General features: G+C 44.4%; 5 protein-coding genes and 1 pseudogene across 8 annotated transcripts; 2 read left to right on the forward strand and 4 right to left on the reverse strand.

Moving 5' to 3' along the window:
* Window positions 1-20208: 20208 nt before the first annotated feature.
* Window positions 20209-80752, forward strand: LOC118089049 (carboxyl-terminal PDZ ligand of neuronal nitric oxide synthase protein). Of its 2 annotated transcripts, none has more exons than XM_088674882.1 (12): window positions 20209-20518; window positions 38800-38871; window positions 47006-47104; window positions 48031-48089; window positions 49112-49220; window positions 50397-50538; window positions 51534-51688; window positions 53521-53694; window positions 55814-55979; window positions 57912-58064; window positions 72248-72542; window positions 75614-80752. In XM_088674882.1, exons 1-12 carry the CDS (start codon window positions 20396-20398, stop codon window positions 76083-76085), a joined length of 2019 nt encoding a protein of 672 aa, XP_088531008.1. In that variant the 5' UTR covers window positions 20209-20395; the 3' UTR covers window positions 76086-80752. The 2 variants fall into 2 exon arrangements, with proteins under 2 accessions (XP_088531008.1, XP_088531009.1); XM_088674883.1 differs by having other exon boundaries at window positions 20303-20518; window positions 48018-48089.
* SPATA46 (spermatogenesis associated 46) lies at window positions 66256-67926 on the reverse strand. The gene is made up of 2 exons (XM_035123563.2): window positions 67704-67926; window positions 66256-66782 (listed from the first exon to the last, which is right to left on the reverse strand). Exons 1-2 carry the CDS (start codon window positions 67807-67809, stop codon window positions 66256-66258), a joined length of 633 nt encoding a protein of 210 aa, XP_034979454.1. The 5' UTR covers window positions 67810-67926.
* A 4482-nt stretch (window positions 80753-85234) lies between the features above and the next one.
* Window positions 85235-123311, reverse strand: EDEM3 (ER degradation enhancing alpha-mannosidase like protein 3). 2 transcript variants are annotated; one of them, XM_035123414.3, is made up of 21 exons: window positions 122936-123311; window positions 119827-119872; window positions 116138-116238; window positions 113892-113931; window positions 112913-113025; window positions 110070-110223; window positions 108560-108694; window positions 106891-106996; window positions 105887-105984; window positions 104067-104192; window positions 102645-102728; window positions 101529-101612; window positions 100413-100537; window positions 99047-99212; window positions 98504-98658; window positions 97682-97835; window positions 95864-96058; window positions 93886-94051; window positions 90602-90787; window positions 89499-89546; window positions 85235-88792 (listed from the first exon to the last, which is right to left on the reverse strand). In XM_035123414.3, exons 1-21 carry the CDS (start codon window positions 123115-123117, stop codon window positions 88398-88400), a joined length of 2859 nt encoding a protein of 952 aa, XP_034979305.3. In that variant the 5' UTR covers window positions 123118-123311; the 3' UTR covers window positions 85235-88397. The 2 variants fall into 2 exon arrangements, with proteins under 2 accessions (XP_034979305.3, XP_034979306.3); XM_035123415.3 differs by lacking the exon at window positions 89499-89546.
* A 363-nt stretch (window positions 123312-123674) lies between these two features.
* LOC118089602 (U2 spliceosomal RNA) lies at window positions 123675-123814 on the reverse strand (annotated as a pseudogene).
* Window positions 123815-124882: 1068 nt separating this feature from the next.
* On the reverse strand, window positions 124883-213807 carry NIBAN1 (niban apoptosis regulator 1). The gene is made up of 14 exons (XM_035123412.3): window positions 213428-213807; window positions 170468-170598; window positions 169309-169440; window positions 166077-166191; window positions 163362-163529; window positions 146853-146968; window positions 142920-143024; window positions 142334-142496; window positions 138637-138824; window positions 137223-137384; window positions 136457-136567; window positions 131768-131875; window positions 130094-130205; window positions 124883-129303 (listed from the first exon to the last, which is right to left on the reverse strand). Exons 1-14 carry the CDS (start codon window positions 213480-213482, stop codon window positions 127766-127768), a joined length of 3204 nt encoding a protein of 1067 aa, XP_034979303.2. The 5' UTR covers window positions 213483-213807; the 3' UTR covers window positions 124883-127765.
* Window positions 213808-223177: 9370 nt separating this feature from the next.
* On the forward strand, window positions 223178-241165 carry RNF2 (ring finger protein 2). Of its 2 annotated transcripts, none has more exons than XM_035121343.3 (7): window positions 223178-223439; window positions 233822-233910; window positions 234175-234335; window positions 236146-236361; window positions 236995-237267; window positions 237486-237657; window positions 238879-241165. In XM_035121343.3, the coding sequence occupies exons 2-7, from the start codon at window positions 233824-233826 to the stop codon at window positions 238978-238980; spliced, it is 1011 nt and encodes a 336-aa protein (XP_034977234.1). In that variant the 5' UTR covers window positions 223178-223439; window positions 233822-233823; the 3' UTR covers window positions 238981-241165. The 2 variants fall into 2 exon arrangements, with proteins under 2 accessions (XP_034977234.1, XP_060132637.1); XM_060276654.2 differs by lacking the exon at window positions 223178-223439 and adding an exon at window positions 227244-227654.
* Window positions 241166-241509: the final 344 nt, after the last annotated feature.

Below are 241509 nucleotides of genomic sequence, written 5' to 3' on the forward strand. Positions count from 1 at the left end.
TAACACAGGGGAGTCAGGCACCCACAAGCTCATAACATTTCACTTCCTTGCAACCTAAGGAAAGCTTCCTGTTCCATCCGCCGACCGGGAAGGAGCGTGGGGAAGACTCTCCGGAGAAACCCCAAGCATTGTGGAGGCAAAAAGAGGTATTGCTAGGGCTAAGCAAACCTCGTAACTCAGGGATAAAATCCCTGGGGTCTAAGGATCTGTCAGCGCTCAAGCGACTCTCCGGCTCGGAGACCAGGCTTGGAAAAAAAAGCCTGGAGGGAGCGGGATTGAAGACGCGAACGCTAAGATCCACTCTGCCTCCCAAAGCGCAGCCTCGGTGCTCCACGGAACAGCGGACAGGCATCCCGTAACTTCAAGCCCTCCGGAAGAAGTAGGAATAAAGTAGGAAAAACATATTGCCGGAAGGATTGAAGATAAGATCCTAAGGGAACCTACCTCAAACCGCCAGTCAAAATGGCGCAGAACGCGGAGTTATGCGAGTAAACGAGAAGGAGAGAGACCAATTCTGCTGAGTAATTGCACCAGTGGCGAAACCAGCTGGGGCGCAAAATACGCTTCGTTTCTTTTTTGGGGAGAGAGAGGTGGAAAAGAAGAAGTCCAGCACACCCAAGTGAGAAATAGACATCAGGTACGAACTTTTAAACTTTCGGAAATATACAAATCCAACGGGAGCATACTTAACTGGACTTTACAAACGTGAGACTTTTATTGTTACTGTTACTGGAATGGGGAGAGAGTCTACTGCAACAAAGTAACGACATTAATCATAAGGAACCATTTAACTATGCCAAGTGAGGGAAGTATTGTTAAAAGTTGGATAAAAAAGACTATGATTTGGGACGGTTACAAAGAAGACAAGTCTTAATAACAATTCAACTACATAAGAACATTACTGGGAGAGGGACAAGGGCGGATCCGCTTCCTCAAACATTGGATTTAAGACTGTAACAAGGGGACAAGAAAGAGAAGCAATATAACATCGTGATTAGGAGTATATAAAATAAAACTGCTGCTCTAAACTGTCGACTGGAGTCCCTTGCGGGGTGAACTGCTGTGAGATTCGCCGGCCGGAGAAGTGGAACCGCTACTGTGTATTATCGAGGGCGACTACCCCAAGAGGAGAAGATAAAACAATTGTACTGATGACTGTTGGGGGAAGTTGCACGAAAGACGTGGGGGTCTCCCAGTAATCCTGGGTGTTAAGAATAAGGGGAAGTGATAATTGCAGAGAGAATCTAGAACGTGCATGAATTTAGAAAGGATACTTGGTTAGAGTGTTAAGTGTTTTGGAAGGAAGCTTCATAAGAGCTACGCGCGTGGGGCCACCTAGTGGCAGAGGAAGGGAATTGCACATATATAATTAATTAATAGCTTATTAGACTGGAGACAAACAGAAACAGAGTCCCAAATAGAGGAAAAATATAAAAACATAAAAATGGCTCACAAAGGTCCAAAAACAACAGGATTAAGTGAAAGAAGAGCTTCAAGATCGGAGGTGGAAGGGGAAGGTGATTTAGCCAAGATTCTGGCAGAGCTAAGGGAAATACGAAAGGACATGAAAGAGACGGAAAAAAACTTGGAAGGGAAATTAGAAGGGATAGTATCAGAAATATCAGAAATATCGGGCCAAATGAAAGAAATGAATAACAAGATTAATACGGTGGAAGAACAAACAAAACGGGTTCAAAAGGAGGTGAGGGAAAATAAAAAGGAGGAGGAGAAAATGAAAGACAAGTTCGAGCAGATGGAAAAAAAACAGGAAGCTTTGCTAGACCATCTGGCAATGTTAGAACTAGCGCAGAAATCGCATAATCTGAAAATAAGGGGTATGGTGGAGGTTAAAGGAGAAAACTTAAGAGAAAAATTGACTAAGGAAATAGCTATGCTGCTAGATTCTAAAGAATAAGAGGAAATATACTATTTAATAACAAATGCCTTCAGGATTAAAGTTAAACGAATTCCAGGAAAGCCAAAAAAAAAAAAAAATACCCGGGCGATTGTTTAATCACCTTAAATTCAATAGAGGCCAGAGATGAAATAATGAGGAAAAGCAGAGAGAGAAATTGGAATATAGAAGGAAAACCAGTAATAGTCTTTAGAGACATTCCGAACCGTTTGTTGCGAAAACAAAATGCTCTGAAAGAATTGACAAGGAACCTGACAGAAAATAACATTAGATTTAGGTGGGAGTACCCAGTGGGAGTGACGTTTTACTATAAGGAAAATAAATTTACAATTGAAACTTCACAACAAATGTTGATATTTGGAAGGAAGTACAAGGAGCTAGGAAAGATTACAGGTGTGGAGGAAGACTCGGAGGATGAAACCCAGATACAAGAACAGGAACAGGAGGTAGCTCAAGAAGAGGATTAAATTGAAGTTATTTAATAAAGATATTTAATAAAAATAAACAAAATGACTCTAAAATTAATTTCTTGGAACATAAATGGTATGAATGAGAAATCAAAACGAAATAAGACTGCCCATATACTGGAGAAACAGAATGCAGACATAATCTGTCTGCAAGAAACTCACGTAATTAAAAGACATAATAGGGTTCTAAAAAATAATAAGTTAGGGAAAGAATTCATATCCTCTAATACCCAGAAAAAGAGGGGAGTGGTTATATGTGTGAAGAATAAATATCAAGCCAAACAAGTATTCAAAGACAAGGAGGGTAGAATTTTAGGAGTGCAGATAGAAATCGAAGGGGAAAAATTGATAGTTGTGGGTGTATATGCCCCAAATGATGCCAAAGTGGAGTTTTACAAGAAATTAGGGGAAATCCTGTCGGAATATATGGAATACAAAATTATAATGGTAGGAGACTTTAATGGGGTGCCATCCATTGAGATGCACAAGTCGGCCAGGAAGAACTCAAAAGTTAAACAGGGGAAATTACCGACATCTTTTGAGACATTGATAACAAATAATGAATTGGTAGATATATGGAGATGGAAGAATCCAACAACAAAATATTTCACTTATTTTTCACAGCAATTTCAGAGTTGGAGTAGGATAGATCATATCTGGCTTTCAAAGGAAATGACAACTAAAGTAACTAAATCTGTAATACTACCCAAAATGATATCAGACCATAGAGCAACAGTAATAGAATGGAAAATCAAAGAAAGTAAAATAATTAGATGGAGAATGAACGACAGTTTACTAAATGATGGTAAAATTTTAGAAAAAATAAATGAAGAATTGAAAATATATTTTGAGTTGAACTCCAATAAAGGCACAGAAACTAAGATCGTATGGGACGCAAGTAAGGCGGTCATACGAGGACATTTAATACAACAAAATTCTATTCGTAAGAGAAACAAAGCAAGATATAAGGAAAATATTTTAACAAAAATTAAGGAGATAGAAAAACAACTAACAAAAAAACCGGATGACCAAGATCTAAAGCAAGGATATAAAATGTTACAAATACAATTGGATGGATTAATCTCCCAGGAAATAGAGTGGAAGATTAACCTTTTAAAACAGAAGAGCTTTGAATTTGGCAATAAGACCGGAAAGTGGCTTGCTTGGCAATTAAAAAAAAGAAGGGCACAAAATATGATAAATAAAATTATTGAAAAAGATAAAATAATAGACAATCAGAAAGAGATTTAAAAGCATTTCTAAATTACTACAAAGAATTGTACAAGGCGTCAAAATTTAATAAGGAAAAGATTATGCTATATCTAGAGGAAAATAAGCTAAATAAATTTCTACCAGACCTAACAGATCAACTAGAAAAACCAATAACAGAAGAGGAAATTTTAGAAATCATCAAGAAAGGTAAGGATGGGAAGGCCCCAGGGCCGGACGGCCTCACTATAAAATACTATAAAAAATTTAATCAAACACTATTACTCCCTATGAAGGAAGTGATGAATAACATAATGAAAGAAGGGCAACTTCCCAAATCATGGGAAGAAGCTTATATTACCTTGATTCATAAAGAGGGATCTGATCCAACAAATGTAAAAAATTATAGACCAATATCTCTGTTAAACACAGATTATAAAATATTTACAGACATTTTGGCGCAAAGGCTTAAGAGAATTCTGGTCCAACAGATCCACTTAGACCAACAAGGTTTTCTTCAAGGACGGCAACTCAGAGAAAATATAAGAAACATCCTAAATATAATTGAGTACTTAGATGTCAAGATCAACAAACAGGCAGTCTTAGTTTTTATCGACGCCGAGAAGGCGTTCGATAACGTGTCTTGGTACTTCATGAAAAGGAATTTAGAGATAATGGGAGTGGGAAAGATCTTCATGAACGGGGTAAACGCCATATATAGAGAACAACAGGCAAAAATCATTATAAATAATGATTTAACTGAATCTTTCAGAATATCAAAAGGTACGAGGCAGGGCTGTCCACTTTCGCCCCTGTTGTTCATCCTAACACTTGAAGTTCTTTTACAGAAGATAAGGAAGACAAAGACAATAACAGGAATAAGTCTTGGCACAAGGGAATATAAATTAAAGGCTTATGCCAATGACATAGTCATAACATTGCAAGACCCGCAAACATCATTAAAAGAGGCCTTGAAAACTATTGAGGAATATGGGGAGTTGGCGGGGCTAAAACTTAATAAGGACAAGACAAAAATGATGGTGAAAAACTTAAATCCAGCACAAATAGATCAACTACAACTGGAAACAGGAATAGCAGTAGCCAAAAAAGTAAAATACCTAGGGGTGTGGTTATCACAAAAAAACTCAAATCTGTATAAAGATAATTACTTACCAACATGGAAGGAGGTGAAATACAACTTGGAGACATGGAGTAAGTTAAATTTATCTTGGTGGGGGGAAATGGCAGCTGTAAAGATGTCTGTATTACCGAAACTACTCTTCTTATTTCAAGCAATACCAATTATTATAGGCACAACACAGTTCAAGGAGTGGCAAAGGGAAATCTCTCAGTTTATATGGCAGGGGAAGAAGCCGAGGATAAAATTTAAAATATTGACGGACAAAAAAGAAAGAGGCGGCTTCTCCCTGCCTGACCTTGGATTGTACTATGAATCAGCTTGTATTTTATGGATATTGGACTGGTTGAAATTGGAAAAGACAGAATTATTAGACCTAGAAGGTTTCCAGAACCGATTTGGTTGGCACTCGTACCTATGCTACGACAAGGTACGAGTGCACAAGGAATTTTTACAACATGCTATTAGGAAACCTCTATTGGAAGTGTGGTTGAGGTATAGGGAGTGGTTTGAAAGAAAGACTCCGGGATGGATTTCACCCCAAGAAGCCCTGTCGATTAAGAAACTTAACACAAAAGGAAATTGGTTGTCTTATAGAGATATAATAATCGTGGAAAATAATGTGGTCAAAATGCGAACTTATGATGAGTTAAAACACAAACTGCAAGGTTGGTGGGAATACCAGCAAATCCACAGTATATTTGAAAAAGACAAGAGAGCAAAAGGATTTGACCAGGCTAAGACAGTACTGGAGGAATTGGTTACAGATAATAAGACTAAAAAACTATCCAAAATTTATGACTATCTTTTGGAGTGGAAATTAATGGATGAGCAAACCAAATCCGTGATGATTAAATGGGCCATAGACCTGGGCCATAATATTGACTACGCGGAATGGCTTAAGTTGTGGAATATAAGAACTAAATTTACAGCCTGTACATCATTAAAGGAAAACATCTATAAGATGATGTACAGGTGGTATATCACACCGGTGAGATTATTTAAAATGTTTAGGACAGGGGACAAAAAGTGTTGGAAATGTGGAAAGAAAGAGGGAGACTTCATTCACATGTGGTGGTACTGTGAAAAGGTGAAAGGCTACTGGGAGTGTATATATAATGAAATCAAAAAGATCCTAAGATACACAATAAAGAAAAAACCAGAAGCTTTTCTGTTAGGAATGGTGGGGGAGGATGTGGAAAAAAACGATGTAAAATTATTCTTATACGCAACAACAGGAGCAAGAATAACTTTAGCCCAGGTTTGGAAACAGGATCAAATACCAACTTTAACGGACTGGCGGAAGAGGATGGTGGAATACATGGGGATAGCTAGACTTACATCCAAAATTAGACAACAAGATAACGAAACGTATGAGAAAGAATGGGGAAAATTTGCAAAGTATTTGGAGAAGGTTATCAAAACATAAATAATCCAGCAGAACAAAAACAACCGCATAATTAAACATAAATTTCTTTATTGGTTGTTCAGGAAGAATAATACAATGTATGACATAATATGAAAAGTGGAAAAATTTATAGAATTCATGAGAAATGGCAGAATTCTGAACATAGTAATTTGAAATAAGGTTGAAGCTATCGCTAATAGTAGTACTATGGCTTTAAACGTAAAGAAAGATAAACTGCATAAGCATAAACCAGAACTAAATAAGATGGTTAAAGGTAGAGTGGAAGTCAATTTTTTTAAAAAAACAAAGAGTGTAATGATGAATGATACGAATTTTCTATTTTTTCTTCTTCTTTTCTTTTCTTTTTTATTTATTGGACCCTTATGTAGCGGTCCTTGATCTGTTCTCTCTCTCTCTCTTTTTTTCTATATGTATAATGTGAATGAAAATGCAATGTATATAAAATGTAAAGGAAACACTGTTTATTAGATACTAATATTGGAAACTGAATAAAAAATATTGGAAAAAGAAAAAAGAAAGCTGTTTATTGGCAGAACACACTGGGCAGAAACTGAAAGAAACAGGGGGATGAGGAGGTCTAAGGGTGAAGTCTTGCTCCTGTCCATCATAATACTGGACAGATCACTACAGGCTGTTGAGAGAGGTTGTTTTTAACTATTAAGTGAGAAACAGTAGCCGTTGTCTAGGCCAAAAGTGTTTTCCCTTGGTGACCGTGCCTTGTTGAAAAGTGTGTTGCAAGGTGTTTCTTGTCCTGTCCAGAAATGCACAGTGCTGGATGAAGCCAGCTCTAGATCTTTTCTAAATAAATTGAATAAAACCACTTAGCCCACTGGAAGATATATTTGAAAAATGAATATTAAGGGGAACAATGCCCATTGTTAAACAAGGTAGCTGTGTCATGTCCTCCATTGTGACACGTCCCCTGCTGAGTGACTTGGCTGAGTGACTTTGGGAAGAGCAACTATCTGAAGATAGCGACTGATCAAAGAGGTGGTTTTTGTGAATTGCTGATTCTGAAAAATGAAAATACATTCATCTCGCCTGTAAGTAGGATCTCATATTCTTTCTGCAGTCTGCTTTCTTCTGCTATCCCTTAAGATTTTGAAACATAGGGAACCAGGTCATGGTCCATTCATTCAAACCTTTATTGCGTTAGCATACAGCCATAGCAAAATAAAAAACAATACAAAATGCCAGAGACAAGCAACAAAGCATAATTCAAGGCGATATTGCTGGTGTAATAACATTTAAATTACCCTAAGACAATAACGCAAAGATTTAGGTGCCAGCACCAAAAATCTAATATGCAGATATATGTAAAGCATAAAATAGCCCAAAATAGGCTCGGCACATTCAGTTAAAAATGAAATAGAGAGAATTAAAACAGGTCCGAGTCTAGGACACACTACCCTGTTAGGGTAGCCCTGAGTTTCAGAGCCTGCACTATGAAGATTGCCACCCCACGTGAAGTTTGGCGATTTGCGTCCACAAGAAGCAATTTCAAACAGTCTTCCTTAGATGTAATGGTGGACGGGATCAAGAGGAGGAGCTTAGATCTTATTGGCTCATAAATGGGGCAGTAGAAAAAGAAATGTAGAAAATCCTCTATTTCATTCATTGTGCATGGGCATAGGCGCTGAGTAATAGGGGTCTTAGAGTAAATCCCCTGCAGGAAGGCCGTGGGTATAGAATGGAAACGGGCCATAGTGAACGCTCTTCTCAAATTGGGCTCCGTCAGGTCTTTCAAGTAGTTGGCAAGTGATCTTACCACTTTCACTTTAGGAAACCACATAGAGAGGCGGGCTGTGGTGGACCGTGCCCGGTCCATGGCCTTGTCCCTTAAGAATCCAGGCCCGGATTTTATGTTGGTCCCAGGATGACAGCGTGTCGAATTCTGGGAGGGAGTAGCGTGTAATAATAGTCTCCATGCCCTTAGACCATTTGTTGCTTTGGGAACAAGTTAAAAAGGCTTGCCTGGCTAATAGGGAACCTGAGGCAGTTATTAATTTACAGTAAAAACAGATAATTCTAATGTGGGCTCTCGCAACAATGGAGGGGAAGCCCAGTTCTGTTCTTAACTGTGCAGCAACCGAGCCCTTGGGGAGACCCAGTATCTTTCGTGCAAATGAGTTTTGTAGAATCTCCAGCCCTTGTAGTATTTTTAAATTCCACCCCCAAATTGCAACCCCATACAGTAACATCGGGAGGACTTTGCTGATAAATGCTTTTCTAATTGGTGGAACCAACTGGCCGCCTTTTGCATAGAAGAATTTCTCCAAGGCTTTGATGGTTCTACGGGCGGCCAGGATGGTCATATTTAGGTGAGCTCAGGTCATGGTTAAATTAACTTTTAAAGATTGTCCTCAGGGCCCCCTTAGCTGCTTTGAGGGAAATGGCTTGCCTTCCCCCTTGTGGCCATCACCACAAGAAGGGGCATCTCCCAGGTTTGGAGGGTCTTTTAACAAGATGCCCTCCTCCGTGGGTTCAACCGCTTGCTGTACTCTCCACTAGAGGTTTCTGGAAGCAAGTTCAGCTGTCAGCTGCCCCAAATTTAGCACAGAGATAGAGAGTATCAAGAAAGATAGCAACCCATTTCCTGACTATTTCCCCTCTTCTTCCCTAGATTCTGCAGTCTGAGAAGGCTGGGTGAGCTGCTGGTCTCCTGCTGTCATGCCACTAAGGTCCATCCCCTGGTCTGTGAGAAGGAGGAGACTGTGATGGGGGATGGAGAAGGGAAAGGAAAAATAGAGAGATAGTCTCAAGGAAGTATCTAGAACCCGTTTCCCGATTATTTCTCCTCCACTTCCCTAGGTTTCAAAGTCTCTGAAGGTTCCACGGACTGCTGGCCTCCTGCTGTCGCATGCCGAAGATCCATCCCCTGGTCTGTGAGGAGGATGAATGGGAGGAGGTGAACGTAAGAAAGAATGAGAAGGTGGAGAAAGTGAAAATCAGAAGAATGTTTTCTAGTGCAAGGAAGAGACTTTCTTCATCTAAAGTGCAAGTAGGATCCCTAATTCTTTCTGCATTCTGCTTCTTATGCTATCCCTCAAGATTTAGAAACACGGGGAACCAAATTTAGCACAAGTATCAAGACAGTATCTAGAACCCATTTCCTGACTATTTTCCCTCTTCTTCCCTAGGTTTTAACGGCTCCGTGGACTGCTGGTCTCCTGCTGTCGCATGCCGAAGATCCACCGCCTGGTCTGCGAGGAGGATCGATGGGGTGAGGAGGTGAATGTAATTAAAAATGAGAAGGTGGAATTGATGGAAATCAGAAGAATCTTTGGAAGACCGTGCGACCAGGGGTTGGATGCCACCGATACCAACATGGATGGGAGTGCTGATCTTTGTTCATCAGGAACAGGGAGGCCAGAGAGAATCTGGCTCACTGTTGGGGGGGGGGTAGAGGCAGCTCCCTGATTCAAGAAGAGTTCAGGGATGGGGTGAGGACTTTGGGAAGAGCAACTATTTGCTCTCCAATAGAGGTTTCTGAAAGCAAGTTTATCTGTTAGAGAGTATCGAGAAAGTGTCTACAACCCATTTCCCGAATATTTCCCCTCTTCTTCCCTAGATTCCGCAGTCGGCGCAGGCTGGCTAAGCTGCTGGTTTCATGCTGTCGTGCCATTAAGATCCATCCTCTGGCCTGCGAGGAGGAAGAGACTGTTATGGTGAATGGAAGGATGGTGAACATTAGAACAATATATGTACGGCTGAGAGACCAGGGGATGGATGCCACCATTGCTGCTACCGATGGTGAGTGTTGATCTTAATAAATGAAAATATTAAGAATCTTTTTTCTTCTGTTCTTTTCTAGGGAGCTACGGCAGTAAGGCCCTTTTTCCCCATTACCCTTAATTTATACCTTCTTTATCCCTCTTCACAGGTCTAACAGCCCCCCGAGATCCATCCCACCCCAGGATCCAGCCCGCCCAGGGAGACAGTCCGCATCCACTGTCCAGGTAAAATACGACATATCGGACACTGAAACCCCATCAACGACAACTCCGTCTTTACTACCATGCCTACAAAAGACAAAAATAAATACCAGACTTCAAAACGTTAACTAACTTCTTCCTTTCATCAAAACTTCACAATCAAGGGACCCAGGTGGCGCTGTGGGTTAAACCACTGTGCCTAGGGCTTGCTGATCAGAAGGTCGGCGGTTCGAATCCCTATGACGGGGTGAGTTCCCGTTGCTTGGTCCCAGCTCCTGCCAACTTAGCAGTTCGAAAGCACGTCAAAATGCAAGTAGATAAATAGGAAGGTTTATCCCTCTTCACAGGTCTAACAGCGGGAAGGTAAACGGCGTTTCCATGTGCTGCTCTGGTTTGCCAGAAGCGGCTTTGTCATGCTGGCCACATGACCTGGAAGCTATACGCCGGCTCCCTCGGCCAATAATGCGAGATGAGCGCGCAACCCCAGAGTTTGTCACAACTGGACCTAATGGTCAGGGGTCCCTTTACCTTTACTTTATGAACATGCTAGTCTGTGATCATCCTTTTATCCTAGGGGGGGTGCTTTTTCCTGCATTTGTGAGTATGAGTGGTAACCCCGAGTCTCGCTGCAGGAGTCGACAGTTTGGCTCCTCCCTTTCTTGTTGCTCCGAGATGGAACTGCGCATGTGCGAAGACAAGGCAGAGGCTTCCAAACTGGATCAAGAAATGTGTCACCCGTTGTCTGAAAATCTTTATCCTAATCACATGCCAGATTTTCTTTTGCGAATGAAATAAAATGGTTCCAGATAGCCTTGAATGTTGGCATTTGTCTGTCTCGTGAAGCAGTGGAATGCACCTCTGGGGGTGAGGTCAAAAGTCAAGCAATGGTGTTAGCAGTCCCAATGTGACCTCTCCAGGGAGCAGTGTGTCTGGAGGTCACGATCTGCCCAGATGACAAGACTCCCTCTCTTGGCCTTGCAGATGTGGCTCCAAGGAAAGCAGAGTTAGGCATCAGTTGGGCTGCAGGAGTTGTCAGAAGGGGTTGTAAATGGTGCCATCCAACCGCCTGAGGGACTCCACTCCAGATTTGTGTAGTGTTTACTCCTTAGCCTTTTATGCTCCTGAAGATATCGGACAAGGCAAATTAGGATCAGATATTTCCTTCTCCTCGGTGGGCTACCTTTCTAGGTTGATGAGCCCCATCTGCCCCTCACTTCCCTCCACAGCATGTGCAGAAACCAACTTCTTGACCACCGGGCCCACTCTTGGTCTTGTCCGCTCAATCTGCTGGAGCCGGTCTTTGCACAGGGGAGGTTCCAAACTCACTGACCATTTGAGACTCCTTGGCCGCCCTCACCTGGTTTAGGTGGCCAGTCAAAGCCATTCCCAGGATGTGGCCGCTGTCCTATGTGGACCATTTCTAGGAGCAAGAGAACAAACTTTTTATAAAAGAATGGAAATGGTTTATTGAATAATTGCAGACAAATTGTAAACAGATAAGAACACTGGCAGGATTATTGTAATGACATGAAGTTTCATAAAAGTATATATGTAAAGTAGATGGACAAATGAACAAATGAATTTAATTTGAAATGTATAACCCTGAAAATCATAAATAAAATTCAGGAGGGGGGGGGAGAGATTCCGCCAAAAATCCGATGTCATCTGATTCACTCCAAACCGGAGCCAAAGCACGCAGGCCTGGACGGCTTTCCTGTTATAGCTTCTGGAGTTGACGAGGCATGTCAACCCCAAGCTAGCGAGTCCCACCTGGGCTGGGGTCCTTGCCTTCCTTCCCTCCCAAGTTCCAACTGACAACTGTTAGTTCTGGAATCCTGAGCTCAGAGGTTCTGTGTCCCATTTCGCCCCTTGAGGCCAAACAGGAAGTGCCCCCCTGCTCTGCCACCTCACCCCACCACACGTGGGACACTCACCACCCCTTAGCCACCTGCCCGTGGCGCTGCAGGAGTGCTGGTATTGGTCCCTGAATGAGCACGCAAAATCTCTCCCAAATCTCAATAGATATTTTGCTCTCCTAGACATCTTGCTAGACTTCGATGAGCTCTCGCAAGATTTTGCAGGAGATCACCTGCCTGTTTACCTTTATTTTATTTTTTTCTTATTTAATACAAGTTTCTCAACCTACCAGATTTGCACATAGGATTCTGTATCGTACGAAATAACACATCATGTTTTGTTCTATTGTTAAATTACTTGTGGCCTTCTAACACTTTGGGAGAAGCCTTCTCTCCCTTTTGCCTTTAAAAATGAGGATCTGTGCTTTACACTCAGGAAACGTGTAGTTCAGGCATCCCCAAACTTCGGCCCTCCAGATGTTTTGGACTACAATTCCCATCTTCCCCGACCACTGGTCCTGTTAGCTAGGGATCATGGGAGTTGTAGGCCAAAACATCTGGAGGACCACAGTTTGGGGGTGCCTGGTGTAGTTGTTTTGCTGCTGCTTTTTGTGTTCTCAGGTGCCCAAGATAGCCTCCTGGCCCTGCTCCTGTAGTATACCACAGCAACATTCCCCACTAGGAATCCCTGCTTGGCCTTTCCTTGACCATAAGCAATATAATAAATTATTATTATTATTATTATTATTATTATTATTATTATTATTATTATTATTATTATTCCCCCATGGAGCCAGGTGGGGACACTCCCTGGAGAAATGCCCCATCTTGCCCTTTACTCTGGCTTTGGTCTTGAGTTCAAGGGGTATAGCTTCTGTGCATGTACAGAGTTCATGATCCAGCAAAGCTATTAGACCAGGCATCCCCAAACTGCGGCCCTCCAGATGTTTGGGCCCCCCATGATCCCTAGCTAAGAGGACCAGTGGCCAGGGATGATGGGAATTGTAGTCCAAAACATCTGGAGGGCCGAAGTTTGGGGGTGCCTGTATTAGACCATTGAAAGAGTTGTGCATCCCCTGATTAAATTACCAAAGGAAGAAAGCCAGGATTGGCTTTTCTCACCAGGGAAGGTGTACGTTTAAGACATTAAATTCCCCAAGGGCTGAAACTCTAATTGTTCAGCCAATTTAAAAAAAAACCCATAATTTCCCAGTAGAGTGCTTGGTATCTGGTGGGCAGGGCTTGTGTGCTTTGCTCTGGATGAGTCAGGATCCCTTGGTTGTCCCAAGGCTGTTGTGCAGCAGCCGTAAGTATTGAGACATTGTCCTCAGAAGGCAAAGAGCAACTGAGGTTCCTTTTTCTCTCCTTTTTCTCTCCCTTGGAGGCCCTGAACAAGGAACTGCCCAGCTTGTGATTTTCCATTCAGAGCCTAGTGCCAGCCAAGGTATGTTCTCTTGCCAGCCAAGAGTGGGGAGAGAGGTAGGGAAAGGGGGGCAGCGCTTGTGCTAAAATGAGCTTTCATACGCAGTCAACCTGCCCCAAAATATCTGCATGCTCACCTATCCAAGAGATAGTTGGTGTTGGGCTGGGGGGTCCCAGAAGGCAGAATAAGTTGAGAAGCAAAGCCCAAGAAGTTTGAGGCATCCTTCTTGCATCCACCCAAACCCAGTCCAAACAGCTTTGCTCCAGAACCAGCCCCTCCCTTCAGTTCCGTTCAGTTAAGAATGTCAGTTAAGAGGGACCAACTGTATTTTCTTGTTTCTTGCCTGAGGTCATAAGGGGCATGCACACTGGTATCTGTTTACCTGTAAGCACACATCTTTACTTTATTTTTTTAAAAATAAAAACAAAACACAACTTTCTCAATCTACCAGCTTTACACAAAACAGCAGCCGTGTGTGTGTGTGTGTGTGTGTGTGTGTGTTGCTCCAAGCCAGGAAACCTGAGATCCATGGGCATTTGTTCACATGTGCATACACCTCTTGGGATCTACCATGCTTGCACAAAATTGCAGTCCAAAAATAAAAATAAGTGATGCCTCACTCCACATTTCATAATAATTTGGAGTTGCTACCAGCGCAAAACAAGTGCAAAAGGCTCCCTGCATCATTTGGCAGTGAAAACTCCATCTTTCATGGTAGTAAAACCCCCATGTATTCTGCAAACTACTCCACCTTCCTGCCAGTGAGTCTAAAATTATATCCAGGCATTATACCCAGGCGAAATTTATCTTTGAGGGGTTGCAAGCATTTTGTGGCCTTTTTTACACGTTCTTCAGGCAGGAACGAAACAAATTACATGAGGGCTAGAGACAACCTGGGGATTTTACTGAAGAGAGCGACATTCATTATTTAAACGAAGGAAATGTAATTAATATTTATGAGGGACAGATATATTCCTAAAATTAATTACTCATTCTGTAGCCACACCTGATTTCATCCAAACTCCTCCTCTTCTCCTCTTCATCAAGGCTTCCCCATGCTAGCTGATGCTGCTTCAACAAATTTCCACTTGTGACACGTGGAAATTCAAATCTGCATAACAGACAACATTTTAATGTGCATTGGTGATTTCAATGTTGTTTTCTTTTCCCATGATGGTCGTTAGTCTCCCTGGGCTCTTAGGAGAAGAAGGGCAGGATACGAGAAAAACAACTTCAATTAATTAATTCAAAGAAATCTCATCCAAAGCAATAGACTATATAAGGCTGCGCTGACATTTCTGAGTCAAATCCTGCAATAATTATCGTATAGTGATATACATAACATCCAACACACCCAAACCTCTTCTGCAATCCCTCGACAAGATTTCGCCTAAGAGCAACCCCTCTGGGCTCCAGTGCTTTCATATTGCTTGGCATTTTGTAGTAGGGGAGGAATTATAGGACAGTAAGTCACATTTTCCTAACTTTCTAGCTACAGAGATAGCAATAAATGTGGCCAAGGCTGAGGTGGAAGGAAAGCTAGGTAGGTAAAAGGTAAAGGTAAAGGACTGCTGCTTAGGTCCAGTCTGAGGCGACTATGGGGTGTGGCGCTCATCTCGCTTTCAGGCTGAGAGAGCCGGTGTTTGTCCACAGACAGCTTTCTGGGTCATGTGGCCAGCAGGACTAAACTGCTTCTGGTGCAACAGAACACCATGATGGAAGCCAGAGCGTATGGAAACGCCATTTACCTTCCTGCTGCAGTGGTACCTATTTATCTACTTGCACTGGCATGCTTTCAAACTGCTAGGTTGGCAGGAGCTGGGCAGAGCAACAGGAGCTCACCACGTCACGGGGATTCGAACCGCCGGCAGCACTGTGTCCCTTCCACTTGCTGCACGGAGGCACGGGCTGACTGTTGCCTCTGGCGAGGCCTGCAGAGAAACGTTCTTTGCTCAGCGGGTTCGATTTCAACCTTTGCTTCCTTTGCCCGTGCAGCTGGATTTCAAACTGTGCCAGCGAAGGAAGCCCAAACCGCTCGGGCAAAGGAAAATGCCATACCAGACACCATGGAGACATTGGGCAGCCTGTCCAGTGGGTCCAGTTTCCAGCACATGGAGGCCCAAGCTGCTGCCTGGCCGTGAATCTCCTCTCCCCATTTTTATTCCAATTTCCACAGCGGTTGTGTGGCTCAAGGGCTTTTGCTCACTTTTGGTTGCCTTGTTCCCTCACTGCTCGAGCGCACATGATTTTCACAGTGTGCAGTCAGGCTTCTCTTGTGTCTCTTCCAAGGGAGATTCTCCTTATGTATTAAGTTAACTGCAGTATTCCTTCTGGCCACCGTGACTGCAGTTCTTACCCTGCCCACTGTGGCTGCAGTTCTCACTCAGGTCCACAACATGCAAATGAAGGATTGAGAGTGCTGTTCACGGATTGGGTAGCTAGGGGAAGTTTGTTACTGTTGCAAGTTTGTTGTTGTTGTTGTTTAGTCGTTTAGTCGTGTCCGACTCTTCGTGACCCCATGGACCATAGCACGCCAGGCACTCCTGTCTCGCACTGCCTCCCGCAGTTTGGTCAAACTCATGTTCGTAGCTTCGAGAACACTGTCCAACCATCTTGTCCTCTGTCGTCCCCTTCTCCTAGTGCCCTCAATCTTTCCCAACATCAGGGTCTTTTCCAGGGATTCTTCTCTTCTCATGAGGTGGCCAAAGTATTGGAGCCTCAGCTTCACGATCTGTCCTTCCAGGGAGCACTCAGGGCTGATTTCCTTCAGAATGGATAGGTTTGATCTTCTTGCAGTCCATGGGACTCTCAAGAGTCTCCTCCAGCACCATAATTCAAAAGCATCAATTCTTCGGCGATCAGCCTTCTTTATGGTCCAGCTCTCACTTCCATACATCACTACTGATGTAAGTTACTGAGTACTATATAAGCCAGTTGGCTAAGCTGCTGTTCAGTCTGGACTCAGAGCTAGGAGCTGGTTGTTTTGAGAGCTGTGTCTTCATCCTTCTTACCCACTATTTTACACTCCTATTCTTATACCCAAGGTGAGGGTTCCCTAGGAATCCAGGGGACCAAACAGACTGGGATTGTGGTCAGCTATTGGGCTGAATGACCAGCTACCTCAAATGGTGCCCTTTTGACAGGTGAGAGACTATTTGAACCTCTCCGAAACATCTCATCCTGCCACAGAGCACAGGCAAGATACTAAAGGAGGCCTCCTAGAACAATGGCTATTGCACACTTCTTCCCCACCTCCAGCATTCATGGCAGATACAGTGCGCATTTCTGGTCCTGTCTCTTTTTACATCGCAGAGTCCTGCAATCTTTCCCATTCCCCGCTCTCATGAGGTTGGTTTTCCTATCGCTTGACATATGAGCTTCTCCAGGAAAGATCCCAGGTTAAGATGCTCATATGCAAAGCGAAAGGACAACAGCCACCATAAAAGGAATATTAATTTTAGTCTGAGAGCTCCTACTACTGGATAATACAAAGTTAGGCCTCAGCCACCACCGAAAGGTACAAAAACGCAGCTCTGGTATATTTCCATTTCTGCAAAAGGCATTTCCTTTTCAGGAAAACGAGAAAAAGCTCTCTCAATGGCAAAACGTTGTTCTTAGTGGATCTGAAAACAGCCAGAAATCTTTCTCAGTTCCTCAGCAGTTCCTTTGGTGTGAGAAGCAGGAGATACTTTAGCAAAGCCATCTTTGGGGAGCCGCTGGAAATCTCTCTTACCAATTTCCCCCAAATGCTCGACAGGGGGCACCAGAGCTTGCCTTTCATGGGAGGCCAGTACTGTATAGCTGATTCGGCCTTTAGAAAGGAATTTGGAAGCAGGAGAACTCTAGGTCCCTGTCAACAGTCCCCCACATTTACCTGGTTTCAGGGAGGCAGCACAAGGGCTGTGGGTGCAGGGGGGGCTGTCAAATGTTGCCGAGAGTTGCCAAAAAAGGTGCCGTGCATTGAACTGCCCTGGACTAGGAAATTTTTTACACGACATACACTCATGGATTTACATCTGATGAAGTGTGTTGCATTCAAAGCTTATGCCATAATCATCTGGTATTCTTTAAGGTGCCATAAAATTCTTTGCCCTGTCTCTACTGATTAGAGGATGCTGAGGTGAATTATAATTATTACTTGGGTGTCTTGGGTGTATTATTGGGTTGTTGTGTTTATTCTGATTATATATGTTGTGATCTTTTCTGTGAACCGCCCTGAGACCTCCGGGGACTGTAAGGAAAACAATGCAAATCTCATTCAGGAGAAGACGGCTGTCTATGCCTGTTGATCACTCAGCATCAGTCTGCAAAGCAGGCAGGGCATTATTAAGACTCGTATAAGCAATGAAAAACCTAGACAGCATCTTTAAAAGCAGAGACAAAGGTCCGTATAGTTAAAGCTATGGTTTTCCCAGTAGTGATCTATGGAAGTGAGAGCTGGACCATAAAGAAGGCTGATCGCTGAAGAATGGATGCTTTTGAATTATGGTGCTGGAGGAGACTCTTGAGAGTCCCATGGACTGCAAGAAGATCAAACCTATCCATTCTGAAGGAAATCAGCCCTGAGTGCTCCCTGGAAGGACAGATCGTGAAGCTGAGGCTCCAATACTTTGGCCACCTCATGAGAAGAGAAGAATCCTTGGAAAAGACCCTGATGCTGGGAAAGATTGAGGGCACAAGGAGAAGGGGACCGCAGAGGATGAGATGGTTGGACAGTGTTCTCGAAGCTACGAACATGAGTCTGACCAAACTGCGGGAGGCAATGGAAGACAGGAGTGCCTGGCGTGCTCTGGTCCATGGGGTCACCAAGAGTTGGACATGACTAAACAACAATAAATGTTCTTCCTGCCCTTCCTTATTAGTGATGCTGTATACCTCTATATTCTAGGAGCCTCATTGTTGGGTAGAGCATCTTGCTAATGGGGCATAATAATATTTCAAGTCCCATAATAAAGTGTTGGGATTCTTGTGTGGCATGCATTGCCACCCAAAAGTCAAGAATGGCAGCTTTGAAGTGCAATGGAGCAGTTGCATACATCGATTAATGAATCAGGGCAGAACTGGGAGTGCAGAAAAAGAAATCCTGCTGGCAGAAATTAAACTTGTAACGGACAACCAGCTTTGCTTGCAGAAGGCACCGAGAGCAAGGTCACATTTCAGCACAACCACCCACTGCAATGAAATAATAAATGTATTATTTTTTTCCAGCTAAAAATTTTACAGTCACATATCCAACTGAAATGGGATTTAAAATTCACAGCATGTTATACGTTGAAAGAAAATTTTATGAAAATGATGTACTGTTGGCGGTGCTTTTCTTCTGGGAATACGCAGGGGTACGCATACCACTAAACATTTTGTGAGTCTAAGTCTGGCCTCATTGAGGGGCAGTATTTCAATAGGGGTGGGAAAAGAGAGTACCTTTAAACATTTTTTTAGGGGGGGAAAGCACTGACCATGGGTATTTAACTCCTAGTCAATTAGCGAAAATGTATAAAACAGGGTCAAATGTACGCTGGAAATGTAAGGGGGAAAAAAGGCACCTTTTTATCATATGTGGTGGAAGTGTAAGGTAGTAAAAGAATTTTGGGAAATAATATATAATGAGTTGAAAAAATGTTTAACATAATCTTTGCTTTTTTAAAAAAGCCTTCCTTTTAGGAATTCTAGGTGCCAAAATCACAAGAGAGAAGAAAAGACTATTTATGTATGCAACCAACCACAGCTATGTGGGTGTTATTGACCAGAGATTTTTTGGGGGGGGGGACTTCTCTTGTTTTTTCTCTCTCAGACATTTTATACTGTATAGTTTGGGGCCATCCACTCCACCTGCCAAAAATGAGGACATCGCATTGCATTTGATGCGAAGCATATGTAGATATGTGCAAATTGTGTCCTCTTCTGCAAGGGGACCAGAGGGCCCAATCCACGCAGCGTGCCGGGCTCAGAAAACCCTGCCAGCACCCCTTGAGAGGGGCACCCGCCTGTCCTGTGCCCTTGATCACCTGCCCCAGGAAGGGGCTCCGCTGCTCCAGGAATGAAGGCTCCCCCCCCTTCTTCTTCCTTAAAAAGTTCCTTAAAAAAGTTTTTATTTATACTTTTCAAATTTATACATCCCATTAGCTTTACAATCAATTTAGCATTTCAAAGTTTGACTTCCTTGCCTCTCTTTCTGCGGTTCCTTCACTTATTTTTTTTAATAACTCCTCTCCTGCATATCCAAATTTACTCATTTAATTATCTACTTTAAATATATACTCTGCTGGCTGTTACAATAATCCTGCCAATGTTTTTATCTGCTTGCAATTGATTCAACAAACCATTTCCATCCTTTCATAAAAAGTTAAACACTGATTTCTTATTCTTCCGGTAAGTTTCGCCATTTCTGTATATCCCAGAAGTTTTTCTATCCATTCTTCCTTCGCTGGGACTTCTTCCCATTTGGGGGGCAAGCAGTATTCCTGCCGGTGCAGTCGCATACATGAATAAATTTCTATACAATTTAGGCTATAATTCCCAGCCCAGTTTCAAGCGGGCGCCCCCCCCCCCCCCGTACCGCCCGGCTGCTCCCTTCGCAGCGGAGCCGCCGACTCGACGGCTTTTCCTGCTACACGGAAGCCGCCGGGAGGGGGGGGGTGATCGCTTTTCCGACCCCCGGGACGGAGAGAGAGGATCGTCCGGACAGATAGGAAGCGCGTCCGACGGGGCTCCTTGGCCAGGACGGCGCGGGCGGGTGTCGCGGGCGGCGCCGTCTCTGCTCCCGCCCCGGCGGCTGCTTCGGCCGGCCGCGCGGCTCCTCCTTCCCGGGCGGCGCATGCCCGGCAGCTGCGCGGCGGCGGCGGCGGCGGCGGCGGCGTGCGCTTTCCCGGCGGAGCTTCCTCGGGGCGGTGCCGGCACGGGGCCCGCCTCCCCGGGTTCAGGCCGAGGGGCCGCCGCCGGACCAAGGGAGCGCCAAGGGAAGGGGAGCGCGATCGCCCGCCTGCGTGCCGGCGCCTTGCCGCCGCCGCCGCCGCCTTCCCCGCGATGCCCGTCGGGGCCTCCCCGTCGGCCAAGACCCGCTACAGCCTGGTGGACGACCGGCACGACCTGCGCGTCCCGCTGCACAACGACGACGCCTTCCAGCACGGCATCGCCTTCGAGGCCAAGGTAGGCTCCCAGCGGACGGACTAGAGGTCGAGAGGGCTCCCGAGCGCGTGCAGAAAGCCTCTCCCTTCCGAGGCGCGCGGAGGCGTTTCTCTCAGCGGTGCTTGGTGGGGCAATTGGCTCTGTTCCCTGGGATGAGGCGGTGCACTCTGCACGTGCTCGAAAGCACCCTTGCTGGCTGCCTCCGCACGCTTCGCATCTGGATCCCAGCTTCAACGGGGGGAGGGAGTGTAGGGGCGAGCCCGGGTTCGAGTCGAAGGAAAGTGGGAGGGGGCCCCCGGCTCTGGCGGTCCTGGAGCAGTTTTGGACGGGGGTCCTGTTGTCTCGCAAGAGTCGCCCGTGCCAAGGTGAGGAGGTGGTTCCGAGTCTGCTTGGAGGGCTCCTGCTTGTGCCCCCAGCCCAGGGAGGCAGCCTCCGAGTGGGCATTGAGCGAACTGGCTTTCCTGGGCGCCCCTTTCCTGGTGGCCTTTGCTGGGATCTCCAATAATAGCCTCAATAGAACAATACTGTACCATTTTATAATACGGTTATTAATAGCAATAACCTGCTGGTATCTCTGAGTCGCGGAGTGGCACCTTGCTCCTTTGGCTCTGCTTGGGAGCAGGTGCCCTTTGTCTCTTGTTTGCCAAGCAGACACAGGTGTGCCCTCTTCTTCCCCTCCCTGCCTGGAAAGAAACAGGGCAGCGCTTACCCACTTGCCCTCTCCGCTCTTGGCTTGCTCTGAATCAGGAGGGGAGGCCCTGGGCAAAGGCTGCTGGGAATCTCAAGTAGCTGGTGCCACCTGCCCTGCCATGGCTAGGGTTGCCAGGCTCAATAGAGGTGACAGGGCTTCTGCGCCTTTAATTGCCCTGCTCTCTTTTGAGTCTGGAAACCTTAAAGAGAAACCAGCAGACCCTTTGTTTGATTTCCAAGCAAAGGGTCTGCTGGTTTCTCTTTAAGGTTTCCAGACTCAAAAGAGAGCAGGGCAATTAAAGGCACAGAAGTCCTGTCCTCTCTTGAGCCTGGCAACCCTAGCCATGGCACCTCCAGGCGCTGCCCCCTTCATCGCGAGGGGCAACGGGGGGGGGGCTTTTGCTTCCCCCCTCCCCTTAAAAGGGCAAAGAGTTGAAGGACAAAGTTGAAATTTGCTTTGCCTTCCAGTCCTCGGTGGGTTGTCTTCCAGGCTCAGCTTGTCACCCGAGCAGCTTAAACAGAAAGCAGTGCAATAGAGAGAAAGGGTGTGTGTGTGGTTTTTTGGGGGCAGGGAGATGGTGCGGGGGGGATGTGAGGTGCCACCGGAGCCGAGGGAGGGAGGGGTGACATAGTGCTAGAGAAAGGAGGCTGGATCCGATAAAATGAGTAGCTATTGAAATTGCATTTTAAAAATGTGTTGCACGCCCTCCCCCCAGCAACCCCTTTTCTGCTCCATCCTTCACCTCAGCCAGAAGGCTTTCTCTCTGCCACATTCTTTGGCACAACCTCATAATGTACCCAGACTGTGTTATACCGTACCGATCAGCCATTGCTTAAAACAATGACAACAACCTAAATGACAACAAAAACAATGACAACAACCTATTGCTCATTCCGCCTCTAAAGCATGCAGCAACTGGCCTTATTATTATTATTATTTATTGAATTTATATACCGCCCTATACTCAGGGCTCTCTGGGCGGTTCACAGAATAAAATCCAGATATAAAACCACAAAATACGTAATAAAAAACAACCACCCAAAAGCCCCCCCCCAATTTTTTAAAACGGCATTTTAAAAGGTCATAAGGGACCCAGGTGGCGCTGTGGGTTAAACCACAGAGTCTAGGGCTTGCTGATCAGAAGATCAGCGGTTCGAATCCCTGCAACGGGGTGAGCTCCCGTTGTTCAGTCCCAGCTCCTGCCCACCTAGCAGTTCGAAAGCACATCAAAGTGCAAGTAGATAAATAGGGACCGCTCCGGCGGGAAGGTAAACGGCGTTTCCGTGCGCTGCTCTGGTTCGCCAGAAGCGGCTTTGTCATGCTGGCCACATGACCTGGAAGCTGTCTGCGGACAAACACCGGCTCCCTCGGCCTATAGAGCGAGATGAGCGCCACAACCCCAGAGTCGGACACGACTGGACCTGATGGTCAGCGGCCCCTTTACCTTTAGGATGTCAATTAGGTCAACCAAAGGCCAGTTTAAAAAGGAACACATTTGCCTACTGCCTAAAGGTGTCTAATGAAGGCGCCAGGCGAACTTCCCTGGGGAGAGCATTTCAGACGGGGAGCCACTGCAGAGAAGGCCCCGTTCTCGTGTTGCCACCCTCTGGACCTCTCGAGGAGGAGGCACATAAAGGAGAGCATCAGAAGATGATCTCAGGGTCCGGGTAGGTTCATATGGAGTATTGCGGTCCTGAGCCATTTCAGGCTTTATAGGTCAAAACCAGCACTTGGAATTGGGCCCGGAAACTAATTGGTAGCCAGTGCAGTCGGACCAGGATCGGTGTAATATGCTCAAACCGTCCAAGCTCCACTGGCCGCTGAATTCTGCCTTATCATAAGGCAAGCAAGGGCAGGAAGGAACGGAAGACAGAAGCAGGCATTGCATCTTAGCAGTGCCAAGGAGGGGAGTGGGGGAATAGGTTGGAGTCATGGATGAGTATCGTATAGCAGCAGGCCATCTGGTGTGGGGCTCAGTATGGAGACAACTTACCCATGTGAGTAAGTGTAGGAGCGGAACAAAATGGGCAAGTAAGAGGAAATTCAAGCGTCCCGGGAGGGAATATTGGGGATCTGCTTTGGAAAGTCTTTTGGGTTTTGCAAAGCAGCATGCAAGTTCCATTAAATAAATGAAATGAAATAAATTAGGCGGACTTATTGCAGCAAACAAACTCTGGGAGTTTGGTAACCTGCACAAACACAGAATCGCAAAAAAAAAGTCCGCGCCAGTTGTATCTTGTGCATTTGGTATCCAGTTGTCCGTTCATGTTTATGTATGTTCCATCCTATGTGTTATCCAACTTAGTGCTACATTTCCATGTTGGATAGAAGTAAGTAATATTCATGAACGATGCCTTATTATGCATTTGGACAGGTATTCTATTGCCCACTAATCACTAGACTGCTGTTTGTCTCCCATAATCATTTCCCCCCCCCCTCTTAAATTGCATGCAGTGGTTATTTTCTTTTTTTAAAAAAAAAAAAGGTTTGGCACATTTCCACCTGTTCACAAATCCCTGTTCATTCTTTTTGTAGTTGTGAGGCAGGGTTCTGACATCCCCCAGCCCTGACTAGTTCTGAATGTCGTCGCTGTTTTATTAATTTATTCATTTTACATGTGCATCAAAGCAATTAATGAACATGCCACTTAAACCTTACAGAATGTCATTATTGCTCTCTGCTATCATCATGAATTTGCACATGTGACCCAGTCACTTCTGGCTACGCGGAGCCTTGTCTTCATTAAAAAAATTTTTTTTTTACCATAAGCTGGCAACGTGGGTTATGATGAACTTTAAAGCACTAGCAGGCTTGCAAATAGTTGCTTTCCTGGTTGCTTAGGACAAATAAGAATTGCCTAGGTAACCAGGCAAGAACTTAGCTCTTTCTTGAGCACAAATGAATCACATAGATATATATGTAGGAGTGGGCAGACTAGGGTTTTTATTTTTGTTTATGATGGATTTGTAGTTAGAGTTAAATACTGTAGGGGTGCGGTATGATTTTTGTTTGCTACTATGTTACGCAAATTTGTGTTTTTATATTGTAAACTGCCCTGTGAGCCTTGGATAAAAGGTGAAATAAAATGAATCAATCAATCAATAAAATACCGGTAAGAGTTGGGCAGATTTTCAAATGTTGATTATTGTTAAAGAATTAACTTCACTGGAACAACAGAATGGTTTTGACTTTTCCCAGCTCTCCATAATGTAATGTCTCAATTGCAGCAGTATTTCATGTTTACTTCGGTCAGCGCCTCTCACCTTCCTTGGGGCAAGCAGAATTTGGTTCCACGCATCTCGTTGCATCATTTCCCGAGCTTGGAATTGTAATGGGGCCCACTTCTGACTAGACTGCATTCAGACAACACTTTTCTGATGTTTCCTTACCTGGTTTTTTAAAATACGTTTTATGTGATCTTACACATGACATGAAAGCCACTTCTAGAAATCTAGTGGGAGTTTAGCACTCATTTCCATGTTAAATTGCTTCCGGGGAGGAAAAATCAGTTTGCAGTGTGGTTAACCTGGAAAATCACAGGAGTTTTGCACTGCAATTTGGCAAGGTTTTGGGGTGATGTTCCAGCATGCAGTTATTTCCTGCCAATTTCATGAGTGAAATATGGGGGGGGGGAGGAACGGACGGACCGGGGACAGAAGCCCTGCTATAGAATCAAGATCACCGAAATGCTGAATCTTCTTGTCAGCTTGGGAGATGGTTGTCCCAGCAGCTGGCCTTATTTGAGGACTTTAGCGCTGTCCTCAAATATTTGGGACGCAGGTGGCACTGTGGGTTAAACCACAGAGCCTAGAGCTTGCCGATCAGAAGAATCCCTGCAACGGGGTGAGCTCCTGTTGCTCGGTCCCAGCTCCTGCCAACCTAGCAGTTCGAAAGCACGTCAAAATTGCAAGTAGATAAATAGGTACCGCTACAGCAGGAAGGTAAACGGCATTTCCGTGTGCTGCTCTGGTTCGCCAGAAGCGGCTTTGTCATGCTGGCCACATGACCTGGAAGCTGTACGCCGGCTCCCTCGGCCAATAATTCGAGATGAGCGTCGCAACCCCAGAGTTGGTCACGACTGGACCTAATGGTCAGGGGTCCCTTTACCTTTACCTAGCCTTCAATTAAGAAATTGCTTCCCATTGCTAGAATGAAGCGGGCAGGCCAGCGGTGGGTGCACAACATGACCAGGTTCATGCACTTTCTGGGTGATATGAGTGTGTGGTTGATGGACACCATAAAAGGAACATCAGAGATGTTGCTCTGCTCTGTGTGTGTGTGCGTTCATGCTCAGGCCGCATGACGTCAAGTGCGTGGCCTGGAGATGCTGAGCTGTACTGAAAAATGTAAAGTGTAAATGGTCTTTTAAGGGTTTTGCAACTCTTAAGATGGGCAGTGCCAAGGTGCTTTAGGTATCTGCTATCCCTCGGTGGGGTTGCCTCGGGGCTGTTGTTTTTTTAAAATCTGGTGGGAAATGCTGGCATTTTAGGCCATCTTCTGAATTTGCATGGCTTGTCTTTGAATTTCTTTGGAAGGCTCAGAAATGGCGGGTCCTGCTCTTCCGCCTCTCCACGGTAACACACATTAGCCTCACTGACATATTTAGCATTCAGTATTTCCATAGCTTCATTTACAAGGTTCCTCTGACATCAATATAATATATATATAATATAATTCATTATTTATACCCCGCCCATCTGGCTGGGTTTCTCCAGCCACTCTGGGCGGCTTCCAACAGAATATTAAAAGACAATATTCTATTAAACATTAAAAGCTTCCCTAAACAGGGCTGCCTTCAGATGTCTTCTAAAAGTCTGGTAGTTGTTTTTCTCTTTGACATCTGGTGGGAGGGCGTTCCACAGGGCGGGTGCCACTACCGAGAAGGCCCTCTGCCTGGTTCCCTGTAATTTGGCTTCTCGCAGCAAGGGGACCGCCAGAAGGCCCTTGGCACTGGACCTCAGTGTCCGGGCAGAATGATGAGGGTGGAGACGCTCCTTCAGCTATACGGGACTGAGGCCGATGTTTCCAAATGGTGGATTTTCCCAGAAATGTTTGAGTACTCTTTCTGCATCCTTCTGATAACCTTCGTTGGTGCTTTAGCAATGCGCTGTGGTCTAAACCACTGAGCGTCTTGGGCTCGCCGATCAGAAGGTCGGCAGTTCAAATCCTCGCAACGGGGTGAGCTCCCGTTGCACTGTCCCAGCTCCTGCCAACCTACCAGTTTGAAAGCACGCCAGCGCAAGTCGATAAATAGGTACTGCTGCGGTGGGAAGGTGAATGGCGTTTCCGTGTGCTCTGGTTTCCATCACGGTGCTCCGCTGCGCCAGAAGCGGTTTAGCTCTCCCGGCCACATGACCCGGAAAGCTGTCTGTGGACAAACACCGGCTCCCTCCGCCTGAAAGCAAGATGAGCACCGCAATCCCACAGTTGCCTTTGACTGGACATAACCGTCCAGGGGTCCTTTACCTTTTTTTTAAACCTATGAAAGGAGCCATGGTGGGAATAGGAAACCACAATTTACTGTCAGATATCAACTACTGAAGTAAAATATTACTGAGCATGAACTATGCATACCAGATATTTAAAGAATGTTCTCTATTAACATTTGTAAATAATAATTATGAGAATTTTTTGGAAGCAACACTCTTAGGACAGGCAGAAATTCAGCAGGTGGTGTTTTCCCCATCGTTGCTACTGCAGGGCTGAATTCTTACTACCTAGCTCTTAAGATGGTGCCTCTTTTAAGAAACCAAAAACCACAAAACCTATTCACGTGAAGAGTTGGACACAACTAAACCCAGTGGAATCATTGTGCTGAAGCACACTAACTCTTTATAGGACTGGACTGTGATCCATCGAGCTCCTCTGAGCAAATTGTAATTCTGGGTAACAGGTCTACTCAGATTGAAGTTTGCGTGCGAGACGATGAACTGTTTGGAGAAGTAAGTGTTTATGTACAGTTAAAGAAAGATGGTTAAACATTGTGCGGTGTTGCCTTGTGATATTCTCAGTCATTCCATCCCATAACTCCCCCCCCCATGCATGCACCTTTTCTCCATGCAGGAGCCCTGATCAAGATATTCCAAAAGTTAAAGAGTAGGCAATTTAGGGTGTCGGCCTAAGTGCACAGCAGTTAGTGGCTGGCAAGGAGAGAGTTCAAGGAGCCTGCTTTGGTTGAGATGGAGATAAGATAAGATTAGGGTGACAACAATTCCCTTGTGCGCCTCCTTGCCTCTTTCAGGATGTTTAGCACTGGACCCAAATGCCTTCCAGTCTGTTCCTTCGGGTACTCAATGCAAGACTGGTGCTAATTTGCATTTGGGACTATAATTGAAAACGCATTCCTGTTTTTCAAATTGCAGGGAGTACGATTTTGAATTAAGTACTAGGAACCTGAAAGGGGAGTTCATTCAGCACCGGAACTGGCTCCCCAGGAGGTTGTGAAATCGTCTGCCTTGAGAAAGTTTTCCAGGAAGGAGAAGTTACTGGGGTGGTTTAGACATAGGTGGTCACAGGGGCTCGGAAACGCTGTGAAAGGATGGGGAAAAGATTCCCCCCAAACCATGAAACCCTTTTCTCCCCAAGCAAGTGCGGGAGAGGGTGAAAGTGGACTACAAGGGCCCAGTACAGACACTCCAAGTGTCTCTATTTTCCAGGGACAGACCCAGATTTACAGAAGCCATCCCGGTTTCTGGTTTGATCCTGGAATGTCCTGCTTTTCCTTAGGACGTCTCAATTTTCATCGGTGAAATGTTGGAGGGTCTGGAGTTATGTGACCCGCGAGTCAAGGAGATAAGATACAGCCTTTAGGAGACATCTGAAGGCAGCCCTGTATAGGGTAGGGTTTTTTTAATGCTTAATGTTTCATTACGTTTACTTATTTGGTTTTTCAGATTACAATTTTACAATCACATGTCCAACATACAACATAAAAAACAAGATTCCGAAGAATCTCCTGGACTGCTCCCCTTTGTGGGTCCTATTGTTAATCATTTCCTCCTGCATCTTTTATAATAATCCAAATCTTTTATCTCTCCCTTGTATCCAAAATTCACCATTAAACTACAAGTCATATTCCAACCCTACTAATTATTTTAACTGTTTACAATGGTCTTTAAGATAAATTATGAATTTCCCCCATTTCGGCACAATCCATCAACTTTATCTGCCTTTCTTCTCTGATCGGGACTTTTATCTTCTTTCCATCTCTCGGCCAATAACTGTTGGGCGAAATACGCACCAACTGAGTGCCAATAGCGGCAGGGTTGACAAAATAACAAAGTCATTTTCAGTATCTTTGCTTGCTTTTATTTACAATTATATACACCACACTCCTCTACTCCATTCCTCTCATTTCACAATACATCACCACTACCACATCCATGAACCATTTGGGTAGCTTAAATACAGAATTCAAAAATAGTCAATTACCCAATCACATGACAGTAAGCAAACTCTACCTTCAATTATTCAAATTAGCAAAAGCTCACAGGTGTGCTATCATTCAGAACAAGGTTACAAGCACACATCTCTGTGTAGCACCATTGACCACATCAGTCTTAAAGGAAAAACCTAACAATAACATCCGTGCAGCTGTGGTCACATACATAAATAGTCTTTTATGCTCCCTCGGGGTTTTTTTGTCTGTCAGGATTCTCTTCCCATATTAAAGGGGTTTAACAGGTGGGCGATGTCTCTGAAACACTCTTTGCCGGGGCTACATTACCTGCTTATGTGCTGCTTATATGGGAAAGAAAAGGGGTGAAGAGAAGGGATAGCTTTGTTGCTTAGCCTAGCGCACAGCATGCGTTCCTTGATTTCTTAATGGTTCGTTTTACATATCAAAAATCCCTGCATATTTTACAAAAACTATACCACTTAGTATTCCATTATTGCATCCATCAAAACTTGTTTACACTGTTGGATTTATCTCAATGCTGCCAGTGTTTTCAGCTGTACACAGTTACTTCCCATATATTCAATAAACCTTTTCCAATCTTCTCTAAACGTATGTTCTCTTCTTCTCTTATTCTATAAATTTAAGCCTGCAAGCTATGCATATTCAGTCTACTTAAGTTGCCATTCTTCTTTGGTTAGGGACCACGCTCGTTTTCCATTTTGGGGCTAACAAAACATAGGCCGCAGTAGTGGCATACATAAGTAACCTTTTTTGACACCTGGGAATTTCTGTCTGAATTATCCCCAACAGAAAGGACTCTAGATTTTTTTGGGGGGGAGTACTTTAAACATTTTTTTCAATTCATTACAGATCATTTCCTAATACTCTTTTACCCTTTTACGTGTCCACCACATATGAAAGAACATTCCCTCCACCTCTTTGCATCTCCAGCACTTACCTGATTCAGTCTTGTACATCTTAGCAAGCCTACTCGGAGTAGGCAGAGAAGGTGCACTTCCTGAAAAGCTAGACGGAGTCATCGCATGAATCAGACGGTCCCTTGAGGCTTCCTCTTAGCTGGCTAGCTTCTGTTCCCGCATCTTTCCGATTGTACACCCTACTGTTCCTTTTTTTTATGTCCCCTTCGGTCATGTGCATCTGCTCCACATCTTGACCACATCACCTCGGCTTGTGTGATTCAGAAACCATGGAAAGAGAGCTGGCTTGCTCAGTGCCACAGGGTAAATGGGCTCCCATTCATGAATGAGTCCTTCCTTCCTATATGGAGGAGCAGGCAGAAGGACACCCAACCTGGAGAGTTTGGGATAAGGAGAGAGAGAGAGAAAAAGACATGTGCTTGTTGCAAATTAGAATTCATTCATTCATTCTGAGTCTTTCTCATCCAGCAATGGTATCACCAATGTATGGGAGCTTTTGCCAGTTCTTTATTTTACTGAGAGATATATAGACGGACGGGACCCAGGTGGCGCTGTGGTTAAACCACTGAGCCTAGGGCTTGCTGATCAGAAGGTCGGTGGTTCGAATCCCTGTGACGGGGTGAGCTCCCGTTGCTTGGTCCCAGCTCCTGCCAATCTAGCAGTTCGAAAGCACGTCAAAATGCAAGTAGATAAATAGGAACCACTACAGCGGGAAGGTAAACGGTGTTTCCATGTGCTGCTCTGGTTTGCCAGAAGCGGCTTTGTCATGCTGGCCACATGACCTGGAAGCTATACGCCGGCTCCCTCGGCCAATAATGCGAGATGAGCGCGCAACCCCAGAGTCAGTCACGACTGGACCTAATGGTCAGGGGTCCCTTTACCCTTTACCTTTATATAGACGGACAGGGACACGGGTGGCGCTGTGGTCTAAACCACTGAGCCTCTTGGGCTTGCCAGTCAGAAGGTCGGCGGTTTGAATCCCTGCGATGGGGTGAGCTCCCGTTGCTCGGCCCCAGCTTTTGCCAACCTAGCAGTTCGAAAGCACGCCAGTGCAAGTAGATAAATAGGTACCGCTCCGGCGGGAAAGTAAACGGCGTTTCCATGAGCTGCTCTGGTTTCGGTGTTCCGTTGCACCAGAAGCGGCTTAGTCATGCTGGCCACATGACCCGGAAAAATTGCGGACAAATGCCGGCTCCCTCGGCCTGTAAAGTGAGATGAGCGCCGCAACCCCAGAGTCGTCTGCAACTGGACTTAACTGTCAGGGGTCCTTTACCTTTTTATATAGATGGACGGAAAAACATGTAACTAGATAGATGATAGATTAATAGCATAACTATTAAATTGAATTAATACATATTAAATTAATAAATTAAATGCATGCACACACATTTTGACAGCAGAGCAAAAGCCCCGTAGGGATATCTTCTTCTTGAAAGTTATCATTCCATGTCCGGGAAATAACATCTTATCATTCTAAGCATCCTGCTTACTTGATCAGTTGGTCTTTTGTAATACATTAAATGCATAACTAGTATGCCCCAGATTATTTCAAACCATTCTGAGATGAATGGAGTTTGTGCTTTTCTCCCGAGACAAGCACAGAGTCCCACCCCACCCTCAGGAATAATGAATTGAACACAACTTTCAGATCTACCTCTCATGTTATATGTTTCAAATTGCCTAACGGTATCCCTGCGGTAATAAGTATTTAGTCATTTCGTTGATAAAAGTTATGGACTGTAGTCCGAAAAATCTTGATTACTGGACAGTGCCAGAATATAGGTATTGGATCTGCTTGAGAAGTATTACATTTCCAACAGTTACTTTGGACACTCCATTAAGAACCCCGTTTTAATTCTGTTTCCAGTAGGAAAGTAATGCCTCAGTGGTGCAAGAGAGTCTTAAGAGAAAGCAGTCTTATCTAGCTATTTTCTATACAGTGGTACCTCTACTTACGAGCACCTCTAGTTACGTATCTTTCGGGATAAGCACCCGGCAAACTTGGAAGTACTTTTCCGGGTTTCAACCCCGCGCACATGTGCAGAAGTGCTCTACCGTGCCGCGCACATGCGCGGGACAGGCACCTCCGGTTGTGAAAACCTCGGGATCCAACCAGAGCTCCAGAACGGATCCTGTCCGGAACCAGAGGTACCAGTGTACTGTCCTTCATCTGAGGACCACAGGTGGTATACAACGTGAAAACAGAAACACACAGACCACGTTTTTTTCATTAAGTGGACCCCCTGACATCTCCAGCTGCCTGGTGAACAGAAGAGTTGCTGCCAGTCAGAGCAGGAAATACTGAGTCGGGTGAAGCCATGGCCTGATTCATAATAAGGCAGCTTTCTGCGCTGTGGGAGGCAGGGTTTATTCCTTCTCTGGGCCAATAACATTTGCGCAGCCGTGGTCACATACATAAATAGTCTTTTCTGCTCCCTTGGGATTTTGAGACCTAGGATTCTGAAATGAAAGGCTTTGGGGGGGGGTTAAGAAAAAGTTATTTTAAACCTTTTTTTCAACTCATTATATATCATTTCCCAAAATTCTTTTACTTCCTTACATTTCCACCATATACGATAAAAGGTGCCTTCTTTTTCCTTACCTTTCCAGCATACATTTGACCCTGTTTTATACATTTTTGCTAATTTACTGGGAGTTAAATACCAGCGGTACATAATTTTCATATAATTCTCTTTCCGCATGTAACATGCTGTGAATCCCAATTTCATAACTTCTCCCATGCTGTAAGTTGTATATTATACCCAAAATCTCTCGTCCCACGTTTTAGAATGGTGCTTGCCATCTGCACTTTTTGGCCGCATTTGCATTAAAAACAACACATTCAATATATGTGCATTAGAATTCTGCTGCCTGATTTAATCAGGGACCTTTTTAGCTGATTAAAAGCTTTTCATCCAAGGGGATCAGCTCTAGTGCTAATGATGTCTTGAACTTACTGAGGCCGGGCATCTCTTCCATTTTGGTCCTCTCTGCCCAATTTGCTTAGGCACTTAGAGTTGTAGTAACGTAACCCAACTCATTTCAGTGACAGGTAGGTAGCCGTGTTGGTCTGAGTCGAAGCAAAATAAAAAAATTCCTTCAGTAGCACCTTAAAGACCAACTAAGTTTATATTTTGGTATGAGCTTTCGTGTGCATCTGAAGAAGTGTGCATGCACATGAAAGCTCATACCAAAATATAAACTTAGTTGGTCTTTAAGGTGCTACTGAAGGAATTTTTTTATTTCATTTCAGTGAGTTTACTCTGAATGGGGATGGAAAGAGGCAGCTGTTTCCCTTCTGAGCACAGGCGAACCATAGCAGTTCCCAATCCCTTTTCCCTGGAATCTCCTAACATCCCTGACTGAAATTGTGTCTCAGTTTCAATCTCTCACCCAAAGACAAGATCCATGGCATCTGGTGAAGAGATAGGAGGATTTTAAAGGTAATGGGTAACTTAGATAGTAGAAATTCCTGCAACTGCAACATATCTTGAACTACTCCAAACTAATCTCCAAAACTTAACCTCCATGAGAGGGGATGCTACGATTTTGCTGAGCAAATAGTTTTTCCTGGTATATAGCCCCAATCTGATGTCTTACAATGTGACTTCTCTTGCTGTTTATCCTTTCCTGGGACTTGGTAAATGGTTCATTTTAAAGGTAAAGGGACCCCTGACCATTAGGTCCAGTCGTGACCGACTCTGGGGTTGCGCGCTCATCTCGCATTATTGGACGAGGGAGCCGGCGTATAGCTTCCAGGTCATGTGGCCAGCATGACAAAGCCGCTTCTTCTGGCAAACCAGAGTAGCACATGGAAACGCCGTTTACCTTCCCGCTGTAGCGGTTCCTATTTATCTACTTGCATTTTGACGTGCTTTCGAACTGCTAGGTTGGCAGGAGCTGGGACCAAGCAATGGGAGCTCACCCCGTCACAGGGATTCGAACCGCCGACCTTCTGATCAGCAAGCCCTAGGCTCAGTGGTTTAACCACAGTGTGGGTAACTTAGATAGTAGAAATTCCTGCAACTGCAACATATCTTGAACTCCAAACTAATCCCCAAAACTTAACCTCCATGAGAGGGGATGCTACGATTTTGCTGAGCAAATAGTTTTTCCTGGTATATAGCCCCAATCTGATGTCTTACAATGTGACTTCTCTTGCTGTTTATCCTTTCCTGGGACTTGGTAAATGGTTCATTTTACGTATCATAAATCCCTGCATACAGTCGTACCTCTACTTAAATATCCCTCTGGATACGAAATCTTTGGGTTATGGCCACGGCAAACCCAGAAGTGTATACTTCCAGGTTTCGCCGTGCGTGCATGCGCAGGAGCACTCAATTGCGCCATGTGCGCGCGCCTATATTTTCGGGGTGTGAACGGACACTTGGAACGAATTAAGTGTGTATCCGGAGGGTCCACTGTATTTTATAAAACTATACCATTTAGTCTTCCGTTATTGCATCCATGAAAGCTTGTTTACACTGTTGAATTTATCTTAATGCTGTCAGTGACACTTTCCCCCATTCACCTGTTGGGGGTACGGTTAGTGAGCAGAAAACAAGCTCTGTGGTCCAGGTGAGAACCAGGTGCTGTAGGGGATTTCTGATCCTTCCGGCCATTTTTGCCATTTCGGCATAATCCATCAATTTAATCTGCCATTCTTCTCTGGTAGGGACTTTTATCTTCCCTACCAGAGCCACACTTCACCTCACATGGAATATCTGTTCGAGGATCAGGATCACTGGTGTTTTGGGTTTTGCTTTTGTTTTCAAAGCACCACCTGAAGCTCAGCTGTTTAACATCACTTGGGGAAACAAAGTTGGCACAAGTGGTGGGACATAAACCCTTTCCTACCCCTAATCTAAACCACTCCAATAAACACTTGAAACTGCTATTAGATCTCTGGGAGAGAAAAAGACAGGTATACAACAGCCATAAGGGAGGTAGAGAGAGAGATAACTGTTTTTAAACTAAGGCAAATGGAAATGTGCACAGAAAGTTTGCAATTAAAGGCAAATGGTTTGACTAACAGGGTTATATTTTTGTGAGATGTGGGGCCAGAAAGTCGGAAGACTTTGTGTGTGTGAGAAGCAGACCTTCCTGTATTCTGAATAGAACTATGCTGGCTTTCCCAGAAGATATCCAGAAAATTAATAGGGGGTACTTGATTAGTAAAAAAAAAAAAGAGAGCCTTTGCAGTAAAGCGAAGCCATCTGGATATAAACTAGCTGGGTTTACACATCCCTTTCCCCCCTTTGAAAGCTCAGCTAAGGATGTCCTGCAAGTGGAATGGTGCTTCAATATTTTATTACGGGCCTTTGCACATTGTTCACAATATTTACATGCCATTCATTCCAGCCCCTTCCCCAAAAAGAAGACCTCCCTGTTTGTTTGAGATAAATATAAATAATAATTCATGTGTACTAAAACTCAGTCTAAGTTGTTTGTTGTTGTTGTTGTTGTTTTTAAAAAAACTTTAACCACATCAGTTAACAAACATGGATACATATGCTATAACACTATTGCTTTAGTTTAATAAATTGTTTAAATTGTTATTAAGGAAATGATTATTTTTCTCCTTCCAATAAAGTACAGCAGAAAAGCTGTCCATATGTAAACAGTTAACTTATTAAACCTCACAATAATTTCATAATTATCTGTTTATTTCTAATAGTATAACCAAATCAGTAATTTTTGATATAGCTGTAAAAACTACTCTGAAAATTTATTATTTCAAAAATGAAACCTTCATCTGGTTGTAAATATTAAGATTATACCAGCAAGAATGAGTCTTTCTGTAAAAGGATGATTTAAATCATGTCTTACTGATTTAAATTGTGGTTTAAATTGATTTGATTTAAATCAAATCCATCCTGATTAGCAGGATTTTAATCTCACTTGTAATGCAAGAAATCCTATGGATAATATGGATAGATACAAAATATAGATTCTGAAATAATATGCCATTGAAAACACTGACAACAGGAGGGAGTCTTGGGAGTCAGAGAAATCTCTCTATATGGATATGTATTTGGTTTTGTTATAAATTGATATTTTGTAAAAAATCAAATAAAAATGATTTCAAAAAAACCCCAAAACATTCAAATCAATCAGATCCTAAAAACAGAACACCCCCTCCTCCCAGTGGGATAGCTTTGATGAAATACCGCCCCGTAGTAGAAAGTCTCACGCCTGCTCAGAGGAATTAAATGTTGTGCATTTTGCTGGCATTGTAGCGTTGAAAGAATGAGAATGCCCATCCCATCTGAAGACTAAGCCTCGTTTGCCCTCTGTGAACTGCCAAAATCATCAAAACCATAGAGTTTCTGAAGTTTGCGAAGACGTCAGATAGGCAAACCAAATTACAGCCCTCTTTGTCACCTGGTTCTGTATGCTAAAACCAAGTTCAGATAATATCTTTCATAGTTCTTGGCATCCTCCTCTCCTAGCCCCCAACCAACATAGCTCTGAAGTTGGCCAGTGGTTGCATCTTGGGGAAGCATTCAGCTAAAGAATGGTGCAAGCAGAACAATTTCTGTTTGTGCAACAAGACTCCCCCCCCTCTCCATGTGCCCCCTTTGCCATCCCCACATGTACTGGGGGGGAGGGGTTGGGGTGATATGATAGCCATGTTCAAATATATAAAAGGATGCCATATAGAAGAGGGTGAAAGGTTGCTTTCTGCTGCTCCAGAGAAGCGGACCCGGAGCAATGGATTCAAGCTACAAGAAAGAAGATTCCACCTAAACATTAGGAAGAACTTCCTGACAGTAAGAGCTGTTCGACAGTGGAATTTGCTGCCAAGGAGTGTGGTGGAGTCTCCTTCTTTGGAGGTCTTTAAGCGGAGGCTTGACAGCCATCTGTCAGGAGTGCTTTGATGGTGTTTCCTGCTTGGCAGGGGGGTGGACTGGATGGCCCTTGTGGTCTCTTCCAACTCTATGATTCTATGATTCTACCTCAGAACAATGGCAAGTCCCATTATGCAAGTAAAAGTAATTCCACTTGTACAATAACATACTGTATTTGAATGCCACCCTTTGCTTAGTATTATAAAAAAAGGAAAATCAATAAAAGCTATACACTTAAAACTTCAAATTCAAAACATGGTTAATACCTATTTTCAAACCCAGGCTTTCCTCCTCTAGTTTGAACGTTAGTCCTGTCAAAGGCGGTCGACCATTTACTGGGGGGGGGGTGTTTGCTTTTTGAGATAATCCCACTTGCAAGATTTTGACTTGCAGAGAGCAATTTGGCAAAGTGGTTCTGTCTCTGGAAGAGTTTCCCAGAAAAATCTGGCATGGGATTCGCTGTGCTTTATCTGTCTCCCAAATCCTTACAGGCAGATGGTGGAGGGGGGACTGTTTTTATCACAGTGAGTGGTCTGGGTGATCTTTCAGCCAATGGACCTGAGTGAGGAAGAATGCGTCCGAAAGCTGCAGGCCTTGTGACCTCTGCTCAAGATATAATGCTTAGGGAAATGGCCTCCCTGTGAACCTAGAGCCCTTTTTTCACCACACTTACATTCTCCCTATGAAGGGACGCGGGTGGCACTGTGGTCTAAACCACGGAGCCTCTTGGGCTTGCTGATCGGAAGGTCGGCGGTTCGAATCCCCGCGACGGGGTGATTTCCCATTGCTCTGTCCCAGCTCCTGCCAACCTAGCGCAGTGTTTCTCAACCAGTGTGCCTCCAGATGTTTTGGGACTACAACTCCCATCATTCCTGACCACTGGTCTTGCTAGCTAGGGATGATGGGAGTTGTAGTCCCAAAACATCTGGAGGCACACTGGTTGAGAAACACTGACCTAGCAGTTCGAAAGCACACAAGTTCAAGTAGATAAATAGGTACCGCTGCAGCAGGAAGGTAAACGGTGTTTCCGTGCGCTCTGGTTTCCGTCACAGTGTCCCGTTGCGCCGGAAGCGGTTTAGTTCTGCTGGCCACATGACCTGGAAAACTTGTCTGCGGACAAACGCCGGCTTCCTCGGCCTGAAAGCGAGATGAGCGCTGCCACCCCACAGGGCTTGTGCTGGTCCCTGCAGCTTTCTTTCTGTTCCCCCTCCCACCCACCCCCAAAAATCTTAGAGCCAAGAGACAGCCAGAGAGGCATAATAAAATATCCCTTTCGGCAGCAGTGTGCTTAATCCCAAGCAAGCGTGTTTGGCATCAGGGCAGGCAGAAGCAAGCTCCATTTGTTTCCCTGTAATCGTAAAGATTCTGTGATTTCAGTGAGATTAAATACAAAGCTGCACTTACTCAAAAGTGTTTGTTCTTATCAGGGTTGGCAAATTTATTTATTATTATTTTTGTTCCGAAATGCCAGACAAGTGGAAGCAGTTGTAAAGCATCAAAACAAATCAAATCAAATTTTATTAAACGGTCACAGACCAAATCGAGTTGTAAAGCATGGAACGGCAGTGGAGCAGAAAAGAGATACATTAATTGTGTGCTACTGAAGCCTTACTCACAGAGCCATCAAAAGGGACACACACACCCCACACAGAAGACCATTAAGCCCAAAGTCTAAAATCAGCTGCACCATTGAGATCGTGCATAACTTTCCTTGGACTGTGCTCACACTCCTGTTTATAGGACGCTCATCCTGTTTCCAGAGCTGGATTTTCAATACAAAACATGTATGTATGCCATGCCTCATTATAGTATACTCCTGTTTGATATGTTCTTTCTCAAACCACATTAAGACTGATTGGAACTCTTAAGCTGTTCCTACTTGGTCTCTAGCCAAGGTATGAACCCCCTAAAAAAAAAGGTAAAGGACCCCTGGACAGTTAAGTCCAGTCAAAGGCGACTATGGGGTTGCGGCGCTCATCTCGCTTTCAGTCGAGGGAGCCGGCGTTTGTCCACAGACAGCTTTCTGGACCATATGGCCAGCAGGACTAAACCACTTCTGGCACAACGGAACACGTGATAGAAACCAGAGCGCACGGAAACGCCGTTTACCTTCCCGCCGCAGCGGTACCTATTTATCTACTTGCACTGGTGTGCTTTCGAACTGCTAGGTTGGCAGGAGCTGGGACAGAGCAACGGGCGCTCACCCCGTCGCGGGGAATCAAACCGCCAACCTTCCAATCGGCAAGCCGAAGAGACTCAGTGGTTTAGACCACAGCACCACCTGTGTCCCTAACGCAGGGTAAAGACACCCCCAGCCCAACAAGGCCCCCTTGATGCATACAGAACAGAAGCAAAGTGAAGCCATGAAGGAAAGTTTGACTCTTGCCTTTTTGTTGCCTAACTCTTCTCTCTTTTCCTTCTAGTATATTGGCAGCCTAGATGTACCCCGGCCAAACAGCAGGGTGGAGATTGTCACAGCCATGAGACGCATTAGGGTAAGTGATTCCAGCACGCTTATAGATGTCTGCTGTATCCGAACAAGATTCATGTGAACGAGAGAGAGATATCCTAATTCTAGATGGTTGGGAGAGGTGACGCGCGAATGCCGCGATCCTTATTAAGCCCTTTGTAAGCTGGTGCTGGTAAACATGGTCCCTTCCGCAACAGCAGTGGCTCATGCTCTGTTTCTGCTCATAATAATTTTAGCAATATGAATTTTCATAGCTCTAGTGTCCCTGCCCCAGAGAGCTTGCGATGTAAAATTCAACCCAGGAAGGCAGCTGCAGAAGAAAAATTGCGGGTTCAGTTCAGTAGCACCCTCACCTGTGTGCTAATCATTTCTGGCCTGAGAGCTCTAGTTACTCTTGGCCCATAGCAACAATTGCTTTGCCTGCCCTGCCTCCCTCTCCCTCCTCACTGAATGTTTTTGGATTCTATATTAGCTGATAACATGGAGTACAGTGGATTTCATCGATAAGCTCATTCTAGAAACTTTGAATACAGTGGTACCTTGGTCGTCAAACTTAATCCGTTCGAAAACTAAGGCGTGGCTTCCGATTGGCTGCAGGATTGGCCAATCAGAAGCTGTGGAAGCCACGGCCGACATTTGGCTTCCAAAAAACATTCGCAAACTGGAACACTCAATTCTCCTTTGCCCAGCAAGTAACTGTGGTGCTGGAAGTGAAGCTAAGTCCTCAACTTGCAAATATAATTGCATAATGATAAAGTGGGGAATCATACATTTGCCACTGGTTTTTTTTTTTAAAAAAAACCATTCATTCATTTGCACAGAAGCAGCCATGTTATGCTACCCGCAACACACACACAAACACCCCCAGAGGTTTTTAATCCCCTCTCCTGATCTGCTGAGCCCAGGACTGGATTGCATGACCGAAGCCAATCTAGTGGTTACTGAAAGCCAAGGGGGATCCCCAAATGACCCTTTGTACAGGCAAGGAGTGGGGCGCGGGTGGCGCTGTGGGTTAAACCACAGAACCTAGGGCTTGCGGATCAGAAGGTCGGCGGTTCAAATCCCCGCGACGGGGTGAGCTCCCGTTGCTCGTTCCCAGCTCCTGCCAACCTAGCAGTTCGAAAGCACACCAGTGCAAGTAGATAAATAGGTACCGCTACAGCGGGAAGGTAAACGGCGTTTCCGTGCGCTGCTTTGGTTTGCCAGAAGCGACTTAGTCATGCTGGCCACATGACCCGGAAGCTATACGCTGGCTCCCTCGGCCAATAAAGCGAGATGAGCGCCGCAACCCCAGAGTCATCCGCGACTGCACCTAATGGTCAGGGGGCCCTTTACCTTCTACAGGCAAGGAAGGGCTCTGGTTATCCCTGGGGTGTCTGCAGGGAGATGGAAACAGAATACCTTCCCAAGGGTTCTGGCAGGAGAGCAGACAAGAGGGATCCGTTCTGAGCCTGTGGGTGGGCAGCTAGAGAGGGAGAGGCGAGTGTGGGCTGCCCTGCTTCTGGCCCTCTTGCCAAGCAGGAGAGCCCATTCGCCTGCTGGGTCTGGTGGGGAAGGGGAGGAGGATCCAGCAGAAGGTGTGTGGCTTTGGTCTCTCTCTTCAGGGTGTCTTTAAGAGAGAAGCTAATGGGAGAAGATGCTTTCCTTTCTTGGGTGCTTCTTCACCCTGTCGGGAGCCTCCTGTCACAGTGGGAGAGCCTAGATGGCTCCCAGCGTTCAAGAGCCTGTTGAATTTGCCCCAGGAGGACCAGCGCTTCTTCGCTGCTCTCTGTTTCTGCGCAGCGATGAGCACAAGACTGTTATTGGAACAGGAAATTCCTGGCCAGTAGACACGTCCCCGAGGTCTCCAACCTCTGTTCCCCTATCCCTGCTCAGCCGTGTGCTAATGAAGGGGGGGGGGAAGCAGAGTAATGGGAATTCCTCAGATTCCAGCCTTAATCTGTCGCTCTGGATTCCATCTCAAGCTCAGCAGACAGGGAGGGAGGGAGCTGCCTGCCAGACGTCTTGGAAGAGGGGGGGGGGCAGTCTAGCTTTTCCGGGAACTTAGAACTGCAAGGCCAACATAACCCAGGCAAAGGTGTGATGGGGCAGCAGCTGCCTTGTATTGAAGCCGAAGAACGAGAGAAACCCTGGCAAGGAGTACAACTTCCAAGCACTTAGCTAAGAAGTGTTTAAAATCCAGAATAGGACCTCGTTGCAGGAGGGGGGAGTGTGTCAAAGCCCTAGGTCAATATAGCTGTTTGGGATTTTTTCCCTTTGTATAATGGACAGGTGTGCTTATGTTAGGACCAGTTGATGTTGTCGTGATTGGTGGGATTTTTATTAGTGTTTTATCAATTGACCCTTATTATGGTCAGCGGGGGGTGTAAGCGACGCTAGCATTTTCATGAATTTTTGAGACTTACTCTTTAAAGAGAGGGTTGAATTCCCCAATGTATATCCTATAGAGAAGAGCAGGGCAGACTTCAGCACATTAGCTCCTGCAGCATCCCTTGCCGCACCCCCATCCCATGGCTGCCAGGAATTTCTGCAGCACCCTGTTCCCTCCGTCGGGCTCTCTTGGAGAAACCACCTAGGCAGGACAGAGACACAGCGGTTGGACGGTGACCTTCGTAAACGCAGAAGGAAGGCCGGCCGGCCGGCCAATTGCTGCTGCTCATTTTGGAAGCCGCAGCCGCCTACCTTTTCCCTGCTCTTGCCAGGCACAACTCCATGCTTAAAAGCTCCCTGTCTGAGCAATGCTGCTGTCTCTCTGCCACAGCTGCTGCTGTTACCCCTGAGCTTTCCCCATGCAAACCCGCTCTTTAGCGCTCCATCGGAGCAAACATCAACTTGTGTTTCAAGCAGATTGCTGTTGGCTCCGATGGAGCTTGAAAGAGCGGGTTTCCATGGGGAAAGCCCCAGAGCAAAAAGGACAAGCGGAAGAAATTGTGGGGCGGAGGGAACCAAGAGGAGCCCTCTGTGGCCCAGAGATGGAAGGAAAATAAAGTCCCTACCAGAGAAGAATGGCAGATCAAGCTGATGGATTATGCCGAAATGCCAAAAATGACCAGAAGAATCACAAACCAGGAAGACCAAAATGTTCATAAGGAATTGGGGGGGGGGGTGTTATAATTTACAGTATCTTAAGAACCATTGTAAACAGCTAAAATTGTTGGTAGGATTGGAATGACACTTGTATTTTAATGGTGAATTTTGGACAGAATGGAGATGTAAAAGATTTGGATTATCATAAAAGATGCAGGAGGAAATGAATAACAATAGGACCCACGAAAGGGGAGGAGGGAGGTCCTTGAGATTCTCTGGAATCTTTTCTTAATGTTGTATGTTGGGTATGTGATTGTAAAACTTTAACCTGAAAGACCAAATAAATGAAGAAGAGGAAGAGGGAAGAAGAAGAAGGAGGAGGAGGAGGAGCCCTTTGTGGCTGCGGCACAAGAGTTTGCTCTGCCAGGGCCATTCAGGACAGCCTTTGCGGAAAGATCTAAGGAAGAAAGCCTGGGTTCTGGTGGCGCTTCTTTCCCGGGGGGGGGGGTTCAGGTGATGGTTGGAGCCCTTCCCAATGTCTCCTTCCATGGATTTGCTGTCTGATATGCCACCCCCCTTCCCGGCCGCTTCTTGTTTCTCTCTCCTCCCGTGGACGGTGAGGAAGTGCAGCCCCCTTGCAGAGGAGTGTGGTAGCCTCTGGCATTTGTCAGGAATGCCTGGAATTGCTGTTGCATGTGGTCATTCTTCACCTTGGGCCTTTCCTAATCTGGAGGCAAGAGGCTGGATAGAATGTGCTGAGTTTTAATATATTTTCCGGACCAACTAGAGTTTAATTAGCAGAACGCCCCCATATTCTATCAAAACAGAGTTCATTGTGAATGTTTATTTTTGCGGTTTTTGTGTGTGTGTGTTTGTCAAATTGTAATTTTTAAATAATAAAGAATCATCGGGGGGGAACAGTGTTGGGAAATCCAGTTCGCTTATGCCAATGTGACTTTTAGTCTAGTTTCTCTCTCTTTTAATTTAAAGTTTAACGTATAATTTCCACGTATAATTCTTGGTCATTATCGCAAACCATCCAATTCAGTTCGTATAATCCTACACAACTACAAATTTCAGATTTCAATGCTTTTAAAAAAAGAAGAAGAATTGGACCCATCTCAAAGAGCTAAATGTGACAGCAACATGCGAGTTTGTGTGATTGAGAATAACTGTATAAATGTCTGTCTTCCCATAAGGAGAAGCCCAGGGTTCCTGATCACATGGAGGAGCCCTTCGTGTGTTTTCACTTGCACTGAACAGTGATTTCAAAGGCGCACTTGGTGTGTGGCCAGATGGCACGTCAAAGGAATTATTGCTGGCAGCACATTCCTGCGCTCTCTTCATGCTTCCAATGAACTTTTTCCTTTTCTTTCTTTGGGGGCGCATGTGTCTAGAACTGATGAGGGACCTTCTCCTTGGGAAATATGGGAAAGTGGTGAGCAGTTTGTCCCCCTGTCCCCCCCCCAAAAAAAATTTCTGGCAAGAACAAATGGTTCTGCAAACCCTAGAGTTACTTTGCCAGCCTCTCTGCTCTGCAATCCCAGGTGGGTAAGTAAGACTGGCAAAGATCCGACCATGTGCCTAAAGCGATGGAGTAATCGGCTACCCAGGACGCGGGTGGCGCTGTGGTCTAAACCCCTGAGCCTCTTAGGCTTGCCGATCAGAAGGTCGGCGGTTCGAATCCCCGCAACAGGGTGAGCTCCCGTTGCTCTGTCCCAGCTTCGGCCAACCTAGCAGTTTGAAAGCATGTCAAAAGTGGAAGTAGATAAATAGGTACCTCTCCAGCGGGAAGGTAAACGCCGTTGCCGTGCGCTCCTCTGGTTCCGCCAGAAGCGGCTTAGTCATGATACTGGCCACATGACCTGGAAAAACTGTCTGCGGACAAACGCCGGCTCCCTCGGCCTGTAAAGCGAGTTGAGCGCCGCAACCCCAGAGTCGTCTGCGACTGGACCTAACTGTCAGGGGTCCTCTACCTTTTTAAAAAAAATGGCTACCCACGTTTCTCACGAGGAAAAAAGAAATCAGAAACGGGCCAGGGAAATCTGTATTGCCTTGCTTTTGTGGTGGCCTTTTTAAGCTGCAGAAACCTAAGTTAGATATGAGACCCCATGGGCACTTCGGCTGTTCTCCACAAGCCACCGTCCTAATACAGTGGTACCTCTACTTACGAGTTTAATGCGTTCCGAACACACATTTGTAAGTGAAAAAAAATTGTAAGTCGAATCCCATAGGAATGCAATGGGAGAAAAAATTCGTAAATCGAAGCAACCCTATCTAAAAATTCGTAAGTAGAAAAAATCCTATCTAAACCGCATCCAAGATGGCGGACGGAGCTCCATTCGTAAGTAGAAATATTCGTAAGTAGAGTTATTCGTAAGTAGAGGTACGACTGTAGATGCATTCTCTGTGGAGAGATTCTCATGGTTTCACATCCCAAAAGTGTTCAGTAAAGAGGATAGAAGATTGCCCACTCACTCAGTGAAAACTGATCTTGGGGAAAGGTCTCTAGGAATGGCATAGTTTATTCCTTAGCGGCCCGTTTTTTCTTTTGTCTGTTGCACCTCATACCTTGGTAAATTTTCCCCCTTTTGAACTCCCAAGGGCTTTGAAGCCTGGAGGATGTTAGATGGGAAGATCTTGTTGTTCCGTGCATTTGGACCGCTGGATTCAAGGATTTAAATATTTAGCAGGATCCTGAATAGCTGAATAGGATCCCAAGCATACTTTTGTACCTTTTCCCTGTTTACATGTCTTTACTCCCCTTCCAACTCTTGCCTCTTCTGGAGGACAAAAAGGTTCCCACCGTTTTGTGACATGTTTGGTTGGTCCTAATAAAACTCTCCCTGGCCCGAATTTTATATGAATATTATGCAACCGCCCTGAATGTGTGTATGAGTTGGTTTTGCTTATGTAAACTCTTGAGAGGTGGAAGCAGTGTGCATTAATCTGATGAATTCTGTCACATGTGACCTTTTGAAAACAGGATCTTCCTGATTCTATGATATGATGTTGGCACCAGGCCTATGCCCTTCTGTGACATTGTTGACGAGGAAATCCAGCTTTCTATCACGTTGCCATTCCCTGTTCCTGCCCCTGAATGATCGATATATGCCCCTCTTTTGGTGGTTTGCAAATGCAGAATTCCATGCTGGTCACCTGCCTGGAGCGAGTCTGACCCATGGAGCGATTCTGTGGACAAATAAGGGTTGTAGAGATGACATGAAGCGGCTTCCCATAGGAGAAGCTTCCTTTAGGAGATAGTTACACTCGGACAAGTCTTTGTAAATGTGCTTCTCAGCAGCCCAATGGTCAGTTAAGGCCGGTATCTGGCTTGAGGACATGCCGGTGGCTAACCAAGCCAGAAAACAGAACTGTCGACTCAGGATTTTACCGGGAGGTATTGATGTTTTTATTAAAGATAAGATACAACATTTAAGAGTTTGCATGTGGTTACAGAAGTGGTTTTTGTTTTTGTTTTTTACAAATCGTACAGATCTGTAACTAGTATATTCCGGCGTATTATAAGACGACCCCCAACTTTTCCAGTTAAAATATAGAGTTTGGGATGTACTCGCCGTATTAATAAGTCAACCCGGGGTATAAGACGACCCCCAACTTTTGAGAAGATTTTCCTGGGTTAAAAAGTAGTCTTATACGCTGGAATATACAGTAATAAAGAAAGTGGAGGGCTACTTGAGCCCATGGGAATGAAATGAAATGCATATGTGGGGGACCTGTAAAAGGGTAAAAGAGTGATGGGAAATAATTCATAATGAACTGGAAAAAAAAATTTTAACTCTCCCCCCCCCCACCAAAAAAAGCCAGAGTCCTTTCTGTCAGGGATAATTCAGACTGAAATTCCCAGGTGTCAAAAAAGGTTTTTTATGTATGCCACTACTGCGGCCCATGTTTTGTTAGCCCCAAAATGGAAAACGAGTGAGGTTCCAACTAAAGAAGATCGGCAAATTAAACTGATGGAATATGCGCAGTTTGCGGACCTAACATATAGAATAAGAATAACATATAGAACAGGCATCCCCAAACTTCGGCCCTCCAGATGTTTTGGACTACAATTCCCATCTTCCCCAACCACTGGTCCTGTTAGCTAGGGATCATGGGAGTTGTAGGCCAAAACATCTGGAGGGCCGCAGTTTGGGGATGCCTGATATAGAATAAGAAGATTGGGGGGAAATTTATTGAATATATGGAGGGAAATTGTGTATATTTGAAAACGTGGGCAGCATTAAGAGAAATCCAGCAGTGTAAATAAGTTTTGGTGGATGCAATAATAGAATACTGAATGGTTTAGTTTATGTAAAATATTCAGCGGTTTATGTTGTGCAAAATGAACCATGGAAGAGAGGAAAGGAAGTCATTGATATTTTAAGGTTGTTTAAGTGGATACAGTGGAACCTCAGTTTATGAACACCTCGGTTTATGAATTTTCGGTTTACGAATGCCATGGACCCATCTGGAACGGATTAATTCACTTTCCATTACTTTCAATGGGAAAGTTCGCTTCAGTTTATGAACGCTTCACTTTATGAACAGACTTCCGGAACCAATTACACCCATGCTTTGGGTTACGGTAAGTACGCTTCAGGTTGAGTACTCCGTGGACCCGTCTGGAACGGATTAATCCACTTTCCATTACTTTCAATGGGAAAGTTCGCTTCAGTTTATGAACGCTTCAGTTTATGAACAGACTTCTGGAACCAATTGTGTTCATAAACCGAGGTACCACTGTATTCTAAAATGTAAAACAGGAATTTCATAAAGATTATTTTTAAAAAAGAAAAAAGGTTTCTTCCTCAACAGGCAGGCAGCTGGCCAGGCCTGCGGAAGCCGCTCTTGAGGGGGCATCTCCTCCAAGCACATCGCATCTTCTGCTGTTGCTGCCCTTGTCTTCTGCCCACCTGTCTGGCCCCCTTATGAGGCTGCTTGCGCAAAGCAGGGTGCACACAAAGTGCCCTTAGGAAACATGGGGGCTATGACATGGGGGCTGCCTTGCGCATGAAATAGGCCTCTGGGGGTGGCAGACCGAAGGGTAGACTCGTTTGCGGCACAAATTGCTTGGAGACGCTGCTGAGGGGGGGCCTTCCTTCCCGTTGTGCTTTTGCTCCCCACAGTACGAGTTCAAAGCCAAAAGTATAAAGAAGAAGAAGGTCACTCTCATTGTGTCTGTGGACGGCGTGAAGGTGCTGCTGAAGAAAAAGAAGAAAAAGAAGGTGAGCTCCCAATTTCTCAGGCTGCAATAAGCTCTGGGCCCCTTTTGTGCAATTCCTCCCTTAGACTGGATGGGAGGAGATTTCCGTGCAGGAAATCATTGACTTTCATGAGGTGTCCACTGTCCTATCGGGCTCTGTGAGGTAAAAGAGAGTCGACTCTTTCCCCCATATTTGCTCGGGACGCTTTTCTGCTCAGCAGGACACAACCTGGGTGGCAAACTTCCTTTTGTCTCTGCCGGTCAGACCCTTACCAGAATTGGTCAAATCAAATGTTCCAGTCTTACAGGCAGCAGTGGCAATGGTGGGGAGGCGGGGGCGGGCGGACAGAAAGACAAATAGGCGGACACTTCTTTCTCCCCCTTAGCGGTCCCTGTCCCTGCTGCTGTTGCCGTGAGAAGAATGAGCAGTGAGTCTGCCTTTTCAAATGTACAGCAGCATTTCTTACTGCATTGAGGGGGCATGAAGGGGAGAACGAATCTTGTGGGTGCTTTGAAACACAGTCTTCTTGTGCTTCCTGCAGCGGGGCAGGGCGGTGGGGGAGACCCAGGGGAGAAAGAAGCTTCCTTCTTCTCTTTGCTCCCCTTCCACCCCCCTGCCACTGCTTCAGGGTGCACAAAAAAGGGGGCCCCTCCAGCCCCCTTGTTTGACTGTGCGCTCCTGTTTCCCGAGTAGAACCCAAGCCTTGCCCATCAGCTGGCTAGCGCGGGCCATATCCTGCTGCATTGTCTGCAGGTGCCTCTTCCTTCCGGGCAAAAGGCACCTGCAGCCAGTGCAGAGTCAAACCTCAGCCAGTTGCAGGTGACATCAGCCTGATGCCAGGTCACCTGAAGGATGGTCGATGCACAAAACCTTCCTTGTGAGCTTTGTAATATCTCTTGCCACTCAGTGAGGCATCTGTCTTGCTTATGCGCAGCTCTCTTTTGCAGAAGAAAGAGTGGGACTGGGACGAGAGCAAACTGCTGGTGATGCACGACCCGATCTACAGGTGAGATTTCGGGAGCAGGGAAGGAGTGTCGTCGGCTCATAGCGCACTTAACCTGGGTCGGTCTGCCTCTGGCCAAAGGAAATCTACAGTTGGGCCTCTGGCCGCTGCTGGCAGGTTAATGAAAGGGGAAGCAGAGGGAACCTCGCACTGCAGACGAGGCACAAGGGGAGGGTGGGCTCGGTCGCTTTAAAAGCATAAGAAAAAACCCACATGAAATGGAAAGGGACATGGCCTTGCTTGTCACTATTCACAAGAGCCAGTTGATGCCTCCTGCAAAGTTGACAGCAGGTGGACTTTTCTGGGTCAGGGATTCCCCCCCGCCACTCTGAGTGTTGCCACATGGAGCCTGGTGTCCTTCATTAGTACCTGATACCCTGTATGCAAAGGGTGGCATTGGGGTCTAAACCACTGAGCCTCTTGAGCTTGCCGATCAGAAGGTCGGCGGTTCGAATCCCCGCCACGGAGTGAGTTCCCGTTGCTCTGTCCCAGCTCCTGCCAACCTAGCAGTTCGAAAACACGCCAGTGCAAGTAGATAAATAGGGTGGGGTGGGGAGGTAAACAGCGTTTCCGTGCGCTGCTCTGGTTTCCGTCACGGTGTCCTGTTGCGCCGGAAGCGGTTTAGTCCTGCTGGCCACATGACCCAGAAAGCTGTCTGTGGATAAAACGCCGGGTCCCTCGGCCTGAAAGCGAGATGAGCACTGCAACCCCATAGTCGCCTCGGACTGGACTTAACCGTCCCAGAGTCCTTTACCTTTACCTTTTTATCTTTATGCAGGGCCCACCCCAAATAGCCATTCCAACACAGGAGTTCCCTACCTGCCCTTGTCCTGATTTCCTCTTGTGCCCAGGTGGGAAGCTGTTATTGGACTCCCACCCATGGCAACCAGCATGACCAAGGGGTGATGGGACTCGTGAGTCCGACCACACCTGGCGGGTCCACAGGCTCCCATCCCTGCCAAAGAGCATGGGAGCCTCTTTTGCACACCTTGGGCATCTGTACAATTATTGTGCCGTTCCTGCAGGATATTCTACGTGTCCCACGATTCCCAGGACCTGAAGATCTTCAGCTACATTGCCAGGGATGGCTCCAGCAACGTCTTCCGTTGCAATGTCTTCAAGTCGAAGAAGAAGGTGAGCTCCAAGCTGGTCTGGTCTGGCCAGCAGCAGGCAAACCTTGGGGAGGGGGGGCCTCTGAGTATCTCTCTTTGCAGGGCAGGATCATAGTGTAAATGTGGAGTTAGCGCCTCTGGCCGAGCTTGCAGCTGGAGACACAGTGTGGAACCTGAGACCTACTTAGATGGGGATTGTGAGCAGGTTACAAGGAATGCAATTTTCTCCCCCAGATTGAAGGAGGGAAGCTAGTACGAGAAAAGACCACTTCGGGTGCCAAAGGTTTTTTCCCTTCTTTTACTCCTTCTTTCTGTTTTTACATGCTATGGAAGACTGAAACATCTGGAGGGGCCCCCTCTGGACTTAAGAATTGGCTTCCCATGGAGATCCAAAGAGGTGGAGGGAATTTTCTTGCATATGTGGTGGACTTGTAAAAGGATAGAAGAGTATTGGGAAATGATCCATAACGAATTGGGGGGGGATTATAAGTACTCCCCCCCAAAAAAAAACCCAGAGTCCTTTCTGTTTGGGATAATTCAGACTGAAATTCCCAGGTCTCAAAAAAGGTTATTTCTGTATGCCACTACTGCCACTACTGCGGCCAAAAATGGAAAACAAGCGAGGTTCCAACCAAAGAAGAATAGCAACTTAACTTGACAGAATATGCGCAGCTTGCAGACTTAACAAAGAATAAGAGAACAAGAAGAACAAACGTTTAGAGAAAATTGGAAAACGTTTATTGAATATATGGGAAATAATTGTGTACAGCTGAAAACCCTGGCAGCATTAAGATAAATTCAACAAGTTTTGACGGATGTCATAAAGGAATACCGAATGGTTTAGTTTATGTAAAATATGCAGGGATATATGATATGCAAAATGAACCATGGAAAGAGAAGTGGGAAAGTCATTGATATCTTAAGGATGTTTAATGAGTATTTTAAATTATAAAACGGAATTTTTTATTAAAATTATATAAAAGAGAGAGGGGATGGGGGAGCTGGGGGCAGTTACATGCCTTGCCTGGACTGCTTGAATGGTCAGGATCCTGTGTGGCACTACCCACTGTTGGAGTTGAATCCTTGGGGTTTCTCTCCAGTTCGCATCAGGGCAGAGGTGGCAGGAGGCTCTTGATTTGGCAAAGGGTCCGTGGTTCTTTGTGTCCCGGGAGAAACCTCTTTCCTTCCCTCTCTGCAGAGTCAGGCCATGCGCATTGTCCGAACTGTGGGGCAAGCGTTTGAGGTCTGCCACAAGCTGAGCCTGCAGCATACTCACCAGAACGCGGACGGCCAAGAGGACAGCCAGAGCGAGAAGGGCAGAGAAGACCCGGAGGCGCCAGGTACGTGGGCAAGGGCAAGGGCAAAGATCTTCTTCTCCTGGATGTGCCCCCTCCTCGGACTAAGTCCTGAAGAGAATCACTCTCTTCCCAGAGCAACAGGGCTGGCAGAAACCACCGGGGGGGGGATCTTTCATAGATGCTTCAGTTGAGATTCCTGCAAGGGTCCCTTCCAACACCACAGTTCTATGGCTCTATGATTCCATAACCGCCCCAGGGTGGGGAAGAAGCCCCAACGGCGCTGTGGCAGCCTGCAGCAACATGACGAGGAACATTGCACTTGGCAAAGTTTGAGAAACTCCCTCTCCCTCTTGACGCAGAGTTGAAAGGGTGTGCAAAGCAAACATCCGGGTTCATTCTGTCAGGGACTGGGCAGAGGACGAATGGTGGAGACCGTCTCCCCGGCCTGAGACAGTTCAGGTTTGAGGGAGGTCACAGGTCAGGGGAAGATGAAGGGAAAAGCTGGGAGATAATGGGAGAGGAGGAGGAGGAAGAAGAAGCACCAGGAGGGCAATAGCTGACAGACACAGTGTCTTTAGGAAGCATTCCAGACCACCCTCTCCCAGAACCTGGCGAGCCTTGAAAGTAGGAGAGCAAAGAGCTCAAAGGCAGAGGGCACTTGTCAGCACCCGTAGCTGTGACGTATGAGAGGGGAGGGGGGTGGAGACTCACACGGGGCAACGCCATTATTCCAAGTGGCTGCATTTCCAAGCCTCTCTCTGTGAATATTGAATAAAAAGCAGTTGGTAAGAACTTTCCCTTGTCTTATCTGTTCCTGGCGTCCTGCCGTGGGGGTTGGATCCTCTGCTGCCACACACACACACACACACACACCACTGCCTGCCTCTTGGCATGCAGGCCACACAGAGCCTCTACCAGCCCCCTTGACCCTTAGAGGAGAAGCTTGCGGAATTCCTGCCATTTTCTACCAAGAGTTTTTTTGGGGATAATTCCCTCTACCACCACCCGCCCTCACGGTACCCTTTGTTTTCTCCTAGCCTTGCCTGAAGCCGAGCCGGTTGTTGTCGCTGAGGAAACGGACATTGATGCTGTGGACTCTAGTTTGCCGGGGAGGCACCACTTGGAGTTCAACAGAGGAGTGACAGACCTTGATGCTGTCGGGGGAGAGCTGCCTGGCTTGCTTTGCACCAAGGTACATTCATCGGGGGGGGGGGAGGCGGACTGCACCCTACGGAAATCTATTGGCTCCCATCCCGTAGAACCAGGAGTCTGCAAAAGAGCAGGCTGCAGCCACAGCACAGGAGCAGAAGAGAGGCCTGCAGAGCAAATTTACCAAGCCTTAGAGTCATCTTGGGGGGTGGGAGATGACCCACATTTCTGTGGATTTAATCTGGGTGTGTGTGTGATCTTTCTTGCCTTAGATATGGCAAATCAAAGCAACTCTGTGGTGTCTTCCCCCAGTGGGATTTGATTGGGATGCTTGTTGATCTGTTGTCTTCCCACCAGCAAACAGCCTCTAGCACCGATGGCCACTGGCAGGGGAAAGCCGTGTTCTTTATAAGCCCCACCTCCCCAAGGCGAAGGGCTCCATTGCCTCCCTTCTAGATCCCAGGCCTGCTTTTCTTCCAGGTTCGATACTAGCCAGAAGTAGTTTATGCAGTTGAGGAAAAAAATTCTAAATGAAATAATGGTGATAAATCTCATGTAACGTTCACAAAACTTTATGAAACCATTATCAAGAATACAAAGGAAGCTGGGAAATTTTAAAAGCAAATAGGAAATTATATGTCTCAATAGGTAAAGGGTAAAGGGACCCCTGACCATTAGGTCCAATCGTGACCGACTCTGGGGTTGCGCGCTCATCTCGCATTATTGGCCGAGGGAGCCGGCGTATAGCTTCCAGGTCATGTGTCCAGCATGACAAAGCTGCTTCTGGTGAACCAGAGCAGCACACGGAAACGCTGTTTACCTTCCCGCTGTAGCGGTTCCTATTTATCTACTTGCAGTTTGACATGCTTTCGAACTGCTAGGTTGGCAGGAGCTGGGACCGAGCAACGGGAGCTCACCCCGTCACAGGGATTCGAACCGCCGACCTTCTGATCAGCAAGCCCTAGACTCTGTGGTTTAACCCACAGCGCCACCTGGGTCCTTATATGTCTCAACAGGTTGTGTTAAATAAAAGCGTTTCTAGAAGGAGTCTGAAAGTGCACAGTGAAGGTACCTGCTTTAACATTAATAGGCTTATTTGGAGACTGTGCCTGGCAGATTCCTTTAGGGAATTCGCATCCTAGCTAGAAAAAGCGGCACCCTCCCTGCCCAGCCATGGCTGGCCTCGTTGGGTGCTGCTCCAGGTCCGATGAGGCAAGAGAGGGCAGGAGCAAGAAGGGACAGGACCAGCTTCCCAGGTGCCACAGGGTGGGGGCAGCCTTGTTCCCCTCTGCCCCCCTCATTCCAATTTTGACACTGTGAAAACAGCCGCGTCACTTTTTGCCATGTGGCCGTGGGGCATGAATGGGGCCGTAGGAAGCCGTGGGCTCTCCTTGCCTGTGCTGGGCTGTGCCTGCACAGGGCTCTTCCTCCACATCCCTGCCGCGGGTGGCGCTGTGGTCTAAACCACCAGGCCTCTTGGGCTTGCCGATCAGAAGGTCGGCGGTTCCAATCCCCGCGACGGAGTGAGCTCCCATTGCTCTGTCCCAGCTCCTGCCAACCTAGCAGTTCGAAAGCACGCCAGTGCGAGTAGATAGATAGGTACCGGTGCGGCGGGAAGGTGAATGGCGTTTCCATGCACTCTAGTTTCTGTCACAGTGTCTCATTGCGCCAGAAGCGGTTTAGTCCTGCTGTGTTATCAGAAGATCCATCGGCTGTCATGACTTCACCTCTGTGATTTCTACCCTGGCCATCTTGTTGTTTTGTGAAGCCCATAGTCTGTGCAGACTGTGTTTGCTTCCACCAGTGGGGAGCCTGGAGGGGTGAGGTGTTGGGGTGGACCCTTCTGATCCCCTGCAGCTTCTTTGTCTTTTTCAGGGCTTGCTCCACAATGAGGACATCCTGGCGGCTTCCCCCGAGATGCTGCTCCCTTCTTCTTCTTCTGCCCAGCTGCCTGAGCCAGGGACCCCTCTCTCTGCTCACCACCAAAGGGAGCTTCTGCATCGGCTCTTGCAGCAGCAGACACAGCAGACGCAAGTGGCCGTGTCCCAGGTTGTTATCTCTGTTCTGCGGGAGGGAAGAACACAAAGGGATCTCCTGTCTGAGAAATGCTCCAGAGCAAAGGAGGCCCGGCCTCTGCCTTTTCGCTGAGACCAGATGCCTTAAAGGGGCAGAGGCTGGTGTCATGGGAGAGGTGCCCGATTGGGTCCCCGTGACTCTGTTGTAGTCATTTTTTTATTTTATTTTATTTCTCGTTCAGTGTTTCCACGGAATGTTGCTCAGGAGTCTGTTCCTCATTCCTAGATATTTTTAAATCTGCCTGCTACCCCAGCCCGGCTGCCGACAGTTACCTTGGCTTTCAATATCGCCAGAATGCTGCTGTCACCTGGTTCTCCCTCTTTGCCCCAGCTCATTCTCCCTCCTGACACCTCCAACAGCTTATCCTGTCTAATGGGGTGCCTCATCACAATTTCAAACTCAAGATCTTTTCTCCTAAGCCTTTCTCTGGTCTGTTACTCTCAATAGCCAGCAACAACGGGCACAGCTTTCTCTGTTGTCCAGGCACCAAGCCTTGATATAAGCTTTGAATGGCTCTTAGCATCACTCAGTGCCCATCACGTTTCATCTCCCTGTGCCACCTTGTGAAAATCCACTTTTCCTGGGCGCATTTTCTAGCTACTCTTTAGGAACCTGTAAGTGCATTATCACACAGTTTGTCCCCAGTTACCTTCACGCTTCCGTCCCTCTGTTGGTTTCCCCCTCTTTCAAAATATGTATAAGGACCTGCCGTTCTTTGCTTCTGTTGCTCTACAACAGGCATCTCCAAACTTCGGCCCTCCAGATGTTTTGGCCTACAACTCCCATGATTCCTAGCTAACAGGACCAGTGGTCAGGGAAGATGGGAATTGGAGTCCAAAATGTCTGGAGGGCCGAAGTTTGGGGGTGCCTGCTCTACAAAGTGTTAGATACATTTACAAGGAAGCTGACGATGCTTCAGCCCATATCTAGTTTCCTGGCTTTTTACAATTTTGTGATACTTTCTATCAGTCAAATAAAGTGTATTGTATTGTATTGTAATTTTGTGATACATGGTAGGTTTGTATTTGATCATTGATTTTTTTAAAAAATATCTGCTGCTGTTTATCATTAGAGCCCTGTCACATTATCTTCTGTGAGTAGGGCTATTCTTTTTATAGCCATGACAGTGGTTACCTGATGTTTAGTCCTGATTCGTGAATTCTGAATACTTTGAGGCGATGCATTTTTGACAGGTCCTTTAGGGAATCACCAACTACAGCAAGAGTGATTTGAAACAGAGCCATGCCTCCATTTTGTTTGTTTTTGTTTAATTTATATCACTTTTAAGCAATACTTTATATACAGTGGGGAAAGACATGACTAGGCCAAATACAATGTTGAAAACAGCATTTTTCATAACAAAAAACTCAAAACACTACGTTAATACCATGTACATGAATTCAAGAAGGACCACCCTTTTGTCTGTTGCAGTTTAACAATATGCTATAGAAGTAAGAAATGAGTTTTGTTTCCCCCTCCCATTCTATACCGTGATTGAATCTTCTTGCAATTTTCCATACTTATAGTAATTCTAGAACTTGCATGATTTACACTATAATTGCGCTTCCTCATTTCAAGTTTCACTTCGATGAATTAAAGAAAAGAATATGCTTCTTCCGTTTTAAAATTAGCATGGCCTAAGAAGTGATCGTCCCTATTTTATTTTTATGTCTTTGTAAATCCGAAACCAGTTTTTATCCATTTGGTTTCTGTCTCTGAGATAGTGGCAAAGATGCTTGGCCAGAAGGCATGTTGCCAGGGGGCAAAAAAATGTGGGTGTGCCCACAGTTCGTATGTGTGCATAATGTACACCCCCAAAATGTCCTAGTGGGGGGAGGGAGGAGTACTGTAAAAAAGAAGGGAGGAAGCCACGCCACTGGGTGCCTTCTCCACAAAACAATTTGCAATGTTTCAGGACCCCCACCCCTTATAATGCCCCCTCCCCAATTTGGGGAATCTAGTAGTTTTGTGACGGTCCCAGCAGGCACATGGCTGCATAGGTGCAGAGTGTCTTCCGAGAAGATTTTCCTTTGCTTCCTTCCCTGCTTCCTCTCTGCCACTCATCTCACCTGCGTCTTCCTTTATCCTGCAGGTGCACCTGCTGAAGGACCAGCTGGCAACAGAGGCCGCTGCCCGCCTTGAGGCCCAAGCCCGAGTGCACCAGCTCCTGCTGCAGAATAAGGACCTCCTGCAACATATTTCGCTTCTGGTGAAGCAGGTGCAAGAACTAGAGGCAAAGCTGTTGGGATCCAACCCCAGTAAGAGCTCTTCCTCCACTCTCCTCCCCCCTTTCTTTTCATTCTGCTGCTTCTCCTAAACGCCTTAGAGCAAGCTTTTTAATTGACAGTTGCTCTTCCAGCTTTGTGCTTACCGTCACAGTGACACTGCGAGGCAGGGAATTCCCCCCGATCTACTCATTGAAATGTTTTTTTTTTTGTTTTCCCGATTGCTAAAAGCAGTTTGCAAGGCAAGCAGAGTGAAGCCAAACGGAATGCATTCGCAAAATCCCATAAACGGCCACAGAAAGATGTCACCCGGAACCCAACCTAAAGAAACATGTATTTTCAGCCCATATAAAATGAAAATTGGGGGAGGGGTTTTAACCTGTCTGAAAGTGGAGAGAGTCTGAAAAGCACCAAGGAGGCTGGTGTTCTCAAATATTCTTAAACCTAAAAAAAGGTATTGAGAATTGTTGTCCTCCCACTTGCTCTTCAATTTTTGCAAGAAGCCGATTCCAATGGTGGTGTTTAAACTCATGCACAAACTGTTTTGAGACCACCCACCTCCTCATTTGATTTGTAATATTTCTCTGCTGCTTTTCATTCAAATAAATCCCAAAGCGGCTTACAAACAATCAATAATAATAACGTGATAGAACATCACAAATACAAGATATATCATGTAGGATAATTAACAAATAATCAGTGAAACAATTAGAATGTATCTTCTTCTCTGGCAAATCCCCGTAGCTGAGTAAGATTGTCTTCTATAAACACGGTTTTAACAGTGAGTTCTGGATCCACACGTCCAGCCACAGCGGGGACGTAGGTTTCCGGGTGGGAGTTGATCATGGTGTGGATTTGCCAAGCGTGCCTTCCTCTTAGCACGTTTCTCCCTTTTGTCCTGAGTTCAAGCGTCTTCAAAGCCCATGACACCTTTGGTAAAGGCTGTTCTCCAATTGGGGCGCTTGCAGGCCAGTGTTTCCCAATTGTCAGTGTTTATACTCCTTTTTTTTTAGAGTTGCCTTGAGAGAGTCTTTCAATCTCTTCTGTTGCCTTATGCTTTCCATTTTTAAGTTTGGAACAGAGTGGTTGCTTTGGAAGACGATAATCAGGCATCTGTACAACATGACCAGTCCATTAGAATGTATAAAACACTGCTAACAAAACAACAAATACAAATAAGCTAAACATCACAAATAAAGCAAAACTCCTATTATATGTGATTAAGAAATCAATTGTTGTTGGCATCAGACTGTCTCAAAAGACCATGGGTTGTGCCTCCAGGGGAAAAGGCAAACCACAGTGGTACCTCTACTTACGAATTTAATGCGTTCCGAACACACATTTGTAAGTCGAAAAAAATTGTAAGTCGAATCCCATAGGAATGCATTGGGAGAAAAAAATTCGTAAGTAGAAGCAACCCTATCTAAAAATTCGTAAGTAGAAAAAATCCTATCTAAACCGCATCCAAGATGGCGGACGGAGCTCTGTTCGTAAGTAGAAAAATTCGTAAGTAGAGTTATTCATAAGCAGAGGTACCACCGCACTGGAGAATCACAGCGCCTGCTGTGGCTGCAGAGACCGGTAATGTATCACTGCTGCCTCCTGCGTTGCTTTTGTTTGGTTAGCAGCACCAGAATGACCTCCCTGGGGCACAAGCCTGGGCAGTGTGTCTGGAGGTCTTGGGCTGCCCAGGCCGCAAGATCCCCCTCGGCCTTGTTTAGTCTGGCCACGTGACCCGGAAAGCTGTCTGTGGACAAACGCGGGCTCCCTCGGCCTGAAAGCGAGACGAACGCCGCAACCCCAGAGTCGCCTTTGACTGGACTTAACCGCCATGGGGCCCTTTACCTTTTTTTACACGGCATTTGCTGCCAACCTAGAGGATCTGAGGCCTGAGCCTCCCTCTCTCACATCAGGCAGACTGGATAAAGGACATGACACTCCTCCTTCTCTCTTTTTGTCTTTCAGGAGGCTCTCAGGACAGCTTGCTGGAAATCACCTTCCGCCCCGGCGGGCTGCCCGTTCTGTGCGACCCCAGCACCCCTATGCCCGAGGACACTCGCCCGCTCCAGCTCCACCCCAGCTTCTCCAACGCTGCCGATCCCCTGGCCAGTCCTTTAGGTAGGAGCAACTGCCTGGCGAAGCTGGAATGTTTCTGCTTCCTCCCCAGCGACGGCCCTCCCTTGGGCAGCTTGGAGCTCCTCAAGTTCCGTGAGTCGGGGATCGCCTCAGAGTACGAGTCCAACACGGACGACAGCGAGGAGTGGGACTCGTGGGGCCAGGAGGAAGCGCTTCGCCTGCTCAGTGTCCTCAACAAGCAGGGCCTGGGAGATAGCTTGGATGAAGAGGTTGCCATTTAAGAGGAGGCAGAGATCTCAGGCCCGTGGCAAGCGACAGGGGAGGAGAGGGGGGGGGGCTCAGGCCTCCTTGCAAACAGGCCGGGGAAAGCCTGCTTCTCTGTTTTTCTGGGTCTTGGTACCTGAAAGTCGGGAGGAGGGTGACGGTTTTCCTCCTGAAGGCAATAGCCGCTTTCCGGGATGCCCAAAGGTCTCAGGAATTGTTTTTTTAAGTGCCGCATTGCACCACCAAAAAGCGGTACTGGGTGCAAATGACGGCATCTTGAGGATCCTCATCTTCCTTTTAGAAAAGCTGAAAAGGTGGTTGTGAAAGACTGTCGGCAGTTCCTGGGGAAACCTTAAAAAGCCCGCAGTGAGAGTGTGCAGTGTCCAGGTGTTGCTTCATAACACTTCCCCCCCCCCTCTCCCCAAAAGACCTATTAGAAGCTGGATAAATTATGCAAATCTAGCAAGGACCTGCAAGTTTGCCTCTTTTGCATCATGCATACAGATGGCAGAATTCAGAAGGGCCTTTTTTTGTACCTAGTGGGTTAGCTTCGGCTACTGAGTCGCATCTGCAATAGCCCTGCAGGGGGATTTCCTCTCCTCCTCCCTTGCTGCCTTCCTTCCATATTTAGGATTATCCCTAGTCAGCTTCCAGACAGGACCAATAGCCTTATGTTTCTGCGAACCTCTGAAAGAAACAGTTCAATTAATTCATGGGTTGTCTGTGGATAAATGATCGAACCTTGGTTGGAATTTGTGTTAGAACTGGCGGACCTGAGAACTTCCGCAGTTTTTGAATCCCGTAGAAATTATTGGCACGGCAGCCTCAGTTCCAGAAGCATAAGTCGTACTCTTTGGTCGTAACTCTGGCACCTTAGTCCTCTGAGCGTATAACTGCAGGAACACAGGGGCTGGTTCCTTATGGAAGCAACTCCACAAAGGAGGCCTGTGTGTCTGAAAGCTCAGGCTGCCTCTGCGTTCGTCCCAAAAATCTCTTTGGCGAGTCAGAGCTACAGTTGCGCTTGGAACTGGGCACCAGAAAAGTTAGAGTTTCTTTGTCTAAACTCAGAAAGTGGCTCAGTTCTTTCTAAGTAAATTCCAAGGGTGCGGAATGGGTGGGTGAGAGGCAGAGGAAAGACTACATATGTTCCTCTCTAGCTTGGATTTGAACCTGAGCCAGAGAAGAACTTTTGGGGGGTTGCAATGCATGTTTTGTATGGAGGCAAGCGTTATTATTTGTTCTCTGAAATGCACTCGGGCAACGTTTGGAGTCATCAGTAGTTAAGCATTCCATTGGCTCCGTGTTCTGACCGTCCTTTGGGAAGCAGCATCTCAGCCCTGGCCTTCCGTTACCCAGGTTGTCTTCCCCACGTGGGACATGGCCTTTCCTGTCCCGCTTTCTCTTTTGTGGCTTTTTGAGGGATAGGGTGAGCGGCATACCGCAAGCGAGAGAGGTCCAGGTTTTTTAGTTTTAACTTAAGACACAAAAGAATCCTAAAGGAGCTTCTGTGTTCAGAATACGTTTTGCAAAACGGACTTCTCACTTTCAGGGAGCTGTTGAGTAAAATAACAGGGCGGCTTCTTAAGGGTCCCTGCGCAGCATAAACTGAACTAGAACTCGGTTGTGCGAGACAGCAGATGCATTCAAAGTGTTGGTGCTGACCTTTAAAGCCCTAAATGGCCTCGGTCCAGTATACCAGAAAGAGCGTCTCCACCTCCATCATTCTGCCGGGACACTGAGGTCCAGCACCGAGGGCCTTCTGGCGGTTCCCTCGTTGCGAGAAGCCAAGTTGCAGGGGACCAGGCAGAGGGCCTTCTCGGTGGTGGCGCCTGCCCTGTGGAACGCCCTCCCAACAGATGTCAAAAAGGAAAACAACTACCAGACTTTTAGAAGACATCTGAAGGCAGCCCTGTTCAGGGAGGCTTTTAATGTTTAATAGATTGTTGTGTTTTATTCTTCTGTTGGAAGCCGCCCAGAGTGGCTGGGGAGACCCGGCCAGATGGGCAGGGTATAAATATATTATTATTATTATTATTATTATTATTATTATTATTATTATTTCAATCTCTGAGGACTGGCCCATATTATGACTGGCAGCTAGAAGAAGCATCAGTGCCCCCTCTTCCTTCTAGCTCTTACCCAGACCAGAAGCTACAGCAAGGGTCTGCTGCCCTCTTAATACTGCCTTGAAGAAGCATCATGTGCTCAGAAACATTCTGGGATTGTTGGGCTTTTGCTCAGTTTTGACCATTTCCATAGCTCGAATTTTGTGCTATTCTCCTGCTGCCGCTGCAGACTTTTGCCGTTATTTAATTTGCAGGCCATTCCCTAGGCTTGTGAGGAACGATCGCTTCTGGCCTTCCCTGTTGGGGAGCATAAGGCAGGCACCAAAGGAAGATTTCCTATTAATATTTGCCAGGGCGTTCTGCAAATCCTCCCAAGGATCTGCTTGCAAACAAGGGTCATGGGATGTAGTTGGAGGAATGAACAGGGAGAGAAGGGAGAGGGACGGCTGCACAGGGAGGCATGTTGCGTTTAACTGATGTGCAGTTCTTTCTCATTAAGCAAATTGGATTATTTGTTTTTGTTTTTATTCCGTGGGTGATTGTTATGCAAAACTACTGAAAATAGAATTGGGGAAGGCAGTTTTCACATAACGTCCACAGGATTCCACCTGCGTCTGCAAGGCGAGACCTTTCTTTTGTGGCTGCTCTCCACCCTTTCTTTCCACCCCTGGTTCAGATGAAGCAATGCAAATGCGACAAAAGCCATTGAACAAGCTGCGTCCCTTCCCCTCTCTTGCGCAACTTCAGCAAAGCTTTCTTGGTTTCCTGTGGCATATCCAGGTTTGGAGGGAGGGGGGCCCTTAAGCTACTGTTTCCTGCAAGAGGGAAACGGCACATGGCTCGGTCTTAGGTTGAGAAGCCACGGTTTATCTGACCAGGATTGTTACATCTGGAGCTAGTTTATGTCTGCCACTTAAGAGCCAGTGTGTTGTAGGGGTTAAAAGCGGTAATCTGGTGAACCGGGTTTGCTTCCCCACTCCTCCACATGCAGCTGCTGGGTGACCTTGGGCTAGTCACACTTCTCTGAAGTCTCTCAGCCTCACTCACCTCACAGAGTGTTTGTTGTGGGGGAGGAAGGGAAAGGAGATTGTTAGCCGCTTTGAAACTCCTTAGGGTAAAGCGGGATATCAAATCCAAACTCTTCTTCTCTTCTTAACCCAGCGAGTTTGAAGTCAAATTATCTCCCCTGAAGAAGTCAGGCCCATTGGTTGCCCAGCAGCTTGGGCTTTCAGGGACGCAGCTCAGGGAGAAAGTGCCTTTGGGGTGAACTGGGAGGGAGGCCGTAATCCTGCTAGTATTGTTCAGGAAGAGGAAGGGAGCATCCGAGATACTTCTGTGTTTTGGCAAGAGCAGTGAAGGGGCTGGGCTGCTGCTCTCCTGACCTAGGTCAGGCCCTGATATCCCAAGGCCTTGCTGAAGACGGGAGGGAGGCATGAAAGTGGGGGTGGGGTGAGCTGGACTGTGCCAAATGAATGCTTTAGAGGCGGAATGGGTGTGTGTCGGTTGTAAGGGCAGGAAAGCGCCTGCTATGGAGCAGCCACAGCCAGAAGTGCCAGCATGCCCAGCAACATTGGCAGGTGCCTCAGGCAAGAAAATGCCATTGGAAAAGGAAGGCACCTGCTCGCCTTGGCAGTGCCCCTTTGGCTAGGTCATGGGGTAGATCTCTCTCCCAGCAGCCCAGACTGCTTCGAGGGCACTCTCCGGAGGAAGGCCTTTCTGAATCTCCTGGCGTTCCACAGATGGTTCCTTCATAAAGCCTGTTTTCCTCTGCATTTTTCCTTCTCTCCTTTTGCAAAAGCAGTGGTGGATGTTATGGAATTTCTTTCTCTGTAAGTGCACTTAAACCCCGGGCAGTGGTGTTAGAGCTTCTTGGCTTTTGCTAAATAAATCATCTTTATTTCTAAAGCTGAACTGTCGTTTCTGCTTCCTTTGCTTTCCTCGTATCTTTTCGCACTTCCCTCCTTTCTTCTCCATCACCTCTCCAGTGTTATACAAAAAGATGGCTGGTTTGTTCAGGGTTTCCTTACGAGGAGTAGCACAGCAACCTTCAGCTGGAGAACAGCGACCCAAATTTAACAGCCCGAGTTTGGAAAAGAGAAAAGGTCATGTGAAAATCTGTGGCTAACACTGGCAGGTCCCAAGGCAGGTTGTGTACAACCAAAGGCTGAAGAGACCAAATCCTGTATCTTCCCCCCCCCCAAAAAAAGAGCAGCGGTTTGCAGAGAACAGCTGTGCCAGGCAGGCATTGCACCGGTGCTGCCAGACGGTCAGACCTAATGGGGCAGAAGGTTAGGGTGGAAAGAATTGCCCCGGTGGCATCTTAGCAGTCTAAACCTACTGGCACTTCCAAGTCTCTTGCTGCTTCGTCAGCCAAGGAAAAAGAGCCATAAACCTTTCGACTAGTGAGTCAGGGCTTTCCGCCCCACACTTTCTAGGAGCAGGTCTGTGCTTTCCAGGTCCAAGTCTGAGCACTCCCCCTCCCCAACACCACCGCAAAAACCCACTTTTTAGTGCTGAATTGGAACAAACAGAAAATTGAGGTTTCCCTGGATTGCTGTTTGCTCCAATTTAGCAGTAAAGAGCAGATTTTTGCAAGGCAAGTGCTGAGGCTAAAAAGTGGGTGAGGGCTCTCGGACACAGTGCAGGCCTGTACCTAGAAATGCGGCATAAAAGGAAGTCTAGATGAGCCCTCGGGCAGCTGTGCCTTGAGGCGTGCAGTAATGTCCGGAATTATGGTGCTTGGGCTGTTCCCAACATCCTCACCAAATGCGGCTGGGGAGCTGTACTGATTGTTCTTCTTTTATTAGCAAAATGCACACCCGCCTCTACGACTATACACTCCTAGGTGGGGGAACCCTGTGAAAAGGCCAGACTTGTAAGTAGCCGGAATGCTGTGCCTTGGAGACGCTGACTGACCAGTGAAAATTCAGCACAATGATCCAAGAGTTTTAGTAAAAGCTGCTGTCGAAGGACGTCACTTGACCCATTTGCCTTCCCGCAGTAGGTATTAGGCGCTTTGCATGTGTCCGAGGAGTAGCTGCGGGAGAGCGGTTGCGACTGGCACTCCTCCAGAGGCTCTGAGGAATAGCAAAGGGAGAGAGACACTGGGAGGAAAAAGCAGGAACCAAAGCAGCCTTTTAAATGATGGCACGAGGGGGTCAGGCCACCCTACTTAGCCCAGCTGCCGGAACAACATGGTCTTCGCCAGCTGACAGAAGGACAACAAGGGGGGCTCCTCTAGACAGGGAGTTCCGAAGTTGACACCACCGAGAAGGCCCTTCTCTCCCGCAGCCCCAGCAAGCAGGCCTGCAAAGGTCTAGGGGCAGAAAGAACGGCCTTCCCCAAAGATCTCAGAGCTCAGGAAGGTCCATGTGGAAGATGCAAGTCCTTCACACAACCTGGGCCCAAGCCAGTCTCTACGCAGACATTGCTCCTTCACACTGGGAGCAGGGGCGGGGGGGACAGACCTGGCTGGGCCGTGTTCCCCCTCGTGTGGAAGAACTCTGCCCCATCCCTCGGGATAGGCACAGAATCCATTCCCCCACACCTGCTAAATGTGAGGGTGGTAAGGTAAAGGTAAAGGGACCCCTGGCCGTTAGGTCCAGTCGCAGATGACACTGGGGTTGCGGCGCTCATCTCGCTTTACTGGCCGAGGGAGCCAGTACTGGCTGAGGGGGCATCTTTGATACATTGGCTTATAATTATTATTTTAATAAACTTTTCTGGCAGAACTGGATGGAATTTCCAGGCCTAGTATAGTCCCTTCCGAGAAGATAAGAAGGTAAAGGGACCCCTAACCATTAGGTCCAGTCGTGACCGACTCTGGGGTTGTGTGCTCATCTCGCGTTATTGGCCGAGGGAGCCGGCGTACAGCTTCCAGGTTATGTAGCCAGCATGACAAAGCCGCTTCTGGAAAACCAGAGCAGCACACGGAAACGGCATTTACCTTCCCACTTGGAGTGGTACCTATTTATCTACTTGCGCTTTGACGTGCTTTCTAACTGCTAGGTTGGCAGGAGCTGGGACCAAGCAACGGGAGCTCACCCCGTCACAGGGATTCGAACCGCCGACCTTCTGATCGGCAAGCCCAAAACCCTCAGTGGTTTAGATCACAGCACCACCCGCGCCCCTGTGTGAGGGTGGTAGCAAGGTGTTTTCCCCCTGCACTAAATGGTCCCTGTCCCCCTTTAGTCCTTCTCCATAGGTAAACTGCTCCTGTCCCCCGATCATTGTAATTGCCCCCTTGCTACACATTTTTTCCAAAACACCAAAATCCTTTGCAGATGCTGCAACCACGACAGGACCAGGACTGAACTGGAAGGGACCCCATACCTTCCCTCTCTTGGAGAACCCCGGACCAGGCTGGCTGGGGCAGATGGGAGTTGGGGGCCCAAGAATGTGGGTGGAAGCACCAGATTGGCTACCCCTGATTTATAGATCTCCCACCTCCACCCCCCCCATTTTACCACCTCAGTATACAGTCAACAGACTCATTGAGCATTCCTCTAGGACTTTTTTCCCTAGCCGCTTGCAAAGCTTCCATTTGAAGCTAGGGGGTGAAGCCCCAATGTATGGGTCCTGCCACTGGATCTCAATTTTCATTTTGTTTTCCGTCGTACACAATGTTTGTAGCAGCTCTGAAAGGACCTCTCTAATCTGTTTGAATTTTCACCATTTTAGTAAATAATCCAGTGTCCTCTTCAAACATGGCCATCTTGCTGCTCACCCCATTTCTAGGTCCTTTAAGAATAAATCAAATAGCATCACTCTCAGGACAGATCCTTCTTCTATTGTGGAAACTTACCCATTTATAACTGCTGTCTCTGTCTTCTTTCTTAACCATTTAAGGATCATTAATGGCGGCCCAATACAGGGAACATTTCCAAAACGATACCTTGGAGGTTCCATCCTATAGCCAGCAACCCAGAATTTTCTTCCAAACCCTCCACAGCCACTGACTTCTGGGCGCTGCCTGCCCAGCATATGATTTCTGCACTTTCTGTGCCCCTGCATTGTTCCTCGCTAAGTGCCCGTCCTCCTTCCTATTGCCATTCCTATTCCTGTTTAGACTAGACACGTTCTAAATAAAGTGCTCTGTGCACTTTACCCTAAGGGAACCAGCCAGGTGCACAAGAAATTATGCAGCTGGCCCAGTTTATTTTTCTGCTACCTTCCCACTTCTCTTGCCTGAAATTTCCTTTCTAAAACGTGTTTCAGAAGCCGGAGATGAGGGCACTTCTCCGATTGCCAGCCTTAAACACTTGGCGTCTGCTCCGAGCCTCTTCCAGAGCTATTGATGGTACGGGGCTGGGGTTGAAGCATGCATGTGCCGCATGTAACTGGCAGGACTGCAGCCTCTACTGCCATGCAGGGCCAGGCCTACTCTAGTCCCACAATGAGGGCAGGCAAAGGGCCAGTTGAAGGCCAAAGCCCTTGCTGTGTCTCCAGCTGGAGCGACTGCCTGCCCTTCCATAGCAGCCAGGCACCCTGAAGGTGCCAGGAAGAGGCTCCTGGCATGATTCTAGCCAGCCTTGCCATCCTCGCTTGTCTTGGTGACCGTGCAAGAGAAACACAGGAGCCTTAGTAAACAGTTACCATCCGGGCAGCGGTGGGGATGTTTCAGGGCAGGGAGAGACGAGTTGCAGACAGGCCTCTGCTAGCACCAAAGTTTGAGCAGCATCAGCTGTGGAAATAACCGTGAGGGGCAAGCTCCGGGAGGAGGAGGAGGTCTTGAAAGAGCCTTCTCCCTTTTGGGAACAGACACCCCAGGCGAGGAAGGGAGTGGAGCTGTGGCGGAACAGCGAGCTTGCTCTTAAGTCGCATCAATAACTTGCTTTATTATTTGGCTTTGGGGGAGAGGACGGGCGGCCGGTGGCCGCGGCGCCTCTCGCAGACGGACATTGCTATTTGAGCATTTTGCGGATGCCCGGCGGGCGGCGACAGGGGCGCCACTTGCGCTCCTTCCCCCACAGGGCTTTGAGTTTGTGGTAATAGACCCGGCAGCTGAAGCCCTCCTGGGCTCCGCGTTTGATGTGGGCTTTGAGCGAGCGCAAAGTGGGGAACATTCGGCAGCAGGCCACGCATTGGCACCCATGCTGCTGCGGGGGCCGCCACTCGGAAGCCAAGAGGATGTCCTGGGAAGTGATGCAGTCCGTGGTCTTGCTGCTGCTGCTGCCGCTGCTCTCTTGGGGATATGTTTCCTCCAGGGAGCCGGAGGAAGAGGAGCCACTGTCCACGTTGTCTCCGGCAGGCCCAGTGTCCGCTGGGACTTCTTGGCTACTGCATCTCAGTGTCCCTGGGAAACCACAAGCTTCAGTTTGGCTGTCTTGGTCCATACACACAAAGTAGCTGTACGGGGAATACCAGGGGCGGTAGATGGTGCAGCTCTGCTGTGGAGGCTCCCCGCTCTGCAGTTCCGCGAGGAGGCAGTCTGGCAAAAGGAAAGGGGGAGTGAGCAGCCAAGGGGCTCCTTGTGCCTTTCTCAGACCTGGCCAGCACTGTGTGCTGGTTGTCGTGGTAAGCTAAAAGGTTAAAGGCAGCGGCGGAGCAAGCCAATCAGGTGCCTGGGGCGGCGTGCTTGCCCTGCGCCCAGGGGCGGGGCCAGCCACCCGTGGGGCAGGGCCAGCTGGGGCAGGATGCTCCGCAAGGCCTCCGAGGAGTCTGCCTGCCTCCTCCCTCCCACTCAGCCGCCCTACAGCGGGACCGTTTGGGGCAGCATGGAGCCTGTGGGCGCACTGCAGGCCCCGTGGTGAGTGTCGCCTGGCATTTTGTCACACCCCCCCTCAGTGGTGACACCTGGGTTGGACCGCCCCCTCTTCTTCCGCCCCTGGTGAAAGGACCCCTGGACGGTTAAGTCCAGCAAAAGGCAACTATGAGGTTGCGGTGCTCATCTTGCTTTCAGGCCAAGGTAGCTGGGGTTTGTCCGCAGACAGCTTTCCGGGTCGTGTGGCCAGCAGGCCTAAACCACTTCCAGTGCAACAGCACGTTGTGACAGAAGCCAGAGTGCACAGAAACGCCGTTTACTTTCCCACCACAGCAATACCTATTTATCTACTTGTACTGGTGTGCTTTCAAACTGCTAGTTGGGCAGGAGCTGGGACAGAGCAATGGGAGCTCACCCTGTTGTGCGGATTCAAACCGCCCACCTTCCGTTCGGCAAGCCCAAGAGGCTTGGTGGTTTAGACCACAGCGCCACCCACGTCCCAAGCATTCCTATACTACCCCAGGGTACGTTACTCCTCATCCTTCTACCCCTACAGTATTTCACATTTCATTCAGAAAACATTTGCTTCTATTCACACTGTTCTGGGGGTACCTTTTCCCAGCACTCCCCCCTCCCCCTCCAGCTCACCTGGCAAGCTGCTTTTGTGCACGGGGCATGTTAAGTCAGGTACACTCTTCAGGGCAAAGCTGGGGAGACGTGGCCCAGAGATTGTCAAGAGGGAAAAATTTTCCATGTCCCCTCAGACACTCCTTAACTAAAAGGACCCATTCATGGTGCAAAGCTTTCTCCGGGCAAAGGACCAGGTAGCCAGCTGGCCTTGTGACATCATCTCCTGACCTAACAAACAGCGGCTTCTGGCACCTTGGCTTGACTTTGTAGAGGCTGTTGGCTGGCAAGCGCAAGTTGTGGGGGGAGCCTTTCTATGTGGGTCTGGTGCTGAATCCTCCTCGAGGGGAGAGATGCGTGGGACACACAGATGCAAACATCGTCCTAATTTATCGCCTCTCATGAGAAAGGCCGCAGTTGGTGGATTAAAATGAGACACAGGCTCTGAGCTCAGGCTCAGGAAACACAAGCAGAAGAGGATAAGGCAGGATGATTTGCCAGGAAAATCTCAGCTAAAGAGATGCCTTGCAATAATTTTTTTAATGAAGTTATTGAAGTGGCTTAATTGCGGATGAGAAGAGTATTACAAAAACAATACGGTATAACCAGGGAGAAGGGGGAGGAGGCAAAAACTGAGGTGAAAATATTTGGCTTGACAAGTAGATTTAAGTCAGAATGTGGGAGAAGAGAGGAAAAAATGGAGAAGAGACATTTAAAAGATAATGAGAGCTTGAAGCGAATCTGAAAGGAAAATGGGGAGTCGAAGGAAAGAGGGGAAATGTGGTCACAATGACATGCGCTCTCAAGGAGATCGTTGGCCAAATTTTGAATAGGAGTAAGCAAAAGAGGGAAATGGCCAAGACGAGGTGTGAAAAAGTTCAAGAGAGGTTGAGAATACTCATGAAGAGGGGAAAGAAACGATGGAAGAAGGGTAATGGGAAATATATCATCCGGAGAAATTGAAACCAACATGCAGAAATGGAATGAGAGGTAAAATAAGCGCCAAAAAGCAACCAGCCAAGTGAGCTGAAAAGGGAAGGGGAAATGAACCAGGCGGAAAGAGAAAAAGGGCGAGTAAACGAATCGCTAGCGAAGTGTCGAAATGGAGTAAATTGTCGTTGGCATCCATTTGTCTTGAGAGACAATGGAGTGCGCCTCGGGGGGGGGGGGTGAAGTGGCCTCTCCAGGGCGCAAGCCTGGGCAGAGGTATGTGAAGAGGTATGGGCTGCCCAGAGGACAAGACCCACCTCTCGGCCTCACCAATGGGGTCCAAAGGAAAGCAGATATTTATTAGCCTGCTTCCTAAGGAAGCAGGAAAGCCTATGTACCAGAAGTGTCCTAGGACATAAAACTGAGAAAGTTTGAGTTTTTAAATTGGCTGAACAGAGTCTCTGCCCTTTGGGGAACTTGATTTATTAAATGTACACCTTTCCTTGTGTCCCTGGTGAGGAAAGCCAATCCTGGCTTTCTTCCTTTGGCAATTGAGTCAGCGATGGCCATTTCTAGACTGGGAGAGCCTCGCCATGGACATCCACGCAGTGATAATCTCCATGTTGAATCGCTGCAGTCTGCTCTACCTGGGGCCCAGAAGCTGCAGTTGCTGCAAAATTCAATGATGTGGCTGCTCACTGGGGCAGAATATTATGATGACGTTATATGTCTTGCTGAAAAAATTGCAGCGGCTTTCAATTAGCTTCCAGCTCAGTTCGGAGGGCTGGTGTTAGTGTTACAGGCTCTGTGTGGCTTGAGACCAGTATAGCTTAAAGTTGTCTCACCCCTGATACCCATGTTCCTCAAGAAAAGGCCTCCTGCAGATACCAATTTACTAGGAGCTCCATGCCGAAGTAGAAATGGACTTCTATCTTATGCCACATTTCAGGCAACCACCATCTCGGTTATCATTTCGGTGTCTGTTGAAGAACTCGCTTTCCCTTTCTTACATATTATTTTTGTTCGTTTTCAATTACAATCCAATAATAGCCTCATTATAACAATGCCAAATTGTAATACAATTACTAATACCAATCATTCAGATACCAAATTATATCATTTAGGTCTTTTTCTTCTTTGGCAATCACTCGTAGCCGAGTAAGATTGTCTTCCATAAACACGATTTTAACAATGGGTCCGTAAGTGACTGTGGAGGCCAATTCTGGATCCACACGTCCTTCCACAGTGGGGACATTGGTTTCCAGGCGGGAGTTGATCACAGTGTGGATTTGCCAAGCGTGCCTTCCTCTTAGCACATTTCTCCCTTTCATCCTGAGTTCGAGTTTCTTCAAAGCCCATGACACCTTTGGTAAAGGCTGTTCTCCAACTGGAGCGCTTGCAGGCCAGTGTTTCCCATTTATCAGTGTTTATACTACATTTTTTAAGATTTGCCTTGAGAGAGTCTTTGAACCTCTTTTGTTGACCACCAGCATTACACTTTCCATTTTTAAGTTCGGTATAGAGTAGTTGCTTTGGAAGATGATAATCAGGCATCCGCACAACATCATCAGTCCAACGAAGTTGATGTTGAAGAATCATTGCTTCAACACTGGTGATCTTTGCTTCTTCCAGTATGCTGATATTAGTTCGCCTGTCTTCCCAAGTGATGTGTAAAAATTTTCGGAGACACCGTTGATGGAATCTTTCGAGGAGTTGGAGATGGCGTTTATAAGTTTCACAAGCATATAGTAAGGTTGGTAGTACAATAGCTTTGTAAACAAGCATTTTGGTTTCCCTGCGAATGTTGCGGTCCTCAAATACTCTGCACTTCAAAAGCCGCACTCGCAGAGCTCAGGCGATGCTGGATTTCAGCATCAATGTCGGCCCTCGTGGAAAGAGAACTGCCCAGGTAGAAGTGATTGACATTTTCAAATGCTACACCAGGGGTCCCCAGACTACGGCCCGGGGGCCGGATGCGGCCCAATTGGCCTGCCAATCCGGCCCGCGACGACCCCCTCTTATGGCGCGCAGCGCGGCAGCGCTCTTCCGGGTCGGGAAAAAAGTGCCGAAAATCCTTTGTGCGCATGCGTATGGGCCTCTCCTGACCCGGAAGAGGTCATTTCTGGTGCACTTCCGGGTTGGGGGAGGCCCATACGCATGCGCACAACGGATTTTCGGCGCTTTTTCCACCCTGGAAGGGCGCCGCCGCGCCAGTAAGCGCCTGTGCGCATGCACACGGGCGCGCACTCCCCCGCCCGCCGGCCCGCACAGGCGCGCGCTCCCCCGTCCTCCGGCCCGCCGCGCGATCGGCGCGGTGGGAACCCGCCCAAATGCCGGTAAGTCTGGGGACCCCTGTGCTACACCATTGAGTTGGATTTGTGGCGCTGCAGAAGCCCATTGAGCTGAAGTGGGCTTCAGTACACTGCTCTCCTTGTTAGGTGGTGGCTGCATCAATGTTGGCCCTTGTAGAAAGAGAACTGCCTAGGTAGGCAATCATTTAGGTAGCCCCCGCATGCTTGATTTGATGATTTGATGATTTAATTTATTTCTGCATTCCAAAATCTTATTAATTTCAATTACACTCCGGTCAAAATAATCCCTTATACAACATCTATGATACTGTATTAACATCATCCATTCATATTGACACATTAAATGGTTTATAAAAACTACAAGTGAGGCACTCAAAGTATATCCTTGTTCTTCCTGTGTGTGGCAATTATTCTGTCTGTGGTGTTTCTTCCTGTCCTTGTAAAATATGTCTATCTTTTCCTGGTTGTTGCTGCTCCCCATCATGCCTTGGGCAGAGCTAATATCCCATTGTTGTTTCAGAAATTCTCCATTTCTCCACCCCATGCTTCATTGCTTTGCCACTTTTAACACTGTCTCAATAAATAACCTGTTTTTGCCTCTCAGCCTGGGAAGGAGAGTGATCTGAAGAACTCGCTTTTCCAACAAGCATCTTAATGGAAGATTTTCACCCCATCTTGTGTTTATATTGGACTTGAAGTTGTTTTAAAATATGCTTTGGTTATTGATGCACATGGATTGTTAATTCGCTTTATGTTTTTTGGGAAGAAATTCATTCATTTAATAGATAACAAATGCACATGGAAATAATAATAATAATAATTTATTATTTATACCCCGCCCATCTGGCCGGGTTCCCCCAGTCACTCTGGGCGGCTTCCAACAAAACACTAAAATACAGAAAGCCATCAAAGATTAAAAGCTTCCCTAAACAGGGCTGCCTTGAGATGCCTTCTAAAGGTCTGGTAATTGTTGTTCTCTTTGACCTCTAGTGGGAGGGCATTCCACAGGGTGGGTGCCACTACCGAGAAGGCCCTCTGCCTGGTTCCCTGTAACTTGGCTTCTCGTAGCGAGGGAACCGCCAGAAGATCCTCGGCGCTGGACCTCAGTGTCCGGGCAGACCGATGGGGGTGGAGACGCTCCTTCAGGTATACTGGACCGAGGACATTTAGGGCTTTAAAGGTCAACACCAACACTTTGAATTGTGCTTGGAAACGTACTGGGAGCCAATGTAGGAAAAACAATTGGTCAGGCTAGGTTGGGTGAAGAGGGCTTTTCCTGGCACCTGTCCCACTCACACGAGTGCCATTTTCTTTCTTTTCTAGTTAACCAAAATACGTTTGAGAATTCCAACACTACCGCTGCAACAAAGCTGCCGGCAGCCAAATCGGTCTCCCTTCACCCCAGATCCTCCCCCCGAGGCCCCCCCGAGTGGGTCGGGGGCAGCCAGCACCTCAAGAACCTGAGCAAGACGGTGGGTGCAAAAGTCAACGACTTGCTACGCAGGAAAGAGACCAGCAACCACAGTAGCTTTGGGGTAACCGAAGTGAATGAGTGTGCCGGGGCGGCCCTCTCCTGTGGGCAAGGCACACTGCCGGGAGGCCAGGACCAGGAGGAATGGTAAGTGGGCCCCATAGGCATTCGTGGTCACCACTGTTTGCAGCTTCCGCAGGTCACGGATATAGGAATGGGACTTTACCTGAGCCCTCTGCCGGTGGACGTGGGTTGCGCTGTGGTCTAAACCAGGGGTCCCCAAACTTACCCGGCTTCGGGCTGGTGCCCGCAGCTCCGATTGCGGGGGAGCGCCGGTGCGCATGCGCACACGCTATTTCCGGCGCACTTCCGGGCCGGAAAAGCAACGGAAATAGCTTGTGTGCATGCGCACAGGCCTCTTCCGACCCGGAAGTGCGCCGGAAATGACGTTTGTGCAAGCTATTTCCGGCGCTTTTCCGACCCGGAAGTGGGCAGCCGCGCTGCGCCGGTAAGAGCGGGCGGCAGCAGCGGGCGGCGGGGGTTGTCACGGGCTGCATAAATGAACCTCACGGGCTGCATCCGGACCCCGGGCCGTAGTTTGGGGAAGCCTGGTCTAAACCACCTGAGCTCAGAGCCTGTGTCTCATTTTAATCCACCGATTGCTGCCTTTCTCACGAGAGGCGATAAATTAGGACAATGGGGCTGAGATACCTTATGAAGGACACAGAACCACTTTCGTTTGCATCTGTGTAGCCTGTCCTACGCATCTCTCCCCTCGAGGAGGATTCAGCGCCAGACCCACATAGAAAGGCTTCCCCCACAACTTGCGCTTGCCAGCCAACAGCCTCTACAAAGTCAGGCCAAGGTGGCAGCAGCCGCTGTTTGTTAGGTCAGGAGATGATGTCACAAGGCCAGCTGGCTACCTGGTCCTTTGCCCGGAGAAAGCTTTGCACCATGAATGGGTCCTTTGAGTTAAGGAGTGTCTGAGAGGACATGGAAAAATTTTCCCTCTTGACAATCTCTGGGCCACGTCTCCCCAGCTTTGCCCTGAAGAGTGTACCTGACTTAACATGCCCCGTGCACAAAAGCAGCTTGCCAGGTGAGCTAGGGGGGGGGAGTGCTGGGGAAAGGTACCTCCAGAACACTTTGAACAGAAGCAAATGTTTTCTGAATGAAAGTGAAATAGGGGTAGAAGGATGAGGAGTAACGTAGCCTGGGGTAGTATAGGAATGCTTGGGGCGTGGGTGGCGCTGTGGTCTAAACCACCAAGCCTCTTGAGCTTCCCAAATGGAAGGTGGGCGGTTTGAATCTGCACAATGGGGTGAGCTCCCGTTGCTCTGTCCCAGTTCCTGCCAACCTAGCAGTTTGAAAGCATACCAGTGCAAGTAGATAAATAGGTACCGTTCTGGTGGCATTTCCCGGGCATTCTGGTTTCCATCACAGTGTTCCATTGCGCCAGAAGTGGTTTAGTCATACTGGCTGCATGCCCCAGGAAGCTGTCTGCAGAAAAATGTCGGCTCCCTTGGCCTGAAAGCAAGATGAGCGCTGCAACCCCATAGTTGCCTTTGACTGGACTTAACCGTCCAAGGCAGGCTTAGGCAAACTGCGGCCCTCCAGATGCTTTGGGACTACAACTCCCACCATCCCTAGCTAACAGGACCAGTGGTCAGGGATGATGGGAATTGTAGTCTCAAATCATCTGGAGGGCCAAGTTTGCCTATGCCTGGTCCAGGGGTACCTTTACCTTTTTGCTGCCAGAGGACTCTTGGCTGTACTGCGCTGGGGCTAGAGTTGGAATCGTGACAACATCTGAACTCCCAAAGCTCACAACCCCCAGGGGCTCACACCTTTCAGAGGTTTAAGTCCCAGGACACCCAGCTAACACAGGGTTCAACAACCTTTTCCAGCCATGGGCCAGTCCACTGTCCCTCAGACCTTGTGAGGGGCCAGACTATATTTTTTTTATTAAAAAATGAACGAATTCCTATGCCCCACAAATAACCCAGAGATGCATTTTAAATAATAGACACATTCTACTCATGTAAAAACACGCTGATTCCCAGACCACCTGTGGGTCAGATTGAGAAGGCGCTTGGGCTGCATCCGGCCCACAGGCCTTAGGTTTCCTACCCCTGATCTACAGTCTACAACATTTTCATAACATTTTCCTTAAGTGCACTGCATGCAGTAAAATTAATACCTTCCTCCCGTAACCTTTCCCATGATTCTAATTGAATATTATATCCAAAATCTTTAGCCCAGTGTATTGGGGCTGTTGCTCCCTCATCTCTTCTCAAATTTATCTCAAACCTTGAGAAAGTGATTGAGCCGCATCCGGCCTCCAGGCCTTACGTTGCCTACCTCTGAGCTAACAGAAAGTTGAGAAAGTGGTACTAGGCCATTTTGCCCATTGCTGGTCAGGGGGTCCCTTTACCTTTACACTTGTTTTACTTGTGCACCAGAAAGCAGTGCCCCACAACAGGTAGGTGGAAGATGGGATGGGACTCCCCACCAGATCAGCCCTGGGGTGAAAGAAGAACCAAGGGCCTGCTCTCTTAGGAGGTGTATTCCTTCGAAGAGCTGGAAGAGGTTGTGCCACTTTTCAAGCTGTGCTGCCTTGGTAGGTGAAGTGCTGACTTCACTTTGCTGTCTTCTGTGTGCTATGCGCTCTAGCTTTGGAAGCCATTAGCAGTTGCCATCTTGTTTCTTCGAAAGAAGCTGGCGACACGAAGAGCTGTGAGCCGCGATTGGTTTCAAGCCACGCTTTTCAAAGGATTCGGTAATGCAGCGTTTCTCAACCGCTGTTCCGCGGCACACTAGTGTGCCGCGAGACGCTGGCTGGTGTGCCGCGACGTGCGGCGACGAGAAGGGCGGTTTGCATTGTCACGTGCCTGGCGGCCGCCAATAATCAGCGCTGACCCGCCGGAAAGCAATATTTCTCCTCCTCTTTCCCAAAGCTCAGTGCAAACGAGCCTGGCGGCCGCCAATACACAACACTGACCCGCCGGAAAGCAATATTTGGCAAGTGTTTCTTACAGTCATAATTATAATATAGGGCGGCACAGAGTTAATTTTTTTAACTTTTTTAATGGTGGTGTGCCTCGTGATTTTTTTCACGGAACAAGTGTGCCGTGGCCCAAAAAAGGTTGAGAAACACTGCGGTAATGCACGGTTCTCATTGAGTGCCCCTCTTAACCATTTTCTTCTTGTGCTTGTAGGCAGGCTCCCGTCGGTGCCATTCCCCGGCTCGACCCACCCCCGGAGATTGCCAAGAAGCGCACCCCAAGAGCTCTGAAGACCACCCAAGATATGCTGATTGCCTCCCAGCCGTTGGTAGGTAGCATCGAGGCTTCTTTTCCAGAGGGAAGCCAGGAACATGCATTCCAGAGGGAAGCCAGGAAAGAGGCAGCTCGGAGCGAAATTGGTTTGTTGACGCAGGAGGAGGTTGGGACCAGCCACAGCAGGGCCCGTGGGGTGCCTGATCTCATCTATAAGGAGAATTTGGAGCCTAAGCTAAACACTGCTTACAGAATACCCCCCTCCCCAGAAAATGTGACACTCCAACTCAGCTTGAGTGCGGGCAAGAGCCCTCCCGAATGCCAGTTCGAGAGCAGCGTGGCCCCCTCAACAGCAGAGACATCCACACTGGAAGCTGAAGGTCACAGTCCGGATTTGCTGTCCTTTGAGTAGAATCATCTCAGCTGCTCCTGTTTCATAGCAAGACCGCCCCTGCTTCTGTTCTTCCTTTCTAAACATTTCTTGAGCCTGACGACGGAACGGACCCCACATCACATCCCCAGAGGGCAGCTCCAGTTGGGTGAAGTTGTGGGCAGGAGAACACTGTGAGGTTCGAGAAAGGCAGGATTCCTTTCCAGCGCCCGGAAATGCTTGCATGCGGCATGGGAAGCCAGCCATTGGGGGCTCTGGGTTGCCTGTTAACCAGTGGAGCTGCTGTGGACCCTCCTGAGCAAACATCACCTGCCCAACCTCCCTGTGGGGAGTTGGGAATGCTGAAACTGCACAGCCAGAATGAGAATCGCTTCCCTCCAGAGACCGGTCCTCGTGAGCAGAGCTGGAAAGTGCTGCTGTTTAGCTGTTGTCTGGCTGCTTTATCGTAGCGCTGTGCCTTCTTCATTCCAGTTCTGCCATCCAGGACTCTGATTCATATTCGTCAGAGCTTCACAGTGGCTGGTGAGCAATTCAGAGTCAAAGCACGAGAGCGAGAGATCACCGCCTTGCCTTGCCAATCGCTAGCCTTGCCACTTAGGAGTTCGCTGTATTTCTCCTGGCCTGCGGGGCTGAAGGTCGTGAAGCTGGAGCGCCTGCCTCTCGTGCTGAACTTCTGCATAAGGAAGCACTTTAAACCAGCTTCATAGACGAATCCCTTAATACCTTGCGGTGAGAAGCAAAAGGATCTTCTGCTTACAGCCACTCTCACAATCTTTTTCCTGTTACTCCTCTGCTCGGACCAAGACCTACCTACCTTCTTCCATTTGAGCTGCGTTTGGCTCCAACAGGCCTTCTAATAAAACTCTCCTTTTTTAAAAAAATTCCTGGCAGAGTCCTATTTATTCAGGTGACCAGGGACCTTAATCTCTCTTGCCAAGTTGATGTTCTCATTAAGCACACAAGATTCCTAGACCTTGATCAAGTGTGGGTGAAATCCTTGAGGATTCTGCTCAAGAGCCCCCCATCCCGTCAGTGTCTTCCAGAGATCCAGTCTTTGCTGCTTCTGTCTCCCTTATGTGTATACCTCATCGTCTTTCTAGAAGTCTTCGGTCCTGGTCTTAACTTTTTTTTCCTCCCATTTGTTGTCCAGACTCAGCACTGGGTGTTTTCAAGCCAAAGAGGGAGCAATGAGCAGGTTGTCCTGAAATGTGCTCTCTGTCATCTGCTGACGTTGCCTTTACAATTCCTCTCACTTGACCTCAGGATATGAAGATGGCAAAAGCTCCCTCCATCTGACCTGCACTACAGATGCCTGGCAAGCATAGTCAGCAATACTATTGGCATTAACTTTGTTGTGCATGAAGAGCTGGTGAAACTCTACAGCTGCATGGTCACCACAGATGCTCATATGATTTACAAATAGTCTCAGGCCACCAGACACTCTGGACAAGGGAGTTCCACCTCACTGGTGAATTTTCACATACCTGGTTACATAATTTGTCTTTCAGACAAGCATTTGAAATTCAGCAAATCTTCTATTTATCGCCAAAGTGTTTATGTTACTTAGCAAGTTTTAGATGCCACTTAATCGGAAAAAGCAATCTCTTGACAGTTTACATGAAAGGGTACAAAATGCTAAATGAAATACTTGGATTTCAATGTGCAATTTTTAATTGGTAAGGCTGCTTTTTTTCTTTCCATCTCTCAATTTTGCTGGGTTTGAAGTGAGAAATTCCACAAATTGTCAGTTACTGAAAAGTACGATTGCATGATACCTATCAAATGCTGTAAGAAGAATTATACACACAGAGACACACACACACAGAGAGAGAGAGTAGACAAATTCCTGATCAGAATCAAGCTGATTTGGAGAAATTCAGGAGATGTCTGAGCCAAACTGGGCTCCCTCCAAATTGTTGCAAACCAAATTAGATCCCCTCAAAGCCTTGTGCATATTAATTCAGAGATTTGGGGGCAGAGAGTGTGAGAGAGAGGCAGGCAGTGTATCTGCAAAAACTGCAACATTTATTCCCAAGTTTGCTTTTATCAGGAAAACACAAGGGTGGGAAATGTGGAGCCGTAGTTTTGTGATGGACAGCTTTCGCTTTTAACTGGGGAATCTTTTCCAGGGTTCTCCTTCCTTCCTTCCTTCCTTCCTTCCTTCCTTCCTTCCTTCCTTCCTTCCTTCCTTCCTTCCTTCCTTCCTTCCTTCCTTCCTTCCCATCGCAGTGCTTTTGGGAGGGATGCTGAAGCGACTTGTCAGAGTCTGATCCTGTGCTTTCAGTGCATTTTGCGGCTACGTGTCTATGCTCCCAAGGATGCTCAAGGCCCCTCACAAATGGGGAGCTGCCTGTCTCCACTGCTGCGCTTTCCGTGGTTGGCTGCTGCTGGCACCAACGCCCCTGGCAGCGCACGCAGTTCCACGGGGTCCCCACAAATTGAATCAAGCTGTGCCAGCTCTTTCTCCCCGGTTGCCTGGCAGCGAAGGGCACAGCGCCCCTTCCTGCTAAAGGCAGCTTAATAATAGCCTGGCTTGCCACTCTACTGCCTCCTCTCCTTTATGCTCAGTATAAAGGCCAGGAAAGAGCTCAGCATCTTGCTCTAAAACGGAGCGTGGGTTGGATACCTGCTCTCTGGCTGAAAGGATATAGTGTGTTGGGGGGGGGTGCTCTGGGGGCAAGCAGCGTTTTATGGTTGCACTAAGCACTAATATAACACTGTGCGGGTGTATATGTGTGTGTAGCACAGCCACAAAACACAGCAAATTGCCTACAAAACGGGGAGGGGGGATCCCTTTTACAAACACCCCAACTTTAAAGTGCAGTCTACGCTTTAATATATTTTATTCTACCAGGGATGAAACACTTTCAAGTTTCTTTCTGCAGTGTTTTCGGCTGAGCAGGAACACTAAAAGCACCCTACCAGTGTTTTTCATTCATCTTTACAGCCATTTGCCTTAAATTTTGCTGCCTTCTTTACTGTATGTGGATATAAATTGCCCACAAAACCACAGAACGGAGAAGGAAATAAATCCCTTTGTAGTGCCCACCCCACTAAACATACCTAGCGCAAAAAATCCCTGCACCTGTCCATCTGAAATTTTCCAGGTTTCTTACCAAGAAGCACCTCTATGTTTTCATAAAACAGATGAAAAGAACAGAACAGATCCACAATGGCCTTCCTTGAAAGGCAGCGGCTAAAGGCTGCCGCTGATCTTCCTTTGCACTGTGCAGCCACAAGGGAACATTGGGTGAGCACAACTCCCAGTCCTTGGTGTGCAAGAGAGAATCCCAAGAGTGCCCTTGCATCACTGACTCTGCCCTCACTCTAAGACATGCCCCAGAATCCTTTGTTTGGAGTCCTTGGCCCAACAGCTGATGCAGCAATGTTCCCTGAAGGTTATGAAAGGTTATGGGACGCAGGTAGCGCTGTGGTCTAAACCACTGAGCCTCTTGGGCTTGCTGATCAAAAGGTCGGCAGTTCGAATCCCCACAACGGGGCGAGCTCCCCACCCCAGCTCCTGCCAACCTAGCAGTTTGAAAGCACACCAGCGCAAGTAGATAAATAGGTACCACTGCGGCAGGAAGGTAAACGGTGTGTTTGTACGCTCTGGTTTCCGTCACGGTTCTGTTGCGCCAGAAGCAGTTTAGTCATGCTGGCCATATGACCTGGAAATCTGTCTGTGGAAAAAGGGCGGCTCCCTCACCCTGCAAGTGAGATGAATGCCACAACCCCACAGTCACCTTGGACATTGGACTGGACTTAACCGTCCACGGGTCCTTTACCTTTTTTTTTAACCTATGAAAGGAGCAATGGTGGGCATAGGAAGCAACAATGCAAATTTACTGTCAGATATCAACTACTGAAGTAAAATATTACTGAGCATGAACTATGCACATCAGATATTTAGATAATATTTTCTATTAACATTTGCAAATAATAATTATGAGAATTTTTGGAAGCAACACTCCTAGGACAGGCAGAAATTCAGCCGAGGATGTCTTCCCCATCGTTGCTACTGCAGGGCTGAATTCTTATTACCTAGCTCTTAAGACATAGTGCCTCTTTTAAGAAACAAAAAAACCCAAAACCTATTCACGTGAAGAGTTAGACACAACTAAACCCAGTGGAATCATTGCGCTGAAGCACACTAACTCTTTATAGGACTGGACTGTGATCCATCGAGCTCCTCTGAGCGAATTGTAATTCTGGGTAACAGGTCTACTCAGATTGCAGCTTGCATATGAGATGATGAACTGTTTGGACATGTATGTGTTTGTTGTAGTTGTTGTTTAGTCGTGTCCGACTCTTCATGACCCCAGGGACCAGACCAACTGCAGCCTCATTTTCCTGAGAAAAGAATTACCTGGGGAAAGTATGAAAGTCGAATCAACTCCTTTTGAAGTGTATTCATTCTTCAGATGTCTAACGTCACTCAGATACCTGTTTTGGATATGTATGTGTTTATACGTATGTCCTATATAAAATTATAATGTATTTTGTACTGATATGTAGAAATTGAAGGGGGAAAAATCTTCATCACTTTTTAATGAAGGAGAATCTGCAAGAGCACTAGTATTTGAAAATCACAGGTTTTGAAAGACAAATGATAGAGCTTTTAAACTCTGTAATCTAAAGGTGTTCTGGTGTGGGCAGTTCACATTGCACAATAAACTCTTTTCACCTTATGAGTTGCACCTCTCCGTAAACTGAAACACCACAAAAACAGGTTGCCTAAAGCTGAGTTTCTCTTGCTGTAAAAGTCGGCCTGACCTTGTTGCACACACCTTATGCCAGGCAACCCCCAAACTTCGGCCCTCCAGATGTTTTGGACTACAATTCCCATCTTCCCCGACCACTGGTCTTGTTAGCTAGAGATCATGGGAGTTGTAGGCCAAAACATCTGGAGGGCCGCAGTTTGGGGATGCCTGTGCTTATGCCTTAAGATCTTAAGCATGGTGCAAAAAAATGTTCCTTTTCTGTTGCATTTCTTATGTGGAGAAAGGATCCCAAGAGAAGGCACGGCTGGCTGCAACACTTGAACACCAAAAGAAATCCTTGCAGGTACTCTGTTTTATGTGTACTGTATAAAAAGAAACACAACCATTAGCATCCCCTCAAACTGCACCCTTGAAAATATTTTCTCTCCACCCGAAGTCTTTTCAGTTGCAACTCTGGCTTCATCCAAATGCTGAACTCTCCATAGAGAATTTTCAAGCCTTGTCTACAGAGGCACCTATGTAGATGGTCACAGTTTGAAAAACAAGCACAGAATAGGGATGGTTTTGCTGCTTCAAGGTAGTTCTTGCACTTTAAAGTCTTGACTGCCATCTTCTGGCAGTTTTCTGTAACTCTTCACACAATAAAGGCAAGTGCCAGAAAACACTTGTCTGGGGCATCCCTCTACTGTATATCAGGCATCCCCAAACTGCGGCCCTCCAGATGTTTTGGCCTACAACTCCCATGATCCCTAGCTAAGAGAACCAGTGGTCAGGGATTATGGGGATTGTAGTCCAAAACATCTGGAGGGCCAAAGTTTGGGGATGCTTGCTCTATATCTTAAGAGGAAAAATACTTGTGATTTAAAACACAGTGATAGATAGTACCGCTACCATGCTGTCCTTTGAAAGGAAGAAGGTGCTGGTTTTTATATGATTTATAGTGCAGCTTTTTTTAATCATTGGTTTTTGCCATCACCTACACCAGCTCAAAGGAATTTGCCACAGAACATTAAGCATTAATCTTGAATATTGTGCTGTCATAAATATTATGGGAAATGCAAAGTACAGTCATATGCTATTCCCCGAGCATTCACACATCTCTTCCGGAGGAAACATCTCATTAACAGAGTCTCCATGTTGGAGAATGTTAGCCGTATCAGATTTTGATGCAGATGCTAAAAGCTCCCGCATGCTTGCTGCAACTTCAATAATATCCTTTTCTTAAATTGACTTAATTCCCTGCAGTGTGCCTATTACTCCTTAGCCTATAGTGCACATTCAAGTGAGCTTATTTCAGAATTGAGGCCCAAATGCTGTTGTTTGTTTGTTTGTTTGTTTGTTTGTTTGTTTGTTTGTTTGTAGGAGCAAAAGTGATTTCTTGATCCTGGCTCCTTTTCTTCTTCTTCTTCTTCTTGCAGAACCCAACACAGTATATTGCTGCCATCTGTTGGACAGGTTAGAGTTCTTTATTCAACCTAGAGTTATTAACTGAAAATGACAAATCCCTAGTCCCCCCCCCCCCACACACACACATCCACAAACAGCCCAGGAGGACATCTAACAATGTTAGCTCACAATACTGCCAGGGTTGTGGATGAAACCCCTTAGGGAAACCCAAGAGGGGCCTCTCAAGTTCCCTTGCCACATCTCAGAATCGTAGAGCTGGGAGGGACCCCCAAGGGTCTTCTAGCCCAACCCCTTGCGACGCAGGAGTCGCAACGAAGGAATTCCAGATTCTGGTTCTATCCAGATGATTCTGACTACCATCCCCATCGCCCTCTGCTGTTGGCTGTGCTGGCTGGGGGCTGATGGGATCTGCGGAGTCGAGGAGCATCCTGAGGGCACCACATTGGGGAAGTCTGGACTGCGCTGGCCATACACATCTTGAGTAATTGAAAGGTACTTAAATTGTTGGGTAAAAGCTTGAAATTAGGGCTACAGGAGGATTCCGTTGTAGGATTAAGGTAAAACTGCATTGCACCCTTTTGCCATTACAGTCTGCTCTAAACTTTTTTTAAGGCCAGGAGATTTAAAAGAGAAAACATATTGCTGAGAGAAACCAGATATTCAGGTACTTGATAAGGCATACCTTACCCAAAACATCATGCTAGCCCATCTATTAATAGCATCTTTGAATCAGTCCCAGGGAGACTCAGCTATTCAATGTGTCACAGAGAGAGGCTGCCTAAAATAGCAGCTCAGTAATCTTTTATGATTCTCTAATAGGAGGGTACATCACACACATGCTTATGTTCAGGTAGCAATGTCCAATAAAGCAGGACCAATGCCGAAATTAAATTAGGGGGTAAATAGTATATTACCTGTGATGAGACCATCCTCGCTTCGCTTCTAATGGTTCCTTTTCTGATTATATTTCCCACTTAACCATATATATATATATATAGCGGCTTCACACTTTTACTGTAGCAGCTAGTTACATAACCAGAAAAGCCAGGAGAGAAAGGATTCATTTCCTTTCAAAGCAATTTAAACCTTTAAACCTTTAAACATTTCTGAACCCAGCTTTGGATGTGTCATTTGAACGGGAACAACAGGGGAGGAAGCCTACAAGTCTTTTGATTTCCAACACATTTGCAAGAGAGTTGATTGCATCCGGGTGTTGGTGCTAATCAGATACTTAAGAGACCATCTTACCCTATCTCTTTTCTATATCTTTGGCTATCACTCATAGCTGAGTTGTATTATTATTATTATTATTATTATTATTATTATTATTATTATTTGTACCCCGCTCATCTGGCTGGGTCTCCCCAGTCACTCTGGGCAGCTTCCAACAAACATTAAAATACATTAAAATGTCACACATTAAAAACTTCCCTCAACAGTAAGATTGTCTTCCACGAACACAGTCTTAACAGTGAGTCCATAAGTGACTGTGGAGGACAATTCCTGATCCACACGTCCTTCCACAGTGGGGACATAGGTTTCCAGGCGGGAGTTGATCATGGTGTGGATTTGCCAAGCGTACCTTCCTCTTAGCACGTTTCTCCCCTTTGTCCTGAGTTCGAGCGTCTTCAAAGTCCATGACACCTTTGGTAAAGGCTGTTCTCCAGCTGGAGTGCTCACAGGCCAGTGTTTCCCAGTTGTCAGTGTTTATACTACTTTTCTTTAGATTTGCCTTGAGAGAGTCTTTAAACCTCTTTTGTTTACCACCAGCATTACGCTTTCCATTTCTAAGTTCAGAAAGAGTAGTTGCTTTGGAAGACTATCGTCAGGCATCAGAATGACGTAACCAGTCCAACAAAGTTGATGTTCGTTTTTTAAAATATTTTTTTTATTGTTTTACCATTTTATAGTCATTACAATGACGTTATCTCAAAGAAAAAGAAAAAACACAATTCCCATATTCCCCCACCCCACCCTCCACGACTTCCCTCAACTTCCTCTTCTGGTTCTTTACATATTAACTTCTCCTGCTTGTTTTATTATACCTTAACATTACATTCTTTAGATTAAATATTGTTCAATTCTTATCCTTTTTATACCATAATTGTTTTCAAATTGCCTCTCACACTTTATTCTTTCCCAATTTTTACACCTTAATCTCTGTTCGTTTTGTTAATTGTTTTTACTCAAACCCTGCTAGTGAGTTCACTTCCTTACAATGTTTTTGTAAGTTCAACATAAATGGTTCCCAGTCTTTTTTAAATTCTCTATTGTCTTTGACTCTAAGTTTCCCAGTTGGCTTCACCATTTCCGCGTAGTCCATCAGTTTGTTTGTTTTTTGCCATCCTTCTTTAGTTGGTAACTTGTCTTTCCATTTTTGGGCTAGTAGTATTCTAGCCGCTGTTGTGGCGTACATAAATAGTTTCTTCTGTTCCTTTCTTGACTTATAATGCCTAACAAAAAGGCTTCTGGTCTTTTAACATTCATTTAATTCAACGAAGTTGATGTTGAAGAATCATGGCTTTGACACTGCAGATCTTTGCTTCTTCCAGTACACTGGCATTAGTTCGCCTGTCTTCCCAAGTGAATTTTTGGAGACTGGAAGCTGTACGCCAGCTCCCTCGGCCAATAATGCAATATGAGCGCCGTAACTCCAGAGTCGGTCACAACTGGACCTAATGGTCAGGGGCCCCTTTACCTTTACGGTCTAGCAGCTTACGGAGCTTTTGAGAGGTCTTTTAGTGTGTGTGTTTTTCTGGGAGAGGGGGAGCATCTCCTCTCTTTACATGGCATATGAGAATTTTATAGAGCTGTAAAAAAAAAACCTCTATATTTCTTCCACACCTTTTGGATAATGTCATGTATGACCCCAAAAGGGCACCAATTTCTTCCCCATGCCTGAGATTATGCTAAATTTTGAAGGGAGCATATGTTAGATTTGGCATTGGTGTTTATATTTGAAGATGGGGGAGGGAAACAAGGAATATTTGTGCAACTGGGAGACACTTGTTTGCTTGTCACCCGATATACAAAGCAAAACACTTTGACCAGAATATTTACATATTTTATTAAATCTTTACAATCAGCAATTATAATTAGGTACACAATTTTATATACAAGGATTATATATACACACTTTGAGCTCAGACTTCTACATCACAGTACACAGTTGCCCTTAGGAATATTGTACACACTTAAAATTACCAGACAGTAAAACCCAACAACCGTCGTGTTGCAGCACCCCTTATTACCCTTTTCATAAATTACATCATAAGAAAATATATGGCTGTAAATTGGGCTGGTAAAAAGTCTTATAAAATCTGGATGTACGGTTATGCATTCATAGAATGTTTCCCCTGTTGTCCTAACTATACGGCTTCTCTGGGATCTCTATGAACCTGCTATAAATAACTACGCTGAAAGAAGCGTAAGACAGCAGGTTTAGGAAGATCCTGATTAGAAATTAACCCTGTTATTGTGCCAGCTCATTTGATACCTTCTCCTCAAGGAACGCCTCAACCACATACAAGAATGCTTGTCCAAAAAAAGGGCTTCTGTTGTGATGGGAAGATATTAACTCATAATTGGTAAGCTCTCTCCAAAAGACAGTCTCCAAATTTAGCTACTAACATGTAAACCATTTTTGCTATTGTCCAACAGGCTTATGGCTATGATGAAGAACAAAATTTAAAAAATAAAGGGCAACCTATATCTGAGGTAGACTCTACCACCATTCAGATGCTCCTCTCTAATGGCAAGGGAATCTTTCAATAATCCCTGAATTAATGAGGAAAACTCAAAACGTTTGCAGATACTTCGATGTCAATACATCAACTTAAAATCCACATTATGGACTATGTACAAATAAGTAGCAGGTAGCTCACACTCTTAATAAATTATCTGTAGGAAGAAATGAAATTTAGCAGCTGCTGTTTTGTCTAACACACTTGGTGAAGATATAATGACTAAGGAATCAGTTCACCAGAAACACCAGTTCACCAGAAAACACCAAATGAGCCGTTACTATTGAAGACCTAATGAAAATAGCAGTTTGATGGGGTAAGTTATAGCCTAGGACAGAGTTAATATTGAGAGGTTTTTACGAGTGGCACTATTACTCAGACATGCAGAACACCCCACTTGCTTTTTACAGTTCTAACTTAAAATTAAGTGCATTTGGCCCCAAACGCACACGCTCTCCTCTAAGTTACTAAAGGACACTTTAGAGAAGCCTCTATTCAAATTCCCTGAAGGAACAGTCCACGTACAAAAAAATAATAATAATTAAAAAAAATAAAGCCTCCAGTCTAAACATAATTCCACAAAAATGCTGAAGGCCCCACATCTAACACTTACATGTGCAAATGGGAAAAAGAATTGAAAAAAGTTGAAGGACACTTTATTCATTTGTCCACTAAGGTTTTGCCCCACTGTTTCATCCATATTCTGCAGAATAAGGTATTTCCACCTGGCTGATATGTTTTTTTTAGAAAGATGCCTTTGCACCTTTTTGTGCTAGGAACTATCCTCGGGTTCAGAATGGAAACGAACCTAACTTGTATAGCCAGTTTCTAAGGATTTGTGTTGCACACGACATGACACAATCTGGGACAGGACGGAGAAAGGTATACCAGCAGGATCCCAACAGATACAGCTTTACTTTCTCCCTATATGTATGTTTAAGTCAACAGTTGATATTCATTCCTATGGGGAATATAAAGTGCTGCCTTACGAAACAGTTTGTGCACTCCAAAAACGCCCAGCACCGAATGAATTTCGCCTCCAGTGAGAGCACTGGGATACAAGCCCTCCTCTCCCCGCATACAGCCCAGCACTCTTAACAGGGATTCTGCTAGTTCTCAATTAAAAACAAAACAAAACACATTTATACATAAAGTGGCAGAATAGGGCACAGCACATACTGTGCCGTGTCCAATCGGTTTTCTACAGCCCCCAAAACCCGAGAATAAAAACAAAAGTAATCAAGACTGGATATAAATAAGCAACGTCTGGCAGTCTTGCGTAGATGCAACTGTATTATTTTTCTTTGTCTTTTAGCTACATGTGGGTTTGTAAAAAAAAGAAGAATCTCACTTTAAGACATTTGTGAAACATGATTGCTGTCAAACACACTGGGATTTCTACGTTTTTTTTTTAAAAAAAATCTACACATGATACCAGTCTTTCATTGACGTCATACTATCCTATGGACATACTGGCCTTTTTGTGTACAGAAATTTAAGCTGTATACAGGAATAGAGAGATGTTACTGATGTAAGGCTGATTTAAAGTTGCAAAAAAAAGAAAGAAAGAAAGAAAGAAAGAAATTCTATCCCAGCACTATCTGATTTGGTACCTTTCCCAGAAAATCGGCAAGGAAGCAAATTTGGCTTATTTTAACTTACGATTTACTGTGCAAGGTTCAAAATCAAAGTAATGGGAGTGCAGAGAAGAGGCTATGCCCCATTACTCAGATTCAAGTTTCAGAATTAACTGGTTTTATTTTATTTTTTTGCTAATCGAGCACATAGTCTATAAATCAAAGGCAATCTTGACTTGAACTAGGAACTTAAAAAAATAAAATCCAAGTTATCTTGGTCATTCTTCAAAATAATAAATGGAAGAAGTGATAAAGGAAGTACAGCACACTCGCTATATATTAAGTGGCACAGGACAAGTCAGAGCTGCCTGTTGGTCTGCCCTCACTATAAAGGCCACCACAGCCTGAAGTACCTTCTGCCATGTCTCCATAAAAGGCTTCTGAGATACGGTATAGACCCTTGAAAAAGCATCATTGCCAACAGCCAGCCTATAGCCTTCATGTGCCAAGATGCCGTGCCCCAACTAGCCATCCAGACTCGGTGGTGCATTTAAATCTCGGTTTCATTCATTCTCTGCTTCCTAAGGCTTAGACAAAGCTAACTTAACAGCAATGTGGAACGCAGGAGGAAACCAAATCATTCCCTGAACGAACCTCCTGTGCTACAGCACCATGCAAAGGAACCCTGCAAATGGGTCAATTGCACATTCCCATTTTCCATAAAACAGGGAAAACAAAAACAATACAAATTTTAACACATGCTGGCTTTTGCCAATGGAACCTGGCTGCTCATCACAATACTGAACAATTCTTTTTTTATTATTTTCAGATGCTAGGGTCTTTACTATCCTCCTCTTTGTAGTCCCACAAGCACTTTATTAGAAGTTATAGTTCGTCCTTTTCCATCATTTCAAAAGCTTCTATGTCTTCATTCCAATCAGCTAATATTGATTCCATAGACTGTCCTTTATTATTATTATCCCAGCTATCAGTGGGATTGGAGTCAGTTTCAATCTCTGATTGTTCCTCAGGGTGACTTTGCAAGTCTGATGCTTGACTACTAGTTTCCTGGAGTTTATTAGTTTCCTGGAGTTTAGGGATACAAGATTCCTGGTCCTTAAGAGAAACACTATTGCTGCCCAACTCTGCAGGCGACTCCAACCCACCTTCTCCTTCTGGGTCTTGACTGACCAAGTTCAAATCTGCTGAAATCTCTTCTGGCCTCTGGTTATGAGACTCATTATCAGATGACTTCTGATCCATGCTTTCCATTTCCAAATCTTAGGGGAGAAAGGAACACAATGATTCTTTTTAAAAAACTGTAGTTTATGACTCTTGAGTACAATCGTACCTTAGAAGTCGAACGGAATCTGTTCCGAAGTCCGTTCGACTTCCAAAACATTCGAAAACCAAAGTGTGGCTTCTGATTGGCTGCAGGAAGCTCCTGCAGCCAATCGGAAGCCGTGGAAGCCCCATCGAACATTCGGCTTCCAAAAATACTTTGCAAACCGGAACAGTCACTTCCAGGTTTGCAACGTTCAGGAGCCAAAACGTTTGGGAACTAAGCTGTTTGACTTCCAAGGCACGACTGTATCTGTTTTCAAGCTTTTATCAAATAAACACAGCTATTAATAATATCATAAATAACCTTCTTTAAGAAAATATATGCATGATTTCCAAGGTCTCTAAAAATCAATTACTATAATCTGCCCAAAGGATCCTTTCGGTCTGAAATAACCCAACGGCTGGTCTTTCAAGTGGTTTATCTGCCCCAAAGTTCCTAGGGATTATTAGTGTCCATATGTCACCTATGGGACCAACATGCAAACAGTACCTCAATGACTTGAAACATACACTACTCATTAATCAAGGATTAGGCAATTCTGGTTCGTCTTGCAAGACAATTCAGCAGTGTTAAAGCAAACATACCAAAGGAGAAATGCTTTCAGAATTTTGGGCAAAAACATACAGATGTTTGATACTTACTGCTATCAATAATGTAGTTTGGAATCATTTTATCTTTAAATATAGTTGCTGACAATCCAAGGGTAGCACAGGAAGAAGGGGAAAAGCACATATACATTTTAAATTCAGAATTTTCCTAACTTACAATGGCAATTCATTGATTGACATAGCAGCTGCTTTAAAAAAATGGTTTGAGGGGACCACACACCAACACAAGAACACAGTTGACATGCCCTCCCTGCGTACAAAGGCATCCTCACTTTTGACTTTCAGACATCTCTGGAAGATTATTTTTATGCTATGGGGTCTACGGCAGCCAATCATTTTAATTATTGCTTTGTATTGCTTTTAAATGTCTTTATGTTGTTGTACACCAACAGGCTGTTTTGTGATAGGGCAGTTCCTAAATGCTTTTATAAGTAAAATGTGATACAGCGGTCAGAAAGTTGCCACCTGAAGAGAAATATTCTAGGAACATAAAAGGCAGGAAAAATCCATAGAGTTTTAAGGAGAATGCTAACTTGGCCCTAATCGAGAAGAACCAACTTGAAATAGATATGACAAGCCTGTAAACCATCTTAAGTCAGCCTTTTAAATTAAGTTCATGCTAAAACACACCAATGGGAATCAACAGGAACTTCAAGGTGGGATTCATCATGCCCAAGGCATATTCACTTACAGTATTTATATGTTTAACTACTGTAGCCTTAAAACTTTCTACCAATTACCTGAAAGCCTGAAAAGTTAGACTGAAGTGTATAATTTCTTGGATTTTTACTTAAGTTGGTGTTCTATTGGCTACCTTCCTTTGGGAAGACTGACTTTAGTGCTGTTATGCCAGGCATAGGCAAACTCAGCCCTCCAGATGTTTTGGGACTACAACTCCCATCATCCCTAGCTAACAGGACCAGTGGTCAGGGATGATGGGAATTGTAGTCCCAAAACATCTGGAGGGCCGAGTTTGCCTATGCCTGTGTTATGCATTTGCTGATCTTCCTGAGACTCGCATTCATTCTGTTATTTTGGCCTCTCTCCTCTTTCTATATTCTCCCGTGCTGGAATTTGGACTGAATTAACTGACTCAGGGGCCACCTTTAACACGCTAACATGGTTTTCGCTCTTACCTCTGTCTTTTGCTTTGTCAGAAAGCAGCACTTCTACAGCTTCATACTCCTGGATGGCATCAAGGATAATACTGCCTTCCTTGTTGAACAGAAACAGCATTGGCACAGTGATGTCATCTGTATTCTTGCCATCACCTGCCATCTGGAAGAGAGGGGCTGTGTCGCTGCTGCTTCCTTCATTGTCATCTAGGTGGAACGAGCAGGGTTTCCATTAATATTAACTTTCACCCACTGAATTCTCAGTGGAACTTGAAACATTACTTGGGACCTTCAATCAGTATAAAACCTGGTTAGCAGAATTCAGACCAATACAACCAGATTCACTTATAAAGGTAAAGGGACCCCTGACCGTTAAGTCCAGTCGCGGACAACTCTGGGGTTGAGGCGCTCATCTCACTTTACTGGCCGAGAGAGCCAGCATTTGTCGGGTCATGTGGGGCCAGCATGACTAAGCCGCTTCTGGCGAACCAGATCAGCGCATGGAAACACCGTTTACCTTCCCGTCGGAGTGGTACCTATTTATCTACTTGCACTTTGACATGCTTTCGAACTGCTAGGTTGGCAGGAGCTGGGACTAAGCAACGGGAGCTCACCCCGTCGCAGGGATTCGAACCGCCGACCTTCCGATCGGCAAGCCCTAGGCTCAGTGGTTTAGACCACAGTGCCTTCCGATCGGCAAGCCATAGGCTCAGTGGTTTATTTTTTTTTAATATAATTTTTATTGATTTTACAAAATAAAACAAAACATATTCATCCTCTTTTAGTTAACATTGTTTTTGTGACTTCCCCTCATCTTTCCCCATTGATTTTCATATCTTCTCCTACTCAATCATTGCAATTTCATTGTAGCAATTCAACTCATAGTCTTTAAACCTAAATTCATACAGCATATCATTATCATTTCACATTACCTCTTATTTCAATTAACATAAAATCCATCTTCTCCCACCCCTCCAACCCACAGTGCCCCCCCTGCCACGAGTAGGCCCATGGGCGACGAGCAGTTAAAGATGTTCCCTTTTATAGCTTGGTTTATCACTCCCCCCCTCCCGCCCCCAGAACCTCTCTCTGCCACCAAGAGGCCCCGGAACAGCGGGGGAGAAAGGGAGAGCAAGCCCCCAAGCTATTTATCTAGACAAACAATTCATATGCCCTGATTTCAACTTATAACCTTCAAATAAACATTTTTTTAAAATCCACCTCATATTTTTTCTCCCTAGCCTAGTCTTCCCCCAAGAAATTTTCCTAGATTTAATCCTTCCTAATTCATAAACTTTCTTCTATCCTTAATTATTTACTACCACCTCCTCCACCCCAGACCCTTTCCCCCATTTTAATACAGCAATTCCAAATTATAATCCAAGTTCATATTCCTTAATATAAACCAAAATCCATATCCATTTTTTTCCTGCCTTACTTTTAATTCAAATTTTTTTTCATCCCACTCCCATTCTTTCCCATTTTACCACCCATGCTCCAGCCTTCCCCTCCCTCTGTCCCTCCATTTTCCCACACTCTTTTCCTTGCCTATTCACATTTTCCCACATTTCCCATGAAATCAATTCCAGTTCTTGTTTTTCCCATTCCAGAAGATCAGAACTATCCATGAAGTCCTGGTCCTTCTCTTCTCCTTGTTGGGTATTTCCTTCTTCTTCTGTATATTCTTGCCTTCTGTCTTCAGGAATTAATTTTCCATTGTTGATCTCATTCTGCAAAGTTTTATTCAGTTCCTGACACTGTTCTCTGACGTCTCTTAGCTGAGCTCTAAGCTGTTGTTGCCCATCTATAAGGTTTCCAAGCAATTTTAACACTGTCCTCTGGAAAACAGATGTTCCGGATGTTGACATTCTTTCTCACTCAAGGGCAGCAGGGAGATTAGAAGACAAGGAGCAATGGAGACTCAAAAGTCCCACTCCAAAAAAAAAAAAAATCCAACATGGCTGAAAAGTAATTTTCACAGTTCTTAAAATCCAATCAATTAATCTCTTCTTTTTTCATCGCAAACCGTTTTAACTTTATTGTTGACAGCTGTCAACCTTTCCTTTCATAAAAATTTCGCTGAATCTCCTGGGGTGCCGAGTCCCGGGTTGAGAAGGGGTTTCTCCCACGTATTTCAATTGCTTTTGCAGGGTCAATATTGTTCCACTCTTCCCCCCTTAGCCCTGCCTTAGGTGGGGAAGTTATAGTTTTTCCTTGGGGATTTTGAAACTCTATATCCTTTTCTCTGGCTTCGGGCTAAAGCACTGCCTCCAGCTCATCAATGGGTAGAGACTGACTCCCGTTTTTTAAGTCTCATCCCTTCGCCAATTGTCCAAATTTAAATCCAAATCAAAGTCCAAACTTACAGTTTTGATCCAAATCTTGGGAGAATTGGTCGCTGTGCCTCGCGGTTTCGCAGCGTCGCGCTTTGAAGTTAGCGGTCTTTGTCTGTCGCGTCGCAGCTCCGATCCCGCCGCTCTCGGGGGCTCAAAACAGAGCCTTTCCGGGGGGGGAGAGCCCGCTTTTGACGCCCGCCAGACGAACCTGCCCCCAAAACTCTCGACTTGGGGTTTTTAAAGGGAATCCGCTTCGCTGGAGCGGCATTCCCTTTCTTCAAAGTGCCGAGGTCCGCTCCGCTGAACGGACCTCCAACCTCGATGGCGACGCGACCAACCGGAAGTCAACCCATAGGCTCAGTGGTTTAGACCACAGTGCCACCCGCGTCACTTATAATACTTCAACAGCTGCCTCTTTGTCTACAGGCAAGGTGCTGGTACTTATCTTTAAAAATCCTAAATGGCTTGGAACCCAAATACTTGAAGGCATGCCTCTTCTCATACAACCCACTGTGAGCTCCTCAGGAATGGTGGGATATGAATGCAATACAGGCAACCAGACCATCTTGAGGTCTTCAGCGGCCCTTAATCAACCACCTACTCTATCAGAAATGCATTATTCTACCACAAGGGCTTTTTCACCAGTGAGGCATCCTAGTTTTTGGAATAAACTCAGTAAGCGGCACCCACACTGTGATCCTTTAAATGCTAAGGTATTTTTTTATTTATTTAATGAGACAATTTGCATTGCCCAAGCCCTTAACCTGGGTAATAGTTTGAATTATTTCACACCATACACTGAATTAGAAGAAGGGTAGTATATAAAGGTTTTAAATAAATAAATACTATAGATAGGCTGGGGTACACATCGAAATTGTTCACATTAAAATTATTAAAGTACACGAGTCACACTTGAAGTGTCTCACTGTTAACCAAAAACACTTGGTATAAGTTTTCTGTTTCACTTACCAATAACAATGCCACCTATAGCCCCAGCTTTTTGGATATTCCGTGCCTTTTCAGCAAACATGCACTGCCCTCTTTGCATCAAAGCAATTTTATCCTTCAGCGCTTCAGGGTTGGTGATCTCAGAGCATCCATTATATGGTTTACTGACTGCAACAAATCCTCTTGCCTGTTGAAGAGATGAGAGGCTTTAGTATACGGTATTCAAGTATATAAACATTTGCATTTTTCACATTAAAATATATGAAGAGCATACTAGGAAATATAGCCATCATCATCAGGGCCCGATTTAGGTTTGATGAGGCCCTAAGCTACTGAAGGTAATGGGGGCCCTTTATATGTCCAGCTGTCCTTTGTTAACAACGAATTGTCGCTGTTTTTTTCTGTTGAATACTGTATATGCTATATGGTAATTTATGGACCTCATTGGTATCTAAAGTCATTTGCACATGCAGAATGTAGGCCCCCAATGTATAGAAATGAGCAAACCAGTAATATTTTAGGGAGCAGGCTAGCAGGCGGGGCCCATGACTTACATCATAGGAGCCTACACAACACAAAACACTGCTGCTATACGTAGGTTTTATTTTAGTTGTTTTTTATCTTATATTTTGGAAATGTACTTCCAGGGTTTTTTTCTTTAATTTTTTGGGGGGCCCCCAAGAGAATGGGGCCCTAAGCTATAGCTTCTTTAGCTTATACAGTGGTGCCTTGCAAAACAAAATTAATTTGTGCCGCGAGTCGTTTCATCTAGCGATAATTCCGTCTTGCGAAGCGCGGGTTACCGCAGCAACAACAAAAAACGCCGAAAAATTTCATTTTGCAAGTCACCAAAAACATCGCAAGACGCTTTCATCTAGCGAGTTTTTTGTTGCGCGAGGCATTCGTCTTGCGAGGTACCACTGTATGTAAACCCGGCACTGATCATCATCCAAGCCAGGGTTAGCGCTCTTAAACCCAGTGAAATCTAACAGCTTCAGCACACTGCACTGGATTGTGCCCAATAACTGCAGTGAAGGCAGATTATTACAGAATAGGGACCCGGAGGGTCATCTAGTCCAACCCCCCACCCCCCGTGATGCAGGAATCTACTGCCCAACATGGGGCTCGAATCCACAACCCTGAGATTAAGAGTCTCATGCTCTACTGACTGAGCTATCCGAGTAGGATAATTCATTGCATGCTAAATCAGAATAGTGGCATTTGAAGCCAATGCACTTTATAAAGATTTGCTGCCTGCAACAAATCACGCATTAGTTCAATTACGCTTTCCAGCCAGATCCAGCTGCATTTCTATCTGCCCCACACCTGACATCACATACACTGTCAGGTATGAGGTGGGTGGGTGGGTGTGGTTTGGGCAAATGGCCTGGTGGGCAAAATGGGGAGCCTCAAGTGGCTCACCCCTGCTTCATACATAAAACAACCTTGCCCAGCACCTATTCCGACCATTCCCCTCCACTCCATTTCCTGACGAATGAGTTAGCCATCTGCTTTTGGCCTTTGAATAACTAAGTTCCTTTGTTTTCTTGACTTAGGGGGCTTCTGGAACTGCTCTTCCTGTTTTGTTTTGTTTTAAAGACTTAACATATAGAATAAGAGAACAATGAGAACAGACATTTAAAGAAGATTGGAAAACGTTTATGGAATATATGGGAAATAATTGTGTACAGCTGAAAACGCTGGCAGCATTAAGATAAATTCAACAGGGTAAACAAGTTTTGATGGATGTCATAATGGAATACTGAATGGTATAGTTTCTGTAAAATATGCAGGGATTTATATATGTAAAATGAAGAATGGAAAGAGAAGAAGGGAAATCATTGATATCTTAAGGATGTAAAATGAGTATTTTAAATTGTAAAACAGAAAACTTAATAAAATTATATAGAACTCTTTGTTTTAGATACATTAAATTTCTGTATGTTAACAATTTCCCACGTTCTGTTTCTAATCACAAGGCTGTAAAGACAGAACGCACCCCTGATTTGTGTTTGGAGAGATCCATTCCAAACTGCGCAGGCCCAGCTGTCAAAACCACTCTGCCAAAGAATGGGTGGGAAACAATTTGAATGGCACGAGGAGGTAGCTGCTGCTCTTTTTGTTGTTGACTGGATAGCTCAATCATTTCTTGCATGAACCGTAGACCATCCTCCGCATCGAGTGAACTCGCTGCCTAATGAAAAAGTAAGCAATATCTAACATTTTTTCATTCTAGCCCTGCAGACAAATCATGCAACTGTATTTCCTCGAGGAAACTTGTTAATTAGCTGTTCTGAACTTCTAGACATCCAGTGTTAGCCAAAATATTTTAGAATTAGTTTTTGGTTTTTTTAAGAAAGTAAATAAACAGTTATTTGTATCTGACAACACTTCCAAGAGTATTTTCAGTATAAAATTCCACATGCATACTAAAAATATAAAAACACAGGCAAAAGAACCACTACACTGCCAGGAGCAGGACACAAAACTCCTCAATAAAACAAACAGTTCAGAGAACTCAAGATGCCCTCTGGAATAATGCAGTTCTACTAAGTACCAGAAAGTCCTCAGCACAGGTGAGGTGAAAGGCTAACCTGGAAAAGTTCTAGAACCTCGGTGTCACCACTGAAGAGGCCCTATCATGGTAATGACCTCAACATTTGAAACATATTCAATTCAACTTCACAGCTTACCACTAACAAATATTTTGAAAAACCTGTCTCCCACTAAACATTCAAACATGATTGAATGGACTACTAGACAGGACAACTGTGTTACTTACAGTCTGTATAACACCAGGAAAAAGGACTTGTTGTGCAACAGATTCACAGAACTTAGGGAGAGTATTTCAAGAATACTTTCTTGTGCGCCTAAATTTAAAAGTGCCAAATTCTACAAATATCTGTAGTATTTGTAGAATTTGTACTGTTAAAACAGAAAGGGATCAAACCATCGCAAGAGGTGTTGAAATTTTGGGAGGCTGGATAGTTAAAATGGTATCGGGGTGGGGTGCACATTATTATTTAAATAAATGATGTGAGTGTATAGGGAATAGTAAACAAACTCAATGACTTCATTAAGGGTAATACCCTTATAGGTCAGTTCGACTGAAATATAAACTTATTAAGTTTTTTCCTGCCATGAGTTCAGATGAGCTATTGGCAAGGTCTGGAGCAAAATGATTATAAATTATAAATAATTGTAATTATAATAATAATTATAAATCAGTATTTTATATGCAGGTAGTTTGTTCAAGGGACGCGGGTGGCACTACGGTCCAAAACACTGAGGCTCTTGGGCTTGCCGATCAAAAGGTCAGCGGTTCGAATCCCCGCGACAGGGTGAGCTCCCGTTGCTCTGTCCGAGCTCCTGCCAAACTAGCAGTTCGAAAGCACGCCAAAAAGTGCGAACAGATAAATAGGTACCACTGCAGTGGGAAGGTAAATGCAGTTTCCGTGCGCTGCTCTGGTTCGCTAGAAGCGGCTTAGTCATGCTGGCCACATGACCCGGAAGCTGTCTGAGAACAAACGCCAGCTCCCTTGACCTATAGAGCGAGATGAGTGTCGAAACCCCATAGCCGCATTTGACTGTACTTAACCATCCAGGGGTCCTTTACCTTTACTTTCGTTTGTTCACAAAGGAAAGCCTTAATTTATTCCAATGTATTATATCCATATTTATACTTCTCCAACCTGTACTATAATTAAACTGAAACTTGTTCCAAATAAAATAAAATAAAATGCCTGGATGTCAACTTCCTACTACTGCATAAATGAAGACAACTACACTGAGGGACCTTGACAGGGCAAGATCTTACTTGAATAGCATGTTGCACCAGCTGGACTCTTCCATCTTTGAGGTGAATCAAGCTGACTCCCATCTTCTTTAGGATCTCTAAATGCTCAGGATTACTGGCCATGAAATCCCTGGCTCTTAGCGGGGGCTTTGGTCCGGTGCCCAAACTCTCTTCCCTGCAAGAGAAAGCATGCCAACTACATTTTGAGAACTGAATTGATGGTACCTGAATAATATACATGAGGTGCGTTAAGACTAAAACATGCTATGCATAGTGATCAGAGGCCACTGAACGGATAATAAAATGCATGAAAAGGCTTCTGGAAGCTGGCAAGATGCCACCATCTTGGTCCGCCACCGCCGCCTCCTGACAACCCTACCTGGCCCGTGGGAGGAGTGGCGGGGCCGCGGCCTTCCCTCCCTCTCTGCGCTCGGCCGCGGGACACGGTGGGAGAGCACTTTGTTTAATTGCGTTCCTGGCGCGCCCCGCGGCCGAGCGCAGAAATCTTTGGAATATTTACTGTTTTTAATTAGGTTTTGAAATTTTGGATTATGCGGAATGCTTTATCTGAGTGGATGTAGCAACCGAGTAATTTCGTTGTTCCCGCAAGGGGACAATGACAATAAAGATATCTTATCTATCTTATCGAAAGGGAGGGAAGGCTGCGGCCCCGTCGCACCTCTAGCGCCCGTTTTCTTAACGGGCTGAATGAGACTAGTTCTGATATAAGAACCTTAGGCATATTCCATTGCAAGAAGCCATCCAAACCAAGATGTATCACATATCAGCTGGATATAAACAGCTGTATCACCTAGTTATGAAAGGTATAAACAATGATCTTACGCTCTGGAAACACCCCTAGGACAACTCTTGTCCACCACATTTTTCAGAGGTTCCCTGATGCTCTGAGCATACATTGGGTCGTTTGGAAAGAGGATCTGAGTATTGGGGCATGTCCAGTCAAAGTTGCTATCATCCAACTCTGTGTATTCTGTAGTCTGTAAAGGAGAAAAGAGGTAGAATTTAAGCGCTGTTTTCTCTCTTTTTCTTTAACCATGCGCAGTCACAATATCCAAATGTGTTTGCAACGAAAGCACAATTACAAACCTTCCAACCACAGAAAGGAATATGCAGAGTTAAAATGTCAATCAATATATTGTTACAACTGTACCATTCTATGATGCTATGTAAGGAATCTGTAAAAAAAGACCAAATTTTCATTTAGAAACTCATAACCTGATTTACGTTTGCATAAACAGCAAAGCATGGCACAGTTTGTGCAACAATGGAAGAATAATCTAAAAATACTCTAAGAGTTACTTCTACTGAGGAAGATAAAAGCTAGCCGACAATTAAATCAATTCAAAAATATGAAGCAACACTCACAATGTTTTTCCTAGGGGCCGTTTGATTTGCAGTAGATAGCCAGAGAGGTAGCAAATGAGCTTCTGTGGTAAAGATATAGTCTTCTATGTCGAAAGTCAGGTCTTCCTTATCAGCAAAGAGCAGGTACAAATATTTAAACATTTCAGCTAGGAAGAAAGAATCCATCCTAGAAAGAGGAAATAAATAGACTAAATATCATTTTTCCTTCTTGATACACAGTCGTACCTTGGAAGTCGAACGGAATCCGTTCCGGAAGTCTGCTCGACTTCCAAAGTGTTTGGAAACCAAAGTGCGGCTTCCGATTGGCTGCAGGAAGCTCCTGCAGCCAACTGGAAGCCCCAGCGGACGTTCGGCTTCCAAAAACAGTTGCAAACCGGAACACTCACTTCCGGGTTTGTGGCAATCGGAAGCCAAAACGTTTGAGAACTAAGGTGTTTGAAAACCAAGGTACGACTGTATCACTAACAACAAAATGAAAAACAAGATGTACTTTTGAGTAAAGTCAAAATGACAACTATTGGGAAGAACTTCACTAAGCTTTTCCAAAGAACGCATACATGGCTAAAGACTAAATAGTAAGAATTTCACGTAAAGGATCCCTTAGTCTCACTTGATCCTGCCCACCCACTTAGGTCACTGAGATGCTCTGTGTCAGCATCTTAAGGGCCTTCTCAGATGCTGCACCTAGTGGCAGAACTTCTTCCTCCAAGGGCCTAGTCTGGCCATTTTGCAGCCACTCAGTCCAGTCAGTCCAGTTTGGATGTGCCTTCAATTATTTGTATGCTGTTTTGATGTTGTCACCTTATTTTCTGCTTCTGACGAGGGCTTGGACCCCCCCAAAAAAGTACCTTTTCACTAGCAGACAGCAATTTTTTCACCTGACATCATTATGAGGCAGGAAGTTCCCCATGCCTGTGCTACTACATTATGTACCTTCAATATTCTCCATGTATTTCATCCTGTTAACACACACACCCCAATACATTGTATAGCACAATTAGTCTTCTGTTAGGGTTGCACAAACAGCACTATTCTCCCACTTGCGGTTGTTTGGATCTAAGCCCTTGTTTTCATGCTATTTAAATGTCTATTGTTAAATACATTAATAAGTTAAATACTTAAGTTAGGTGCCTTGAGAAGGATCCACTATATATATATATATATATATATATATATACATATATATATATATATATATATATATATATATATATATATTAGTAAAATAAAAATCATGAAGCACTTGTTAACTTTAACTAAAGTATTAAACCAGTGAAGATTTAATGTACAAAGAAATCCTACCAGCAAGAATGCACGGTTGCAAGATTAAATTAGCAAAACCTAGCAACACTTTTCAGCCAATTACCTGTCTTCATGGCTTCCAGTACGAACATCCTTCATAGCAGCAAATCCACAAGGTACACGAGCGTATTTATTTAAGTTTTCAATTAGTGTTTTTCCTACTTCTAGGTAGTAAGGATCTCCAGTAGCCTGTTTTTAAAGGAAGATTTTTTGCACTTACTCCTAGAGATACGCTATACAGACATTTACATTCTTATCTGTTATTATACTTTGATATTTGACTTCTGCACACATTTTAAAGCCTTGGATTTAAAGTCAAATTGCACTGCTAAATACATACTAGCCTGGATGGAAGAACATTCTCAGAGGGAGAACAGAGCTGAGAAACTGTCAGCAATTCAAGGGGCTTCCCAGCCTCGATAGAAAGCTCCTTCATCTTGCAACAAGTTAGAAAGTCTCAAGCTCATCTTATTGTTAAAAAATACTTGCTCTGCATAACTATTGCTCTTGACCATGCATAAGAAGGTGTCAACCCTCTGAGACTTGAGGTCCCAGAAGTACAGCCAACCCGTACCACAAACAGGGACAAATCAGAAGCCCAGGGAGGAAGTATAGATGGAAATTGCCATTCTCTGCTGCTTGCCCTCAGCATCTGGTAACAATCCTACTTATATTACCCTTTCAGTGTGGAAGCTGCACTTAGCTATCCCAGTTCATAATCATCAATAGGCCTCCTTTTTCAAAGCCATCTAAGGTTAGAGGCTGTGTGAAGTAGTACTAGGCCTTTTTTGTCATGTCTTCTGGCAGTCAATTTCATTCAATGACATAATTTCAGAGCAAGTGAAAAAGAAAAATCTCTTCCCACTATTCATGATTTTGAAATACTTTCATATCCTGCCCCCAAGCCCCAAATAATTCATTCATTCTAAGCTAAGAAACCTAATTCTCTTTAGTCTTTCTTTATGAGGAAGTTGCTGCATATTCTTAACCATTATAGATTCCTCTTTTTATACCTTATTTGTGCCTATAATATTCTTCTTGAGATAAAGCAGCCACTTCAGTACAAAGTATTTTAGTGCAACTGCATCACAGTGTCATAAAAAGGTGTTAACATTTTCAATTCCTTTCCTAAGATTATCAAGGATATAAGACACATTGAACTGGAAGAACAAAATCTTACTTTATACAAGAAATATGTACTCTCTGCAAATTCTGGCCTTAAAGGATGTTGAGCCCAATGAACCCGGAAGTCTGTTGTGAAAGCCTGAAGGAGAAAAGAAGAAAGACATAGGTAAATACTAAACTGTACAGTACTTTGGTCACAAATGCAATTATTATTATTATTAATAATAATTGTTATTATTAATTGTATACCGCACTTCATCCGAAGATTGCAGGGCAGTTCACAACATAAAAATACAAAATGAGAACACAAAATACATAATAAAAACAAGAACAGAACAAAAGCAACAACCCCACTACCACCCACAAACACATTTAAAAGGAATATGTTAAGTGCTATTTTATTATTCCCCTGTTACAGATTAGCTATCAATAGGAGTTTGCAAAGTTCACTCAAACATGACAACTCTATGCTAGGCCAAGGTCTCCCAGGCTCTCTCATCTAACATTAGCCACTGGGTCGCATAATCTCAGATACAGGGAAAGGAAATAGCACCAAGATATAGGATAGCATCCAGTTAGTCCTATTTGGAGTAGATCTACTAAAATTGATGGATTTTACATATGTCCAATGATTTCAAAGGAAATACTCAGTATGACTTAGTTGGGAACCACTCATAAAACTAGATTTGAAAGTAAATGAGTTGTGAACATATGGCAAAGCTTTTCACTGTATGAGTGTGATGTAGTGGATAAAATGGTTAAGAGTTGAATATCTGGGTTTGAATCACTGTAACACTGACACATTAGCCAAACCCTGGCTTCCACATTGCATTTTGTTTGGAAAGAACCAGGAGCGCTGGTTTGGATGAGACACTAAACCAGTCTCTCCCCATTCATGTGCAACCACTGTGTGAACAAGGGAGCACAAATATGAAAAAAAGGAATTGTAGGCAGATGTAGTGATGCATGGAAAGCTTAAAGTCAACCACATAAGAAAAAAATGCACTAGCCTCCAGTTCCTACAGGAGGAACATAAAGATAAAAAAGATAAAAAATAAAAATATGCTGATTAGTGCATGAATGACTAATCAGTAATTAGAAATCAACACCCCCCCTTTCCCAGTATTATTATTATCCCAACAATGATAATAATACAAGCCTATCGCCTTACCTCTGGAAGAAAGTTATGCTTTTTTATCACCTGATACAGCATCTCGTGAGTTTCTATAGCTGGTCTGATATCACCTTTCAAGACCTATAATCCAACCAGATAGTACCAATGTAAGGCCATTTAGATATGCCACTTTCCTATCAGATAATGACCAACTCCCTATCTCCCACCACCTGCCCCCAAGCCCATGGCGATTTCTTTTTCTCACACAGGCCACAGCATAAGACAATGAAACATGAGAGCGCAAAATGGCACTTGGTTAATTAAGCAAAAGGCATGTACACATGTGCTGAAACCAGTGATTAACATATATTTGGCTTGGTCTGTCAGGTTGGCCATATGTTTATAGTCTTAGCGTTAAAGTTATTAGCTCAAATTTAGGTACTGCTTTGATTAAGTTGCTTTCTGGAAATCTTAAGTGCCAAACCAGATATTTCCAAGAGTACTCAGGTGTATAGAGGAACCTATGAGTTAAACAATGTTTATGTAATGATATTCCTTGTACATTCCCAGCCACAGAAATTTCTATTCCAAAAAAAGGGGGGGGGAGAGACAGGAAAACTCTCTGAAATCTTGCAAAAGGAAAATAAGGAAAGGAAAATGTGCTCTCTTATTTGTGCAATCTTTCCTTCCTCTTCCCCCTCCAACCATGGTTTTTGGCAAAATGGCTGCCGCGGACCAGCAAAACACAAAAAAGTAAGGCTTGTTTAAGGCTGCTTATTTGTCTGCAGTACCACAAGCTGGTCCAAATTTGGAAGCTACCGTTTATAGAGGAAGGAAAGGAAGATTTCCCAATAAAGATTGAAATATTGAGAGAATATTCTAGTCAAGAGAAAAATGATTTTGGAACACTGTGTATTAGAGGCAAGAGAATGAAGTAGCAGGTAATAACATAAAAGTAAGAATTTAAGGATAGATAATAAAATATCAACAAAACTCCTTAAAAATGTGGCAGTAGGGCATTTGTTGGGCTATTAGCAAGTAAGCTTTATTGTACCAGCCAAAGGCCATGACAAAACCATTAGAGCTACTGCTCTAACACTATGAGCCTATTTTACATGTTTGATATGCTTTATATAATATAAAAAGGAGAAAGGTTAGTGGGATACAAAAGAAATTTAATTTTCCAAAAATCTGATTTTATTTGCAGAACACTGCCACCAAGTGTTGACTGCACAATGCTAACACGGCTAGAGACAGCAATTGTAAAATATTGTTCCCTACCGAATGACTTCCTTTCCATGGCATCGTATTTCAAGTTCAAAAGCTTACACCAACCATTCTTTGCTATGTTTTTTCAATTACAGCATCCTGAACATTTGCAGATGTTTGAAAACAAATACTTCTCACACTCAACCCCACAACTAAATATTCATCACTGGACTGAAAAGTTAAATGCTTCTGCACCTCTGATAAACTTACCTGCAAGCCAGGGAAAAACGCTAGTAGGGAGTCCATCCAGGTCCGAGCATTAAGCATTGGTTTGTGTATGTGCACGTCAAGCAGGAGAGGTGGCTGGCTAATGTATCTCATTATGGCATCATAATGCTGCAAAACATCAAGACACTTGTGAGCCCATTTTTCATACCAAATTCATTTGCAAAGTTAAGATCTAAACACACTAAATTGTATGTTGCACTTGCCTCTCCTTAAAAAGGTAAAGGACCCCTGACAGTTAAGTCCAGTTGCGAACGACTCTGGAGTTGCAGCAGTCATTTCGCTTTACAGGCCAAGGGAGCCGACATTTGTACACAGACAGTTTTTCCAGGTCATGTGGCCAGCAGGACTAAGGCGCTTCTGGCAAAACCAGAGCAGCGCACGGAAACGCCGTTTACCTTCCCACCGGAGCGGTACCTATTTATCTACTTGCATTTTTTGTGTGCTTTCGAACTGCTACATTGGCGGGAGCTGTAAGTCATAGAGCCTTCCTAATCAACCAGAGTCCAGCTGAGAAAGGAGGGTGGGAAGGACTCATGCAACTGGCCACAACAGCAAGGGATGAAATTTCTGCCACGCTAGGCTTAACATTGGATAATTTTAGTGAAGTGCATTCATTAAATGAAATTAAACAGGCAGGAAGGCTGGAGGGGAGGGGTGTCATTCCAGGAATTTCTCGTTCCTCTTTGAATGATTTAAAACTTGAGCTCCCGCAGCCCTGCCATTTAACAAAATTGCTAAATATCACACAGATTGTTTTACCCTCCCTTCGTGTTTGAGCCGGATTGAGACACATAAGCTGCTCTGCCTCTAGCACATCACTGCTCAGTAAATTCCCTCAATCTTTTAGTCAGGGTGACATCCAGATTTAAGCTATACATCTGATGCTGGAATTTGTTTAAGTATTTTAAAGTTGATGCATCAAGAGTTCATGTAAGGAGGCTAGCAGCCTTTCACCTGAAAAGGGTTTTACCCAGAGAGATTAGCTTTAATAAAAAGCAACAAAGTCCAGTCTTCACGTTTCACAAATATATTGCATCTTGTTTGTTTATAAAATTTACATTTCAAACTCACAAATGTAGCCAATATTTCACTACTAAGCCACTTTGAATAGGGATACTCAATTAAATTCAAGGGGAATCCTTTTACAAGCCGTTCCTGTAGAGCACAGTTCAAAGTGTTGATGCTGACCTATAAAGCCCTAAATGGCCTCGGTCCGGTATACCTGAAGGAGCGTCTCCACCCCCATCGTTCTGCCCGGACACTGAGGTTCAGCACCGAGGGCCTTCTGGCGGTTCCCTCGTTGCGAGAAGCCAAGTTGCAGGGAACCAGGCAGAGGGCCTTCTCGGTGGTGGCGCCCGCCCTGTGGAACGCCCTCCCAACAGATGTCAAAGAGAAAAACTACCACCAGATTTTTAGAAGACATCTGAAGGCAGCCCTGTTTAGGGAGGCTTTTAATGTTTAATAGATTATTTTATTTCATTTTTCTGTTGTAAGCCGCCCAGAGTGGCTGGGGAAACCCAGCCAGATGGGCGGGGTATAAATAATAAATTATTATCATTATTATTATCATTATTATCATTATTATTATTTGTGTCTGGAGCCAGATGGACTTTTATGGCAAGCAGATACATTGACCAATGGTCACTTCTTAGGATATGCCATGGTACCATGGCAAAAAATATTTTCTGGTTCTGCAATGATGCATTACTGAGGGAAGAAGTACAACAGATGCTGCAAGGAGCCAAACAACTCATTATACCTCATGGATTGCACAGCCCCGGAGTCTCATGCAAGAAACTTACCGTGTTAAATCTTTCCAGAAAACTGTCATCTCCAAGCAAGACGTAAGCCTTTAATAAATATTCGTAATATGAATCTATACCTGCTCCAACACCACTATCTAGAAAAAAGATGAAAAACCTGTTATATATTTAAGATTGACCTTACAACTAGTTTACATTGCTGCATAAGAAGCCCCTGTTTTGGCCGGAGTACAGCCAAGAAACAAACAAAGAAGCTGTGAGAAGCTGCACTCAGCACAATACAATATTTTCTGTTTTATTTTTAAAAATCCACATGGATCAGGGGTGGGTAGTCTTTGCCACCCTGATGGGCACCTTCCAGCTTGCCAACTCTTTGAGGACTACGTACCAGCAAACACACACAGGTAGGTGTAGCTAAAATGGTTCTGCCCTGGTTCTACCACACATGCACAGGCATGAATAGAACACATTCATCCATTCATTCATTCAGACCCCACATTCATTCCCATCACTGTGCTGGACTAAGAGCAAAGGTTTAGCCCTCTCCAGGGCTGTAGTGGGACTAGTTCCCCACCATTGCCGGATGTGGAGAAGCCGGCCAGCACTCCGTCAGGGAAGAAGATGGGGACTGGCAGTCCACTTCACACAGCTTCACGGGCCTGATCCAGGCCACAGTGTAGTTTAAGGAAATACTTTTCTAGCATTCTGTTCATCTGCATAAAACGCTTCCATCAATGTGCAGTCACCATTCCTTTATTTGCTCTTCTACTTGCAGGAGTGTTTGCCCTTCTTTAGGTAAAGATGGTTGAACAAGAAAGACTAAGGGGAGCAGCCACAAGTAGCTCATATTATTTATAGCCCATACATTTAAATGGTTAACCACTCATTCATTAGGTTGCAGCCTGACAAATCCTAGCTCTCTCATGTCAGGGTCAAGTATACAGGCCTCCCCAGCATGAAAGTGGTTCCAGGTTGCATAGATGCGTTACAAATTCCCATTTCTGCATGAGCCACAGAGGGCACACAGTTGCAAAGTGCCATACCTTTGCGGACCCAGTCACCCGTATGAATATTTATAGTGACTCCCACCAAGTTGCTGCTGCGTTGCCTTTTCTCCCAAAGAAAATCAAGTGCTTTCCGTGCATATTCCTGCAGCAAACAAAGTCAACATTTCCGGTTAAATGCTGTTTAAATACAATGGCTAAAATGAAGGGGGGGAACCTGATGCAAACAACTGGCGTATCAATTCATTCCACATTTATAGTTAGAGCTCTGAAGTATTTTGCATAGCTAAATTAAGGTAGAAAAGAGTAAGTTGGACCCGCTGTAATCATGGAATTAGGTAATTTACCAATTGATTCCAATGTGTCTACGGAGAGCATAGATTAACATAATCCATGTTAATCACCCAAAAGCAATTCTCTGCTTTCAGAATTATTCCACTCTTTGCTGCCAATAATGGCTATTCATTCCTGTTTCCACATACGTCAATAGAGATTCTATCCATCAGCTGGAACGGCAGCCCTTCCAGTTTAAGAACCAGTCATTCTTCAAGACTGGAAGGAAATTTTTTTAAGTGCCAAATGCACAGCCTTTAGATATTACCCTGTGTAAATTGCTACTGTCACAAGCAACTAGAAAAATGCCAAATTACAAGGCCACCCTAAGCCTCACAGAATACCCAGATGGTAATAGAGAGCAAACAATTCCACAAGCAAAGTTATTAATAATGTAAGGGGGGGGGAGAGGGAGACTGAATAGCTTAAGGCAATTTGGATATTATTTAGGAGAAATCTGAACTGGGGATTTTTGGTCCAGCATTCAGTCTATTTTGGTACAGTCTCTCTTTCTCTTTGGTGATCACTCGTGGCCGAGTAAGATTGTCTTCCATAAACGCGGTTTTAACAATGAGTCCGTAAGTGACCGTGGAGGCCAATTCTGGATCCACATGTCCTTCCACAGCGGGGACATTGGTTTCCAGGCGGGAGTTGATCACGGTGTGGATTTGCCAAGCGTGCCTTCCTCTTAGCACGTTTCTCCCTTGTGTCCTCAGATGTCTTCAAAGCCCATGACACCTTTGGGTGGCCAACTCCCAAGAGACTGCGATCTACTCATAGAGTTAAAAACTGGCAGTGATCTACCCACTTGTGGGAGGGTTTAGGTCAAAGTTGTTGAGCTTGTTTTTTAGGAAGGGAAGCCCCACTTTTGGGGGTGAACGTGCCTGCAGTAGAGCAAAGCTACAAGATTATCAGGGTTGCTATTGTTGGGAATCAATATCAACATAATCAGCACACTGTGAGAGAGAGAAAAATTGGTTTCTTCCTTGATGTGAGGGCAATGCGCACCATAAATACAAACACATGCCAATAAATAGCAGCTTACAGTAGACGAAGGTTAACAATTAAAACATCACAGCGGGCTGCTGCTTATACCATCAAGTTTATGCTAAGATGTTTACAATACTGATTAGAGTCCAACATACAGGACACTGGTATGAAAATATACATTACAGAGCAATCCAAGTACAGAATTTCTGGAATATTTATCACAAAGCCTCCAAATAGAAACAGAAACCATTTACTAAACTCCTTTATCACAGATTTAGTTACCAATTCAGCAATAGATATACTGACAATGAAATGCTATCAAACACCACACTAACAGAAGTTATAAATTAAACAAGGAATGATGAATTATAACCCGTATTCAAACCTCAAATATTGATGCTCCTGTGAAGCGGCTCAGAGCAGCAAACTCCAAGATCAAGGTACCTGCACAAGCTGTACAAGTGTCAGTCTCTGTTCCTGTTCGAGCTTCTGGACTCCTTACACCAAATTTTAAGTTAACCTAGAAGAAAAGGCACCAAAACCTTTTACCACTACAGTAGTAAATTAAGCAGATAAAACACAACTTATGAAAACTACAAGAAAAACACGTTCCTTGAGTTCTGGATAGAGTTTAAAAGCAAAGTACCTGAGGCACCAGGAACAGTTGGAAAACTGGCTTTCAGACTAATGTCAGAATTTGGTGCCATACATACACAAACTGACTTTATACAAACTACGGTACCAAAGTTGACATTATTCCTTAAGGTTTCCATTACCTGACAATATGGACCAAGACATCTTGACAAACACAAAAGTGCAACGTTCAAAACATTTGTATTTGTTGGCATCGTGTAAAGTGCATTAGGCTTTAGAAACAAGAATGCTTGCACATATTTTATGTCATCTAGACTAAAATAGGAATGCTAACAGTAGACTTCCAGATGACTATTTTAAAGCAGCTTTCATGGCTAAGCATGTAGCTCACCACCTATAGACTATGGCAGGCACCCCCAAACTGCGGCCCTCCAGATGTTTTGGCCTACAACTCTCATGATCCCTAGCTAAGAGGACCAGTGGTCAGGGATGATGGGAATTGTAGTCCAAAACATCTGGAGGGCCGAAGTTTGGGGATGCCTGGACTATGTCCATAACTTAGGGTTGCCATATTTCAAACAGTGAAAATCTGGACAAGACAGTTGTTGAGCTTGCGGGGGGTGGGGGGGACAAAGTTGTTGACCTTTCTTTGAGCTATTTTTATGGAAAATAAGCAAAAAAAACCACGACACTGACAACATGGGTTGCCATACTTCTGTATTTTCCCAGACATTTTGCCAATTTCCACCCAGACACTGCTGCCACCTGCATGTAGCTATAATCGTCTCTGAACTTTGCAGCAGCAGTTGCCAACACTGAAATCTCTGGGTGCTTTGAGTTCAAGAACAGCTTGCCATTTAGAGAGGAGAGAACAGCAACTTCACAGTAAACTCTGGCAGTATTCCTGGCTTTCATGCATACAGCATGCTTGGAACAGAGCACTTGAAAATTATTTAATAAAGGGCACAAGAGAGAAATGGTGGCAATTGTTTTAAATACGAAATAAGCTACAAACAGAATTAGCTGGTATTGTATGCTTCTTAACAGATTGACATCTTGCAATCAAGAGATATGAAAATATACCATGCGATAGTTCAGCCAGTAGAGCGTGAGTCTCTTACTCTTAGGGTCGTGGGTTCAAACCCCACATCGGGCAAAAGATTCCTACATTGCAGGAGGTTGGGCTAGATGGTTCTTTGGATCCCTTCCAACACTACAATTCTAGGATTCTATGAGAATTTACATCTAAATCAGCAAGAAACAAAATGATCAACTGCCCTCACAATACATTATATACTTACTCGTGGATATGGGAGACCGCTGGTGGTGTTAAAAGCTGGCAAAAGCTTGTAGCCCAGCTGTTTTGCCATATGCAGAAGTTCTCCGTTGTACCATTGCATGTCTTCGCCCTTCTCTTTCAGCATGATTGCTACTGAGTGCCCACCTAGAAGACCTCTAAATGCAAAGAAAGGACAACAATAACATTCAGCACATAAAAAGGTCGAGCTCAAACGTGGAAAAGCTTAAGGGATGGTGCAAAAACATTTAAACATTAGCACTTCATCAACTGGGGCTGGCATTGACCCTAGACATCACTGCAGCAGGGCAGAACAGCAGGGTGGGGGGGAGGGATGGTATCTCCCTGCAAACCCTTCCCTTAAACTGTGGTTAGCACATTTATTTCACATATTTATTACGTTTCCCTTTCCCTTCCAGGAGCTCAAGATGGTTGCCCACCTCCATTTTATCTTCACTACAACCCTGTGAGGTAGATTCGGCTGAGAGACAGTGATTGACCCAAGATCACCCAATGAACTTCATGGCCGAGTGGGGATTCGAACCCGTCTCCTAGCTCATAGACCAACACCCTAACGATTACACAACACGATCTGCATCAGTTCCAAATGTATGTAAGCTGAGTAGCAGAGAATAACGTCAACAGATCTAAATGCTCTTCACTTCTGGAGAAGACGTTTAAAATGGGGCTAGATATATACTGCCATTCCACTAGAATGTAGAAATCCTGCAAAATATGTAGTATAGAATGCAGCTTCCTGAGAAGTTAAAAAGAGCTGTGCCAGGTTAGACTAAAAGCCTAGATTAGTCCAGGATCCGGTTTCCTACCGCAATTGGCAAGGTATCTGTAAGAAAGCAGGGCAGAACGGCAAAAGCTCTTTCTCGCTGTTGTACTCAAGCAACTTGCATTCAGAATGCCGTTGCTTCTGAGTATAGAGGCAACATTTATCCATTGCTAGTTTTATCCTCCATGAATTTGTCTAATCCCCCTTCAAAGCCATCCAAATCTTGGGCCATCTCAGCTTTTAGGTCTTTTTTTTTATAATCTATTTTTATTAATTTTCCAATTAAAACACGATTATATCACATTCATTATTTCGAATTATACAAATACATATCAATTAAACCGAATATTATGCCAAATCATATAATATTTTCTGGAGTTCCCATGCTTCAAAAATTTGGGGATTCCTCGCACCCGTCTACTGCCGTCTTTTTCTAAAGTCCAAATCTTCTCTCAAAATCCAAAATAAGCCCGATCATTCCCCACCAGTCACTAAAATATTTTCTTCTTTCATCCGATTTTTTCACAGCTGCTGAAATAAGTATCAAACGAGAGTTCACATATATTCTTTCTCCTGTGTGAGTTTTAATCGTCCTGGCCCCCCCTCCATATATCTTCTGCCTGGAATGTCCTGTTGCGCCAGCCTTTCAACACAGAGCAGCGCCATCTTAAAAAGCTTAGATCACTTTCGTTTTCTTAAGCTTTTTATTTTTTAAACCACCGATCTTTGTAAAATTTACAGCTTTTTCAGGCAAAGAAACAGCAGTCACTTTATGCATAGACTCTTGATAAGTTTGTAGCTCTCCTTGCCCTGTAGCTGAACTTAGCTTCTGATCGCTGTTCAATTTCAAAGTGCGTCACAACCATAAATCCACCGAACGCATTCCAGGGACTCTGACCATCCAGTTAAAGGGGGGCTTCTCTCTTCAGTAGTTTTCCAACTTCAAAGGATATGCTCAATAAAATAGTTTATAAAGTTCATTACTCACTCAGGTATTCTTTATCTCTCATTTGTTCCAAACAAACAAGGACGTCCCGTCCGGGAAGGTATGGAGTAACTCGTAGAGTATATGAAAAAAAATAAAAAAGTTCGCTTCCCTTCTCGTTACGTCCCCATCAATCTTTCTTCCAGATAAAATACAGCTTTGACTTCTCACCCTCAGCAGCACAAATTCCTTGGCAGTAAACAGAGCTTCTTCCCCTCCTTCCGAAGCATGTCCATGAATACGCCTAATTATCTTCTTTAATCATGGAGATCCCGCCATGCAGGTTAGCGTCCGGGAGTGCCGACATTTCATGAGTGCTCTCAGCCCAAGCCCCCCCCCACTCCTTAAACAGTCGGAGTGGGTTTGGGGGCATCGCGGGCCCGCGGGCCCTCTCCGTAACCCCCGGAGAGGTAGGGGGGTTGCCTTTAACTCCCCTGGCAACCGCCGAATTCCTCATGAAGGTCGGAGAGATGGAACAAGGGTCAGCCATTCCTGCAGGCGGAACCGGAACCAGGATGTGAGGGCGATCTGGCTGCGACATCTGTCACCCCATTGATCGCCAGGGTTGATTCGGCTGATCTGGCTGGCTAGGCGGGTGTCCCCTTCCTCCCTCACCGCTCCATGTGCGTCCCTCCCGAAGCTGCGCGCTCGGTGGAAGAGGACGACCTTCCCAGATAGAAGGAGTGTACCGTTCTTCGGTCAAGGGTATACGATAGCTGCGCTCCCCTGCTAGAACCTCCAAACAAGCTCAAGCTTTTAGGTCTTTAACTTATCTAGTCCTTATGCACAAGTATGTGGGAAATGCCCACGGTATATATTATTTCAGCTATCAAACTTTCACCAAAGGACACTTCTAAGGATTTGAGCATGCAAGGTTGCAGCTAAGTGGAGATGAATGCAGGAAAAGCTAGAACTAAAACTTTTGCTGCATGTTTCTTAAGGTAACAGACACACCATTTCTATTATTCTTAAACACTTATGGAATAGGCATATTCACCTCCGACTAAAAAGCAACACAGAAAGTACCACAACTCAACAAACTGAAATGTGGTTTATTTTCTTCTGGCATCAAACTTACCCAAGGACTCTTATGTTTGTTTCAAACACTGATACTACAATGTCGTTGTCTAAATTAACATCTCTGATCACTTTTTTGACAGCCTCTTCAAACTCTTTGGTTTTATTTAACACCTGCAAAACAAAAATTAGCTGTAAACAATTTGACCCCCCCTGCCGTGAACCTTATTAATAAAGAGGTAATTACAGATATCCTCCCAAACCAGACAACTGACTTTTTGGCAGGTTTCAAACTTCCAGTATATTACACAAGACCTGTAGGATTGCTTGGATCTGGGGAAACTGTACTCGTGGGAAATTGACCCTTACCTCCAGAGGTCAACTTATGTGGCTAAATAAACATATCAGGAATGTGGATGTTGGGCACATGATCAATTCTTCATCCGATACATTCCACATACCGAGCTGGCAGCTCCACTCATATTTACCATGCCACTCACTGCTAAACCCCCTTTCAGAAGTTTTGTAATGCCGCAATTAAGTGTGGGCTGAATTGCAAGACGGGTGTAGGGAGAAGGGAAATTAACCACACATATTTCAAAAGTGCCCACAGTTCCAGCTGAGTCATCCAAGTCTGTGAGGGCAAAAAGAAATAGAATGTGCAAAAGAAGCAAGGAGGTGATGCAAGCAGGAAGAGATCAAGTACAAGTTGACAGGAGAGGGATGAGTTCTAGCTCAGTAGAGTTCCTGGTATGGAAGCGGAGAAGGCAATATAGAGCAAGCAGGCTGGCCGGGTCTCACAGACTCACTTAAGAAATACTCTTGTATTCTCCAAGGCTGGTCCTAACTCTGAGACTATCAAGGAACCACTTTTTATTGGCAATACAATGCGGAAACCGTTTTTCTTCATAATAATAAAGGTCTCTAAAGCCATCTGATTAAAGTAGACTTAAACCATAAGTTACACACACACACGTGTCAAAGAGTTTACTTCCAAAAAATGACGTGCAAGTATAACATTCAGAAGTGACCCAACTTACCACAAGCGTGTCCAAAGTATCAATTAGTGTCAGTGAAAACCTGAGTGGGGGAGAAGCAAGCACAAGAACACATTAGAACCCAGTACATTTTATCTGTAGTGACAGCAAAACATCCAAAAAAACAGTATGACACGTTATTACTAACAGAGAAGACATCAGTTTGAATGGAGAAGTTCTGGCGCAAAGGAGCCAGAACTTCATTGTGCATGTTTTGAGTGTGCAAGGGGAACAAAGGCAGCACTCTCTTCATAGTCCTCACAGCTAGTGAAATAAGATGCTGTCTGCAATTCTGGTATTTTCTGTGTAACTTCAAGGCCATTACACATCGGTACCTGCCCACTCCCAGACAAATGCTGCCACAGATTTCAGAAATCCACAATTTTTAGTATCCACCTTTTAGGCCAAATGTGCAGAAGTTGACCACATATTTGGTGTATGCAATTCTATCCAAATATGTACTACAAAGGAAGTAAGGTAAAAAGGTAAAGGACCCCTGGACGGTTAAGTCCAGTCAAAGGCGACTATGGGCTTGCAGCACTCATCTCGCTTTCATGCCGAGGGAGCCGGCGTTTGTCCACAGACAGCTTTCTGGGTCATGCGGCCAGCTTGTCTAAACTGCTTCTGGCGCAACGGGACACCATGACGGAAACCAGAACACACAGAAACGCCGTTCACCTTCCTGCCGCACTGGTACCTGCACTGGCATGCTTTTGAACTGCTAGGTTGGCAGGAGTTGGGACAGACCAACGGGAGCTCACTCCATCGCGGGGATTCGAACCGCCAACCTTCCAGTCGGCAAGCCCAAGAGGCTCAGTGGTTTAGACCATAAAGGAAGTAACCAACTCCAACTTATTCCAGCCATGAAGCAATATAGCTAGAAGGAAGGAGGAAGTGGCATTCACTTATGACTCCACAATACAAACTTTGCAAGCTGTGTGGCATGGGAGGAGAGCTTTGCTCTACCTTCCATAAAACCCTTAGTGTAAACTAGAGCTTTTATGAACAAAAGCCTTCCCAAACAGATCCTGCTTATGCAACCTTTTGTGGCAAAAAAAGACTGCATGGGCAGGGCCCACTTCTCAATGAAGATTCCACAAAGTGCTTGGGTACAGGGGTTATTTCCACATTATTATAGCCAAAGACTGTGGAAATGAATGCATTTCCCAGTGCATTTCTTTATAAGGCACGCAGCAGGGTGGATAAAAATCAATGATTTTTTTAAAAAAATCAAAAAAATCGGATTTTTTTGATTTAAATCGATTTTTTTGATTTAAATTGGATTTTTTTAAATAAAATGCTTTTTGAGGAAAACATATTACCATCCAAAGGTTATTCCATCATGAAATAAAGATTAGTTTTTTTAATTATGTAGTATAAGGTTGTATATGTTTAATTTTTGGGGTAAATAAATTCCATTAATCCATTCACCTCTTCCAGAGGTTTTTGTAAGATTATTGGGCAGTTTCTCTGCCTACAAGATATTATCACAGGTGCTTGGTTTACTTTTGCAGTTCTCAAAACTGAATTTGACTCAACAGAGATCACATGCCTCTTCTTCACAGCAAAAATGTTATAACATGAACAGAGTTGAGAAACAGACCTTAATCCTATTGTTCTACAAACCTATGAATACAGAAGCAACCCCTTCAGTGCTAAGTTTCAAGAAGTTCAGTGAATAGAATAGAAACAATATTTTTCTGATTGTTTGGAGTGGACAGTATTTAAGTTTTTCATGTGTAGGCTGGGCTGACAGTCTAAGTTTCTTAAAATATATATATTTTGTTTTTGTTTAGCCAAATTAGTTAACAAACATGGATGTTTGTTTAAGCAAATAACATTTGCTGAAATGTTATTGTTTCAGTTGAATAAATCTATTTAAATTGTTATTATTAAGGTAATATTATTTTTCTCCTTCCTAAGTACAACAGTAAAGTTGTCCAAATATGAATGATTAACCTATTAAACTGGGGATAAAAAAACTAATATGAAAAGTTGTTATTCTAAAAATCTTCATCTACTTGCATAATAAAGTTATACCAGCAAGAATTAGTCTTTATGATTTAAATCAACTATGATTTAAATCAAGCCTTACTGAGTAGTGATTTAAATCATGATTTAAATCGTGATTTAAATCAGTTTGATTTAAATCAAATCCACCCTGGCACGCAGGGCTGTGTTTCTACAGCACCACACCTGAAACAAGGTTTTGCTGTTTCATAAAACTGGAATTATTTCGAAGTACTAACTTTCCCAAGGCATCATCCACATCTCCACGACTTGGTTCTTGACCACGAACTCTTCCACGGCAAGTTAAAGGCATGAGCTCGTCGGCTGGGTAGGCATGTTCCTGTTTAAGGCAAAAAAGTGGAAAGAGTATGCTGAAATTTGGGGTACATTGGTGGTTAGGGAACAACAAAACAGACGTGATTGCTGAAACATACACATATAAACACATGCAAGTATATGTGTATTGAATACAAAATATGTTACCCAAGCTGTGGCCACTCTATTAACAATGAAGTTCTCCAAATAATACAGATACTGACGGTTGAGATCTCCAAGTTTGTATCTCATTTCATATTTCTTTGGAAGCTAATAGAAGTATTTGCACCTCCTTAGCATCGCCCCATAAAAGTGTGGAAAATTCAACATTGGTGCAAGGTTACGAGCCCTGTGCAATTCTTTATAAAACCCCAATGGAAAACAGCTATTTTTAGGCTGCAATCCTAACCTGGAACAAGCCCCATAGAACTCAATGAAACATATATTTAACTAGACATGTATGGGATTGCACTACTAACTACAGGCAGAAAGCTTCCTGTTATATACTGTGTTTAATAATGGGAACATCGGTTATAGTTTGCTATGTAGCAGATATACCCTCAAAACAAAACAAAATTAAAGCAGCAGTAAAAATCAGCACTTTATGGCAGCCTGCAGAACACATCACAATCATACCGTCTGATAAAGTTCAAATCCATAATCTCGCTTGCCAGGTTCGCAAACACAATAAATACAATTTGTTTATTTAATACCCTAATATACGTGGCAAATACATATCCTTTTGACTTTAAAGCTTCCAGGATATGCCAAGTCATGCTTCCACATAACCCAAACATTTCATGCTACAAATGTAGAACACAAAGCCATGGTTTCCCTGCAAAAAGAACAATCCCAGCTCACTATGGCGTTACCGTCCCACAACAGAGGTTCAGTTTTAAAGTCTACTGAACGACATTTCCTAACACCTTATACACAATTGACTTTGTTTGTTTGTTTGTTGTGTTTCTATACTACACTTCATTAGAGGATCACAAAGTGGTTTACAATATAAAAAACACAAAAATACATAACATACTAACAAACAAAAACAACAACCTTTCAACACACAGTTTAAAAGGCCATAGATTGTTCAATAGTTAGGGTTCAAATCCGCACCATTGTCTCAAAGACTGCATTTTATTCATAAACACATAACCACAGAGCATCATTTATGTAAACTGTACATGAGCAAAAAGCACTGCCTGTGTCTACAAGTATGCACAAGTAGGTCAGTAAGCGAGACAGCATAAAGCCAATACACACAACCACAAACAATGAATAAGCTGCTATATGCACTTGTATTTCACACCAAGCAGTGTAAATTTGAATTCCATAGCTCCTTCTTAACAATAATCCCACACTCTAATTCAGATTCAGTACTTTGACCACTGTTGCTTATTGCCAAACCGGAGTGAACTATGTACAAGGAGATGGTATCAGCAGATTTAGGGAAACTCTGAGGTTTGCAAAAATATTTAGTAAAAAACATAGTTAGTCAAATCAGTGCCCACATAAAATTGACTGTTCAGAGCATAAACTGGACAACCAGAGGGTTGGGTTTTTTTTTGGAGGGGTAGTGGAATGGAGAGACTGGAAATCGAAGCCTGAGAAAGAGAAAGACAGGTCTATAAACACCATCTAAATGTCTAGAGACAATTTTCTGGTTTACACAGAGGAATTATTTTTATGTGTCCCCAAGAACAGAAGCGAAAATTATCCACATAAATAAAACGACAGAGCCATGATTTTAAAGTAGCTGGGACGGGGCACCGGTGTGTGCATTCTATGCTCAGCAGACATGGTGTGGCTGGAAACCTGAACCGTAGCAATCATCACTGCAACATTTTGTTGTTGCAGAGGCCCACTTGAACTAACTACATGCTCCAAGTGCTTTTCATACACTGGGTCAATAATGTTTACCATACCCCTGTAAGAAGATTACTATTGCCCTCACTGAACAGAGGCGTAATAAAAAGAAGGGGGGCTTGCCCTAGCAACAGATGGAGAATTTGTGGGAGGAGTGAGATTTCAACCAGGAACTTGCTGGATCACAGAGCTTGCAGTCCCAGGTACCTGTGACATGCTAGTTGTTATCAAAACATAAGGTAAAAAAGTTATCAGAACATAACTTAAGGTAACCTTATCAGAACATCTTATCAAACTGCCCTTGTTAGCTAGGCAGACAGGTGTTTTCCCTTTGCCATAGTTCTCACCTGTAAAATGAGGATCATCTACATCACAAGGCTCTTGAGGGGATAAAAATAGCATTCCTAATATGTTAAGTGCTCTGCTAGGTTTTAAAAAACTACTATTGGCATTATTTATAAGTTTTATGTAGATTAGTCAATTCTCACATCTATTAACTGTAGAACAGTTAATAGATGTGAGACTTAGGTGTGTACAAGTAACTCTCAAGAGATAGCTATTTAAGCAGGTGCAAGTTGCCCCAAGGGATAACTCAGTTGGCAGAGCATCACTCTTAATCTCAGGCCTGTGGGTTCAAGCACCACATTGGGCAAAGGATTCCTGCATTGCAAGACTAGATGATCCGCATGGTCCCTTCCAACAAGATGATTCTACGATCTATGATCTAAGTGGCGTCAAAAAGCAAATATAAAAAACCCTGTAGTAATCACACTATGACAAATTCACAGATTTTTGGCTGAATTTTGATAGCACACTAAATCATGGTTAATGCAAACCATAGTCCATCATTTGAGCTTCCTAATATTTACAAGCTAAGGTTTAAATCAGTTTCGCTGTATTTATTTTTATTCCAGCTGGGGAGCAACAGTCACAACTACAATTTAATTCAGGTATCACGTCAAACTGTAAGGACATGCTGATCCATCTCAAATCATGTTTCCAATTTTAGTCTGCTAGCTAGTCTGTGAATACTGTACAGACATTACACCAAACCACAACTATGCTTTCTCAACCATGGTTTAGTGTAACAACTAAATCAGGTGCATAAGTACTTATAGCTGCAACATTACAGACCAAACTCAGAAGTAAATCCTATTAAGACTATGCAGTACCGCAACCATATCCTCATTGCAGTCTAGGAGTGTCACTTAACAGCAACTGAACTTGGCTTCCAATATAGGATTAGAACACAAGATTATAATCCTAAAAAATAATCAAGTTCATCACCTGTTGACCATTATGTTTATACCTTATGTATGTATTTCTCTCTCAGAATGGCCTGGTTCACACGTCACATTAAACCGTAGTGTAAAACAAACTATGGTTCAATATGAACAAACAATATGTGGCTGCAAGATGCTGGCTGCGAGTCTGACTTGTTGTGACATCTGAACCTAGGCTTGTACTTTATTTCCCCAGAACAAACCACAATCAGTGAGTGAAGAGCAAATTGTGGTTCTCTTCAAACATGCCACAAAGATGGGTTTCGACTCTGGATTATTTGTCGATGTCACAGTGGCAGTAGGAGCAAAGTGGGAACTTTGGAGCACCATGGACCAGAACACTGCTCAGCCACAGATATCATAGTTTGTTTTAAGATATGGCTTAACGTGATTTGTGAAGTGGGACACTGAGTCAAGGCAGAAAGAAGCAATTATTTAGAAGTACATATAGTCATTTTACTCACCATGTAATTACTATAGGCATGATCAAACATTTCCACTACTTGATTCCTGCAGAAGAGACAAAGCGAAAATGATTTAGCTAGTCAAGTAAAACCTTCTCTGACCATGAGGTTTAAACAGAAACAATTCGTCACATTATGTCAAGCAGAGCACTGTTGCACTAAGCTCAGTCCACCCTTATCTGCCTGCCTTTCTTACTTTCAACCATACCAGGTTTGTGGCACTGCCTGTCGCTTTCTGCCTCCTGAACTGTTGCTCCTATAGACCTCAGTAGGGAGGATGATGGAGGCAAACCTGGAATCCATTTGCTCTGCCTGTCATTGGCTCCGGCTCCATGTACTGATCGGCCTCCCTGACTTCCACCCTACCAGTCTCAGTGGGCCTCAGCGGCCACTGCTCCAAGAGAATTTAAAAGACTATCAACATGTAGTAAAAAAGTTCAGGATATAAAGGAAAACAATACTACCTAAAGCTGCAATGTATTGTAAAAGACAAAGTATATTCAGTTAAAACCCAGCAAAGCAAATTATAGGGATGACAGCAGTTGTAGTTCAGAATATCTAAACTTCTAAAGGGAACAAGGTTGGTGGAACTGAAATTATGGCTTACAAAATGTAGGAAAAGATCCTTGCTTATTTCCTCTAATTACTGAAGAAGGCATGAGTGAAAGGGTAAGTCTGAAAATGGGATGGTGCAGTCCCACTTGGACTGATTAACATAGCTCCCTGGGCCCTCCAGGGACTCAGCTAGATTGGTCAAGAAAAAGCATTTATATGTGCTGTATATGTGATATAACACTGTGACACCAGATGGCGCTGTGGAGTCCTGTCTTTCCCTACTGGATTTCCCTGTATGAGCTTACAAGGCATTTAACTGACTCACTTCTTTGACGTGTCTAGATTCAGCCCAGCTTATTCACATGGCTTTTATTCCCTAGCCACAAGAATTTCAATGCATGCCTATAATCTACTGGGCCATTTTAATCTATTTCATCTTTCTATACCCTGTATCTAAGAATAAGTACTAGAAGCTCACCCATTTTGCGCTATTTTTCAGAACAGCACATGTTGGGAAAGTCTGTTGCCAACAGTTGCCACAAATAATGAACCAACACTGAATATTTGCATAACTTGTCCAAGGTAGGAAGTGTGATAGATGGCATATTTCACACTGACAGTCGCAGAAAAATCCCACAGGTTATTGTCAGTGCTTCCACCTTTACCTCCTTTGCTTTCACAGCAGGTTTTAAAGAAAATGCATAAAACAAAACATTCGTGGCTCTGCTCTTTGTGTGTGTCTCTTCGCAATTCTGACATGATCACATGCATTATCACATGCCCTTTCTTTAAGTATCTGTCCTGCCCCTTCCTCACCTTGAACAACAAATTTAAAAATATAAACACCAAATAAAACATAAAAACAATTTGGAGCAAGAAATTTCATATATGAGCTTTTAATCCTTTATTTTAATAATCCACCTTGTCAGCAATCATTGTTCAATTTACGGACAATTCATTACTTCAATAGGGCACTGCTGCTGTTTATTTAACTAAGCATCATTTTAACCAATTCTATACCCTGATCATATGCATGTTTACTCAGAAGGAAGTCCCGTGAATTCAATGAGATGCACTCCCAAATTGGTGTAAGATTATACCTTTAGGCTGCTGTCTTATGTACTTACTTCAGAGCAAGTTTCATTGAAGCATGAGGTTTACTTCCAAGTAAACATACAAAGAATTGCATTTACAGAAGCAAGAAATGCTTTTTTATCTCTATCACCTGGATGAATACAGAGGCACTTTTCATACCAGCTGCCAACTTGGCTGCTTTGCCAGCTGTACTGCTCTAGCAAACCAGCCTACGAAACAGGAAACCCCCAGTTCATGGGGTTCATGATTTGCTAAATCAGACCAAAGGTCCATAAACTTTTATTTCCCACAGTAACAGGATGAGCCTCAAATAGCTAACAACAGATACATAAGATTAGACCTTCACTCCCCTTTGAAATGCTAACTTATTTTTCACGAACTTTCAGCTCAAGCATGTGTAGCTGTCTACTGTAAGCGAAGCCTCAACTCTCATACAGTATATGCCTATGTAGATATGTAGACAAATGAGCAAGTGCTCACTCCTCCAAACAAAAAACGAAGCAAAGTAGCAAATTCACCTCTGGAGAATTTTGCATGATGAAATAGAAAAGTTGTAAGAGGAAAACTTACTTGCACCACTACCCAACTCTGAGTTGTACCTGAAGTATAACATTTATTTATAAAATGGGTGGTTTTGGTGTAGACACACACACACACTTGCCACTCTATATCTCAGACTTCTGAATACTTACTGGCCAAGTCACCTATAACAAACAGGAACTCCCTCCTGGCGACCAGGCAGGGAGAGGAGAGAGGCTGAGAGGAGGAAGAGAAGTGACCAAAGACTAATAAAACACGTTTACAGGCTACCAAGCCGAGGGGGGCTTTATTTGCAACGCTTGCTGAGCCCTCTTCTCAACACACGTTGCTTTATCTTGCAGCCTGCTTTCTTAGTGACACACATTATTTATTTGTCGGTAAAGGGTGGAGACTCTTCAACCTCAGGTTCGTGGGTTCGAGTCCCACGCTGGGTGAAACATCCCTGCGTTGCAGGGGGTTGGGCTAGATGACCCTCGGAACCCCTTCCTTCCCAACTCTATGATTCTAAGAACGAAAGCGAACCGTGTCAGGTTATGTGTCCCCCCGTCCCCCTTTCGCGGACTACGAGACCCATGAATACGGAGACTCGTTTGACGCAGGTTCTCTCCTTCCTCGGAGGTTTTTTAGCAAGGGTTGGATGGCCGCCTGCCAGGAACGACTTGAGATTCCTGCGTTGCAGGGGGGGGTTGGGCTAGATGACCCTGGGGTCCCTTCCCAACCCTAATAGCTTCTGAAAGAACCATAAGGAGAAGTCGGGCTCGGGCTTCGCCTTTCCTCCCAACCTCGGCAGGAAGGGTTTGGTGACAGGCAAAGAAAGCACCGCCACTTCCCTGACAGGGCGACCTGCCCGGGGGCGGAACAAGGCCGGCGACCAGGTGGGCCCACCGCTCCCTCCCGCCCCTGATGCCGCCGCTCTTACCCGAGGCGCCGCTTCTCCTCCCTGCCCATGGCCTGCACGGCCGGGGCTGCCGCCAGCACCGAGGACGCGGAGAGGAGGCCCAAGGCCAGCAGTTTCCAGCCAGCCCAGCGGCCTGCAGAGGAGTCGCCGCCGCCTCCTCCGCCGTCGCTCCTTCCCTCGCCGCCAACCGCTAATCCGCTCATGGCGGCAGCTGCCTCGCTAGGCCCGGCTTTGTGCCATCCCTTCAGCGGTGGTGCTACTGCTGCCGCCGCTACCGCCGCCGCGACATAAGAAGGGACCAGCCCTTTTTTCCTCCCCCTCCCGCCCTTCTCCGTCGTAGCCAAGGAAACCGAGATCCGGCCTCTAGGCCGCTTCCGGGTTTTCCTTTCCGGCCACGTGACCCTCGCGCCGCTCGCCAGCCAGTGGGGAAGAAAGGTTCGCATCACGTGGCGGCGGAGCCAACGCGCTCCCGGATGCAGAGACGTGGCCCGAACGCGCGTTGCGCGCGCAACGGACGCAGTCGCCTCTTTTCAGGCCCCGCCCCCAGCTTGAACGTGACATGTCACGTACCGAGATTTTTTTTAAAAAGGAAAGAGTAGCCCATCCTTCTTGTCCCTGCGAGGCGCGTTTGCAGCGTTTCCCTCGGGGCGGAAATCATAGAATGAAAGAATTTGTAGAGTTGAAAACGACCCTAGTGGTCATCTAGTCCAACCCCCTGCATTGCAGGAATCCCATGCCCAACGTGGAGCTCCCACGATCCTGAGATTAAGAGCCCCTATTCCATCTCCCAGCTCCAAAAAAACCATTTAATATATAGTCCTCAAATACAGGACATATCAGATATTAAACTGATAAGAACAGATAGGGCACTTGATCTTAGCCAAAAGGCTGAGACAATATCTCTGATACTAGTTCTCAGCACTACACTATTTTGTTTTCATGATATCGCAAGGTTTGGGTGTAAATATCACAAAGTTTGGGTGACTGAGAGGGTGACTTGCAGCAGCCTTGGGATGTAGTCTGTTGTTGATATTGCAGGCTAAGGTTCAGAACAAGGCCGGTTTGCTAAAATTAAAATATATATCTGCCCCCACCCCATGCAAATCCACCATCAAGCTGCAGCAAATGCTCAGTTTTGCAATGTTCCTTCTTCAGCGGCGCTCAGAGCACCAATCCAGGATTCAGTTGCAAATAGGGTTGCCAGACTCAATAGAGGACAGGATTTCTGTGCCTTTAATTGCCCTGCTCTCTTTTGAGTCTGGAAACCAGCAGACCCTTTGCTTGGAAATTAAACAAAGGGTCTGCTGGTTTCTCTTTAAGGTTTCCAGACTCAAAAGAGAGCAGAGCAATTAAAGGCACAGAAATCCTGTCCTCTATTGAGTCTGGAAACCCTAGTTGCAAACTACTGCTCTACTCACATTCATGAAAACCAAGTGCATTCTTAAATGCTTTTTTTTAACACAAGTAAGATTAGTTAGAATGTCTAAAAACTTGCATTTATTATTTACTCGATCACAACTCTGGTAGTTTTGCAAATTGAGGTTGGAAGTCTACATCGATCAATTCCAGCAGCTGCGTTTGTAAAGTGATCTTCAAATACACAAATTTTAGTATCTGTGACAACAGTTTGAATGTCTTGATCGCATTGGGTAGACATTATGAATTATTAGGTGCAAATTTTATGATATCTTTCTCCAAAGAAGAGAACACCAGGATATGAGAGAAGCGCCTTCTAGCATAGTAAGGCAGGAATGGGATTGTGGGTGAGCAATTTGTAGATTGCTGTGGGCGGTTCAAACTCAATTTTGACCATGACTCAGGGCAAACATTATTTAATTTTCACCCATAAATATTAGGACTTTTGGAGCACAACCTTTATAGAAAGTACATGACGGTATGAATAAATTATGTGATAGATCTAACATTCCTCATATGTACCAAATCACCTTTTAAAGAAAAGACACAATGGAAGAGATAATAATATTTTATTTTGGCTTAAGTACTTGAAGAAAGTTAAAAACATTACACTGTGTTTCATAATTTATCTGTTCAGAACAGTTAATCAGATGAAATGAAGAACCCGCATAAAAACCCTGCCCATGGGAAAACAATTCTTTACACATGAAGCTATTACATATTAGCTGTTGGTTTGAATTTTTCTTAGAAAGTCAACTTTTGAATTAGCAAAACTGGGAGGGGGGCACAACTTAAAATACGAGTTGGTTAGTCCAATAACAAACCTCCAATGAGAAAGATTAAACAGAAGAATTAAGGATTTGCCTTTTTAACACTGCAGTGATATGCTTCATTAGAAGGTGGAAGCATTCCCAACCAAAACAAGTGGGACTCGTTTCCAAAGAAACAGGGTTAGGATTTGATTACAAAATAAGCTTTATAGAGCTCCAGTTCCTGAAGCCAAACAGGGAAAGCAGAATGACAGCATGTATTGTACACATCGTCGTAAGCCAGAAACCAAAGCTTACTGTGAACAAGCAGTATTCTGGTGCGTAACTGCAAGGCCACTCCCGATTCCCTCCTCCTCCTCTACTGTAAGCTACAAGGCATGTTCTTTGGAGTATTGTGATTCCCAAACCTGGAACTGTGACTTGTTTAGGGAGGGGGGGGAAACCATGATCCCAGGCGTTACCTTCTGAAAGAGGACACTCCAAATGTGGGGAAATGGAATAATAGACATAAAATATCTCCAAAAATCCTTTCATTTGTTAACACTTTTTGAATAGTAAACAATGGTTTGTGACTGCAGAAACAAAATTACAGGTGTATGCAATTCAAGCATATTTAGGCAGACATCCACTAAGACATCAAGGGTTCCTAATATTTAAGGCTGCAATCCTACGCACACTTGCTTGAAAAGAAATCTGGCTGAAATTGCTTCTCAGAGGACAACTGTAAAAGTTTCTAGTTCTCAGGATAAAAGTGATAAACTGAGATGTATGAGTAACAGGTTACCAAATAACTTGCGTCCCTTGTTTTAAACCCGCACTGAAATGCTGAACTTTCATCATTTTAAAATCCAAATATAAAGGTTCTCCAAGACAATGGCTTTTCAGATTTCTCATATGTGATGTGAATGTCAAGTATACTGTACACTAACTTATATTTTCACCAATGATAGCTTTCATCTCTGCCATGTTCAAGATACGCAAAATCAATTAAATGCTATTAAAATATACAAATTAACTCCAGTCCGTCTTATGACACATTTGCAATATGGTTCTTGGGGTTGTTGTTTTTTGTAAGTTGCCAACTCTCTGCACCCGTGGGTCTACCGCTCTTCAACTGAAGTAACTTTTTAATTAATCTACAGCCAATTCAGAGCTAGTTCCATCAGGTCCAGTTATTTTATTTTATTTATTTTTATTTATTTATTCTTGCATCATGGTAGCGATGCCAAACTTTCCAGTGGGTGTATCAAAAACTAAGAGAGTACCACACATCCGATCACATCCGATACAAGTTTTCTGTGCTGCTCCGACTCTGCCCTTGCCAGGCCCTCCTAAATCCTCTCCAGGCATGTCTCAAAATCCCATTGCTTATGCCACTTGAGGCGACACCCCCCCCCCCCTGAACCAGCATATTTAACCACAAACCCATAAAAAAGAGTCTCAGAGACAACTGTAACCTGTCCCTGCTTCTAGGATGTCCCAGGACCCCTCCCTGGATTTTCAACTTGACATTTAAAAAAGAAAAGAAAAGGTAAATCTCTAGACCTTTTATTTCTAGAGGTACAAGAGAAAATGTGCAGGCCATTTTCTACTCAATTTGCTCATTTAAGAAAGAGGTCTGCTTCTGGCTTCCAGCTTTCTAACCAATAAGTGCAAAGGCACCGGGGTGATCTGACATCGTGCACATTTCCCATGACTAAAAGGATCGGAATAAATTATGTAATGTAACAAATATGCAAATCTCCTTATTTTGCACAATATATGCATTTTTGCATAATGCTGCTCTTCTTGGTATAGAACGTAGGCTGTTGAGACAGAAATTGGTTTATTTTTGTTTTGTTTTTTATGGCCCTGGCTAAAGCACCTAGCTGTAGACATGGGTTACAAGTTGCTGTAAACATCTGTCATTTTCTTTGGAGAGAAGGTATAAAGTGCTCTGCAAAAGGTGCAGAAGAATAGGATAGAGAACCCCCGCCCCAACTATTCTAGCAGTTTTAAATATAGCAACCACAACTATGAGGAATGGAATCAGACCATTCCACTGTCAAAATATCTTCCAAATGTGGGGTGGGAAATCTGCCAAAGCTTTTAAATACAGAAGCAATCGTTCAGCTATATCAAAGGTCAAAACTATATGCACAACTATGTTGTGCAAGACTCCAATAAGCAAATTGTTTCACCCCATCATTTAAGATTTCCCAGCATTTTCTTCTTAGCATGTTTCATGCAGATTTTTACTCTCCCCTTAATGGTTACTTGATTTTATCAGGTCCTTGTAAGTTCTACTGACCCCTTGCTACAAGTCTCATTCACATGAGTGGGTCATCGGCCTCAATGAATATATTCTCAGTTTTAAAGCTATTTCAAATGTTTAATGAGTTCTGTCGCTGACAGGTCACTCAAGTCTTCACCACTTTGGCGAGAGCAAGTAGTCTTTGGAGGCCAGCTTCCAAGATGTGGGAATGAATGATGAACGAGAAGTAGTTAAGTGGCAGCGGAAAGATGATTCAAACTATCAACATTCTCAAGGAAATGGAGATTCAGCATGTACGAGTGCTCTTGAATAGGATTTGAGAGTTTGAATAGGCCTCTCTTTTCTAATTTTAAGGGTACTCTGATCATAAAACCTGCAAGAATGGGCTTTATATATCCAAGATAACCTTTTTCATTTCTCAGACTGCGGCTCAGGACAGTTGTCCCCAGCATCTCCCCTTCTGTCTTCCCCCCCTTCGACTGCATCTTCAGCATCTGCACTTGGCAAAGCCACCCTTGCTTGCTTCAAATCTTCCTCCTGAGCAGAGCCGGAGCCTTTGGAGTCTAAATTCATTGGCACCTCCGCATCGCTACCTTCAGTCTCTTTGGCTTCCGGAGAAACTGGCAGATTTATTGACGCTATTGCAAACTTTGCAATATTCAAAATGGTCTCTTGTGCTTGGGCAGAGCAGCCGGGGAAGGAGAGAGCATCCACTTCGGTCAGAACAGAATGAAGAGAGGAGACTTCTGTTTCCGGCAAGCCAGATCTTGGATCTTCAACATAATGCCCTGTTTGGAAATGGTCATCCACTGGCACTGACTGAAGAGAAGGGAGCTCTTCTCTTTCCTGCACATGCTTTCTACTTTCAGCATCTTGTTCTACCTGTGACTTCTCTTCTATAGGGACACGAGGAAGAGGGGAAGGGTCTCCTTCCCTCCGGTCAGATTTTCCACTTTCAGCACCTGGCTTTGTTTGAGATTGGTGATCAGGGCTGTCACTCTTCACATCTGTGTACCATACGCTGATCTTTGTCTCAGACTCTGCCCCTGGGTTTTGCCAAAGACCTAGTTCTTCACACACCTTGGAAGGATCCGGGTGAGTAATATAGCGTGCTTCCCCAGAGACACTTGTCACATTTATATGGTCCCCTTCCTCACTGGGTGGAAGGGAAATTCTTGTCACGTTTATATAATCTCCTTCTTCACTGGATGGAAGAGAAATTCGTGCCACGTTTATATAATCTCCTTCTTCACTGGGTGGAAGAGAAATTCGTGCCACATTTATATGACCACTTTCTTCACTGGGTGGAAGAGAAATAGCTGTTGTGTTTGTATCGGCAGCTTCTATGCTGGGTGGGATACACACTTCAGAAGGTTCATGCATCTCAGCTGTTTGACATTCCTCTACGTTCTTTTCCTCTTCCTTATCCTTCGCTTCTGCAGGTTCTTGTGGCGTTAGAAGCCCACTTTCATGAACTTGTTCCTTCTTCTCAGATGGAGGATCTGCCGGCAGTTCGACAGTCACAGTCAGCAATCTTCTTATTTCATCCACACCTCCAAGAACCGGAAGCTTTTCCTCTTCCACAGGTACCTTATTTTCACTTTCTGTGCTTCCACCCAAACTTGTTTCTATTGCATTGGAAAGCTGCGGGTCCACCTTCTCTTCCCTTCCTCCAGTAGGAATGCTAGATAGAGTACTGGAATTCTCTTCATTTTTGTTCCTAGCCTCGTGGCATCGATCCTGATCCAATTTTTCTGGGGCAAACACTTCATTACTCTGAGTGTCAGTAGCCAGTGGTTCTATCAAGCTGGCGGAAGACTTCCTAGCTGGGCTGGCTTGTGCTGATCCCGAAGGGGTCTTTAGATCACTCAGACTGGAAACACTTTCACAAGTCAAGTGCACTTCCTCATAAAGGTTATGTTTCTTCAAGTGGGCAGCCTCTTTTATCACTAAGCAGGAAATAAACAAAAACAAAAAACAAGTGTGGATAAAAGAAATTCAGCCAAAGGATGTGTAAGGGTGGAGAGGACAGCAGGAAAATGACACACAATCCTAGAAAACCCAGGAGGTGGGGATTGTCCCTTCCCAAATAAATTGTTGGTCTTGCTGGGTTTTCTGTCCTTGAATCCCACTCTTGAATAAGCTTGGCTAAGTCTAGAGGGCAGAGGGGACTGGCAAGAGCTTGGCTGGAGGTAAAGGGGGACACACAAAGGCTAGGGTCCTGCTTGATGTGGTTGTGAGAAGTAGGTCAGGAACGTGGGCTTGGTGGCATCAAGAGCTTGGTGTGTGAAACAAGGGGGCAGGTATTGGCTGGGTGATAAGGCATGGCTTCAGGAGCCTAGACTGTCTCCAGCCCCACCCCCTGAAAAGTTCAGCCTGCTAGGGGGAAGATTAAGGGTCAGGAAGACATCTTAGAAGACGGAGCAGAGTCGATCTGTGTTGCTCCAGAGGGCAGGAGTAGAACCAATGGGTAAAAATGGCAGGAAACAAGATTCCAGCTAAAGATTAGGATAAACTTTATAATGGCGAGAACTGCTCAGCAGTAGGGCAGACCATCCAACCCTGTAAAAATTTTGAGGTTTCTTTTGGGGGGGGTGGAACCTGTAGAGACAGGGGCCATCTAAGGAGGCCCACCCAGAAGAAACTAAATGGATAAAGTCAAACATCCTAACTCGAGAGCCGCTGCCAGTTTCTTACTTCGCGGGATTATTATCATTTTGTCACAGAAAGCGAAATTACCTTTGAGGGCTTCGTCGAGCAAAGTCTGCAGCAAAATCTCTTCGTAGACGTTTTCGACTTGGATCACGTTGTTGTGCTCGGCAAAAATGAACTGCTCGTATTTCTGAAGCTCCTGTGTGGTGAGACACAATGTCAAGAGGATTAAAAGGACCACGTCCCGACTATAGCTAATCGGAGAAAGACCCAGCATGTGTGAAAGACCCAGCTCTGTGCCAAAAGAAATTTCACAGGGAGCAGGGGGGGGATTTGCAGGAAACAGTTATCAAGCCAAGGGAGCAGAGTTCCTTCCAACGAGGCGAGAAACCCAGAGCACTGGTTCGAGTTTGAGAGAAAAGGGGGGAAAGGGCTGGTATCATTTGGCAAATACAGCAAACCAAACGGACAGAATCCCTAGACTAGCTCAATAACATAGTGAGCCTGGAGATAGGTCTGTACTAATAACTACTCTCTCCATCTCTCTTATCGGCTGCTTTCATGCCTCCTTTGTAAAGACAGCTACACCACCTGCATCTATTTCTTACCATTTTTGCTGTAAGGACCAATACTGGCAGAATTCAGCTGAAGGCCCCACAAGGGGAAACAACAGGCGTTCCCCCCCCCCAAAAAAGCCGTGTACTTGCTGCAAACTAGACACAGCCACTGTGCACACATTCTGCCTGATCACCTCATCTGTCTCCTGAGAAATCTTTATGTGGGACAAGAAGCTACAGTTAGAACTGGATATGGAACAACTGATTGGTTCAAAATTGGGAAAGGAGTACGACAAGGTTGTATATTGTCTCCCTGCTTATTTAACTTATATGCAGAATTCATCATGCGAAAGGCTGGACTAGATGAATCCCAAGCCGGAAGAAATATCAACAACCTCAGATATGCAGATGACACAACCTTGATGGCAGAAAGTGAGGAGGAATTAAAGAACCTTTTAATGAGGGTGAAAGAGGAGAGCGCAAAATATGGTCTGAAGCTCAACATCAAAAAAACAAAGATCATGGCCACTGGTCCCATCACCTCCTGGCAAATAGAAGGGGAAGAAATAGAGGCAGTGAGAGATTTTACTTTCTTGGGCTCCTTGATCACTGCAGATGGTGACAGCAGTCACGAAATTAAAAGACGCCTGCTTCTTGGGAGAAAAGCAATGATAAACCTAGACAGCATCTTAAAAAGCAGAGACATCACCTTGCCGACAAAGGTCCATATAGTTAAAGCTATGGTTTTCCCAGTAGTGATGTATGGAAGTGAGAGCTGGACCATCAAGAAGGCTGATCGCCGAAGAATTGATGCTTTTGAATTCTGGTGCTGGAGGAGACTCTTGAGAGTCCCATGGACTGCAAGAAGATCAAACCTATCCATTCTGAAGGAAATCAGCCCCGAGTGCTCACTGGAAGGACAGATCGTGAAGCTGAGGCTCCAATACTTTAGCCACCTCATGAGAAGAGAAGACTCCCTGGAAAAGACCCTGATGTTGGGAAAGATTGAAGGCACAAGAAGGGGACAACAGAGGACGAGATGGTTGGACAGTGTTCCTGAAACCACGGACATGAGTTTGACCAAACTGCGGGAGGCAGTGGAAGACAGGAGTGCCTGGCATGCTATGGTCCATGGGGTCACGAAGAGTCGGACACGACTAAATAACAACAACAACAACAACAACAACAACAACAACAAACTTACCGGCTTACACATTGAAGCCAATGTCCTCTGAAGTGTGGGCAACGAGATTTGGACCAAGGCATCCTGAAATATCTTTTTCCGGGCGGTACTGCTGTCATAGTCATATTGCTGTCAATTTAAAAATAAACAAACAAAAAGAATCAGCTGAATGTGCTGGCAAACATCTCCCACCTTCCTACACAAAATCAACGTAAATCCCATCCAAAATCAGTGCACAGACGCAATCAGGGTTTCTCTTCAAACTATCTCTGGAAGCCTTTGGGAACAGCTGCTTTAACCAAGTCCCTTCTTTTGTTCTTGCAAAGTATAATGCACACAACCAATAAAAACCACATGTTAAATATAAATGTGTGTGTTTGTGTGCGGAGTGAACACACACACACCTCCTCAAAAAATTCCTTGTTCTATCACTCATGACCACTTATCATAAGTGTTATTAATAAAACAAGAAGCATCTGACGCATTTTTATTACATTTACTCTACCTTGAGATTGTTTCTAATCTTGTAGATTAGAAAACCTAAGATTAATTTTTGCTTTCATTCCAATCAACAACAGGATACAGTACACATTTACAAAATGGCTACAGCAGGGTGAAAGGGGCAAAGGAGGACGGGGCTTCGGGACCTTTTAATAACTGTGGGGGGAAAGGGAAGGCACAATTTATCATGCACTATTAAAACAACAGAAATTGTGTTTTCTTTTGCAACCGAGCTAGAGCTGTTGCATGATTATATTAATGAGACACCCAATAATAGCAGGAGTGACCAGTATGATGGGGCGGCATTGCAGAGTCCTTCAGATCCACTGAAGATATTTCTTCCCCGAATATCTATTAATATGTATTATGAACACTTATTTCCATTTCTTAGCATTGGGCAGGAGTGCCTGGTATGGTGGGGCACTGCTGCTGAGCTGCCCTCCCCAACACTTGCGTCGCTACAGCTCGCCTGGCCAGGGGCAGAGCAGCATTGAAGTGGCAACTGTGTGAACACACTGGCAAAGCCGCTCCACTTCCTTGTGGGGCGGTGTTGCGGGCAGGCCACATGGCCTCCTGCACATAAGGAGCCCCCGGTCGCGTCACGGACCCCAGCCAGTCAATCCAGTTGGCCAAGGGGCATGGCTTAGCGCAGTGTTTCTCAACCAGTGTGCCTCCAGATGTTTTGGGACTACAACTCCCATCATTCCTGACCACTGGTCTTGCTAGCTAGGGATGATGGGAGTTGTAGTCCCAAAACATCTGGAGGCACACTGGTTGAGAAACACTGGCTTAGCGCATTTAAGCAGCTGCCAGAGGATCTCCCTCCTTGTTCCTGCTCCTGCAGATCTCCCGCCCTCTTTTCATGTGTTCGACATCTTGGCCTTGCTATGGACCTCGGTTGGTCGCCTGTTGAGGGGGCCTGGTAGGAATTTTCCCACTTAGCAAATTGGCACCAGCCATGTGGTTTTAGCCTGCCTCATAGCAATCGTCACAACTTTGTAAGGTTTGGTGGTTTGGCATTGGGAAAATCTGGTTTATGTGAGGGGAGGTTGTGGCCTTCACGTGCCCCTCCTCTTTGAGGGTATTCCGTTAAAGGGATCTGGGGGTGTGGATCCTGCCCAAAGCCCGGCTAGGGGCTAGGGCCATGCCACAACCCCTTCGGTGACCCCGGGGGAGCTCTTAGTTGATGCACATCAACAGGGCTCCCCCTATTGGTGGTTGACCCTTACTGGACTACTTGCATGGTGGGCAGGAGTCAGATATAGTTGGTTTGATTCCAGTGCCTAAGCCACGGGTGTCAAACACAAGGCCCGGGGGCCTAATCCGGCCCGCCAGACCTCGTCATGTGGCCCGCGTAGCTGCCGCCGACAGTAGCCGCTGACAGTAGTTCTGGAGCCTGCGATTGGCCGAGGGTCAAAACCGGGGGCGGGGCTGCAGGCGGAGGCCGGGGCGCTGGAGCCGTGCCAGGGAATTTCAATTTCGAATGAGGCTGAGGGAGGCGGTGGCACAGCGGCCAGACGGGAAAGTGAGATGCAGGAGGAGGAGGAGGAAGCCCGCCGAGGAGGTAGGAAAGCCCTACAGGCGCCGCCGGCAAAGTTGGTGCCGGGACGGAGCAGCGCTGGATTTTTTTTTGGCAGGCTTTGCTGTTGTCTCCGAGAGCGAGTGAGGCTGCACTGGGGAGCTGCCGCCCGCCGCTTCCCTTCCTCTCCTTGGCTGCATCCAGGAGGTGGGCGAGCGAGAGGGCGAAAGGGACGCGGAGTGAGCCTGAGGGGGAAGTAGGCGAAGCGCAACAGCCGCTCTCTTGATGGAGCCGGGTTTCTCTTCCCTCTTCACCCGTTTTCTCCTCATAGACACTTGGGATGCCTGGCTTTTGCTCAGTTCCGGCGGAGCTGCTCCCCGGGGGGCGGCCGGGAGGGAGGCGACGGCGGCGGCACGGATTCCTGCTCTTCCCGCTCTGCCGCCGCCTCCTCTCAGCCCCTCGTGATGTAGGGCTCCAGATGGAGTCGCCTCGCGGTTTGAGTAGGTGGGAGGGGAAATTTTTTTTGGGGGGGAGGTTTTCAAGCCTCCTCTGCCTGCAGTCCCGGTAGGGAGAGGCGGCGGCGAAGACGACAACAGCGCGGGTGGGGGGGGAAGAGCAGCTCTGAGGTGAAGATGCACGTCCGCTGGGGCTGCCGCCGCCTTCCTCCTCGGGAAATCCGCTGCCCTCCCTCAGCGCGAGGGGAAGGGACTCTGGCGCTGAGGAGGGAGGATGCAAAAGCAAAGCAGGGAGTTGGCGCTGCACCGCATGTTCCTGCCCCTCTCCAAAGCATGGGGTGGGTTGCAGCATGTGGCATCCTGCCTAGCGGGGTTTGGGTGTGCGCAGGGCAGGAGAGGGAAGCCCTCTTTCCATCTGCAGGTTTTTAATCCCAGCAGTGGCTTTCTCCTTCCTGCCGAAGGTTTAGTTGAGCCCCCCCCCCCCCCGGAAGCCGTCGATCCCCACCTTTTGTTCAAATTTCCCTTGTTTACATCCCCTCCCACACACGCGCCACGACGCAGGAATGTGATCCGTGTGGGGGCGGGAATGAGCTTACATTATTACAAAAAACAGTAATAATTGAATGCAGTGACAATAATTTATGATAATAAAGAGTGGACACATAGTCCTACAGACGCAACCGGCCCTTTGAGGGTGACCAAACTGCTGATGCGGCCCCCGATGAATTTGAGTTTGACACCCCTGGCCTAAGCCAATACCACTCACATTCTGTAACCAATAAAGTTGTAGCCTTTATTTGCCCATTAACCTAAAATATACTGTGTTTCACCGAAAATAAGACACTTACATTTATTTTTCATTTTAAAAAACCCACAGTGGTTTATTTTCAGGGAATGTCTTATTTTTTATTACGCATCCAGCCTCGCCTCTTCCTTGGGGCCCTCCAGAACTGCGCCTATCACTATGTCTTATTTTCTGGGTATGGCTTATATTGCAGAAATGCCTAGAAATCCTGCTATGGCTTATTTTAAGGGTACTGTGACCAGGTGTTATTATTCAGTATTGTCTTAAGGTCATCGGGCGCCCTGGTGCAGATCCCTCGGGCGCCGCGCCCCCCCCACTCTTTTTTTAAAAAAAGGAAAGCTCCGCTGCAGAGCGGAACAGGGTCCTAGTGCCCCTGCTCCGCTCGTTTACCTCTCTCCTCCGAGCGGTGCAGCTGGCGGGTGTCCAGGAGGAGGGACAGGGAGGCCGCCGCGCAGCTCCCCCACTTGCTGGGGTGCCCCTCAGCGCCCCAGCGCCCCGCGCCACTGGGTGAGCCGCCCCTGTTATTATTCAACATAAGGGGGAGGCCTCGGGGTCTTGACACGCAAGAGAGTCAGTCTTGTTTTGCTGGGGCATCTTCACAGCCCTCACCTCACAACCCCCGCACCATTTGGTAGCTGCAGGAGTGCTGGTACTGGGAGTGTGGTTCAGTGGCAGTGTCCCTTCACACAGCAGCTCCTTAACAATGCTAGGAAATAGAAACATGTCCAGGCTATACATTAATTTTGCCTTTTCTCCTAGGCTTCTGATAGACCAAGATTATAATTTATTTTGTAAGTGTGTTGTCATATCTTCCTGAGGCCATTACTAGGGGGTTGGGGGATTGTTCTGTGTGTGTGTGTGTGTGTGTGTGTGTGTGTGTGTGTGTGTTTGCATGGATGTGTTTATTTTTTAGTGTTTTGAAAAACATATGTTTGAAGATGCTTGGAGACCTCTGGGTAACAAGCATTGTAACACAGTGGTTCTCAACCTTTTTCCCTCTGGGCCACAATAAAAATTGGTTTGCACCATGCCAAATTTTTAAGTGTTAACAAATACAATAGAAAACAAAAAGAAACAACTCCCAGCAGTGCTTGATTTTTAACATAGAACACAACTACTTTATAAAATATGAGCATGTTTATAATATGAGCAGTGTCTGTTCCTAAGAGGGAGCACTGAAAGTATGAAACAATGAGACTACATAAGAACATGATTCATTCCCAAAATTTATTAGAAACAAGCCTGAAATGTTTAAATGTCTCTTTGATTGTCGTTGTGTCTTCCAACCCCACTTGCCGTCCTCTCCTGCCATACCCTTTCAGAACCACTGGTCTAACCAGTCTAAATGTAGTAATATATATAATTATAATAGACACTACACCACTAGATTTCCCCTGCAGAGGACAGGAATAAGTAAATAAACAGCATACCTTAAGAACACGAAGTTTGACTTTCTCAATGGCTGTTGATACTTTGGCCGCATCCCTATGATGGCTTAGACTCAGCAGGTGATCAAAGGTATATACAGCATTTTCCATAAGCTATAAACACATTGAGAGATAGATGCCATATTTATTTGCCTACAAAATTCCGAGAGTCACCAAGATGAACCTATCTGTCGACAAGAACCTTAAGGCACTCCTGGCAATAGTAGTACATCATCATTTTGGTTCTGTCAGAGACTCTACTGCTTAAATCAAGAACCTCGTGGTCTGGGGATGGGATCTAGCCTAGTGATTATCTGAATCCTCTGTGAATCCTCTTCAGGCACAGAAGGAAACAGTGACATCACCTCCTGCGATGGGCAGGCAACATGAAGTCTTTGCATCAATCTGGTCTGATATAGATTCCAGTAGCTTGACTTCCTTCCCTAGCCTGATACAACAGTGACTTCTATAATCTTCACTTCCTGCTCCAGTAACTGAACTAAGAATTTAGGGACCTTGGCTTAGAAGGCACAAACTTCAGATCTGGATTTTCTGAGACAGCTGGTCAGAATACTGGCTTGGCTCTGATGGGGCAAACAGTTTTCCAGATAGCATCTGGGAGTGCTTAACACCTCAGAAATCAATACTACCCCACTGGAAACTGGCCAGTAATCTGAATGTGTGTCGAGCCACTGACAACACTAAGGAGTGCATGCACCGAGACCAAAATCTAGGCTGACTGTCAAAATAAATGTGAATTTTACAGTACCTCCTGCATGACATTTTGGGTCATCTGAATAACCAAGCCAATATCATAGAATTTGAAGCGGCTCTTGAGGTCCTGGAGATGCTCTTGAAGGAAGTCGACTTTCAGATAGCAAGGTTCCATTTTCACAGAGTCGTATGGCAGGCTTGTCAGGTGCTTCACGTTCTGTCAGGAAGACAGTATCCATAAGTTTTCAGTAATGTTTATGCAACTACTTTGCATTGGTGAAACGCAGTGGCTAAGAGTGTTATCCCAGGCAAAGAACTGATGCCTCAGGAGCCCTGAAGATCCAGTGGTAATGACTGACCTAGCAGCCAACAGACGGCAGAGTTGGGCTTCTGAGGATGTCAGCCCCATAGAATAGGTCAACCAATAATGTGACTCATCCATTATTGGCCTAGTTGGCATTGGGCTAGTTGTCTTAATGCCATAAGGAGAGTGCAAATGAGCTAAGTAGTGTGAGTGACAAGGGGCTCATAGCATCAAACTAAACTTCAAATTTGCCACCACAGGGAACTTTCTTCCCAATGTGAACAGCAGGCAGATGGTGACGGCAAGTCTGATCAAAACAAAAGCCGAGGCAAAGGGCAAAAGGTCCTCTACCCAGATGCCACTATCTTAATCTGGCCCAGTATACCCGGGAGTCTCCACCCCCATCGTTCAGCCCAGACACTGAGGTCCAGTGCCGAGGGACTTCTGGCGGTTCCCTCACTGCGAGAGGTGAGGTTACAGGGAACCAGGCAGAGGGCCTTCTCGGTGGTGGCACCCACCCTGTGGAACGCCCTCCCATCAGATGTCAAGGAAATAAACAACGATCTGACTTTTAGAAGACATCTGAAGGCAGCCCTGTTTAGGGAAGTTTTTAATGTCTGATGTTTTATCGCATTTTTAATATTCTGTTGGGAGCCGCCCAGAGTGTCTGGGGAAACCCAGCTAGATGGGCAGGGTATAAATATATTATTATTATTATTATTATTATTATTATTATTATTATTATTATTATTATTACTACTACTACTACTACTACTACTCCCAACTAGCTACTTGCTTTCTGTAAATGTAAACTGGAAAGGGCAAGCAACAGGACAAATGCCACATACAGTATGACCCTGAGATGATCTAAGAATTGTAATTCTAAGGTAAGTAATCCATATATACTGCCACAGCCTTTACAATTATGTAGTTTGGCTCTTTCTGAGCCTTTGAGTAGGAAGTTAATGGCTGTAGACAAACAGATGACAATTACGGCTTATGGAAAGTAGCTTAGCATTTGTAACCTTGTACATTGGCTTCTCGACAGGCAGCACTATTTCCTTATCCCATTCTTCCTTAAAAGAATCCTGTGAGACAGGTTACTGTTATTTTTGGGTGAACAGGTGGGGACTGAACCAAAGGTCACATCATGTGGCTATCATACCTCTTTCAGCTTTGCAGTGTCATTTGTCTCTTGGAAGTTTTGGCTGATCTCATCGACCTCTTTTTCAAAGAGAAGACGGACTTCACTGAACCCAGAACTCACTGGGCCCATGAGCTCCTCCAGGATGGAAGCCAGAAAGGGCTGGATGCTCTCACCGCAACATATCTGGATGGGCTCAGATATACTCTCTGAAAGTTTAAGGCAGGCCGGAGTTAGGATCACCAAAAGAGAGGCTCCAAGGACAAGGCAAGACTATCAAAATCCAAAGGACACCTAAAGTCATTTATCAGTGAGGTCCCAACTTAAGAAGAATGGCAACTTAAGTTGGCAGAATATGCGCAGCTTTTGGACTTAACATATAGAATAAGAGAACAAGAAGAATATACGTTTATTGAATATATGTAAAATAACTGTGTACAGCTGAAAACGCTGGCAGCATTAAGGTAAATTCAACAGTGTAAATAAGTTATGATGGATGTAATAATAGTATAGTTTCTGAAAATATGCAAGGATTTATGATATGTAAAATGAACCATGGAAAGAGAAGAAGAGAAGTAATTGATATCTTTAGGATGTAAAAATAGTATTTTAAATTGTAAAACAGAAATTTCACACACACACACACACTCACACACACACACACACACACACACAGTCGTACCTTGAAAGTTGAACAGAATCCATTCTGGAAGTCCATTCAACTTCCAAAATGTTCGGAAACCAAAGCGCGGCTTCCGATTGGCTGCAGGAAGCTCCTGTAGCCAATCGGAAGCTGCGGAAGCCCCGTCAGACATTCGGCTTCCAAAAATAGTTTGCAAACCAGAACGGTCACTTCCGGGTTAGCGGCATTCGGGAGCCAAAACGTTCGAGAACTAAGCTGTTCCAAAATCAAGATACGACTGTATATAGACAGATTAATTGATACACAGACATTATTCTATATCCTGCACGTTGTGAGAATATGCAGATGGTGTCTGGCTTAGTTATCAGTGTCTCCCATTGAGTTCTATGGATCAAAGTAATAGGACGGTATTATGAAGTACAGTTCTAACTCTTGACTCTCAATCCAGACATTGGAGTCACTGGAAACAAGGGCAGCTCTTGTTCCATGGGTCTGGAACAGTGCCTCTCTCTAGGCACTCTGCATTAATCTACTACGCAAGCCAAGTGGTATGCAGTATGCAGACCCTCACACAAACAAGCATACTTGCGCACTTGTGCACAAGCATTTTACTAGCGTAATATGTTACAATATCCTTGTTCAACATGACCAGGGCAGGAATGAGAAGAGTTTGCGATAACTACCAGATCTTTTCACCTAGACTGACACTCTTGATTGAGTTTCTTAGCCATGATGTAAAGAGAAGGGGGTAACAACAGGAGAATTATACATGTAGTTTTGCAAAACCTGCTAGTTGGTTGGCTACCGGCAAAATAGCAATGTAGGCGAGATGCGACTTGATAATTAAACTGGAAACTTCATACTGTAATCAAAATTTCTTAATGTTTCTTTTACTGGATGTGAAAGTCTGGATTTCTTAGCTCAGTGTGCTATCACTGTAATATCAGTTCCACAGAGCATTAACACTTAGAAAAGGTCTATAATTATGGTAACCATTGGGCATATTTAGGCTTGTTCAGCTCCCTTTGATGAGCAAGAATGTAGCTTTTATCTCTGACTGGCCAGCCCAATTTAAAATAAGTTGCAAGCTTTAAAACTATGGATTAGTTTATTATTAAGTACAGGGAATCAAGGCAAAACAAGACGTCCAAGATACAGAGGCTGTTCTGTTCCTATTAAGCCTTGGTGACTTATTGCTGTGAAAACAAAGGATACTTCTAGACCACACCATGTAAACTGTACTCCAGTTTGAATTGAAACTGTACTTCAATTCAACTGAAATCTCCCAACAAGGAAATGGCTAATGGTTATGGAAAGAACTGAAGGATGGGGTTACTAATATATTTTTAGTATCAACAGTAACATAGGCAACACCATCACCAACTGGGAATTCTGACTGGGAATTCTAAGTGAAGTTTGTGCCCTCACACACAATATATGATGGAAATGAATGTGTAGTATATTCAACATGCCGGACAAAACTGGAGAAGGGCCCCCTTTCACTAAAAGGCACAAAGGTGGGCCTACTTCATCTTTCCATAATACACAAAAGAAACCACCAATTTGGATTCAACCAACACAATGAGGATTTCATAACTATCTAACTAAAGTTTAAGGGGAAGAAAACATTATAAGCAGAAAGTAAAAGACATGTTTTCTTGGAGTTAGTTCATCAAGTGAGCACGAGATCCATTGTCCTTTATTGATCTGGTCACCTGAATGGAACACCCCCCCAATAATAATAATAATAATAATAATAATAATAATAATAATAATATGTGCCCTGTCTTGTAGGCTTATCATGTCGCTTTCCTGCCAGCTTGCAATAGAGTAACATACTTTCCAGAAGGCAAAGGAAAAAGATTTTACATGTGAACCTACCCTATTGTCAAGCAGTTTTCTGATAAGCCTCTGAATCGTGCTGTCAACTCCCATGTCTCCAAAGTATGATGATGGAGCAATTATTAACCAGTTCCTGGATTGGAAATTTGTGGTGAAGCTTTGCCCAGAGCATAAATCTTAGGTTTGCAAACTAGTTTTACTAGTTTTGCTCCTGTGACCTTTGCAGTAACTTCACACGTAACAATTTAGCAGGCAATTTTTTCCTTATCACAGTTTCATCCAAGCCAAGAAAAGGTTTCACATGCTAATTTTCCTCTAGTGGTCAAAGGAGACGTAGAAAAATACTGATTTTTAAACAAAATCCTGACTATTTAAGATTAGAGCAGGCTTTCTAGGGCAGGCTGAAGCCCCCACCCACACTGGCGGAGGAAGGCGGTGCAGTGGGTGCGGTCCGCCCCGGTTGTCATCCCTTAGGGGGGTGACATTGCCGCGCCACCCCCTGGGATGCTCGCCGTGCCCTCCTGAGATGTTTGCCCCGCCCCTGAGAGTGGCTAGCTCCACCCCTGGGTGCACAGCATATGCACCGCTCCGGGTGCTGGAACTGCTAGCTCCGCCTCTGCCCACCCAACCAGTACTCTGTTCTCACAGTGGCCAACCAGGTGCCCATGTGTCACGGGGGGGGGGGGGGCTCCCCAGCCAAAGGAATGCAGATGGCAGAGAGTTAACTCTTTAATGTCAAAGTTCTGAATACCCCCACACACCAGTCTACCGTCTAAGCGGCTATTCCCAGATCTGTGCTCTGCGGAGCAGTTGCAGCGACAGAAGGTCACTCCCTCTCCACCAGTTTATGTACCTCACCTCAAAGGGACTGCATGCATACAGGCGGAGACTATGCCTGAGTGGAAGCTTCCCCTGCTCACCCCTCTTCAGTCCCCTCCTGGTTCTGGGAGACAGTGTGGGGAAGCACCTGGCCCTTTGCTTGCCTGACCTGCCTCCTCCTCCTCCAACCCATCCTGTGTTCCACCCTTCAGCTCTGATGCTTCCCGTCTCTGACTCCTGGATGGTACAGTTCCCCACAAATCATGGGCCCCCTCTCCCAAGTCAGGCTCCAGCCCATTTCCCCCTCCTGCCTTCAATGTCCCCAGTCCCTGACACACCAGGGGAAGCCCAGAAGCACAGCAGGAATCCTCTCCCCACCCCTGATTCCCAGCAACCAGTATTAACACCGCCAACCTTTTATTTTTCCAGCTAAGTGATTCTTGGAGGTCAGAATTTCATCCATATTTGACCGAATAGTTCCTTCAAGGCCTGCGGCGACTTCTTTACATTCGTCCTTCAGGGAATGTAAGCCTTCGGAAACCTGATTTTGGACCAAATGGTAGGTTTCTTCTAGTATCTAGGATATGGGAAAGCACAAAAGGAGCTGATCATCAATGGCAACGAAGACCAGCTAGCTACTCTGCAAATTAACCATACAGTTGTAAACGTGTTCTCTGGATCAAAAAGATCGCTTTCACTGAAGTATTTTGTATATAGCTGGAAAGCTGAGTGAGCTTGCTTTAATATCCTTTGATCGTCGGTAGCTAGTGCAAGCATTATATAGCATTATAATATAAGATGCTGCTTTGGGTATCCTTTTACCTTTGAAGGACTGATTTCAATACTAGCATTGTCTGTCACACTGAACGACTGTTTGCTTCCCTCTGCTCAGCCTATAGAATTTTTTACAAAAGGCACTATAAGTCTCCAAACTATTCATCCTGTAAAAGGCTGCCCAGAAACTTCCTACTGCTCAGGAAATAGGGAAAACAATACTTACACCAAACCATGCCCGCTTTCGATCATGTCGCTTCCCTTTCATTTTAGGAAGCACCATAGTCTGAAGGCTAGGTAAAACGTCCTCCATCACAAGGTTGCTGAGAATCTACAAGGGAGTAAAATGAAACTATTATATTCTCAGCCTCAAAAGCATATACCTGAACGCTGTGAATGAAGCTACCTTGGCAGAAACTCAGAGGCTAAGGAGCTGGTTCATGGGGGAGATTGCTGTCAAGCATAACTGTGCATGAAGAGCTTAAGGACCACAGAGCTGCATGGCTAGATAGATTCAATGACATCACACACCATCTACAGAGGAAGCAGAGCTTTCCCTCCCATGCATCATGTAACAAAGGGTGAGTGTAAGCTTGCTCCCAAGCTTAAAGCACATGTTTGGAACTATATTCTATACTTTCTGCCCAAGAATATTATGCCTGTGCTTCTCCTTGCAGTTGCATGGAACGACACATGTATCAGACCTATGAATCTGTAAGTAAAGCATTTTTAACATACTTAGCAGTATGCGGCCTGTTCCTTGCGAGAGGGGTAGAAAGAGGGGAGCATTGTAAATGGGATAATAAAGTTCTGACAACCTATATTCCTAATGCTACACTGTTGTTCAGAGTCAGATGGGGCACAATAAAAAAATATTATTATTGTTATTTTGCCAAATCATTTTTATTGATTTTCCAAATTCTAATGAATCAACCACAAATTAAAACTAATACAATTTTTCCAAAAATGGTTCCCCTCACTCTGTTGTCAATGTGTCCATAATTTCCAGTTGTTGTTGCACAGTTTTCCCAATTATTTCTAATTCACATTTCATTTCAGATAATTATCCTTACATTACAATAGTTTTTTTTTGTTATTTTTTACTTATTATCCATCAGCTATCCATTTGCCAATTCCTGCATGTACAATATGGTGATGATTATGGTTTTAATACTCTGTTTTTAATACACTTTGCACAAAAAGAGCAGGCACTAGCAAACCGCATGACTCATGACAAAGGAGATAATAATGTAATCTTACTAAGCTCTGTTAAAATAGGGCTCAAGGGGGATATGGGCTGTGAGTAATTCCCACAGCTCGCCAAATCAGCTAATGAGATGCTATAAGCTTGCCAGGTGAATGTGAAGCTGTGCAAGTTTCAAATAATACTTTAATCCCCTCGGGTACATCAAAATGTCCTGATGTTATCATGTATGAGGTTAGTGGAAGCACTTTGTAGGAACATTTAACCTGCAGCATAGAAGTATGGATATGGGGCTGAAGCGTGGCCTTTAAACTCTATGAGAAGCTAAACTTTTAACAAATATGACTGGACTCACTTTTGCGTATGATTAATTTTTTTAAACAATAGTTGAACACACACCCGAGTATCACCTAACATCCAAATTGCAGCCTAGTCTTATTCTGGTATTCCATTTTCCTGTTATGAAAATGGAAGCGTCATAGTGGCAGAAAGGATGTGAGGGGAGAGAGTCTGTGCTGACCACCTCCATCGCAAGGATCCTTCAGAAGGGAATTGCTGCCAAGAGCGTTATGTACAGGTGTATTTTGATGCCTTGAACAGAATGGAAGTTTATGAGTTATGGCGGAGGGGAGAGCACGTATACAATCTCAACAGGGCTTTATTTGTTTTGTTGCTATTTTGTTAATGTTGTTTTATAGCAGGAAGGTCCAACAGGTCGATCGCGATCGACCGGCCGATCCCTTGGTGGTTCTGGTCGATCGCGGGCTCCTTTTCCTTTGCGGTGGCATAAGAGCATCTAGCCCCAACCCCTCACCCCATCCTCCATTCGCACTTGATCGCTAGAACGGAAGACGGAGTTATCCCTCAGCGGCAGTTTGCTTCCTTAGCCATCTTTTGGTGAGCAACTTTTCCCGTCCCCTTTAATAAATTTTGACATTTACTCTCCAAAAAAAGCTCAACCACTTTGACATGAACCCCCCCCAAAAAAGCGGGACTTTCCTCCCTAAAAATAGCTTAACAACGTTGACCTGAACCCCCCCATAAAGGGGCAGATCACTGCCAGTTTTTTATTCTGTGAGTAGATCGCAGTCTTTTGGGAGTTGGACGTCCTTGTTTTATAGATTTGAATGCTGTCGTACTTTGTGAATCCTATAATATGAATTTGGTGGAACTGTGATGTTTACCCTATTTTTTAGTTGTATTGTTAATAGTGTTACATAGATGTTAATTGTTTTATTTGGGATTGTTTAACTGATGATTTATGCTATATGATTTATGCTATATGCGTGACGTTCCATTATGTTATTTTAATCTTTTGTTTGTAAGCCGCTTTGGGATTTATTTGAATAAAAAGTGGCATAGAAATAAAATCAATCAATCATTTCTGGTTAAACCTGCCCTGCCCCCTCAGGGTAATCATTCCTACATTCTAATACTGGTATCATAAAAGATAACAATCAGTGCTGTTCATGTAGTATTTAAAGTCATTCACATACATTCTTATCTCTATAAGCCTTTGGGCAAGGCTGGTCAGCCTAATTATCCCCATATTTCACGTAAAAGAGAGGCTGAGGCTGAACCAGGCATCACCCATAGGGCACCCGAGGCTTTTTGAGTGTGTTCTTTTTGCTTTTGCCTTTCTCACAAACCCATAAATAAGCATCTGTGAACAAAATTAAAAATACCCCCCCTCAAAGACACCTAATGTCATTTTAAAAATTCTATAACCATGTTGACCACTTGTCATTCTATGCAACAACTCAGATCCATTCTTGGAGGTAAAACTATTCCCATAGCAGGTATCATTTGCTAGAAAAGCTGAAGAAGAAAATCAAGGGGGAGAAAAAATGTCAAGAGCTCCCCTGAAATCAGGCTTCTTGAACCTGTTGCCCTCCAGATGTGCTGCGCTACAATAATAATAATAATAATAATAATAATAATAATAATAATAATAATTTATACCCTGCCCATCTGGCCGGGTTCCCCCAGCCACTCTGGGCGGCTTCCAACAAAATATTAAAATACAGAAGTTCATCAAACATTAAAAGCTTCCCTAAACAGGGCTGCCTTGAGATGCCTTCTAAAGGTCTGGTAATTGTTGTTCTCTTTGACCTCCATAAGCCCCATCCAACACAGACATGCAACATATCAGGAAGACACCAGATTAGGGAAAGGTTGCCTGAAATTATTCGTGACTAATAATAATAGCAGATCTAAATGAATTTATTGACTTATGTTCAGCACTTTGCATTTACAGGACACACACTTTGCAATGGAATTCTACTCTTACTGATCCAGAGCAGAACTCCAATGTATAGTTAGCGGAGTAAAAAACTTACAACATCTTGCATGATTCAAAAAAAAAATAGACCAGACGCAATTAATATTTCATCCAGCAGAGCTTTACTGCTAATGAAGGCAAATGAGCATCATGGTCACAAATCCAATACATTCAGGACTGGCACTGTCCATAAGAAATCCAGTTGCAGGAGACTTAACTTAAACTTATAATAACTTTTAATAAGACTAAAACTTACCGTAATACTACATACAGAAGAGAGATAGAAAGAAAATGTGAAACCAAGCTCCTTTTGGCCTTATGATTATAGTCAGCTTGACCATGAAGGAATAACCCAAACATCATGAACCTTCTGCTTGTTTCTTTCACACAGAGAAGATTCTTGAATTAAATAGAATAGGAAAGATCTCTACACATCAGACCAACACTTTCTGTACTAAGAAATGCAAACTGACAAACTTTACTTTGTCTTTTATTATTTGTTGTCCTGGGGTGGAAAGGCATGTCATTTGGAGGGGAAAGCAATATGTCAAAGTGTTTGGTGCATGGCTCAACAGCAATGGCATTTGACCCAATTTGGGTTGTTGTTTTTTCCTTGATCCAAACTTTCTGTACAGTTCTTCCTTTATTGTTACCACAAGTATCCTGGCTAGTACCTGAATTTCGTTGCCAGTTATCATTTCCGAAGACCCATAGTGGCCTTTCTCCTGACGGAAAAACTGAACAGCTTCCAAAAATGCTTGAGCGTCAAATGATGCCTGCTTGAAATAATCTGAAAGAAACAAAGAATAGGAATTGTTGATTTGGATTAGCAAATGCTGATATTTTTCTCATTACAATAACCGAGTGGATTCCACTGATCACTGGGTTTCTTCTACAAAGAGAGAAAGAGAGAGAAAACCTTGATGTTTGCTCATTTACTTCTTTGGGTGGCTTATTGCAATTACTTTCCCCCAATATCTTCTGTAAGCCCAAGTCAATCATGGAATGAAGAACAATAATAATTAATGCAACCATCATCCCAAGAACATTTCTAAAAGTTATTTGCTGAATACGTTACCTAAACATATTCAAGATTCTGTGGATTTATGGAAAACTCAATCTACAGATAATCTGTAACACACTAAAACCATATACCATATACTTGAGTATATACTCATTATTAGGTACTGTCACAGTGGCCGGAGCGGACTACTTCAGAGTAACGACGCTACGCAGCTCTGCATTTTATTCTTTTATTGGTGCTGCGTATTTACAGTGCTGAAGTCATGCTATTTACACGGAGTGATGTGATCAGTCGGTTTCAGAACCTCCTAATGGCTTTTGGCGCGTCTTTCTCCAACACAAAAGCTTTGGCAGACCCATCCTCTTTCCCCTCCTCTTTCTGCGTAGTTCTGGCGTTGGGGGGATGGGTCTCCCTCCCTTATTCGCCCCTTCCTGTCCCGCCTGGGACCCTGGCTCCTCTACCTTGCCTGAGCCTCGGACCCGACTTCCTGCTTCCCTACTGGAATCGGAACTCTCTCTGCTTTCCCCTGTGCTCGGTGATTGGCTTGAACTCAGGAGGGGAGGGACTTCGCGATATCCCCTGTCCCTCACAGGTACCTTATTGGATCTTATCGTCCCATCATAGAGAAAGCTCACAATAACAAAGGACAGTCCCACCTGCTTCTCCAGTTGGTTCAACATCTACTTAAAAGTTTGTGCTCCAGGCTATTTGTTTGTTTTAGTTCTTGTGTTTATTATGTATTTTGTGTTCTCATTTTGTATATTTATGTTGTGAACTGCTCTATGATCTTCAAATGGAGGGAAGTACACAGATTTTAATAATAATAATAATAATAATAATAATAATAATAATAATAATAATAAAGTTAAATAAAATAAAATAAAAGACAGATGCAAAAGGCAATGTCACACTTGGAGAACTATGACTTCAGCTCAACCACCAAGCAAACCCCATTTTTAAGTGATATGATATTGTGCTAGCATAGCAATCACTAGGTGCAGCCACAAGACGTGGTGAGGTTGTTAAAACATCCACTTTTCTGCAGGCAAGAGCACTTGTAAAAACCATTTTTTGCCACCAGAGGGACCAGCTGCTTGGAAGTTCCCAGCCTGTGCAAGGTTTCGGGCAGAAGAAGACTCAAAAGCTGTAATTATTGCCGTGGTGCTGGGGACTCTGAGTCATGTGTTTTCATATTTAAGAGCTGTGCTCATCCCTATCCAGGCAATGACAACGAGACTGTCAAGAAGCCTGGCATTTGGACGTAAACAAAGATGTCTCCATCCCAGCTAGCGATGATAGAGCTTCTCTCATGTCCACGAGCTTTTAGATGTAATGATAGAATTAGTCCTTAAATCCCTCAACAGTTTCTATTGTCTGACTGTGGGAAGGAAGGAGGTATCTTATAAAAGCTGCAAGGGAGTCAGTGGCAACTGGCTCCTTCAAAAAAATGGGGGTGGCTACATGTCCCCTCATTCTGCTAAACCAAGCCCCTGCCATCAATCATGATGGCTAAATGGAGCTTCCATGTTCAGAGGCAGTATACCAGATGCTAGAGACAAGCAACAGGGGGAGACTGCCGCCCTCAGTCCCACCTTTTAGGCTCCCCAGAGACGTTTGGCTGGCCACCATCAGAAAGGCTGGACTAGATGGAGACAGGTAAGCTGCCCAATTACAGAAACTGAGCACAAGGCAGAGGTGAGATCCGTACCCAAAACACCCAACTATACCTCGAAGATGACATTTCGCTGGGTCAGCATCCATTCTACTGAAGGCAAACCAGTGAGAATCAGAGGCAAATGACTTGCTTTAAAACCAGGAAATGACTATTAATGTCAGTTTGCATTTCTTGGTATTGCAAGAAAGTATTGATCTGATGTGTAGAGAGATCTTTCCTATTCTAATTAATTCAAGAGGGTTCTGCGAGCTTCTCTGTGTGAAAGAAACCAGCAGAAGGTTGGTGATGTTTGGGTTATTCCTTCAGAGAAGGTGAGTGAAGCTGGGTTAAACTGGTTCTCTTATCTCTTTTTGTCATGTTGACTATAAAAGTAAAGCCAGGAGGAGCCTGGGTTTCACTCTCTTTCTGTCTCTCATCTGGTGTGGTGTTCTGTATAATATAGCGTTAAGTTTTAGTCTTATTATAAGTTATTGTAAGTTTAAGTTACCATAAGTCTGCGGCAACTGCATTTCTAATGGACAGTGCCCATCCTGAATGTGACCAGGATGCTCATTTGCCTTCAGTAGCAGTAAAACTCTTCTGGATGAAATACAATTGGCTCTGGTCTATATTTGGGGGGGGGGGAAATCCCGCAACATGTTTTTTTTACTCTATACGTTGGACCCAGGTGGTGCTGTGGGTTAAACCACAGAATCTAGGGCTTGCTGATCAGAAGGTCGGCGGTTCGAATCCCTGCAATGGGGTGAGCTCCCGTTGCTCGGTCCCAGCTCCTGCCCACCTAGCAGTTCGAAAGCACATCAAAGTGCAAGTAGATAAATAGGGACCGCTCCGGCGGGAAGGTAAACGGCATCTCCGTGCATGGTCTGGTTCGCCAGAAGCAGCTTTGTCATGCTGGCTACATGACCCGGAAGCTGTCTGCGGACAAACGCCGGCTCCCTCGGCCTATAGAGCGAGATGAGCGCCGCAACCCCAGAGTCGGACACGACTGGACCTGATAGTCAGGGGCCCCTTTACCTTTACCTATACGTTGGAATCTGTTCTGGATCAACATTGAGCAGAATTTCTTGACAATCAGATGGAGACGGTGAATGGATCTTTTTTTTTATTTAAAAAAAACCCCAGCCATCAATTGTACTCTTCTGCAATTATGACATGAGCATTTTATTTTTAATGATGTTTTGGTGCTCATAATTATGAACTAATTTCTTTGAGCCCCAACTGGGGCTCAGCGGTTCTTGCTTCTTCATGGTGTGCACAAAACTGGTCCCAAACTCTCATGCACAAATTAGATGTATGTAGCATGTGAATCGGGTCTGGTAACAGTGTGTGTTTGTGTTTGTGTGTGTGTGTGTGTGTGTGTGTGTGTGTGTGTGTGTGTGTGTGTGTTCTTCTAAAACCACTCCTTTTTTGCCAAGCTTTTGGTGTGAGTTTTGGGTTGTTTGTTTTAACACCTGCTACTATGAATTGTGGGGTGTGTTTTTTTATAGCTTACTTTGATTTTTAGCTCTTGCTCTGTTATACTGTTGTTTCTGCTGTATTGTACTGTAGTTTTACTTTCTGATTGTGAGCTGCCTTGGGGACCTTGTGGGATAGGAAGGTTTTCTTTCAAATATAAACAAGCAAATAAATGATATTCATTTAAGCTGGACTCACAGGATCTCAGCTCAACCAGAGAGCAGATCCTTCTAAAAACGGATTAATTTGCATAGTGCATATCATTTCCTTAAGTAGCTGAATAGTTCAATTCACTATGCTTCTTTGACAGCAAAACAGGTTCGACCGCAGTTTGGGGCTATTAGTCATTTTTCAGGGCAGATGCTAGGAACATGGGATCATCAATTTACCCAAAGGTTATTTTCCCCCTTAAAGGCCACGAAGGAGACTGATGGAACTGTTTGGCCTGAAATATTATGGGACACATAGCAACACTGCACAAAATGTCTAGGGCAAGAACAAATTACACATCAGTCGCATTCAATTGATGATGTCTCTCAGAGTTATCAGAATGAATAAAGACATTCAAAACACCCATTACTACACTACTAAAGACTTTTGAAATACTGGAAAAAAGCAGTCAAAGCAACACTGCATGCGATAAATATTTGGCAATATAGCATTATTTGACATAATCCTGACCGAGCATTCATTCTATCACCACTGAACTTAAATACGGATTTGTCCAATCTTGCTTTTTCTAACTCTTCAGCAGATGGCGGGGGGGGGATTCATGTTTATAAAGATGACTGATTCCTAAGAGAAGTCCTGCAAAATAATTATGTAATCTTTGGACGGTTCGTTACTGAGATCCAAAAACTAGACTGCTACCAAAATTTATGAGGTAGATTTGCCTGCTCTGTAGCACAACACAATTACATCTTGATTCATTCCACAGGGCTGAGGCACAATGACTCACTTTTTGGAAGCAAAGTTATTAGCTTGATATGTTAGCTAGCAAAAAAAAAGAAAGAAAAAGAAATGAATTTATTTTGTGAGATGTGGAAGCTGAGCACAGCTAAACTAAAAGCACTATCCCTAGCGGAGTGGTAAATGCTATTTTCCCAGCCTAAACATGACGGTAATGTGCTAATAAAAATATTTTTCATTAAGATCCTATTTTCTTCATATATTCTGTTAATTTACATCTGGCCTGTTTTGGTTCAGCAGAGAGAGAGAGAGAGAATATGAGAATAAATGTGTGCATGGAGGTTGGGATAGTACAGCACCAATTTAAAATACTACTGAGCTACTGAGAGAATATTAAGAAAGGCTGAGAAATTAAGATCGCAGTAATATGGACTACTACTGAGATTTGGTCTTGGCATATCAAACAGTATGAAGTGCCCCCATAATCAGTGTTAGAAACTGAGATTTGAAAGCTAGGAGCTGAATGGCACCTTATACCTACCTTATGGACACCGCAACTGAATGCCTAGGTGCACTTTTTTTATAACAAGAACACAAAGCTGAAAATGAATGAACTGCAGCTATAAATTCTAATGTTCATTTTTCACATGGTCTAGTCCTCATCTGAAGTCTAGCAAAAAACAAAGCCATGCATCCCCTGCCTGCCCCCCCCTTAATATTTTTTTATGAGGGTCCCTTCTCCAATCTTGAGGGAGTGGCTGGAAGTGGGGAGGCAGAAAAAGGTCCTCCAGCAGTGGCAGTTTTAATCTGAAATCTTAGGCGCAGTATTGCGCCCAGAGCTCAGCAACGGCTCGCATTCATGGAATTCCCTGTCGCAAAAATGTGCCTAGAACAATAGAAGTTTCGAACAATGCCCACAATTGCATATTATAGAAGTATACTCGATTTTTACTGTGGTACCTCGGGTTATACAAGCACTTCGGGTTACAGACTCCGCTAACCCAGAAATAGTACTTCGGGCTAAGAACTTTACCTCAGGATGAGAACAGAAATCGCGCGGCGGCAGTGGGATGCCCCATTAGCTAAAGTGGTACCTCAGGTTAAGAATGGTTTCAGGTTAAGAACAGACCTCTGGAACGAATTAAGTTCGTAAGCAGAGATACCACTGTATTTTATTTTTTGTGTGCACCGCCTCCACTGAGAAACATGACAAATGAGGTGATATCAAAGTTCTCTCTACCATTTTGGGTTTTTTTATTCCTCATGTCTTCACCTCTGTGGTGATGGCTCATCTGTGATGTCTCATTTGCAAATAATTATCCATTTGATGGGTGAACTGTCTCTCGCTTAGTCACTATGCAGCACTTTCAAACACCCTATCTTGTTGTTTTATTGCATTGGCAATTTGATGTAATTTCATCATATTCTCTTTTAAATCACAGAATCATACAGCTTGGTATGTTTTAAGTAAAAAGCAGCATGTAAATCTTTTATTAAATAAACGGAAGTGCAATGTCTTTTGTGTCATGTGTCGTTTTTTGAGCCTCAGACAGTAAAATCTGAATGCAATTCAGAGGTGGTGAATTTTGGACCCCCACCCCAAGAGATAGACTGCTCCTGGGTCCCTCCACCCTATAAGAAATGCTTTAGAAAGTCTGTTCACAATGCACGAGTCCGGCACCATCTTGGAATTAATTCCATACCCTCAGATTTATAAAGCCAGTCAGGTGCAGGTTATGTGTGTGAGGTGAAAGATGAGGCAGGCCTCAGGAAGCAGTGCCAGAGGTAACCAAACAGAAGACATGCAAGCTAAGGTGATGTTAATTCCCTTTTTTTCTGATCAGCAGTAAGACCAGCAACTGCTGATCTTCCTTTATCTTGGTTCCATTTTAGTTTTACATGAAGAGGCTCATGACATTCCAAGTCTTTAGAGCCAAGTCACTGGAAGGCAATGAAATCCACAAGGTTTTTCTCTTCAGACGGTTTGCTATGTTACAGTTGAGCAAAGAGCAGAAACCTGTCAAGCAATTTGCAAGCAGAAAAGTAAGGCTTTGATCCATGTTTGTGCAAGGTAAAATCCAAGTGCATAAAAATGAATGTCAGACTTCGGGTATGCTCACATTACCACAGTAAGAGAGTGCAGTGAAATTACAACCCCTCGTGCATTTCACAGCTCTTTCCTATCTAGTTGTGAGCATCAGCAAACAGCTTTTATTTGTGTACACACCAGGGAGTGCTGACAGGGCCAACGGATGCCTTTACTCTATGCAAAGGTGTTCGTACCTTAGCTTGAGACAATTTAGGAATGTCTTAAGGACTTCAATCAGTGGGAAGCTGGTTTGAGAAACAACTGCATCAGACGGTAGTATGTTATAACAAAGTACAGGATACATATGGATTTTGGATAACATCAGGTGAACATGGACTGACAGGAGGAGGCACTAAGGGCAGTTTTGTGGCAGGTAAAAAAAGGGTAAAAGGTAAAGGACTCCTGGACGGTGAAGTCCAGTCAAAGGTGACTATGGGGTTGCTGCGCTCATCTCGCTTTCAGGCCGAGGGAGCCGACGTTTGTCCACAGACAGCTTTCCGGGTCATGTGGCCAGTAAGACTAAACCGCTTCTGGCGCAATGGGACACCGTGACGGAAACCAGAGCACACAAAAATGCCATTTACCTTCCCGCCACAGTGGTACCTATTTATCTACTGGCACTGGTGTGCTTCCGAACTGCTAGGTTGGCAGGAGCTGGGACATAGCAATGGGAGCTCACCCCGTCGTGGGGATTTGAACAACAGTTTGAATCAATAGTGCAGGCAGGCAGACTATGTGTTTCTCTGATCACTCTGCCTGCAATGGGATGAGCCAGCTTCAACCCCGCTGCTCTTTAAGAATGCTCAGTTATGACCGAAAACTCCATGCTAGCAAGGCGAGCGATGCATACGATCCCCGAGTTTTCCCTGAATGCTGACAAAGCATGCGGCGAGAATGGGAAGACAGACCCGTCCTGGTGTTACACTTCCTAAAGCAGTCTTCCTCAATCAGCCACATCACTGCCAGGCATGAAGAACTGAAACTCCCAGCTTGGTTTCTGCCAAAGACTTTAAAGCTTAAATCAGAGCACTAGACAAGCTAGGCACCATTGCAAATTATAGCAGGTGCGCAAGAGGTGGAAGCTAAGAGGTTGATCAAGCGGAAGCTAAGAGGTTGATCAAGCACACAACATGCTCCGGGGGGGGGGGGGGACATTGAGCGCAGCAAACAGCCAAAGTTTATGTGAATGGGCAAGCAAACAGGCACTCCTCTGGGTGGGTTTACAAGGTCTGTTCATACCGGTGCTGTTGTTTCCAAAGTCCTAGGTCACAGTGGCAGACCTTGGTGCCAGCTCAGCATTCAATTTACTCTGAGGAGTCTACTTGTCACTGACAGGAGGAGGCACCGAGGACAGTTTTGTGGCAGGTTAAAAAAAAGGGGGGTAAAGGACTCCTGGACGGTTAAGTCCAGTCAAAGGTGACTATGGGGTTGCGGCGCTCATCTCGCTTTCAGGCCGAGGGAGCCGGCGTTTGTCCACAGACAGCTTTCTGGGTCATGTGGCCAGTAAGACTAAACCGCTTCTGGCGCAATGGGACACCGTGACGGAAACCAGAGCACACAAAAATGCCATTTACCTTCCCGCCATAGTGGTACCTATTTATCTACTGGCACTGGTGTGCTTTCGAACTGCTAGGTTGGCAGGAGCTGGGACATAGCAATGGGAGCTCACCCCATCGCAGGGATTCGAACCGCTGACCTTCCTATCAGCAAGCCCAAGAGGCTCAGTGGTTTAAGACCACAGTGCCACCCACGTTCCATAGAGTTTTGTAGCAGGAAGGATCTGACTTGGGGTGTCTGTTGTTACCAGAGCAGAACACTCCTCTGCTGGCCTGCTTGCTCCCTCCCAGTATCCAGGCCACTGTCCTCCATGCTCTTTGCCCCTTCCCTGGACTCTGACATCTTTTGAAGTCCCATCAACAGTTCCCCCATTACGCTAGGATCTTCTCTAGGGTCATCCAGTTTCAAATTTTTGAGCTCCTCACATTCCTTCTTCGTATCAGACCATCTCCTCCACGATGGGAGTTATAGTCTAAAGTGTCCCCCACCTGTTTGGGAGCAGCATTGTCTTCAAGCTACTTCCACGGGCCAACAAAGGTCCTAAGTTTTGTCATCCTGCATTATTGTGGGAATTGGCAAGCCTTGGGATCCTATCGGATGGGGTGTTTGCTCTCTTCTTGTCAATCAATGCTCCTCCCAGGTAGGGATGGGCAAATCTGTCATTTCTGGTTTATTCCTCTATTCCAGGTTTCTTCTGACACCCCCCCCCCCCGAGCCTTTTTTGGAGGGGAGATACAGGGGTCATAAAGGAGGGGAGGAGAAGTGGCAAAGCCTCACTGCACTAGCAGAAGTGCTGCGGACAGGGCTCTTTAGCAAATCCTGCTCCACTTCTCTACATTTCCACAATAATTTGTAATAGCCCCCCCAAAAAAAACAAAGTCCTCGTGAATATTGATAACATTTCAGTTCAGATTTCTCCAGATATACACGTTTCAAATGCAATCTGATATACACATTTTTGCAAAGCATATTTTCCCTAATATAATGCATTTTACTAAGTTATTTCCAACGGTACATACATTTTCATGCACACTTTACCTTAGCACACGCATTTTTTGCACATATTTGCTGGAGAGCTGCACTCCAAAATTGTTCAAACGTGCAAATTTCAAACCTATAGCTGTGTTTTGGTTTGTATATTATTTCCGAAGGGGTAAAATGGTAAGTTCGCCTTTAAATGTGAACTGAGTCAAATTTTCCCCTTAGCCCTACTCCTAGGGTGGCTTAGTATTTTATTAGTCTGTGCTTGCCTGAAAAGTCCTTGTTCACCTTGACTGAAAAATGGGTCCCTGTGCAACATGAATGCAAGGGATGCTGAATGTAACTTATGACTATACCATGCGTGGTGCTTAGAAATCACTGCTTATTTTCTTTTGATGCAGTTTCTAATTCCATCTTATTTACTTGCTTACTTGCTTATCTTGAATCCTTTTCCTTTAACCAAAGTCTGGAGTTGACTGAGTACTTGCTAGCTCGCAGAATTGGTTTCCACCCACAGGCTGGCTGCTCATGTTTAAAAGCTAGTGGGTTAACAGAAGGAAACTGGCCCAGATTCGCCTATCTGCTTAGAATTATCACATGGCTGAATTCCCACATGTTCAGAATATGATAAAATAAATTGGGTAGCAATAGTTACCGATAACTGCAAGCAAGATTGGAGCGCTTGCCTTTCTCATCCTGGTGCCTAAAGGGTTTGCTGCTCTTAAGGCAAAGAGAAGCCGAGATGCAAAGCAAGCAGGCTTTTCATCAGAGAATCCTAGATTTAATGAGTCACAAAACATATCCACATTCCAAATGTGTTCCAGGCTATCAGATGTAGCTACATGCAAACATTCAGCCTGGCATCTCCGTCGTAAATGAAAAACACACCACTCCTAAATGAGAAACGTCCAACATTGGGGAATAAAGGGCCAGATTCAACTACCCCAGTGCAGTAGGGGAAGCTAGCAAAATAACTCCTGTTAGTGTAACAGGGCTTTCCCCCCTCTTCTCCCCCTGTAACCTCCCACAAATCTGCTGTGGAGGATTGGGAGAACCCCCAGAACATTTGGCGGGGGTAGAAGAGAGATCATCCTGTCAGGCAAGCAGAAATGGTTGTGTTGACGGAACCATTTTCCCAGCAGTATGTTGAATACCACCCAGCACTGTGATTCAATAAGTCTTCTGTGTGCCTCTAATAGTCCACTTTGATCCAGTGGTTGCTGCCATAGGTAAAAGGTAAAGGGGGGGGAACCTGGATGGTTAAGTCCAAGTCAAAGGCAACTATGGGGTACAGCGCTCATCTCGCTTTTAGGCCGAGGGAGCCGCCGTTTGTCTACAGACAGCTTTCCGGGCCATGTGGCCAGCAGGACTAAAGCGCTTCTGGTGCATCAGGACAATGAGTGCCAGAGCGCACAGAAACACCATTTACCTTCCCGCTACAGCGGTAGCTCTTTATCTACTTGCACTGGTGTGCTTTCGAACTGCTAGGTTGGCAGGAGCTGGGACAGAGCAACGGGAGTTCACCCCATCACGGGGATTTGAACTGCCAAGCTTCTGATCGGCAAGCCCAAGAGGTTCAATGGTTAGGGCAAGGAAGGCACATGGCTGGTGTGAGTGCTTTGTCTAAATAGAAAGGATTAGAACCGTGTCTTATATTGTATTCTGCACTTGTTTTCAAGCTTACCGCTGCAAGGTAAACAATTTATTTGTTTTTAAATTTTTGAAACCCTGAGAGCCATTTTATTTTTTAGGTGATAGTAGTTGTGGATACAGTCACATTGTATGAATTGTTGGGTAGAAGTGGGAAACTGTTCCCACTTCTTGGGGGGGGGGATGAGGAGAATCCTGTATGAACTGGATTTTCAATTTCATGCCATCACAGCTTTATGATTCAGCATTTGACTGTAGTCTGCAAACCCAGAAGAATAAGTAAGAGCTGATATTTGCAGAGCAGGAATTAAAAAAAAAAAACCTTGAGGCTTCACTCTGTGCCATCCATTGTAATGAGAGCTGAATTGCCTGGTACACAAAGAAACAGGACTGTGAGGCTTCCTTAGCCAGATCATGCGGTGCAAGAGCTGCTAACCACCAACAGAAACTAGATGAGGTCACTTCCAAACAGGATGTGGGCCTGCAATCATGTGCTGTTTTTATAGCAACAGAAAACTTGCAAGCTTCATGTACCTATAGGATTCAGCTGTCCTCATCTTGCAGGATCCTAATGATTTGCAAAAAGTGTTGCTTGGTTGCAAAACTACAGCTTCTAAAAGCATGGAGAGCATGGGGTAGGGGTTGAAAAGGCACCTCTTCATTTATTCTTTCTACCTTGCTCTATCACAAAGGCTCAAGGATGGCAACAACCTGAGCTGCCACAGAAATTTTGCCTAAAGCAAAATGTGGAGTGAGTGTTCAGTTTCCTCTTCCAGCGAAACATCTGAGGAATCCCAGAGTAGTTGAAAATGTGGTCTGATAGGGCGAGTGAAATGTCTTAGGGGGGAAAATATATCCCTGGTAACAACTTTTCTAAAAGAGAACAGGGTGGTTTTAAAAATATGTATATACTGTATATATGCAGAAATCTATTAGAGATATCTTCAAAACTCTAGGCTAACTGTATTGTGCGAAAACAAAGAATGAAAATAAGCAAATGTTCATTTGCACAGCCAGGACTGCTTCAGCCCTGAGCGATCTGAATTCAGCAGGGAAGCAGAAACTCAGTGCTAAAGGAACACATATTTGCCAAACATATAAATTAAATAGTGAGTGGCTTTTTTTTGCAGAAGAGGAGAGTTGAGACAAGCAGCAGTGTGGTGACAAGTGGATTAACATCTAGGGCTGATAGCAGAATTATCAGCATGTGCAATGTGACCAGCCACCATAAAGGAGAACGATAAAGGGCATGGCAGTTCTAAATTTCCAGAGTTGGCTCTACAGTTCTGTAATCCTAAATGGAGACATCTATAAAGTTTTCAAATGCAACTCCACAATCATGAAGGTTAGAACCTTTATCAAATGTGAAAACTATGAGTTGTTTCCAACGTTAATTCGACTCAGAGTAAACACTTGGAAATTAATGACTAACTTGGGTTCATTAATTTTAATGGGTCTATTCTTACTTGGATACAACCCATTGGTTTTGGACTCCCAGAGGCTGAGGGGGAGGGTGTGTCAGAAGGAAAATGAACTGATATCGATTTATATATATTACTAACTTTGTATTAATGTAACATTTTATATGTAACTGTGTATTTTTTGCAATATTTTGTTTAAGTTTGTTGTATCTTCAGCTTTTTGTACACCACTTTAGAGATATTTTTAATACGCTAAAAATTCTGTCGTTGATGTTAACTTCTTGTACCTTTATTTTGCATCTTATGATTTCTGTGTAAATTGTTCAATTTGGTTGTGAACTTCCTAGTGTTTTGTTTATTGTTTAGGGCTACTTTTGTCACATTTGTAGCTATGTCATATATATATATATATATATATATATATATATATATATATATATATATATATATATATATAGTAAGCCGCCTAGAGCATGGTTTTAACCTTGGAAAAGCGGCATACATATAAAACGGGGGGGGGGGAGTTAAGTGGTATAGAAGTTAAACAATCAATTAATTGGTAGGAGCCTAAATTCTATGCAAAATGACCGGTTCCATAAAGATGGACGCAGTCAGAAAATTACAGCCACGCTTACCAGGCAGCACACTGCAACAACACTCGCACAAATTGCTGTCTACACACAATGGGAAAGTGCAATTCTACTGAGTCCAGGCAGGGTCTGTTCACACTATTCCATCACTTCCTCCTGGTGTTCCAGGATATGTTTTTTTTTACAGATTGTGGCTGTGTGCATAAGCCATATCCAACAGTAAGCCCAACACACCAAAAAGAGGCAAGCTTGAGGAGGGGTGCATCCTTCTCCTCCCCCCCCCACTGTGTGCACACAGCATATATGGGGGTGGCGGGGGGTCTGTGTGAAGTATGATTCACTCACCAAGAGAAATCTTTAGTCCTTCCATTCCTGCTTTACACTTCCTATAGGCTTAATAAATTCCGCCTTGCCTTTAATACAGTACAGTGGAACCTCAGTTTATGAACACCTCGGATTACGAATTTTCGGTTTACGAATTTTTGGTTTAACGAACGCCACGGACCCATCTGAAACGGATTAATTAACTTTCCATTACTTTCATTGGGAAGGTTCGCTTCAGTTTATGAACGCTTCACTTTATGAACAGACTTCCGGAACCAATTACACCCATGCTTCGGGTTAAGTACGCTTCGGGTTGAGTACTCCGCGGACCCGTCTGGAACAGATTAATCCAGTTTCCATTACTTTCAATGGGAAAGTTCGCTTCAGTTTATGAACAGACTTCCGGAACCAATTGTGTTCATAAACCGAGGTACCACTGTACTGCAAACAAGGTCATAATCACAAATCTAACATGCTTGGAATTAACAAACGGACACATAAAAACAAGGTCAGGAACATAGTGCATAATGGAAGTAGCCTTGTTATTCTTTAACAGTGTAGTTCTGACTCGATTTGCTGGTGTTGTGGGTTTGCGCTTTTAACTAACTAGTGTTTAGGATTTCAATGTTGTTCGTTATTTCACTGGGGCAGCCACCCAACGGTTGGGAAGGACAAGGCAGAAGCTGGTGAAATCTATAAGGGTGCTGCTTTCTTGTTACCAAAATTTCTCTACCAGCCTTTCGTTTAACATGTGTTGCGTTGTCTCTCATTCCTTCCCCTAAAAAGAGCATAATGAAGTCAGCCACACGGAAATCTCAGTTTGTGCAACGACTCCACCCCTCCCCAAAAGCAACTCTGGTCTCGTAAGTTTCCAGTCAAACATCCAGATATTTAATATGTGAAAGATCCTTCTACAGCATGGTAATTTCATGTGACAGAAATAAATAAAAAACAAAGGCGCAAGCACGGAGAGAGCAGGAAATAAATCCAGAATGTTAAAGATAGAAAATACTTATTAGGTCATTGACTCCACACTTTGCTAGCACATCACTGAGCAATGGGCTGAAATTCAGCTAGGAGCAGAGACAGCCAAGGGAACCGCGAGTCAGCTAACATTTCTGCAGAAAGATATCGACCAAGCTAAACCCACTGTGCAGGTTTTGAGTCAGAGAATAATATTTGCAGCGTGCCAGGAAAAGTTGATCCGCTCTATTACTGGCCCAGTACAGAACAAAAGAGATTATATTTCACCCAGATCACTGTATGACCAAAGTTTCAAAAGATGAATAATGGGGATTACAAACCATGCAAAATAAATGCTTTCCCTTTAAGTATGCATCAGAGGAAATTGACTTCAGCTGGCTGTTTTACAGGGCGCATTCATGGAAGGCTTATAGAGATTCAGGACTCTCTGCCAAGCCAAAAATGTGTGTTCCTCCCAAAAGCAGAAGCTTCACCATATATAGATGCTTCACCACATATAGATCTTGCCTCAATACTGAGTACATTGTCTGCCCAAGTACAGCTCTATGATTTAAAGGAAGTGGGGTCCCTTGCTCATGAAGGATCAGAAAGGTATAGGAAATGATTCCTTTGGGTCCTCCTGAATCAGGATGAGCTTGTGGTTGCTAGAAAATGGTTGGACCAGCAGAGACCACTTCCAGTCTTAAAACTGGCCAGGCAGCATTGCCCTTTACTCATCTATAATTAAGTTGGCATTTTGAAAAAACATTCAAAAATTGCGTGGGGGAAATACACACTCCAGTTTTGCACCTGGAATTCAAACGCTGGAATTCTGGATGTGGAATTTGTACCTCCAAACTGAAACTCAAGTGCTTTTGACATATTTTGATTGGTTGTTTAGCCAGTTAAAAAAAGGAAAGGAAAAGCATTAGCTGTGATAAGAAAGCTGCCAGATTCATTTAATCAGGAGCTAATCGTCCATCTGGGCAAACCAAGCCTGAGGTGCCTGCCTCAGTTAATTCTCTATATTCAAGAGCTTGTATTTTCCTGCATTCCCTTTCTTTCTGACCTCGCTCTCTGCCATTCCTCCTCCTCCTCCACGTACAAATTTGTGTGCAACTCAAGGTAACATTTCATACATCTTATGAAGTGGTCTGTAACCTACGAAAGCATTTGGCATCACAATTTTGTTAGTATTTAAATGGCGCCTTGTACACCTCCTTCTGGCAACTCCTGCAGCCCAACTGGTGCCAGATGTCTTGCTCTGCTTTCCTTTGGACCACATCCGCAAGGCCAGGGGAGGGGTCATCTGGGCAGCCCAGGAGCTCCACAAACACTGCCCAGGCTTGCACCCTGGGGAGGTCACTTTGGTGCTGTTAACACAGCATTTTGACTTCACCCCTGGAGGCGCACTCCATTGTCTCTCAAGACAGACAAATACCAACAATTTAAAAGTGTCACAAGATTCTCTATTGCTGTTGTTTTCTCGAAGAGACTAGCACAGCTAACCCTCTGCTTGGAACAATGTTTAGCTCAGATTAAACTCAGTAAGCACAGAGCACTTCTTTTAAAGGAACTCCCTACGAAGTCAGTCCTCACCATCTAAGTGTTTTGGGTTAGGATCCTGACGAAGTCCCACAGCCAAACCCAGACAACCACAGTACTTTTCTGTCACCATGAAACTCAAGATGGCAGGTGTAGGGTTTGTGGGCAGTTAGTCTGCCACTGAAGAACTGACCAGGCCTAGGCCTGCTCAGCTTCAACAAGGTGTAACAGATGCCTTCTGACCACAGCCTTGGCAGTACCCCCATTCAGGGACGGAGGAAGGGGGGTGGGGGCAGATCTCCCCAGGTGTCACCACTACTGGGGGTGACAAAACGCCAGCCGGCACTCATCGCGGGGCCTGCAGCGCGTCCGAGCCACGCATCTCTCCTGGGAGTGACGCGGTGGCTTGGACGCCTGCAAGCTCCATGCTGCCCCATGTGGTCCGCCCGCCGCCTCCCCCTCAGCTGTAGGGCAGCTGAGAGGGAGGAGGCAGGCAGACGCTTCGGAGGCCCCACGGAGCATCCTACCCCGGCTGGCCCTGCCCTGCGGGCGGCTGGCCCCGCCCCTGGGTGCACGGCACACGCGCCGCCCCAGGCACCCAATCGGCTTGCTCCGCCACTGCCCTCATTTGCAATGCTACGCAAAACCACACAGCCAGACAACAAATCATGGGATTGCAAACCCAATGCCCACCTTCCTTCCCCAAGCCTGACAAAATAGACAACTGAGATCTCCCCTACAAAATGTAAGATCACTTCCTTAATGTCATTCTGTCATTGCACTTTCTTTCTCTACCCACCCTAGACTGCAGCTGTGGCTGGAAAGAGCAGAGAAATGCCTAACATGGCATCGCCATCCCACCCACAATTTGTAGTTCCCTCCGTTTCCATACAAGGGAGTGACGTAGTAATTTTGCGAAAGAATATTAGCCGGCTAGCTGGTGACAATCAAATATGTAGACGCAATAGCAAAGGTGTTGAATGTAGCCTTTTGCACCTACCATGGTTTAAGTGTCTGATGCAGTCGTTCAATACCGTGCTGAATTTCTTCTGTGACTCCAGATCCGAAAAACAGAAGCAACTGTGTCGGAGGAAAGGTTGCCACAGATAGACCGGAAATTCCTTTGGAAGGCCAACAAAAGCTGGTGCATTTTCCTTTTCATTGGAACCTTTAAGGAAAAAATTGACGTTTAAAAAACTAGTACAGTGGTACCGTGGTTCTCAAACTTAATCCATTCCGGAAGTCCGTTCCAAAACCAAAGCGTTCCAAAACCAAGGTGCACTTTCCCATAGAAAGGAATGCAAAGCGAATTAATCCATGAATTTCACTAGCTAACGAGACCATTGATCCATAAAATGAAAACAATAAACAATGTACAGTGGTACCTCGACTTACGAAGACGATCCGTTACGCGGCCGTCTTCGTAAGTCGAGGTTTTCGGTTCTCGAAACGCTGCTACGGTGCCTGCGTGAAGCGCAATTTTGCGCTTCTGCGCAGGCACAGAATGTGCACGCCGGGCACGTGCGGCAAAAGGACTTCTGGGGGTTATTGACTTCGGAAGTCGAAACCTTCAGAAGTCGAAGCGTTCGGATGTCGAGGTATGATGTACTGCAGTCAATCCATCAGTAGCTGAACTGGGTTCCACACAGCCACAAAAACAAAAGAGCTGCAAAAACGCGAAATAAATAGCAAAACAGACAGACCTCAGCGTAACACTCAAAACGGTAGCGTGGCACTAAAAAAGGAAGCATAACACTCAAAACGGAGCGTGTTCGGCTTCCAAAAAAAGTTTGCAAACCGAAACACTTACTTCCGGGTTTGCAGTGTTTGGGTTCCAAGTTGTTTGAGTACCAAGGCGCTTGAGAACCAAGGTACCACTGTATATTGCAGGACTTGCCCCCTTGTTATACAAACATTTATCTATAAATGGTGTAAGCTGCCAGGGAGGGGAATTTTTAACTCAGCATGCATTACGAGCATTCGGTGTTTGCAGATGCTGCGGGAGGACATTTTTAATAGTGTGCTACATTCCCAGTAAGGTTCACCTCACATGCCGTTTGGCCCTCAGACTTTAGGCAAGGCTTATGAGATTCCAAGCTCATCTCCCATCAGTTAAACAGCATCAGGAGACTCAGGCCCCATTTGCATTTCAGTTTGTCCTGAGATTTCAAGTGATTTCAAGTCATGGGTCTGAGCAGTGCCAGATTGACGTTTAAACTAAACAAGCTATAGCTTAGGGCCCCACTCTCTTGGGGGCCCGAAAAAAATTTAAAGGAAAAAACACCTGACTGTACATTTCCAAAATATAAGATTAAAAAAAACTAAAATAAAACCTACATACAGCAACAGTGTTTTGTGTTGTGTAGGCACCTATGATGTAAGTAATGGGCCCCGCCTGCTAGCCTGCTCCCTAAAATATCACTGGTTTGCTCATTTCTATATACAGGGTGCCTACATTCTGCATGGACTCGTTACAATTACTTTGATAAAACACATATTTTGTTATGTGCAAATGGCTTTAGATATCTATTAGGTCCATAAATTACCATATTCAACACAAGAAACGGCGACAAATGTTGACAAAGTGTTGTAAGCCAAAAATGGCTTATCTTCTGAGTTAGCCAATAAAACTCAGAGACAAGAGGAGTTAGGAGTCCATTATGTTTATTGCAAAGCAATAAGGTTACAGTCGAATCTTTTCGGAATACTGGAACCCCGCCCAAAGGCCAGGCAGGGGTATTTATAACATTTCAGACAAAGGATTTCAATTTAACCAATCATTTGGACAGCTGGACATATAAAAGGCCCCATTACCTTCAGTAGCTGAGGGCCTCATCAAACCTAAATCCGGCCCTGGGTCTGAGAGTTTTGTGTCCCACTACCTTCCCCAGGAAACCCTGCTGTTTACTGCTGAATCAGAACAAACCAGGGTGGATAAAAATCAAGGATTTTAAATATATATATCGGATTTTTAAAAATTTAAATCGGATTTCTTTAAAATTTAAATTGGATTTTTAAAATAAAATGCTTTTGGAGGGAAAATCTTTCTAAATATAGTGATCTATTTAAGTAACCGGTACATTATAGTCCAAAGGCTATTCATCAGGAAATAAAGATTTGTTTTCAATTTTTCATGTGTGCTAATACTCAGTCTAAGTTGCTTTTTTTTTAATAAAAAAATTTTTTTTAACCACTCCTGTTAACAAACATGGATACATATGCTATAATGTTATTGTTTTAGTTACGTAAATTCTTTAAATTGTTATAAAGGAAATGATTATTTTTCTCCTTCCAATAAAGTACAGCAGAAAAGTTGTCCAAATATGAACAGTTAACTTATTCAACCTCACAGTAATTTCATAATTATCGATCTATGTATTTCTAATAGTATAACCAAATCAGTAATTTTTGATATACAACTGTAAAAACTACTCTGATAATTTATTATTCCAAAAATGAAACCTCCATCTGGTTGTAAATGTTAAGATTATACCAGCAAGAGTCTTTCTGTAAAAAAAAGACGAAGATTTAAATCAAGTCTTACTGTCTAGTGACTTAAATCAAATCCACTCTGGAACAAACCCTATTGATGTGAAGACACCCACAAAAGATTCTTGACTCATATACCAGTCCTCCCTTTCTAAGTCTTGCCAATAATCAAAAGGGGCGGTTGGGGTGGAGATTGGCCATTCCACTTTAATTTGACATGCCTTACCACTCGGGTCTGGAAAATGTTTATCAGATAACAAGTTATACTCCTCTTCTGTTATCAGTACTTTGCCTCCAACAGGGAGAATGCAGGTTTTAGGACTAACGCCCTTCTGGAACGCCTGGGTTTGAGGGAGAAAAATAAGGTTAAGAAAACAAGCTTATGGTATTTCTTCAACTTACTTATGTTAAAATGGCTGTACAGGTATGAGAGAAGGATTGTGTTTTTTAAGGGGGTGCACAGAAACCACAGCTGGGGGTGTCCGTCTTTTCTGGGGATGTCTGCTTTTTCTATTTAAAAAAAGGAGGGGGAAAACCCAAGTTTCCAGTCCCTGTGGGCTATGCCTCCTGAAAGCTCAGAAGTGATGAGAGTAGGGGCCGAGTAGGATTTAGAGGAACCCAAATATTTCATTGACCTGCTTAATGACTTGCAAAATTAAACGCCAGCATTTAATTTATTTGACTTGCAGCTCCCCTTTGATTTCAACAAGCTCCCAGCACAGCTTGCAAAAACTCAGCACTTAACACAGAATAAATAAAAACAGTATCAAATTAATTAGGCAAACATTCTCCACATGCATATTCTGTGCAGCTCATGTATTTCAGCTTTCCCTGGCACAGTATTCAGACTGCCTGACGTGAGAATTTAATATAGTTTTTGAGCACAGCCAACACGCTTGCCCTGACCACGGGCAGCTTCTGATGTTACTTTTTTCGTGGAGGTTTGCTCCACAAATGATGTGGCATGGCATATCCATGACAATAGTTCCATTCCTAACTTCAGGACTAAGGTCAGAGAGTAGCATTGAGAGAGGGCCTTTCAGCCCCTGGGCTATTTAATATATACATGAAGCCATGTGGAGTGGTCATTAGGAGTTTCGGGGCAAGGTGCCATCGGTATGCTGATGATGCTTAGCTCTATTTCTCCATAACATATGAATCAGAAGCAGATTTGTTGGACACAGTGGTGAAATGGACGAGGAAAAACAAGCTGAGCTTGAACCCTGGCAAGATGGAGGCACTGTGTCTGAGCAGTTCCCAGGTTTGAGAAAATGGTCAGTTGCTTATCCTTGATGGGGTTATAATAATAATAATAAAATAATAATAATTTATTATTATATTTATTGATTTTTTTACAATAACACAACCTAAAAAACAAAGCATAAAACGCAACAAAAACATAATAGAACAAAACAAACAATACAATACAACAAAACAACAATATTTTCAAACTATCTTATATTCCGTATCTTTGTCAACTTCCTCGATTCCCTCCCGACTACGTTTCTATATATCACTTCCTTAGCACTTTCCAAATTTTAATTCCAATCTTTTTAATAATTATCTAAACCTAATAATACTCTTAATCCCTTAACAATTCAATAAATCTCTTATACTCATCTCAAAATATAATTCTATTCTAATTACTGTAAATCTTTAAAATACAATAACATAACACCACTAAATCTTAATACATAATATACTTATCTAACTCTCTTCTACAACCTCCTTTTACTTCCAAATCCAATAATTTATTATTTATACCCCGCCCATCTGGCTGGGTTTCCCCAGCCACTCTGGGCGGCTCCCAACAGAATCCTTAAAACATGATAAAACATCAAACATTTAAAACTTCCCTAAAGAGGGCTGCCTTCAGATGTCTTCTAAAAGTCAGAGAGTTGTTTATCTCCTTGACATCAGATGGGAGGGCGTTCCACAGGGCGGGCGCCACTACTGATAAGGCCCTCTGCCTGGTTCCCTGCAACCTCACTTCTCGCAGTGAGGGAACCACCAGAAGTCCCTCAGCACTGGACCTGAACGATGGGGGTGGAGACGCTCCTTCAGGTATCCTGGGCCGAGGCCATTTAGGGCTTTAAAGGTCAGCACCAACACTTTGAATTGTGTTCAGAAACATACTGGGAGCCAATGTAGGTCTTTCAGGACCGGTGTTATATGGTCTCAGCAGCCGCTCCCAGTCACCAGTCTAGCTGCCACATTCTGGATTAATTGTAGTTTCTGGGTCACCTTCAAAGGTAGCCCCACATGGAGCGCATTGCAGTAGTCCAAGCGGGAGATAACCAGTGCATGCACCACTCTGGCGAGACAGTCTGTGGGCAGATAGGGCCTCAGTCTGTGTACCAGATGGAGCTGGTAGACAGCTGCCCTGGACACAGAACTGACCTGCGCCTCCATGGACATGTGTTACATAGGAGCAGATTCACAGTTTGGGGGGTGCTTCTGGATCCTACTCTGGCACTGAAAGCTCAGGTAGCCTCCGTGGCTACAAGTGCCTTTTACCAACTCTGTTTGATAGCTACAGCCATTCCTGGACCAGGAAAGCCTAGCCACAGTAGTTCATATGTTAGTTACTTCAAGGCTGCCTTGCGGCGATGCACTCTTAGTGCAGTTAGTGCAGAATGCTGTAGCACAACTGCTGACAGGAGTGAGGCCTTGTCTACTGGGCCAAATCATTGTCTGCCGGGCCAAATCAAGGTGTTACTAGTAGCATCAAAAGCCCTTAACAACTTGGGACCAGTTTACCTGCAAGATCGCCTAACCTATATGTGCCCATTTGACTGCTTTGATCGGCAGAACAGGTGCCACCTAATACCTGTTTCCACATCTGTAAGAACTCAATCGTTTCGTGTGGCACTTTGGAACTCCCTGCCTATTGAGATCAAGCAGAGCCTACACCGTACTCTTTTTGGCCCCTGATAAAATGTTCCTGCTTAGACAAGCCTACCCAGATGCTTAGAAAGTCGAGGCAATCCGCTTTAGTATTTTAACTTTGGTATGTTTTAAAGCAGGGTTGTAAATCTTTCTTGATTTTACTGTTTTATCTTTTGTAAACCGCTTTGAGGTTGTTGTTGTTTTTTAAAACAAAAAACAAATAACCAAGCTGTGTATAAATTATACGAAATAAATAAATAACAATGGAAACGAGCAAAGGAAAAATGCAGGGAAGTAGGGAGCAGGGGGGGGGGGGAGAGTGGATTTCACGGTGCCATAAAGTAAAGGATACTTGGGAGGTCAATATTCAGATGTGATCCCTTGTAGCAGCAAGTAGGAATCACTCAGTAGCAAAAAATCACCAGTAACACTGGATAAAAGTGTTTTGCATTTATTCTGTTGCCACTATCCACTAGTCAGTGAAGCAGCAGTAAGGATCTGAAAACTGAACATCACAAATCAACACACCATAACATCAAGCCTCAACATTTGGTAAACTGACAATTTACCTCTTTGTTTTCAAAGCTCTCCACGGCATATTTACTATTAACCACTATATATCTGTCTTTCCATTTCTTCAAGTCTTCAGCAAAATGGGACACTTCTCCTTCATAAAAGACCATGCTGGATTCTGCAGGGGGCTACAGAAAAGACAAGTTACTGAGAAATAGAAATAGCTTCTTTCGGCTTCTTCGTTTGTAAAAAGAAAGGGGTGTGGGTTTTTTTGGTGTGTGTGTGTGTGTCCAAAACCTGAGTAGAATATGTTTTATGGAAATTGAAAGCTTCTGGCATATAGCTTCTGTTGTTTGGGAGCTGGCATTGACAGCACAGTGCGAAGTTACACTGGCTAATGAAATGTTTGCTTGAACTCTGCATGTCTCAGGTATATGAGCCCATCTATACAGTAGTTTTATGCTGTTGCTTTAGTTTAGTTTTTTTAAAAATTAGCTTTAAGGATTTGTTCCAAGCTGCCTCAAAGAGTGAAAACGTACTATTAAACATCTAATAAATCAACAAACAAACTTTAATGCTCTCTGTACTTGCTCAGAGACACTATATCCCGTTATCAGCCCCCAATCTGAGGCCTCAGCCTCTCCCAGTCCAGTTTCAAATTAAAGCCCGAGCTTCCAATTTAAAAACATCTCCAGGAGGTCTTTTAGCAAAGGTGATGGTGTTCTTTGCCCTCTATATAAAGCTGATGGATGGGAATAGGAAGGAAGGAGACTGACTGCATTACATTTTTTCACACTGCTACCTGCCTGTGGGTGCACTAGATTTCCCCCTCCCCACCTGCTACCCCTGATAAAGAGACATCGTAGCTAAAAATATGTTGTGGCACTGAAAAAATGTGTTATGGCACTGAATACAGGGAACAGGGCCGTTGCACTTTTTGTGGTTTCCCTGGGATACTTGGGAAGGGTAAAATGGGAAGAGAAAGGGGTAGGAAAGTTTTGCCAAATAAATAAATAGACAAACAAACTTCATTTCTGGGTGAGGACTTGCAGCTAACATTAACAGCTATTGTGGTTTGCCAAAACCAGGAAATGCTAAGGAGAACCGGCCCATGTGAGCAGGGGGTAAACAACCAAACCTGCGATCAATGAAAAGGGTTTCGGATTGTGTAGGGCACATTCAGCCGGTACAATAGCAAACACTTTTTGTTGTTACCTTTGTTTTCAAGAAGTGGGACTGCAGGTCCCTGTTTTGTTCCAGCTCATTCTGGATGTGCTTGCAGAAGGACACTGCGTATTGGCGTTTATAGTGCGGACTGAAGTTCTTGATCAAAGCCTCCGTCTTTCCTGAAATGGAACATTAAAATTTATTATACATTCAGGAGCTCACTCACTCTCTTTTTCCAGGCTTCACAACAGTGAAGTTCTCAAAACTGCATTTAATACCATACTCTGCAAAAGACCTGCATAATGGCATGTACTGGGTGATGTTGCAAGACGAGGGAAGTTTCTAAGTGACACCTTTGGAACAACAAAAACATTACCTGAACTAATAGCCTTTTGTTATATCTGACACAGCACTGTTTCTAGCACTTCCTGGAAAGCTTAGTGAGATAAAAGGTAAAGGGACCCCTGACCATTAGGTCCAGTCGCGGACAACTCTGGGGTTGCGCCGCTCATCTCGCTTTATTGGCCGAGGGAGCTGGCGTACAGCTTCCAGGTCATGTGGCCAGCATGACTAAGCCACTTCAGGATCTTCTAAAGCAGGGGATTCGAACCGCCAACCTTCCGATAGGCAAGCCCTAGGCTCAGTGGTTTAAACCACAGCACCACCCGCGTCTAAGACTACAGGAAGTAGTCTTAGGCAAATCCTCTCCCACCCAGGCACCAGGGAATCTGGAAGACTGCAAAAATCTACCATTCAGGATTGTGAAGGTTACAGGTAGGTAGCCGTGTTGGTCTGCCGTAGTCGAAACAAAATAAAAAAAATCCTTCCAGTAGCACTTTAGAGACCAACTAAGTTTGTCATTGGTATGAGCTTTCGTGTGCATGCACACTTCTTCAGACAGTTCAGGCACTGTAAATTGCCATATAAAATGCTACACATGATTTCTATTGAAAAGTAATCATTCGTATTAATAAATATTTCTGTGCAATCAGAGGGTAAAATTTTAGAAGTAACATTTTGGGGTTTTATTATTAGCAAGTTCTCCACAGTTTCTGAAAGCCGCACGCACAAAGCAATAATATCCATGCTATATTCTATATTCTAAAACTTTGAAGGTGTATCTTCCTTGGTGTTCAGTTTGTTAATACAGTTGCCCCTCTCACCGAAACTCCTCCATAGGCTCTCTCACTTGCACACATTTGTCAGCCCTTCTGAAAGAGTTCTCGGCCTTTTTACATATGGAAAACATGAAGCTGCATAGTTTATTGGGTTTTTTTTAAAAAAAAAGAGAGAGAGAGAGACATTACTACATCTGGCCGCTGTTTACAGTATTTCTTCCTTGCAGCTGTTTCATATTGTTTAAACACTTCCATTGTGCGCTCTCCTCTCGGTATTGGGTAGGCTCCACATCCTTGCATTTTACGGCAGAGATAACCGAAGGTCTCAAAGACATTCGTGGTGCTTTCTGCATCTCGAGTCTCTCTCTCCCTATCTGTGGCTCAGCGGTATGAAAATATCCCCATCTGTTTTTGGTTGCAAGCCATTCCTATGGTAACCTCAGCATTTTAGCACATAAGGAAGTAGCATGATTAAATGAATGCATTTTCATTTATCAGTCTCTTTAGTAACCTTATAAGGAGCTCTTTACTATTATAGGGTTACCAAGCGTCCTCATTTCCCGGGGACAGTCCCCGGATTTGTGAATAAGTCCCCAGACAAATTCCATCCCCGGATTTCATCTAATGTCCCTGGGAAACGCAGCAGCGGCAGTCTCAGCAGCCCAGAGCAGTTGGCTCTGGCTGGCTTCAGGAGCTGCTCAGAAGTCCCCATATGATGGTGGTGCAGGGGCTCTAAGATGCAGCTTCCGGGCTGCCTCCACCTTCCCTGACTCCAGCAACTAAATAAAAAAATTCCTTCAGTAGCACCTTAAAGACCAACTAAGTTTTTATTTTGGTATGAGCTTTCGTGTGCATGCACACTTCATCAGATACCGAAGTATCTGATGAAGTGTGTATGTACACGAAAGCTCATACCAATGACAAACTTAGTTGGTCTCTAAAGTGTTACTGGAAGGATTTTTTTTATTTTGTTTCGACTCAGACCAACACGGCTACCTACCTGTATCCAGCAACTAAGCCAGGGATCCCCAAACTAAGGCCCGGGGGCCGGATGGCCCGGGAATCAGCATGTTTTTACATGAGTAGAATGTGTGTTTTTTATTTTAAAATGCATCTCTGGGTTATTTGTGGGGCACAGGAATTCATTCATATATTTTTTTCAAAATATAGTCCGGCCCCCCACAAAGTCTGAGGGACACTGGACCGGCCCCCTGCTGAAAAAGTTTGCTGACCCCTGAACTAAGCTGTGAAGGGAGGCTTCATGCTGCCTATTGGAGCAGCCTCCCAACTCCTACTTGCGTGCAAGCAGGATCGGGGCGGGGATCTCTCAGTTAGGCAATGGGAAGCCTCCCTTCCCAGCTGAGGGATCCCCACCCCCTCCTGCTTGCACACAAGTAGGAATGGGATTGGGGCAGCTCCGATGGGAAGGGAGGCATTGTGCTGCCTGAGAGACCCCTGCCCCCTACTGCTTGCACACAAATAGGAGTTGAGATGGATGCAGCTGCTCCGAAAGGCAGTGTGGCAACACTTCCCCACCACCACCGAAGAACCAACAACTCAGGGGCTGCCCAGGCTCATGGAGAAAGGAGATAGAAGCCTCGGAGGAAGGGGAAACGTGGAGGTTGAGGTCAAGGCGGCGGCCGCCCCTCTGCCACCGCCATCGCTGCAGCATCAATGTCCCGAACGTGTAGTAATTAATTAAATAATTAATTGAAGTGTCCCAGGGTTCATTGGGAAAAAATCTGGTAACCTTATACTATTAGTAATTATTCATTATTACTGATTTTTCTTTTTATCCCCAACCTCCAACAAGAAGCTCTATTAGGACTGGATTAGCTTTGCCACAATGGGCACTGCATTGCTAGTCCACTTAAGACAAGGAGATTATACGCGCAGCCTAATGTTTTCGCCTTCCATTCTGTGAATTAAAGGCCTCAAGTCACTCTGAATCTCATTTCCACGCTTTGTGTTTGTCCTTTCCTGAGCAGTGGGAAGTTCAGAACAGCCACTATGGTTTCCTTTGCAGCAGAGAACACTTGGGAAATTTATGATCTGTGCAATCATCTTGTTTATTCCCAAATGTGCAGGAAGAGATGGCAGAAGGGATTTGCAGGCAGCCAGTCGGTCTCAAAGCAACACGAGTCCAACACTGTGAAATTCTAAACAAACATCCCGGCTGCCATATTAAATATGCTTCTTCATGAACAAATTTCCCTCCCACACTGCAGGTGAGTGTCTTTCAAGATACATTTCAAGGGGGCTTTAGATAAAAATATTAGACAGGTTCCTCAATCGCCAAATATCTATCATTCACCATCAGCAAACAGGTTATTAAAAAAACATAAGAAAGGGCCATGTCTCTCTGCAGAACAGAACAACATGGCTGAAACAGATCTACTCTAAGTAATACTTTGCTGAATACTACCCCTTGTACTTAAAATGTCACTGTCTCAATGGGCAGCCTGTGGAACTACTTTCCACTGCATCAGATGCTCTTGACAAGAATACAGTGGTGCCTTGGTTTACAAACCTAATCCATTCCGGAAGTCTGTTCTTAAACCAAAGCATTCTTAAACCAAGGCATGCTCTCCCATAGCAGTGGTGGGACTCAATTTACAAATGGAACACACTCAACAGGAAGCGGAACGTGTTCTTATTCCAAGGCAAAGAAATGTTATAAACCATTTAACCAAAGAAATCTCTAAGTGGTGTGCAATAAACAATAACATAATTATCAATAAATCACTCAACAGAAAGGAGATGGGGAAACCCCAATTTGCTATGCATGTTAAATGCAACATGCAGTGCTACAAAGATTCAGATGTTCACAATGTCCTGGTGGTTCTCACTGCCTGTTTTTGCTGAGTAAGGGCTGTGCAGTGCATAGACTTAATAAGATCCTTGCCATGTGATATTGGAGTAAGTATACCTTGATACTGAGACTATTTATTATATTTCATTTTTTTAAAAAAATTTTTTTAAAAGGTAAAGGACCCCTGACAGTCAAGTCCAGTCGCAGACGACTCTGGGGTTGCGGTGCTCATCTCTCTTTACAGGCCAAGGGAGCCGGCATTTGTCCGCAGACAGTTTTTCCGGGTCGTGTGGCCAGCAGGACTAAGCCGCTTCTGGCAAAACCAGAGCAGCGCACGGAAACACCGTTTACCTTCCTGCTGGAGCAGTACCTATTTATCTCCTTGGATTTTGACGTGCTTTAGAACTGCTAGGTTGGCAGGAGCTGGGACTGAGCAACAGGAGCTCACCCTGTCGCGGGGATTCGAACCACCAACCTTCTGATTGGCAAGCCTAAGAGGCTCAGTGGTTTAGACCACAGCGCCACCCTTATAAAAAAATAAAATTTATACACTAGTGTAAAAACAAAAACTCAAAGCGGTTTACAGTAGATAAAACAGATAAAATCAATAAAAATGTACAACCCTACTTTAAACCATGACTAAAGTACTGTCATGGAGGAGACTCTTGAGAGTCCCATGGACTGCAAGAAGATCAAACCTATCCATTCTGAAGGAAATCAGCCCTGAGCGCTCACTGGAAGGACAGATCGTGAAGCTGAGGCTCCAATACTCTGGCCACCTCATGAGAAGAGAAGAATCCTTGGAAAAGACACTGATGTTGGGAAAGATTGAGGGCACAAGGAGAAGGGGACGACAGAGGACGAGGTGGTTGGACAGTGTTCTCGAAGCTACGAACATGAGTTTGACCAAACTGTGGGAGGCAGTGCAAGACAGGAGTGCCTGGCGTGCTATGGTCCATGGGGTCACGAAGAGTCGGACACGACTAAATGACTAAACAACAACAAAGTACTGTCAGAAAGTGATCCTGTCAGGTTGTGGCACTGGCAGGGTCGGGTAAGGAAGAACCAGTCAAGAGTTTCCCTGCTACTGAAGCAAATGAGCAAGCTTGACCCTGAAAGCTTTGACAGGGATCAGGGAATACCATGTTATCCATTTGTAGTTAGGACACTCTGTCAACTTCCTGATGGCACACGGGCCAAATTCCTTCTTGATATGTATCCTTTAATTTTGAGGTTTGGAATTATATGTTGCGTTCAACAAACACCGATGAGCCACACCAAAGGGAGGAGACAGCAATGCCCCTCCGTGTATTGGGAATGTGTTCAAGGCATGAAGTCCTTCACCAGTGAGAAAAGTAAAGGATTCGCAGCCCATGAAATTGTTTATTAAACCAAAGTAACTTTGCAAAAGAATATGGCCCGGGAAACTTTGCTAATTCTTGCTCATGCTTGTTTTTCCTTCAGACTTCCAAAAACTTGACAAACAAGCTTCCTCCTTAGCCCATTTCCAAATTTAGTCCTGATTCTTTGGTATGGATGTTAAGAGTTGTTTGAGGTGAAGCTAAGCCAAGTTTTTTTTCCATTAGTCTGCTTGGCTGGATTGATTGTAGCTAGCCTGGGGAGGGAAAAGCAACGCCAAGAGCTCAAGGAGGCGAAAATCTCCTCTGGGGGAACGAGGGTCTGAGTCCAAGGGGGAAGAACTATGGTTCCATAGCAGAGCACATGCTTTGCATGAATAGAAGTTTGAGGCTCAATCATCAGCATCTCAAGATAGGCCTGGGAAATGACTGTCTGAGATTCCGGAGAGCCCATTGCTAGTCGCTCGGTAGAAGACTGCTGCTTCCTATGAAGGGGTTCCCAGAAAAGGAAGCTGTACCTTTAAAGGGTCTCAGCACCGGCACAATGTGCAACTGATGCGCTTCCCACTATCTCTGGATCAGAAGTTCCCGATGTGACGGCAGAAGATTTTCAAAAATGTTTACCGCTTTGGGAACCCTCTTCCCCACATTGGCTAGCCTGCCAAGGAATTTCCCACACACAGAATCTCTGCACATTGCAGAGGATCCTGGGACAAGTTCTTTCTTTCTTGGTCCCCAAGAATTTGATTCTTAGGTTTGGAGGACTGCGTAGCCCAAGCAGAACCTTTTTTTAGCCTTTGCAAAGCTCAGGACTTCTCCACAGAGAACACCCCACGCTCCTTCTTGGTCCGCAGAAGAAACAGGAAGTCTCTCGACTTCCCTCCCTTTCAACTGGTTTCCAATTTCCTAATAAATTATATTAGTGATGTATGGAAGTGAGAGCTGGACCATAAAGAAGGCTGATCGCCGAAGAATTGATGCTTTTGAATTATGGTGCTGGAGGAGACTCTTGAGAGCCCCATGGACTGCAAGATCAAACCTATCCATTCTGAAGGAAATCAGCCCTGAGTGCTCACTGGAAGGACCACTCTGGCGAGACAGTCCGCAGGCAGGTAGGGTCTCAGCCTGCGTACCAGATGGAGCTGATAAGCAGCTGCCCTGGACACAGAATTGACCTGCGCCTCCATGGACAGCTGTGAGTCCCAAAATGACTCCCAGGCTGCGCACCTGGTCCTTCAGGGGCATAGGTACCCCATTCAGGACCAGGAAGTCCCCCACACCTGCCCGCCTCCTGTCTCCCACAAACAGTACTTCTGTCTTGTCAGGATTCAACCTCAATCTGTTAGCCGCCATCCAATCTGTTAGCCATTCTCTTTTAAAATCGGTCTTCATTTGAAACAAACCATCTTAATTTAAAACAAATTTAAACACACACACAAACACCTCACCATGGAAAAGAAGCTCTGAAAAACAGCCACACCAACTGGCTCATTTTTGACGGCTGAAAGCATGTGATACACCCATCAAAGCAAGATTCATATGAGCAGAAAATCCCGTGGGTGGGATTAAATATCCATTGCTTTATTAATAATTCAGAGGATTTGGTCCTGTGGTGATATTCTTAACTAAGTTTTTTTCTTCCTCCAAACCAGGCATGGGCAAACTCTGCCCTCCATATGTTTTGGGACTACAATTCCCATCATCCCTGACCACTGTTCCTGCTAGCTAGGGATCATGGGAGTTGTAGGCCAAAAAACACCTGGAGGGCCAAGTTTGCCTATGCCTGCTCCAAATGCACACAAATATTGATCTCCCCTATCGCATGTGCAGAACATAGCTGCCAAGTCTCCCGTTTTCCCCGGGAAATCCCCGTTTTTCCAGCTGTTCCTAGCTGAAAAAAACGGATTTTTTTGTTTTCCCCCGGTTTATTCTGGTGCGGCGGCCATTTTGGAACTGGGCGGAGCATGCTCAGAAGTGACTTTTGATGCTGCTCTGCCCAGTTCCAAAATGGCTGCAGTGCGACTTCTGGCGCGGCAGCCATTTTGGAACTGGGCAAAGCAGCATCAAAAGTCACTTCTGAGCATGCTCCGCCCAGTTCCAAAAGGGCGGCAGCGCTACTTCTGGTCTGCTATTTCTGGCCCGGTCCCTTATTTTTCTGACAGCAACTTGGCAGGTATGGTGCAGAATAGTGTTATTGCTATACTGGGCTGAGGTTTTTACAGCCTTCCTTCCTCTTTATTCTGATTTGTCAGCCTCTTCCACCTTGCTCCTTAAAACAAAACAAAAACAAGTAAAACATGGCTGAGTCATGAGTCGCATGGGCTGATTGCCTGCATCAATCATCTACAATACAAAACTGGGGCAGTTGCTGCATTCATGGAATTCTTCCCCCTCCCTGAGTGAAAGCATGAATAAGGTTGACAGTTTCTTTTCTGCTTCGACTCCCCAGCGTTTAACAGCAGCCGGATACAGGAAACAGCCAAAGCTTCTTCTGTCACTTTCATCTCTTCCCTTGGTACCTCCATTGCTTAAAGAGGAGTCCAAAGCAAAAAGCACAATCCCATCAATACCGCCATTTTTTAATGTATGTATATTTGGTTGGAATACAGCAACACGTTGTTTGTGGCGTGTGTGTACTTGCTTCACATGGCTGAACAACTACAACCTGAAATTCGAGACAGACTCATTTTCTGCCATTCATTTGAAAATGTACAGTATGCCTCATTTTCACAAGTGTCGGCGGTAAGTCCCTATTTCCTAGCAGAAAATGTGAAGTCATAAAGGCGGCGGCAGGGGGTGGGGAGAGCTGCCCACCACTGCCGTAAGCAAACTGCATTGTAAGATTTTGGCGTTTTGTAAATCTATTTTATCCACGCTCAAACAGTCAAATCTATCCAGATTAAATCTATATATGAGTAATCAGCAGCTTTGCATAATAGGAGAACCAAGCGGATCAGATTCCACGGGCTAAGAGCCTTTTGGCTCTTACTAAAAGCACACTAAGGGACCCAGGTGGCGCTGTGGGTTAAACCACAGAGTCTAGGGCTTGCTGGTCAGAAGGGCGGCGGTTCGAATCCCTGCAACGGGGTGAGCTCCCGTTGCTCAGTCCCAGCTCCTGCCCACCTAGCAGTTCAAAAGCACATCAAAGTGCAAGTAGATAAATAGGGACCGCTCCGGCGGGAAGGTAAACGGCGTTTCCGTGCGCTGCTCTGGTTCGCCAGAAGCAGCTTTGTCATGCTGGCCACATGACCCGGAAGCTGTCTGCGGACAAACGCCGGCTCCCTCAGCCTATAGAGCGAGATAAGCGCCGCAACCCCAGAGTCGGACACGACTGGACCTGATGTCAGGGGCCCCTTTACCTTTACCTTTAAAAGGACACTGGAAGGACAGATCGTGAAGCTGAGGCTCCAATACTTTGGCCACCTCATGAGAAGAGAAGACTCCCTGGAAAAGACCCTGATGTTGGGAAAGATGGAGGGCAGTAGGAGAAGGGGGCGACAGAGGACGAGATGGTTGAACAGTGTTCTCGAAGCTACGAACATGAGTTTGACCAAACTGCGGGAGGCAGTGGAAGACAGGAGTACCTGGCGTGCTATGGTCCATGGGGTCACGAAGAGTCGGACACGACTAAACAACAACAACAACAACAACAAAAGCTCACATCTTTGTCCTGGCACTGGAAGGAAGGGGAGATCCCCTCTCCTAAGAACTTCATTAGGAGTCCCAAGTGAAACAGCATTTCCTGCTAGCCACTTTTGCGCTCACCCTCACACCCGAATATACTGTAGTGACCTTGCTGGCTGCTTTTGCAGGCGACAACAAGCCATACTTTTATCTGGAATGAGCCATGGGCTTGTGCATGCTTCAAGCTCACTTCCGCTTTGCTCCTCCAACAACATGGAAAGAAACCAACGAGGAGGAAGGTGCCATAGTTTGTTGCTTCCTAACAAGCCACAGTCTGTAAGTGAATAACAAACCACTGCCTACAGCTGGCTAGCAGTCATGGCTTGTTGGGGACAAACAACCCATAATCTGTAGTTTGGATGTAACCCGATTGCAAGGCTTCCTGATTTATTGATCATGATAATTTTCTTAATTTTTGGTTCCACACTGATCCCATTAAATGACAATGGAGGAGTGAAGTAGGAGTGATGGGGCAGTGTCCATTAGCACATTGCTTGCTCTACGATCTACATAAGCCATGATAAGCTAGAAAGTCTGGCTAACCCTCACATGCGAGTTCTGCCTCTCTCTTACCACTACGGGGGCCTTTGCTGTGGTTTGCATCTGAATACTTCCACTCATGTGGAAAATCCATCAGGATAACGAAAGCCACGTCCAAATTTTATCCCCTCTCCCGCTATTACAGAGAAATTCTTGAACCAATCTTAAGCCTGTGTGCATAAATCAGAGGAACAAGATGAGTTTTCTTTTCCAGTACTCAACGAAATCCAACAGCTTTTCTGCCACAAAAGGTTCTGCTCGCTGAAAGCAAAGCTATTTGGTTGCCTCTTCCAACAATGTGAAGTTAAGTATGAACAAACAGCAGCCCCATAGAGAGGTCTAGCATCTTTAATATGTGCCTTTATAAATGAAGGGCTCTACAAGTCTTGATTCGCTGTCAATGGGCAGATTTCAGATTCTTGCTGAGTTTCTAGCAAGGTGCTTAAAAATGTCTTTAAAATGACATTCTAAATAGACTTGCTCTCCTCCTCCTCCTCCACTTACTCACTAGGGTGTCATAGAATGTGAGTCTGGGCTCTAATTCATGCTACTGTACAGTCTCATCACCTTTTCATTTTTGTTATGCATGCTAGATTGGAAACTCCCCAGCCTTAGGAATGTCCCACAAGGGTGAGAATCGCTGCTTTACCCTGGGCAAAAAGCCAAGCAAAGTTTTTTGCTATAATTAGAGAACAAGTCTTGCAGATATGGTTTAAGTGAAAATAGACCAAAATTGGTCGTACTCCAAACCTCCTCACTCCTTTCAAGTCAAGAGCAAAGTTGCAGTCTTTAGAAGCACATGCATGCCACTCCAAGGAACCAAAACCAAAAGGGCAAAGGGGTTCCCTGGATGACTAGGGAAGTAGTAAACAAGCATCATATTGGCCACATTCACACACGGTGCCAAGGCGTGTTTCAGTGCTACATGGAATGAGCCCAAGCAAAGCATCAAGTTTGTATACTTCCCCTCATTCCACATGATCAGGAGAAAGTCTCTGGCATGGTTTCACTTTTACTTAACCTTGGCTTAGTGTTGCATTGAAACCAAGGATTCTGGTTCAAAACAAATTCTGGTTAGTTTAATAAGCCAGCTTCCTAACCTATGGTTTGAGTTTGGTTTACAGTGGTACCTCAGTTTACGAACACAATTGGTTCCGGAAGTCTGTTCATAAACTGAAGCATTCATAAACTTAAGCGAACTTTCCCACTGAAAGTAATGGAAAGTGGATTAATCCATTCCAGATGGGTCCACGGAGTACTCAACCTGAAGTGTACTTTACCCGAAGCATGGGTGTAATTGGTTCTGGAAGTCTGTTCATAAACTGAAGCGTTCATAAACTGAAGCGAACTTTCCCATTGAAAGTAATGGAAAGTGAATTTATCCGTTCCAGATGGGTCCGCGGCGTTCATAAACCAAAAATTCGTAAACCGAGGTGTTCATAAACAGAGGTTCCACTGTATTATGAACAGATGCTACACACACACACACACACACACACACACACACACCTTTATTGCTGTCTATAGACCCAAAATACACAGTACAACAATAATAAATAATAATCAACAGTTATTAAGGTGTAAAATGGGTTTACTAGCCAACTGAGAAGCTTTAGCTTGTACATACAGTGGAACCTCAGTTTTCGAATGTAATCCGTTCCAGAAGACTGTTCGACTTCCAAAACATTCGAAAACCGAAAGCTGAAAGCAGAAGCCTCAATTCAATAGGGAAACTAAAATTGGACTTGGTCTCAGCCAAGAGAATTGTTATTCAAAAACTAGAGGAGAAAGACCTCCAACATAATATCACTATGGGCAGTGGTACCTGCTCACCGATAAACCTTGGCTTAACACCATCACTGAAATTACCATCTTTCATAACTACTCTATCCGTTGCAACATACAGGTATGCTTTCATAAAGGCCAGATTCAATGCTTTCCCGTCAAATGTCATGAGTAATAGACTCTCCAACGGCCTGATTTCACTTCTATGCGACTGTAACAGTGGTTCTATAGAATCTTTGAACCATATAATCTTTCGTTGCCCATTACATCTGGCTGCACGGACCAGGTTTCTGTCTCCATTTTTATCGTGAATTGTGGACAAATTAACATACTTATTGAACGATGAAGAGTCGAGCAGATCCCTCATGGTCGCCAGATTCTTGACTAATGTTTTATTTTATAAGAAGAGAAATGGATCACTTTATGATTTCGATAGCTCAACTAAACCAAATAACCATTAGCAGGAATCAGAATTTAGTTGTAAAATTACCATTTTATTTGATAGAGCTTAAATTATGTTTTAGATGGATGAATGAATTTTATTGAATAAAACTGCCTTAATTAATTGGAAATATGTATATATATAGAGGCCGTTTTAAATCGGAAGATTGTTCAAATAGTATCGGTAAATGATTACACGATGTATTGTTATTGTTGTTTTGATATGGGCCAATGGCCGTAATAAAAACTACTACTACTGTCAATAGGGAAACTCAAAACGGAAGCCGCATTGGATGTTCGGGTTCCAAAAAACATTCGAAAACCAGAACATTTAGTTCTGGGTTTTTGGCGTTCGGGAGCCAAAACATTTGAAAACGGAGCCGTTTGAGAACCAAGGTTTGACTGTACTGATTTCTGATTTTTACTGCCCCTCAGAGGAATTTTGCTACAGCCAGTGTAATAGCATCAAACTTATCCTCAAGGAGAACCTTGACATGAAATGAGTCAGCAATTCCAGGATAAATCAGATGCTGTCTAACCTTTATGCAGACTACAATGCAATAAAATGTGTTCCATACATTCAACATCCTAGGAGCATGGGCACAGCCTGTCATGGACACCAGCCAATCTTCCTTTCAGCACTTCAGAATGGAAAACATTTAACGCCGGCTCCCTCAGCCTGAAAGCGAGATGAGTGCGGCAACCCCATAGTCACCTTTGGATGGACTTAACTACCCAGGGATCCTTTACCTTTTTAATTGTTGTAAGGGTGCAAATCAACTTGAAGGCCAGAGCACATGTGATCACCCTGATGTTGTTAAATACACAAAGCAACCCGAATGCACAATAAAAAGGAAGTCCAGAGGGAACGTGGCTTAGACTGGATTTCTCATTCTTTTGTGTTGTCTGTAAACCTCTCACATGTGTGCAAAAAAACAAAAAACCCTGTACAGAATCTAGATGCAATCTGGCTGGCCATTGAAAGAACACACTGTGGGACTCTTCTTATGTAGTACTGCTATGTTTGCACTTCCTTTTTAAGAGACTGAGCCAAGACGACACCCCTTTCAATGTCAAGCCCTCTCCAGATGGATTCTCCCCATCCGAATTTGTCTGAATGAATCGGACAGTGCCAAATTCCTCCTCTCCACTACAGCTCCTTATGCATGCAAAATTCATCTCCAGGCCATCTGTATTTCCTTGTCTTGTGGAAGAAAGATTGGTCACCTATTTGCCAAATAACGAGAGTTGCACACACAGAGGAGAATTGCATAAATAGAGCTCTGGAACAGAAACAATAGCACAGCTTCAGCTGGAGCAAAGGGAGCCAAACAAACAATAGCGAATTTGGCTCTGGTGCCATTTTTTTTTAAAGGCACGTACAGTCAAAGCACAGAAAAGCAAACAACTATTAAACACTCTGAGACAGAAACTGGGGAAAGGGGAGGCAGGATCCAAAAAGTAGGTTGCCAATGTCCAGTCCCACATCAGCGACAGAGCAAGAGGCCAACCTGGTTTTCGAACCCTTGAGATTGTTCAATATATAAAATAACCCATAAAGTTTTCATTAAAGGAATAGAGAAGGACACATAGAATCATAGATTTGGAAGAGACCACAAGGGCCTTCCAGTCCACCCCCCTGCCGAGCAGGAAACACCATCAAAGTATTCTTTACATATGCCTGTCAAGCCTCTGCTTAAAGACCTCCAAAGAAGGAGACTCCACCACACTCCTTGGTAGCAAATTCCACTGCCGAACAGCTCTTACTGTCAGGAAGTTCAGTGGCAGAGCACATGTCTTGAAAATATTAAGTTCAGTTCCTGGTGTCACTAGCTCAAGAATTCAGTTTTCCCAGGAGAAAGACCTCTACCCACGAGTTTGTACTGCTTTTGCCAATAAGAATGGACCTTATTCTGAACCTGATGCACCAATAATCAGGCTCCAATATTACAGTAGTGGTCAGAAAAGAGGAATGTGATATATGGGATGTCAAACAGGGAAGTTCAGCTGGAGAGCGGGGTGTAGGAAAGAAAACTCTGTATAAAAACTAATGAGTTGTCCATCAAGCGCATTTCGAAATCCTTTTGTCATCCAGATTGAAATAAATCTGTTTATGTTCGGAACACTGTTTCCAGAGCAAATAATGTTTGCCACAACAAATATCTTAGCATCAGGCCAGTTTAGTTCTCTTGAGTTTCCTTCCCTTTTTTTCTCAGATGCTCTTTGTGGTACAGTGGTTTTAGCAGGGCAGTAGTTGCGGCAGTATTGCCACAACAGTGTTTCCTAAAGTGGGGTGTGTGAGTGACATTCAGCCACAGTGGAAGGAAGGAGGGCTGTTAGTCATATTTTATGGAACTGCCGCTAATTTGCACACCATTGTCCCCTGGCGCATACCCTATACACATTCCCTGTACATAATACAATTTGTAGCATTCCTGTGCACAATGGGAACGGCATATTGCTAGGGGCTGACCCCTTTCCCCTTATAAGAGCACTTAGAAACTGTTAGCTTTAAGGGACAGTTCACACATGCCAAATCATCGCCTGATGCCTACAGCATCAAATGGTGATTTATGATTTTAAAAATTTAAGCAGAAGTCCTATTTCAGGGTCAGTTCTTGGGTTAAAATGGGAGTCTCTTAGGTCACTGCCCGAACTCACAACATAACACAAAGCTAGGCAGCCCATGGTGCTTCAGATATTGTCATATTACAGCTCCTAGCCAGCATGGCAAATTACCGGTACAGTGGTACCTTGGTTCTCAAACACCTTGGTTCTCAAACTCCGACAACCTGGAAGTAAGTGTTCTGGTTTTCAAACGTTTTTCGGAAGCCAAACATCCGAACATCCGATGCAGCTGTCAGCTACTGTTTCCGGGGCACTTGCGCCAATCAGAAGCTGTGCCTTGGTTTCTGAACATTTCAGAAGTCAAAGGGACTTCCGGAACTGATTAAGTTTGGCACTTTTGTTTTTGCTACTTATTTTGCGTTTTTGTTTTTGAGGCTTTCTTGATTGCTTTGTTTTTGTGACTGTGTGGAACTCAGTTCAGCTACTGATTGATTGATTGTGTGGCTGTGGAAATGGATAAAAGCCCCTCATCCAAACAATGCAGGTAAGAAAAAACATTAATTTTAATTTTCATCATCTACAATACTGTCTTATTTATTTTATAGTACAGTACATTGATTATTGCTTTCATTTTATGGATCAATGGTCTCGTTAAGATAGTGAAATTCATGTTAAATTGCTGTTTTAGGGGTTGTTTTTAAAAGTCTGGAACGGATTAATTCGCTTTGCATTACTTTCTATGGGAAAGTGTGCCTTGGTTTTGGAACGCTTTGGTTTTGGAACAGACTTCCGGAACGGATTAAGTTTGAGAACCAAGGTACCACTGTATTAGGGAGTTGTAGTCCAACAACATTTGGCAGGTTGCAGGTTGACCAAGGGATATGGGGAAGAAACTACAAGTGGGAACCTTTGGCCATAATTGGCTTTCCCAACTGGCTGGTAGCAGTGCCATTTCCCAGGCTCTCTAAAAATTCAGTCTGTGAGTTTGGCTTGCCCTGTGGGCAAGTTGAATGGTTTGGGGGCATGGAAGTTCACACCCGGGAAAGGGGTAGTTGGAGTTAGGTTGCCTAATGTTTACTTGGCAAATTCAGGATAGGGTTTGAGGATAAGGTAGCCAAGAGAAAAGTCCTGAGAAATCTATAGCACATTCTGGCTCCCAGTGAGCCACCAAAAACCACAGGAGAAGCGATGTTTCATGAGATTATTATTTTTTACTCAGTAATAATCATAAATAAATGAGAATAAAAATGTGTGCCCCACCACTGAGACCATTCCATTGTTAACTATCCAACCTCCCAAAATGTCGACGCCTCTTGCGGTGGTTTGACTCCTTTCCGTTTTTACAGTAAAAAATTCTACAAACACCCGCCATAACTCCTCAAAATCATTTCTCCTGCGTATTCCCCATCTTACTTTAATGGCACATGTTAATTTATCATTAATAGCTATATCCCACACCTCTTTATACCATTCTTCCATTTTATATTCTGCTTGCCCCTTCCACATCCTACCGGTAGCTATCATAATTCGTGCAGCTGTCAAGAAATCTATGAGCAAGTCCTTCATAGCCTGCAAACCTTCCACCCCATCGTAAATTGATAATAATGCTACCTCTGTACTTTTGGTCAGCTTTAACCCAGTGATTTTTGTTATCTCCTTAAACACCCTTTGCCAAAAAAATGTAAATATTTACATCCCCACCCTTACCTTCCAAGTCCCGGACTGCAGAATCCGGGACTGGCAGCCGTGTGACACCGGAAGTTGTGCCGATGTAACTTCCGGTGGCGTTTTGCCCTTCTATGGGCACAAAAAATGGCCGCCGCTGGCTTCGAAAGTCGCTTCTACGCATGTCAGGAAGTGCATAAACGCAACTTCCTGTGTCACTCTGCCCATATATGGGCACCAAAAAATGGCCGCTGCCGACACCGGAAGTCGCATCTATGCACTTCCGGACATGCGTAGATGTGACTTTTGAAGCCAGCGGCAGCCATTTTTGGTGCCCATAGAAGGACAAATCAGGGGAAAAAAATTGCCGTCGGCAGGAGAAAATAACGGAGAAAAACGGGAGACCAAGTGATACGGGGGGACCACCAGGAAAAGGTAAGTAAAAACGGGGGTTTCCCGGGGAAAACGGGGTACTTGGCAGCTATGACCCCCACCACATGTGAAAATAATTCCCTGTTTCCTGGCATCCCCTCCAGCATAACACTGAATATTCCTTGTTTATTTGATTTAATCCGACTTGTTTCACAAGATTTCAAAAGCGTAACAACAACTTTGTACTTGTTTCAGGATATTTCAAGATGCTCAGAAAAAAACTCACATTTGTAGTGTTCACCAAAAGACAACAATATTGAAATGCTAAAATCTATTATCAACAAGCCCAGGGATTGAGTTTAGTAGGCCTCAACCAACATAAATTTAAGATGATATTGCATACTGCTCTAGGGGCCTAAATTGCCGCTCGCTCTCCCAAGTCATTTCCCCTGAATTGTAGATCTCTATTTGGCATAAGAAAATACCCTATAGGAAAAATATTTCTAATCGCCATAATGATAGTTTTAGACTTTTAACATTCCACGGTTATTGTAACAGGAAAATGGTCTTAGCCAACAGCTGGAAAAGTAATAGGAGGAAAACTATATTGGTTTTACAGATGTCACCATTCCCATCTTTCTAAGTGGATTAAATTGCTGATTGCAGATGGAACCTCAAGTTACAAAACTGGATTTTTCAACCTTAGCACTGGAAATATTTAAAGCATGGCAAAGTCACAATTTTGATCCAGGTCCATATTTTGCATAAAACCAAAGCCCATTTTAATCTAGCATTACTTCACATCCTTTACAGTGTGTTTGTTTCTCCAACAGGGTCACAGCCCAGTGCCTGGACCAATGCTAGCACTGGGAACTTCTTGCATGCTGTGTGAAGGTGGTTGGAAGGCAGGGCCCATCTGCCTCGTCTGAGGAGGAAGGGACAGAAGATGCGCCAATGGAGATAAAACGCTGCTCATATCATATCATATTGGGATATGATTTATAATGAAATTAAGAAAATGTTCAGGTTAACTTTTGCTAAAAGACCAGAAGCCTTTTTATTAGGCATTTCAGGCCAAGATCTGCCCAGAAACCTTTCATGTATACTACGACTGCAGTATGTGGACTGAGAACTCCCAGAAGTGCAAGCTGGATTTCGAAGGAGCAGAGGAACCAGAGACCAAATTGCAAACTTGCGCTGGATTATGGAGAAAGCTAGAGAGTTCCAGAAAAACATCTACTTCTGCTTCATTGACTATGCAAAAGCCTTTGACTGTGTCGACCACAGCAAACTATGGCAAGTTCTTAAAGAAATGGGAGTGCCTGATCACCTCATCTGTCTCCTGAGAAATCTCTATGTGGGACAAGAAGCTACAGTTAGAACTGGATATGGAACAAATGATTGGTTCAAAATTGGGAAAGGAGTACAACAAGGCTGTATATTGTCTCCCTGCTTATTTAACTTGTATGCAGAATTCATCATGCGGAAGGCTGGGCTGGATGAATCCCAAACTGGAATTAAGATTGCCGGAAGAAATATCAACAACCTCAGATATGCAGATGACACAACCTTGATGGCAGAAAGTGAGGAGGAATAAAAGAACCTTTTAATGAGGGTGAAAGAGGAGAGCGCAAAATATGGTCTGAAGCTCAACATCAAAAAAACCAAGATCACGGCCACTGGTCCCATCACCTCCTGGCAAATAGAAGGGGAAGAAATGGAGGCAGTGAGAGATTTTACTTTCTTGGGCTCCTTGATCACTGCAGATGGTGACAGCAGTCACGAAATTAAGACGCCTGCTTCTTGGGAGAAAAGCAATGACAAACCTAGACAGCATCTTAAAAAGCAGAGACATAACCTTGCCAACAAAGGTCCATATAGTTAAAGCTATGGTTCTCCCAGTAATGATGTATGGAAGTGAGAGCTGGACCATAAAGAAGGCTGATCGCCAAAGAATTGATGCTTTTGAATTATGGTGCTGCAGGAGACTCTTGAGAGTCCCACGGACTGCAAGAAGATCAAACCTATCCATTCTTAAGGAAATCAGCCCTGAGCGCTCACTGGAAGGACAGATCCTGAAGCTGAGGCTCCAATACTTTGGCCGCCTCATGAGAAGAGAAGACTCCCTGGAAAAGACCCTGATGTTGGGAAAGATTGAGGGCACAAGGAGAAGGGGACGACAGAGGACGAGATGGTTGGACAGTGTTCCTGAAACCACGAACATGAGTTTGACCAAACTGCGGGAGGCAGTGGAAGACAGGAGTGCCTGGCGTGCTCTGGTCCATGGGGTCACGAAAAGTCAGACACAACTAAACGACTGAACAACAACAACAACGGCCAGGATGCTTCTAGCGCAAAGATGGAAAACCGATGAAATCGACTTAAAGAAGAATTGCTACAAAAACTGATGGAATATACAGTAGAACCTCTACTTATGTCCCACTCTACTTAGGCCCATTCCAAGTCGCGACCGCGGCAAACCCAGAAGTAAACACTGGGTTTGCCATGATTCGCACATGCGCAGAAGGGGCTGCCTCCATCTGCACATGCGCAGAAGCGGGCTGCTGCCAAATGCGCCTGCGCACTACAGCGCTTCTACCAGCGACCCGTTTCGCCATAAGGACGGGTCTCCGGAACGGATTGTGGTCGTGAGTAAAGGTTCCACTGTACTGAAATGGCAAAGCTAACAAAAAGACTTAGAGACAAAGACAACAGAGAATGTTTAAAAGATTGGGAACCATTTATGTTGCACCTACAGAAACAATGTAAAGAATTGGACTCACTAGCAGGGTTTGAGTAAACACTTACAACTAACAAAAACCAATACAGAAACTGTAGACGATATGAAAATGATAAGAGAGAACAATAATTAATATAAAGAACTCAATATGAAGATATAATAAAGCAAGCAGGGGAGTTAATATGTAAAAAAGGGGGGAATGGAATTTTTTTTCATTTTTGTGATTTGATATGTTGTTAGTATGATAAAAATGTGGAAATTATTTTAAAAATTATTTTAAAAAGAGATAAAACGCTGCTGCTGTTCAATGTTGCTAATAAATAAATTTGGACAGAAAGGAAGGGGATGAGAGAAGAAGGCTGTTGTAGGGGAAGTGAAAGTAAAAGGATCAGGGAGGAGGGAAGGAAGAAACTGTCAGTTTGGGTATGGGGGAACAAGGCACAGGTTGAGTGTGAAAGGAAATTAGGGAAATAAATTACAGGAGGCGGGTAAAAATAGTCTGAGAAGCACATGAGGGGTGGGAAGGAGAAAATATTAAAAAGAAAACCTTCTCCACTGAGAGACTGCATATATACCATACATGTAAAGCACATCAAAAGCACATTGCTTCTCCCAAAGAAGCCTGAAAGATACACTTCTCGCCACCTTTAACAAACTACAGTTCCCAGGATTCTTCGGACGGGATGTGAGCTTTAAATGTCTGGTGCCTGGGCAGTCAGGGTACCTAGATCAGCAAATCCTACCTAAAATCAGGAAGCTTAACGACGACTCCAGAACTGCTGTCTATACTTTTCAGGAAGGCTGAGCTACGGAACTCTTTCCCACAAGGAAAACGCCGTGGAAAAAGTATATAGCAATTTCCAGAGAGGGATTAGCTAATTACTGACTTAATTAAGGGCCAGTTAATTATGCCATCTATTCTGTCTCCCTCCACCATATTTTGTGACCGGTTCTGCCCCAGGACCAATGTTTTGCGAAAGGCGAGCCTCAGTCATTCCCAACTGCTTCATGTAGGGCCTGGGAGCAGAATGCTTGAGAACCGTTTGTTCGTTTGTTAAGAGCAGCAGACCTTCGTGTGCCAGAAGTGAACAGTAGCTTAGCCAACTGGCTTATATAGTAAACTTTATATAGTACTTTATATAGTAAAGTTCTCCCACCTGCTGCGTTTGGAATGGTTCTCAGCAAAGTACCTTCAGCCCCTAAGGTAAAGGACTCCTGGACAGTTAAGTCCAGTCAAAGGCGACTATGGGGTTGCAGCGCACATCTCACTTTTCAGGCCGAGGGAGCCGGTGTTTGTCTGCAGACAGCTTTCAGGGTCATGAAGCCAGCATGACTAAACCACTTCTGGCGCAACGGAACACAGTGATAGAAACCAGAGCGCCTGGAAATGCCATTTACCTTCCCGTCGCAGCGGTACCTATTTATCTATTTGCCCTGGCAGCGTGCTTTCAAACTGGTAGGTTGGCAGGAGCTGGGACAAAGCAAACGGGGAGCTCACCCCGTCACGGGGATTCGAACCGCCAACCTTCTGATCAGCAAGCCCAAGAGGCTCCGGCTCCATGGTTTAAACCACAGGGCCACCCAGCCTGTACTGACTCCAACCACTCAAGTCTGGTTATTGGGACACTTCCTGGAGGGAAGGAATATAATATGGCATCCCATACCAGTTGAACCCTTTTGATCAACAACAGCTTTCTGAAATTCGGTGTATCCTCTGTTCCTGACTTGCTCCTTTATCCTGCCTCTTGGTTCGTCCTTCAGCCCTGACTTGTTCCTTGGGAGCCAGCATGGTGTAGTGGTTAAGAACGGTGGACTCATAATCTGGTGTCACACATTAAAAACTTCCCTAAACAAGGCTGCCTTCAGATGTTTTCTAAATGTCAGGTAGTTGTTAATCTCTTTGACTTCTTATGGGAGGGCATTCCACAGGACGGGTGCCGCTACCAAGAAGGCCCTCTGCCTGGTCCCCTGTAGCTTTGCTACAGAGAGCCAGTGTGGTGTAGTGGTTAAGAGTGGTAGACTGGTAATTTGGGGAACTGGGTTCACATCTCCACTCCACCACACACAGCTGCTGGGTGACCTTGGGCTAGTCACACTTCTTTGAAGTCTCTCAGCGTCACTCACCTCACAGAGTGTTTGTTGTGGGGGAGGAAGGGAAAGGAGAATGGTAGCCGCTTTGAGACTCCTAAAGGTGGGATATCAAGTCCAAACTCTTCTTCTTACTCTTCTTCTTCAATAGCCCTGACTTCTGACTTGCTCTCCTGTCCCGATTACTGGTTTGTCCTTTATCCTGCCTCCTGGCTCACCTCTGCCTGTTGCCCATGGCCCAGTCCTGACACTTTCAGGTGTGGCTGGCAAGGAAGGGATGCTGTGAATATGCCACTGCCCTGCCTCTCCTCAGCCTACACATGCCAGTGGCAACAGTGCTCAGAGTCCAGGTCCACAGTACCCCACCCTCTCACCCAACCACTTCTGGGTGCTTGGTCTCTTCTTCTCCATACGTACTTGCAGTACAGAACCATTATCTTGTTTCTGAGGAACAAAGAAAATGTCACAAGAGAAAGAATGGGGATACCAGCTTCTTCTTTTCTTGCTTTGCAACGTTCACGAGGCGGCTTCCACAAAGGAGAATGAGAGGGTGGTCCACTGATTTTCCTACCCCCCTGAAAATGTTCCCTTTTGATCAGATTTTTATTTTCCCACTTCTAGGACCCACCCTAAAGAATGTGGATTTGTAAGAGCACAATTCAAAGGGTTGGTGTTGACCTTTAAACCCCTAAACCGCCTCGGCCCAGTATACCTGAAGGAGTATACTCCACCCCCATTGTTCTGCCAGGACACTGAGGTCCAGCTCCGAGGGCCTCCTGGCGGTTCCCTCACTGTGAGAAGTGAGGTTACAGGGCCTTCTCGGTAGTGGCACCCGCCCTGTGGAACGCCCTCCCATCAGATGTCAAAGAGATAAATAACTACCTGACATTTAGAAGACATCTGAAGGCAGCCCTGTTCAGGGAAGTTTTTAATGTGTGACATTTGAATGTATTTTAAAATTTTGTTGGAAACTGCCCAGAGTGGCTGGGGAAACCCAGCCAGATGGGCAGGGTACAAATAAATAAATAATGTCCTCCCCTGTATTGTTCCCCCACCCCATCACTTTCCTCTTGTACTGGCAAACTGGGATTACCCGGGGGGGGGGGGTTGCACATTTGCTGAGATAATCTCTTCAGCTACCTGATTATATACGATGCATTTATATTTGCTTGCATTCCAGCCAATCTTACTGCAGAAGGCAAGGTTCAGCGGGACTTAAGATCCTTTAGATCAGGCATCCCCAAACTTCAGCCCTCCAGATGTTTTGGACTACAATTCCCATCATCCCTGACCACTGGTCCTGTTAGCTAGGGATCATGGGAGTTGTAGGCCAAAACATCTGGAGGGCCGTAGTTTGGGGGTGCCTGCTTTAGATCCTTGAAGATTTTAATCTGATTAACACTATTCCTTAGGGTATGGCCCTCTGCTAAACCGTCAGCTGCTCTTGTGTTAATGAAACTAACACCTGCTAGAGCCGACTCTGACAGGAAAAGTAGAATATTTCAGTTGACCACATTTCCTGTTGCTAAAATATCAGGCATGCAATGTGGGGAGGGTAAAAGCTTAATAACTCTCAAGCCACAAGTTCTTACTCAAGTTACCGCACAGAATTATAACTTGTGCAAGATATGCTTTGGAGTATTTGTTTACACTGAGGAGCCCACTTGTATCCAAGTGCAACTTATGTGAGGATGAATTATGCTCAGTTTGGTGCAGCATTCATGACAGAGTTTAGCATTTTCCTTTCTGCAACCAGGCAACAAGTAACAGAAACAAAACAAGATGCCTCATCAAGGACTCCTTAGCATGGGTCAGTACAACCCGAGACCACATAACACCGGTCTTGAAAGACCTACATTGGCTCCCAGTACGTCTCCGAGCACAATTCAGAGTGTTGGCACTGAACTTTAAAGCCCTAAGTGGCCTTGGCCCAGTACACCTGAAGGAGCGTCTCCACCTCCATCGTTCTGCCCAGACACTGAGGTCCAGCACCGAGGGCCTCCTGGCGGTTCCCTCACTGCGAGAAGTGAGGTTACAGGGAACCAGGCAGAGGGCCTTCTCGGTAGTGGCACCTGTCCTGTGGAAAGCCCTCCCATCAGATGTCAAATAAATAAACAAACAACTATCTGATGTATAAGGGCGACTCCCTACAGGGAGCCAGCCCCCATCATCCTAATGTCCCCCTTGCCAAGCACAGGAAGTAGCAGTGGGTCTGAAGCAGCCAGGTGGGAAGGGAGAGACTCGGAGGGAGAGATCAGCCAGCGTGCGGAACGATGGGAAAGCTCAGGGGAGGAGAGATGTAGGCAAGGGCTCCAGAAAGCTGGAGAGCCATTACACCACTTTGACCAGTAGGAGGCTGAGAGGGCATCACTCCTTCCGATGCAAGAGTTAAGGAGAGCACCGCGACGCAGGTCAAGGGGGAGGCGTTTTGGGGTGCCCCGACTACTTTGCTGCCATAGGAACAGACGTACGCCATTGCCGGATTCTGGTTCGGACTGAGAGGTCATGTTTTAAGCTATCCCTGCACTGTAAATACCATGCACAATAAAAGTTTTTAAAGACAAACTGAACTCAAGCGGAGTTACATTAGAGTAGCCACGACGACCCTCTTACATGACGTTTAGAAGACATCTGAAGGCAGCCCTGTTTAAAAATGCCCCCTTGCCCCTGCTGTTCCTCCACTCAAAACAATCTCTTGAGTCATTATTATTGTTTTTAAGAAGTCAGGATTTCATGAAATGAATCTGCCGGTAACCCATAGTGGGCTCCTAAGTGTAAATAGCCTATCAATCCATTAATGCAATTCATGCAGTTAAGACCAAAAGCAAAAAGGAGGAACATGTGTTTTCCAGTGCGCTCCTATTCAGGAGACAACATTCTTCACAGAGAGCCTCAAACTTGGATAAACCCACAGGAAATATATTCAGCCAAACTTGGACTTGCATCCAGAGCTTTGGCACAGGAAACAACATGGGAGAAGAGAAGGCTAGAGCAAAGTCACATCAGCCAAACGAAAACCTTGAGATCGTTGCAAACTTCTAGCAGGCAAGAATCCTAAACAGAGAAAGCGAGGCCATACACCTGAAAACATAACAATTACTGTAGCCTCCTGTCCTCCTGTCCCAATCAAAATATGTTCCAGTGAGAATTGGAAAGGATACAGAGTTTATTTCCTTTCCTGCATCAATATGTGGAGCACTCCTTACTTTCTTCTGTCTCACTTTGAAGATGATGGTGCAAAAGAAATCAGACTGCTACACTGCACCTAAAATTCTGGCATAGGATTCTAGGATAATAGCAGCATGCAGAGCCGGCCCAACCATGAGGCAAGATGAGGCAGCCACCTCGGGTGGCAGGATCCACGGGGCAGTAGTTCTCAATTTATATCTTTATCCCTGCCATCCACCCATGTTCCCAATGCAGGTTTTCACTCGCCCCTTCTTCCCTGGCGCAGAGGGGAGTGCCATTTGTGGTTCGCCTCGGGTAACAAAATGTATTGGGCGAGCTCTGGCGGCACAGAATTTGCAGGCAGCACAAAAGGTGCAATATTAAACCTTCCCAGCAGCCTCAAAAATGGGATGCCACTCGAAATGGCCTATCCAGTCTTCAGCCATAACAATTATAGATGGATCACTACCATCCCACTGAAAGTCTCTTTGCCCCAATGAGGATCAGCAGAGACACAGAGAAAATGATGATGATGATAATTTATACCCCGTCCATCTGGCTGGGTTTCCCCAGCCACTCTGGGTTGCTCCCAACAGAATATTTTAAAAAACGATAAAACATCAAACATTAAAAACTTCCCTAAGCAGGGCTCCCTTCAGATGTCTTCTAAAAGTCAGATAGTTGTTTATTTCCTTGACATCTGATGGGAGGGCTTTCCACAGGGCAGGTGCCACCACCGAGAAGGCCCTCTGCCTGGTTCCCTGTAACCTCCCTTCTCACAGTGAGAGAACTGCCAGAAGGCCCTCGGTGTTGGACCTCAGTGTCTGGGCTGAACGATGGGGGTGGAGACGCTCCTTCAGGTAGAGAAGATTCCCAAGGCAATGGTAGAAGCCTAACAGTAACCAACTCTGAATATAACAGCCCTACCAGGCAGGGGTTCAATACCCACAAAGGGGCCACTTTTTGCAACATCACTGCAGTGATCACATTCTGCACACCAGCCATGGTTGTGCATGTTCAGACATGTTTTGCACTTCCCATTATGTAATGCCCAGGGCAATACCCGTCTTTGGAACAGGATGTAAGGATTAGCTTTTATGAAGCGCCGTGAAGATTAATCTGAGGCTTAATCATTAGCCCTTTTCATCTTCAGGTATAAATATTTTTAATCCACCCACAGATCTGAATAAGTTTTTTAAAAAATAATAATAATTGGGAATTCCCTTTTAGATGTCTTAATAAACTAGATGAGTAGCAGGAAAATAATATGCTTGAGGAGCTGTAAACCGCTACTGCATCTCCTTTCCTTCAACACGGTGCCAACAATTGATTCTTAAAGCAATTTCACCCATCTTTCAGCATCCCCGATCAGAAAATTCAAATGTAACACCGAGTGCAATAATGTCCTCCAGTTGAACCTAATAAAACAGAGTTGCATATGAACTAGGGCAGGGGTGGCCAACTTCCAAGAGACTGTGATCTACTAACAGAGTTAAAAACTGGCAGTGATCTACTCCCCTTTGGGGGGTTCAGGTCAAAGTTGTTGAGTTTTTTTAGGAAGGAAAGCCCTGTTTTGGGTGGTTCAGGTCATTTTAGGGGTGCAGGGCAAAGATGTTGAGCTTTTTTTAGGGGAGCCAAAGTTTTTTTAGCTTCTTTGGGGGGAGCCACTGATCTACCGGTGATCTACCACAGACATCCAATGATCTACCAGTAGATCACGATCTACCTGTTGGACATGCCTGAACTAGGGCAAATGTATTCTGTGACTTAGGCACAAAATTACATGCCATGAGTTGGATCCGGATTAAAGCTGTAATGCTAAACACGCTGACCATAGCTGCCAAGTTATCCCTTTTTTACAGGGATTTTCCCTTATGCTGAATAGGCTTCCTCGCGAGAAAAGCGAAAACTTGGCAGCTATGACGCTGACTAGCATAAGAAGAGAGCTTTATTTTTACAAAGTGGGACTTGCCTTTGAGTAAGAGTACAGAGAACCCCACACTATTAGGTCCCATGGAAATTGCCCCATTGATTTCAGGGGAGCTAAATGGGTGGTGCCGAGGGTTAAACCACAGAGCCTAGGGCTTGCTGATCAGGAGGTCGGTGGTTCGAATCCCTGCGACGGGGTGAGCTCCCGTTACTTGGTCCCAGCTCCTGTCAACCTAGCAGTTCGAAAGCACACCAGTGCAAGTAGATAAACAGGTACTGCTCTGGCTGGAAGGTAAACAGTGTTTCCATGTGCTGCTCTGGTTCACCAGAAGCAGCTTTGTCATGCTGGCCACATGACCTGGAAGCTGTATGCCGGCTCCCTCGGCCAATAACGCGAGATGAGTGCCGCAACCCCAGAGTTGGTCACGACTGGACCTAATGGTCAGGGGCCCCTTTACCTTTAAGTTCAATAAACTCCGGCTTAACTATGAGCAGGCAGGGCCTGGTAAAATCTCAAGAGGCCAGTTTGAGTCTAAGGAGGATTTCCAGTCAGCGTAGAGCGCTGGGTGGCACATTTACGACCCCCTGAGGTCGAGTTTAAAAGATCTGCATGGAGTTTTCCCAAAAGCTGCATTTAAATGTAGCACAAAACCATAGTTCAGTACTACAGAAATGAGTGTGGGTAAGACCTAGGGCCATGTCCTCCAGCACAGCCACAGGCATTGTCCAGGGGCCCCCAAGTCCCCCACCCCCTTTTTTGTGCAGAGCCCTGGATCCCCTCCCTCATTTTAAACTGAATTTTTAAGACCTTTGTTTGCAGGGCAACTGGGTCCATGGCAAAGGGGACGGTTGGTGAGAGCCCAGTGTAGAAACCTGCACATAAAGGGTAAAGGTAAAAAGGTAAAGGACCCCTGGATGGTTAAGTCCAGTAAAGGCGACTATGGGGTTGTAGCACTCATATCGCTTTCAGGCCGAGGGAGCCGGCGTTTGTCCGCAGACAGCTTTTCCGGGTCATGTGGCCAGCAGGACTAAACCGCTTCTGGCGCAACAGAACACCATGATGGAAACCAGAGCGCATGGAAACGCCATTTGCCTTCCCTCTGCAACGGTCCCTATTTATCTACTTGCACTTTGACATGCTTTCGAACTGCTAGGTTGGCAGGAGCTGGGACCGAGCAACGGGAGCTCACCCCGTCTCAGGGATTAAACTGCCAACCTTCCTATCAGCAAGCCCAAGAGGCTCAGTGGTTTAGACCACAACGCCACCCACGTACCATATAATTTTGGGGACAGTTGTTTTTTCATCACAGAGCTGCACGTCTCTGTAACCTTAACAAACTATAGTTCCAAGGGTTCTTGCAGGGGGTGTGCTTTAAATGCATGCTGTTCATTTGCCTAGAGGCATCTGTAAATATAAATTAGCCTATGCAAATCTTATGCAGATTTTTCTCAAGGACTTGTGGTTTAAGTCCTTTAGCTACCTCGTAAACACCCCGGGGCGGAGCCACAAATGAAATGGAAGATATTGCTTCTGTTTTCAAGTAAACACACTTACTTGTTATGTTGATATGGCTGCATACCATAGCTGCCAAGTCTCCCGTTTCCCCCGGGAAATCCCAGTTTTTCCAGCTGTTCCTAGCTGAAAAAACGGATTTTTTTTGTTTTTCCCCGATTTATTCTGGTGCGGCGGCCATTTTGGAAATGGGCAAAGCAGCATCAAAAGTCACTTCTGAGCATGCTCCGCCCAGTTCCAAAATGGCGGCAGCGCTACTTCCGGCCTGCTATTTCTGCCCGGTCCCTTATTTCTCTGACAGCAACTTGGCAGGTATGCTGCATACACACCATAAACTTAATGCTTAAGAATCCCTGGAGACTGTAATTTACACCTTACAGACCTACAATTCCCCGCACCCATAATAAACTGCACTCTCCAGTATTCTTTGCGGAAAGCCATATGCTTTAAATGTATGCAAAGCCAGCCAGAATAATTAAACATGGTTTGAAGTTGCCTTGTTTCTAAACCATAGTTAACACGGACCATACTTTGTCTGGATTCAAACACCACAAGAAAGGTCTTTTCGAATCACCCCCTTGTTGCCACATCAGAGGAGACAGGAGTATGGAAGCCGAGGAACCTGTGTACAGTATGCTAAACCATCATTTCTTGTCATGTGTAAACCAGGCAAATGACTAGCAAAGTTAAGCGAAATGGATGCAAAATTGCTTACATTGCACAATTTATATTGGATGCAGAATTCAGCTTTCCTTGGAACGGAAGTTTGATTACTCTAACACATGCTTCCTAGAAATAGCCCTAAACTGCCATTCACAAAAAAAAAAGAGCTGAGGTTGTTGAAAATCTTATTTTCAGATACAAAATTTACAACTAAGGCACACACACACACACACACACGGATCTCACAAACAGTGAGAAGGTACCGTAAATCAGTTTCTCAGCTGTTTCCCTACAATTATGATCACTCCTGCACACAGAAAACAAGCACTTCAGGGAGAAGGCTATAATAGAACCATTCTCCATGCTGGCAAGTTAGTTTTCTATGCACATGGATTTTTTTTTATTTTTTAATGGCACAGTAGTCATGAGCATCCCTTCTTTCATAGTTCTCCAAGAAAGCTATGTCTAAACTTCAGTAAAGGAATTTATGAAGGCTCTCTTCTGGAACACCCCCCAAAAAAACCAAATAGGGGAATTTGATATTTAGGTCTAGGCCTATTTAAAACATATTGTGATCTGATGTTCAGGCAGATATTCAGAACTAGTTTTTCCGCAGAAAGAAATCCAAGACCTCAGAACTATTCTCTATTTTAGGGACTCCACACCGAGGACACTCCAACCAACTTCGGAGCAGTAAAGGCTTCATGAGAAGACTACAATGTTTGCAATCATCTTGCCATGTGCACCAGATAAACTACACAGGAAGTTTTATGGAGGCTATCCACACAATCATGCAGTAATATATTTCTAACATTGCAGCCCCGTCCTGGAAGACTACCAGAGAGAAATTATCTCTTTCCTCCTAGAGGAATCATAGCACAACAACAGCTTGAATCAGCTTTCGCTGAGATTTCTGCATTGCAGGGGGGTTGGACTAGATGACCCATGGGTCCCTTCCAACTCGAAGATTCTATGCTTCATAAAAAGGAAGAGTTTGCTTTGGTGAAATCTCAGGTCTGGATGACGTATTGCCCTATATCTGGGTTAAGAAACTGGAACCTCCAGGAAAGCTGTTTTAATTACACACCTTTGTGTCTTTCTCCTTTGGGACACTAGGCAAAGGGCTGTTCCAGACTGTCGCTGTTTTTGGCTGGGATTCAATAACCACCTACCAGCAAATTCAGGTTGTGCAATTATAGAAGGCATACTTCTTCAGCACCTGTATATGATTACCAAGTTTAACCAATCCAATTAACGCAATAAATTTTGGATCACCAAGAAAACAAACAGCCAGAATCCTACTCATCCGTTGCACCTTTTTACCCACGTTTTGCTGAGCAAAAAGCACTGATTTCAGAATTTTGCATGCAAGCCAACTGTGAAAGGGCATTTGATTCCAACGGACGTTCTTGATAGATGGCGCAATGCAAAGAGAGGATCGTAATTTTAAGTGGAATTTAGTTTCAACTCTCAAGGGTCACATCAAATCAGATGCTCATGCAATTTACTTAGGGGAGGGCTCTTCCTAAATTATGGCTGCACACTGAAGCTTCCACTAAAACCTGTGGAGTTTATTGCCACATAATTTGTTTATAAGTCAGGAAGCAACTTTAAATAGCAGTCAGGCTATTGGTCCATCCAGCTCTGACTCTCTGTCCAGAGACATGGGTGGCGCTGGGGTCTAAACCACTACTGAGCCTCTTGGGCTTGCCAATCGGAAGGTCGGCAGTTCAAATCCCTGCGATGGAAGAGACGGTGGAAGAAGATTGGAATATTTTGTTTCCTTTGTGAAGATTATATAAGCTATAAGCGTTAAAATAGGATTTTGAAGTTGTGTTAGCAAATGTGGAATTTAAATAATTGGTTAATAGATAAAGGAATAATTAAATTAAAATTTAATTTTTTAGATGATGAGGAATAAACCGCTCAAGATGTATTACAATGAAATTCAGAAAGAAGGGAATGAGCGAAGTCATTTGATGATGTGAATGAAAATAAGGTTTATATAAGAAATGCTTTTATGTATTTTTGTTTTTAGTTTTGTTTTTCATTAGTTTGTTCTATTTTGTTCATTGTTTGTCAGAAATGTTATTTGTTTGTTGTTGTTTCTTATAAAATGAATAAATACGATTACAAGTCCCTGCGATTACAAGTGAGCTCCTGTTGCTCTGTCTCAGCTCCTGCCAACCCAGCAGTTCAAAAGCATGCCAGTGCAAGTAGATAAATAGGTACCGCTGCGGCGGGAAGGTAAATGGCATTTCTGTATGCTCTGGTTTCCATCACTGTGTCCCATTGCGCCAGAAGCGGTTTAGTCCTGCTGGCCACATGACCCGGAAAAGCTGTCTGCGGACAAACGCCGGCTCCCTCGACCTGAAAGCGAGATGAGTGCTGCAACCCCATAGTCGCCTTTGACTGGACTTAACCATCCAGGGGTCCTCTACCTTTACCTTTACCTTTACCAGGGTACGTTCCCTACCTAAAGATACCAGAGATTGAACCATTGAACATTCTGAACAGAAAGCAGTCAGCTCTACTGCCAAGATACGATCCTTCCCCGAAGTTTCAATAAAATATGAATGGAAATCAGTAAAGTGGTAAAGGAACATTGCACTCAAGCAGCTGTTGAGAGTTCATTTTTCGACATTGTCCCCCTTCCCCCCCCAAAAAAATCCACTTCCAACATTTCCCTATGATTTGTTGCAATGCCACTTCCATTTCCAACATTTCCTTCACAGCTTTTTGTGTCAGTCTTCAAGAATATAATAAATAATAATAATAACATCTGGTGGGAGGGCGTTCCACAGGTCAGGTGCCACTACCGAGAAGGCCCTCTGCCTGGTTCCCTGTAACCTCACTTCTCGCAGGGAGGGAACCGCCAGGAGCCCCTCGGCGTTGGACCTCAGTGTCTGGGCAGAACGATGGGGGGGGGGTGGAGACACTCCTTCAGGTATACTGGACCGAGGCCGTTTAGGGCTTTAAAGGTCAGCACCAACAGTTGGAATTGTGCCCGGAAACATACTGTGTTGACAACCAACCTGACCCTGTTCGCTGTGGGATCCAGGCAGGCTTTCCTCCCATTTGATGACAAACAGTAAAGCTGCTTCACAGAAATGGCACACCGAGGTCCCTCAGGGATGAGATTGACATAAGAATTGAGTTGAGCCATGCTTGAGATGGATCACATTAGAGACTGACTGGATGCACTGACAGACCACTTGCCCAGTCATGGGGGGCACCCTGGCTCTATAAAAGCAGGGCAGTCAGCCCAAGGAACTAGATGGCACAGATGCATATTGAGGTGTCTTGTAGGCCACCGTGCACTCTTCAGTTTTCTCAGTGCCCCTTCAAAACTTCCTCTCTTTTGGTTTTGTCCATCTGCATTCCCTTCCTCACTTCTCCGAATTCAGATACAACCTCCCACAGCCGCAGCCCAACCAAAGTTTGGGTGGTCTGGCAAAATGATCACTGAATGGACAACAGGGGGACTCAGAAGACAAAGACAATGGTCATCCCTAATCTCTCTCTCTCTCTCTCTCTCTCTCTCTCTCTCTCTCTCTCTCTCTCTCTCTATATATATATATATATATAGTTTTTCAGATTACAATTTTACAATCACAAATCCAACACAGAAACAAGATTCCGAAGAATCTCCTGGGCTCCCCTGCTCCCCTTTGTGTGTCCTATTGTTAATCATTTCCTCCTGCATCTTTTATGATAATCCAAATCTTTTAATTCTCCCTTGTGTCCCAAATTCACCATTAAACTTCATTGTATCCAACATTCACCATTAAACTACAAGTGTCATTCCAATCCTACTCATGGTTTTAACAGTTTACAATGATTTTGAAGATAAATTATAAATTTCCCCCATTCTTTATTTTAAAAAAATCATTGGCCATCCCTAACCTCAATACCAAACTGAGCAGCAACCTTCTTGGAAGGTATCTAGGGTTATGAGGCTAAATGATATCGGCCGAGTCCTCAAACCACAAGTCTCATGCGGCAAGGACTCATTTCCGCTGAAGAATTTAAGATCTAATTGCCAAGGCTGTTTTTCTTGACATTCAACCTTTTTTGTTGTTGATAATTTTGCCCTGTTCTCTCAGTGTAGCACTGCCCCACCCTAAACTGTTTGTACACTTGTTTAGTGCCACACACCCATTTAAATGTCATTAGGGACAAACCAACTTGCAGCCTATACTTAGTCAAGTAGACTGCAATGCCTGTGTGAAATTTTTCTAGCATAAATTAGCACTTGCAACCTTCTTTGGTGATAATGCCAAATGGCCCCAATGTGGCCCAATAGTCACGTTTTCTAGAAGAAGAAATCTCAAATCTCCTCGGAAGAAACACTAGTCAGGAAGTAATTCCTCCTGTTCTCGTGTGTGTGTGGGGGGGGACTCTTTGTAATTACACAGAATAAAGCTAGGCAATATATTTGTGCTAGACAATTTCTTCCAACAGTAGGCTTTAGGTTCCACAGGTATAAACCTTAAATGGGGTGCCCCCCCCCAAGTAATAACAGTTGCTTCTGACCGACCCTAATATTTCATCTGCTGTTATGATTTATGGCTTTGTGGTTTCAAGTGCTTAAACCAAATTACAGTGCAGGGCCATATTAGAGGGCAGCTGTAGCTTTCCCCAGAAATAACAGGCTTCCGTGTATTAATGTGTTACGTAACAGTGCTTTTATTTCAGAAAACAGATTTAAATTGTTTCCCATCTGTAAAAAACAGTGGTTCTCAAAGGGTGTGGTGTGCCACACTGGTGTGGCAGAAGAGGATGGCAAGCATGGCGGGAAGATTCACAGGCAATCAGAGAAACATTTAAACATTTCAGTAGACAATTTTACACATCACTTGGGAACCCAGGTGAACTAATGCCAGTGTACTGGAAGAAGCAAAGATCCCCAATGTTGAAACAATGATTCTTCAAATCAAAATTTTATTGCATTAGCCGGTTGGCCATAGCACATAACACATAAAACATAATAATAATAATAATAATAATAATAATAATAATAATAATAATAGCGGTAACCTACCGCTATTATACAGAACATGTATCAAACACTTACAAAACATTGGATATAAAAACATGCGATATAAAACAGAATTTGGTAAAAACTAGGATTCTTCAACATCAACTTCATTGGACTGGTCATGTTGTACGGATGCCTGATTATCGTCTTACAAAGCAACTACTCTATTCCAAACTTAAAAATGGAAAGCGTAATGCTGGTGGTCAACAAAAGAGGTTTAAAGATGCTTCCAAGGCAAATCTTTAAAAATGTAGTATAAACACCGACAACTGGGAAATATTGGCCTGCGAGTGCTCCAATTGGAGAGCAGCCTTTACCAAAGGTGTTGTGGACTTTGAAGATGCTCAAACTCAGGACGAAAGGGAAAAATGTGCCAAGAGGAAGGCACGCTTGTCAAATCCACACCATGATGAACTTTTGCCCAGAAACCTATGTCCCCACTGTGGAAGGACGTGTGGATCCAGAATTGGCCTCCACAGTCACTTACACCACCATGACGGAAACCAGAGCGCACGGAAATGCCGTTTACCTTCCCGCCCCAGCGGTACCTATTTATCTACTTGCACTGGTGTGCTTTCGAACTGCTAGGTTGGCAGGAGCTGGGACAGAGCAATGGGAGCTCATCCCATTGCGGGGATTTGAACCGCCAACCTTCTGATCAGGAAGCCCAAGAGACTCAGCGGTTTAGACCTCAGTACCCCCCGCGTCCCATCTGGAGGGCACTAGCCTTATGCAAGAGCTGTTGGGAGACACAGCACATCTTTGTGTTGGCAGCTGTGGGGTAATGGCAAAATCTCCAAATATAACCCTTGACTTTTCTGTATAGGAATGAATGGTAATAAATCACTTACAAAGGAGAACTAAAAGTGAGGTAAACATGGGATGAGGGCTAAATCAGCTGCTACTCCATTGAGATTCTAGTTACTGCTATGTAGCTTCATCCAGGATTCTGTTTCTTGATCACAATGGTGCATGACAGAATCTTGGAAATTCTGGCTTTTATTAACCAAAAATCTGCAAAGTACCTCTGATCTGAGTGTACTGCTTTGTAAGGTGAAAGGTCCCTATCCTGAAAGCCACAGAATTTAAATTATCTCACAGGCAAGAAGGAGGAAGGAAGAGACAAGGATTGTGCAAAAGCGATGCGTCAGTGCAGTTGCGTGAACAAGGGAAGGAGGCGGAAGCCTTTATGGAAGTAGCTTTGAGATAACACATGAAAGACGGTTGTTGACAATGTGTTTCTTAAGACAAGCCTCGCCTGCCCTTGAAGCAAGTTCAACAAGTAATCAAACAGGTAGAGCTGATTGAAGAACTTGAAGTTAAGGGAGTGGAAAGCAAGAATATTGGGCAAGGACGTTGCAAAAAAATTAAAAAAAAGAAAGCAGGGCGGGGGGAAGTTCACACAGGGACCTGAAAGAAAGGGTTTTGTATTAGACGCCTGCAAGCCCAACTCAAAAGGTGTCCACGTTGATTTATAAAGCCCTAAACAATTTAGGACCTAAATTCTTGAAGTGCTGTCTCACTCTCTACCAGCCTGCCCATATGCATATATCAGAAGGGAACACCTTTCTGACTTGTTGGGGCCTGAAGCCCATTGCACCATGACACAAAATAGGGTCTTCTCTTCCATTGGAGGTATAGCTGATGCCTTCACAATTTGGCTTCTGATATCTTTTTCCCTTTTGGAAGGAGCTAGCATGATGAGGCCAGCTGTAATAAACCCATGTCCATCTGAGGTATTGTTATTTCATATTTTAAACAATGATGATAATGATGATGATGATTTATTTATACCCCACCCATCTGGCTGGGCGGCTTCCAACAGAACATTAAAATACAATATTCTATTAAACATTAAAACAGAGTTGACTTCAGATGTCTTCTAAAAGTCTGGTAGTTGTTTTTCTCTTTGACCTCTAGTGGGAGGGTATTCCACAGGGTGGGTGCCACTACCAAGAAGGCCCTCTGCCTGGTTCCCTGTAACTTGGCTTCTTGCAGCGAGGGAACCGCCAGAAGGCCCTCGGCGCTGGACCTCAGTGTTCGGGCAGAACGATGGGGGTGGAGACACTCCTTCAGGTATACTACTAAACTTTTTTATTTATTGTTTATTTATTTATTTGTTGTTGTTATTTTGAGGTTTAGGATTGCAAACCACCTTGGGATCACAACTGACATACCGTTTAAAGATCAAATAATAAACAGATAAGAAGGGGTTTTTTATGTTTAAAAAACCCTGTATTTCCACCAACATGATTGTGGACATCTTCTGATTTTGCTTATTTATTTATAGAATGGAATTGAGCTGCATGAAGTCTAAAGATTCCAAGATACTCCTGCCTGTATATGTACTCATATCTGAAACTCACATAGGTAAAGATTTCTTTTAAGGTAAAAAAAAGAGTAAAGGTAAAGGACCCCTGGACTGTTCAGTCCAGTCAAAGGCGACTATGGGGTTACGGCGCTCATCTCGCCGGCGTTTGTCCACAGACAGCTTTACTTTTTTCTTTTAAACAGGTCCCTAGTCCTTAAAACAAATTCAGAGAGCATAGCCGGTACCTAAAAGATATCAGCAGGCAGGAAAGACCCTAAATATTCAAAATGCCTTCATTGGAAAAACTTTGCCTCTGAGAGTTAGGATGCATTTGGGTAAATTGTATGTGGATTATCACCATGAGAATGGTTGAAGAAATCTTACACAAATCGACAGGTGTTATTTCACAGACCAGGTGACCGTGTGAATGAATGGATTGTCACACACACCCTGACCCTAATTCAAAATTAGCATGCTGATTTCAGCTGAAGTTCTTTGTGTTTACTTAAGAGTGATTCCGCCTGAATCCGCTGCAGTTTACTTCTGAGTTTACGCATAACATCATGCAGTAAGGCCAACTTACCTAAGGGTGAGCCCTGCTGAGTTAAATAGCACTTACTTCTAAGTAGACTTGATTCAGATTGCATATGAAATCTGGAGAAGCTGTCTAACTCCCGTTCTACAACCTTTTGTTACAATTGGGTTGCAATACAGTATAATGAAAGTTTACACCTGGTGGCTGTTGCAAAGTTGCTGACATTTTTGTTTCAGCTGGTTCAACAAGGATCAACTTTGTATTTTTGCAATGCAAGATCTTTGCTGAAGGGCAAAGTAACCAGTAACACATCTTATCTTGATTTCTTTATTTTGTGTAACTTCTTCCCTTTCTCCCAGACTTTTCTTCCACCTGAAACTGTGTTCTCACTGCCTCCTGAATCTCTTGCATAAGCCTCACATATACCGGTATGTAAGCTTTTTAGGTTGTAGGGATGGAGCCCAATTTGTTAAAAGCAGCCCCACGACAGTGTGTACAAAGGAAGGGTAAGAAAAAGGGCTGGTAGGAAATATGCCATTTGCATAGTTTCCTGGCACTGCAGGTATTTTAAAGAAACAGACACCACAACTGGGCATGTAACAACCTGGTAACCCTAAATAAAATGCTTAATTCAGGTATCCTTTATATTTCAAGCCGTATCATTCAAAGCTGAGATGACTATTTGAGGTTCAGCTATTTGCACTGAGGACAACCTGATTCTCATGAACAACCACCCTATTTACTGAGGCTAAATCACACATGCTAGGATCTTTATGCACCGGAAAAAAGTCTTATGGCCATATATTTTTTGTCCATTGAGTTAATAAAACCCTGCAAATATCAAGATGCATTGCAGCCAAAGTTAAGCATTTTTAAGCCTCATTGATTTCAAAGGCAAAGGTTTAAGCGTGTGCTTAATTCTGCCATTCAAACTAACAGCAGCTGGATTGTGACCATGCGACTTCACTCTTTAAGGCTGATTCCAACTTATCCTAAGAATTATTCCACAGCCCTTGCACTTCTTTAGAGCTGCAATGATGCACTTGCTGAAACAGATCTACTCGCAAACAAGTGCAAGTAGCATAAATGTGTGCCTTCCCAATCCCCCCCCCTCTGTGTGTGACGTGTATACTGCAAACAGCAACACAGGAACAAAATGAGGAACTAAAAGCAAGACTCCAATGAGGTATTGAAAGTCCTCCGTTTGCCCACCTAGAGTAGTACGGTACGTACCCATTGAACCAGTCTTTGTCTAGGACAGAGCCTTCCAAACTATGTGTCGCGACACATTAGTGTGTGGGCCGCAGTGTGTAGGAGTGTTGCGGGAACGCTCCCCACGGGGCTAAAAAGGGAGCGAGCAGCTCGCCGGTTTGCTAGTAAAACTGAATTACTGTGTCACGAAATGATGCATGTCTAAAAAGTCTGTCACCGACATGAAAAATTTGGAAAGCTCCGGTCTAGGGGCAAATGAATGTTTTCCTCTACAATTCCATGGGCACATTTGTGGTATTTAATAGAAAATTCAGGTTTCCAAGAGCAGCTTTCTTTTCTTTAAAAGCAAGTTTCTAGTCCTTATGGTAACATGGGATATAACTGCAATAAATAACTAAGTAAATAATATAAACAGCTGCTTACTTCTCCAAAAGACTACCAGAAGCAGTAGATATCTAAATCATAAAAATCTGCAGAACTAGACAGAATAAGAAATTATGCAACTGGTATATTCAGTAGAGGTGAGAGTTTCTATGTGGCTATAGTTAAGGCTCTTATTTTCAATTCCATTATTTACACTCTCTAGTGTGGAAATTGCCTTAGTCACCTATATATACCGAGTTGGTGTTCTATTGAGTTATCCACCACAGAGACAATATCTCCTTTTTGCTTAGCCTCTGTCAGTTCAGACCCCATCAGTTTATAAGTAAAAATCTTCCCCCATCGCAACCTGCATCATGTCACACTTACACGAACACTGAACCTCATTTGCTATTGTTTCCCATTCACCCAGGTGTGGAGAGATCCTTTCAGAGCTCTGCTCAATCTGCATAGGTTTGCACTGCTCTTGTTGTCCACAAAACTGGCCACTTCACTATTCATCCTCGACGCCAGATTATTGGTTGAAAAATAAAAGACTATCAGTCTCAACAGAGATCTTTTAGTAGAGGAGGACTACTCTCTGTTTTGAGAACTGTCTGCTTACTCCTATCCTCAGCTTTCCATTACTTTTTAACCACTTACTGGCCCGTAAGAGCACCCATTCTTGTACCCCAAGACAGCCAATGCTCAGGGATTCTCTGGTGAGGCACTTTGTAAAAAGGAATTTCAAAAGTCCGAGTATATGACCCCTTTGAGATTGTCTCTATTGACACACTTGTTGACACTCTCAACAACCGCACTGGTGACATAACACTTCCCTTTGCATAAACCATGCTCATTCTTCCTTGGCAAGACTTGTTTCTCTATATACTTAATCAGTGTTTCTCAACCTTTTTTTGGGCCACGGCACACTTGTTCCGTGAAAAAAATCACGAGGCACACCACCATTAAAAAGGTTAAAAAATTTAACTCTGTGCTGCCCTATATTATAATTATGACTGTAAGAAACACTTGCCAAATATTGCTTTCCGGCGGGTCAGTGTTGTGTATTGGCGGCCGCCAGGCTCGTTTGCATTGAGCTTTGGGAAAGAGGAGGAGAAATATTGCTTTCTGGCGGGTCAGCGTTGTATATTGGCGGCCGCCAGGCACGTGACAATGCAAATCGCCCTTCTCGTCGCCGCACATCGCGGCACACCAGCCAGCGTCTCGCGGCACACTAGTGTGCCGCGGAACAGTGGTTGAGAAACACTGTACTTAATGATTCACCTACAGTATGTATCTAGATCAGGCATTAAGGTACACTGTATTGTAATTTCCTCGGTACCCTCTTTTAAAAAAATGAGCATCATGCTGGCTACATTCTAATCCTCCAGTAAGGAGCCCAGCATTACTGATAATTACATGTTATCTGTAGGAGATCAGCAATGTCCCATTTCCGTTCTCAAAGAGCTTTCAGGTCTATGCCACCTGGAATGTGGCTTGTGCACTTTTAATCTGTCACAGAGTTCTAGAACCTTCCTTCTTTCCACCTCCATTTGACTCAAACACACCCTGTAAAAGCAGCTCAGGCATGAGTATCTATGATCCAACACCTTTCACAGCAAAGACTTAGGCAAAGAATTTTTATGAAATTTCCTTGTTCTCCTTTAACCATTATTTCACTCCTTCCTTGTTTAAAGGTCCAACCACCTCCACACGGTGGTCTCTTGCTTCAGATGCATTTAAAGAGTTTTGTTATCAGCTTTAATGTTTTTCTTCAGTAATATGCTCCTCAAGTTCACCTTTTCCCTATTTATGCTCTTGTCAATTTACCATTTAGGCTCCTTTCTGTTTTCCTATGAGCGAAAAGATTTCCACTTCTAAAAAGCAGTGACCTTGCCTTTGATAACTTCCGCTATTCTGCTTATTAGCCAGGCTGGCATCGTTCTGGATTAATTCGCTCGTTTCCTAATCTGCGGTGTAAATTCACCTAAGCCTCTATTATTGTGGTTTCAAATCACCTCCCGGCATCCTCCGTCAACATCCTTTTAACTAATATGCTCATTTTAAATACATTTCCTCTTTGACCGATCTAAGCTTCTACAGCACGCTCCCTTTTGGTCATATATTTAAAGAAATATTTATACTGTTGTTTTCAGCCATAAACTCTTTAAATTATTATTCCCACCCCCACCCCTCCATCAGCTTTATTGTCAGTGTGTTTTGGTTTTGGCTCCTTTGGGGTCAAAATACAGTTTCCTTTGGTGCAGAATACAAGTTGCATTATTTCCGTAATGGCAGTGGGTAGCACAAGCTGTGATCTAAAGCAAAACAGGAGAGAGCCCTCATCCCTTTACTAATTTGGTAGGAAAAGGAATTTGGACAGAAGGAATATCATCCCTGCATGTTAAACTACATCTCTATCTTACCTTTGCATTTGTCCATCTCTGCTTTCAATGGAAGCTATAAGCAACACTTTTTGCACACCAGAGTGATCAACCTGCAATGTCCTATTAGAGGATGATGCAGTTCTCTGGATATGTTTTGGGTTTAACTAGGCATTTCTAGAGACATTAACCTACAGCCAGTCTGCATACCCTCCTTCATTTTTATATGTCTTTAAATAATTATATATTATAATTCTGTTTGTTCTTAAATGGAGCCATCGTGGGCTCTCATCCAAAGACTGGCCAAATCCATACCTGCTTTGCTTCAGCCTGGCCTACCTCAAAGGGATGTCATGAGCAAAGTTTGTCAGAGTTGTAAGGCACTAGGTTATGTACTCAATGTTGTTACAGAAAGGAGTGAAAGGGATGTATCCTCTCCTATGCATCCCCACCTGCTCAGAGATCTTACAGTTAGGCAGGTGGCAAAAATGCAGCTGGGGTTTCTTTCACTTGGTGGCAACAACTGCTTTGTGAAATGCCCTTGCCCAGGGAGGAACTCCCACCTTAATCACTGATTATGTCTTTTAAAAAGCTAGTTAAGGCATATCTATTCAGAAGGGTTTTTGCAATAGTTTTGTTGGCATCCGACTGTCTCGAGAGACAATGGAGTGCACCTCTGGGGGTGAAATCACACTGTTTAGGGAACTTTTTAATGTTTGATGTTTTATTGTGCTTTTAATTCTGTTGGGAGCTGCCCAGAGTGGCTGGGGAAACCCAGCCGGATGGTCAGGGTATTAAAAAATTTTTATTATTATATTATTATTATTATTATTATTATTATTATTATTATTATTATTATTATATTAGCATCAGCATCAGCACCCAAGCAGCCACCCTGGGGCACAAGCCTGGGTGGTCTGTAAGAAGGTCCTGGGCTGCCCAGAAGACAAGACCTCCCCTCTCAGCCTCCAAAGGAAAGCGGAGCAAGATGTTTGGCACCAGCTTGGCTACTGGAATTGCCAGGAAGTGTACCACCCTCATCTTAGCGACTCTGGATTTGTGTAGGGTTTACTCCTTAGCATTTTCTTCTCCCAAAGATATCCCACAAGGCTGCAGAGATTTCGGATCAGAGCTTTCCTTCTCCTAGGTGGGCTACCTTTCGAGGTCAACGAGCCCCATCTGCCCCCAACTTCCCTTTACAGCAAATGCAGAAACTGCCTTCTTGACCACCGGACCCACGATTGGTTTCGCCCACACAATCTACCAGAGCCTGTCTTCACGTGCAGGGGAAGTCCCTAACTCACCAAGGGTTTGAAACTTGTTGGCTACCCTCACCTGATTTAGCCGACCAATCATAACTGTTCCCAGGGTGTGGCCGCTGTTGCACACTGACAGCACTTAGGAGCCCAGGTGAGGGCCAAGTGCAGGATGAAGACCAAAGGTGGACAAACCAGAGGTACCTCCTCTCTCCCCATACAGTAGCTCACTGTTAATTGGCTTTTTGAGCTTAGTAGGTGTCTGGTTTCCTTTCTTGTGAATGAAATGAGTTTATTGATGTTTTGGTGCATGATGAAATACCCTGCGTCTGCTTAGGGGCAACATCAATGGGATGCATATTTTGGTGGCATGGTCATGCAATTAAAGAAATCTGCATCTAAGAAGAAAAGAAAAAGAAGGCAGCGGGCATTATCCTACAGCAAGCATTCCCCCTTCTGTCTTGTATAGGATGGAATCCCTATTTTGCTTCCCTAGAGATGATTATAACAGGTAAGTGTTATATATTCCACCAAGTATCAGAATTCCACCGTTGCACAGCTGCCACAAATCTACCATTCCTTTTCCATTTGCAGACTGTAAATAGCAAAGTAACACCTCTTTGCCCAATTCCTACACTCACCACTTTCTTCTATGTACTATACTGTATATACCGTCCGTGTTTCTAGCTCCTTTGCGCCTCGATCCGCCACCCCGGCAGCTGGACCCAGATTTGACCGTGCGGAACTAAGGGTGCAACAGGGGAGCAATCCTAGGCCACGGTCCGGGTCTACTCAGAAGTAAGTCCTGCTTAGTTCAATGGGACTCACGCCCAATTTAAAGTTAACACAGACTCAGGGGCAGCAAGCCCTGCTTCGCTCGAGCAAAACGCATAGGATCGCGCTGCACGCGTATGTTCAGGCGGCGAGCAAAACAAACCGCCTGGAGACCGATCCCCTCTCCGCAAGGTCTCCTTCCCACGTGCAGGGCGACGGGTCGTGTGCGTGTCATCTTTTTCAGGCGGAGACCTGGCGTTGGAGACCGTGCCAAACCACTAAAAGAGCCCGGAATCGGCCCCGAAATAGCACGCACGCACGCAACGCAACAACCACACAACCCTCTCCTTCATCCGTTGGAGATGTTCATCAGGGACATCTCCAGAGTCGACGCTCCTCCTTTCGGCAGGATGCCGCTTTAGCACGTCTTCCAAGCTCTCGGGAAGCTGGCAGCCGAGCCGAGCGCGTGGCAGCGCCGAGGGGGCTCCCCTTTCCAAACGCGAGTTTTAAAAAGTTCCTCGCTGCCTAGCGCAAGGCTTTTTCACACGACCACCCGCGTCCCAAGCGCGCGCACAAGCACACTTCTTTCCCCAAAGGCCGGATTCTTCCCACCCACCCCGCTTGCAAAGTTCCTTTTTGCCCATTTCCCGAGCCCGGCCAGTCCCGGCTGCGCTCTCGGCTCTCTTACCTCGGATGTAGGTGCACTTGCTCTCGTCGAGCAAACTGGATCCCGATCCGCCCATGGCTGGCCGGTGCTCGAAGGGGCGGCGGAGGCAGTGAAGGACAGCGGCAAGCGCAACAACAACCCCGGGAGGAGGTGGCGATCTCGGCGACCTCTTCCTCGCCGCGCTCGCTCTGTCGGGCAGCGGTTGCAGCCCAGGCGCTTTTCTCCTCTCGATCTCCACCTCCGCAGCCCCAGCGCTTAAACTTCCTCCCGCCCGAGGGCGCCGCCCTCGCAGGCGCCTCCTTCCCGCAGCGCCTCCGGGCAAGAGGGTCGCCAGGCAAGGCGGCGCGCTCGGCCAGCGGGAGAAGCGCTCGAAGCTGCTGCTGCTTCTCTCCTCCTCCTCCTTCTTCTATCTTTGGCGATCACTCGTAGCCGAGTAAGATTGTCTTCCACGAACACGGTCTTAATCCAGCGCGGGCGGGGTGGGTGGGTGCCGGATTTACGTATAAGCTAAACAAGCTATAGTTTAGGACCCCACTCTCTTGGGGGCCCCCCAAAAAAATAAAGGGGGGAACCCTGGATGTACATTTTCAAAATATAAGATAAGTTCAACAATGACTTTGATAAAATACATATTTTCTTATGCAGACTGTAAGAGCTGTTTGGCAGTGGAATTTGCTGCCAAGGAGTGTGGTAGAGTCTCCTTCTTTGGAGGTCTTTAAGCAGAGGCTTGACAGGCATATGTCAAGAATGCTTTGATGGTGTTTCCTGCTTGGCAGGGGGTTGGACTGGATGGCCCTTGTGGTCTCTTCCAACTCTATGATTCTATGTGCAAATGGCTTTAGATACCTATTAGGTCCATAAATTACCATAGGTAGGTAGGCAGGTATCTGAAGAAGTGTGCATGCACACGAAAGCTCATACCAATGACAAACTTAGTTGGTCTCTAAGGTGCTACTGGAAGGAATTTTTTTATTTTTATTTAAATTTTCAATTTGGTATAACAAACAGTACAGATATACCGTAGCAGCAATTAAAATATATAAATTAGATCTCACTAAAATATAACACCTGTGCGTGAATTTGTTTTTATGTGTGTAGATCAGTGCACACTGACCCAATGCACAGTTTTCGCAGTAAGGCTCTATTTTGATGGCATAAGTATATTATATTATCTTATCGATTCTTATCTGCTGCAGCCTTTGTCCACCTTCACAGCTGTTGCAACATCCCGCTTGTTATCTTCCGCCTGTTCTGCCATTGAGGACTTCTTGGATCATTCTTTGTCTAGCTCCTCCCTTTTGACCTTACCGCCTTGGGTGACCCTGCTGGGAGTACGAGATTCCCGAGGGTTTCGCTCACAAGGGTTATAGGAACGTGCAATTGGTGCATCTTTCGCAGATGCCTGAGTTATAAAAGGTCTTTGCTGCAGTGGGGGCTCCCCACTCCTACTGGGAAAGGGGTCGTTCAGATACTGGTTCAGATACCGCAAGGGGGTGTTCCCCCCCCATAAAACTTTCCCAATTTTCCCCAGAACAGGAAAATCCGGATCAGGGGTGGCAACTTCAATAAAATATTGGTGGGCCAGCATGGGCATGGCTGGAAAAATGGTTTATAAGTGGTTCTGTCATAGCAATGGATACAGCACAGTCTGGCGTGCATGAAGCACATGTTTTGATTTTTTTCCCCACTTCCCCCCCCCTTCTTCTTTGGATCATGGCCATAGAGTGCAACTTGGACATACTAACCCGTTTTCAAAAGCCTTTGTAGTGATGTCACGTCAAAGGTATGGTTGTGGAGATATAGTGGCAGAATGGTGTAGTAGATATGTGAGTTTAAATCATACTTCGACCTTGAAGCAAAGCTTCAGGCAAGGTGCTCTATCTGGGGTGCTGCAAGGAGGACCCACAGCTGAGTGGCAGAGGGCATGCGTCTCTGTTTAAAAGGGTCAAGTAGCAGGTGATGTGAAAGATGTGGGATGTGATACGTAAGTAGCAGTCAAGTACAACATTCCTTGTTTTCCTAGAGTGGACATGCGGGGGAATGTTTGGTCCAGCCAGTTGAAAACTTCCTGTTTCCTCCTGGCTGTGACATACTTCATTTGCATGTCACTAGAGGTGGGTGTGACCTTATCTGTCCAGGTAACATAAGGGGCAAGGCATGCAGCACACTCTCTCTTTTCGACTTCCTCCGTCGTTGGAGCAGCTTTTAGCCAACAGAGGAGACTGCAATTATCCCCATATGGGATAGCTCCACATGTATATATTTTGTAACTAAGTCTGCCTTCAGGGATCCATCTGTGAACTGAATGTGAGTAAACTACTTTTGTATACAGTGGTACCTCGGGTTACAAACGCTTCAGGTTACAAACTCCGCTAACCCAGAAATAGTACCTCAGGTTAAGAACTTTGCTTCAGGACGAGAACAGAAATCTTGCTCCGGTGGTGCGGCAGCAGCAGGAGACCCCCCCATTAGCTAAAGTGGTGCTTCAGGTTAAGAACAGTTTCAGGTTAAGAACAGACCTCTGGAACGAATTAAGTTCTTAACCAGAGATACCACTGTACATTACACAAGATTGTGGCGTGTTTATTCTTTTAAGAGGGATATAAGGGAATTTACCAGGAACCTGATAGTGAGAGGCTTACACAAGCCTGCAACCAGCGTTTAAAATGGGCATGTGAAACTCTGCTAAGTAAAGGAACTTGCTAGGGCAAGTTCGGAAGGATATTAATAAACAATATATCCTCTCCTGCCTCCCTGAACATTCCCACAAAAGATCTCTGTCCTGAGATTTTGGAGAGCTACCACCAGGCAGAATAAACAAGACTGAGCCACAGGGATAAATACCTTATACAGGTAGCTTACAACTTTCATTCTATCACTCAGCCTAACCTACATACCACAGTTATTGTGGGGACAAAATTGTATGCTGCCCTGAATTCCTTTTATTCAAGAAATAAAAATATATGTTTTCTTTGCCAAAACATGACCTGTTAAAGGTGCAGGAGCCCCATTCTAATTTCCACCTGGCAATTCTAGAGGGTAATGGAGCTCAGTTTTGAGTGTGCACAGAATCACAGAATTGCAAAGTTGTAAGGGACCCTGAGGATCATTAAAGTCCAACCCGTAGCAATGCAGGAATATGCAGCTGTCCTATATGGGGGTCGAACCTGCAACCTTGCCATTATCAGCACCATGCTCTAACCAACTGCGCTATCCGATATTAGTAGTGTTGTTGTTTTTCTACTGAGCTCTGCCTAGGAAGTAGGTAGCTTTTCGCTCCCAAGCCTTGGAATGCTGTTCTTCTGCAGAACCACCGCTTGCCAATGCCAACCATGTTAGTGCCTCAACCCACAGACTTTTGTCATAAGCAGCCAATTGCATGTGCACAGATGTGTGTAAATAGCTCTGCTGGGAGGTGGCAGTAGCAGGACCTCTTCTGTTACATTTTTATTCTTCATTTTCAATAAAATATACAACACAATAGCCATGTGAACATACAGCATGGGCTTGCAATGTTTTCCAGGTCGGATCCAAACTATGGACGACTGTGAGAAAATGAGCTTATGACAGCATACACATGCCATGGGGGAATCCTTAGGTTTGCAAATACGTTTGGTCCTGATCTCTTAAATATGGCCGTTTCTGTGGCTTTGCAGCACTACTAAAAGAGGCTCTGCTGGGTGCAAATGGTTGGTACCAAGGAGATGGGATGGGATGTTCAGACAGTGGAAAGTTTAGAATCATAGGGGAAGCAAAGCTCAGCACAGTTTGAGAAATGCTGTATTAAACAGGCATTATGTGTGTTTTTTCCTAGATAGCAACTGTTACCAATGTGAAGCTATGTAAATACTGTGGGCGATTATTATCTTAATCATACGCTTCCTCCAAGCCTGAAGACAACAAACAGCCAAAACTAGTTCCGATAAAGAACTGAGCTTACACAAGTAGGTTTATTAATCTTAAAGTGATGGGACTCCTAAAAACACACACACACACACACACAAAACAAGCCCAATATAATGTATTGCTTTAAAACGCAGTGAATTTGAAATGCTAACACATGGCTTAATTCTTATTTCAGAATTTATTAAATATAGGTAAAGGGACCCTTGACCATTAGGTCCAGTCATGACCGACTCTGGGGTTGTGGCTCATCTCACGTTATTGGCCGAGGGAGAAGGCGTACAGCTTCCAGGTCATGTGGCCAGCATGACAAAGCCGCTTCTGGCGAACCAGAGCAGCACACGGAAACACTGTTTACCTTCCTGCTGTAGCGGTACCTATTTATCTACTTGTACTCTGACGTTCGAACTGCTAGGTTGGCAGGAGCTGGGACCGAACAACGGGAGCTCAACCCGTCGCGGGGATTCAAACCGCCGACCTTCTGATCGGCAAGTCCTAGGCTCTGTGGTTTAACCCACAGCGCCACCTGCATCTATTATTCACCCAGTTTTTATTAAATATAACAACTTGCAATTATAGCGTGTTACAGCCATGCAGAATGTAATGTTTTCATGTTACATATTACCTAACTAAGAAATTCCTCGGTTGATTCACGCATGTGTATTCACTAATTTCCCAATTTTTGGAAGGATTTTTTATTTTTATTTTGACTGCGTCAGACCAACACAGCTACCTACCTGTAACTTCCCATTTTTTTTATCATTTATTTATTTCCAATATTTATAAATGGCATTTTCAATTACATTTACCCAATGGAGAGGGAAAGTTTGGTCCCCTTTATCCTGGATGGGGGATCTGCTATCCTACATAAATTTATTACGAAGCAAGTTCCATTTAATTCACTAGGATTTATTTCTGAGTAGACGGGCATAGGATTGCAACTTGCTGCACCCCCTCTTGTCATACAGTACTCTATCTGGAAGAACTTGCAGTCTCTCCTGCCACACAATCCTCATGGAAAATCTCCACAAGGTGGCAGACAAGAGCTGTCCTGAGAGGATTTGAAGTGAGCTCAACAGAGGGTTTGTTTTCATAGGTACAGATATGCACTATAATTGCAATGGGACGCAACTGGGATGTCTAGGTGAATAAAAGGAAAGGGCTGATGCACCTGTCATGCAGGCTACGCCCCCTGACGTTTCCTCTTCTAGTCAACTAGAACCATCTCCTAGTCAGCACCTGGTGTGTGGGCAAAGATAAAAGGATGGGGGGGGGGCTGCTTGTGTGCCACTGCCCCGCTGCATAGCAGCCTCAGTGACTGAGCTGGCAAAGGCAGTCTCTGGCATTAAGTTGGAGAAATCCATAACTGCTGTCCTGGGGAACAAATGTCCACACTAAGGTTGTTGTTCAGGACTTCCTGATCTCCAGCTCCATGGGGTTCTCTCAAGAGGTCATTGGTCATTGTTCAGGCACGTCCTTAGGTGGGACTCGGGTGGTGGCGCTGGGGTCTAACCCACTGAACCTCTTGGGCTTGCCAATTGGAAGGTCGGCGGTTTGAATCCCTGCCACGGAATGAGCTCCCATTGCTCTGTCCCAGCTCCTGCCAACCTAGCAGTTCGAAAGCACGCCAGTGCAAGTAGATAAATAGGTACCGCTGTGGCGGAAAAGTAAATGCCGTTCCCATGTGCTCTGGTTTCCATCACGATGTCCTGTTGCGACAAAAGCGGTTTAGTCCTGCTGGCCACATGGCCTGGAAAGCTGTCTGTGGACAAACGCCAACTCCCTCGGCCTGAAAGCGAGATGACCGCCGCAACCCCATAATTGCCTTTGAGTGGACTTAACCATCCAGGAGTCCTTTACCTTTTTTTTATTTTTAAAATTGGCCCAATGCATATGGGATACACCCCTTCTGGTAAGATTGGTGGTCTCAAAATAAGGGTGGGTTCTATTACCTCCATTTTCATGGCCAGACCACTCCTTAGGGTGGTCCACCCGAGACGTATGGATACCTGAAAGTTTTGGGGTTTTTTTTGGTAGGTAGAGCTGGCGATATTGCTGAGGCCCTTGTCTCACAGGGGAATGGTGAGATATAGAGGGCTATCCATAAGGTCGCTCCCAAGGTCGCTCTCCCACACTGCCAAGCACGCTCTGGTCCCTAGTAACTAAGGAGCTGCATGCCATGAAACAGGCCAGAGAATGGCTAGAATGCAGAGGGCAGAATTCTTGCAGCAAATCCAACTGAGGATGCTTTTGGAGCACATTATCATGCTTACTGAACGGCAGTAAAAGCAGTGAGGAGGGCCAGCTTTCTTGCTCCCATCACATTCTCAAGAAGTTGCCCCAAAGAGGATGGCCCATAGGCTTTCTCACACCTATTTCAGTGGACAGAGATCAGGAAACCTCAGGCCCACTGTGAATGGTTTGCTAGGCACTTTGAGGATAAAGTTGCTCACCTCTAGCTACAGATGATGCAGTTCTGAGTTATGGTAGGTTTCCAATGTTCAATCAAACTTTGTTTTGTGGGTTCAGCTTCAAAGCATTGGTGCTGACCTTTAAAGCCCTAAACAGCCTCGGCCCAGTATACCTGAAGGAGCGTCTCCACCCCCACCATTCAGGCTGGGCACTGAGGTCCAGCTCCAAGGGCCTCCTGGAGGTTTCTTCCCTGTGAGAAGTGAGGTTACAGGGAACCATGCAGAGGGCCTTCTCAGTAGTGGCGCTCGCCCTGTGGAACGCCTTCCCATCAGATGTCAACAACTATCTGACTATTAGAAGACATCTGAAGGCAGCCCTGTTTAGGGCAGCTTTTAATGTTTGCTGTTTTATCGTGTTTTTTTAAATTGTGTTTGGGAGCCGCCCAGAGTGGCTTGGGAAACCCAGCCAGATGGGCAGGGTATAAATAATAAATTAATATTAATATTCGGTTTTTGTGGCCTGGCAACACAGATGAGGTTATTGTAAGCATGTAACCACTCAATCTTCCTTGTTCTTCATAGCTGATTAAAGTTTGCTGTCAGAAGCGGCACCCTGGACCCAATGTTATTTAACATCCAAGTTGCAAACATCCAAGTTGCAAGGTATTCGAGAGGGTTGTAGCAGTGTAGTTGCACACATTAAAAAAACAAACTTTATTTTGTATCACAACAATTACAATCGATCACAATCAATAAAAACAAATTACAGCCATGACAATGTTGCAGTTGTCTTATTTTTTCCCCTCGACAACCCCCTCCCACCCTCCCCTTCCCTATGACTTCTCAACCTGGTCTGAACTAATCCCTTTTATCTTCCTTTTTCTTTTTGATCTACATACTGTACCTTACTTTAATAGTGTAGTTGCATACATTATCGGAGGAAACTGATTATCTTCTAGACCTGTTCCAGTCTGGGTTGGCGACTGAATCAGCTATGGTTGCCCACCCTTTTTCAGAAGAGGGAAGGGTGCATTTAGTGCAGAAAGTATTGGCTCTGATGTGTAGAGATCTTTCCTATTCTACTTAATTCAAGAGGGTTCTGGAAGCTTATCTGTGTGAAACAAGCAGAAGGTTTGTGGTGTTTGGGTTATTCCTTCATAGAAGCTGAGTATAGCTGGCTTAAACTAACTGTTATCTCCTCAAGGTCATGCTGACTATGATAACAAGGCCAGAAGGAGCCTGGATTTCCTTTTTCTTTCTATCTCTCTTCTTTCTGGTGTGGTGTTCTGTACATAGTGTTAAGGTTTAGACTTATTATAAGTTATTGTCAGTTTGTTCTGTTTGGGAAGGGGGCTCACCTCCCCACCTCCTGTATTGGAGGTGATGTCATCAAGGTGTGTCTGTGAAGGGGGAGAAAGTCGTTCACTGAGGCTTGTGTGTAGGGTTGCCAGACTCACTAGAGGACAGGACTTCTGTGCCTTTAATTGCCCTGCTCTCTTTTGAGTCTGGAAACCTTAAAGAGAAACCAGCAGACCCTTTGTTTAATTTCCAAGCAAAGGGTCTGCTGGTTTCTCTTTAAGGTTTCCAGACTCAAAAGAGAACAGGGCAATTAAAGGCACAGAAGTCCTGTCCTCTAGTGAGCCTGGCAACCCTACTTGCGTGCCCTGATTGCAAAGCCAGCCGATGCCACTAGTTGCCAGGGGTTTGAGAACCCGTTTCTGCTAACCAGGGATTCACTCCTGCTTGCTTCGCTCCTCTATCAGAGAGTGTTGAAAGTATCTTTGCGCACCTGTCCGCCAGTTCTTAACTGTACAGAGAACCTATTTCAGCACTGCCACTTTGGTTAGCACTTTCCCCTTGGCCATTACTATTCAGCTGCATAGAACATAATAGGGTTTACTGTCTAACTATCGCTGACAGGCAATCACCTCACCTCCCAGCATCCACTAATCCCTCAAACCCACCAGCTGCACAGGGCACAACAATGGTCCTACAGAGGAAAAAAAAGATTCTATATAAAGAAAAGTACTGCAAACCAGTCCAGAACTGAGCAGGAGAAGGTTCTAAAATCCTGTTCCACATTCTCTGTCCCAGGGGGCGGTAGCTACTCCCTCTGTGAAACAGGTAAAGATCTAACACCAGTTTCAAAAACTGTAGCACGAACTTGATGCACATTCATTGACAGTGGTTAATGCCCACAGTTATGAGCTACTTGCCCACTTCCAGAAATGAGGGGCGGGGGCGGGGAATAGCTTAGAAAATGCAAATGAATTGTCCAGCTTTGGCTGAACACAGGAGGAAGCTTCAAAAGCATGCAAGATTTTTTAACAACTTGCTGGTCCAAAACCATTTGGATAATCACCCCAAAATGGAAAACGAGTGAGGTCCCAACCAAAGAAGAGTGGCAGATTAAGTTGGCAGAATATGCGCAGCTTGCAGACTTAACATATAGAATAAGAGAACATGAAGAACATACGTTTAAAGAAGATTGGGAAACGTTTATTGAGAATATATGGGAAATAATTGTGCACAGCTGAAAACGCTGGCAGCATTAAGATAAATTCAACAGTGTGAACAAGTTTTGATGGATGTAATAACGGAATACTGAATGCTATAGTTTTTGTAAAATATGCAGGGATTTATGATATGTAAAATGAACCATGGAAAGAGAAGTCATTGATATCTTAAGGATATAAAGATGAGCATTTTAAATTGTAAAACAGAAAATTCAATAAAAATTATATAGAAAATCATATATACTTGAGTGCAATGCACTCAAGGTGACTATACAGTATTCAGAGGCAGCAATTTTACAGGACATTTTTAAGTGGTTGCAGAAGAGAAAGTGTTAGACTTGGGCCTTGGCTACAGCAGAGTTTAAGATTGTTTTGCAGGTGTTTCTGTTACCAGGGGCGTGGCATGCCGCTACCTCAAGGCCCTTTCCACTGGCCTAGGGGGCGAGGCCCAGACTCGCCCAGCCCTACAAAAGAGGCTCCTCCTGAAGTCGGAGTAACATTGCTTTAATATGCTGTAAACCGCTTTGAGATTTTTATTAAAAATATAAAGTGGTATAGAAATTAAAAATTAAATAAAATTGTGTTATATGTATGTGTGTGTGTGTGTGTGTATATATATATATATCTATGCATGCACACGAAAGCTCATACCAAAATAAAAACTTAGTTGGTCTTTAAGGTGCTACTGAAGGAATTTTTATATTTTATATCTATGCATGTTGTCAAAGTTCAGCACTGCACCCCTCTGTGGTTGCCCAATTAGCCGAATGACAGCGCAGCCTTCCTACCCCCCCCCCCCCGCCCAAAGCTACGCGACTCAGGCTACCTCGGCGCGCGGAGGGGACGGAGGAAGGCGGGGCTTGGTGGGCGGGGCCCCGCCGGAGCCGCCCCGCCCCCGCCTTCGCGAGCCTGCGAAGAAAGTCATTCGCTCGCTTGCCCTCTTTTTTCTTTTTTTTCCCAGAGTCCTTTGCGGCGGCGGCGGCGGCTCGCCATATTGTGTCGCTCGCTGAGGCGGAGAGGAGGAGTAGGCGGTGGTGGTGGGAAAAGCGGGCTGGGGCGGCCGCTGTCGACTCGCCTCAGCCCTGGCTGCCGGGAGAGGAGGCTGCGGCGGCGCCGACGGCGGCGGCAACGACGACGGGCGAGAGAGCCGAGCCACGGGGAGGGAGCGGGCCAGCCACCGAGAGGCGGCGAGCAGCGGGGCCGGTGAGGAGAAGGCGGAGGCGGAGGAGGGAAGCGGGGGGCAGCTGCTTTAATGGGGGGGGGGGGGTCTCTCCCTCCCACATGGAGCTGGAGAAGCCTCCGTTTTTTTGGGGGGGGGGGTTGCGGATCCTGTGCACGTTTACTCGGGTGTAAAGGGGTGGGGGTGCTTGCTCCTCGCCTCACCACATCTTTCTTCTTCTTCTTCACCCGCCCACCCCACCCCCCAATAGTAACAATTAAGGAAGAGAGAGAGAAAGAAAAAGGTTGGGGCGCCTTTCTTCCTGCTGTCCCTGGCACGGTTGTCCCTCCCCGCCCCCTTTCGCTTTTATTTCATTATTATTGTTGTTGTTGTTGTTGTTATTATTATTATTATTATTATTATTTTCATTTCGCTTTCAATTTGTATACCGCCTTTCTGTGTTAACAATACACAAGTCGGTTTTCCTCTTCTTCTTTAGCCATTAACCCGCCCACTCCTCCAAAATAATAACAATTAAAGGGAAGAAAAAGGGCTGGGGCGATTTTCTTCCTGCCGTCCCTGGCACGGTTGTCCCTCCCCGCCCCACTTCGATTTTGTTTCTTCATTTTATTTATTTATTGTTGCACTTTCAATTTGTATACCGCCTTTCTGTGTTAACAATACACAAGTCGGTTTTCCTCTTCTTATTTAGCCATTAACCCACCCACTCCCCCAAATTAATAACAATTAAGGGTGAGGAAAAGGGCTGGGGCGATTTTTTTTCCTGCCGTCCCTGGTTGTGCCTCCCTTCCACTCTCGATTTTGTTTATTCATTATTATTATTATTATTATTATTATTATTATTATTATTATTATTATTTTCTATTTCACTTTTAATTCATATGCCACATTTCCGTGTTAACAATACACAAGGCAGTTTAGAAGCCACAGAAACAACAAAAGGATTGTGCACACCTTACAACAGTCTGGTCCGATGCAAATCATAATTGGGGAAGGTGGTGATCTCGTTTTTTAAAAATTATTTTTTAAAATTGTATTGATTAAATTCATACGCCAAACGTTTCACCTGAAGATTTCCTGGCAGTTTGCAAGCATAAGAATATGGAATAAAAAACACAAAAATGCACAATACAATGGCGTTTTAGGAAAGGTGCCCCCAAATGTCGGCACCGCTCTCCTATTGCCCTCCCTGCCACAGTTCCCCTGGTTGCATTAATGGGAAGATCTCTAGGAATTATTTACTTATCATGCTGTATTTGCAGCTAACAGTAGAACATTGGCTCTCAGGTGGACAGAGGGCATGTAGGAGTACACTATCTCTTTAAAAGAGAGATAAGAGGAAAAGGTGTGCTTTAGGGTGGCATCTTGCTTGGCACCCATCTTGTTTGTGATCAGTGGGTGTTAGAGGGTGCCTTTGGAGTATCTGTTGGTGGAAACTCCCCTGAGTCAAGAGTTTTAACTGTTGTAAGTTGTTTGCAGAACATTGCTTGGCTGATTTCTTGTTTCCCTTGGGAGGTTAGAACTACAGTATGCTTGCTAGAGAGAGGTCTGTAAATTTAAAGGGATTTCTCCTGTGAGTTCTCGCAGAATTCCCAAGGATGATGTGGGATGTCCCAGCTCAGAGCACCTAGACTAAAAGAAGCGCTAAAAGTATTTCAGTCTGACAAGGATGCCATTTCATTTATGTGTCGCTAGGCTTATCAGAAGAGTAAAAATGGCTTTGTGATAATGTGTTCATTTAAAGTGGTGCTGGTGTGTTTTTCTTTACAATACCAAAGCTTGTTCCATTTGTAGTTGAACCAGAGATAGGAGATTTGTGATGGGATGTCCTGCAAGTTTTTTTTTTGTAATATAAAAAACCCTATTTACATGATTAAATGTTTGACTGTTCAAAAAAGGATTTGCTCAACTGAACAGTCAAATAATGGTCAAAAAGCACTAGCACATAGAAAATATGTTGTACCTCTGCCCATACCAATCAATAGCCTGCCTATACCAATCAATCAACAGGTTGTTTAATACATTATGCTAATTACAAAACCATGAAATTAAAATGTTACGGTTAATGCATTATTATAATCGTTAACAAATTTTACCTTTTATAAATGTTAATGTTTTGCTGAATTTCTCTTTGAAATTTACCCTGGAACAACAGTGTCAACTTACAGTTCAATTTAAAAAAAGCGGTCAGGGTGAAATTCAACACTGCACAAGTAGAATACAAGCTCATGTAATGAATCCTTACCATCCCACCGAAGCCCCCAGTAAAATACCTATTTATCTACTTGCACTGGCGTGCTTTTGAACTGCTAGGTTGGCAGGAGCTGGGACAGAACAATGGGAGCTCACCCCGTCTTGTGGATTTGAACCTCAGAGCTTCTGAGGCTCTGCACCACCCGCTCCCTCTGAAGCCCCCAATACCCCCTTTCAAAAAAACAAAACCTACTCCAGAGGACTGCTAGGGACTTATCAAACACTGGGTTGCAGGAGTGGAGGAATCTTCCAAAATTGGAAGGTAGAGTTTTGTACTCTGCTAGCACAGGATTATTCCATCAGATTTTTGGGCATTCTCTCACTGCAGTGCTATACAGCTCATCCCACATCCTGCTAAGTCTCTCCCCTGACTCTCTATGGAGGCTTTCATGGGGGTAGTGGTGGCTGAAAGGTGAGGAAAAGAATCCATGTGTGAGCTTGTCCTCCATGTGCACAATGTTGAATATTGTTGAATCTTTAAAGCCCTAAACGGCCTCCCTCGGTCCAGTATACCCGAAGGAGAGTCTTCACCTCCATCGTTCTGAGGTCCAGTGCTGAGGGCCTTCTGGCGGTTCCCTCGCTGTGAGAAGCCAAGTTACAGGGAACCAGGCAGAGGGCCTTCTTGGTAGTGGCACCCACCCTGTGGAACGCCCTCCCACCAGATGTCAAAGAGAAAAACAACTACTAGACTTTTAGAGGACATCTGAAGGCAGCCCTGTTTAGGGAAGCTTTTAATGTTTAATAAATTATTGCATTTTAATATTTTTGTTGGAAACTGCCCAGAATGGCTGGGGAAACCCAGCCAGATGGGCAGGGTATAAATAATAAATTATTATTATTGCCCAATGTAATTAAAACAGAAATAAAGCAAAGTAACAGTGACTACAAAGAAAGGGCAAGTGTCACTTTAAAAGTGATCTGCTAAGTAGACAGAAAGCCCATTCTTCAGGCATAATTAACTTAATGAAGTATTTGACTATGGTCAAATAATAGTGCCCAACTGACAATATCTGACCAACGTCTGTCCAAAGGCAAGGTGGTTCTTTTAAAATGAGATTCAGAAGCAATACAAAATACACAAGTGAGTGAGAAGATAAAAGATTTTGTTCTAAAACAGCAAGCAATTATATATATACCAAGCAAGCACTTCAATCTGCCACTTGGAAACCCTCAAGAAGCCTCAAAGCGACTCCCCCAGATAGCCTCAGTTTGCACAGCCCTGCAGCTGATCAGTCTGTGCACGAGCTTCAGAGAAACTCTGCCCAAACCGTCAGATTTTATAGACAGCCTGTGTGGCTTCCAAGACTTGACTACATGCAGATCATCCATTAGCCACTCCCTCCCAATGCCTCACTTTCTCAAAACATGAGAGAATGTACCCAGCACTATCCTCCCAAACTGATTAGGCAGCTGGGGGAGGGGGGGCTTCACCTCTTTCCAACGTTCCCAGAACATCTAAGACTGTTCTCAAAACATTCATCATCAGAAACCTAACAGGAGAAGGAGGGGGAAGGGATAGAGGCAGGGAGGGCTCCGTGTCAGGCCACTAACTCCTCATACATTTTGTCTTCCAGATGCATTTTCCATACAACCAGTCAGCGCTAGCAAACATGCAATCCCTATTTAAAAAATGTGTGGGGAAGAATGAGGATGGAGATGGGGTAAACCTCCGCATGGCTCACCATTTTCCCTAACAACTCTCTCCCAAGTCTTCTGTTTGTCTTAAGGGGAAAACATTCTCAGGATGCAAAAAGGCAAAAGAATTAACTACCCACGCACCCTACTTTTCAGTGCCTCTGGGAAACCCACCAGCAGGACATGAAAGCAAGAATCCTAAAAACTTAAGAACATCAGAAGTGCCCTGCAACTGGGTCTGGCCAAAGCTGGCCCATGTAGTCAAGCAGCTGTTCTCACAGTGACCAACCCTCTGTTTCTTTCCAGTAGCTGGTATTCAGAGATATACTGCTTGTGAACATGGAAGCTCAGTTAAGTTAATAACTTATGGCTGATTTGCAAATGTATTACAGAGGAGCTCTGCTGGATTTGATAAAATGGGCCATCTTTTCCAGCATTCTCTGGGGAGCCCACAAGGGCAGCACAGCCCCTGTTGCTCATGATGCCAAAAATGCAAAAGGATTAATTACTTTCCACAGTGCCTATGGGACACCGTCCTCACCCCAAGCCATTTCCCCTAATCTAAATCTCCTCTCAAAGGTCTTATTTCTCCCAAGGGGAAAACATGCTCATGATGCAAGAGAATTAACCATATTCTTCAAAGCATCTTGTCGGTTGTCTCGTTATATCAGGCACCAGTTTGAACCTGAGGGTGGCATTCCATCATGTACAGTTGGCTATGTTCCAGCTGTGCAAAAATCAGAGGTTTGGACACATCTGACCCTACATCCAGACAAACTAGGTATTATGACAGTTCCAGGACACATTAGAGCCAGATGAGCACTTGAGGAGAGTGTGGAACCAGACCAGTGAGGGGTGTAGTCTAAGGAGGAGGCATGGCCTGTAAAGGGTCACAAAAGCAGGCACAGAAATTTGGAGGGCCATATTTGGTTCCCAAGCCTGAGGTTCCCCACTCCTGCTTTACATGAAACTCTACTTCCCCTCGGTTAAGTGAGTTATGGGGAAAACAGCATGTGAGATTCTTGGGGCGGAGTATTCTTTCTTAAAAGAGTAGAGGTGTAAGATGAAGTGTGCCTCCACTACAGTCGTAGTTGAAGTGCCTCAACTACAGTCGTACCTTGGCTCCCAAACACCTTTGGAGTCGTTTCGGCTCCTGAGCAATCGAAAACCAGAAGTGAGTGTTCCGGTTTTCGAACGTTCTTTTAGATGCTGAACGTCCCACGGGGCTTCTGCGGCTTCCAATTGGCTGCAGGAGCTTCCTGCAGCCAATCAGAAGCCGCGCTTTGGAAGTAGAGTGTTTTGGAAGTCGAACGGACTTCTGGAAAGGATTCTGTTCGACTTCCAAGGTACAACTGTATTGGAAATGAGAGACTGTTTAAAACAAATCGTGACTGATCAATGCTTCATTCTTGCCCTTGCTTCTAAAGAAAACAATTATCAGCTACAATTTTTTCATCCAGTAAGGTGCTTCCAAAACAAAATGCAGAAAGATTCAGTGTGGTCTCAAAACAGTATAATTTTGCTATTAAGAACAGGATAGCACTATCCTGTGGTCCATTTTACTGTCATTTAAATTGGTACAATGGTGTTTGTTCTCTTTTTCTGGATTTTTTAAGATTAGTTTTTTTTTATTGTTCACATCCTTTTAAAAATAGAAAGGTGATTTAAACATTCAAAGCACTTTTGTTACATTCATCATACAACAGCTTGTTGAAATCAATGGGTATGATTTAACTCTCCCTTTTAATGAACTCTTCTGTAAAAAATTATGAATTATAACATAATGGGGAAATATTTGCTGCTGCATTGAATCCAGAATATGTAGTCTTGTCTGAAAAGTTTCACAATCTTCTCTTGCTTTCATCCTCCTGAATCACATAATTCTAGGATGTAGACACATTTCCTTTACTTGTGTGTGTTAAACAGCAAAAATACAGTAGCTGCCTATCTACCTGTTCAACCATTATGAACTAATTGGGAGAAATAAGTGGATCAGTCTTGAATGGTTTACTACTGTTCACATTTGGCTTTGACAATCAATGGAAAAAAGAGAAGTTGGTGTTTGTTTGAGTAGGTCAGGTCAGTAGGACAGTTGCTTAAGCTCAGGCAAATTGATCATGACTGAAGGTAGAGGAGAATTCAAATAAACTGGGCATGGGTAACGAGTTGCCACCATAGATTGTTTAATTAGCCCAGTGTTTCTTTAGGCGCTAGGCAAAAATGTTTCTCTATAACCAGGCCTTTGGCAGATTAAACAATCTATGGCCTTTTAAAAGCGGTTGTGGAAGCTGGGGTTATTGGCTTGCTTTCGTTTTGTTTTGTTGCACATTTTGTGTTCTTATTTTGCACTTTTATGTTGTGCACCACCCTGTGATCTTCAAATTAAGAGTGGTATACAAATTTGCTTAATAATAATAATAAAGTGTAATAAATAAAAGCTTAAGGGTCACTTCATACAAAAAGAGCATTAACTGTGGTTTCCATAATATAAATTGCACCTTCCCTCCCCTCCTCTTCAAAATGTACAAAACCAAAGGCATCTCAATCACTGTTTATATTTGAAAGCAAAGAGCACAACTTGCGTATGTGGATGTTCTTAATAAAGACCGCTGTGTGCATATTTTTATACTGGGAATTGATCTTAGAGCCCCATACGGTATATAAATCGGTCCTAACAAAGCAAATACAGTTTCTCTCTCCAGGCATGGGGCTAACTAGGCAAATGGAAAATGAAGAGGCCATTCTTTATTTTACTTAAGCCATTTATACCCTACCCTACAATGTTTCCACTTGCAGGGCAGCTTACACGAAATAATAAAATTAACAACAGTTCAGAATATAATCAGAATGTGTGTGCTTCATGAGCTTTGGGACGAGGAATGGGGAAGGAAACAGAAGCTCTGCAGCACCATAGCATTTCTCCCTTGGTCCCTAGCAGCAATCAGTACAGTGAGGTGTGTATCTGCAGCGGACTTTTTCAGACCCAATCAGAGGCATTCAGCTTATCCCCCCCCCCCAATCCATCATGTGTTGCTTTGAGTAGTTGCTAAACTAACTGCTACAGCAGCATAATGTTCTAGTTGTGGTAATTTACATCTGCTTGTGTCCTTGGGGTGCTGGACATGTTCTGTCAAGGAGATTGCTGATTATTAGCCATGATGCACTCTTAACATTCAGAGACTGTGTGCCCTAATGCTTACAAGCTTTCTGGAGGCACAAGTCATCATGTTCAGTGCTTTTGAAACTTGATACAGCGTGGATTTATTGAAGGAGTTGCATTCCTCCAATCTTGCTGTACTCCACTTGTCAGTAGTAAAAGGTTTTTAGAAGAATTTGGAACAAGAGAAAGTTCTTAGAGAGCTGGTCAGTCTGTATCAAATCACAAAAAGTGTGCATTTGCTACAGTCTTAACCACAGCCAAGATATATGTTGTGTGGCAAATGGAATTTAAAACGTTCTTGACTGAGTGCTAGGTCAGGTATTTGCTTAACAGATTTCACAGAAATTTTCTTTATGGTTGGGTTTTTTTTTAAAAAAGTTGAGAATTATTAATTTTTTTCCTATGTAATGCTTCCATGTTTATTTTTTAAAAATATATCACACTGTATTTTTTTAAAAAAACACACCATTCTGTACCTGTTGAAAACCTCCCTTCAGAAGCTAAATGCATTTGAAGTAATGAGGTAGCCCAGCTAATGTAGGCTCCCACCCTTAGAAGTGGAATGTACAATTTCTTCCACCATCCAAGTTCCCTTTGGCCCTTCTGCATATATTTTAACGGCATCCACCTTGAATATATTGGCATCCATTTCATGTTCCATTTTTTCCAGATTCCTAACCCTGTTTTCCTTGGGCCTATTTTCTTCTTCCAAGCCGTGTTGATGTCTCTATTAAATATCCCTTCCCTTCCTATTCCTTCGTTTATTTCATTTTCCAGCCTTATCCATTTAATCCCATCTTTATATCCAATATCTCTTAGATTTTTTTAATTGGAATGTTTCATAATAGAATTCTAAATTCGGTATTCCCCATCCCATCTCTTCTTGCGGTGCGTACTTTACTGTGTCTGGGGTTCTCACTCTTTTGCTCCCAAAAATCCAATTTTTGAATGCGTTATTCCATGTTTTAAACCATATTTTCCTAATGGGTAGTGGAATTACTTGAAATAAGTATAGGAGTTTTGGTACCAGAAACATTTTGGCCACTCTTACCCTGCCTAGAATAGATAGATTCTTATTTTCCCATGATTTTTTATTCTTCTTAATCTTCCTCCAAACTTTTATTTATTTATTTATTTACTTTACTAGGTTTACATAACAAAAGCATAAGTTCATTCCACGTATCTCTACAATTTGCCTTTTTTTCCCTTTCCCCCCAGTCCTCCCCCCTCCCCCCTGATCGGGACTACCTTCTTCATACCTTTAACCATGTACACAGTCTGTTCATTCGTGCTTGTATATTCGGGTTGGCTTCTCTTCTCATGAGGTGCCCAAAGTATTGGAGCCTCAGCTTCAGGATCTGTCCTTCCAGTGAGCACTCAGGGCTGATTTCCTTCAGAATGGATAGGTTTGATCTTCTTGCAGTCCATGGGACTCTCAAGAGTCTCCTCCAGCACCATAATTCAAAAGCATCAATTCTTCGGGGATCAGCCTTCTATATGGTCCAGCTCTCACTTCCATACATCACTACTGGGAAAACCATAGCTTTAACTATACAGACCTTTGTCGGCAAGGTGATGTCTCTGCTTTTTAAGATGTTGTCTAGGTTTGTCATTGCTTTTCTCCCAAGAAGCAGGCGTCTTATAATTTCGTGACTGCTGTCACTATCTGCAGTGATCATGGAGCCCAAGAAAGTAAAATCTCTCACTGCCTCCATTTCTTTCCATTCTACTTGCCAGGAGGTGATGGGACCAGTGGCCATGATCTTGGTTTTTTTGATGTTGAGCTTCAGACCATATTTTGTGCTCTCCTCTTTCACCCGCATTAAAAGGTTCTTTAATTCCTCCTCACTTTCTGCCATCAAGGTTGTGTCATCTGCATATCTGAGGTTGCTGATATTTCTTCTGGTAATTTTAATTCCAGTTTGGAATTCATCCAGTTCAGCCTTTCGCATGATGAATTCTGCATACAAGTTAAATAAGCAGGGAGACAATATACAGCCTTGTTGTACTCCTTTCCCAATTTTGAACCAATCAGTTCCATATCCAGTTCTAACTGTAGCTTCTTGTCCCACATAGAGATTTCTCAGGAGACAGATGAGGTGATCAGGCACTCCCATTTCTTTAAGAACTTGCCATAGTTTGCTGTGGTCGACACAATATAGTGGCAGTGTATTGCAATAGGATTTGGGGATCTGCTGGAATTCTGGGCACATACAAATAATTTAAAATTAATGATGTTCAAAAACTGAATCTTATTTCAACAATGTAGCTTAAGGGATATTTATATTTTTATAAAATTCATCAGCTGATAAGTTTTTATACATTAAGCACGGCTTCATGGAAGATGTTTTTATATTTGTGTGATAGAAAATGTGTAGCTCTAATGACCTTATTAAAACTTATTAGTTTCTGCTGACAAATATAATAACCTTCTTATGGCTTAGTGACACTTAATGTCATAAACATGTTCTTAATTTTCTGCCTTCACATAAGAAATTCTGCTGTGCCTATTAGTTATAATATTGGAGACAGCTGCAGTAGTATATTAGTATTTTCTGTAGATAATCAGTGTTCAACATTGGTACAAAAGATGAGCTGATAAAGAACGAAATGGAATCTGAAATGGAAACAATATGCAGTGCTTTGGACTCTAAACCCTTTTAATTGAACTGGAAATTAAAGAGGAACAAAAACTGCAGTGTTACTACTTTGTAGAAGTTGCTTGTCGGCTGGTATATGTCTTCCTAATAAAAGAGGCAATCCTACTATCGCTTCAATTGCAAAATGGGAACAAGATATTGGCCCATTGGTTCACCTAGGAATATTGACTTCTTGCTCACTTGGAGGCCCACAGTTTTGGCTGGACTTTGTAGGCAGCCACAAGTCATCTAACTTCTGCAGAAGAATGTGAGGAAGGCAGATAGCTGCCGATTGCAACACATATTCTCAGCTACTATTTACTACTAAGACTAGCTAAAACTTGATTTCTGCTTCCATTGGACCTGAGGGAAGAATGGGTCATTATTCCACTTCACACTGCCTCATGAGTTGTCAAAAGTGTCATGAAGGCCTGGCATGATTGCTGTTGCTTCTTATGAGAAGTGATGAGAGACATGCTGCTTCTGACAGGGCCTGGCTTTGAGGAGGAAGTGAGACAATGATCCCAGACCTTCCAAAGTCCTCTGGAACAGAGCAAAGGGGCTGGGTTGGTCACTTACTCCACACAGTGCTGTGCAGTCCCCCGGAAGCAATGAGAATCACATTGTGTGTGTCTTGTGAAATAAGTCCACCTGTGAAAATGCCCAATCTGCATGACCTCTTAAAATGCTTGATTTTCATGTTTCTCTTTTCTTCTAGCCATGTCTCAGGCTGTGCAGACAAATGGAACGCAGCCTTTGAGCAAAACATGGGAGCTCAGCTTGTATGAACTTCAAAGAACACCTCAGGTACTAAAGAGATGTTGTGTGTGTGTGTGTTTTTTTTTTTTATAAAAAAACATCTTTGCTTAAGTTACAGATGTGAATGCACACTGCCCCCCCAAATGCTAATTTATCAGCTAGAGTATTGCAACAAAACTCAAATCTTACTTGCATTTGCCAGAAATAAAGAGGAAATGTTTTCCATGATTATTATGAGGCATTTTAAAAAATAGCAACTTCAGCTTGGCCAGGAAACAATTGCCTGAAACTCTATATAACTTTTATCATTAGGAAGCAATAACAGATGGCTTGGAAATAGTGGTGTCACCACGAAGCCTCCACAGTGAGCTGATGTGTCCCATTTGTTTGGATATGTTGAAGAACACCATGACTACTAAGGAATGTCTGCATCGTTTTTGTGCTGATTGTATAATCACAGCCCTGAGAAGTGGGTAAGTATGGTGATACAAGCATCTTTAAAAAACTCTCTACAGTGGTACCTCGGTTTACAAACAGTCCCATTTACAAACGCCTCTGTTTACGAACGCCGTGGACCTGGAAGTGTTTACATCCGAGTTCCGCAGCGTCGGATGCGCAGATGCGATCTGCGCAGCGTGCACAGAAGCGCTCTATCGGCGCTTCGCACACGCTCAGAAGCATGCTTTCGGCGAGCGAACGCCTCCGTGGAATGGATCACGTTCGTAAACCGATGTTCCACTATCTGGATTGGTTACAGAACTTGAGAAGTACCTTGGGATTCTGGGTAAAATGTAAAGAACCTCCCCAAAAATTTTTTTAGTATTCAAGTAAGCTTTATTCAGAGTAGACCCATTGAAATTAACAGCCTTCTGTCATGAATGCTTTAGTTGAGATTCCTGCATTGCAGGGCGTTGGTCCCTTCCAACTCTATGATTCTATGTTCATTAATTTCAGTGTGTCTGCTCTGAGTAAAGCTTAGTTGAAGATCACCCTTTTACTTTACTTCCCCCCCCTCCCTCCCCAAAGTTGACAGCCAGCCAGGGCCACAATTCCCAAATCTTAATTGTTTAGCATTAGAGGATAGAGAAGCATTTGCAGTTACTTTATTTTTATTCTGTCCTTCCTCCAAGGAGTTTACATGGTATGGCTCCCCCTGATGGATTAGATCCTAACATTCCTAGGCACTCTGTGTCCTGATGAATGGTAGAGTCCCAGAAGCGTGTATTTGGAGTGGATGCGTCGTGTAGTAATAAAACACGCTGAGTAAAAGAAAAACTTTTACTAAAGGCAAAAGGCCTTCGTTACAAAAAAAAATTCAGAGAAAAAACTGCAAACATGAGGTACAAATGAAGGTGACAGAGAGAATGATCAGCTCACTGAGTGCACAAATTTATCTCTCATAGCTCAGCGTGACCTTCAGATAGTCAAAACCATGGGTAGGCAAACTAAGGCCCATGAGATGGATCAGGCCCAACTGCCTTCTGGATCTGGCCCGCAGACGGTCTGGAAATTGCCACATGGATCGCCAGCGCGTGCGTTGCTCTTGCATCATGGTGCTCTTGCATCATTCCCCCCCCCAAAAAAGTCTGACCCCCCCCACAACGTCTGAGGGACAGTGGACTGGCCCCCTGCTGAAGAAGTTTGTTGACCCCTGGTCAAAACAATATTTGCAACAGAAATGAACCTTCCAGAATTAACTAGAATCTTCCAGCATTTTCCAGTTTCTGCCCTCAAAGACTTTAGCCATGACGCCCCATCCCAATTTACCATCACAACCAACTTGTAGAATAGAGACTTGACTCAGTGTCACCCAGATAACTTCATATCAAGGTTTTGAACCTAGGACTCGCTGGTTCAAGTCAGGTACTGCACTGGCAGCAAGAAACTTCTTGGTGTCTTTTTCTGACTTAAGAAGGGGACGTGTAAGGAATTGTGTCTCTCGATTCTCATTCCCCACCTAATGAGTGATTAGCTGTAATACCTCAACAGCTAGGTTAAGGAACTGAAGTGAAATACCTCAAAATAAGCTTAGCCTTTACCAACTAGTCTAGAAACCTGTAATGTCTAACTGAAGAGTAGTAACTGAAAATAAGCAACTGTGAAGTGAGTATAACAAATCTGTTTGCATCAGGTGCTTGAATTGTGTGATGTGCAAAATGTGACTATATCCAATACGACAGGGTTTGGCAAGCCATATTTCAATAAGAAGGGACCAATTAAGACTGTTACAAAGCATGATATGAAGAGCATACTTGTGGAACTGTTTTTCTCCTTTTCTCTTAGAAACAAAGAATGCCCTACTTGCCGTAAAAAACTCGTTTCTAAGAGGTCACTGAGACCAGACCCAAACTTTGATGCCCTTATCAGTAAAATTTATCCAAGTCGTGATGAATATGAAGCCCATCAGGAGAGAGTTCTAGCAAGGATCAGTAAGCACAATAACCAGCAGGCTCTGAGCCATAGCATTGAGGAGGGTCTGAAAATCCAGGCCCTGAACAGGTAAGGGACTCCAAGTACTTGGGAATTAGAAATTGGAGGGTGTGGGGAAGTGCAGCTTAGTGCTAAAAAACATGATTGGGTGCAAAAGGACTTACGCTCAAACCCAGGATTTCAGTTTAAAAATTATGCTACCAGAGTTGTGAGAGGTATTTGTTTAGGTTTTGAGAACTGCTGTTACAGATAGACAGAAGTGGGCTAAATGGTTCCTATTCTGCAAGGCAGATTAATATGTGTTATGTATGATCCTGCCCATTTTTGTCCATACAGTAATTGGAAGATGACTAAGCTTACTAAGCTTGTTTCATTTAATGAGCTTTTGCAGGAAAACAGAAACCTGTTTTAATGATATCTGGGGTTCTAGAGTCCACCTCTGCAACAGTCATGCCTTTCTACATTTGGCATTCTTGCACCGTGCTTCAGTCCTATATGAATGTTTCTTGGGATCTGAGAAACTTAACCCTTCAATAGTGGAACATGCTAAACAGTGGTTCTGCATTGATTGTGTCAGCTGGCAGTTTGTTTTGAGATCATGGGAGTCTTACTAATATATTTGATAGCTTGTGTGAGGTCTTTGAAAATGACTTGCTGAAGAGGTTGCATGACTTACTTGAACATGTTATCTATGCTTCTTAGGTTACAGAGAGGCAAGAAGCAACAGATAGAGAATGGCAGTGGAGCAGAAGACAACGGTGACAGCTCGCATTGTAGCAATGCTTCAACTCACAGTAATCAAGAAGCTGGGCCAAGTAACAAAAGGACAAAAACCTCCGATGATTCTGGGCTAGAATTGGATAATAATAATACAACAGTTGCCATAGACCCAGTATTGGATGGTGCAAGTGAAATAGAACTAGTTTTCCGACCCCATCCTACACTAATGGAAAATGATGACAGTGCACAGACAAGGTAAGCCGTGGTTTTCGTCCCTTTTTTCAGAAGGTGTTGTGTACATGTTAGTGATCTAGTCTTTTGTGAAGGGATGTGTGCGCTATTCAGGACAAGCTCTTGGAAGTGCTCAGTTGCTGCCCTTTACCTATATTTCGGATCATTTTGCTTGTGGATGTTTTTTTAATTGCAGTCATTTATTTATTTTTGTACATGGGTTGTCTTTGTTCTTGCTGCAGGTACATAAAGACCTCTGGCAATGCCACAGTTGATCACTTGTCCAAGTACCTAGCTGTGAGATTGGCCTTGGAAGAACTCCGAAGCAAAGGAGAGTCAAATCAGATGAATCTTGAAACAGCCAGTGAGAAGCAGTACACAATTTATATTGCTACAGCTAATGGCCAGTTTACTGTGAGTAGCTGATTCAGCTAAAACCATAATTGGGAGAAAATAAAGTGCCACAGCTTTAAGATACTGCTTTAAGTCCTATTGAGAAATTCTTCTCCATGCACAGGGCTAAATGCATGGAAAGGAAGCAAGACCACATCTCTTGGCTCTGCTGCCAGAGCCCTGCATCCTCTCCAGAACATCCACAAAGGGGCACCTACTTGTGTTCAGGTGAGCATGCCTAGGCACCCCTTTGCAGATGTCCATACTTGCCCTGTTGATGCCAGAGATGGATCTGCTATGGCAAATGACTTAAAGGGAGAATGTGTGGAATTTCTGAATAGGATTTTTATGTACTTCTGTTCCTCTTGAGGCTGATCATGCAACTTGTATGAAGTGGGCCTGTGAACTAGGAAACATAAGCACAACATTGGTATAAAATCAGTGTAAATAATTACATGGTCAAGCTGCTTAAAGAGAGAGCGTGGTATATAGCAGCTGGGGTGTTGAGCTTGGATTTGAAGAAATCCCAGATTCAAATCTCTGCTCATCTGGAAAGCTTTCTGAATGGTCACTAACAAGTGCTCATCTTTGAGCCTATCCTACTTGTGTAGTTATGTTTAAACCAGGGGTGCAGAACCTTTTTGAGAGCAAGGTCTGCATCCCCTCTTGGGATTTGGAAGTGGCCAAAGTGTGGTCACCACCACAGATTTACACCATGCTGTTTTTAACCTATTGAAGGAAGGACAAATGAAATGGGTCTATGTTAGAAAAGGATTGTGATGCAATTTCTCTGCATTCGGGCTGCTATTGAGCCAGGAGAGCTTTGGGGCGGTTTCCCACCCCATGTTTAACAAAGCTTAGCATCAATCCTAAGTGCTGTAGTTATTTAACTGCTTTCCACAGGTAAACGGGTACCTAATTACTGTAGTAGTATATGCCCTATTCTGCTAGCAAGAATCATTTTGTAAAAGAACTGTAGACGTGTCAAAATACAGCAAAGCATCTTAACTGTATTTGTAGCTGCTTCTTGCTTTAGAATTGGGAGTTGAATTGACATCTGGATTATATTAGACTATTTATAGATTGCTGTGCCTAAACACTCTGTCTCTTTAATGCTGTTTGCAAGCTGTGATTTGTCAAATGTTTTGTTATTTTCCTAGCTATGTCTTCTGTTCATTTTCAAGTGGCAGCAACACTGGCTTAGTTTCTGATTTTTGGCACTAATTCTGACTTTGTCTTTAGGTTTTAAATGGCTCCTTTTCCTTGGAGCTGGTCAGTGAAAAGTACTGGAAAGTGAATAAGCCCATGGAGCTGTACTATGCACCAACAAAGGAACACAAATAAGACTGACAAAGGCTTTGAGTTGGAACTGTAATGGCTTTTATAGCTTTGGTTTACTTTAAATAAGCGAAACACCATCTTCTGCATCGTGGAGAACTGCTTCAAGACTTGGATTCCTTGATGAAATACCCTTATTATTAGGCAGTATTTGGTGTGATACTTGTATATATTTTCCCTGCCCCCTGGAGGACTGAATGATCGGTACATTCCACCATTGCTGTCCAATCTGCTTTTTTTATTTGGTAGCTCTTGTTCTATGTGCACGATCTTAGGTGCAGCAAAGATTCCCTAGGGGGTATGTGTTCATGGTGGCGGGCTTCCATCTTGGCAGACATGTACTAGCACCTTGAGAAGTGTTGATAAGAGGCAACAGAGTTGGTTGTAACATACTCTTTTTTCCTACAGCAATGTTAAAGCACATATGGCCAGAGTAGGCTTGCTGATAAACTGGCTACCTGTGATGCTAAAGGAACTGCTGATGCTGGGGGCCAGAAGGGATATTCATGGCAGTAAGCAAACTCTTACACATTGTTCGTGTAACGAGTTCTTCCATTTGTTAAATTTAAAATAGCTACTTGTAACACCAGCTGTTCCCACACAGGCAGCAACCCAGAGAATGGGTACTTTCCCACCAGCCCTAGTGCAATTCCTCTTTCTCAAGTTATAGAGTAGCCAGGGTTCTCTTGGCTAAGAACCTGAAACACACTTTGCATTAAGAGAACCATAGTTAACTTTAGCACAGGTTAATTTTTGTGTTAATGTACTGATTAACAGTTCAGGAGTGAGAGGGGAGGGACTGCAAGGAGGGAATGTATGTTTCTGAGGCTGGCTCACAATTCCACTGTGCTGTGTGGAGCTAGTGTTATAATATATGCATTGGCCCGTTAAGGGGGAAACCATGAATACTGATACATTTTAGAACTAATAACCCCTCAGGTGGTTTCAATATAAAGTACAGTAACTAAAGTAAGGCAAACATCCCTCTATACCTGCACATCTTATAAATTTGTGGGATTATTGATGTGGAATCTTCAGTGTTTTGAAGTAAAAGGCACAGAAAGTGCTGGCACCATATCTTTTGCAGAGCAATGAGAGAGTTTTCTTCAAAAATATTTATTAGCCATATTAACAACACTTGGCACTTAGAGTCTTAATAAATAAAATGTATTTGCATTTTTTAATTTCACATGGGCATGCTTTCAGTTGTTGGTTGCTGTGGGCATCAGTAGTGTATCATTTTGAGCATAATTATAATATACAGTGGTACCTCCGGTTACGAATTAAATTCGTTCTGGAGGTCTGTTCTCAACCCGAAACCGCTCGTAACATGAGGCACGCTTTCGCTAATGGTGCCTGCCGTGCTGCTGCCGTGCGACTTGCGCTCGCATTCTGGGGCAAAAGTAGCAACCGGGAGCATCTACGTCCGGGTTAGCGGAGCTCATAACACGCAGCGTTTGCAAGGGAGATGGTACATAACACTGTAGTGAAGAGTGCCACCATTCTATAAGGACGAAGATCACTTTATTCCACTGTAATCCTTTCATTCCCACTGCAGTATATAGATATCTGCCTTTTGTATTGGGAAAGGGAATGTTCCTAATTAGGGTTGAGCTTCAAAATTGCGCACTCAAGTGTCTTGCTTTCCCTTAATATCCTGGCCTTTTAGGAAGACCTTCAGAGGAAACATGGCTTTCTGCTCTTAACTTTCTTTTAGCACTGTCGTAAAATGCTCCCATTATGAATATCTCTTCAATATCAGACATTCCAAAATTATGCTAGCAGTATGTGCCATGAAATTTACAATTACAGTACTAGAAGTCGGGGTGGGAAGGGAAGTTGTACCATGCCTGTTTTGGTTTTGTTCAGTATATTTGGTGTAATGTACAATTTATATAGATTTCTAGTGCATGTCCACTAAATATAATCAGGTTTGTTTTTATGTGAAAAAAATGCTTTTGTATGGGCAAATACCTGCAGAGAAACAAATTTGCATTGTGATTTACCCAAGATAATGTTTAGCCCTGTAAGCAGATGAAATGTCTGTAAAATTCTGAAAGCTTATCTACCTAGGGGATGTGTGGTGGTCCCAGCTTAGTGTGGGAGAATGTGAATTTTTACTTCCATGTTACAGTGAATTCACTAAGTATTTATATTTACTTTAATACATAAAGTAGCTGTTTTGATCAAACCATTGCTCTGTGACTTTAGTACTGTGACTAAATTACACATATCAGAACATGTTGCATCTTCATGTCTGCTACTGCCACTCTTTCACAAGCAGAGCCTTTGGAATGGCTGTGATTCTCGGACTTCAAGGCACACACACACACCCTGAACACCTCAAGGGAGGTGGGAGAAATTGTAAAGAGGAATAAGATGTAGAGTAGGTGGTATCTACTCCCTGGCCAGCCAAGAACTGACCCCTTAGATTTGTGAGGCTGTCTGCACCCTTTTATAATCCCATCATTCCAGTGTTAATGTAATTTAAGAAGAAGAGTGTTTAGAGCTGCTGCTCTTGTGTGTGCCTTTAGG

This window comes from Zootoca vivipara, chromosome 7, assembly GCF_965207765.1.
Source record: "Zootoca vivipara chromosome 7, rZooViv2.hap1.1, whole genome shotgun sequence".
Classification (NCBI taxonomy): domain Eukaryota; kingdom Metazoa; phylum Chordata; class Lepidosauria; order Squamata; family Lacertidae; genus Zootoca; species Zootoca vivipara.

Excerpts from the sequence above, each read along its gene's own strand:
- LOC118089049 (XM_088674882.1), top strand. The coding sequence starts at position 20,396 with ATGCCCGTCGGGGCCTCCCCGTCGGCCAAGACCCGCTACAGCCTGGTG. Across the intron at positions 38,872-47,005 it reads CAGCCATGAGACGCATTAGG|TACGAGTTCAAAGCCAAAAG; the intron begins GTAAGTGATTCC and ends TGCTCCCCACAG. Across the intron at positions 47,105-48,030 it reads AGAAAAAGAAGAAAAAGAAG|AAGAAAGAGTGGGACTGGGA; the intron begins GTGAGCTCCCAA and ends TCTCTTTTGCAG.
- EDEM3 (XM_035123414.3), bottom strand. The coding sequence starts at position 123,117 with ATGAGCGGATTAGCGGTTGGCGGCGAGGGAAGGAGCGACGGCGGAGGA. Across the intron at positions 105,985-106,890 it reads GGGTGACTGGGTCCGCAAAG|ATAGTGGTGTTGGAGCAGGT; the intron begins GTATGGCACTTT and ends TCTTTTTTCTAG. Across the intron at positions 98,659-99,046 it reads CGGCCCCTAGGAAAAACATT|ACTACAGAATACACAGAGTT; the intron begins GTGAGTGTTGCT and ends TCTCCTTTACAG.
- NIBAN1 (XM_035123412.3), bottom strand. The coding sequence starts at position 213,482 with ATGGGCGGATCGGGATCCAGTTTGCTCGACGAGAGCAAGTGCACCTAC. Across the intron at positions 166,192-169,308 it reads AGAGCTTTGAAAACAAAGAG|GCGTTCCAGAAGGGCGTTAG; the intron begins GTAAATTGTCAG and ends CCTCAAACCCAG. Across the intron at positions 142,497-142,919 it reads GAAAGCGGGCATGGTTTGGT|ATACTAGAAGAAACCTACCA; the intron begins GTAAGTATTGTT and ends CCCATATCCTAG.
- RNF2 (XM_035121343.3), top strand. The coding sequence starts at position 233,824 with ATGTCTCAGGCTGTGCAGACAAATGGAACGCAGCCTTTGAGCAAAACA. Across the intron at positions 233,911-234,174 it reads AACTTCAAAGAACACCTCAG|GAAGCAATAACAGATGGCTT; the intron begins GTACTAAAGAGA and ends TTTTATCATTAG. Across the intron at positions 236,362-236,994 it reads AAAATCCAGGCCCTGAACAG|GTTACAGAGAGGCAAGAAGC; the intron begins GTAAGGGACTCC and ends TATGCTTCTTAG.
- SPATA46 (XM_035123563.2), bottom strand. The coding sequence starts at position 67,809 with ATGGAAAATTTTTCCCTCTTGACAATCTCTGGGCCACGTCTCCCCAGC. Across the intron at positions 66,783-67,703 it reads GCACAAAAGCAGCTTGCCAG|ACTGCCTCCTCGCGGAACTG; the intron begins GTGAGCTGGAGG and ends TCCTTTTGCCAG.